Source organism: Anomalospiza imberbis, chromosome 23 (genome assembly GCF_031753505.1).
Source record: "Anomalospiza imberbis isolate Cuckoo-Finch-1a 21T00152 chromosome 23, ASM3175350v1, whole genome shotgun sequence".
In the NCBI taxonomy this organism is placed as follows: Eukaryota; Metazoa; Chordata; class Aves; order Passeriformes; family Viduidae; genus Anomalospiza; species Anomalospiza imberbis.
This window is the reverse complement of record NC_089703.1, coordinates 5,531,284-5,815,869: the sequence shown is the minus strand read 5'-3', so window position 1 is coordinate 5,815,869 and position 284,586 is coordinate 5,531,284. Positions and strand designations below refer to the sequence as shown.

The 284,586-nt window shown below is 44.7% G+C and overlaps 6 protein-coding genes and 1 long non-coding RNA gene across 15 annotated transcripts; 3 read left to right on the top strand and 4 right to left on the bottom strand.

Moving 5' to 3' along the window:
* Window positions 1–10,314: 10,314 nt before the first annotated feature.
* TMEM52 (transmembrane protein 52) lies at window positions 10,315–13,953 on the bottom strand. The gene is made up of 4 exons (XM_068171357.1): window positions 13,822–13,953; window positions 13,012–13,056; window positions 11,637–11,806; window positions 10,315–11,297 (listed from the first exon to the last, which is right to left on the bottom strand). The coding sequence occupies exons 2-4, from the start codon at window positions 13,041–13,043 to the stop codon at window positions 10,987–10,989; spliced, it is 513 nt and encodes a 170-aa protein (XP_068027458.1). The 5' UTR covers window positions 13,044–13,056; window positions 13,822–13,953; the 3' UTR covers window positions 10,315–10,986.
* A 4,453-nt stretch (window positions 13,954–18,406) lies between these two features.
* On the bottom strand, window positions 18,407–55,715 carry CFAP74 (cilia and flagella associated protein 74). Of its 3 annotated transcripts, XM_068171413.1 has the most exons (38): window positions 55,191–55,715; window positions 54,717–54,807; window positions 54,135–54,281; window positions 53,836–53,934; window positions 52,290–52,394; window positions 51,021–51,194; window positions 50,310–50,420; window positions 49,022–49,124; window positions 48,113–48,270; window positions 47,399–47,606; window positions 46,812–46,994; window positions 45,982–46,152; window positions 45,417–45,535; window positions 42,581–42,647; window positions 42,082–42,171; window positions 41,795–41,968; window positions 40,781–40,928; window positions 39,761–39,873; window positions 39,114–39,236; window positions 38,009–38,130; window positions 34,560–34,688; window positions 31,572–31,659; window positions 31,064–31,237; window positions 29,754–29,887; window positions 28,873–29,149; window positions 28,308–28,415; window positions 27,495–27,661; window positions 26,194–26,328; window positions 25,719–25,828; window positions 25,309–25,364; window positions 24,948–25,067; window positions 24,588–24,740; window positions 24,151–24,280; window positions 23,470–23,624; window positions 22,498–22,636; window positions 21,595–21,716; window positions 21,012–21,146; window positions 18,407–18,997 (listed from the first exon to the last, which is right to left on the bottom strand). In XM_068171413.1, the coding sequence occupies exons 1-38, from the start codon at window positions 55,501–55,503 to the stop codon at window positions 18,884–18,886; spliced, it is 5,265 nt and encodes a 1,754-aa protein (XP_068027514.1). In that variant the 5' UTR covers window positions 55,504–55,715; the 3' UTR covers window positions 18,407–18,883. The 3 variants fall into 3 exon arrangements, with proteins under 3 accessions (XP_068027514.1, XP_068027515.1, XP_068027516.1); XM_068171414.1 differs by lacking the exons at window positions 54,135–54,281; window positions 54,717–54,807; window positions 55,191–55,715 and having other exon boundaries at window positions 52,290–52,389; window positions 53,836–53,933; XM_068171415.1 differs by lacking the exons at window positions 18,407–18,997; window positions 21,012–21,146; window positions 21,595–21,716; window positions 22,498–22,636; window positions 23,470–23,624 and having other exon boundaries at window positions 24,171–24,335; window positions 55,191–55,713.
* Window positions 55,716–63,841: 8,126 nt separating this feature from the next.
* Window positions 63,842–78,042, top strand: GABRD (gamma-aminobutyric acid type A receptor subunit delta). 2 transcript variants are annotated; one of them, XM_068171417.1, is made up of 9 exons: window positions 63,842–64,519; window positions 71,311–71,423; window positions 71,967–72,034; window positions 72,390–72,610; window positions 73,397–73,479; window positions 74,811–74,948; window positions 75,861–76,013; window positions 76,591–76,802; window positions 77,119–78,042. In XM_068171417.1, exons 1-9 carry the CDS (start codon window positions 64,452–64,454, stop codon window positions 77,416–77,418), a joined length of 1,356 nt encoding a protein of 451 aa, XP_068027518.1. In that variant the 5' UTR covers window positions 63,842–64,451; the 3' UTR covers window positions 77,419–78,042. The 2 variants fall into 2 exon arrangements, with proteins under 2 accessions (XP_068027518.1, XP_068027517.1); XM_068171416.1 differs by having other exon boundaries at window positions 63,846–64,519; window positions 75,858–76,013.
* On the bottom strand, window positions 71,074–86,669 carry LOC137461729 (uncharacterized). The gene is made up of 2 exons (XR_010993471.1): window positions 86,532–86,669; window positions 71,074–76,215 (listed from the first exon to the last, which is right to left on the bottom strand). It is a non-coding gene; the product is annotated as an uncharacterized lncRNA (long non-coding RNA).
* A 1,328-nt stretch (window positions 86,670–87,997) lies between these two features.
* PRKCZ (protein kinase C zeta) lies at window positions 87,998–129,800 on the top strand. Of its 3 annotated transcripts, XM_068171560.1 has the most exons (19): window positions 87,998–88,280; window positions 89,020–89,220; window positions 92,874–92,995; window positions 94,828–94,917; window positions 95,291–95,341; window positions 107,795–107,880; window positions 110,639–110,770; window positions 111,890–111,971; window positions 112,173–112,225; window positions 114,228–114,416; window positions 116,812–116,909; window positions 119,865–119,951; window positions 120,589–120,724; window positions 121,194–121,281; window positions 122,066–122,185; window positions 122,678–122,757; window positions 123,295–123,384; window positions 126,235–126,350; window positions 127,148–129,800. In XM_068171560.1, exons 2-19 carry the CDS (start codon window positions 89,150–89,152, stop codon window positions 127,233–127,235), a joined length of 1,779 nt encoding a protein of 592 aa, XP_068027661.1. In that variant the 5' UTR covers window positions 87,998–88,280; window positions 89,020–89,149; the 3' UTR covers window positions 127,236–129,800. The 3 variants fall into 3 exon arrangements, with proteins under 3 accessions (XP_068027661.1, XP_068027659.1, XP_068027658.1); XM_068171558.1 differs by lacking the exons at window positions 87,998–88,280; window positions 89,020–89,220; window positions 92,874–92,995; window positions 94,828–94,917; window positions 95,291–95,341 and adding an exon at window positions 98,302–98,712; XM_068171557.1 differs by lacking the exons at window positions 87,998–88,280; window positions 89,020–89,220; window positions 92,874–92,995; window positions 94,828–94,917; window positions 95,291–95,341 and adding an exon at window positions 98,809–99,079.
* Window positions 129,801–130,607: 807 nt separating this feature from the next.
* FAAP20 (FA core complex associated protein 20) lies at window positions 130,608–135,229 on the bottom strand. 4 transcript variants are annotated; one of them, XR_010993461.1, is made up of 4 exons: window positions 134,980–135,229; window positions 132,878–133,025; window positions 131,595–132,220; window positions 130,608–131,051 (listed from the first exon to the last, which is right to left on the bottom strand). XR_010993461.1 is itself a non-coding variant. In XM_068171397.1 (4 exons), the coding sequence occupies exons 1-4, from the start codon at window positions 134,466–134,468 to the stop codon at window positions 130,979–130,981; spliced, it is 951 nt and encodes a 316-aa protein (XP_068027498.1). In that variant the 5' UTR covers window positions 134,469–134,841; the 3' UTR covers window positions 130,608–130,978. The 4 variants fall into 4 exon arrangements, 1 of the variants encoding a protein (XP_068027498.1); XR_010993462.1 differs by having other exon boundaries at window positions 134,987–135,229; XR_010993460.1 differs by lacking the exon at window positions 134,980–135,229 and adding an exon at window positions 133,814–134,023.
* A 29,414-nt stretch (window positions 135,230–164,643) lies between these two features.
* SKI (SKI proto-oncogene) lies at window positions 164,644–266,340 on the top strand. The gene is made up of 8 exons (XM_068171406.1): window positions 164,644–165,741; window positions 165,851–166,772; window positions 255,000–255,125; window positions 255,583–255,698; window positions 257,154–257,428; window positions 257,807–258,108; window positions 260,317–260,547; window positions 262,481–266,340. Exons 2-8 carry the CDS (start codon window positions 165,861–165,863, stop codon window positions 262,667–262,669), a joined length of 2,151 nt encoding a protein of 716 aa, XP_068027507.1. The 5' UTR covers window positions 164,644–165,741; window positions 165,851–165,860; the 3' UTR covers window positions 262,670–266,340.
* Window positions 266,341–284,586: the final 18,246 nt, after the last annotated feature.

The following is a 284,586-nucleotide window of genomic DNA, read 5'->3' as shown; positions in this document are numbered from 1 at the left end:
ACATTTTACTCAAGAACTGTCACAGCTGGAAATCAGCTTTTATATTTCACTAGGAGCAACATGAAATGCCCATTTCTCACCTTCAAAAGCTCAGCACCAAGCCCTGGTGTTGCCAACGTGTGTTGGGGTGGAGTTGTGCTCTTCTATTTTGGGTGGTGTTGTGCCAACCCCATAAAACAGAAAGGCCATTGGGCTTTTGGGATTTCTGCCACAGTGGTGCCAGTAGGGATTTGCATCAGAATTTTTTTTTTTTTTTTTTTTTTTTTTCATTTTTCAAATTTTACATTTGCAGTGGAAAAATCTGGATTTCAGGTTAGGGGTCCTAGACTGCAAGTAACTTAAATTCCCCACTAACCTCAGCTTGGGAACATCCTAGAAAAGATCCAGCATTATCGATGTACTATTCAGCACTTAGCTAAAATAGACAAAAAGACAATTTTGAGTAAATGGACTTACAGCAGGATTTCAAACCTCTTAGATTGCTGGGTAGTACTTCACAGAATAGTTTCATTTCCTTTGGATTTAATATTTAAAAATAATTGAATGGTTTCAATTCTTCACATTTCCACCTTTTATTTATTTTTCCCGTATGGATTATGGGCTACCATCATAGCATACCTACAAATAATTTCATTTATAAGGGATTCAAAAAGAACACCTTAGAGAAAAAAACAAACCTTGAAAAAGAGTTCATATCAGTATCACCTTCCAGTATTAGAAATATAATACCCAAATGTACTTCTTACCATTTAAAACATGTTTAGAGTTTCATTTATTTTTATGATCAGATGAGTCAATTTCAATTTTTTCTTCTCCCCGTAGTTCCATACTGGGGTTTAAATCCTTGTAACAAATGTAATACAAATAAAGATGAATGACATTTTCAGTACTTTTAATAAAACCTCTTTCTGTTGCCAAAATTAATGTTGGAGTCAAAGCTAAAAGCACTCTGTGGTTTCCTAATATGCTCCAGTCAGCAGAAATGCATCCAGAGACATCATCCCCCTTTGGCATTCGTAATTGATGCTACTCCTATTTATTATTTATTAATCTCTTACTTTGAGCATCTGGATGTGACTGAAACTCAAGGACTCTTTTCCATTTTCTTGTATGAAGTAGCAGGTGACTCGTGGGTTTTAACCCCTTCCTGCTGCCCAGCCCAGCCCGCTGCGATGGCACTGAGATGACGCCCGTGTCTGTACGGTGGCACTGAGGTGACTCCCGTGTCTGTGCGGTGGCACTGAGGTGACTCCCGTGTCTGTGCGGTGGCACTGAGGTGACTCCTGTGTCTGTGCAATGGCACTGAGGTGACTCCCGTGTCTGTGCGGTGGCACTGAGGTGACTCCCGTGTCTGTACGGTGGCACTGAGGTGACTCCCGTGTCTGTGCAATGGCACTGAGGTGACTCCCGTGTCTGTACGGTGGCACTGAGGTGACTCCCGTGTCTGTGCAATGGCACTGAGGTGACTCCCGTGTCTGTGCGGTGGCACTGAGGTGACTCCCGTGTCTGTGCGGTGGCACTGAGGTGACTCCCGTGTCTGTGCAATGGCACTGAGGTGACTCCCGTGTCTGTGCGGTGGCACTGAGGTGACTCCCGTGTCTGTGCGGTGGCACTGAGGTGACTCCCGTGTCTGTGCAATGGCACTGAGGTGACTCCCGTGTCTGTGCGGTGGCACTGAGGTGACTCCCGTGTCTGTGCGGTGGCACTGAGGTGACTCCCGTGTCTGTGCAATGGCACTGAGGTGACTCCCGTGTCTGTGCAATGGCACTGAGGTGACTCCCGTGTCTGTGCAATGGCACTGAGGTGACTCCCGTGTCTGTGCGGCGGCACTGAGGTGACTCCCGTGTCTGTGCGGCGGCACTGAGGTGACTCCCGTGTCTGTGCGACGGCACTGAGGTGACTCCCGTGTCTGTGCGGTGGCACTGAGGTGACTCCCGTGTCTGTGCGGCGGCACTGAGGTGACTCCCGTGTCTGTGCGGCGGCACTGAGGTGACTCCCGTGTCTGTGCGACGGCACTGAGGTGACTCCCGTGTCTGTGCGACGGCACTGAGGTGACTCCCGTGTCTGTGCGGTGGCACTGAGGTGACTCCCGTGTCTGTGCGGTGGCACTGAGGTGACTCCCGTGTCTGTGCGGTGGCACTGAGGTGACTCCCGTGTCTGTGCAACAGCACTGAGGTGACTCCCGTGTCTGTGCATTGGCACTGAGGTGACTCCTGTGTCTGTGCGATGGCACTGAGGTGACTCCCGTGTCTGTGCAATGGCACTGAGGTGACTCCCGTGTCTGTGCGCTGGCACTGAGGTGACTCCCGTGTCTGTGCGGTGGCACTGAGGTGACTCCCGTGTCTGTGCGGTGGCACTGAGGTGACTCCCGTGTCTGTGCGGTGGCACTGAGGTGACTCCCGTGTCTGTGCGGTGGCACTGAGGTGACTCCCGTGTCTGTGCTTTGAGTTGGTGGCATTTTTCCAGCCCAGCTGGACGTTGGCAGCACTTGTCTCCTGGGAGAGCTGGCAGCGAGGAGCCAAGGGCAGTGTTCTGCTCTGTCTGCATGGGCTGCCTGAGGTTATTTCTGCACGTGCTAAAGCCAGGTGTGTATTTCTGTCTGGCAGTCAGCGGTGAGGGCGGTCTTGGGAACAGAGACTCCATCCGGCGTAGCAGAGCTCCCTGTCCTGCTCCCAGTCCCACTGCCCGGAGCAGTCCATGTGGGGCTGTCCTGGAGGGGCTGGGCCGTGCAGGTGCTCTCCCCTCTCACTGCACTCCGTGGGTGCCTGCTCCAGCTGTGCTCTGAAGCGTACTGGGGCAGGTGCTGCCTCTGTTCCTTCCCCGCTATGGCACGTTCTGTTCAGGAGAGGGGCTGGGGATGGAGTAACCTCTGCCTGGTGGAGCTTAGTCATGCTCTGCAAGCACAGCCTGCTGGGTTTGGTACACCTGGAGAGAATTCCTGTGGGGAATATGTGCACTGTGCACTGGCAGCAGAGCCACACTCAGAGAGAGCCCCACAGGCAGATTCCAGAACTGGAAGCATCATGAGCTGCATCAGTGCCTTGCCATACTTCAGTTTAGCCCTGGTGAGTGGCTGCTCCATGGCATTTTGCTTCTGGGAAACTGGTGAGGATCTCTGCACACAGGTCCACAGGTGCTGCTCCTACAGACGTAGCTCGGATGTTGCCATTCTTTCAGCAAACTTCACATCAACTTCTAGTTGTAATGCTGTTCACATTTTTCCTGTTTTAGTTTGAGGCTCAGACTGGGCAATTGAACTGCCTGACCCTTGGCCTGAAGTCTAGCAGGCTGTTTTTAAAGGACACCAAAGCCTAGATAAAAATCTAGAAAGTGAAATTAGCCTGGTATAATTAGTGATAGTTTAGGCATTGACTGGATCCAAACCTGCTTTTCCACAGTTTTTCTTACTTTGTAATTGTAGCAAAGTCACATGATGGCTGAATTTCTGCCTTTGATTGATGCTCACTGTTATCAGTAAGAGTTTGATTGTGGAAATGGTTTGAATGTCACTGAGAGTGTCACCCTTGCTGGTCATGTTTGCTGAGGGACTGGGTGCAGCTTCACGTGCAGTACCAAACACAGCTCAGCAGTTGAGGATATTTTGGAATTAAGTGTTGTCACCAAGAACCACTGGTCTGTGCTGCCTCCCTTAAACCTTCCAGCTGAAGGTGTTGGCCATAAACTCAAACTGTTCTGCAGTCCTGAGAGTTTGCACTTGCACTGGCAAGGCCAAAGAGCGTTCCCTGCTGTTCTGCATATAAGCAGGTGGAGGAAGGAAATCTGGAGAGGAAGATGAATTTCCTGTGCCAGAGATTTTATAGTGGAGCCTTTCCTGAATTCAAGAATATGCAGCCACAGCTTTAGATGTGAATCACTAGAGCTCAGACATGCAGATTTGAAGAAAGACTCTTCTACATCCACACCTGTGGTTTGGGGCTCATGTCATAAAGAACAATCTGACTGCTTTTTGAACCTAGCAGTTGCCCCTTCCATCCCCCACCTCATCTCCAGATGGATGAGAAACTCCCTTTATTTTAGTTTCATTTCTCTGAATGTTGTTTCAGACTCAGAGGAGCCAATTTGGGTATTAGGATTAACCACAGGTCCATGGGTAAATGACTGCACAGAGTTACAAAAGGGAAGAGGCACCAAGGAGCCTGAAAGGAGCAGGCCTTATTACAAAAATGGGAGGGGACAGGAAGAAGGGCTGCGTGTGACAGCCATCAGTTGATTAGACACATGTACACACTTGCACTTTCATGATTTGTAATTGTAAATGGATGAAGAAGTTGCCAAACTAATTCCATAGATGCTCTAATTATCCTGATTTTGTTGTGCTGTCTAATTACATTAACGTGTGTTACCTGGTATCTTGAACATTGATTGAACATTGGAGATTTTGGGGTGTAGGTTTTGTACCTAAAACAGTGGGATATGTTAGGAAATCAAGAGGTAGGAATCAATAAGAAACTTTGAACTTTTGTTACAATTATTCTGGCATAGCACTGAGCAGTGGGTTTGCAGTATCTCTAGCTACAATTCTCTTAAGATTTTTGATCAATAACCATTTTGATTGAAACCTGGGGGAGCAAGGCCAAGCTCTGATTAAATATGGTTTTCTTGCTGGTGACAAAGTGATAAACTAGAGAAAGGAAGGGAATTCTCTCTTCCTTCTCTGGCCTGGAAAAGCATTATTCCTTTTGTTCATTTTTTAAATCCAGGCAATTTCCTGTGCGTCTAAAATGTGGTCTCCCAGAGGAGGGGTATTTCTGTAGCACCTTCCATCCCAAAGCCCCGTGCAAAGCAGGAGGAAGGTTGCATTTATTTTTCCTGTTCCAGCAGCTCATCCACTTCTGATTAAACAGTTGGTGTGGAGCAGAGGAGAGAGGGGAGATTCATCTTCCTCTGATTTCACCTTGGCACTCCCCTTCCCGTGGGGGCACGCCGAGGTGGCCACGCTGAGGGGGCCGCTGTCACACGCTCGTGGTGTCACAGACTCCCTGGCTGTGTGAGGTGATGCAATGGCAGTGCCAGCCCTGCAATCACCCTGTGCCCAGGTGGCACCGCCGCCAGCCAGGGGAGGGGCACAGGGACAGGCATCCACGGGGGACTTCACGCTCTGCTTTCTGCAGCTCTTTATTGCACAGGCAGGAGAAATCCATTAAACAGCACACTGGAATTCAGGGGAAATTCCTGGATGATTTAGACAAGTTGGAGAAAAGATGGAGTTAAATATTTGGATGATTAAGGCATCGAAGCATCTGACGTATGAGGGAAGGATGAGCAAGCTGGGAGTCTTTGGCCTCAGGATGAGGTGGTACAGGAGGGATCTATAAATGTGTATAAATACCTGGGGGGAAAGGATAAAGAAGACAGAGGCAGACTTTTCTCGCTGGGCACCGGCTTGTATGGTAAGAAGCAGTAGGAACAATCCCAAATACAGGAAATTCCACTCCAACAGTCCAAAATTTCCTATTTTCACTGTAAGGGAGGTCAGACAGTAGAACAGGTTGCCCAGAGGGGCAGTGAGATCTGCATCCTTGGAGAATTCAGAGCCACAGTGGGCAGGGCAAGCTGCTCTGGCTGGCCCCAGTGTGCAGCGGGGGCTGGACCAGGGGATGTCCAAAGGTCCCTTCCAACCTCTGGATCCTGGAATTGTTTACCAATGGAAAATAGAGGCAGAGACATTGAAACCTATCTAGATGCCCAGGATATCTGTGGTAGAGCTGGAGTCTGTCACACTCCAGGATGTTTCTTGATTGAGAGATAACCCTACTAATTATCACCGATTTTTTCCTCATTATTACAGTGGAAAATAACCGAACAAACACTTTTTAATTTCCCAGATGGCCCGAGCCATTTGAATTTCAGTATTTTACAGCAGGTACTGTGGGCCTTTTATCAAGAGGGGAAAGTCTATGTGCGAAATAAGTAAGGAATAAAAGCATACCCCTTTTTTCTCTTCCAAATAATCGTACTGAATGTAATTGCTGCTGTGTGTGTTGGCCTTGCAGTCTGCCCAGGCGACCTTCACCGGGGCCACTCCGGCTCACTTCCCCCATCTGCTGGGAGCAGGCAGCTCAGCCAAGGGCGGAGGAAACGTTCTCCAAACACACCCGGGGTGTTTATTTTTATGGCCGTCTGCTTCCCCGGCTAATCACAGCTCGCTTGCCTTCAAACCCAGCTGGAGTGACCTTATGTGTGAGGCAGAGCAGCTTCTCCCACCTTCAGCACAGCGGCCCGGGCTCTCTGACAGCTGCCTGGCAGGGGTTTTGGGGAAAGAAACCTTTCCAGCCCCGTGGAGCTGAGCAAACCTTGCTTCTCTGCCCCAGCATCTTCCCCTAGTTAGGAATGTTGTGATGAGGCTCCTGAAGTCCAGGGGCTGTTTCTAAATCTCACACTTTGCCCAAGTTTCTTCTCCAGATTTGCCCCTTAAGAGGGGGAGGGAGTGGGGAGGTTTTTCCCTGCGCTTCATGTCCCACACAAAGTTCATCATGCTCTGACTGTACCTGTATTTCAATGTGACAGCGCAGCCCACGCTCAATGTATTCATCCTCCAAATTCTGTGCAAGAAAAGGCAGTGCTACAGTCCCTGTTCTACAGACCAGTGTCATGTGGGAAGTCTGTGGCAGAAAAGTCACCAAAGTGGGTTTCCCAGGCCAGTGCTTGGACCTCGAGACTGCACTTCCTCACTTGTGGAGGGAAGTAGTTATGCCATAAACTCCTAGCATGGAAAGAAAAAACAATGCACAAATAAGAGCTCGACATCAGGCTTTTCCCTTGTGTTTCATTTTTGATCTACAGGGTAAAAAAATGAGTAAAAATTAAGCACTTTAATGCAGATTCAGGTTTGCAGATTCATTTCTAGGTTTGAAATAGAAATTGATTTTCTCCTTTCACCAAGTGTCCAAGGTGAGCTTTGTTATTAAAAAAAAAAAAAAGAAATATCTTTGAAAGTCTGTGTTCTTTTCTACAGGCCCCTTTTTCCTTCCAGTAAGATAAAAAGAGAGCAGCTCTGGCATTTTATATTCTAAATTTTGACTGACCAGAACAAAATGTTTTCCCAGAAATGTGGATTTGCACCTAAGCCTTTTTTGTGCATTGAGTTTGACCTTAGGATGTAGAATTTCATAAAACATTTATTGTCTTCTCCAGTTTTTAGAGCACAATTCCCCTGTGATACTTTGTTTTCATCATCTGCGCTGAACAGGATTTCGAGGCTTCTCTCGCAGTTTGAATTTTAATTGTGGGTGAAGGAAAGAACCTCTGCTATTGCAGCAAAATTAGTCAGTGTCTCCCTAAGCAAAAAGAGTTCTAACAGGTAAAGAGGATTAGGATCAGAACCGGGAGACAGCCAAGAGTATGAAGAGTGGTTGTGGCAGAGATATTTTGTTCCATAAATGAGCAGGTTTTGCACGTGTCCCAGTGTCCCACTCATCCATACTGGCAGCAGCAGCGATCCTTTTCTCTCAAAAACTGCAGCTGCTAAAGACAAAATGAGTTAAAAAACAAAGCAATCAAACCTGAGCTGTTTGAGGCAGACAAAGGCAACTGCGAGGCAAACAAAGAAATGGTTTTTTCTCTGACTTTTCCTCTATCCAGACCCCACTGATGCCTCAGTCTGGATGCTGCAGGTTTACCACTAAATACTCTCCAAAGATTATAATGCATCAATTATCCAAGCTATTCTAGAGGTACCACTTTACTTATATTGTTAACGAGCTTGGCTATAAAGGGATTTGCAGCCTGAGCTTCATGACAGAGCCAAGGTATAATTTGCTCTGGGCTATAAAGCCCATGAATTATTGAGAAAATTTACTTCCATGGCTGCGTTTTCTTTCTGAGCACAAGTGCTTGTGCTGAGTGCATGTGTGTGAGAGGAGAGACAGTGATGGAGGCTCCAGCCTCGGCAGTCCATCTCCCCAGCACAGGCTCTTTCACACAGCCAGCAAAGAACAGCAGAAAATAACCAACCAAATGATCATTTTGAACAAATGAGAGAAGAAAAATTGCATGCTGAACAGTGCCAAACTGAGGACCAAATAGAAATCACAATTAAAAATGCACTTTGGGTAATTACAGAGAGGGGCTTTTCCCTTAGAGATGTCACAAAGCTTGTGTGGATATAATCAGACTTGAATAGATTTAGTGATGGTGAAAACCACCAGCCTGACAAATCAGAATTCTTAGATCCTGCATCAGGCCAAGCCTACACCCTGCTGTGGGACCAACCTCCCCCCTGGTGTTCTTTTTAAACCTGGTTTCTTCTGGAAGCGAGGTTTTGGAATCACAAATTCCAAATCCATGTCCTGCTTCCCCTCCTTCCACTCTGCATACCCAACTAATAACTTCTGGATTCACTGATAACTTCTGGATTCCCAACTAATAACTTTTGAACCCACTGACCAATTCCAAGCAAATAGAGAACTGTAGGTTTCAAAACTGTGGAGTTCTAACTGTTCCATGAAACAGAGTCTGTGTAGAGATGAGGGATCCCTTCAACCCTGCATTGCAAGAAGGACTCCAGCATGGCATCAGCCCTAGCAGGCTCTGGAGAAGGCCAGTCACAAGAAAGACCTTAATAATTTCCTGACTTTGAAGGTTACACAGCAAACTGAGCTGCTTTTGGTGTGCAGAGGGAAGTCTGTGTTCCTGAGGGCTGATTGGGGCAGTAATTGCCGTTAACAATTTCTGAATTCATGAACTACGTTACAAGGCGACAGCCTGGCCAAAACACGATTTTTCCTTAGGTGCTAGAAAGGAAACACCAGATTATGCTCTTATTCCTAGGAAGTCACAGGCATTTGGGGTTTTGTTGGGTTTTGCACCTCCCGTGACCAAAGAGAACAGAGCCGGCAGGTGCCGTGCCGGCGCTGCCGAGGCACGAGGGCAGGGCCCTGGAAGCGCGGCGATCGCTGCCCGTGCTCCTGCCGCCGGCCCGGCGCCTTCCCCAGCCGCTGCCGCTGATCCTCCGCGCACTGCGAGCAGGGAGGGACTGCCCTCTTGTGTCAGTCACGATTCTTCACTCGCCCGGCTTTGAATTCCCCTCTCTATTTGTGAGTGAGCGCTCAGCCGTTTCCCTCCAACACTAATTCCTTCTTCTTCCTTCCGGCTTCGTTCTGAATGCTGCGGAAAAGTTCAATAAATAAAAATACATCTGCTGTATGCATGACTTGGAGACATCCAGAACTGGGCATATATTGCCCTTCCAGCCAGAGACATCCAATAGTTACCCTGGCTTGTGCCCAGCCTCCATCTTGACACAGATGAGGAAAGCAGAGGAAAGAATAAAACAGGAGAAATACAATGAAGGATGACAGAGAGGAGACACAAGAGAAGCAGATTTGTTGCACCAGTCAACTCTCATAGTAAGTTACATGCAAGTTAAATATAGAAGCGACCCTTCCCTGGAGAGCCAGACTCATGGACAGCTCACACACATGACTGCAGCAGCACCTCAGGCCTGTGGCTGGCAGAGATCTTCATTTTTAAATCATTAGTGCTCGTTTCCAGGGCAGTTCTTGCAGTAATGGTTGTCAGAGAATAACAGTCTTCTAAAAGCTGTGCAGGCTTTTGTGCCCACCACTTCTACTGCCTGTTAATGACAGACACCTAAATTTATGCTACATTCACTAATAGCACCGAGTGCTCAGGCTTTGCTTGCTGCTCTTACCCAGAGCAATGAGCCACCCTGGCAATTGCTCATGTTCTTAAAGCAGCCAGATTAGCACCTTGCTAAAGTGGATTCAAAGAAAATTACTGCTCAGAAGTGGACAAAATTTGGACCATTTGGAATATGGAAGGACAGGGGAAAGAGCTGGCATTAAAAACCTTGCCTCTGGAGCCCATACTTTTGTCTGGGCTGCTACTGCTGTAATCAGCTCCAAGCTCCCAGCTCTAAAATGATGCTCAGCAGTTATCCCTCTATCAGTTCTTCATGAAGAACCATCCCTAAGAGTATTTCCTTTGAACTTTTGCCCAGCCTATACTGTGGTATTTGTATCTCTAACTTATTCTGGATGGCTCAGCACAAGCATGCTTTGTGTCACCTTGCTCATTCCTGAGCTTGTCCATGTTTTAAACTGGTAAAAGCTGCCAGGAGCCTGTGATTCTTCTTTCCTGTGCTGCCTGAGCCCCTGACACCTGAGCAGATAACAAAATATAAAGGCACCTTTGAAATATTTGATGAATATTTGAAACACATCAATAATACCAAACCATGTGTGCAAGTGTCTCTTTGGAATTAACGTGTACTTTGTCTGGAAAAAATAAATAGCAAAGGGAACCCACCCACAAGGCAACACATCTTGAAAATAGAAATTGAGAGATTTATAGAACCTCAAAAACAATCCCTTGGGGTCTCATGACCACCACCACCACAGAAGTGTCGTGTCTCATCTGCCTCATTCCCTTTGTGCAGGTGTGAAACAGCACAAAGCATTTCCCTCCACGCTCTCCTGTCCTGGCATCTTCCTGCTCCTTGAGGAGCATGAGCCACTGTGCAGCACTTTGTCCTCAGCAGTTTCCTGGGCAGTTGGTGTTCTCAAAAGAAGAGAAACTACAGAGGCTGTTCAGTGTCACTTGCTGGGATTCCCCCTTCAACTCCAGCTTGGGAAACTTCTGTTCTAGTACAACAGCTTCCTGTTTGTGCTGTTCTGAGTGTGTATTCCCAAGGTGGCAAAATTCTCCTAACCTTTTTTATTGCTGGACACAAGGAACAATTTTTTTTTATCAGAAGATGAACACGCATTCACGTCCCACTTTTACAGGCATTTTTAAACTGCTGCCCTTTAACCTCATTTCATATCCTTGAAGAAGCTTTACCAGGGGATTACAGCAGTCACAGAAAACATTTCTTCTGACAGATCATTACAAGGGCATGAGAAGAAATATCTTTCCATCATAACCTACTTATAAACCCAAACTCTTCATGTCTTCTTTAACTCTTACAGTCCTTCCCTTACATTTCTCCCCATCTGAACTGAGTCAGACCTGTGGCTGTTCTTTCGTGGCATCTTCTGAATCTTCTGAATTTACTTGTGTTGCTGGATCTCTGTTGATTGTGTCAGGTGGGGACTGGCTGGGATTCAGCCCACATGGTGTCACCTGCTCAGGGATTTCATCAAGTTTCTGGTTTGTCCGTGCCACTTGCTTTCCCATTTGAACAGCTTCATCATAGGAAGGTGGCAGGTCCATGGCATAGAGGCTGTAAGCAGGAGGGGACACAGTGTTCTTATCCATATCCACAAATACCAAGGGAATCTGGACACTTGCGGGGTACTGCCATGAGCTGTATGCTGTGAAGAAGAAGAATTAAAAATAAAAATTAAACACCTGCGTGGGACACTGGTATATAAAGGGCTAATCCTGCTTTTTTCCAGGAAATTACAGACTTTTGTGTTTTCAGAACGAAGGCACTGTATACTAAAGCTGTCCATGTACAGTCACTCCTGGTCTTCAGTGTCACTCACTGTCACCCTGGTCCCTCCCTTCACCTCTTGTGCCCACCCCGTGGGGCTGGAAGTTGTTCTGGGAGCTCACTGAGAATTCCTGTTCCTGCAGGGGCTGGACACAGAACTCCAGGCACAGGTTCAGGAGCAGTGCTCCGTGGAGCAGGGGACTCCCAGGATACTCACAGGTCACTGTGCTGTGGGCAGTGCTGTCACTGTCAATGCCAATCACTGTCAGGTCACAAGGGTGCCGAGGGAAGGTCTCCACTGGAAGCCTTTTCTTCCGGCAGCAGAATTTGACACAGCTCACTGAGACCCCACAGAGCAGGAGCAGGAACACCATCAGCAAGATCAACCTGAAAGAGGGGGGAAACGTCATTCCACTGCTTATGTTTTACTGCTTCTAAACCAGAATATAATTTCACTCCAAATGGTCGGAAGACAGGCCAGGCCTCCTTGATTTAGTTCTGAATGGGTGCTGGATTAGAAAGTCGGATCACAAACACTCAATCACAAGCTGAAGAACTACTGCCCGTAAGTACAACCCGTTGTGGCTCACAGGTGCTGTAAGATTTCACTGTTTTGGGTTATTTTCAACTTCTGTGCAGGGAGGATGGCTCTGCTTTCCACAGCAAGAGAGGGTTTGTACTTGGAGGGAAGTACAAGCACAAACTTCCACAAGTCTAGGGCCTCTCTTTATAAATGAGCATGGAAATGATATTATATTAAATTTTATTTATGCCTTAAAAACACAGTTCTATCTCTACCCATTGCTTAAGGAGCTCTATAATTTAACAATTTACAATGTACCTAGACTGATATACCTGTGTTTCAGGTTCCCCTCTCCACTGAAACTCCACCTTCCCACCTCCCAGTTTCTCAATCCAACTCCCTCTTCTCGTGGAGGCTTTTAGAAGTCTTTCAATTTATTTTTGGTAACTGTGTATTTTTAAACAGCTCTGTGTATCAACCAAAATTGCTCCAGACTGAAGGAGGTGAATTAATCCACTCCCTCTGTGTGCTGCCACCAAAGCCAATGTATGGACAGACTGCAAACTATGGGAACAGTGTCAGGGCACCTATACCACGTGTGAGGTAGGAGATGACTCCTGTTGGGAATCCTCTCTCTCGTCCCAGTCTCCCCCTCCCAGCAGGCCGTGCTGGAGCTCCGAGGGGAAGCTCAGCAGAGGGTGACAGTCCCTGTCCCATAGAAGGGAATGAGCCCAGGCTGGGGCAGGGCCAGGTCCCAGCAAATCCCTGCTGAAAGCTGCCCTGTGCCAAGAGCCAATGGCCAGCAAGGCTCTGGTTATTTAGGAAGAACAAACAAGCCCTGGAGTTCAACTGCAGCGCACTCAGAAGGGAAAGATGACACAGCCCTCAGTGAATGCTGGTCCCCACCTGACACCCAATCTCCCCTGGCCTCATCCAATCTGTTCCTCTGAAAACAGAGAAACCCTTCCCCGATCCTGCCTGAGACAAGCGTTTCCCCTGCCTTGCTCCAAGTACTGCTCATCAAAACTTCCAAATGGTTCTGGGTTAGGAAGATTAAAAGCCAACTTACCAGACATACCACAGACTTGTCCAATCAGACATGTTCTGAGGGCATCTGTGAAGGAAGGCAGATGATTCACTGATTTCAATAGTGCTGGGATGACAGGGAATGCACTTCCCTGGGGTGGAAAAGGGAAAGCACTCAGTAGGAGTGTGGAGCAAAACCACTTTAGATTGCTCTTCATGGTTGTACCATTAGTCCAGATGAGAACATGCAAATAATCCCACTGTAAAGGTTGCTTCTGAATCAATAAATGTTTTTGTTGAGTGGTGCTTTACTCTTGCTTGGGAGAGAGAATGACTCGCGTAGAGTTCCCAAAAAGCCAAATCAGTGTTATTTAAAGGTAACTGAGATGAGGTGCCTCATACCAGAGGCCTGTCTGAAAATGCTGGTCTAGACAACTGCCTGTGTCCCCCAGATATTTTAAAGTTATTTTTTCCATAGCTCCAATGCGGCCAGAAATTGCTTTTTGTCAGCTCTAGTGCAGTACAAAAGGAGGAGAACAGCTCCTGTGCCATTTCAGCAGAGTTGTGTGTACTGAACCTCCTGCAATGGATTTCCTGACCCGAGCCATGGCTCTGACCACAGGACAGCATCTGCAAACTGTTCAGAAGTGACACTTGAGATCCGTCTTGGGAGAGAACCATTCCTCAGTCCACAGAGCAAGGGCAGCCAAATGAAATTTGAAAATTGCTGACTGGCTTAGAGATCAAAAAAGAAGTCAAAAGAAGGGATGGCCATGAGCAAGTCACCGTTCTGCTGTGGGAATGTCACTTGGTCACGGTGGGAAAGGTTTGGGAACGGGCAGTGGTTACTCACCGGGCAGAGTTGTCACAGTTGTTCCCAGAACAGAGCGGTGCCTAGGAAAGGGGGGAACGCGGGATTGGATCAGCAGGTGGCCAGAGGAGAAGTGCCTCGTCTCCCTGCTGCATGTGCTCGGGAGGCTCCAGGCTGCGGGCGAGTGTCCGTGAGCGCCGCGGCTGCCGGAGCCCCCGGGGAGCCACCGCCACCGCCGCCGCTTCAAGGACACGCGGCCCACGCTGAAAGGGGACACCGAGCCCTGGGGACAGCCCGTGCTGGGCAGCGCAATAAATAACCGGCATCATCCCCGGGGGGGCAGAGCCGCGGCGGGGCAGGACCGGGCACGACCGGGCAGGACCGCCCCGCCCGGGCCCCGCGCCCCGGCTCCTCCGCCCGCCCGCCCGCGGCAGGGGTCGGGGCCGGGGCCGGGCGGGGCAGAGCTGCCCGGCTGCCCCCGGAGTGCCCCTGCCCTGTCCCTGTCCCAGCCTCTGCCCCTGCCCCTGTCCCTGTACCTCTCCCTGCCCCTGCTCCTGTCCCTGTCCCTGCCCCTGTCCCTGCCCCTGTCATTGCCCCTGTCCCTGCCCCTGTCCCTGTCCCTGTCCCAGCCCCTGCCCCTGTCCCTGCTCCTGTCCCTGTCCCTGCTCCTGTCTCTGTCCCTGTCATTGCTCCTGTCCCTGCCCCTGTCCCTGTCCCTGTCCCAGCCCCTGCCCCAGCCCCTGTCCCTGTACCTCTCCCTGCCCCAGCCCCTGTCCCTGCCCCAGCCCCTGTCCCTGTCCCAGTCCTTGTCCCTGTCCCTGTCCCTGCCCCAGCCCCTGTCCCTCTCCCTCTCCCTCTCCCTGCCCCAGCCCCTGTCCCTGTCCCTGTCCCTGTCCCTCTCCCTGTCCCAGCCCCTGTCCCAGCCCCTGTCCCTGTCCCTGTCCCTGTCCCTGTCCCTGCTCCTGTCCCTGCCCCAGCCCCTCTCCCAGCCCCTGTCCCTGTCCCTGTCCCTGCCCCAGCCCCTCTCCCAGCCCCTGTCCCTGTCCCAGCCCCTGTCCCTGCTCCTGTCCCTGCCCCAGCCCCTCTCCCAGCCCCTGTCCCTGTCCCTGTCCCTGTCCCTGTCCCTGTCCCTGCCTGCCCAGACCGGGACGCCAGGGAGGGGATACAGGGGAGAGAGCTCCGCTTGCAGAGATTTCCCCGGAGCGATTCGGGACTGCGCGCGATGCTCTGACCAGAACAGAGCCCATCAGGTGTGCAGCAGCTGGGCACACCCCCCGAGCCTCTGCTGTGTCAGAGGGGTTTGAAGGAGAAATAAAGGAATGAGAAACCTGGTATGAAATATATATGAGTCAGAAACAAATGTTTAGAAGAGCAGATAATTTCCTCTTCTAAAAACAGCCTTGTTAAAACACATGAAACACGACTGAAAAGGAATTGACGACTCTTTGGGATCCGTGTGCTCCAAGCTATTTAACTGTGTCGAACATTTCAAATGTAGAAATTCTTTATCTCCACCCGTGAGCCTCTGTTGTATTCTCCTCCCTGTCCAGCTGCAGATGGAGTGGCTTTGGGGGCATCTGGTGTCCTGTCAGAGCCAGCCCAGCACAATCCCGGGGCAGCCACTGCGTGGGGAGCACCAATGCCTGGGAAGCACCAGGTGACATCCCCGACTTTTGATTCCTAGAACTGAAGCTCAGTGTTTCCAGGCTCAGCAATGGCATGTGACAAAGTGACTGCAGTGTTTTCCTCCAGCACTGCTCAGGGTCATGGGGCCATTGCTCATTTAGGGAAACCTGTGCTCATACGTGTGAAGCAATCGCTGGAGTCACTTCTGGAGAAGCAGAACATGAATTAATATGAATTAATAAATGTGTATGACACTAGTGCTTACTCTTTCAATTTTTGCTTTACAAACGAGCTGGGTTTGCTTTTAAGGATTATTAAGATCATACATGGGGGTGTGAAACGCTCATTAAGCCAGAACTGTATCAGTGCCATGAAGTTCATGTTTGCTTTTAGATCCAAATCTGAAAGCACAAGTTTGTATCCAGGGACCCAAGAGTGGTCCCACTTGCAAAACTCAGTTTGAAAGCAAAATGGTCACAAGTGCAGTTAGTGGACAAGAAAACTTCAGCTTCCAGGAAATGAAGAAATATTTCTGAGGTTACATTTTCCATACTGTCCTCACAATAACAGCTCCATTCCTAGTGGAGTCCTGTGACATGGAAACAGAAACGCCAGGTTCCATGTTGAGAGTCACCTGGCAGTTTTAATGCCCAGTGTGCTACGGCTGTGCATAACCCACGCTGGAAGCACAGAACTGAACAGGGTTGGTGCCTTTCCAAGAGGTGAACTTGCAGGAGCTGTGCTGAGCTTCTGCTGGGCACTGGGACTTGGCACTGATCCATGCCGGGAGAACACACCAGCACTCTCAGCTCTCTGTGCTCAAGGAATTGCCTACAAACTCACTACTTCTGGGTCAGCTCCATGTGTCTGAGTTACCAGGGAATTGTTTCCATCTTCGGTTGTCCCAATCAATTTTCTGTTCACTGGAGAAATATCAAGAAGCTGTTGCACATAACACACATTGTACATGAGAATTGTGTGGGTAGGAGCATCCTCACAGAATTCCTACATTTCCAGTAAACTGAAGGTGTGCATCACTGATCACTGCAGGTTTGCATCATGATGATTCTAATTGTGGCAGCTCTCAATGGAACGGCAGTGAAACATCCAGGGGTACATTTTGCAGACACAGTAACTGTCTTTTTACTTTTGAAACTGCAGTTGTGTCCCAGGTGAAGCAGCACAGTCTGCACACATTCCCAGTGGGTCTGCTTTTCCACATCAGACAATTTGTTTTCCCTTCCACATCAGCCTGTGTCTCTCATTGCCCAAGTGCTGCCCCATGTGAGTTGGCACTTCACACTCTGTGTCCCCAAAAAGCAATCCAAGAGAGGGAAACCCAATCCTGCCTGAGCAGCCATTGTGTCCCCAGGAAGTCAAATACAATCATTTTTGAGGCCAAGCTGAAATACCAGGCTTTTCTCTTATGAAAGGGACTAAAACCTGTTCAGATTTCCATAAGTGCTTTACAGAACGTCAGCTGGAGTTTTACAGGGAGAGTTGACTTTATTTTCAGTCCTCCAGAAATAACCACCTGTTCCTGTTATCCTGGTCCAACCCTCCCCCGAGAGAACAAACACAGACTTAATTTTAAACGTGGAGACTTTGACCAGAGAAACCCAGAACCTTATGTTCACTTCAATCCTGTGAAAATATTGATCCAAGTTCTCCAGTCCCAGGAATGCAAGTACAGTGGGTGACACCTCTGCTCACCTTGAGCTGCTGGGTACCAGTGTCGGTGGCAGCTGCTCCTTACCCAGCCTAACGCTGTGAGGGCACCAATGTCACTGTCTTTACATCATTCTTTCATTTTTTTACTTCTTTTCATCCTCTGGATGCTTTTTCTCAGTACCTGACCTCTGTGAAGTGGAAGATTCCTAAGACAGGGGTGTTGTTTCCTGGTAGATAATGTTACACTTGTTTTCAGCATTCTGTATGGTTTTCATAACCAGAGTCTGGAGACTGATTTGTTGTCAGCCATCACTTTTTGCTTTCCAGGAGTGAAATCTGAAGGATCCTCACACAATGGATGCCCACAAATGCAGTGCCTGAAGTAGCTCCTCCACTCCCACACGCTGTGCCCTTCCTTGCTCACTGACAACTCCCCTGCCATGAGGTCACTGCTGAGTGAGCAGTGCTGTGTGCAGTGCTTTTAGAGGATGAAGTGGTATTTACTCACCCTTTTGGGGCTGCAGGGGAGCCAGCACACAAAGCCCATTGTGCCCAGCTCCAGGCCCAGCTGTGCCAGCAGCAATACCCAGGGCCTCCAAGGAAGGCAGAGCTGTCCCTGGCTGGCACTGCCACCCCCAGCTCCTCCCCACCCCAGGACACTGGGATTGCTTCAGCATCTGCCTTCTTTAGCCTAAGAGTTAAGTGACTCCACAGGCACTCGATCCATTATTAAATGAGAACACATCTCAATGGATCAAACACTGGCTGGAAAAACAAGGAACCCCTCTTCACTCCTACAAACTCCTCTGTCAAAGGGGGAGCCTGGTTAAAATGTTCCTTGTGTCAATTGCTACCCTGCTTGTTCCTGCAGTTCCCAGCTCGTTACCACAGGGATATTTACAAATAACTTTTCTATTTTCTGATTGCATCATCTGAGTCAGGGATTTAACAGCTACAGGGGTCAAAGAGCAACACGCCCTCAGAGTGGTGAGGAGGCAACTTTGCCACAGACTACCTGTGACTCAGGAAGGAGTGTGATAAGAGATGTACATGATTATTATCCTGTGTCTAACGGCTGCTGCCTTCCTGCTCCCTCCATTCTCCAGCTCTGCACTTGCCCTGAGCCAGCTGCTGCTTCCTGACAGAAGTTCCACCTGCAGGGCATTCTGGCTTCCCCAGAACAGCAGGATTCTGCTCTCACCCAGAATTCAGCAGAAGGCAAATACAGAAATACAAAGTTCCTGGACAGCCAGGATCTCTGGCAAGTGTCTGAGCATATCCGGGGAACAGCACAGGAATATTTCCCCTTGACCACGTGTAACCAGGCAGATTTGACTGTACATTGTAAAGGTGACTCCCCAAATGATTTGGAGAAGGCTTGAATAAGAAACTTTATTCTGGTCTTAGAAAAAGTCAAGGCTTTTCCAAATCCTACAAAAAACATCTGAAACTGGATAAAGATAGAAAATCACCTATGTGGATGTAAACCAGATACTCCTCCTGGTGGAATGCCCACCTTTGGGAGACATGGGATTAACAGCAGGTGTAGCTGCTTGGGGCCCTCAGTAACTCCTTCTTCTAACACAAGATTATTGTCACAGAGTCAGCTGGCAAATCAAGCCACTGGCACCAGAGTTTACAGAGAACTTTGGGTGAAACAGAGCAGAAATGTTACATGGCCCTTCCTTTACACATCCCTGCTGCCCTCACTTACTTGTAACAACCTCAAAATCTCCCCATGTTCCACCAGAGATCCAGATCTCCCAGAAAAGTGATCTCCATCTTCTTTCCATTTGGCCTGGATCCCTCAGCCAGTGGGAGCAGCTGCAGACACAACTCTTGCCATGAGCAGGACTCGGTAGGATTCTGTGATGTCACCTTTCACAGTCAGGAGGGCTGACACGAGCGGGGGGTCACTGGTCTGCAGAGAGAACCACACAGAAACCAACCTGGTCTTTTGGACACAGGAGACACGAGTTGATCACCTTCTAAACTCTGTTTCACATCTCAGTGCTCAAGGTACCAGCTTGAGCTGCAGGTGACAGGTTACAGCCACTGTGCTGGCTCCTTGCTGTCCCCAAGTGATGCTCATGCTGCAGCCAGTGAGGTGTGACAGTGACGCAGCATTCTGTCCCCAGAGTGCCACAGAGACTGTCCCCACGTCACAGCCACGGCAGCTGGGCACAGCAGCAACCTCAGAGCTCCCAGAGAGGGCTGGAAGGAAACGGATCCTGTCAGCCCCCAGTGAGTGCTCAGTGTTGTGCAAGAGCAGGGGTTACCAAGAGGCACAGGAACTCTGCCGCCTCTTTCTGCTGTGATGGCAGAAATCTTTTAATTTTGGAACCAGCTACTCATTCTGCCATCCCACACACGGGGAGTCAATGCCTCCAGTCTCCACGAATGGCCAAGGAGATGAATCAGGAAGGGCCATCACAACCTCATGGAGTTGTTGGGACACCATATCCAACCTCTACGATACAAGGCAGAAGTAGCCAAGGAAATGGGGCACCTAAAGTGGAAATTCCAAAGGCCCCAGGAATGTGCCAAAGGAAAGGCAGCCCATGGTAAAGAAAGGTGTTGCAGAGCGATCCACGTAAAGTCATTTCTGGGCTGGCAGGGCTGCAGCAGTTCTGTCCCAGCGCCCTACAGAGCTCACTCAGGGCACCAGAGCCTGTTAACAGCAGCTGCCCTTTGGCCTTTGGGCTCTGTAACAGTGAGCTGCAGGAAGGAATTCCTTTGCAGTACGAGTGGCTCACCCCTGTCCTTGTCACCACACAGCCCTTGGGGAGGCAGGAAGGCTCCAGATCGTCCCATTGATCCCAGCATCTGTTCCCAAAGTGGGGTTTGGGAACAACTGTGGGTGACACCCCAATAGGAGCTGTGAGTCACATCCCAACGGGACTTTGTGTCACATCCCCAGCAGGACCTTGGTGTCACACCCTGACAGGAGCTTTGGATGACACCCCAAAAGGAGCTGTGGGTCACACCCCAACAGGAGCCCCGTGTGCCAGCCTCCAGGAGCCCGGTGTGACACCCCATCATGAGTCCTGTGTGCCACCCGCCAGGACCTTTGTGTGCCAGCCTCCAGGACCTTTGTGTGCCAGCCTCCAGGAGTCCGGTGTGACACCTGCCAGGACCTTTGTGTGCCAGCCTCCAGGACCTTTGTGTGCCAGCCTCCAGGAGTCCGGTGTGACACCTGCCAGGACCTTTGTGTGCCAGCCTGCAGGACCTTTGTGTGCCAGCCTCCAGGAGCCCGGTGTGACACCTGCCAGGACCTTTGTGTGCCAGCCTCCAGGAGCCCGGTGTGCCACCCGCCAGTACCTTTGTGTGCCAGCCTCCAGGACCTTTGTGTGCCAGCCTCCAGGACCTTTGTGTGCCAGCCTCCAGGAGCCCGGTGTGACACCTGCCAGGACCTTTGTGTGACACCCGCCAGGACCTTTGTGTGCCAGCCTCCAGGAGCCCGGTGTGACACCCACCAGGACCTTTGTGTGACACCTGCCAGGACCTTTGTGTGCCAGCCTGCAGGACCTTTGTGTGCCACCCGCCAGGACCTTTGTGTGCCACCTGCAGGAGCCTGGTGTGCCACCCGCCAGGACCTTTGTGTGCCAGCCTCCAGGACCTTTGTGTGCCACCCACCAGGACCTTTGTGTGCCAGCCTGCAGGAGCCCGGTGTGCCACCCGCCAGGACCTTTGTGTGCCACCCTGCAGGACCTTTGTGTGCCAGCCTCCAGGACCTTTGTGTGACACCTGCAGGAGCCCGGTGTGCCACCCGCCAGGACCTTTGTGTGACACCCGTCAGGACCTTTGTGTGCCAGCCTCCAGGACCTTTGTGTGCCACCCGCCAGGACCTTTGTGTGCCAGCCTGCAGGACCTTTGTGTGCCAGCCTGCAGGACCTTTGTGTGCCACCTGCAGGAGCCCGGTGCCGCAGCCTCACCTGCAGGTCGGCAGGTGGCATCCACGAGACGCCGATGCGCTGGAGCTGCCCGCGCTCCAGGGCTCCCCTGGCGCCGTCCAGCTGGAAGCCCGCCCGCTGCAGCTCCGGGCCGCTGTCCAGCCGGAACTCCACGGCCTGGCACGGACACACGGCATCGTCACACCTGGGCCGCAGAGGCTGCACTGCCCCTGCCCGAATTGCCCCTTGGAACTCCAGCTATCCTCCACTGAGACGTTCATTGTGTCACCTTGTCACTAAATACTCCATTGAAATAACAGCAGCAGAACTGGAATTCAGTTCTGGGCTCAAAATTCTGTATTCCAGAACCGAGCAAGCAAACTGCTAAATTAGGTTTGTTGCTGACTTAGTATGATAACGCTAATTCCTTGTATTAGCCCCTGAAAAATAAGCTTTTTCAAACACTGTGCTTTTATAATGTCAAATTCATCAGAAACTCTGAGAGCTGCTTTTTTAAAAATTGATGAATTTGTGGATTTTGGACAGAAGGAACGAGCAGCCCGTTGCACACTGTCAGGATCCCATACAGCACCTGGCACAAACCTGCAGGTTTTATTTGTCTCACCTTCTTGGCTGCCAGCTGAGGAGTTTGGATGGCCCCCACGGTGATCTCTGCCCTGGCTGGCTCTGCTGAGCCCTCCACAAACTCCAGGAGCAGGAGAAGGGACCTCACTGCTCCTCGTGGCCCTAAACAAACAGCAACCAGGTCAACTTTGAGACAGTCAAAACTGAGCCTTTGGCCGTTTGGAGCCAGCAGAAATTGCAGCAGGATGGTTCAAAACAAAGGGATGTGGTATCTCAGGAGTTGGCACAGACAAAGAGATCCTTTCACAGAGTTAATGAAGAATTAAGGAAAAAAGGGGGTTTGGATAATTTGCAATTGTAAAGTGCAATTGTTACTTGTTTATCAAGTTCCAGGCTCGTTTTCTAGCCCATGGCACACACCTCCGTGTATTTTATTCCTACTTATGTGTGTGTGCTTGGGCTTATTTACAGCTCAGGAGCTGTTTGCATCCTGTCTCTGAACACAGATCCTGTCCCAAGAAATTAAGGTAGAGTAACTTCAAACCCCTGGAAGTTTCACAACAGGACAAACAGGAGGATCCAGGATATGTGATTATATATGAAATAATTTCTCAAACATTTAATACACTTCAGAGAAGTGGCAGAAAGCAAAAGCATCTTAATTCTTCATAGCAGTATTACATTACAATAATTTTTTCAAAGAAGCTGCAGAGGTAGAAGATCATCATTAAGACAAAACTGCATTCAAATGAAGATTAAAACTTCCCTTAAGAGAAAGTTTTATGGGGTTTTTTTTGTGTATTATGAATATATGCTGTAAGATAATGCTTATTTTTTCTGATTCTGGAAAAATTGTCTTTAATTTCCTTTTTTCTTAAAGGATGAGGAACATTTCCATGCCTGATCCCTCCCTGTTCCATAATAAAGAGTGGTGGCACTTTACCTCCTTCCAGTGCTTCCCGTGGTGCCACAGGTGAGGTCACAGCCAAGGACTCCACGGGCACATCCAGGGGCACTCCCCCCTGCACAAACATGGGGTGATCCCGGGCTGCAGCCTTCAGCTGGATCTCGTGGGCTGTTTGCTGGGTGAGACAGGAAGTCCTGGATGCAGGTGACAGCTCAGGTCACCCGAATGACGCTGGCACCTGAGCCAGCAGCACCAGGACATCGCGGCATCGCCTCCCACGTGAACGATCCCAATGATCCTGAGCTCTCATGCAGGAGTTCTGCACCTGCCCTGGGCTTGCCCACTCTGGCACTTCTGTTTGAAACAACCTGGGAAGCGTGCCTCGGGAGGGCACTGGACAATTTATACACAAGCCACTGAAAGACTTTGGCAAGGTTGGCAAAACTTTTCTGTTGCCAACCTTGGGTCAAGTGTCTGTTCATCCTGAGCTCATCCCCCCGCGCATTCCTAACTGCAATCCCAAGGCTTGCAAGGACAGCAGCAGCTCTCGCTCAGCCCCAGCCCGTTTGCAGTGCTGCTGCTGGGCATTAGCGGTCACTCTGCACCAACTTTCGGTGCCCTGGCAGGGGCCCAGGGCTGCCCGCGGCGCGGCCACCTGCGCATCCGGCCGCAGCATCCCAGGGCAGCTCCGCAGATGGAACTGGCACGGAGCGGCTGCGGGAGCAGCTCCTTGGCGCTCCTGCTCCTGCCGGGCCATGCTGGGCAGGTGGAGCTCCCCTCTCCCCTCTGCTCTGCCATTAAATGCTCCCTGCAGGAGCCCCTTGGAGCTGTGCTCAGCTCCTGTCCCCGCCGTGGGAGAGGACAGGGATGGACCCACGTCACTGTTTTTATCAATTAATAACTGAATATCTAAACCTGAAAAATGTCAGAGAGCCCCAAACGTGCCCTTTCCTCCCTACAGCAGTTCATCCAATATTTAGACTGTTTTCATAATCCTGATTGTCTCACCTTGCCAAAGAGCAGAACCTTGAGACGGTCAGAGTAGTAGAGACTTTCATGATCAGGACTGAAAGTAACCACAAAATCCTGGCTCATCCCAGCCTCAATTTTTCCTTCTGTTGGAGAGACACTGAACACACTGAAGCCATTATAGTTCTGTGTTCCTGATAAATAAAAATGAGGATACAGGTAAGAAAGGAGGACAGCTCAGTTTCACTTCTTCATAAATTTTAAACCCATTTAATTTTTGTTGGAACAGCAAATAAATAAGAGCTGATACATGGCTTTGCAGCAAAACAGGATGTTAGGAACACCAGATAAATCCATCCATCAGTTTGATGCATTCATCTCCAGAGGAACTGAAGCAGCATCACCAACCCTTCCTATATTCTGACATTTTTTTACAGATCTGGACATCTTTAATATGGAATTACTGTGTGGGTTTATTTAGATTTAAACACTAATATCTCCATATTTGTGGGTATTTGCTCAGGCTGCATAAATTTACAGCTCCCCATATTGAAAGAATTACTACAGCTCCTACTGGGGAGCAAAATGAAGTCTCTAATTTCAGGGCTGTGATGCCCCAGGTCTGACAGCTGTGTGCATCTAAGAGGACACAGCGATGCTGCTTTACACCTCCTGAGTCTTTAGCAGAGGAAAAAGAGGAAAGAATGAGAGAAAGTTTACCAACAATCTCTGTTCTCTGCAGAGAGGATGTAAGAAAGGATGGAATTTTCTGCCGGTCTCTGTCCCGTGTTGGTGAGAGCGACTCCAGTTGTACGGAGAACGGCAGGGTCAGGCTGGAAGTGTTCTTTATCTGGGGACATTCATTCACACAACAGCATTTGCATTAAGGAAATTGATTCTCAGGCCTGTAAGATCCATAGTTTGCAAAGTGGCTGAATTTATTTTGCTGCATTAGTGCAGCTCTGTGTCCCCAGATGCCACCAGAGGCACAACCAGTGCTGCCCATAACGTGTCACACCAACCCTCACTCCAGTCCATCGAAGACTGGACTTTGGTTATTGACACACTTGGACAAAATCTGGGAGGAGACAGTTTGTGTTGTCTTCCTCCTCACAGGAACTCCTGCTGAGCTTTGCAGCTCAGCACAGAGGCCTTACCTGGACTGTGGCAGTCACCGTGTCCCCGGCCATGACGTATCCCAGGTCCAGCACCTCTCCCACGGAGCACTCAGTGCTTGGCACCACCCCGTGCCCGGAGAGGCGGAGGCTGACGTTGGTCTTTGCCACCTGGATGTCCAGAGTTTCCAAGAACTGCCCAGAGGGTGCCTGGGTTAGTCCATCTGCTGAGGGAACCCCCACCCTTCCAGCTGACCCCTCCCAAAGGACCATTCCAGAACTGAGACAAGATCCAAGTGTTGGGACAGCGAACAAAGGTTTTTTCTGTTGGTAACACGTGTGTGTCACACCTCCCTCACATCTCTCCTCCTTTCCCCCACTGCTCCTGTATCTTTTACTCACCCATTTATCCTCACTTGGACAAAAAGAGATGATGAGGGGTTTATTTTCACCTGGTTCAAGCGTTCCAACTGCTCTGACCAACAGGAAGGGGCCATTGGGATTCAGAACTGAGAATCCCAGCTAAAACAGTGCAACTCAAGGAAAAAAGTTCATAAAGATTGAGAAAAAAGATATGAGAATAGATTCTACATATTGTTTACATGTCTTTGGTCTGAACTAAGCATCTGTAAGCTTTGGAGAGAGCAATAACTCAAGAGAGAAGATGAGCTGGTGCTTTAGTGTCCAGCAGTTCTTCCTGCAGAGACAGAGTCTGATTAAGCAGAGGCTGAAGGCTGAGCTCACATGCTCCAGACAAGGATACTTCCAACTTCCCTGGAGAGATGTTTTCTATTGTAATTCTCTTCATCATTCTGTGGTCTGCACGGAATGAAAACACTTCCCAAAGTGAGGATGCTCATTCCTGCCCTCCCATTCCTCCCCCTTACTTGTGCTCCTGCCTGAGCCAGACTCATCCCAGGCCTATGGCTAAGGCACCACTCAAAGCTCACCAAAATGCTTTCAGACTGGGCCAGTGACTTCTGGAGCTTCCAGGTCCTTGTTTGGGGATCAGAAGTGCTCTTCCATGGGCCTCAGCTGGCCAGAGGCTCCTTGTTTTCCACTTAAATACCCTCTAAGGGCTAATTTCTATCCTGACTTTTGAAAATGCAAAACTGCTGGGAAGAACTCACTGTCAGAGAGAAACACCTCCAAACCAGAATTCAAACTCCATACCTACAGAAACGTCCCCAAAATCGGCCCTGTTGATCCCAGAGTCAGAAGTGATGAGAACAGGCGGGGCCACAGCAGGGCAGCGCAGCTCCAGGTACAAGGTGTTGTGAGGGCTGCAGAGAGAGCAAAGGGATCTGGGGAATAAAAGGGCAGAGCTCTGGGATCACACAAACACAACAACAATTGCCAGGGCTCTGCTCCTGTCACAGGGTGTGACAGCACAGCACGGGGCTCAGTGACCAACTGTGCCTGAGCAGAGATGAGCTACATCTGCCTCAAAGTTTTCACACAATTATTCTTTCAGCTGCTTTGATATTCATGTGTTTGATTCTTATCCAACTGGTGGGCTGGGAGCATGAGTTTCTACCACTGAGCTATGAAGTAATTAAGAGCAGAAAACAAATTTCTCCCCCAAAGGAATAAATCAGCAAGCCCACCATGTCCCCCTCACATCTCTGGGTTATCCATCTGCACCCACCTGCAGATTAAGTTCCCAGAGCCCTCCTCTCCACTGGCGTGGCCACTTGCAACAGAGCATGGGATGATGTATTTGTTAAAACTCCCTCTGAAACTCCTCGTCAGGGAAGCCTGGGCTGCCCTATAAGCATCAGAACTAGAGAATCCAGGAATAGGAATTATCTCAGTGGGTGAGAGAGCAAAAAAACATCAAATAAATATCTGCTGTGCTATTTGTGATTATTGTTTCTTAGTCACACATTCAAAATGGAATGTAACAGTGAAACTAAATGACAGTAATGGACCCACCCTACAAAGTGGTTGGCTTTTGCTGCCAAAAGAGAATAAAAATGAAGAACCCAGGTAACAGATGTTACACTAAAGATTGCAAAAACTTCAATACTATTTCCTTTGGTTGAATTCATCAGCCAACACAATTTTAGTGTCTTCCAGTACTTCTACATCATTTCAATGACATGTAAACACACAGGATCACATTCCTCTAATGCAGTACGTAGGCAATACTTCTAAAATAGGGATTTTTTACAATGATCTCTACTGAAAGTGTTTAAAAATTATAATTAATGGATTGCAATGAACATGGGGTTTTAGTAAAAGATATCAAAACATCCAGCACAGCCTGTTGCTTCAGTATGTATTTACTTCCAAATACTTCCAAATCCCCGAGACTGGGCAGAAGTGTGGCTCTGAGAAGTTGAATTCCCTGCTCTGCAAGGGCCCTCAAGTATCAGATTTTGCATGTGAGTCTCCCAAGCTCCAGGCAGCAAGGTGCTGTTCTCCCTGAGGTGCTCGCACTGCACAGGGACTGCTGCAAATGCACATTTCACTGCCAGCACTGATGCTGACCATGACTAATGTGCTGGACTGTGTAAACCCTCAAATAAAAATAGAAATTACTCTCTGCCGTGGATTTGGGCCATCAGCCGGTTCTGGCAGATCTGTTCACAAGAGGTTTCTCTGAGTAGTTTCTGCTGGTCCCCAAGCTGAGCTTTGCAGTTGCCCTTTCCATAAACCCCGTGTTGGCTCAGCCCCATCCCCCGCACAGCCCCAGCTCCTGCTCCCTGACAGATTCTTTGAAGTCTTCAATCCTTCTGATGCATAAAGGGATTCTTTGCCTCACATGAGAGGGTACAGCTGTGTGGCTCACAAGCAGCACTAATTTTGGAAACAGCCTCTGCAACACAGCTGAAGCTGTTCCCTCTCCAGTTTGCTTTCTTGTCTACCTACAGCTTTAGTAGATTTATTAAACGACTTCTAAAGAGAATGCTGTCTGTGTAGTACAAGATGCTTCTGTTGACTTACTCAGGCTTTATGTCTTCGGGTTTTGGCTCTTTAGGGCTATTTACAGAAGCCAGGCTTTTCCTGCTTCCAGTCTTTCCTCTGAGAATGGAAACGCTCAATTTCTTTTGCTCTTTCTTTGGATCTTTCTTCTTTTTGCCCCTTGGAGACTGAGGGGGACCACTGGAAATCTGACCAAGACAGGAGTGAGCAATGACACAGAGCAAGGAGGTGACACAGAGCAGGGGACAAGGGGCAGCAGGATGATGGGGACAGCCCACAGACACAGTAGCTACTACAGACAAATTTCCAATAGTGTAAAGTTTAAAAAATAGGTTGAAATGGACATATTTTACTCCCTCTTGGAATAAGAGGTCTCCTCTTGGAGCAGATGAGTCAAAGTCTCTATCTCATGGGAATTTCACCTGTTTATCTCACAATCAAAGACAACCACAGGTGCTCACGTAAATTAACTCACCTAAGGGTTGCACATAAAGTCCATGGATGCTGTAAATCTTCAAGTTTAGAAGCTTTTTCTGGTTTCTTTTTTTTTTTTTTTTTTTTTTTTTTTTTTAAGTGTATTTCAGTTGGAATTTGCAATAAAACCCTCTAGGAATACTTTGGAAATGGTGAGCATAAAATTAAATCATTGCTCAGTGAACAGGCCACACACTGAGTGCACAGTCACATTCTTGTCCTTCATAGGCAGGTCCCTCATGGACCACAAGCTTGGGCTTCATTAATATGCAAATAATTTTATGATAAAAATACCATCCAGAGAAACAAATATCTGGAAGTGACAGACCAGCAGCATGTGCTGTTCTTAGCATTCCTTACTTGTGCTCCTGCCTCTGGCACAGCTGCTGTGCTGAGCCTCCGCGCTGCCTCCTCCCTGATTTGCTGATCCGACAGCGCCGGGCTGAAGGACACTCGGATGGAGCTTTTCTGGGAATGTGAGAGCACACACGGGAGTGAGGGCAGAGCTCAGCCCTCAGACACGTGGGACACCTACAGAGCTCAACAGGAGCACGCACAATTCACACAAGTGCACTTCTGCTCGGAGGGAATCACAGCATCCTCAGGATAAGGGCACTTGCAGCTTTTTTGGATGTCCAGGGTGTTACAGTGGGCTGGGTTTACATGGGCAATACTTTTGATATTTAAACATTCTTCACATAAATCACAGTGACAACACTGGGGACAGAACACTGCCAGAAGGCATTAGCCAGATTTGGTGCTTAACCCTCCTGTCTGATTTGAAACATTCTTTCACACAATACAAAATATTCCAGCTATTCTAACAACAACTGATGTTTTGAGCTTTGTTTACAAGCGACAGCCTTTGTAAGGATGCAGATGATCAAAGATTTGGCTGAACACCCAACATTTAAAGTGAATTTACCTGTCCAGGCAGCACAGTTCCCACAGAAGGTGCAATGGTCACAGGACAGTCTTGGGGCACGTGGAATTCAAAGGAAGTGGGGCCAACTGGGACAGGGTTCCCACTGCCAATCCGTGGGACAGGGCGAGTGAGGGGGTTCCCATCCACGTGGGGATTGAGCACATCCAGAGTGGCTGAAGACACAGAGTTCAGGGCTGTAGCAGCAAACTGAACCAAGGAATGAGACAATTCAAGAGGTGGGTGGACTCCAACTGCTTTGCATGACAGCTTGAATTGTCTAAAAATAAACACATGATAAATTGTCTCAGCATAAAATAGTGTCTTAATCAGCCCGGAAAATAGGGAGCTAATCCTGTAGTCCCTATTTAAGCAGAATTTCAAGCTTGCAATGGGAATTTTGCCTAAAGATGAACAATAATACTATCTATTTTTAATGCACAATTGGCCAGAGTCCCTGCTTGAATTCTTCCTCTGTGAACTTCTGGAAATACATCCAGTCAAATCAAAGTTTATGCCATCATTATTGCAGTAGCAATGGCTTAAAGCATAGAGCATTTTTACAAGAAAGAATTCCTTCAGTAATTGTGCTGAAAAAGCAGCAGAGCGCTGCAGGTTGAAGGGCTGGGGCTTTGGTGTGGGATAAGGATAAACTTGAGGAGGGCTGGGAAAAGTCATCTCAGTGAAGAGAGATGTGAAAACCAAGGATGAAACCAACAGGCACTGAGCAACTTTTGCAGCTGGAGAATTCCCACCTGCCTCAGGTGCTTATCCCAGCCTCACCTCCCCAAGGCAGGCAGGGATTCACTTTCGGAGCTGGGTTAACACTGGGAGCCCAGTGACATTCAGATTTTAGCTTCTCTGTTGTCCATCCATTAACACACCTGTTGATCTCTGTCCTGCAGGTGAGCTCAAAGCTGTACTCTTTTGCCTTGGTGGCTTTAAAGATTATGTCCAGTGTCAGGATTTCCAAGGGAAGAATGATTCCAAATCCATCATTGGGTTGAACTTCAACAAACTTCAAAATGGCAGGATAAGAAATTATTAGTTAAATTATCAGTTCATTAATAAATTAAAATAAGACATTACTGGCAAGATAAAAAAAAAAGTTATTAAATGTGGAACTGTCAGGAAAAGAGAAACCTTCCAGGGAGAAGTTTTTGTCTGAGTCTGAGGGGCAGATTTCTCATCTCAAAGTAACTCAAAAGGCATTAAATCCATTAACTCAGATTTCAGGATAATCCCTTCCCCAGCTTCTTCCCATCTGTGGAAATCACCTTGCTCTATTGTTTATTTACTCTTCATAGAAAATTGAATGAAATATGGTAAAAATCTCAGCATTGCCCCATGCCTTTGAGAGCCGATTCGAGTCTGAGGCTGGGACAGGAGCAGCTCCACTCCCACAGCTGTGCAGTGCTTGAGCTGAAAATGAGTCTAGAAAGTCTCCCCAGCACACTTCAAGCTCCTTAGGAAACACATCCTGGGAAGTAAAGCATTCATGAAGCTGAAGTTAACAATTTCTTTTGTCTACTCCTTGATTTTAATCCCTAAACCAGCTGAGAGCAGGACAATGCCCAATTAACTGTCAGGTTCCTCCAGCTCTGATGCCAACATGCCCAACCATTTCACACTGTGATCACCCTGCTACTATGGAGCTTGAAAAACAAACTTTCTCCAAAATATTATTCAGGAGACCCAGCCCACATGAACCCAGCAGCTCCCGTGATTAAATTTGTGCTTCCACATCAACTTCTAATCACTTAGAAAGTGCCCGGGTATGGCTTGGGATGGTTCTCAAGCAGCACTTTAAAAGTAAAGCCCTTGGGCGTTTGGTGCAAAGTGAGCACATTCCTCAGCCTGAGGCCACAGCCACAGCCCCAAGCCTGTTTTATTTAGGGGCAAAAGTGTCCCAGGTGTTCTCTTAGGAGATCTCTTGGTGTAAAAACCCAGGAATTCTGATAGGAAAAGGCGAGGAACACGAAAATCTCCTCCCAGGGGTTTGCACTTCGTGGCAAATGCAGAGGGTGTCACGCAGGGAGATTCACACACTCCAGGACAGAACTCCACAGGGAGCAGGATTCCCATGGGGCTGCAAGAACCAGTCATGATTTATTTACACTCACACTGAACACGTTCCCATGACACTGAAGTCTATTTTGACAGCAGAGGGGGTGTGTGTGGGATAAGTCCATACCTCTGGCAGTCCCACAAATCCAAACTCCTGTGGCAAGATGGATTTGTTTGTTAGGGTGACATTTGCCTGCACAGCTTCATAGATCGTGCAGTATCCAAAGTTGATCTGTGCTGGGCTGATTTCCAAATCAGAAGTAGTAACAATGGCATGGACAGTAAAATTAACTTTTTTAGCCTGAAACAGATGCAAGAGCACAGGATAAAAACTCCCTCTGTGGGTTGTAAGGACAGGATGCAAATGAAATGTCATCCAAAAGGAAAAGTTACTGTTGCTTGACAGTAACATGAGATCAGCACTGAGGAGAAAGGATTAAACTTCCTATATTGCAAACATGAGACAAGAAAAAACAATCAAACCTGTATTAGCACTTTAAGCATCTTTTACTATTATCACAGAGCCTCAATTAGCAAAGAACTCATCTAAAATTAGGTACCATTAAGTGAACATTCACTAAAAATAATTTACATAAACTGGCAGTCTGGTAATCAGCATCACAAAAATCCCTGACCTTGTCCACGATCAGGATTGTCACTGGGACCTCCAGGATTCCTGTCTCTGCATTGAAATAGCTCCCTGCATCTTCAGGAAGGGACTGCCTGAAAACCCAAAAGCACAAATCCAGTCAGTGCCATTAAAACACTCTGACTATTTTCTCACTAAGGAAAATAATGAACTTTTGATGGATTATTTATGAACAGAAAGGAAAACAAACTGAATCCTGTTATTTAAGGTCTGAAAGTTTTATTATTCACAGCTTTTAATCTTCATTTAATTGTCCTCAAATTGGAGGATTCACCTGGTTAAGTATCAACTCCAGTTCTTCACTGAAGGGAATTCTCATTAAAATTCTGCTTGCAAGATGAATTCAAATAGTAGAGAAAATGAAAAAGGAATGGTGGAAGAAAATGCCAATCAAAAATTAGTGACCAGTGAAGTCCCACCTCCTGACCAAGGGAAAGAAGATGCAGTCAGGTCAAGAATATTCTGGACTTGTCCCAGATTTGCTTCAGCCTGGCAGCCCCAGGCAATGCTCTGAGCAGGAGGGCATGGGCTGCAAGGCAGTGATGTCAGAATGATTGGCCTTGTACAGTTATATTGGATTTTTTTTTGTTTTTAAAGACAGGATTTTGGACACACACAGGATTTTAAGGGCGGTCACAGAGGTCAGCATCCATTTATCCTTTTTTTAAAAAATGCCATGCAGTCATTTAAAATTCTGAAAAATTAAAAGCTTACTCTCTAATCAGAATGTAAACCCTGTACATCTTTGCTGCAGCCCCGGCATGTGACCAACAGCAGCCAAGTCAGTGGCCCCTCTGGCCACTGAGGATGATGATCAGCCTGAGGCAGAACCACTTTGCATCCCAAAGCAGAGACATAAAGTGAACAAACCTGGAGCCAGCAGTGCCTGATTACCAACCAGCCTAAGAATTTATAAGGAATATGCAGGTTTTCTGTAGGTGAAGCATCTTGCTGTCACAAACTCCATTTCAGAGCTTCAAGCCAAGACAATACAAACCTGGAGCATTTTTAGCTCTGCTGCTCTATTTATATCTCAGAGCACCAGAGTGAGTTGCTTCCTCTTCTTGGGTCTCCACAGTGCTCATGTTCTACTACTACTCATGGAATTGCAATCAACACTTTAATGTATTGTTAAAGAATAAAAATAACACCCACTCAGTCACCATGGTGATCCAAAATCTTGCTGTTATTTTGCAATAGGGGTGATGTTCAAAGATGTTGGGAAGTTCTTTACACATAGAGCTGAGGTTAAGTGCAAGGGAGGAGTAGAACATCAGCTTTCCTTTGTCACAGGACATCTGAATAGCAGAAGAAATTAATCTATTTCATAATAATCCAGAGGGGGAAGAAAATACTTATAACTGTATGGACACAGGGATGGACTCTAAATTAGCTGCTGTACCTTGGGGAAAAGGTCCTGGAATCCTTCAGAAAGTCCTATGAAAACGGTACAATTAAAGAGAAGCACAAAAGACAAATCAGATTTGGACTGCCAGTACTTGCAGGACTAGCTCCAAATGCAGGGAACTACAGGATGTGGTGTTTGGGAATTCTGAAAGGCAGAAGGGTAGAGAACTTGCCTTCAGCTAAACAGGAAATGTTGGCTTCAAACTCCCAGGAGCTGGGTTGGGGAGCACCTGCCTGAGCACGTCCATGTGCCCAGGACACTCAGGAGAACTTCCCAAGCCTTCAGGCAGCTCCGTGCTCCCTCAGCACTGCTTAGTGGGGGTTCTTTTCCCTCTGGTGTCACTTGTAACACAGCTGCTCTATTAATAGAGCTCCTAATGGCAGCTCACTGAGAGGCCTCATGGAAATGTGTCACTGGCTCAGTGCTTCCCCTCAGCTCCCAGCACTCCCCCTGCATCAGGTCTTTAAAACTGATCTGTACCCTCAAACAGCCAGATACTTATGTTGTGTGTCAGAAATGCCTTAATCTCATCAAATCCCCTTTCTGAAGCTTCCCCATTTTTAAAGGAAGATTAAAGTTCTAAATCCAAGCTCTGCCTCCATCTCCTCGGAGAGGGTAACGGTGCCTCGCAGCAGCTGAAGTTCAGGAACTGGAATATGTCATCATGTTGTTGTTGTTGTAATCTGATGGGATTTGAGATGCTGCAAGAACTGTAAATAGTTTTCGTTCTTTGAATACCAACCTGGTGAAAATTTTGCAGTCAGGATAGAATCCAGAGGTGCTGAGCACATCTGTGAGAATCCAAACACACATCCACAGGACTAAGAGCCCACATCAAAGAAGCAGCAGGTTTGCAGCAGCAGTCAAAGCCACAGACACTGAATTCCATATGTCATTATTTTTTGAAAAGGAAAGTCCTGCTAAATTCTTTAGGATGGCAGTGATGAAGTAAATAGAATGAACAGTGGCCGAAGGGAGCTCTGGTGTTTAAATTTTTAGAAACTGGAATTGTTTCCTATCACTGAGCTATGTTTGTATTTGTAGATGTTTCATAAAATGGAGAAGCAAAACTTGCTGGGATAAAGCTTTTAGCATCAGGAGATGTTACATAAAACACCACGTGAAATTCATTCAATACCTTCATCATTTGGAGAAAAATGTACCTGGGGAGGAGAGATATGGACAGGAAGCCCAACCACTCTCACCTTAATTAGCAAGCACAGGAGTTCTTGTCCAGAAATTATTCAATCAGTGATCCATGAAGCAGCCACCTGCCTCAATAACCTCCCTCCTGGACAGGAATAGCTTCCCACAGACGGAGAGCTCGGACTGTCACAGCGCTGCTGTCACCACAGGGGGGACATTGCCTCACAGCCCTGGCAGCCAAGCTCATCTCCTCCTGGAGCATCTGGCAGCTTCCCGGGGGACAGGGGGAGACCAGACCTGCACTGCAGCAGTACTGTGAGGTCCAGCCTGGACAGCAGGAGGGAACAACAACCCTGCTCAGCTTTTCCACTGACACGGTCTGAAATCCTGAAAGATTAGAGTTGGATTAATGTTGGTTACCTGGGCAGGAACTTGAGCTGTGCACTGAAGGATGACTGAGCCTGGATGTAGCCTGTTTTTGGAAGCAGCTCCATGTGCTTGTTCAGTTCTCTGCACACCTTAAACTTCAAACGCAGCGTGGTTGTTGCTCTGCAAACACATCAGATGTGCTCAGGTGGCTTTCAGGCCACTTCAGTGACTCTGGAGTCTGAGCCCTCCTGCCCCCACCCCTGCATTGTAATCAGAACAATCCCAAGCCTCCTTTGAAAATGATGGGCAAGGAAAACTGCTACAGCAAGCTCACACAGTTGTGTTCTCTTTTAAATAAAGAAAACAAGACTTGGAAGTTCTGTAACAAACCCAGCTGTAGCAAACAGTGCACAAACTGATCCAAAGAGAACTGTCAGAGCTCAGCACAGTGCTAAGGCAGGTCGGGGGCAGTCAAAGCCAAGCTATTGTGAAATACCAGCTGATTATTTGCTCCTAACATACACTGGATCAATAGGATGACTGAATCTTGGTGATTTCTTTAAACAGATGTAACCTGTCCTCCACCAGCAGAGATTCTGCAGGGCTGGAAGTCACAGCGTGGCTGAGCTGCTCCTGCCAGCTCCCCTGCTGAACCTCGGGATCAGTTTGCCCTGGGAATGGCTCATTGGAAGCCAGGAATCCTCTGCCTGTCGACTGAATTCTGGCCCTATCATAGTACAGCAATAGCAATGGATCATCCCCTGCTTTGGAATTTTATGCCTAAGTGCAAAATTGCCGAGCAATTTACAAATATTTCAGCTTGTCATTCTCCTTCCCCTGGACTGGTTTCCAAGCTGTCAGGCCAGATGGTCTCCTCTAAATCAACAGCTACAGCAAGTGGGGCTGGGAGCCTGCAGTGATTTCTGACTGTTGACAATCTAAGAGAATTATATACTACTTCATTAAATCAGTGCAGATTATAACCTGCTGAAGAAATTACTTTTTAAAATTATTTATACTGAACACAGTTCTGATAAGACACTTTCACCCTTTATGCTGCTAATTTTTGCTGCCTGATTACCGTGGTCTTCTTGACCAGAAAAAAACCCAAACAACTAAAACCCAGAACAAAACCAATATTAGGAATATTTTACTATTCACCAGAGCTTGCAGGGACATTCCAGTTCCAGAGGTATCTGACTCACTTGGAAACTTTATCTTCCCCTTGTGCTACAGCCTAAAAGTCACAGCCAGTGGGAAACAGGCAGAGTCCAGGAGGAATCCTCGTCCTGACACACCAAGGGATGTGTCAGGAGCTCCTGGAGGGAGAAACTGCTCAGGCCACAACAGAAGGATGAAATCAATGCACTTTTGCAGGATAAAAAGTTGACACATGGTATTCCTGCACATGAAATACACTGAATTTCAGTCCACCTGACTGTATAACAGGCAATTTTTCCTAATTATGGAAGCTGGGCGATAAATCAAAGCCTTGACTTGCCAAGGTGCTAAGGACAGGCTATTACATATTAAGTGCTCTTAATTTAGTGAAACTTGGCAAAGGATCAGCAGGATTTTTCCTTCAGTTAAGATGTTTTGCCCTAAGCAATTTGACAGCTTCTATCTCTGAGATCCCCTCGAACTCTTAAGTTTTATTAGGAGAGTTATTCTGCTTCTATACTTATAAATTTTATCCCTGGGTTATCTAGACCAAGTAAAATCACTTACATAACAACTTGTGCTTGTCATATCTGTAAGCTGAATTTCTGAGATAACAGCTTTACTCATTTCTTTCCAACTGTGAAGAATCTCTGCAGTCTGTAATTCTGGTAAGAGGTTTAGAATGGATGCCTTCCATAGAACCAATCTCTCCCCCACCCTCCCACAAACCCACCCCAATCCTATTGAAATAGACTCTAAGAAATGCAAATTGTTAAAATAAGAATTCCATAGTGACTGCATTAGGTGGAGGGAAGACACCCAGCACCTGAAGACAATTAAATGCTCTCATAACTACTTTTAATAGCAGGAAATCTCCAGAAGCAAAGGAGCTGGCATATTCCTTTTGTATCACAGTGCAAACAGAACCAGTCCTCAGATGTGACTGACTTGGACTCTGAAACACCCAGATATTTTCCTCTGTCAGTCACTCTCTGTGTAATCAGAGGGATCTGTCCTTCCAGTGGAGACTTTAATGCCTCCATGGGTCAGGAAAAGCTGCACCTTTCCCATTTTAGAGTGAATGCAAAAGACTGACATGAATAATCCAGCATCTAATCCCAGGTCTGGAAAGACTCTCGTGAAATCAATTTACAGATCCTAAGTCCCCCCCAGGACCTTAATTGAATGCAAAATAGCGGAGAAACAACAAAATATTCTTACATAAAATTTCCTGGCTGAATCAACCCAATGAGCACTGAATTTTAGACACATTTATCTCCCCAAATGTTTAGTGAGGAAACTGTGGATTTGCTATTCCCTAGGGGCTTCACAGCTCTCCTAAAGAACAGGAACAACACTGGGAATCTGGCAGGAGTGAGGGGGTGTGTGGCTACCTCATAGCTCAGGCTGGTGTTGGGACTCTGGCTTAGCAGGATGCTCAGATTTCCCAGAGCTCAGAGGGCTTTCAGGATGTGCCCCTGCAGTGCCAAGGCCAGGGACACCCCGGGGTAGGTCAGCTGCAGTGCCAGGGACACCCCAAGGCAGCTCACCTGCAGTGCCAAGGCCAGGGACACCCCAGGGCAGCTCAGCTGCAGTGCCAGGGACACCCCAGGGCAGCTCAGCTGCAGTGCCAGGGACACCCCAGGGCAGCCCAGCTGCAGTGCCAGGGACACCCCAGGGCAGCTCAGCTGCAGTGCCAGGGACACCCCAAGGCAGCTCACCTGCAGTGCCAAGGCCAGGGACACCCCAGGGCAGCTCAGCTGCAGTGCCAGGAGCACCCCGGGGTAGGTCAGCTGCAGTGCCAGGGACACCCCAGGGCAGCTCAGCTGCAGTGCCAGGGACACCCCAGGGCAGCTCAGCTGCAGTGCCAAGGCCAGGGACACCCCAGGGCAGCTCAGCTGCAGTGCCAGGGACACCCCAGGGCAGCTCAGCTGCAGTGCCAGGGACACCCCAGGGCAGCTCAGCTGCAGTGCCAGGGACACCCCAGGGCAGCCCAGCTGCAGTGCCAGGGACACCCCAGGGCAGCTCAGCTGCAGTGCCAAGGCCAGGGACACCCCAGGGCAGCTCAGCTGCAGTGCCAGAAGCACTCCGGGGTAGGTCAGCTGCAGTGCCAGAGACACCCCAGGGCAGCTCAGCTGCAGTGCCAGGGACACCCCAGGGCAGCCCAGCTGCAGTGCCAGGGACACCCCAGGGCAGCCCAGCTGCAGTGCCAGGGACACCCCAGGGCAGCCCAGCTGCAGTGCCAGGCACACCCCAGGGCAGCCCAGCTGCAGTGCCAAGGCCAGGGACACCCCAGGGCAGCCCAGCTGCAGTGCCAGGGACACCCCAGGGCAGCTCACCTGCTGCGCACCTCGACGCTGTCCTGGTACAGCCGCTCGTACAGGCAGATCCTGAGGTCCACGCAGGGCTGGGGCACCCAGATGGGCACATCCACAGAAACTCCAATGGCACTGAAGCTCAGCTGGCAGGGCAGCAATGGCAGGGGATTAGTTCTGTCAGTGTCAGATTCTTACTGACTTACAGCAAGGATTTCTGCTATAAATTCAGCTGAGTAAAATATTTTATTATTTGTAGTGCAACAGGTGCTTTAATGAGGCCGACCCAGGAAAATAATTTGCAAAGTAAACCCAAGATGTTACACTGCCCCAGCAGAGAAACACAATTATACTTTGGGTCAGATTCTTTGACAGGGAACATGAAAGAAGAGCATCTGCCCACGATATTGAAAAGAATTATTTAAAGTGCCTTTAGCTGAAGTGAATGGGCCCCAGTCCAGGCTCCCCTGGGGCTGCAGCTCATTCAGGCAGCACAGAAATGCAGGAAAGGCAGCACAGGGCTGTGATCCCTGCAGTGCCCCAGGTCTGGCACCCGGGCCCACAGAGCTCAGCCCTGCAAAGCTGATCCTGGAGGAGAAGGTGCCCACGGAGCCTCAGCAGGCGTCTGCAGCTCCTTCTGCAGCCCGAGGGACAGCCAAGACTGGCTGCTGAGCTTCTGGGAAGTTTGTCTTTAGTTTTTGGCAAGCTTCTGTGAACTGTTCCAAGCAGAATTTGGCTTCCAATAAAGTTTAGAATCACAATATGCTGAAGTGGTAACTAAAGTTGTCATCTCTTCCAGCTTTCACACATCAGCTTCACTACTGCCTGCTAAATAATTCCAATTCTGATCAGAAAGAAAATAAACTAGGTGGGTTGGAAATAAGGGAGAATACTTCCACATTTGTTTCCAGGACATGAGATGTTTTCCAATAGGATGTCTGATAAAATGGGAATATCAGGATTATTTGCATAAAAATTAAGAGAATTATCAGGTTTAATAAACATCCTGTATCAGAAATAAGAGCTATGACTTACAAAGCTACCTCCCATAAAACTACCTAACACATAATTCTTGAGAAAAGCACAAATGAGAAGACTTCAAACACATGTTTTGAGACAGGTCACTCACTGGTTTGCAGTCTGGGTTGTCAAACACGATCACAAACTCTGCCCTCACGTCCCCAGGGACAGCTGGGACAAACAGGACTGGGATTTTCACGGAGCTGAAGGGTCCAATCTCACCCTCAGTCACCTGAGCAACAACAGTGAAACTCTAGAAATTGCATTGCAATAAAGAGGCTGTACATTCTCAGTATACACACACTCTACTACACCTGCTTTGTAACTAAGCTGAATTCACTGTGAACAGGAAAAATCAGAATAAGAACAGTAATATGGCTCAAATCTGACATTTCCCAGACATTCTTCCTGCCCTCCTTGTTGTCACCAGACTTTGTTTAACTACAGAACCACATAGCAGAAAAAAAGAATTAATTGTAGCAAATGTGAATTGCCACAAAAGATTCTGTGTTAAAAGGCTTTAACCATTTGTTAGAATAAAAGGTTAAACCTTTTGTCTCTATGGATCAAACCTTTTGTCCCTGTAGATCAAAGGAAAGGGGAAAAATGTGCTGTGATTTAATTTTAAGAATTAACTGTGACACAGTGATGTCCAGTGGGCTTGGAATGACCGTGTACTTGAGCATTTCTCACCAGAGCAATTTATTTGATGTAGGCTCAGCCTAGTGAAATCTTGGATCTCAGGACATTCATTACCTTTCCAAGCATAATTTCTATTGGTATTTCTTCAGGAGAAAGTTCCACTAAATTATCTGCATTGTCTGTGTCCAGATATGATCTGGTATTTAATTCTCTTTGACCAAGTTGCTCTGGGGAAAGAAACAAACACAAAACAAAATCAAATGCTGGATGTGTCTGTCAAAAACAATACCCAACAAAGCACAAATACATTAATTTGAGTCAATATTGCAAATCCAGGCATGTATAGCCATGATGGGAAAACTGGAATGTTTGGAAGGAAATATTTGTTTGGCTATCCAGCCTCAGCCTAGTTTGGAATTCTACCTGAGCCTTCCACTGAGTTAACAACATGAATGGTTCAAAAATACAGACTCAGCTGGAAGGGGGGATGGCCTTCAAGAGCAGTTTCAGTGGGATAAAGGAATGCAGCCAGAAGGACCTGCAAAAACCACCCACAGCCTTTCCATGGAACTTTCAGCTTCCTGAAATTGGAATGATCAGTATTGGGAAGAAATGTTAAAGAACATAGATAAGAAACAAATTAAGAAAGTATTTCTTCTGCAAGACTGGATTTTATTAAGCACATAGTAAACATTAGGAATGAGATGGAAAATGTCTGAGGAGGTTCATCTTTCTGCTTCCTTATTCCTAGAATTACAGACTATAAAAATAAACCTGTCATGTGGATTGCTATTCTGAGAAGTGGGGATTCAGTTGCTGAGACAAGGATGATGTTAACAATTTTGCAATTTCTGAAGCTGGTTGGGTTCTGTGTTCTTCTGAGACTGAATTGTTGATCACTAATGAGCAGTGAGGTTCTCTGCTGCTTTTGATATAATGGTGTCAAGACATTATTTTTAGCCATTTTCCATGAGGCAGCATACAAAGAAATTTAACATTACTCCTGGAGTGATGAGCTACTTAATTTACTGAGTAACTTTGCAAACTGAATTGCTCAGTTCTTTACAGGAGGCTAGAGCTGGATAAAGCTTGGCCTGGGGAAATGCAGGGCTGTGTTCCAAAGCACCACCTCACCTGTGGCACTGCTGCTCTTGGGCTCCTGGGCTGCACAGGGGGTCATCCCCTCCCTGGGCTCAGCACAGCTCTTGTTTGGATGCCCAGCTGCCACAGGGCCTGTGCTGCCTTTCTCTTCAGGGTCACAGGCACTGGGATGTTCAGTGACCTATTAGAAACACAGAGAGGGATTTTCTCCCATGGCTGTTCCTCTGCCTTGCACCAGCTCCAGTTCTACCCAAACAGCAAAAGTTTTATGCAAATCAGACTTGTGTTTTCTTGCAACAGTTCCACGTTATAAATGGAGAAATGTGTTGCACTTTCCAAGAACTGCACATTCTACAAGACCTTTTTCAATGAGCAGATTGAATTTTTTGCTGGCTGCCCCAAACAGGTAAAGAATGTAACAGGAGCAGTGCAGAGTAGTGCCAGTTACTTTACAATTAACAGAACTAACATTTTTCTAGTGGAAATCCAGGCAGTTTTATGTCAAAACTAAGTCTGGTGAAACCAGCCCTCTCTTTATCACACCCCTCACTTGATTGCTAGTTTTGCAGCAGTTCACATGTTTCTGCCTTCCACGAGTTGAGATTTTTAATGACTCTGTCAGAATCTCCTCTTTTAACTGAAGTATTTTCTCCTAATTGTCATGAATGTGGAGAAAATACCAATCATGACATAAATTACTAAAATACTTCAAAAAAATCAGCATTGTGAGTTTCCCCACGCCTCATAAAATAATTGCTTTTACCTTCCAATATTTGGGTCTAACAGATTATATTTATACCAACCCAAATGTACTAAAGGTTGGATGATCTTCTCAAGTCCTTTCTGACCTGAGCTGCTTTGTGACTCTGCACAGCTCCACCACACTTCCCAAAGCAGATTATATTTATACCAACCCAAATGTACTAAAGGTTGGATGATCTTCTCGAGTCCTTTCTGACCTGAGCTGCTTTGTGACTCTGCACAGCTCCACCACACTTCCCAAAGCAGAACACTTCCATTCCTTTAGGGAAGTGCTTTTGAACCCACCACTCTTGCAGGAGCAGCTTTTACTGTTGCTCTGAGGGTACTTGTGGCACCTGCTGACGTCTGAACTTTGAATCTGGCCCCCAAAGCCCCGCTGTTTGTCAGGCTGATGGTCCGTGAAATTGTCTCTCCCACCACAAGGCTGCCAAAGTCAATGAGCTCTTTATCCAGAGCCAGCTGTGAGAAGATAAACCATTAATTACCACTGGCCTACATAGCACTAATGTCAATTAAATGAGCATCCGCTTTTTATAATAATATTATCCACATGCTTAAAAGAAGTCCCTTACCATGCAGGTCTTGACTGTACATTTCAGTGGAACAGAAAAAGAACCTGTCTGGGCCATAAACATGACTGCTCCTTCCAGCCCTTCATTTATCTAGAAAACAAAACAGAAAAAAACCCTAAGTAATTTCAGAAGATTTAGCCTATGTAGTCTGATGAAAAATATTTTCACTCATTCTTTGAGTACCATATTAAAATGTATCTTTACTGATTCTATGTTTCTACTTTAGAACAGTTTTTGTGACAGCCTGGTTAACTTTAGCTGGGCAAGATTATAAATATTTGGAAACTTGCTCTCATTTTGAGGCATTTTTCCAAACATGCCCTCAGAATTTGCCTTATGACAATTTATCAGAGCTTGAACATGCACACAGCTGTCCATGTGCAACAGTAGCTCTTCTAAAAATGTAGGTTTTTCCTTGTTAACAGTTATGAAATTCAATTAATGATGGTTTTAATCAGACTAGTGGCCTATACTAGGATTCTCCTCACTGTGCACTTACCATTGGCTTAAATGTTACCAGGAATTCACAGGACATCCCAGACGACATTTTGCCAGGTGGGTCAAAACTATGGAGATAATTAACATAAAACTCCAAATTAAAGCTGTGGATGGAACACCCAGCTCCTGCTCTGGTAACAATGGCAGATTGCTTTCTTTTTCCCCCTCACTTGGACTAATTATCAGAAAAGTCAGAATGAGTGACAGATTAATGAAAGGCTACAGAACCCTGCTGCAACTGGGAAACAACAAAGGCTGATTCTTTATTAAGGTTTTATTCAGAAAGACTTGAAGTGCTTTTAAAAGGCAAGACAGGGACTGTAGCCAAGAAGGTGAAGCTGAGGCTCAAAATCAGCAAGAAGAGATGGAACTGCCCAATCAATTAGGAAGCAAGTTCTCCCATTATCCATTTTAATGTTGCTCTGTAACATCTCCCCTGTCCAAACACAAAATGAAGAGGAAAAACCCAAGGAGGGAGCTGCAAATGATTAGAGAATGTGCTGTTTGATGCCAGCTGTACCAAAATTATCTTGAATAGAATCTGCCACTCATTTCATGGTCTGTGTGAGGCAGGGAAAATGCCCATCAGAAGACAAGACATTTCACAGCTGCACTGTAAATGAAATTATTGAGGCACTCCTGGAGCCCTGCTCTGCCTGGCAGAGGAGCCAGAGGAGATAAGGAAGTGTTGTCAGCCATGGGAGCCCCTAAGCCAAATGAGACATGGAACACACTCACCCTTCACAGCTTTATCAAAACAAAATTAAACTCAAACCAAAGCAAAATGAAACTTTTTCAGGAAGGGAAACAGTTCAGAATTCAGGAGCTTAAAATGTGGACAGGGAATAAGCACCTCCATCCTGACCTTCTGAACAGATCGCTGGCATTTTCTCCTAAGAAAGACTTTAAGGAATTGTTCTTTATTTCAAATGTTACCTAAAATAGTTCTGATTTAGAGCACAAACTGCCAAACACACAAACCCACACAGAACCACTCTGCTAAGGAGAGGCTCCATGGGGTGCAATGCTGCTCATTTTAACCACTGGAATAAAGCTTTTTATCAGCAAATCCAGTGCCTGTCACTGATAACAGCTCTCAGGTGCTATGTCTGTAAATGCCTGTGCACTGATTTCGAGGACAGTGACACCATGACAGTGTAGATGTGCTGGGTATTTTCAAAATACTTGGCAAAACTATTTTGTAACAAACAATTTATGTCTGGTTCTACCTGAGATAAGCTTTACAGAGTGTAGGATCAGTGTCCACAGGTCTGTGCCCTATTGATCAAATTATTAATAACATGAAAATGGAGAATAAAATCTTAGATTATTTTTGCTAGCTATCCAGCTGGCAAATATATGGGTAACCACTCTAATTTTAAAAAGTTAATTAATTTATCAGATATTGAAAAATCATTCACAACTCTTGATATTTGGAGAGTACTTTGAAAGGCAATTACAGCAATGAAAGACTTGGGCTTTTCAGAAAGTATTACTTAATTTTTGGTCAAAAACCAGAGGTGCTGATTTACCATATGCAATTGTCCAACATAGTGAATGAGAGAAAAAATCAATCTTTGGGAGCAGGAAACCCTCATTTTGTTGGATTAGTAGCTTCAGGCTTTTTCACAGAAATTAAACACGTGTAAGTGGGTCAAAATTAAATCCACACACGTGATTTTGAGCCAAACATGAGCTACCCATGGAGTCAAGCAGCACAGCAGGTTTAGGAGCTGAAGGGCTCTGCTGTGTCCTGCTCAGTTATCCACCTCCATCAGGCTGGGAATGAAGTGCTCCACACCTTTCCCAATCCACCACAGCGGCTGGATCCAGACTTTACAGCTCTCCAGGGATGTTGTTCAGTCAAGAACTCTCTGTTCACATTCCTGGGGACTCTAGTGGGGACAAAGTGGGCAAGGAATGGCTTCACCTTGGAGCATCCTGTCCTTATCAGATGATCCAGAAATTCCATGTGTGGTTTATCCCCACAAGGACAGTGGGCAGTGAGCTGGGAAAGGAGCTCTGGAGTACGAAATCACTTACAGTGGTGAAACAACTTGTTTATTCACTGGGGTGTCATTAAACTGTCCCACAGGTGGCTTCTCCAGGTCAGCAGAAGGGTTCAAACCTGAACTGTCTCCTTAAGCCAAAGGAATTCACCTCCATTCCTCCTACTTGTTCATAAGCTTCACTTACACACAGGAGCTTTAGCATTTTTTCACTTTTAGGCTAGACTAGAGTAATTTTTTTTGCTTACTAGAGTTCCAGGTATATAAATTCTTTTCATTACTTCATTTTTTAGAGAAGTACTACTTTTACAGCTTGTCTTTTATATATTTAAAGGCTCAGTGCAGCTCCAGAGAGAGGTGGTATCTCAATTCTTAAAAAGAAACATCTTGTGGATACCTCCTTTTGTTTATTTATAAACAGTGAGATAAAATTATCAATACAGTTAAACTGAGATTAAGTTGCAATCTCCCAACTAGACACAGTGCTTCATTACATAACCTGGCAGCAGGATTACAGGAACAGATTGATGGGAAAGGCCACAGGATTGCAATTTAAGTGCTCTTTGCTCTGAGTTTGATTTCCTTTCTTTCATCAGTTTTTTTCCCTTCCTTTTCTGTTGAAATAAACTGTGTTTATCTCAAGACACAAGTCTGTCTTTTTTTCCCCCCAGTTCTCACTCCCCATTGAGGAGGGAGTGAGGAACTTCTCTGTGGAGTTTCTATGCCTGCAGGGTCAACCCATGACAAGCAGAAATTTCAGTTGCTGCAGAACTGGGTTCCAGCTCTTGTGGTACAAAGGTAAAACAAGTCTGCAGTGAATTTACTTACTGAACACTGATGAAGTCCTTGAGCCACTCACTGATTCCCACCAGCCTGCAGTAATTAACACTGTAGGATGCATTTGTCAAAACTATCTTCTTTTTGTAGATTTGACCAACATCAAAATCCTTGGAATGCCAAACATACCAGGTGAGTGTCAGAGACATGATGTCACGTTCATGGTCTAAGTGAGTTATTAACAGTTGTGTTAAGTCATCACTTTTTTAAGGACATTATTTTGTAGTAATAATGTATTTACGAACATTATACAAGTATCAGTCATGTTGCCCTTTAAATAACACAAAACAGTCCAACAGGAGGTTTCATCATCTGCTCACCTTTCTGACAGTATTTAGACTCCCCTAAGAAAAGGAAGTATTTTATAGTTTAGATAGTAAAACTAACCAGTTTATTTAATCTATCACTTAACAAAGAGCTTGTTAGAGAAAAAGGCAAGAGCTGTTTCAAATTTCACTGCAGGCCTATTAAAGGCTGCAACAGATTTTTGATCAAGACATTGGGATATACCTCCAGCAGATAGCTCTCTACGATTCCATGCAGAATGGCCACTGACCTTGAAATGAATGCAGCTGGGTTTGCTGTGGAAAGCACAGCCCTTATGTTCCTGAGCAGGCACAGTTTGCTGGTGAAGAATTCCAGTTTGGAGTTTCTCCATTTTGTTCTCAGCCATTTGTTTCCTCATTGCCCCGATAGCCAACCGTGTTGGATCTTCTGCTTTGGGCACCTAAAAAGGAACATGTAGAAAAGCCACCAGATCTGTGTGCGACCACAGAAATCTGCAGCTCCAGTAGAAAAATCTGCAAAAGGAATTTCCCAGCACTTGACCAGCCTTTGTCTGGCTCTCCCCAGTCAAACTCAGCATCCCAACCTCAACATGAAGAATTTAATGGCTTCTCAACTGTCTGTTCTGCAGTTTATCATCACCCAACACTAGAAAATCATGTTTTTCACGGCAGAATTAGCTTTTATGCACTTTAAGGGGTTTTTTTTTCTTCTCAACTTATTAAACATATAGAAAAAAATCAGCTGACTTCACTGGAATGTTTCAGTCATGGTCCAGTGCTTCTCCATGCAAGTCTAGGAATATGCACTGACATGATTTCTTTTTGATGGATTCTGAAGTTTTTTTAATCTCAAACAAGTAAACATAATGTGATTTATGTCTTCACAGATTTCAGAACTAAACCTAAAGTACTGTTTTCTCTTTGAGAGAACAAACTCCTCCAGAACAGTGTCAAACAGCAATGACTGATGATATTCTCACATCTGAATTTCTGCATCTATGTAATAACATAATGTCTGCATTTTAACTGCAAAACACACAACTATTGGTTTCAAGCAAGGTTCTTTTCTGTTTCTAACAAGAGATATCACAACATTTACCTTGTGCAAGTCACATTCCCGACTCCAAAGTCCTGGGAACTCTGGTACCAGGAGGGTCTTGTCCCTCTCTGTGTCCTCATCACCACTTTCCCAGAGCACATCCTGGGGTCTGTTCTCAGAACTCTCTCCTTGGGGAGCATTTCCCTCCCCAGCCAAGGAACAAACTGATGGAGAGCGCCACGGCTTTGGTGAAAGAACACAAGTATTGAAGACACAGCTAAAAATTACAGTTACTACAACAATTATCAATTTCTGAGGAGATCTTTTAACACAAAAATGACAGGTCTTTGGCTTTTTGGCCTCTTGGCCTTTGGCTCAGAGGCCAAAGATGCCAACTTAGGCCAATCCCCTCTTAAAACACTGATTACAGACAAAATTTTACATTAAAAGCCACTACATTTCCTTCAAGAAAAAGGAAACTAACAGATATTAAGAGATCTGATGGGGAAATTACTCTCCACTTGTTCTCTACTGTCTCATATTTGGTTGTAGTCTGTGCTATTTTTAAACAGAATTCAATGACCCGCATGTTTAACAAAACAAAACAAAACAATCTAAAGAGAGCTAATTCCTAGGCCTTTGATAACCTGTGATATTTCTCCATCTGCATGTTTGCAGGTCTCCTCACTTTGCCAGGCTTTCCCACTCTTCAGTAAAGGATCCTCAAGTTTACCACGAGCCTTAATTGCCTTAGTAGGGGACTGACTTTTTCTCTGCTTGTGAATTGAAGCTCTTTCTTGCAAAATTCGAGATACAATCTCCATTTTTCTTGACTTCTGCAGGTCTCTAAAAGCTCTGTAATCCAAAGTTGTAAGAAATATTAACCCAACCATGGTTGTTTAACAATAATATTAACTACAACCCAGTTCCCTTGGAGCCTTTTAGCTAAATAGCAAGTCTTTAAGTTGGGTTCAGTGGTAATTTGTGCCAAGACACCAAGTGATTCAGAGGCTGTTTATACATTTTTGCAGACTAAATATACTCAGTTACAGTGTTTTAGAAGGCTGATACAGACTTTCACAGCGTTCAGGGGAGGAAGAAGGACAGTTACTCCAGGTTTCCAGTTTAGGGTCACTGAGCTCCCCTCCTGGAGCAGTGGATCACTGAACACCCACGGAGCTCTGGAGCTCTGAGCACCCCCAAGGCAGGAGCTCAGGGCACCAAGAACAGACTGTGCAAGTGTCACACACAGAGTGGGAGAGGGAGTTCACTCCCTCCAGGCACCATCAGAGATGTTCTGCCTTCAGGATGTGACTGAGCTCCAGGGAGCAGGCAGAGTTCGATATGGATATGATACTCACTCTTTCCTTTTTTCATGTTCTTGCTGTCGTTTATGGAGAAACATTTCCCTGATAACGTTGCCTCCTTCTGCTAGGATGGCCTCCCTCATTTTCATCTCCTCCTTCTTTGCCTCCAAGGCCTTTGCTTTGTTCAAAATCTGGAGATTTTGGAGCCTTTCCTATGAAAGTCACACAAACCAGTTACATATTTGATTCATATATTAAAGAATATAAAACAGAGGGTCTAATGCTGGTCCCCTTATCCAAGTATCCATTTATGGTGATGTCTCTGAAGCAGAAGCTATTGAGGTATTGTCTGTAATATTCTCTGTAGTCATGGGGTCCTGAGATGCAGAAAGCTCTGACTAGGTCTAGGCTACTTCTCTACCTTCCAGTCTGCCCCTGGAGTGCTGCTTAGTGAAGGAATAGGAAAATATAACAGTTCTAAACAAATCAGGATTAAATTAAGATCATTCCCTCATATTCTACAGAACATAAATAGAAAAGCAAAGCAGCATAGCTCAGAAATTCCTAATTTATACTATTTAAATTCTCAAATAACTGTTTTTCTTCCATATGTTTTCTCCACGTGGAATATTTCTGCATCGGGATCCAAATAACTGGAAATCCTTCTGGCTGAACTTCCAGAGAACTTGTTTTAGTATGCATTATTTCCCAGAGAGTTCCCCTCCCAGAACAACTAGACTGTTGACAGAATAAACTGCATCAGCAGAAGTGTCAAAACCTGCCCACACATATCTCATGCCATCCCTGCAATGGTTAAACTCTCCCCAGTTTCAAGGGGTTTGGTCAGTGATATGATCAAAAATCACCACACAGCTCTGCAAGGAAAGCTGAGCTGACTTGCATTAGAACCCAGCAGTCTCCCAAGTCAGTGACTTCATTCCCATCCCAGCCCAGCAGCAGTACCCTGTTGGAAGTGATGCTGGTTTTCAGGGAAAGCACAGCTTGTATCCTTCTCTCCATATGCTCCTGAGCTTTAGCTTCTTCCTTTGCATTTTTTTCATGAATTCTGTAAGCAAAGTAAAATCTTACAGGCTCTCATCCTGGAAAGCTTTTGGTAATAGAATGTCTGAGCTGACAAGGAGTAATTGCCACCAGGAATTGCTGCTGTAAAGTCCTGTTTGGTGGGCACTGGCTGTGAGCACAAGGGAACAGCTGGAGGCTCCTCCAAACACAGCACTGCTCAAGCTCCAAGTGCCAACAGGTTTTCAAATATTTTGCTCAACAACTTTAATTTTTTTAAATTTTGGATATGAAGAATGTGTTTCATGTTATGACATATGACTGGCTGCTAAAATAAAGAATTCAGGTGTTGCTCATATAAGCAGTATCTAAACCTTATGTAGCAAACTTTTACAAGCCAAGCACATGTACCCACACTAAAAATAAACCCTGAAAACTCTACAAGTTGGAAATATGTGGGCAGGACTCAAACCTGGGAATATTCCAGCTAATATAATGGGAAACCAAGAAAAATATTAAGATTGATATGTTTGTTACAGTTGTCAGGAAAAAAAATCTATTTGATTTTGTTTTTCTTAATTATGATCAGTTTATACACACCATCTAATAAAAATAAAACAGCATAGAAACAGTACAGTTATTTCAATCATTTTACAATTAAGTCCTAATACTTATGTATTAGGATATATTTATATATATGTAAAAATAAGTATAAAATGTTCAGTTTCTTCAGCAGCAAAATAATTCAACACCAGAATAATAACATAAACATTAACCTGTGAAAGAAGATGTAATTTAAAATCAACCAGAGCAGCAACACAAAGAAATTGCCCATCAATCCACTGATGCTTTTTAACCACATTTCTGAGGGGACATAGAATGGGACAGGGCAGGTTTCAAACCTGGATTTTAGTTCTACTACTTCAGTTAATGACACACACACACATTTATAAAATGCTTCAAATCATTATCAGTGCCTCCAAGAGGTCAGAGCCCTCATGACAAAGACTCAGGGAATCTGGAGGCCATGCTAGGACACTGAGTGGATTTTCTTCTTTCCACATCTTTTTTGCTCTGTAAGATCTCAATGCCTCACCACACTGTACCGGGCATGAGATTTCCAGGTGCAACAGAAGACACAACTTACAGAAAAATCATTATTTTTCAAAGACTGGAGGATAAAGCCTTGCCCAGCAGAGAATGCACAGCAGGAAAAGGAGTGAAGCCCCACCTTGACATGCTTTGCCTCAGGAAGCAGACTGCTTTCTCATGGTTCCTTTTGGCATCCTCAAGGAGTTTTTTGTTTCTTTCTTCACGTTCTCTCCAGGCTTCCTCCTCTCTTCTGCAAAACACAGACAAACCAACAGTTGCAGCAGGACTAAGGAAAATTTGATTCCAATGCAATGAGACCTCAGAGTGGACTTGGGGAGTTTATTAATATGTGCTGAAATTAGGACATTTGTCCACTCTCCACATCCCCCACATTATAGAAAAAATTATAAACTTCACAAAAAACACAGCCTGACACACTTTTGCTCTGCTTTTGGAGACCACTTTTGTGCTTTTTGGTGTCTGCTTCTGCTCCAGGAAATCTCAACGGACTTTACCATAAGCCCAGGTCCTGGAGACCAACAGCACCGCAGACACATGCAGTTACTCTGACCCAAAAACCACATTTCCTATGATAAAACCCCCTGCATTTGTAGCTTTTTCATTTTCATTAAGTTTACTCCCATAGATCAAAAATCTTTACTTGCATAACTGCAAGGCCATGGCCAATTCTTATTTTAATTCCATTTCCTCATCAAATATTCCTGAAGCACACCCAGCTAAGACACACAGTAGCACCAGTATCTGAACTAGCTAATCTCAGCACCTGCAGCAGAGAACTGGCTGAAAATAAAACAGGAAAGGGAGCAGGCTCTGACTTCGAGGCTCTTACTTCTCTCGAGTCCGACGTGTTCCTTCTGCTTGCAGGGCTGTTATTTTTTCCTTCCAAATCCTCACTTCTCTCTCCTCCTGGTATTGCATCTGTAGCTCCTCCTCATCTTTTTGAAGTTGTTCACGGAGGATGTCGTATTTTCCCTGTTCAGTTTCTATCTGCCACAGCTCAGCCCTTTAAAAAAAGTGTGAATTGTTTTCACTGAAATACTGATATTCTTTCACTTTAAGGTGATAGATTGAGTAGGGAAGGCTCTATGGGGAAAATAAACATGTAACCATGTTTTCTTTTATTATTTCAAAACATGTTCTGAATCAAACCCTTTTACTGACACAGGTGTTCCAGACTAAGGCTCATATCTAATACCATATCCCTTTCAAAGACATCAAAAATATTGGTCCAAAAAAGGTAAAAAAACCAACCTCAAGTTTGTGTTTTTCCCATTTACCTAGAAGAAATTATGAAAACCAAGAAAAATTCTAAAAATGGCTTTTCCTTCAACAATAAATAACTTCAGGGACAGAGCACAGCTTTTACTCTTCTGTGTTTTGCTGAAGGAACCAGATATGATATAGCTGAGCACATTAATCTGTTCTGTGTATTGCTAATCACACAATAAACAAGTCAAGCATTTTAAAGCTATTACACAACACTGCAGCAGAACATACTGTATCCTGGTTAACCACTTGGCTAATCACAGCTAGAAGCTTGTGCCTGTGTTCCTCCTTTGATGTACCTGTGGTACCAAAATATAAACACACTCACCTGTTGCCTCCTGCAAAACACAGTCTGATATAAAAAAGTAATTTATTATGTGTGAACAATCAATTACAAGCATCAATATCAGCTTGGCATAAAAATACACAGTACTGCAACAATGTCTCCATCATGCTCATTTTCTATCCTTTCCTTTATGCCCTATAAAAACACTAAGAGGCATAAATTACAAGCATTTATGCTCATGCACAGACAGATTTACTTTAGTCCATCTTATTTTAAATTTCAAATGAGACCTGTTTAGGTCACAATTTATGCACCTCTCATAATAAAATCAAAACTTTATTTACATGTGCAAAACTAACTTGGGGACTGAGCCACATCACCTAACTTTGTAAGGAATGAACCATGCAGGCTAAAAGTTGCTCTAGAATGATGTAGTTCAGTATTTATAAGCAATTTCTCTGTTGACTAACTTGAATCCACCCAACAGCACATGAAGAATGTAATAAAGATTGATTCCCTTCACAATTTCTTCATTCCCTCACTTACAAGTTTTGTTTTAGTGTCAGAGCAAGTCTCAGCTCCAGCTCCTTCTCTCTCTCCAGTTCAGTGCACAATCGGCTGCTCACGGCCTGCAGGCGGGACACGGCTGCACTGGCAACGTTAGAGAGAACCCAGCAGAAAGAAATGTGAACATAGCCCCCCTTGCAAGATCAGCAAGAATAAAGCACAGGTCTAAGGCTTAGATTTATTCATCAGAATCCCAGCAATTTATGCAGCCTCTTGTTTAACCTTCTAAGTGTCCATTCTTGAGGCAGAGCTTTCTTTAAACTCTTACACACCAGTTGAAAGGAACAGATGAGAATTTCAAAAGCACTGACCAGTAGCTTAATGCAACTATTCACTTCTCAAACTGATAAAAGTAGTATTATTCATGAAGATAAGCGTAGGTGAACCTAGAGAACCTAGTCTGATTTTGCTTTTAAAATGGCACCACAATATTCCATGCATTTAGCCTACAACTGCAGCATTCCCACACAGTTATTTTCCTTCTCTCCCCAGGAAATCTAGCAGACAGTGTGCTACAGGATCCACAGACAGTGGCCTGACTATACTCACCATAAACTCCCACCCTCTAAATGAAAATTGGATCTTCTACCTGCAGCTACTCCTTTAAATTCAGCATTTCTCTACTGGCATTGGTACTGCTAATGGCAGCCAGGATTTGCATTATTGCTAAAACACAAAGACTTTGAACTTCATAAGCCAGAAATCTATCAAGCCTTCTCACTCCACTAGTCACTTGCTAAATGTAAGCGATTGGGAGAATTGCTATTTTTTCCATATCTAGATCTCTCCATGTGACCCATCATAAGGATAAACACTACACTGCTTTTCTGTCTTTGCTGGGATTTGTTACTGTCTCTGAGATCTTACTTGCACCACCTCAGGAGACTCATTTGCATCAGCTCATCAGTTTTGTTTAAGCAGCTCTCCCATTCTGGCAGTTAACCTGCCTTCCCTTCTCTCATTCATCGCCGCTCTAACCTGGAGATTAACACAGGTTAGAAATGCAGCTGCGAAGTTTGTTCACAAGCCTCTGGCTCCTGGTACACAAGCCACCCACTGCTTTCTATTTAAACCAAATGTGAAGAGTACAGTAAATTGCCTCCCACTTGATAGCACAAGTGTTTCAGAGCAGCTCCTGTATGCAGAGCTACTCCTGAAAGGCATTCCTGCATTCCAGAACAACACAAGAAAGGAATGGCACATGTACATGTGTATTTATAAAAATATATACACACACATATATAGAAATCCTGACTGACTAATCACCAGAAGCAAAGCCATGACCTCCAGGAGTGCCACAGCACCTTGATTCATCAGACTGAATAGAAGACTGAGACCCTGACAGACATAATTGACAGCAGCAGGCTAGGCTGATTTAGTACCTGTTGTTACATTTTAAAATATATGCCTCTTTCCTACCCATTCCCAATTTTCCACCTCTTTCTGCTCTTATCTCATTAATTACACACAGATGAACATAGTGGATGCCTGTAAACCTTGGTATCCAGAAATACTCTCTACCTACACATTGCCAGCCTCCTCCTCTCTCTCTATTTCCATGTCTACATGATCCAGCTGCTTTGCCAGCATCTTGCTCCGCAGCCGACAGGCACTCAGCGTGTCACTGCAAGAAACAAACACATCATTTATGTTTTGTAGGTTCTTTTCTCTTCCCAGTGAAAGTCTTCTTTTTCAGGGCAAGATTCACAGGCAGGATTCCTGTCAGATACATAGTTCTATAAACTCTAGTATTTATGATGGATACAGTATCTCAGTATTTGCTGGGGATTTGTGCTGATGGATTATGTTTGCTTAAACACTAACCTGGTTTTTTGGACCGTCAGTTCCTTTTCCCTGACCGTGTCATCGAGCAATTGGAGGTTTCTCTGTGAGGTTAATATGCAAATTCTTTCTGCAGACTTCAGAGGCTGAATGTTACCAATGTTGCCCAAAGAGTGTTGTGAGCTTTGCCTTTGAATTGGAACACACAACCAACAAAGAAACAATGTGAAACTGTAGTTATGTGAAGTTTGTCTGACATTCTCACATCCCTGCTTTCTGTTTTATTCTAGCAGAGCTGTTACAAAGAAGACGGTTATAAATAAGGAAGAACATGAACACAAACAGCACAGGAAGTTTGCATGCATGGATTTAAGCCAGGATTTTCAGTACTGGATATCTAATGTTGAACATTTATACCCTCATTTAAAGCATTAATGATGTGTGCTTGTTTTAAAATGCCTGGGGCTCCCCTTCATCCCACCTCAGCTTTGCAAATTTAGTGTTCCTGAACAATAGTTTACAATTTTAACAGGAACATTTTAAACTAGTTTAAAACATGTCATACACAGCTGGTCACTCAGCACTTCTGAGGAAATTCTGTTTGAACTGGAGCAAGGTATTTACATGCTAGAATCAGACTGGTCTCCAGCATCTTCAAAAGTGTCCTTGTCTTCCATCTTGCCACCATCATCCAGCTCTTCTTCCAGCTCATATCCTAGCAGATATTGAAACAACAGCTTAATAAAGAGAGTTGGAATTTTAAAATGCAAAGCTTTCTATATTTGCTGTCAAGTTACAGCATAGAGAAGCAGACATGACATTTTATAGCATTACTGCAGTGTACATTAAAAAATTCATATGGCAAAACACACAGGACTATTATACACCTGCAAATGAAGAAGGGAATGCTCTCTGCCTTCATGTGGAAGTGTCACCAAGAATCCCATTTATGTGGGAAAGTCCCAAACAAGAACAGGGAGGGGGACAAGGGAGGATAATGTATTGTCAGGTTCTGGCCAATGATCTAACATGTTTATCTTACATTAAGTTTACATTAATGCCAGTTTTTTGTGAGTTATCAAAACAATTCATTTTCACCTTCCCAGTGTTCTTCCACGTCAGGGAGCTGACCAGCTGCATCTTCTTTTTCTTCCTCTTTTTGTTCTTCTTCTTCCTCTTCCTCTCTTTCTCTTTCCTCCTCTTCTTCTCCTTCTCCCTCTTTTTGTCCTTCTGCTTCTTCCTCTTCTTGTCTTTCTTCTTTTTCTCTTTTTTCTTCTTCTTCCTCTTCTCTTTCTTCTTTTTCCTCTTCTTTTTCTTCTTCTCCCTCTTGTCTTTCTTCCTCCTCCTCTAGAAGTGCTAGAGGAGATATTTGCTGTTCTTCCCCACTAAAACTGATCTCACAATTTTCCATGCTGTCAGTTCTTTCCAAATGACCAGGCTGAATAAAAAGAAGAACATGTTTTCCACATCAAATATCCAACAACTTGCAATAGTGGTGGCTATCTCTGGAAGTGAATCCACAGCATTCAGTACACACTTAATGCATGAGAAATAACTGGATATAACCATATACCTCTGTGCTACTTACACATTTTGAGTATCAACTATAATAAATCTCTTAGTGAAAAGCAAGGACTCGGTTTTTTGCCTTTTTTTTTTTTTTTATGTAACAATCAGCTTAGTAATAAAACAAACCTTCTGAATGTATTTTATCCACTTACATCATGACTTTACCCCAAATTATTTGGGCACAACTCCAACAAACACTCTTTGTTCTTGAGTCTTGTGGAGTTCTCCAATGCAAAGCAAACTGCTCCCAAATATTGCTACAATTTATTAGAATTCAGTAAATTCTGCATGTCATCTAGAATGAGTTATTACCACATGGTTGAGTATGTCACATCTTACCCACAGAAAGACTTGGCCATATGATTAATTTTAACGAAGGTGGACATATGATTAATTTTAACAAAGCTTTGAGTTCGTTTATGTAAATCCTTCTGCAGAACTCAAGAAGAATCAACAAGAAGAGAGCATCTATTTTCTCCAGTTAAGGAGCAGAAAAAACACACCCCAGGATTTGAAGCATGGAGGAACGGGTAAATGATAGGAACCACCTTAAAGCCAAGGATTCCTACGCTGGGCTACCGATTTAGGGATGTTGGTGGCACTAAGAAGTGGCACAAACATCAAATGAGCTGCCAATGCAGCAGCGGCCCCAACGCCTTCAGCCAAACCCTTGCGTTGTGAGGCTGTGTGGCTCCAAACTCCCAAACAACAAAGTCTGGGGTAAATTAGGCCGAGATGCAGAGCGCGGCAGAAGGCCCGAGCCCTCCCACAGGACACCCCGGGGCAGTCTCGGGGCTCCCGGCGCTGTCCCCTCACGGCTCACCGCGCTCAGGCCCCGGCCCGGCTCCTCACGGCCCCGGGCTCGCCGCGCCGCGCCGGCCGCGCTGCCTCGGCAACGGCGCCAGGCACCGCGCGCGGGGGCGCGGCGCCCGCCCGGCCGCGACCCGCCCGCGAACCTCCGCGGGCGCGGGGCGGCGCTGCCGGCGCGACCCGCCCGCGAACCTCCGCGGGCGCGGGGCGCTGCGGGCCGGGATGGGCGGGGCCGTGGGCAGGTGGCCGTGTCCGGGGGCCGGGCTCCGGTGTCCGAGGGCCGGGGTCCGGTGTTCGAGGGCCGGGGTCCCCAGGCTGATGTCTGGTGTCCGAGGGCCGGGGTCCGGTGTCCGGTGTCCGAGGGCCGGGTCCGGTGTTCGACGGCTGCGGTCCGGTGTCCGGTGTTCGAGGGCCGGGGTCCGGTGTCCGAGGGCCGGGTCCGGTGTTCGAGGACTAGGGTCCAGTGTCCGAGGGCCGGGGTCCAGTGTCTGAGGGCCGGGTCCGGTGTTCGAGGGCTGCGGTCCGGTGTCCGGTGTTCGAGGGCCGGGGTCCAGTGTCCGAGGGCCGGGGTCCGTGGGCTGGGGTCCGGTGTCTGAGGGCCAGGGTCCAGTGTTCGAGGGCTAGGGTCCGGTGTCAGAGGCCGGGGTCCCCAGGCTGATGTCTGGTGTCCGAGGGCCGGGGTCCCTGGGCTGGGGTCCGGTGTCCGAGGGCCAGGGTCCGGTGTTCGAGGGCTAGGGTCGGGTGTCCGAGGCCGGGGTCCGGTGTCTGAGGGCCAGGGTCCGGTGTTCGAGTGCTGCGGTCTGGTGTTCGAGGGCCGGGGTCCGGTGTCCGGTGTTCAAGGGCTAGGGTCCGGTGTCAGAGGCCGGGGTCCCTGGGCTGGGGTCCAGTGTCCGAGGGTTCCTGGGTCTGAGTCCGGTGTCCGAGGGCCGGGGTCCCCAGGCTGGTGTCCGGTGTCCGAAGGCCGGGGTCCCTGGGCTGGGGTCCGGTGTCCAAGGGGTCCTGGGTCTGAGTCCGAGGGCCGGGGTCCCTGGGCTGGGGTCCAGTGTCCGAGGGCTGGGGTCCCCAGGCTGATGTCCGGTGTCTGAGGGCTGCGGTCCGGTGTTCGAGGGCTGGGGTCCAGTGTCCGAAGGCCGGGGTCCCTGGGCTGGGGTCCAGTGTCCGAGGGCTGGGGTCCCTGGGCTGGGGTCCAGTGTCCGAGGGCTGGGGTCCCCAGGCTGATGTCCGGTGTCCGAAGGCTGGGGTCCCTGGGCTGGGGTCCAGTGTCCGAGGGCCGGGGTCCCCAGGCTGATGTCCGGTGTCCGAGGGCCAGGGTCCCTGGGCTAGGGTCCAGTGTCTGAGGGCCGGGGTCCCCAGGCTGATGTCCGGTGTCTGAGGGTCCCTGGGTCTGGGTCTGGTGTCCCTAGGGTCCTCGTGGTCGTTCAGATCACTGAGTTCTTGAGGTCTGAGCCATCTTGAGCAGCTCTCTGGGGTCTTTCCCTACTTGATGATTGTTTACATTATTTATTGTCAGAGGTAGATCAGAGTATGAAACACTGACACGGCTCCTGCCCGGGTGTGGTGGCGAGTGAGCTTTTTGCACGTTCTTTAAAAGAATGATTAACACTTTGGAAACACAGCGGCATTAACAATTCCATCGTATTAGTGTCAGTAATTACCCTGCTGGGAGCACCTTTACCTACGCTGCCTGTCTGGGACATCTGGTTCAGGTGGTTTCAGGTAACCAAAGCCAGACATTCTCAGTGAACTTTCAGCTTGGTGTTTACTCACATACATTTATAAATTTTAAGCAAGTTGGTGGCATTATGATTAAAACCCTTTTTGTGAATTCAGATGACTTGCTGCAATGTGAAGTCTTATGGATTTGGGGCTGGAGCACACATGTTAGAATTCTGAAAGTTTCCAAGTTTCAATCCAAAAGGAATCTGTCTTAAATGTCTTTTCAGAAGTAAACCTGTACTATCCTGATAGAAGGATATTACCATTAGTTACTAATTAAAGGTTATTAGAGCAGAAATCATGTACTGCTCATGGTGCCCATTTATTATGTCACATTCTGAACAGGTCCTCTGGTTTCAGCAGCAACCGCAGCTCTAGAGGTTCCGTATGAACTTCTGTAATTGTTATAAATATGCACAGAATCACTACATGAAGTCTTTAGATGATATTTCAGTGATTTACATAGTGAATGTCTGTGTTCATAAAGTGAACCAGTTTGAATATTCTGTTCTGCAGTGGAATCTCCTGAGCCTGTGTGTTTGAGGTGTTCAAGGGTTCATGTACCAGATTTAGGGTGCCCAGAGAAGCTGTGGCTGTCCCATCCCTGGAAGTGTCCAAGGCCAGGTTGGACATCCTGGGACAGTGGGAGGTGTCCCTGCCCATGGCAGGGGGTGGCACAGGGTGAGCTTTGAGTTCCCTTCCAACCCAGGCCATTCTGTGATTCTATGATTTTAGCTCTAAGCTGGTGATTAGCTGGGTTTCCTTTCTGCTCAATTCCTTGTGTTACCTTGACAAAGTCAAGGAGCAGTGCAGCTGGATCCACAGCAGAGCAGATCCCTGTTCCCTCACTCTTGGCACTAGGCCTCGATGACGTGCTAGAGAAACCCAGCTATTCAAAGACTCCCAGGGATTCAGTTATTAAAATACTGAGACATCATCTGCACCAAAATACACCCTGATCTGTACACAGAGACAGATGCATTCTCAGATTTATTTAGTTGAAAACGTTCCTTAATTGTAAGCAATATTTCTGTAATTGTTATCGTTGCTATGAGAGTAAGGTCTAGGTTCTGATCCCAGGCACACAAGCACATGCTGCTAATCTGAGCATTTATTTCCACTGGCACACACAGTATGGAGTACAAATTACTCACAGTGACCAGGTCACTGTCCCACATTTATGCTATAGGTCCTCAATCTTGAGAGATACATGGACATTCTTAGCTCTATAAATGGTGGAATCTTGATTTTGTGGCATCTATTCATATTACATAAAACAAATTACATACAGACATTTGCAGGATTAAAGCTACAAGATGTAGGCTAAAAATATGCAGTGATTAACTGTATAGCTCTCTCTGCAGATCTGGAATAGTTATAACTGTGTTAACTCTGGACCTGCCAGTTCCCACACTCCTTGAGTCGGGATAAAAAACATCCAAGCACAGATTTTCGCCTCAAGAAAACACTCAGAAGAACACCTGGAAGTATCACTGATTGTCAGTTTCTTGTGTTATTTTTCTTCAGGATATTTTTTCAGTCCCAATTTACAACTGTTTGAATTATTTTCATAACAACAATATCAACAAGGGTCATGATTTTGCATCAGGTGAATAATGTGTTTTTAGGGAAAGACAATGTAGATTTTTCTCTATCATATAGATAGGAAAGGGAGAAGATATCTGCAGTTCCTCTGAAGGAAATTATGGCTCCCCAGCCAAGTTCTTATCTCCCAATCTACAACTTATGTCTATCAGCTTAAAGCCAGTGATTCTTTAGGATTTAAACTCCTGGAAATGTACAAAAAAGGCTTTGATTGATGCAGCTTTTCCAGATTTTGTGGGCTCTGGACCCCAGTGGTCCATCTTGGAGAAACTGGGAAATGGAGTGAGCAGATCCAAATTAAACCCCTGTTACTTTGCTCCCAGGAGGTTAAATTCAGAGGCATTTCTGTGAAGTTCCTGCAGTACCACCTCAGGATCAGCTGGAAAGGCAGCAGAGCTGGCCAGTTCACTCTGCTGTATGGCTGCATACTGTGCTTCCACAGGCAGTTGGCATTTCCCTTCCGAACGTTTCCAAGGTGACAGGAGCTCATATATGGAGCTTTCTGGCGTTTAGGCAGGAAGACATGCCAATAATGGAATCTGCATTTTGGCAGGGTGGTTCGAATCAATTACATAACACAACTTGTCTGCCCCGTTGTTTGATAGGGATCGATGTTGGCCTGTAAACAATGGCAAACATTGATTTGTCGGACTGTAAATAATGGCAAACATTGATGAGCATCTTTCCAGTGACTCATCCTTACAGATGTATGGACAAAAAATGAGAGGGGCATTTGCTATCAGAGCACTCCATGGAGGAATGGCCTGGGATGGCACCAGCTGGGAGTGCACCCCTGAGAGCAACACATCTGGGGTAAAACTGTCATCCTGGAATTAGCCCTGGCTTGGGGGCAAAGTGGGGAATTTCATCCCAAATCTGTTGCATAAAGAAAAGAAAAGGAGGGCAAAGTGTCTGGCTGCAGTGTGCTTCATGATTATAAAAAAATTTATGCAGATTGAGGGAGGAACTAGATGTTCTACAGAACATTTAGAAACAGATAAAAACTATATTCCTAGCACTTTAGGTGAAAGGGAAATTAATATTGTGGTTATCCAGATACTGATTAAATACAGACACATTTGTGTTGGGGCTGGGGGGTGTTCATACAGTGCAAGTACAGTACAATCTCTGAAACAAGCTAAATATTCCCACCGTGCAATTGCTACTGATATTCCCAAATCTCATTTACAAAAATAGGCATATGTGTGTAATTGGTATATCTAGAGACATTTGGCGATGTTGCCACAACAGTCTTTCACGAGCTGCTTAGGTGGAATCATGGGAGGCTGAGATTAATTATCCCTGTGGTACATTTTTTGCCTCTTAAAATTATATGTGACAATATGATATCTTTATTTTTCTGGCAGTAAATCCACCTGTTCTATTTAGAAAATGATCTATTAAGAATACCAGGTAATCCAGTGCAGATGTAAAATAAATTGAAATAATGACCTTTTGATACACTCTCAAAATCCTGAGTAATAAATGAATGAAAACTTGTTTTTTGGCCCAAATCACTGAGCATGCTTCTCCTCAATCCCATCAAATTGCACCATCCAATAAATGATTGTATGGTAGCAGTTACAGAAGTATGGATGGCTGTGATCAGGGGAAATTAATATCTGTTATATGTTCCAGAAGAAAAATACTTGCCAGATACTGAAATGTGGGTTTCTGGCTTCAATGTAGTAAAATATACTTCAAAGTTGTGACCTTTATTAGTGCTTGAGTAAGGTGGATACTTCAAGAATTAGTAATTGTTGCTATAGTAGTAATAACAACTAATGATCTAATAAATACTAATGATTAAATGTCATTGTAAAATTGTCCAGATGTGGGTGGAGCCTATTAACATTTGACCTGGCATAGACAAATACTACAGAAACACTGATTTAAGGATCTGTGCTGCTTTCACAGATCTACTACAGCTTTACTACAGCAAAGATCAAAGTTTGCCCCAAGCTGTGTACCTCTGACCTGACAGCCTGGTCCTGCTGGAGCTGCAGTGACCCCACGCAGTCCCCGAGGTCCTGCTGAGCCCCACATGCAAGGTCAGAGCATGGGATGGACATTTCCATGAAATCTGGTGCCTGCAGCCATAGGGATTGAGGAGGAGTTTGTTAGAGAGAAAAAAAGGCTTAGGAAACATTGAATATCATGGGCCATCTTTTTAAGACTATTTGACAGTTCCCAGCCGGTAGCTAAAGCTAAAGGAAAGCTTTAATTATTTTCAAGCGGATTAGATGAGAAAGATTTGGAGAGCTTATTTATTTTGTTTTGTTTTGATGTTTTAATGGCAATTTTAATAGTTTCTTAATCTATGTCTTAGCAATTTTAATCTGTCATTGACTCTAATGAGTTTGGGATATTCAGCTAGAAATGTAGGAAATGAAATGTATAGTTGATCTTTATTATTTTATCTCCTCTCTTCCCTTTGGCAATATGAGTTATTTATTTCTAGTGGGTTGTGTATATATGTATATATATGTACCGGTCTATTTAAAATATGTACTGTATGAAAAACCAACTAAATCCATGGCTGAATGACCAAACATTTGTCCTTCTTCTTTATAATATGAGGATATAATCAAGGCCCTTGTAGATAAAATATAGTTTATTTATATGAGAGAATTTTCACGTCTTTTAGGATTGCCATTGCATTTTTACTGGTGTTAATAGTCACTCCTGTAGCAAGGTCTGTTCTTTCAGAACATGGTGTGCCTATATCAACACACAAATGCCCACATCACACACATGTTATCCAATCATAAAATCCACTAAGACACAATCCAAACGTACAAAGTGCCTCTCTGGATTTTTGGCTATTTTTACAGATATATCCCGAAGATATAGGAAACTATTCTGTTTTACTAGTAAATTAGGTGACAGCTCTCCAGCCAGAGGAGAACAACACTGAGGAATTCTCAGCATAGGTATGTGGCCCACAGCACCATCAGCCTTATGAGTAGGAAAAATATGAGAAAATCTTAACTGAAAATATCCCAAAAGGTTTGAATGTGTTCTGTTATATGAAGAGACAAAGTCATTCTGTTCTGAGTGTCACCAGGTAAATTCCATTAAAAATCTTTCAGTTTTCCTCCTAAAAGAAAAAAAAAAAGAAATTCATGCAATAATCTGACTTCTTGAGTTAAAATTTGTGTCTTTTCCTCCTTTTTGGATTTATCTGCAGGATTGCCATTGAGATGGGCAGAGGGAGGAAAAGGTCAGAAAGAAAATAACCTCTTATGTTATTATCACAGGTTTATGACGTGCCTGTATTTGTTGTATTAAATTTGTGTGTGTGTTGTGTACATCTGTTCCCCTGGATTTCATGGGGCTGTTATTCCACTCACCCACCACCCCTCTGTAGCCATTTGAAATGTTGGTACTAAATAAAAATGCAGAACCAAGAAGACAAAAAGATGAATCCAACACTTTACCCCAGGTACCTCCTTTCATTAGCTCAAGGTACCTGCACAATCATTTTTGTTTTATGATATAATTTCTTGAAAATGTCTCCTTCACACTGTTTCCTTTGTGGGTTGGTTTTAAAATTGTCATTCGAGATTGAACAGCACCAAAAAGCCGAGGAGGCGGAGGAGGAGAGAAGGAAGGAGCGAATATGGAGGAGAAAACCGAGTTTGACCTGCAAGTCAAGATGAGCCCGAGGTCCCGAGGAGCCCCGTGGCCGGGTCCCCGCTGGCCCCGTGCCGGGAGCCGCGGTGCCCGGGAGCCGGCGGAGGTCCCGGGAGTTCGCGAGGCACAAGCGGTGGAAGCTGGACGATGGCAGCCCGAGCAGCCAGGGATGGAGCAGTGAAGTGCTCCGAGCGTTTCACTGTAGAGAAGCCCCTCAGGAGCCCGAGAGCGGCGAGGCAGAAGTTTGTGTTGCGGGCTCTGCCCCTCTCAGTGGCACCGCCGGGCCGGGACAACGCGCAGACAGCGGAGAGGCGGCATTTCCCTCGCTACGGTCCCCGGCTCCATCGCCGGTGCGCTCGGAGCGATGCTGGGAGCCGGGCTGCAGCTGCGGTGCCCGGGTGCCGCCGGGATTTGCCGGGAGCTCGGGGGGGCGGCGGGGGGCGGCGGCGGCGGCGGTGCCTGCGGTTCACATGCCCCGTGCGGAGCGGGCACAGCGGCTCCGCGCCCCCGAGCACCCCGGGACCGGCCGCCCCTGCCCTGGGCTCGGGCTGCAGCTCCACCCCGGCACGATGCGCGCAGGACATTAGTGGCTCCGGAGCACTTTGAGTTGCTCCCACCCCGCTCCGTGGGATTAATCTATCCTTTTGGAGGTTATTTTCGGCAAGCAGCCTCGCAGGCGGGCAGAGCGGCCGGAGGAAGAGCCCGCGGCAGGGGAGGGATGCGGGAGCAGGGCAGCGGAGCCGGGCGGGACTGAGCTACCCGCAGAAGAGAGGAGGAGAGGGAAGGAGAAGAGAGGAGAGGAGAGCTGCCCTGCTCCCTGCTCCCGTGCCGGGCTGCCTGCATGGCTCCCGGGCACTGTGGAGATTGTGGGGGCTGCTGCTGCTGAGCAACCATCCATCGCTTTAAACTCAGCCTCAACTTAGCGCAGCAGGCAAGAATGGCAAAGCCACTGGAGCTTTGGAGCTGCCAGGAGAGCCGGGGAACCTGGGTTTTGGTCGCTGCTGTCTAATAAATGGGAGTAAAATGGAATTTCTTACCTGGGTTTTTCCTGCCTTGATTCTACTGTGCACCCAACAGCACAGGTGTATCAGGTAAGAAAACGCCTTATCATTCTTTCTTAGACTGGCCTCAGGCAGCCGTTCTCTCGGGGTAGCTGGAGTGAGTGATGCCAGCTCTGGCTGGGGCTCCCACTTTTGCCCAGGGATGCTTTCTGCACTCTTGGGCCACGACTGCTTTGAGTGAGTGTTCAGGAGAAAAAGGGCCCTTGACTGAAGAGTTTCTTTAATGTGCCTCATCTGTTTCAGTTTTTTCTTTCTTCATTCCCTAACTGAGAATGCACTTCTGCCAGTTGAGCAGCAGTTTCTTGGCTTAGTCAAGGGCTGTGTTTTTAGCAGGATGCTCCTGGAAGCTTTTTCCCAAGGGCACTTACTCTAAATTGGGGGCAATCACTTTTTGTAAGGCACTGCAATACCCCAGCTCAGCCTCAGCCCCTCCAGCAGCTCGGTAGGGGCCTGCTTGAGCATGAAACTCTTCCATAAACCCCAGCACAACCAGTGGGGTATGAGCTGAATAGCTTTGCTTAGGGCCTCCATAGGTGTCATTAAAACCCCAAAATACAACCATCCCTTTCTAATGAGTTCATTAAGTCTCCTGAACTTAGGTTAGCAGGAAAAGACTGTCAGAGATCTTAGGGGAAAAAAGATTTGGAGAACGCAAACCATTCTTTAAAATAATAAATTTTAAAGAAAGATGTATATTTGCAGCTCTCAGTCACATTCCTTCCGAAGGTGTTAGCTAGGCAACCAGCGACGGTCTCGGTATATTCTTATTCTCTCCAGATCTGGAGGCTGGATGTGGAGAAAGCTTGCCATGATTATGCAATGAAAATAGAGGGGGGAGTAAAAAAGAACTTGCTGCATGTAAAAACATGCCTACACCCCCCAGAGCAGGGGTGGTTGTGTCATTAAAGGGGTCTTATATCTTCTGCTTCATAGACAGCCTTAATAGCTTCAGAGGAGTGGAAGAGGCAAAGTGGGAACTGTAGTAAAACATAACATTGTTGTTACACATTTTGGAATTAATCAGGGAGATCTGATTTTTTTCACTGGCAAGGAAAAGAATCTTGCTCAGAGAAAGTGTCAAGTCAACCGCTCTTAGTCAGGACTGACAGAATGATTTATCCTGTGACCTTGAATCTATTATCCAGGGTCAGATCCTGACATCCTCAGACTCCGAAGCAATCCAGTGTTACAGTGAAGGCAGAGGAAATACTGCTTATTACCTAGGGGCACCCAGATCTTGCCCATCATTTCAATGATCCTGTTTCTCCCTCTGCAACTGGGCTACCATTGAGGCTGGGGGTTGAAAAGTGAAGTTTGAGTACATAAGACCAAAAAAAGAGAGAATTTTGAGGAAGAGTCAGTCTTCTCTGCCTCTGTCTCCAAGGTCTGCTCCAAGGCACAGCAACTGCCAGGATATGTGTTTGTCTGATACATGATTTATTTTATTATTAATTCCCTAACTGACTTTCTTTCTCCAGTTACACAATAGTGATGAATTGTTTGGTAGGAATACATCCACTCGTGGCAGACTCAGGCAAGGCAAATCCTAACTTCTTAAATTCCAACTGTTCAGGTTGTAGTCTTCCAAATATTTCAAAGTGTGAGACATTTCATAGTCAAGGAGAGCTTCTCTGTTTGGATTCAGGATTTAGGGTGGCTATGGCAGGACACAGTTTAATCTTGTAAAAAAGGAGTAGCCTTGCTTGCATGTGTACTTTGGATCAGTTAAACAGAACTAAAGTGAAATTTTATCCTTGCATTAGTAAAAATATTTTTGGTACAAGATGCTTTTATGAATAGCAGCATATTAATGGGCAAAACTGCCAATGGCTTCATTTTAAATCCCTGATTTTGTTTTCTAAATGCAGTGTGATTCAGAATTTTGATGACTGAGGCCATCCAACCCCCCTAAATTCTCTGCTCCTGAGTTCTGTGCACTGTATATTGAAAAAAACCCCCATATTCCGAAAAGGAAGAACATTTTGGTGATTTTGAAATTTACCAGTAAGACAAAAGAGACAAAAGACTTCCCAAAAGCAAAACTACCAGTGAAAATAATGTTATAATTTGGCAGAGGGGGGAAGTGGGGGACGTATGCAGGCTGCTTCCTCAGAGCATTTCTGAATACCCTTCTGGGGTGCTTTAGCTGTGTGTAAAGCAATTTCTCTGTCATGTGTGTTATTTGTCTGAAGTGAATGAGCCAAATTCAACCTAAGTCAGCACATTTTTGTCAGGCAAACGTTTTTTAAAAATAGTGGGTTTTGCTCTGCTCAAGACAGTGAATATGGCAAGGAATTTGGCATTTAAATGATTGACAGGTCCTCAGGACAAAGACTGTGGCTTCCACTATTTTTCAGGGTTTGAGATGGGGTGGATGCTGCAATAATAAATGTGCCACAGTGAATGAGATCATCTGCAGAAAGATGTTTGGGGAAATATTTCTTCATTTGTGTGGGGAAAGAGCACTTCTGAAAGGAGTTTTGGGGTATGTGTCTGTGCTTTTTAATTTCTCATTGAAAGAGATTTTAATTCTCTAATTGAAACAGGTGCATATTCAATATTTAAGTTTCCACTCTGTGAAGTGACTGTTATACTCTTGCATTTAATTGTCATTCTGCTGTGTGTCTCCCTAAGCCTTTTACTTCTATTCATGGAAACAGAGCAGCTTTAACACGTGAATGTATGCAAAGAGTGGTCCATTTTCTGTAGCTTAAAACTGCCAGAGAGGCTTTGATGTTCTAAATGTTGCCATGAATTAAGCCTAATGCTTTTTCAATTACATTTCAAAATACAAAACATATTTACAGTGAGCTTCCCTTAGAATCAGGAATGGCAGATGGGAAGGATATACATACTGCTCTGGATAATCCTGGAGTTTGGCAGAGGTCAGATTGTCCACTGACCTTGCAGGATATTCCCTGTCTTTTTCCCAAGAAAAAGTTTTCTTCAGTGGTGATGACATCTGGGACATCGGTCCCAAATGCTTATCAAAATGAAATATACTGATCCCAGTCTTCCAGTCAAACTGTTTTTTCCATCTACCGGGTTAAAAGATTCATATAACAGCAATGTTACAATCACCAAGAGAATTAGGTTAGCAGATCTAAAGAAGAAACAGAAGATGATTTTCATCACCTTGCTGCTCTGTGAAGTTTTCGGAAGATCAGTGTACTCTCCTGACCAGTGTAGCCTCAAATCAGTGTCCCACTGGCCACTGACTTAAAGATTCTGGCTTTTTTGCACTGAACCTGGAGATTTTGGCACTGCTGGGAAAAAATGAGATTGCTAATACTATCCCTTGCTCAGCTGCTGTTGTGCTCTCATTCACATGGAATTTACAGATTGCCTCTTGCTTTGGTGTGATTTAAATACCAGATATTTTCTGGTAATATTGATAAACTTCTAGCAAGCGTTTTCAAGCAGTGTTCTGGAAGAGAGCAAAGACAGGCTAATGCCTCACTTGTCTGACAAGCCCTTTAAAGATGTGCTGTCCAAGTTGATTGATGTTTCTCCCCCAGATCCCTCCACATTAGTAGGATGTCCTGGTCCTGCAGCAGCTGGGAGGGAGGTGTCAGCTTGGATAGGAAGGATTTTGGGATATGTGTACTTTTTATTCTAGAACTGCTAGCTCTGAAAGAAACATTTCTTTGCTCTGTCATGTGACATTCATTGCTTGGAGTTGCTTTCCCTAACCTGTGTCAATATTAGGGAAAGAGGAGCTCCACAGGTTTGTGCAGTTTATCAATGGGGATTTCCTTTCCCTTTGTCTATGCAGGAGAACTCACTATTGCTTTCATGGTTTAGACAGCAGTAATCTATTTTCAATGAGCTCAGCTGAAGCTCTCCCAGTGCTCCAGATATGGACAGATGCAAATATATTCTCAAGAATATCTGCTTGAAAGATGTGTACAGAGTCAGAGTGTGGATCATCTTCTTCAGCCTTACCTTTGGGAGTGACTTTCAGAGGGATAGAAGTCCCCAGGACTGTTACCATTCAGCCAGTGAAGACCTCCCCACTGGCTTGGTGCAAACTGAAGAGAAGCTTTTCAGGAGCTCTTTTACTCCTTGGATTTGACAAATCAATATCTTGATTTTACAAAGTCCTTTTTCTTACTGAAACAAGCTTTACAGCAGCTTACACTGGGAAGTGAAGTTGCTGAATCAACTAATAATAGTTGCCTTTCTTTTCATCCTTACTGCTTACACAATGAAAAGTTAATCCCTTCCAGTGCATCTTTTCTATGCTGGTCTTCCTTTTTCAGGTACAATAATGAGTAATATTTTAGGCCATATAAAATCCCAACTGCTTATCAAGGATGAAGGAAATTCTCCCAGCATTCTTCTTGTAACTTTAAAGCACTGGATGTGATGTGCAGAAGTCTAGAGGAATGACTCAAAGTAGTTTGCACCACACGGTAAATCGACCCATAAAATTATTTCAGCTGTAATATTTTAATAACCTCCCTGGTATTAAGTGCATATAGCTCCAGTAACTCCAGAATATTTGTTACACTGATGATCTGACCCTAAGGCTTCATTAATAATAGAAACAAGATTTATTTTAATTGTGTCATGGATATTTAAGTAAAACTCCCTCTAGATTGTAATCTGCTTAAAACACATGGCAGGCTATAGCCCTCAGTCTTTAACCCGACTCTCATCATTTTAGCTTCCTTTGAGCTCCACGGCTTTCCTTAATGCCATTAAAATAGAATCCTGACACAGGAGAACAGCTGAACTCCAAGTGCTTTGTCAAAACATGATCAGCACATGGGATACATCACTACAGTGCTGTCACCTTCTGACTTGAATTCTGTTTTCAAAACATTTTACTGAACTTGGTTGCTGCTTTAGCAACAGAAGATGAAAAGCATCACCTTCTATTGAGAAGTCAAAGAGCTTTTCAGCAGATATATTCATTCAAGTGTATTGTAGCTATTTAATCAGGAAAAGACATAGAGTACCATTCTTTACATATAAAAGGATCTCTGACATTTTACTGATTAGAAACACCTTTCCATGTCTATGGCTGGGACTTGTGAATTGCAAAGAAATATGTTTTTAAACAAACTTATTCTAAAGCTAAAATTTCATTAAAGTAAATAATGATGGTTGGATGACTGAAAGACCAGAAGTCTGATAGAAAGAAGTGTTGATATAGTTGATGAGACCCAATAAAGAAGGAAAAAACCTCTGTCAACATCTGTTATAAATCTTCAAAGCCCTTGTCTAAATCAATTATGTTATTCCAATTTATGTAGCTGAAAACACATCTTGGAGCGTTCCAAGAGCCTTCCTCAGAAGAGACAGAGGGACCTGAGAAGTAGCTGGGATAGGAATTTGAGATGAACATAGAACAGTGTGCTCATGGCAAGGAAATCTTATAAATGCAGTTTAACATCACATTTTGCTGGGAACTAACGAAGCTGCACTTGGAGCAGTGTCCCTGTGCTGGGAGGTTACAGAAGCTTTGTCAGCTCTGCTAATGCAAGACTTCAGTGTCTGTGCTGCTCAAAACTTACATTTACACATTGTAATCCCAGAACTCCTTCCTTATATAATTGAGTCCAGACAAGAATTTTAAGACCAGGGCAATAAAAGATTTTTCTTTCAGTCTCCTGTGAGAAGAGTTGGTTATTGTAGGATACTCTGTTCCTGTGCTGGCAATAACTGCTCGTGCTGAGCTGAATGCCCGGGCTGGCATATTTTGGAGAGAAAAACCATGTGCTTTATGTGGGTCAATGTCACATGAACACTCTAAGAAAGTTATGTAAGTATCAAGACAGAATGTGTTTGTGGTGTATTACCCTGCAGCCTTCCATGGATATTTAACCATTTCTCTTCTGTTACAAGTCATAGGTACCTCTCAAATGGCACATTTATAGCTGGGCTCAGTGGAACATGCAAAACCAGTGCTCAGGCAGCTTTGATCCAGTACTTGCATTCAGTCACAGGCCCTCTCAAACCACTGGCAAGCCTTCCTTTTGCAAATGGTGGTGTCAGACATTGTCCCAGCCCCTCATTTATCTCTTCCTGCCCTGTCAGTCACAGTGCAGTGAGAGGAATGAAGTGAGCAGGTACAGATCTTCAACTGGAGCCTGCCAGGTTTAACAGACAATAAAGACAACACAACCTTGCCTTTGTTTGTAAGAGATGGTGGAATATCCACATCACTGCTTGTGCCAGGACTGAGGGGCTGGCAGCTGCTAGGGGCTGGCAAATGGCAAGCAGACCCTGGGCTAAAGTCTTCAAGGAGCATCACTGGCTCGGCAAGAAGAGGCACCTGAGAGAGGGAGCCTGATTGCTGGGAGGGGCTATGCCATGAGCACAAATCCCACAGCAACACATCTTCTCCCAGCCAAAACCTGCTGCTTGCTATCCAAATTCCAGATGCGCACTTTTTCCTGTTTTCCTGTCACATTTGACAATGCACCAGCCCTCTTGATCTCAGCTGTTCTATAGTAAGAAGCTGTCACAGCTGCATTTCAGAGTTCACAGATGCATTTTAGGCCATATACAAAGTATCTTTGTTTCCCTCATGCTTTTTCTGTTTCTAAATCTATTTTTCCTACTTTTTTTTAGAAAGAAAGATACTTTAAAAAGTATGTGCTTGTACTTAAAGAAGCCACAGTCTTGCCTGAAAATTTGTTTTGATTTAAACAGAAATAGCTGAAATGGTTTTCCTACCTATAAAAATCTCCAGTATAGCTGATTCTAATGTAGGTGGTCTCTGGTGTAAAATAAGTCAATAACTTCAATTTGCTGTCATTCTTCTGTTTGTAGACATGGGAAATTTTAAGATACTTATTCTCTTTACCTAGAGCTATGAGTGACATCGGAGATTACATAGGTTCCAACATTGAAATCTCCTGGTTGCCCAACCTGGATGATTTGATGAAAGGGTACGCACGAAATTTCAGGCCTGGGATTGGAGGTGAGACTTGGAGAGTGAATAATGTATCTTTGGTTCTTACAATCCTTCTGATGTTTATGTGAAATTCATACTTTAAATAATTAAAAAGTTGTGATTATCTTTTACTTGGATGCTGTAAAAAATAACAATCAACATTTTGCTTGATTTTGACAAGAGACAGACTGCTCAACAGCAACACAGGCTTCTGATGCAGTTCTAAAATCGTTGACATCTAAGTTGAAGGAATTTTGTATTTCATTAAATGGTGATAATTTCTGCATCTGCTTGAAGTCATGCTGTCTTAAACTTGATAATGTGATTTCCAGAAAGGATTCTATGATTTTTATTGTGATTTTATCTTGTGTCTCTTATCATTCAAGTGAGGTGTGCTGTTGGAAATCGAGGGCACATTTGGTAAAAGATTTAAAACTCTTGCTTTAAGAATGTACTTTATAATGGAAAACACTTCAGTGAACTGATTAAAGAATTAACAGTCTGGGGTCATTGATACTTTTATGGGTACTGTGATGATATAAATCACCCCATTCAAATGTTTTTTCTCAGGTCCTCCCGTCAATGTTGCTCTGGCAATCGAAGTAGCCAGCATTGACCACATCTCAGAAGTGAACATGGTACAGTATCAGATATTTTAGTTTTGCTTTAAAAAAACGAAGGTTCAAAACCAGAAGCTGTATTTGTTGAGCTGTGTAAACTGATTTTCTTCGTCAAGACCTATGCAACTCTTGCAATGTGTTATGTATAACATTGATATTGAATCACTTTTTTATATCTTGTGCTTATCCATAGTAGGAGCATATGACCAAAATACAAATGCTTGGGCAGCTCCCCAGCTGACTAAGTATAAAAATATGTATTTGCACTGAAAGCAAATAATATATTTCTAGGCTAAGACATTGATTTTTGGCTAAGTTCCAAGACATGATCATTGTCAGCATCACTCCTTAATTAGGATTTCTCTTGTCACAGGAATACACCATGACAGTATTTTTGCACCAGAGCTGGCGAGACGATCGTCTGTCTTACAACCACACCAACGAAACTCTGGGCTTGGACAGCAGGTTTGTGGACAAGCTCTGGTTGCCAGATACTTTCATAGTCAATGCCAAGTCTGCCTGGTTCCATGATGTGACTGTGGAAAACAAACTTATCAGGCTCCAGCCAGATGGAGTAATTTTATACAGCATCAGGTGAGTGACAAACAGTACAAGTGTTGTCTGTTGTGTGTTAACTTTTTGAGCGTTCTATAATCACTCAGCATTCCTAGGAGGATTTCCTAAAATAATTATTAGTTAAAAACTGAAGAAAAGATCCTATCCCCCTATCCTTTTCTTTATGAGAAGTCAGGAAGGTCTCTTTGGCAGCTCTAACACATTTTGCACTGCACAGTCACTGATCATGTCCAAAATGCCCCTAGTGGGAGAGAAGCCTCTCATGGCTTTTGTCACTAGGCAAGGAGGTGCTGAATACAGAGCAAAGATTCTGTTCTCCACTCTCTCATTTTATTTTCCAAGGGAACTGTGAGCCTGATTAAGGCTCAGCTTCTTCATCTTTCACACAGACAAAGTAGCATATCTCACTTTGGAGGAGGGCTGTGGCTGGAACTCAGTAACTATATTGACAGTTAATTGTGTAATGTTCTGAAAAATAATGAATGTGCACCTTTGAAACTGTAAGTCCAAAGTCCCCCTTAAGGTATTTGTAGTGATCTTGGGGACAGTGAAAGGGAGGAGATTGAATCAGAAAATTCCTTTTTATCATCACCAGTAGCTGTAGAATCTTCTGACGTTAGACGAGTCATTTGACCTTTTTCAATTCCCTCTGCCTCTGGGTTTCCCACAGACTCAGGCAGCAGCCAGCAGGACTTTGAAATCAGTTTCCTTTGTTAGTGTTAAGTTTTCCACTTAGTCTTTTGAGTTCTCAGGAAAAGGCTCTGTCTGAATGTCACTAACTGGTGTTCACGTTGCTCCAAACAGGATTACCTCAACAGTGGCCTGTGACATGGACCTTTCCAAGTACCCAATGGATGAGCAGGAATGCATGTTGGATTTGGAGAGCTGTAAGGGCTGAGTAGCTCTGTGTTTTGTGTAAAGCCTGCATATATGGTACTGAGATAGCTGCACTTGGCTGGGATGATTCTGTTTTAGTCACTGGAATGTAAGGGTTGCCTTGGGGTTTAGAGTGAGCAGAAATCTCTTCATTCCCTGTGTTGGGTATTAGACTGTGGACTTTTCAATACCAGTTCAACCCTGGTCCAATCCAAATCTCTAGGATTTGATTTAGGGATGATGAACAATGTACAGTCATGCTGACAAATGTCTGGAACTTTGTGCTTCATGTGAAACCTTGTGCAGTTGTGATAGTCACTGGCATTACTGAGGTTTGTATCAAATCCAATGAGAACCACTAGAAAAGCCCACAGGCAAAATGTGATGTGCTATTTTTAATTTATGAGAAAATAGGAAAAAGAAAGAATTTCCTGCTTTTAATGAATGCCATTGTGACTAACCTTCACATAGCTCTTTAACTTGCCTTGGCATTCGTGTATCTGTTACACAGAAATCCATCAGAATACTGCATGGATGGGCTTAATTCATTTGTACTCAACAAGGAGGGTGAAGAATGGATTTATATTTTATCCAACTTGTATTTAATCTATGATCAGCATGTAATTCCCATGAGTATTAATACTTCTGAATGAAAATCTCCACTGACACGAGCAGGGACCACCCAGTCAGGGAAAATGAATCTGGGTTTTAGATCAAGGAGCCTACAGGTCCCGAGGGTCGCAGAGATCTGGGAATAGCAGATCCTGAGCAGATCCCTTGGCCTGTTGATGCAAGTTTCTCATTTTCTTTTTTGTCACTGACTTTGTTTTCTAGGCTGTTAACCACAATACCATTTTATCCTGTCAAAAATAGCAATCTACAGTTTTACTTACATAATCACCAAATGCAGAGGCAGCAGACAGTGCCCCAGCAATTCATTCCCTCTCCCAGCAAGTTCTGCAGGGACTTTAGGTGGGGGTTGAAGATTTCAATTGAATTTGAGGGTCTTCATTTCAGTGAAACAAACAGAAATAAAGTCTCTTTAAACAAATGGATGCTATAGTAGCAAGTTGTCAATGAACAGCAAAACTAGGAAAGATTGATTTCCTGTGGATTTGCATAGTACATAAATCCTCTCATTCATATCCCCGCTTCCTGCCACGGCCCTGGTGCTCTGCACCTCTCCAAAGCAGAGAGAATTATCCAGACTGAATCTCAGCACGTTTGCAATGTGTCTGGTGGAAATCAGCATAGCAGAGGAATTAGAGAACTTCTACTATGAATTCTCTAAGCTCTGAATTTCTCCCTTGAACTTTGTGTTTATTCAGCTTTCTTTTGGCAGATGGCTACTCTTCAGAGGACATTGTCTACCACTGGTCAGAAAACCAGGAGGAGATCCATGGGCTGGATAAGCTGCAGCTTGCTCAATTCACAATTACCAATTACCAGTTCACAACAGAAATTATGAACTTCAAATCTGGTAACAGAATCTTTTTCAATTCAGGGACAATATCTGACTTTTTCCCGCAGAGAGAAACTTCCTCTATCTATAATAGAAAATCCTTCTTCTTAAGTAACTAATTTAAGAACCTGTCAGGTTTCTGATAAGAGTTTCCTTCATCTTCCACTTGTAAGAAGTGCCATTCTTTGCTGAGCCTCTAAGTAGCCATGTAGCATGTTCTGTCCTTTAGCTCTCTCTGCTTGACAAAATAATGTGTAGAGTAGCGAGACAGCACTTGATAAAAAGCACTTGAGGTATAGCTCACATTTTCTTGACCTAATTTGCAACTTCAGAGCAAGAAAAATTTCCATTAGCCCTGATGTTGTGGAGTTTATGACGTACAGTCAGATCAGTCTAATTCTACCCCGTAGAAGTCAGTGGTGTGTATGTCTATCACTGGGCTTACTGCAATGTTTGTACAAGATTGAAGTCATTTCTTTCCTGCTGATTTTTCATCCTCTTTCATGTATTCAGATTCTCATTTATGCTGCACATCTCCTCTAAGCTCTTTTTTGAGTTTGAAATTAACTTGGCCTTTTAAAAAATCTAAATTTAGTATCTGGAGGACTTTCTACAGCAGATGATAAGACAGTACACATTTTGAAGCAATACTGTTATTTGAGAAGACTCATGATTTTATTTTCAGATCTGGCATTGATATGACCTGAGACAAATCATTTGACCTATTCTTAGCTGATGAAAGCTGCAGTACCTCGTGCAGGGTTTATGAAGCATCAATCGAACAGCATTCAAAAAAGCTTTTTGTGACCCTTGTGCAGAAGATGCTAAAGAGTGTAGCTCTGTGTCATTATAGGAAATGTAATTTTTAATATCAATCTAACTGTAATTCACGCAGCCAGAATCTCTTCTGCCTGCTTTCTTTTCCAGCAGGTCAGTTTCCCAGGCTCAGTCTCCACTTCCACCTTCGGCGAAATCGAGGAGTTTACATCATCCAGTCTTATGTCCCTTCCATCCTACTGGTGGCCATGTCGTGGGTGTCCTTCTGGATCAGCCAGTCAGCTGTGCCTGCCAGGGTGTCACTAGGTAAAACAGATGGCCTGGGGACTCACGGGGAAGGGAGTGCTCGAGTGGGAATTGTGCTCTCTGGTAATCCTCATTAAGGTGCATTTATGACCACTGTGTTTACATTTGCAGAAGGAAGGGTCCTTTGAAAGATTTCTTTTCTGGTTTAATTTCTGTCGTGTTATCAGAGCAGCTGCCTCAATAAAGAACAGCAAATAACCACCTAGGGAGGGCTAAAAGCAGTAATGACTGTGAAAGAAATGAAAGAATTTATTTGAAGGAACTGGGATAGTGACAAAAAAATGTTCCTGGAACTTGTGGGTCTGTTTGTCTGACTAAGGGTTGCTAGTCCAGATGTAAAAGTGTTTGAGGGTTAATTCTTTGGGTTTTGTTTCTCCTGATCTAGGACAAAACCAAGGATAACTTGTTCAAAGCTGCCTTAGTCATACAAATGCAGTTTCTTAAAAGTTTCCCTGTTCTGAAAATCAGAAGCCATAGTATTAAGGGGCTTTTACTGTGAAAATAATACTCAGACTCATATTAATAAATTTATTTATGTATATTAGTGCATCTATTTCTCTCTCATGCTACCCTGCAGGTATCACCACTGTTCTTACAATGACTACTCTGATGGTCAGTGCCCGATCCTCACTCCCACGAGCCTCTGCCATCAAGGCACTGGACGTTTACTTCTGGATCTGCTACGTGTTTGTCTTTGCTGCACTGGTGGAATATGCCTTTGCACATTTCAATGCTGACTACATGAAAAAGCAGAAGAACAAGATAAAGGCGAGAAGGCAGAGTGCAGAGGTCAGTAAGTGTGATACTGGGAATAACTTTGCCAAAGCAATCATCCTGCTTCATGACCTTTTACTACAAATGCTTCCTAAGAAAGGCTTTGAGAATGTTCTTGTTGGTGCCTCAGCAATTCAGAGCATGTAAAGCCATAACCAGAATTAAATGTGCAGCACAGTCTTCCATGAGTTCTGCCAAAGCAGGGGTTAAATCCCATTCACCACATATGGATCCCCAGGGGTGTTTCACCATGCTGGTGCCATGGATAGCTTGGATGAATGACACTGTCCTTGCCCTATAAATTGCCATTATTCTCCTCTTTCCTTTGCAGATCAACGTGAAGAATGCCATTGTTCTGTTTTCCCTCTCCATAGCTGGTGTGAACCAGGAACTGGCCATTTCTAACAGGCAGCACCGAATTCCCAGAAGCCTGCCTGGATCATATGGCACAATAGAAATAGAAACTGGAGAGACAAAACAGCAGCAGGGAATGAAACTGGACAAAAAGACTGGTCTGAAGTCCCTCTTTAAGCCCATTGATGCTGACACCATTGACATTTATGCCAGAGCCGTGTTCCCAGCAGCCTTTGCAGCAGTCAATGTTATATACTGGGTTGCATACACAATGTAAAGACAACAAAAAAAGGAAAATTCTTCCCAAAACCTACTAACTGAACAATACCCACAGGCTAAAAAGCCCTCACTGAAACTGAATTGAGGCACCTCTTCTCAAAGTATTTTCCAACGAGCTCAAACACTTCCAAAGTCAAGAAGGTCCTGCTATGAATTCCTACTTAAAGCAGCAATTTATTGCTGACCTGATTTGATACATAGGACTGCACTCTGCCAAACAATTCCAGCTCTTCCTTTCCTGTAATACCATAAGACAACTTTTCATATGTACATATTTGTAGCAAAAGTTAAATCTAAAATGACCATGGTTTTCCTCCACTTCAAGGTTGATCAGTAATGAAGATTTGGCTTTTCACACTGAGATAATTTCCTTTTTATTTGTAATGAAAGAGCTCATTCCTCACTTCTGCACGAGTGGTTTTCTGCATCTGTGGGCTGGTCTAGGTTTAACAGTAGTGCTAAAGCTGGTGTTTTTAATCAGAAAAATCTCATGAACAAAGTAAAAGGGAATAGAGGGAAGTGGAAGTTTTTTCTTAAAATATGATTTGTCTTGGAAAAAGTATTGAAAAATTTCAATGCTCTTAGTCACAGCATGAAATAAAATATACTACATAAAATTCTACTGAATTGTTAATAATGACTGTATTACATTTCAGACCTGAGTTAATGAAAGCTTAAACACTTAAACACAGAAATGTTTATTAGTTTAATAGGCCTCAAAATAGATAAAGTGGTTTAGAACCACAAGAAAAGCTTAGGCTTCCTGTGTTCAATTGGGAAAAATTTGAAAGGTGCTTGATAATGAAGGAAGTCAGACTCCATTTGCAGGAACGACTTTGGAATTTGTTCTGTTAATTTTCACTGAGAATCTACCATGTGTGCCTCTGAAAATATCCTTTTTGAATCTGTCCCTAAATAGCTGAGGGAAGTAAAAAAATTTCATAACTGCCTTTAAGTTATTCCGTTGCTTTGGATATTTTTGCTGTTTTTATTCAGAGGCTGACCTAATCTCTTAGGCCTCTTCACTTCCATTATTCAACAGTGAAATTTATGGGTCCTCATACACACTGCTTAATTCAGGACTAGATCTCTCACCCAACTCATGCAAAATAACACTTTGTTCTGTAAATAATCTCAGTGAGCTCAGCAAATGAACACAGTATTCACAACAAACTAGTTTCAAAATTATTCTCTAAAATCTCCACAGTAAGTATATTGGAATATGGATTAAAACAACTGAAATATTGTTAATGTAGGAAGCCAATGTAAGACACTACAAAAGGGCAATTTATTTTCAGGATATTGTTGCCTTGAAAGTGAGAGGTTGTTTTAAAAATAGAGAGTCCCAAAAGAGAAAAGGTGAAATCAGAGAGAGGGAAAGAAGAGTCTGAAAGCTGCAATGGAAAGGAGCATGGAGAGAGACTAAGCCAGAGGCTGTAGCTGAGAGAAGAGCTTTGCTGGCATTTAGGATGGGGCTCTTGGACATGTGGCTGACAATTAATAATTGCAATAAGGGTGAAAGGAGGATTTGATCCCGGTGGAGCATGTGCACATTCCTCCTGCCTTAACTCAGCTGTGATTTAGTTTGATTTCATATGACCAGCACTGAAAGATAAAACATTTTAGCTCTGGTTTATAACTTAGAATAAGATTTGTTCAGTATCAGCGAAGTAAGAGAATGCTTTGAATTAAAAATAATGATCTTGAACTGGGCTGTAATAGAAAATATGCTCCACTGTAGGTCTTAGGTTCACCTCAATCTTTAGTTTCTGTGATCATGGAAAAACTATCAGCCACCAGAGTGCTGGAAAACCCCAAGTGACATTTAGCTGTGATTGTTCCACCAATTCCTCACCAACCCAACCCTGGACTGAGACACCTGGATTCTGCTCCCACGTCTCACCACTGAGCTGCTGGGGAATCTCCGTCAAGACCTCCCATTTTATCATCTGAAAAACTGCTATAATGATTTCTTTCCTATATCTTTGAGTTCTACAGAAGCCCTTCAGGAGAAGCAAAAACTCCTATCCTCCAGCTAGGTAAGTGCATCCAATGGGTACTTTCATGATCCTACTTACCATAGTTTCTGAAGCTTGCCTACTGAATTAAGGCCAAGTATCACTCACATGTCACCTTACCCTGAAAGCAAATGAAAATCTGCATCTCTTTCAATATAGTCAGGTAATCAAGGTTTTTTCCTTTCCCTCCTGCTTCTTCTCTTTCTAATTTGTTTTTCTTATTGTTTGTTCCTGATGCTGATGGAATGCTGCATTTCAAAAATACACTATATTTTTTTCCTAAGTGTGTTTTTGGTCATAATCACTTTCTCTCCAAGGAAACACAACCTCTTCTGCCTTCTTCTGAATAAATACTACTTCTCTATATAATGATTTAATGAAGAGTGGAATAAAAACAGCAGAAGCATGACTTTACTGTGCCTTTCCCTTATTAAGTTGTTGCTTTTTCCATGATCCATCACCACAAAAATACTACATCCTTTAGAAAGACCACAGTGCTGCCACCTTCTCTGTTACACTTGCAAAAATCAGAAATAATCTTTAGTTTAAAATCAGATTAACTTCTGCTGGGAAAGCAGAATCCAGCTTTTTTGTATCCCACTGTTTACTAATAGTTTATTACATAACCTGTCAATGTCAGTAACTTCTGCTAAGAGTGAAATTATTGACTAAACCCAGCTGGAGGAATATTCACAGCAACTTCCTAAGGAGTGCAAATCATAAGAAAATAATCCATGATTTTGGAATTAAAGAGCAGAGAAGGAAGCACGGCCCTAGTGCCCCTAGTGTGCAGTAGCTGCTTATTGAGAGTAATTAGCAAGAAGGTGGCTGCAGATATTATACAGGCAATGTCTGATCTAATTACTTCAGCAGTAATAGTTTGTAACTGTGCACCTGACATAACTCCTTACACTGCAGCCAACTGACTGATCACATGGGGTTATTGGACAAAATTAGTTGCTTCTCCATCTGGGAGACAGTCACAGGCTGTATGTCCTGCTGACTGCTCCAGAAGATTTATTCAGTGAATTTTTTCTGTTTTTTTGACTGCAGATCTTCAAGGTGCACAGCTCAGCGTGACTGATCAAAGTAAAAGGTGGCAGCAATCTCCTCAAAGAACCCCAAAGCTAGAATGTCAGACTACCTACAGTGATGTAGACAGAGGCATAAATAAAAGGCAAAAAATATCTCAGAAGGTTGCAGGGAGTTGGAGAAGTGCCCTGTGAGCACACATATGGCAATGTGTCCATCCCACAAACAAGGGGATCTGAGGGGAGAACAGGAGTTTCAGCTGCTGTTGCTGCACTTGCATGAGTAGCACAAGACAAAACACCTCCATCAACAAGAGGGAGATTTTCTTAAATTGGTTTCCAGAGCCAGAAACTGAAAATTCAGATGCCATTCAAACTTTCGAGGAGACATTTCAGTACAGGAGTATGGTGAATTGATTGGAATTTTGCATAAATCTGAACCTTCTATACTTTTGTGTGTGCTTCACTTTCTTTTTTTTTTCATTTGAAACTGTTGTATTTAAAAGTCCCCAGACATTACTGCTTTAGATCTATTAACATCTAAAGACAATTCCCTATTCAATTCTAATTTCATGATGCCCTTAATAAAGTGAAACAAGCCAGACCAGATTTGATGTCAGTTGAATGCTGACTTTGGATGGGTTGTACTAGTGCCATAAAAAAAAGTATATGACAGATGAGAAGGCACTTTTTCTGTGCTGCACCTGAAAGCATTTGTGTTCCTTTCAGCAATTTATAGTACTGCTCTATGGACTGGCGTGTCTGTGAGAAAAAGAGTGGGATATGTGTTAATGTAATCATTCTAAATGTAAAGTGTTAATAAAATGTAGATATACAGAAATTGGAGCTTCTATAAACGGACAAAATAGGCATTCCAACTATTGAACTGGAAGATAAAATGCATTAGAAGGAAAATGAGAATGACCCTAGAGATTTCAGCCCATAATGACATCCTGCCTTTTCAGTGCCCAAGGGTTTGCAAAACTCTCCTTTGGCCTTGACAACAGAAGAAGAAGTACCACTGAGTGTTCATGAGAGCTTTCTGGGGGGCACTTATGCACGCTGCTGTACTGATGTGAAAAAATAGCTATTGCTGCCTCATGAGGTTGAAAGAATGAGAAAGCACAAGATGAAAGATGAAGAGCAAGATACTGCATTTGTTTGAAGGTAACGCTGGCATTAATATTGACAGCACTATGAAGAGGTTAAAATCCAGAAATGTCTGTCCTGTTTCTGGGTAAAAATGAAAGCATTTATCCCAGTTAAAGTAAAAGCTCTCACATCAGTTTTTAACTGGTTTGCTAATCCAATAGATAATGTAGCGAAACCAATTTAGCTCAATGAGGCTTCTGCTGTTGGGACAACACAACACTTAATACGATTGCTCTGATTTTAAATACTCCCAGCCATTACCCTGGAAAAGCACTTCTCGTTAGGAGCAAAACAGCACTCTGTGTATTTGTCTCTGAAGCAGAACAGATAACAAAAAGCTTATTGAAAGTTTCTGAGAATATTTTTGTTTTAGAAAAAAATCTGAAACAACTCCCTCCTGCCCTGTTTATTACAGCAGCTTAAATCACTTGCCATGGTTGAAAGCTGGTTTGATATTAAAATAACATTGTGTGCAATATATGTTACAAACATAAAGAGCTGATTCTTCCTAATGAAAGCTGAATACAAATTTGGCAATGAATATGTGTTTTTGGATGGATTTGGTCGACAGATGAGAAAGGCACTGTGTCTTAAATAGAATTAATTTGAGGATCTAAGCCCCTCATTACATAATGCATCAGGGATCTGCTCTCTCCTTATACCAGCTTTGTGCCACAGCTATTTCTTTTACTAAGTCCTGCACAGTAAAAACAAATCTGAGAAGACAGTCAAGCCCAGACTGTCAGAAAATATAGCACGACAGAACTAATCAGATGTTATTGCTAGTTCACTGTTCCATGAAAAAATTGGTCCAAAAAAAATCCAAATATTCTGCATTTCTGAGATGCTGGAAACCTCTGGAAACTTGCCCTTTCTTTAACTCTTGCAATACTTCTATTTCACTTGATCCACAGTTCTCTTTCCCTTTTTATTTTCCTTTTGGAAAGAGGAGAAGAAGAGGAAATTTTTTTTCTCTTTGGCAAAAGAACATATTAGGCAAAACTAATATAATCTTATTGCCCAGATATGAAAAACAGGGAGACTGAAAGTCTCAGTTGACAAGCCTTTGCACCTTCCAATGATTATTACATAAAAGGCAAGAAACTCAACCCTGTGATAATTAAGCAGCACACTCCCACACAAACACACCCTTTCCTCCCTCTTTCACTCTCTTACGCTGCACGCTACTAACCCCATACATTCAATAGGGAGAGGAAGATCGTTTAAATCACGCCTCAAATGCTCCTCATTCTCAAAGAAACTCTTCCTAATTTTACCCCAAATATCTTTAACATAATTACTGGGTAACGTTAGTTACTAGCAAATCCAGGTTGCATTAGTTGTTTATTGGGTAAGTAATCTCAATAAGAGCAGCACAAATATCACAAAACTCAATTTTCATTCTTGTGGTTACCAAGAGGAGTAGGGAGAACATTTTTCTTTCCACAGTAATAAATAATTGGCCAGCTTGGCCAATTGGAACAGGCAGAGCTGGAAGTAGCAAAACAATATATAGGCCATTGAGCTATTCCAGTATTACAATTACTACAGCCTTAAGATTAAATAAAGACTGAGTGATGAAATACAGAGTAATCTGTAAAACATCTGGTATAATGTTCCACCCATGCTGTTCTTCCTTTATTGCTGCTTTTCTTCCAGCTTTAAACAAGTACAAAAATAACTATTTCTGTACATCTTTAACTACATTTTTACAGATATATTTAAGATTATCCTACCCCTCATCTTTGTGGGTGAAACTTTTACATATACAAGCTTGTATGTGCATATATATAAAGGACAGGAGGTTCTACATTTTCTTTATCAACAGTGCGCATAGTATTGTAAAATCAAACAGGTTGTTTAAATATCCTGAAAAAGTAAATACAGAAGCACAAAGGTTTGGGTTTAGTTGCTTTTAAAGATGTGTAGTTTGGGCTACTCATAGAATTCCTTCTCCTCCTGGCTAATGAGGTGTCAACAAGAGAGTCAGCTTCTGGTTGCTTCTATCTTATATAAGACAGACAAGTAAGGGAGGTGTTGGCTTAAAATAGTCTTGAAACATTATTCATTTTGTCTATTTTAACACAGGCTAGAAAAACACTAATATTCAAGCCAGCAAGAAAATCTACAAAGAATTGCCATGGTGATTTCTGATATTGTGTAGAATATCTGCTTTATTCCAGTTTATCTTCAAATATATTAATGCTTTGCCTTATTATTTTTATCCAAACTTTGTGGCACCTGGCCCAAATTCATTCCCACTGCACCCAAGGATTTCACTGCCTGTTATTTCAATGGAAACAATATCTAGTCTCTTCCTTGGCAAAAGAAGAGAGTAAGTAGGCTGGAGAGCAGCCTGCACATGCTGCTGGTTTGATCTGCTAAAGAGACATTCTATGGGGAGGCATTTTTATTCTAAAGTGATACAGAACTGGTTACTCACGCTTCACATGCACTTGGAGATATGAGCTGTCTCTCTCAATTTCTTTGTTGTTTAGTTCACAGTGTGAAGGCATCATTCTAATCCCTACTACATCTTTAAAACCTTGGAATCTTGAAAGGTCCTAATACAGCTGAAGATTTTTTGAGTCCTGAATTCAAGTACTAACCGGATACCTGTCTTCTACCGGGGTGAAATTAGTACCGATTGACCCTTTTTTGCAACAATTATCTGGAAAAAGTAGCTGCTATAATGATGTTTTCATCGGAGCCTTTGGGAGGGAGGAGTTTTCTGGTCAGCCTTGTCAGAAACAGACAAGTACCTTGTGTCTGATGGCTCAAGCTGTACTTTAGATTAATACAATCATTAACCCAAAGTTTTTTTTCCTTTTAAACTAATTTTAAAGCAGAGTTCTCAACACCCTGAAGCAGTAAATAAAGACGTCCGACTTGTAAGCACTGTCTGCACAACCGTGATTCCCAGCGAGTTGCCTGGGAATCTCTTGCCATCTGCTGGAAACGTGTGGATGTACAGCCTGAAAGGAATTTACATCAGTGCCAGGAGAATAATAATGGAGAATATTCGGAAAACTCGTAACTTTGAGTTAAAAAGACAATTCACATCAGACTCCCAGGCTGCAGCAGTTGAACTAACTACCATCATTAGATTGTTCAATAAATCACACTTTCGCTGATACAGATAATCTGTGGCATGATTGGATGCTGAGGTCGAATGTAGAATTTCAGAAATGAAATATTTGGAACAAACCAAAACCCTCTTTAGCTTTCTCTTTCTCAAACAGATTGCTTCAGATCACTGCTCTTAAAAGATATGATATGAAAAGATTCTGATGGCGATTTTTAAAAGAACTAAAATTTTAGATATCTCATTTACACCTGGAATAAAATAAAATAAAAATAAAATTAAAATAAAATAAATTACCTGTAGGAGCCTGTCAGCTCTTCAAATCTAGATATAGTAGACAGAAATATTGCAACTTTTAAGTTGAGGATGGCTTGGTAGAAGACAAAAGTGCCTGCCATCTGGAAAAATACAGGGAAAAAAAAAGGTGAGGAATACACTCAGGATTTGTTGTGTTTTCAACCAGTTACAACCTTGTCAGCTAATGCACAGAGCAAAGCCAAGGTCCTCTCCAAAAACTGCCATCTGCCCACAAGTGGGAAGCATCTAGAGAAATTCAACTGTTTAAACAGTCTTGTAATACAAGAAAATACAAACCCACCCAAAACAAGACTTCTAAAACAACGGCAAGTGAACAACCACAAAATATCTCTGCGAGATGTAAAAATATTATGGTTGAGTTTTTTTTTTCATCAAGCACTGAAAATATACCTGAGCTTTTCTCCTTGGTAAGTTGTGCTAGAAGAAGAAACAGCAATAAACCGCACAAAACTTCAGATCACAGTTCTGAAGAACCTTTTATCTCCCAATCCAACAGCTCAAGGAGCTGAAGCATTTAATTGACGTGGAGATCAAAGACTACCTTGACCTGAAAGAATTATGTTTGCAGACCTACCTTACATAATGTTCTCCATTTCAAGCAGAGCAATGTGGAACACATGAAGATTTAAGGACCCACTTTGAAACCAAATTGAGAGCTCCCAAAAAGATAAAATTAGCAGTGGACACACAAATAATTCTATTAAAGACTGATAAATTAAGCCATGGGGTGCATTTCCTTGGTGTCAGAGAAAACATCTCAACTGATGGGAATACATTTTCCCATTTTACTGCTACTTAAACTACTGCCATCTCTTATTTATTTGTGTTTTGGAAGATTGTAGAAACACCAAAACAAGCCTCAGAGCTGCACTGCTGCCAACAGTCCAACTCACAAACCCCAAAAGCCCCACAAAGGTGCTGAGAAGGTGCTAAATGTGCCTGAAAAAACTTGATGTAGGTGTACAAATCATGACCACTCAACTACAGGTAGCCCAAAAAAAACCCAAAAAAATCTAATCGTTGTTTCTCCCTGTTTTGTTTTTCAAATGTGGTGGGTCATGTTGCCCAATGGTGGATATAAATACATCAAGAAAAGCCCCAAAGAAACCCTTTTGCTTGGATAGCTTATTTGCTTAGAAAAGTTTTAAATTACACCAGGAAACCAGCTGTTCGGGCAGGATGAGCAGCATTTCCACTAGAGGACTCTCTGAGTTCACCATCCCAGCTTTCTGTGAGGAAAAAGCAGGTGATCCTGATTCATTCGCAGTTTGGAAGAAAATATCAAAGCATCATCAGGGAAAAACATCCAAACCCAACTTTAGAAAGGATTAAACATGTCACAGACTGCCTCTTGTGGAACTCTAGTTGCTCCACCACTAATATATTTTTTTTCTCTTTTGTCTGGCCAGTCTGATATTATTCCCTCTTTATTATCTCAGCTGTGATTTTCCTGCTTTAGGCACTTTGAGTGACACCTCCCCAGGCTGGTTGCTGGATTGACACTCACAGGACATCAATGCCGGGGCTTCCTGCTGAGATTCCCTGGGAAGCAGCTCTGGCAGCTCCGGGGGAGACAGAGAGGGCCTGTCCTGCCACACCTGTCCCTTCAGCACCTGGCCTTTATCCCCTCAGCACATGTCCCCTCACATCTGTCCCCTGAGGAGCTCACCTCTGCCCCCATATCTATTCTTCCCCACTGGTCCCCTCACACCAGTTCCCTCAGCACCCATCCCCAGCCCCCTCACACTAGTCCCCTTACATCAGTATCCTGTCATACCTGTCTCCTTCACACCAGCCTCTTGTCACACCTGTCCCCTCACACCCCACACCTGTCCCCTGTCCCCTCAGCACTGTCCTCTATCCCTCACACCAGCCGCTCACACCTGTCCTCCATGTCCCGTCGCCCCTCACACCTGTCCCCTGGCAGCGGTCCCCTCAACGCTGTCCCCTCACATGAGTCCCCTGACACCTGTTCCCTCAGCACTGTCTCCCTCACCTGTCCCCTCATACTTGTCCCCTCAGCAGTGTCCCCTCACACCAGTCCCCTGTCCCCTCAGCACTATCTCCTCACACGACGCCCCTGTCCATTCACACGAGTCCCCTCAGCACTGTCCCCTGACACCTGTCCCCTCACAGCAGTCCCTTCTCACCTATCTCCTCACATCTATCCCGTCAGAGCAGTCCCCTCACACCTGTCCCCTCAGCCCTGTCTCCTCACACCTGTCCTCTGACATCTGTCCCCTGACACCTGTCCCCTCATACCTGTCCCCTCAGCCCTGTCCCCTCAGCCCTGTCCCCTCACACCTGTCCCCTCAGCCCTGTCCCCTCACACCTCTCCCCTCACACCTGTCCCCTCAGCCCTGTCCGCTCAGCCCTGTCCGCTCAGCCATGTCCCCTCACACCTGTCCCCTCACACCTGTCCGCTCAGCCATGTCCCCTCAGCCCTGTCCGCTCAGCCCTGTCCGCTCAGCCATGTCCCCTCACACCTGTCCCCTTACACCTGTCCGCTCAGCCCTGTCCCCTCACACCTGTCCCCTCACACCTGTCCGCTCAGTCCTGTCCGCTCAGCCCTGTCCCCTCACACCTGTCCGCTCAGTCCTGTCCGCTCAGCCATGTCCCCTCACACCTGTCCGCTCACACCTGTCCGCTCAGCACTGTCCGCTCAGCCCTGTCCCCTCACACCTGTCCGCTCAGCCCTGTCCCCTCACACCTGTCCCCTCAGCCCTGTCCGCTCAGCCCTGTCCCCTCACACCTGTCCCCCCCCGCTCCCTCAGCCGCCGCTCCCTGCAGCGCCGCGCTCCCATTGGCTGCAGGTGTTCCCCGCCGCCCCCCCGCCCGCTCTGGTTGGCCGGGACGCTCCGGCTCCCCAGGTAACGGTTCCCGCGCTGCCATTGGCGGCGGGGAGGCGGGACCCGGGCGGGGATTGGCTCTCCATTGGCTGCGGCTCCCGCCCTCAGACCGCCATGTTGCCGCGGGCGCGGGGCGCTGAGCCTGGACCTCGGCTGAGGGGCGCCGGGGCCACCTGGGGCGGGACTTGAGGGGGCACCTGAGGGACAGTGCGGCTCCTCCGCCGCCGCTCCCCGCCGGGGCACCGCCGGCGCACCGCCGGCAGCGAGGCAAAGTCCGCTTCGAAACTTCCTTGCGGGACTTTGAGCAACTTGAGGCCGCCGAGGTGTAGCCGGGCAGGGCTGAGGGAGCGGCCCCTGCGCGCCGCGGAGCCCCGCTGTGTAGGGTGGGACCGCCGCGGTCGGAGCAGGTAGGAGTCCGGACGGTCCCGGTGGAGACCGCTCCGTCCGCGGAGGTGCCGGCGCCAGCTCGTCCCGAGCGACGGTGTCGCGTCCCGGCCGCTCCCCGCAGGCCGGGGCTGAGGGGGGACCCCGGGAGGGGCCGCGTGTTCCCCCGAGCCCCCCGGGAGAGTCGGGTGTGGGGATCGGGAGACTCCGCTCCCCCGGTACCTGTGGCCCGGCTTGCCAGGACAGCGGGGTTAGGGAGGTATGTGCATACACACATTCATGTGTGAGGTGGTAGTTTGGAACAAACAGGATGTTTGTCAGGCTCCAATCATAAAGGTATGCTAACTTGCCCCTCGGAGTTCTCTGCTGCTTCTCTTGGGTAAATTTGTAACTGATAGTAATTGACTGCAATGTTTTATTTACTGAAAAAACTGTTTTTAGTTACTTCATTCTTTGGGAGAAAAGAGTAAGATGCTGTGTTGATGAATAAGTAAAAACTTCTGTCGAGTATTTCAGCCAGGAGGGAGCTATTGGATGATTTTTAAGAAAACATCCTCAAATACTTGGATATTTCTGTGAAGCTAAATTGTACAGGGTATTTTTAACCAATCTTATTTAATTTGTGTGCAGGTCAACGGTCTTCTCCTTTTGATTTTTTTGCTATTCTATGTAAAGCTATTTGTGTTTCTAAAATTTGACACAACTCATTTGTTTAGCAGTGTGTGTATATTCATCAATATTCTGTTTTTTTTAGCTGTGCAGCTGGATTGAGAATCATCTGGAGCAGAAACACATTTCACATGTGAAGCTCTTCACTTCAGAATCTGTTATCTGCCTTGAATCAACTTATTTCTGCGTCCTTATAATTTTATATAGCTGCTAAATACGGACCATGCCTAGCAGAATGGGCTCAAAAATTGATCTGAACAAAGACTTCATCAGAGTAAAAACACACTACAGTGGGTAAGTCAGTGTGTCCTTTCCTGTGTGTTGTGACCTGTCTATTTTTGAAGTGTATTGAGCAGGAGTTTGTGGTCTGACCTAGTGATAAAGTAACCAGGGCTTTGGTGGATTTGTAATTAATGTCAGATCAGGCAGGTAAACTTCTGAGCTATTAAAATACCAGTCCGACTCCTGCAGCATGCTGATCAAGAAGAAAAGTTAATTTATTCTTCTCTCAGAAGGGAAGAAATGTGCCTAACTGACAAACCCACAGTCATTGTGGGTTGATGGATTATTGATTCCCATGGTCACAGCCAGGTCTAGATCCATCCAGATGCAGTTATTACATTTTATCCTGTCTATAATCAGAATGTCATGGTCCCTTATGACTTCACTCAGTTGACTGTAGAAACAGGAAGGTTTTATTGCAGCAACATGAAATTTGAATTTTCAGGTATGTTTAATCTAATTAGTTTGCTGCCCCTCTGAGGACCTTGTAAAATAATGTTGCTTTAGTTTCTCCTGTCTTCCTTGAAGGCCTGAGTTTAAGGCATTTGAGGAGTTAAATATTTGGCCCAAGTAGATCCTTAAACTTGTTTGGAAGTATTAAGACTGAACTTGTTGCCATTTAATAAGTGGCTTGAGTCATCTTTTCTGATATTCTACTGCTAAGTAAGTAAATGTAGCTATTACTGTGCATGGTAGTAGAAATTATAATGTAGAATTTTCTACATTATGGTGTAGAAAATTACTGTTTTGAATTAAATGTGATGTAGTTATGAAAGTCACTTCACAAATCTTATTGAGAACAATTTCAATTTTGTTTTAAACTTACCTACTTATCAATGCCATGTTGTTTGAGGTCCTGAGTTTAGAGTTCCAGAACAATTGATTTAATGTGGCATTGCAATGGGAGAGCTGCCTCTGCTCTGTGAGGGGAGGCACTACAAGCACCAGTGGAACTGGGTGTAAATAATTTGGGGTGGCTTGCTGGCAGGTAGTGTTGATATAAAGTGAAAGGAGTGTGTCTGTGGAACTTGTCTGTGCACAACTGGGAGAGGTGATAATAATCGTGTCAATGTTAGAAGTCAAGTAATTATTATTACCATGTTTTACAATAAACTGCTGTAGTTTTTCCTGCAGCACTACATTCAGTCTTTTGCATTAGCTGTGAAGTCTACAGAAATCAGTTTACAAACAAGAGTTCCAAGTGCTAGGAATTTTGTTTTCGTTCTGCTGATCAAATTGAGGTAAAACTGACTCTTTTTGGCATTGTAGCCTCTATAACTGATCATCTCAGTATCTCCACTGCAGTACTGCACTCAGCTTTTGAACAAATTTGACAGACTGCAGGAAATCATTGATGCTGGGCAACTTCATAATTAGGGACTAACTGCTGAAATTAAAATAATAGTACAGATGCCATGTTGAAATGCCTGTTAGAAATCTGAGCATGGGGAAGTTTAAAACTCGTGAGTGTTGAGTGTATCTCTGGAGGCTGAGTATCTCAGGTATTCCTGTTTCTGGGTGTGACAGAGTTCCTAACATAGCACAGTAGAAATCACTGCCAGAGTAGATTACAAAATTAAAACTAACTGCAATAATGACCCAAGAATTGCACAACTTGCCTCTCTAGTTTATACCTGGTTACTTGAAATCACCGAAACAGAGCAGTGGTGCAGTCTGCTTTGCTGCGTATTATCTTGGCTCTGAGAGATGACATGTTTGATCTGTCACTGGAATTATTTCTCTTGCTGTAACTGCTCATACAGAACTTACTGATCTTTAGCTTTTCATATTACTGTCTAGTGTCCAGTTTCAAATTTCTTTAAAGTGTCCCGTGGGATTATTTAGTGTTAAACAAGGAATGGTTTTCACTTTCCTGTGCCCTGATTGCCTGACGTGGCTGTAGAGATGTTAAGATTAAATACAGTAAATCTCAAGGGAACGTGGACATCATGGATATCAAGTTCATTAATTTACTTGTAGAATGACATCTGTTATAATAATTTTAACAATTCAAGGCTGATTAGTAGTGGCCAGTTTTATTTGGAGTTTATAGTGTGTGTGGCTAGTGTTGCCTTACAGTGTATTTTCAGTTTTTGAATATTATTTAGATGCTTGTGAAAGTGTGATTGTCCATGGTTCCCACAAATCTACAGCTGCCTGATTTCATGAGTGGTTTGTGGTGGCAGTGCATTAAATAATGAGCTGCATTTGTTGGTGCCCTTGTCTTGGGGCAAGGCATTGCAGCCAACCCTCAAACATGGCAGTGAGAACCAGTTTGGTCTCTTACTTTCATAAATGCATAAAACATGACTTCTTTGACAGGGAAATGTTCTTAAACTCAAGCTCACCTGACAGCTCTCAGTGTTGTGGATGGTACGGATTTACAGGTTGGCAGGCAGCATATGTATTTCACTTGCTGTTGCTGTTTTGAAGAATTACTAAGTTGCTGTTCTTTGAGAGCTCTACAAAGTATAGATTAAAGATACACTTGAAAAGGTAGCAGTGCTTTAATCTGAGTTTGAAACAGTACAGTTCTTTAAGATGATTGTTTTAGAGCTTTGCTTATAGTAATTTTTCTCAGCAAAGGCAAAATGGCAAGTTATTAATGCATAGCATTTAAAACGTAAGTTGTGGAGTTTAAGTTTCTTATTTCAATGTAGTACTGTTCAACTGCTGGCTGAAAGACATAAGTAGGCAGAATATGTTGTATAACATTTTTTCTAAAATGACTTATCGCATAGTATGGAAATAGGAAAATTATTTCAGTCATGTTGGACAGCTTCTGATGTATTTGCTGTATTACACTAAGAGGGGAAAGAATTACACATGCCAGTAACCATTAGCTACCAAACAGTTTACTAATTGTCCTCTGGAAAGTTTTCAAGCCAGTGTAATAATTTAAGTTCACTTCCTGTTTCATTTTGCACTTGTTAATTGATTTCCCAGAGTCAGTTATTTGAAAAATATTTTAAAAGTAGTAGGAAGTCTTGTTTGTAGCATCAGATTTTGTTTTGCATAATCTTTTTTCCTTTTTCGGTATTTGGCCTGCTTTGACAGGAGTTGTGGACTTCCATTATATCAAAACTTATTGTCAGAAATTCCTGAGATAATGTATAGTTTACATAGACAGTTCAGTATTGGCTTCACATTCTCCAAACACTACAAAGGTAGAGGGCAAGATGCAGAATTTGAGTAAGATTCTATTTAAATATTCATGTAATTACATCTTTTGAGAATTCACCTAATCAAAGCTTCATCTCAAACAATATAGTGGATGTGAGGTAAAGCCTCTGTTTTAAAGGATTTTACAATAATTGAGATTTTATTTATCTCCTGATGGAAGAAGCGCCTGGATTAAAAAAAATATTATTATGAAGGCTTCTGGTTTGTTTTTTAACAACACTTCAAGCGCTGATAATTATAATAAGGGAGCTTGGCTCACCCAAGTAAACATGCATTAAAGACGGGTAATTAACACATTTAGTTCCTCCATACTGAAGTATTTTTAAGTTAAGCACTGTGAGGTGTAATCCTGCTGGCACAGTGGGAGCGTTTTATATGAGGAATGCTCATTCTGTATGATTCTGCAGCTTAGTGTCCAAAGATGGAACTGTTGGAATATGCAAGTATTTTTTGATAAAAGCTGATGTTTTCATCTTTTGCAGGGACATCCTGATAACAAACTTGGATGCATCAATGAGCTATGCTGAACTCTGTGATGAAGTGCACGAGATGTGTAACTTGCAACAGGAACAGCCAATTACCCTCAAGTGGATTGATGATGAAGGTATTGGATTGAAATACTTCTCAGGGTTTGTTGTTCACAAACTAAGAAGGGGCATTGAGGAACTTGTATAAACAAATATCACACTGTGGAGTTTTTTTGTTTCTAAATACCTAACTACAGAACCCTGTCACAGAGCAGGAAGCTTGGAGAAATGAGACTCAAGACATCAGGGTTGATTGCAGTAGTGCCTGAATTCACTTCTACAGAAGCACAAAGCCAGGGCCTGCAGAACTAGAACCGAATACAGAAAGGTGGAAAAATACCAGACTGGTTTGGCTAATAGTTTTAATGGTGTGTTTTGGATTTTTAATAGCTCTCTTAGCTGATAGTGTTGTTTGAGTAAATTGAATTTCAAAGTACTGACCTTGGAAGGTGGTAGCTGGTAGTCAAAGATGACTCAGCCCTTAAAACACCATGGACAAGTATTAATACCTCTAAACTTTACTCTTTATCTTTTGAATACCGAGAAGAACAGAGACAACTGTACCAACCTCAGTTTAATGGTGGTGTAATAAGAAGTAACCTGATCAGAAGGACATGGAAGATAATTACATTGCCTGTACTTAGCTGGTTGAACTGCATGCCTGCTAATAAAGGAAGATTATTGCAGGGAAGAAGAAAGCCCCCTGAGTTTCTAGTTGGAGGATTCTAAGACTCGAGTCCTGTTAAGTGTTTCTTGGTTGGACTCTCCGTTGCATTGGCTTTTTGAAGCATACTTAAATTAAAATTAAGTTTTTTAGTCTCTGTTCTAGTAAGTATTTTTCTCTAGTCTTGGTTAAATACATACCTGTACAACCTTTTTCTGATTCCTGGGTCTGAGTTGCTGAGTTTCAGCCAATCTGCTGTGTTGGCTGTTATTGATCCTCCTGGGTTTTGTGAGTTATGCTATTTCTGCATGCGGGTGTTCCCACTTATTGCCACATGGAATTTAAGTTCATTTGACTGATTGCACAAACAGCTGTTCTCTTTGAACTAACTAAAAGCAAACAATTGCCGATGGCTTAATGAATAAACAAAACCTACCAAGAGATGGAGAAAATAGATTTTCTGTTGGGCTTTTAAAGTGTTTCTTTGTTTTTGACAAGATCCAAAAGGTTTGAACTATGAATAGCTCACTCATGATAAAATCCTGTAAACGCATAAGGAATATGGATTGTTGATTTGCAGTACAAATAATTCTTTTGTCTGTCATGTTGCATTATTGCTGCATTTATAGATCATCAACCTCAATAGCCTTCAAAGAGAGGTAGCTGGGCCCAGGATTCATAATTTTAAAAAATAAGAATGTTTTTTAAAAAGTAAGAAATTAAAGTTTAAATTTGGCTTGACACTGGTGTCATCACTTGGCCTGGATAGCATAAGGTCACCTGTCACCCAAGGAGTGCTGCAGGAACGTGGCTGTTGCACAAAGGGACAGGGGTTCAGAGTGACACCCTTGCTTCTTTGCTTGCTCTCAGTGCATTGTGATGTACTGTACTGTACTTTACGTGTGTCTGGTTAAGTGGATTGATGGATTAATTATCCAGTTTTAACAAAAATAACCCTCCCAAGGTAATGCTGATAATGTGACCGCAAGCAGACAAGGAAATGGGGGAGATCTTCAGGCATATCTGTTCACTTTTATTTTCTTGTTATTATCCTATAGGATAATTCTGTCTACTCAATTTTGATAAAATTGGAAGGAATAATTGTGTTGTTCCATTTTGGCTTTGATTAAAAAGCCAGCTTAATATCAAGTGATTGAAAGAAAGGCAATACCTGAAGCTGGTACATTTTTTACTAATTGAAATTCTTCAGTGGTAAATTTGCCTGTTTGTTGCTTTTTTTGTTAGGTGACCCCTGTACCATCTCATCTCAGATGGAGCTGGAGGAAGCCTTCCGTTTGTATTGTCAGAACAGAGACGAAGGGCTGATCATTCATGGCAAGTATTGCACAGTTCAGGAACCCCTGTGTGTCTGATAATCCCAACAGCTGCTGAAGTGGGAGGTTGGAGTGACTCCCTTGCCTGTCAAGTATCTTCTGTGTAGCTGATGCCCTGGAGTTTGATGCTGAGGAAGGAACTGGAGCTCAAAGCTGAAACTGTGCAGGAAGCTTTGAGTTCCGCACTGCACAGATTTGTTCATGCTTTACTCCAGAATAAGCTTGTGCCAGTCTGGAACCATATTTTGATTGCATCATTTCTCACTTAGAATTATTTCAAGGCTTCCAAAAACTGTGTGTAAATATATTCAAGAATCAAGGAAAAAGTACTACTGAGAATCTTTTACCTTAAAAATCTAATGTTTTTGTTTTAGTTTTTCCAAGTACTCCAGAGAAACCCGGCATGCCTTGTCCAGGAGAAGATCGTGAGTACTAAAATGTTCTCCAATTCTAGCTAATTTTTTTTTCTGGTCACATAGAAAAGAAATACATTAAAAGGTTTTCATAATCTTGTGCTACATACGTGTGTTTGTGATTTGTTTTCTTAAAATAATGTAAAATGTTTTACATTTTGTCAACAGACAAAATGCATAAATTGATGTTGTAGCAGTGTTTTAATGTTTCTGAGGATTAATGCTGGTTTTTGTTGTTGATACATTCAGAGGAAGAGACAACAGGATTTTAGAGGCCTATTTGAACATAGGCCTTTGCATTTTTTTGTGGTTCTTTAGGTATTTTAACTCTCAGGGAAAAGAAATGATGTGCTGAAGAGGGAGATACAGCCATTTTAATAAAAAGGTTATGAATCTCTATAAAAATAATCCTGTGAGAGGTAGACAAACCTCCAGAGGAAGGACACATAATTGATATGGTTTACCTGTATTTATAATAACCTGAACTGCACAGGGATAAAAGGATTAAATAGCTGTATAGTCAGTTCTCATTACAGAGGGATGCCATCAGGACTTTAGTTCATATCTTGGTAAATGTTAAGGAAAGGAATGGGAATAATTGGGTGCCAAAAGTACCAGATGATGCTTGGCTGCTCACAGGAGTATAAAGAAAAGCTAACTGAAGAATTTGAAGGGCCTTTTCTCTTCTCTTTGAGAAATATGAGAGGAGATAAAACTAATTGCTGATAAGAGCAAGTAATACATACTAGGAGAAAAGTACTTGGTTGATCAGGATTTACACTGACACTGGCTAAAATTTAGTAGTGTAGTGGTAATAGTTGTGAATACTATTTTTAATCAGAGAAATAATGCTAATATGCTAATAAATTCGTTATTGAGAACTTCTATGAGGCTGGAAAGAGGTGAAATAAATACAAAAAAATTAAAGTTCAAATATGATTTCCTACATTTAACTACATGAATGAAAGGTTGACTGTAAAAACCAGGTAAGTTTTCATGTTGACTAGGTTATTAAAATTGTCTTTTAGAAAGGAAAAGAAAGTAAATGTACAACATTAATTCCTCTAATTTTCTGAACAGGGACAGCAGATAAAGGCTCTGCTGCTATGATTAGAAGAGTTAAAGAAATTATCCGTGAGACACCTAATTTAATGAACTCATTAAAGGTGTAGATATTCTAATAGGAAAGTTTTTTATGTTAATTTGTTAGAGGTTTTAGTTCTCTCAAGCCATGAGATGAGCTGCAGAAAGCCCAGCTGAGTGTGGCTCAGCTGACCTGGTTATTGTGTCTGTAGGGTATTTCTCCCTGTATGGTTTTACAGGTCACGTTGAATCACACTCAGATTGTTTAAAAATCCTGTTTAGTTGGATGTGCTTGATAAGGGATCTCTGGTCAGGTTTCTCATGGTTTCATGAATTAATTTGATGTACATTACCTCTTGGCATCTGTGGGGCCTGCATGGAAATTGGGCCTTGTGGCCCAATACGTATAGCTAGGTATAACTATTTTTTGCAACAGAGCTATTAAATTGTATTTAAATTGTAATTTAGCATAGACTAATACGTTGAGTAATGTTGCTTGTTAGCCAAAGGCCCACAACAAACAACTGCATTGCATTTGAACTGTAAGGAAATGTTACTGGTATTGATACAGTTTATTTAAGGGACTGTTTATTTTGTCAGGGCTGAAATATTGTCTTCACTTCAGAAAATATTAATCATGTTTCAAATTCTTACTTTGTGTCTTTATTGCTGTAGTTATGTTCATAGAAAATCCCTTTAAAAGTGAGAATATTATGTGATATATGTATATGTTTTCTGGAGCATCACATTTGCACTATAAAGGAGCTTATGAGTTTGCCTCAGGTTTTTTCCAGAGACAAATAAACAGTGAAGTATCTGGTCTATCCAAAATGAGCTTCTACTTAAATTAGCAGTTCTAAGTGTGGATTTCTGGTTTGTTACAGATCTACAGACAGTTTGAAATGGAGTTTTTAAATAAAACTATTCAATTGCAAAATAACCGCATTTCCAATCTGTTGCTCAGATGTCTCCATGTTAGGTCATGGAGTTGCTCTTTCCAATAGTTTGTGATCTTCTGAAGTGCAAATCTCTATTTCTGTAGGATTGTAGGGTTTTTCTTTCCAGCTGCTTCAGAACAATAATACTTTGGAAGAAGAGTGCAGGAATACAGACTGGAAGGTTTGCATTTATGTTGAAATTCAATGATAGAGTTGCTACCTATCCTCACCTTTGTTAAATTGATATGGTTTGGAGATTGTACCAGCCAGCAAAGCTTGAAATAAAAGCCTGTAATCCATTAATGAAATAAACCACATGATTAATATTTCAATTCCATTTGCATGACTTAAGGGAAGTTATTTCTGTGCTTGAAGAACCTTTGTTCTTATATTGATGTGGTGCTGTCTGTGAGACAGAATTTGCACAGTCTCCAGCATCTGCATTTGTATTGTCTCTGTGCTCCTTTGCTTCTGAATTTCTGTGCTTGTCGTTGGAGCCAGCCCCAGCTCCCAGTGTAAGTGCACAGCTGTGGTTCCAAGCAGCCCCTCTGCTGAGCTGGCTGTGCTGGCAGTGCTGCTGTGAGGTGACAGCGTTGCTGAAACATCTCCCATCCCTTCCCAGACACTGAATGTGACCTCTCCCGGGCGTTCCCAGCATCTGCTGGGCTGGAGCCTTGGGTGCTTGATCAGTGTTTCCTGATAAAATGGCAGACTTTTAGACCAGTCTTGTGTTTCACTTTTACTTTTTCAGTAGATGAGCAGTTCTTTCAGAGTGGAATAAACAAGGTTGTTTCAGAGGCATTTGGTGTATTCTTTCCTGTGCCTCGAGGTGCCAGCGCTCCTAACAGCGCGTGTGGATCCCAGCAGCTGATTGGCAGCTTTATAACTTAGTTATTGGAGTCTCAGCTTATTTACCCTGACAGATCTTGAACTGATTTATCACTCTTGGTGCTGCAGTGCATTGTGTAACACAGCAAGTCCAGCTGAACAATTCCCATCGATTTGTAGGACTTCCCTAACGGAATTGCCGGCTTTATCAGAGAAATACTTGTTTGGGTGACATCAGCTCCTTGACATCCATGCCATGTTTTAGTTGTGCCTCAGCTGCTAGCTACAGCCTCTCAAGGGAGCCAGTACCACCCGTGCCTGGATACATGAGGCAGAGATGTGAGAGGGAGAGACGGGGGTAACCAGTCTTCCATTAAATATTTGCTCTTAATGTTCGAGCTGATCCTGCCTATTGTCCTTGGTGTCTAATGGTATTCACACAGCGGCATCCGTGGAATAAAGGGAAAATGTTTCATTTCATACCTACTACGTTGTAAAGAATTCCATGCTGAAGAGGCTAAAGAATAAAACCCAGTGAGTAATGCATGCTTTTTCTGTAGATTTAGTGTCATCATTGTGGTTGCTGTTGTGAGCGGCGGGCACTGACGCGGGCTGTGTGTACGTGTGCTGCAGGAGAGAAGAGAACTCAGCATTTTGGTTATGGTACAGTCGCTGTGCCTGCCACCCTCCCTTGCAGCCATGGATTGTTACAAATGCAGAGATTCCTGCTGCCTCTGTGCGTAGGGATGTGGCTGAGAGACCTCCTGGAAATACTGATAAAATTGCATTGAAAGGACTCCTGGGGAATGTATTTTAGGAGGAAAGGAACGGAAGAGTGAGTGATGCTGCTGCTGCTAATATTGGAGATTAATGAAGGAAATGTATCCCAAAAACCCTGACGGTATGTGCTCAGGGCCTGTTTATTGTAGGATTGCTGATGTAGAGGCTAACCATTTAGGAGCATCATTTTCTGAGGCCTTTTTGTTGAATTCTGCTTAGTGGATTGTCATAGATGGCTGGTTTTAATTGTGAAATACTTGTTTTGAATTAAGGGTTACTTTGTTTCTAATATTGTCAGAACGAACTGTGCTAGTTCACTTCTGCTTAACAAATAGATCTGTGTATTTAATATTAAAATTAATCTTGTGTTTGGATAGCTAGTGCCAGCAAATTTTAGGGTTGTTTTGCTGTTGGCTTCGTTAAATAGAAGAATGCAGACTAGGAAACCTTTAAATTAACAGAAGAGAATATGTTTTAAGTGTTTTAGTACTTATTATGTTAGTGTGATAGTTTTTATTATCTAGTATTTCTGGCTGATTTTGCTGCCTTATTTTTTTGGTAATGATTACACTGTGTTGTGCATGTCTCCTGTGCTCTTTGTTTATCTGCTCAGTGTTTTAGCATTAGGTGTTTGAACATCATTTTCCCCCCAAGCCATCTTTCTTGAAAATTTCATCATGGGCTTGAGTAAAGGTATTGTAGTAACCTAATTGTTGTTGTGGGCTTTTTATTTTAGGTATAGATATTTGATTTTGCCTTATGTCCTGCCTGATACTGTGAAATAGCTTTAAAAGGCTTCTTGCTGGAGTAGTGTGGCCTGTAAATATTTTTCTAGCTCATAAGGCAGGTTTTTCCCTTCATTTGTTACTGTATTGGCAGCAGTGATTAGGTTATTCAGAGCACGTGAACCAATTTAATCCCCCAATGAAGAAAAGAACTATTGCCACCATAGAGACTGTTCTGAAGACGTAGATTGGATTGCACTGGATAATTAGGCAATTTTGAAACTGCTAGTAACCCTCTCCTGGATTTTAGTAATTGAACTGGGGGGGAGGGAGGGACTGTACTATTTTAATGTAAGATATTTTTGCTTAAGATTTAAAAATAGCTGTGTCATAGTTTCTCAAGAATACCTGAAATCTCTTCGTCTGTCTTTACTGCACCACGTTTGTGTCATGTGTGACATATTTGAAAGAGACAGATTGTGAGGCAGCATAAGTTACTGAGAACAGAATTGTAGTTAAAGGTCTGGTTTGCTTATAATAATTTCATTATTTTTAATTCGAAATAATCTCTACAGTTTTCTTAGCTATGAAATGTCCAATGAAGAATAAGGGCTGGACCTTGCTTTTTATAATTCAGGCATAAATTTATAAAGCACAAGTCTGATTGTGGGATTTGAGATCTGCCCTTAATTAAAGGTACTGGATGTCTTAGCAGATATTTGTGTTCCAATTTATAAACTATACACTAAAACTACAATGGACTAAGGACTGTGTGGGCTGTTTTTTACGGTGTCGTAGCAAATAATCTGTTTTCTTTTTTCTTTATTCCACTTCCCCTCTCCTAGCTGTTACTCAGAATGTAGTATATTGAATGCAGAAAGGACGTCACCTGGTTTCAGAAAGCTTCTCTTTGATGTAATGTCTAGCTCCTCTCCCTGTGTTATGTCTCATATCTTCTTATAAGTTGATAAATCCATTCTTGATATTTAGGCACTTGTGTAACTAAATGGGCAAGGAGGTGGTGAAGCTTTTTTATTTTGCTGGAATTAGTGAATATTTGTGGGCCTGCTAAACCTGAGTTAGGCCTGTGTGTTTCAGTAGCTTGGAAGAGCTGTTTAATATGTAACCTCTTCATTTATACAGCCAAGATTAATGATGTATTATTATACCTGGGTTCTGTGTAATACTTTTGGAAATTAGTTGCTCTATGTAAGTTTTGTTTTTTTGTGTTGAACTAAACTACAGAATTCACAGCAGAGGCCTGCAGGGCAGGTATATGGGCTCCTCAGCGTTGATCTCCTGGATTTTGGAGTTGTGAGAAACCAGACTGTGGGTGAGATTCCAGGTGCTGTTCATTTGAAGTGGAGAGCACCAGGAAAAGACCTTGGGAGGCTCTGGTAGTAGTTGTAGCCTCTGAGGGCTTGCAGTAGTACAAGTCTGGGTGGTAAATAAAGCAAAAAGCAGCAAACTTGAGGCTTGCTGACAGGGTGGCTCCCAGGAGAGGCACAGGAGAGCCCTGAGCACTGTCAGGGAGAGAAGGGTGAGCAGACTGTGCAGTTCATCCTGAAACCACATGGGGAAGGAACTGCCACGGGAGTGGAAAAAGGAAAAACGCATCTTCTCAATATTGACCAGAAAGTGCCTCACTTGTAACTCGAGTTGCATTGCTATTTCTTCTGTGTCTGTTAGGGCTTGTCCTTGAATTGTTAGCTGGGGACATGTTTAAAAGGAAACCAGAAACTATTTGAAGGCAGTACTCCAGGATTTTAGTATGGCCTTTATTTTTGCAATAAATTACTACTACTACTAATGTTATTCTGTGCTTCCAGTAATTTAGATTCTTACTTAGTGCTCTTCAGTAAAGCAGTGCAAGTGCCCTGTGACTAGCACAAGGCTTCCTGTTCTTTACTTTGTCAACTCTGATACAAAGTTACCTAATTTTAATATAAATTTCATTCCAAGCACATGTTCTAGAAACTTCTGGTAGTTCTGTGATGATCATGTGCAGTAGCACTTTGCAATACAAGTAGAATTGTCCAGGTAACTTGGAATGAGGGGGAAATGTGTGTTTGGGACAAGTCACAACCAGTGGAATGTTTCATTGCAAGGAGACAAGAGTAGGACTTCAACTTAGAAAAAGACAATTGATCAAATATGCTAAAATTAATTTTAAAATCTTGTTTGGCATAGGATAAGATAAATTAGTTAACCATTTTCTAAAAGACAACAAGCCAGGGAAATTGGATTCTTCAAATGAAATCTTCTCTAATGTTTTCTCAGGGATTTGTCACTAGCTAGCTTTTTGGTTTTCCTTTGACCTTTTCAATAGACATGTCATAATTTGCTTTGAAAAAAAAACTAGGTGAAAACTAGATCTGGCCAAGTTTTAACTGATGACATTGAACAATGTGGATTCAGTTCCTTCTGATTGCTGTCTCACTCAGTCACAAGAACTGGACTTCTCCTCCCTCTGTTACCCATAGGTATGAAATGGGTACATGTGCTCAAAGGATGAACATTTTCTTGAAAATGTGTACTGTCAGGTCTAGGGTAAGACTCCCAGCAAGTCTTAAATCATGCAGGCTGCTGATGAGATACAGCAGAACCAAATTCCTGCAGCAAACTTCATTAGGTTGCTCCTCACTTTTTTGGTTGCTTTCTTCAGTGATTCCAGGGTGTATGAAAGACAAAGACTTTCTGTTATCAGGCTTTTCTTTATAATAGAAAGTATTGCTTCATGGATGTACTAAGATATAGAGGTTTGTTTAAGAACAAAACAGTGGGCTGAAAGTGGATGCAGATGCTACAGATAGCTTAAATGTTCAGAACTTCATTTTGCTGTGCTTCAGTCCTAAGTTAGCTAAATTAAAGAATTAAATAATTGAAATAAGTACTGGCTCAGTACTCTTTCAGCTTGATCAAACATTTTAATGCAGCTCCTAAATGATGCTAATAGAACATTAAATTCATTTTTCATTGTAGTAAATCTTTTAATGAAAGTGATTTTTTATTTTGGGAGAATTAATGATGCAATCATCAAAAGAAGCCTTTGGACTTGCTATTAACCATGCAATGCAAGTTTGGTTTTGGGGTTCATGGGACTACTGACTTTGTAACCAGAGAAGCCAACTGCACATCATGAAAGGCTGTGAATTGAAAATTGCTTAGATGGCCCAGTTAGAGAAGGGAAAATATGAACCTTTTTTTCTTTCCTAAACAAAAATGTTAATCACTTTCAGAAGCATGGACTCACCACCAGTTGTCTTCTGGCCCTTTTCATAACATTCTTTCACATTAGAGCAAATAGAGCAGCATTTTATCCTGTCTCTGGGACAGCCTTGCAAACAGCAGAAGTGTCAGCACAAGAGGCTGAGGAGGGAAGGACATCAGCAGCTTGTGGTCACTGATGTGCCCAGAGATGCTCAGAACCAGGACATGGTCACTGCTGGGGCAGCAGCCACTGACTGGGCTTAGCGATGGTTTCTTGAGTATATTTTGGTATATTTTGTTATTTTCAAGTACACCTGATAAATCGCACATAAAATCACAGGCTTGTGAGTCAGAGACTCGCTCCAAATGAGCTGTTAGTGCTGTTGTGTTTCTGGCATTGTCTTTAGAGGAGTGACTTTGTCACCTTGCAGTGCCAGGGAGCCATTTTAGCAGCAGGATTTGAAGGTGAACATCCAAGAGCTCAGGCACGAGGGAGCACTGGAGTGTGTGCAGTGCAGGTAGAACTCAGCTGCCCCTTCTGAGGCAGTGGGGAAGGATGTTCACCCAGCTGTGCTGTAGTAAATGCTGCTGCTCTGTGGGACATTTGTTTCCTTGTTGGTTCTCCACTGATCCTACACTTCCTTGGTCATTGTTGCTGTCTTAACGGTGCTTTTTCTTCACAGACTTTGTAGTTAATTTTAGTGTCTGCTGGAAAAGAAAAGGATGGGGAGCTGGTTTCCCAAGTGCTAATCAGCCTTAAATTAAATTTTAAAAAGCTATCTTATGGCCATTTAATATTTTGCAATAACTGCAAGGGGTCAAAGCACTTAATACCTCCATATTGTTAAGGAAACTTTTCATTTTCCAACTTCAATTGTATGTAGCATCTTATTCATAATAAAAAGAAGAGCCAGTTAACATCTAGTGTATATCTTAAAATTGCTTTCTGAAACATGTAAATTGTTTCAATGTAACTATTTGTAGAAAATTAAATAACAGATGTCAAGCAATGTACTATCAAAGTGTACTTTGGAATTTAGTGTCCCAAAAAATGTGTTCTACCTTTATATGTAATTTCTTTATCAAATCCAGTCTATCTGAAATGCCAGTATCAATTTCCCCCTTGTAATTCATGAGTTGGTTTTGAAAGAATGCTCACTTGTGTGCTCAGCACAACATTAAAAGAACAAAACAAAAACTGGGCATTCTGGTAGTGTCCAGCTGGCAGGCTGGGTAATTGGCCTGTAAACAAGTTGTATTAATCTCTGAGAAGTGATTTGCAGCAATAGCAAATTACCTCTGCGCTCAGGATAGGAGCAGATTTCATTAGGGCTGGATCACATAAAAGCAGACTTTGGAATTGCATTTGGAAATCCAAATGAAGAGGGAATAATTTTTGTGGCCATCTTACTGCCCTTCATTGGTGTAAACCAACTGTGTTGTCAGTTGGAAAGGAATTGTGCCTCCTCCTATTTTTCCCTGCTTTTCCAGGTTACATTTTTCAGCACAAAGGTCTCATCCTTTCTGTGAAGTTCTGCAGACCTCATCATGGTATTGGGGAGTATCTTCTGTAGAGAAGTTCATTTGGAATTAACACTGAACAGTAGACATTGCTTCTCTAATTTGTATCCACAGTTAAATTTTGTGTGTTCGTGTTTTCCCTTAGAACTTTTTTCTAAACTATTTTTTAAAAGATGAGGAAAGAAGTCCTAACCCAGTCCTAGAAAATGTCATTGGAAAGCCAATATCAAATCTATTTGCAGGGTTTCCTGTGCATCACTGTTAGTGATGTAGTTGCACAGTTTGACAACAGAGGGAAGAATTGCACAGCAGCAACAGTCAGTCTCAGAAAGCAGTTCCCCACTGCTTTTTAGGTAGAGGCAGCTGGTTAGTTTTATTTTGAGTACTTTTATTTCCCTTGTACTCTTACTTTGAAAAAGCCTGTGGTTTTTTTCTTTCAATTTTCCAGTCTTGGAAGTAGATGAATTTCTCTACCTTCATTGTATTTCAAATATATATTTGTGTTCCCCAATTAAAAATGGTTATTCCTGCTAAGAGCTTAAAATATATTTGATTTTTTTTCCTCTAAACCTTTTCAGATACAAAATGAGGGTTTGAAAGAATTTTTTTTTGTTAGGCAATGTCTTGTGTTTAATATTAAGCATCAGAAAAGATCACTTTGTTTAATTAGGAGTATATCATCTCCATCAGCCTGCAAGCAGCCAACTTGAACTCCTTAATGAGTTAACTGATGTGTGCTGTGAAATAAATTAAAAAATAGCCCATTTCAATAAGCTCAGTAATTAAATAGACTTTTGTGGTGGCATTCCTCCTTCTAAGTAGCTGGGATCCGTCCTGTAAGAACTTGGTTTAGTTCTTGGTTACCGGGAATTACAGAATCCATTCCTTGTTTTATTTTGAAGTGTTATGGAAACATGTCCCTGAAAATCTTCTTTGGGTTCATTTTGCCATGTGAAGGGATGAGATGCAAAGTCAGATGAGAGCTTTGTTCACACAACACTGACAATAAATTGTTTCTTAATTCAAGGTATGCACTTACTGTGATTTCATGAATCTGATTCTTGTTCAAGGTGGTTTCTTTGATCTGGTAGAGCTCTAGCTGGGGCTTGTAGCGGATAATGCTGCAAAATAACAATGATCTTGAAAACCCAAACTGCTTTTTATAGCCTGAATTATCCTTGGGGGAGTTTTGGGGAAGGATGTCCCCTTTCATAAGGTTCCTGCCTGCTCAGTTTTCCAGGGGTTGAGGTCTCTGGCAGCACAGCCTTGTGGTGCATCAGCCACTTGTCCCAGTTTTGGATCCTCAGTGAACAAGAGTGTTGTATTCTGTCATAGAAATTTAATCCTAATGTGTAGTAATAATAGAATGTGTGCTATAAAGGTGTGTCTTGCAGGGATGGCTGTTTTCTCATTTTTTACCTTGGCCCCTTTTGGAGCCAGGGAATAGGAAATAGGTATTGATTTGCCTCAGCCCCTGCCCTGAACTGTGGCAGTCCTGGGAATAAATTCTAGGGGTTCCCACTTTTTAAAGCTGGTCTATATTAAGCTCAGTTTTTATTAGACTATTGCCTCACAAGTACATGATATAAAACCCTGCCTTTGATTTAATATTTATCATTAATTAGGGAGGTGACTTGCTCCTCTATTTACAGACTTCATCAGTGCAAGCTGCTCGTTAACTTATCATTCACTTAATATTCCTCATGTCAGTGATAAGCTAATGTTCAGATCACAGATGTATTATGTTGCCTCCATATGGTGCTTTGTCTAATGAATTAATTAACTATTTTGGAAAAAAAAATCCTTGTGGAGATTTTTTCCTCTTGGTGAAAAGTCACCCTAGAAATGATGGAAGGATTTTCCATTGGTGTTTGTGGTTGAGCATATTAGTTAAAAACTTTGCAGTTGTTTTGCTAAGTTCTCATTTTAATTTTCTTTGCACTTGAGAAAAGTTTGCGTTAAAGTTGACATTTGGCAGGTTTTGAAGAGTTGTGTGAGTCAAATGGCCAGTCTACATCTCTGTTCCAGTAGCTGTATCTTTGCCACTTTGGGTGTGCAGTCCTTTAGCTGCTTTGAGAAGCTGGTTGGTTTTCTTTTCCAAATTGTTAACAATTAGTTTAATAGTGCAGTATCTGTTTCAAATGCTTGCACAGTAAACATTTGCTCATGCAAATAGAGTAGGTATGAATGTTTGGGGATTTGGCACTGTAGATATGTGGAATCACAGAAACTTCAATGCTTCCTTTGGAAGGACAAAAATAGAGGATCTAAAATCAGACCCAGTATTGCAGCCAGTGTTCACACATTGCTTGTCAGTAGCCTGTGAGTTTTGGCTTGCTCAATATAATGTTAAAATAATTTCTTGACAAAGAAACTTCTTACTACTTTATCATTTGACACAGAAAATATATCTGTGTTTTTCTATTAAAAAAAGGTCTTCATCTTTGATGAAGTGTGAATGTTTGAAACTTGAAAGTAACATTAAAGATGAAAATCTAAGATGCTTTTGCATTAATTCCTGAGGATTATAAATGTACAGTCTGCTTCATTCTGACAAAGTATCAATTATAAATCAAGTCTGTCAGAGTCTTTATACCTCCATGTACCCCACAGTACCCACCTGTACCAGCTGTGGGAAGCTGCTGACGCTGGTGGTGTCATCTTTACAGCTGTGAGCAGCTCTAAAAGGGACCCCTGTGGCACAGCTCTTAATATTAAATATCAGACTCTCTAATTAGCCATTCACACAGAAGCTGCTCATCTGCATGTAAACAGCCACAACAAAAGTAACTTGGAGTAGATGCTTGGGTTTGGCTTAAAGAGATTAAATTATTTCTTGTTATGTTTAGAATATATTAAAAATCATTGTGGACCTGCACAAACAAAAGAAATATTTACTGTCAAGGTAAAAATGAAGTCAAATAATGTAACTCTGCAGACTTGTAGCACGTTGAGTATTGCATGAGTGAGGTGTTATCAGTACCAAACACGTCTCACGCTATCAGCACCGGCCATCCTTTGTGCATGTCCATGCAAGGTGCCAGGGCGAGCGCAGCAGCGCCATTTCCCCGAGGAGCTGTTCCTTTAAAGCTCTGTCCCTCTCACCTGAGCCAGAGCAGCACGGAACTGTAACGGGATTATGATCATGTGAGGGAAAAGAGACAGGGCTGGAGGGAAGGGAGCGGCAGCGGTGAAAGCACATCCTGCCCCAGCCGTCACTCACGGCCGCCTTAAAAAAATCCAAATCCCCAGGGATTGTGGCTGTGCGTTGATATTTAGGAAAGCAAGATTGTTCTGAGTCACAACTTGCTTACCCTGCTGTGTGTGGTGCTGCTGGGCTGCCATGCTGCTGCTTTACACCTTTCTGGTTTCTTCCCTAGAATCCATCTACCGCCGGGGAGCCCGAAGATGGAGGAAGCTGTACCGAGTGAATGGGCATTTGTTTCAAGCCAAACGTTTTAACAGAGTGAGTACTGTTGCATGAAACGTTGGGGTTTGCGCGTGTTCTGTGCTCATTGTTTGCCTCAGTCTGTGCTTTTTCTGTGTTGGAGTGTTGGAAAGAAAGGAAAAGCAGGATGCTTGTTGATGTGACATTTCGGGCTTTGCGGTGTTATTCGAGTCATAACGAGCAGGCAAAACTTGGCAGTGTTTGAATTTGAGTTAATACAGGATTGGTGGAAATTATTTATTTTTAAAGTCTAAAATACTGTGTTTGTGACTGTTTAAGCTGATACATCCTTGGAGCAGCTTCTCCTCTCTCCTCTCCTGTGATTTTGGTTGCTTGTTAGCAAAATCTTTTACCTTCAGAACACTTTGCCATCCGTAAAAGTTACAGCTGCTGATGTGAGCTTTAACTGTTTAGTATCTGGGGTACTACACAATCTACGAATTCTAAAAATATTTTTTATTGAGCTAAAATACAACTGCATTGGAGAGCCTGATTGAATCCACATAAGCAAGTGAATGTGGCTTTAAGGCTGAGACACCTCCCTCACTTATCCCATTATGCCTAAGTATTGCAGCATATATATAAATGTACTTGGGGGAATTCCACACAAAACTGAGCACACTCAGGAGAGTTAACTCTTTCATTCAGCGGGGACATTTTTTCCAAAAATTGAAGTAGGAGTTTTTTCTAAAATTTCCTACCCCAAAAATGCACTGAAAGAAGGAAAAGCCCCTTAAAACTCAGCATTTTATCACTAAATATGTTAAAAATACCATATATATGAATTATCACATTAATTTGTATAACCTAATACAGGAATAAAGTATTTTAATTCATAGTATGAAAGTATACTTTTTATTTGCTACATAATAACAGCATATTCCCTTTGAAACACTACAAATGCATACTGCCACATTAATAATCCATAATGTTACAGATAATGATATTTTATTTGCAAGGAGGTAAATAGTGAATATATACAGAGATTTTTGATACCTCATTAGGATGCCCACATTAGGATATCACAATCATAAACAAGACTGCTTTTATACCTGCAAACAAATGACATCATACAGAGCCAGAACACAAATCACATCCAACTGAAGTTAGTAAGCAGGTTGACATAAACTGTAAAATGTGACATTAAAATGGATAAATTAATGAGAAATTATGGTCATTACTGAATTCAATATCAAATTTTAGTGTTGGTGGAATTTTTAAGACTGGAGTATTGCCTTAAGAATCCATTCCTGTTTCAAAGTAATCTTTTGCAACTTTTTCAGGTCATACAGATAAATTAACACATGCAAAAATTTAAACTTTAATCTTGTTGAACATAACATAAAGGTCAACTCTCTGATATGGCTTTGACTGCATGTGAGAGGTATGAAAGGGTTACCTGAATTTCTGATGGAATTTGGGACCTGCCCCTACTTCCAGGGCCTGACAGGTTTTATTTAGTCTTAATACTACTGCTGCAAAACCTATAAAAGGATACTGAAGGAAGTCTGGTGGGCCAGGAATTTTGGAAGAGGTGGCAATAGATGTCCCAGGCTTCTTTTCATCAGGCGGTTTTTGGGTTGTTTTTCTTTCCTCTGAGCAGTGCAGTTTGGGTTCCTCCTGATGGAGGAGGACTGGCTGCACAGATGAGGGGGATGGAATTAAGTCTTGTTTTCTACAGCTACCAAAATACAACAAGAGCTATATAAAAATGCTTATTTGAAGAAATGCTCCATTCTTTGATCATTAGTTTTTGACTATTCTAGCACTACTAGCAGGGATTTTCAGGAGCTGAAGAGTTTTGGGCAGGTGTGTGCGTGACTGGTGTGAGCATCTGCTGACCGCAGTGTAAGGGGCAGTGCCTGGGAGGAGCAGGCTGGCACTGGGGCTTTGGGACACAGCTTTGGGAGGTCTGTCTGAGCTGGGCTGGGAGCAGCAGGGCTCCTGTGCAGCTGCGGGGTGATGGGCAATGCCTCAGCCTGCTACAGGAATGACTGGAGAGCATTGGCAACCAGGGGATAACGAGTGAGTTTTGTGTTGGCAGTGTGAGGAGGGATCGCTGGGCCTGGGTGACTCCCTGGTGTGCAAGGATCTCGGATTGTTGTTTGGCCATAGCAACATCCACTTGAACAATGATTTAAAAACCTCTCCTGCTAAAGTCAGCAGCAGGATGTCTGGCTTCTTCATTTACCCTCATTTTGATTTAACTCACATGCTCTTTTCTTACATATGTAAAAACATCATAGGTTTATGATGCTCAGTGCAACACAGAGGCTTGATATTGGACATGATTAATAGGTTTTAATTATGCAAAGGTTCTACCACTGTTAAAATGTATAGGTGTAGATGTATAACAAACACTTTTTATACATTGTCTGCTTAACATTTTGTGCCAGTGCTCTCCAACACAGTCAGTTCGGGTGCTTCTTATACATAATTGTGTAGTACAAGCTTCTGGCAGTTTTGTTTGGGTGACCTCTGTCAAAACCTGAGATTATAAATAGACTTGTTCTCTAAAAATGATTGGCTAATGTCACACTGTAATGTGTTCCATATGCTTGAGGTATTTGTTTTCCTAACATTCATTTAAAAAGAACTGCATTTAGCTGAATTCTGGGTGTGAAGTGTAACCTTCAGCTATTATTGTAATTCTGGACATTCTAAAATTATTACTGAACATCTGTTAGGTGACTGGGATGGGCTCTTGCTGCTAGAGAACTGCTCACTTCCAGCAGGGATTGATCCTGGCATTAATGATGTGCATTGTGGCTTGCAGAGAGCGTACTGTGGCCAGTGCAGTGAAAGGATATGGGGGCTCGCAAGGCAAGGCTACAAGTGTATCAACTGCAAGCTGTTGGTCCATAAACGTTGTCACATCCTTGTCCCACTGACCTGCAAAAGGCATATGGTGAGTGTGTGTTCTGGCCAGGGCTGAGGGGTGCCACTCTGGCCTGTGCTGCTGTTGATAGATGTGTCCTGAGTAATGAAATGTGGGCATGGCTGTGGATTTGTAACACCTGGGAGTATTTGGGTTTCAGTTTCTGTGGAGGACAAGCCTTTGGACTGTGAGCAGAAAGAAAGCTTGTGATGTGACTTCAGTGTGCTCAAGCTTGAATTTGACTTCTCCATTAGACACTGACAACCTCAGAAGTTATTCCTTTTAGCCTCTGGGAATGTTTTAAGAACTAAGGCACTGATATAATTTCTGCCCAGCTCTTTTTGGAAAGGCGTATTGCTTTCCTGTTCCTGCCACCTCAGTTTCTCCAGTACTGTTTCTCTTCCTCTCCATGGCCCTCAGTCCATTGCCAATGCTGGTGTCTTTCCTAGGCTTTAAACATCAAAATACTTAAACATCTGTGTATCTGAATTTTAGCCCTTTCCTGTATTCATCTCCAGTATTTCACTGGTGGTTGTATCATGGTTTTTGTGACTTAAAACTTAAACCAATATTTTTCTTTGCTGGTATTGTATGTGACTTGCCTTGACATTACCAGTTCTTTGCCAGTTACTTTCTTCATGCTGCTGTACTTCCTGGAATAGTCCTACTTGTCTGGGGGATGAGCCCAAGGTCCAAATGCAATATAAAATATTTGTTATTGTGGTCTTCGCTAATTTATGCATAATGAGCAACAATTCATGTTTTTATTAAGCAGGAAAGGAATATGCCAGTGCTCTAAATGGAGTGTGTAACATAACGCTGAAGCATTTACTTGGTTGTAGTTCCATGTGAAACACTCAAAGGTCTTTAGGTAGAATAAAAATTTTAACTTTGCTCTAAAATACACCACTCTTATTTCTGGAAGACAGCCAAGCATCGGTTGTAGCTGCAGAGAATGGCTGATGTAGCATTGGGGTTTTGGTAGGCTGGTTTTACCATGCATTACAAGATGTTAATATTTGGACGTGTAGTCTCCAGAACCCAGTTTTCATTGTGGAAGAGGTGAGGATGTCATGGAGTTTCAGGCTGGGCACTCCCAGGGGCTGCATGCCCAGTGGGGTTTGTCTGTGTGACCTGTGTGTTTGGCAGGATTCGGTCATGCCTTCCCAGGAACCTCGCTTAGATGACAAAAACGATGAGGCTGATCTCCCTTCAGAAGACACTGATGGAAGTGAGTGCTTTGTTACTTTAGAACCCCTCTTGCCCTCATTTTTAACTCTTCCTGTTTACAAAAGTGGAAAAATATGGTCAACTGTCCAGTAATATTTAAAGCAAACTGGCCCTGAGCTACTAAATATCTTTCTGTTTATTGATTTTTAAAAGTGTTTCAATGAAGGCCTTTATAACCATACTACTTTGATTTCTTTTCCAGTTCCCTACATTCCTTCAAACCGGAAACATGACACCATTAAAGATGACTCTGAGGTATGTTCTTAAAATATTTTTAGTTTGTATTTATGTACTTCAAATCACAGAATGAACTAGGTTGGAAAAGACCTTTGAGATCATCAAGTCCAGCCTAATCATTCAACTTTTTATAAAATAGCTGAATATTTGTTCAGGGCTTTCTGCTGCCCTTTTCAAAAGTCTGGGATTTTTTTTCTGAACATTGATAATTTTTTAAAGCATTTTTATTGGACTTTTTTCCGATTTCTTCTGTGTTAAGCTGTTGTCATTCCACTCACGATCCAAGATACCTTTTAACATTTTTGTTTTCTCACTTCCATTTGTTGAAAGAACAGTGATTTAGCAGAGGGTTTGACTCTTATTGTCCTTACAGCAAATGGTGGCTTTGCCATTGCCTTGTCTGCTGTCCCTAATGGATGCTCACCCTTTGCCACCCTCAGGCTATTGGTGTGGAACTTGGTTCAGTCTGGTAATCCATTAACTACCCAGCTCTGAGAGGGTTCATATAAATAATACCTAAGCATTTATACACGGCTCTCGTGGAAACACAAGTAGAATAACATACACTTAAACTCTTTTTCAGGTCTTTTGTAGAAGATCTGACTCAATCTCTGCACATCAACAATGTTATTCCTTTAGAGCAGTCTGAAAAATCTGAATATGCTTCAATTCTAAAAGGCTTAAAGACATTTCTTTTAAGAATGCTTCTGGCATGTTTAAAATAAATAGGATGCACTCTGCAGAACACTGGTAGTTGTTCTCCTCTGAGCAAAGCTGCACCTTTCTGCTTTGCCTCCACTACAATGCTTGTCACTACCATTCCTTTCACACTTGAGTAGCTCCTGTTCCTGGGTGACTGCCTTATTTTCAGTCATGTAGCTACAGATTTTTATCTCACATTCAGAAATGGAAGGGCAAAAATTAAAAGCACATCAAAGAATTTTAATCACTTGCTTTGGCTGTGGTCAGTGCTCATGTTTGTGTTGAAATTTGGTAGGTGCTGTTTGCTCAACTGCCCTGAATGACACTGCTCTGATTGTCCCACCTTGCCTTTGAGCTGTACTGAAATGATTTAAGGTATCCTACAGAAAGGAGTTGGTGTTCTGGGATCTTTGTCTGGAATCTTTAAGCTTAGAGCAATCTCTTCTAATAGCAGTCAATCCTAGATCAAGATTCTTTATATAAACACTTTCCACAGTTCTGCAGAATGCTGATCTGTCTGCAAGTACAGTAGTGTGAGGTCAGATAAAAATAGGCCACAGAAGTGTGTCAAAGCCTTGGGTATATTGGTAAAGCCTGAAAGTCCAAGTACCTGCTGCATTCATCTCGTTCAGCTGCTCCATCTTCAGTCACATGTTTTCACATCTAATTCCAGCAAACAGCCAAGATGATAAAATTTCTCTTTTTTAAATAATGAATTTCAAAATAACCTTCTTAATAGTGCAATATTTCCTGCAAATTCTCAGACTTGAGAAATTGAGATCTGCTTCTGTGTATCCTCAGGAACCTGTTAGAAATCTTAATTTTCATTAAAATTGTAGTGAACTGAACAGAGGCAGTTGTTGCCTAAACTGAAACCAAGACAGGTATATTCATTAGCAAATTAGTGATTCCTTATTAATCTTATTTTCAGATAGCCTTTATTATTTTGTGCTGTATCTATCAGAATATGAACAATGCTCCTCACTTTGTACAAAGGATACAATGTACATGGCTTGAGGCTCAGGAATTTGGATAAAGCCCATTTTTCAAGGCACTGCCTTCTGCTTTCTAGCAGGGAATATGAAAATGCTTAGTTGGATGAACTACTGCCTTGAAAAAACCAGTAACTTTTAGTTAGAGCAGACCCAATGGAAACCAAACATTTCTAAACAAATGTGTTCCAATCAGCATCCAACCCTGGGTGCCAGTGCCAAGCAAAGTCAGCAAATTCTGTCCAGTGCTTAAAGATCTCTCTGCTTTAATAGTTACTTGCTATGGAAATGTCTTCAGTTTCTAGCATCTGTTTCTTTTTATACAGGATCTCAAACCAGTCATTGATGGAATGGATGGAATTAAGATTTCTCAGGGGCTTGGACTCCAGGACTTTGATTTAATCCGAGTCATCGGCCGGGGAAGTTATGCCAAAGTTCTTCTAGTTCGGTTAAAAAAGAATGATCAGATCTATGCTATGAAAGTAGTGAAAAAAGAACTGGTCCATGATGATGAGGTAAAAGTCCGTGTTAATTGCATTCTTTTACATACTATAAAAACTTACTATGCTTTAACATAAACCATTCAACTAAGCAAGAAGCTCATGTTTCAGACAACTTCTTTGGCAGAGTTCTTCTGACTTTTGAGCTCGTTTGTCATCAACTCTGCATGAAGTACCAGGATGAATTCTGACAGAAATGTCCCTTATTTTAGTAACAACTAACAATTGCTAATAGTCCTGGTAGAAATCATGCATTAAACATTCCAACCTGGATGTGCTAATCTGTAAGTGATGAGATAAATGGGTTGGAATTTGTGCACTTAATTTTGAAAGAAAGCAAATGTGTTTTCCAAGGCAAAAGCATTGTCTGTGTGTCAGAAAAGGAGCTGAAACTTTGTCCTTACACTCATGCTGGCAGAGCCTATGTGCAAGTGATTCAGTATTCTGAAATATTTCTTCCACGAGTTCAAAAATCATGCTACTGCCATTTGAGACCCCTGTGTTTTGGTCTGCCACAGAAATCTGCTGCATTTCTCCAGTATTTTCAAAATCCTTTAGATTTTTTTTTGAAATATAAGATCTCAAATGCATTTTTGGGGGAAAATTGAAAATTAAATAGGGAAAGGTTTTGGGTTTTTTTAAATCTTTTTCCTATAATACACTTTTTTGAAAGTAGGATGTTTGTGCAAAAAACATCAAAACACTATTTTAAGTGCTCTTTGTGTTGGTAGTTTCAATCAGTTGCTCTGTCATCTGTCATTATCCCAGAGGCTGGGCTTAGTTCTCCTAAAATCCTTTGGCTCTCTCATTTATTTGATGTTTCCTTTTTATGAACCAAGATGAGGCTGTTGTGTGCTTTATTTACTGTTTTCCTTTTTAACATGTGTTTTTCCAGGAAGGTGGGAGCCACAGCCAAGTCCTGCTTAATGAGTTGTGCAGCTGTTTGAGAAGCAGAGGTAGATGAGAAAAGGCTTTCTGGAATTGTGGCTCTCATAATTACATAGAAGATAGAGCTAATTGGTTTTTCTTTTCTCTAAGATAGGCTGTATAATGAAATTCAGGGAACTGATAGGAAATTCACTGAATTCTGTGAGTGCATGAGGTATTGCAAGTAATGGAAATTTCACCTTAGAAGTGTTTCACAAAGAAAGAAAATCAATTTCATAGCAAGTACCAGCATGTTTAAATTAGCTGGTGCTTTCCAGGGGATGGCTGCTAGTGGAGAGAAGTGAGATGGAGGGAAATCAAATACCTGGGCTTCTGTTCAGTTTTGTTAAGTGGAGCACTGGTATAATCCTAATGCCAAGTACACTAATGAAGAGTTAATTTAAAGACTCTCAAAGAGAAGCTCATTTAGTTAAACCAAGAAGTAGTGGACATACTTAGTGCTTTATTCAGAATTGGATTTTTGGCTCTGGATTTTGGTCTGGACTCAGGTTTACCCCTCTGAGGTGATGTATCTTCACAAGGGTCCACACACAAAACCTGACAGGTTTATTTAATTGGATGGTGACAGTTTTTGGCTTCCTCTGAGACTTCAGTGTCATCATCCATCCCTGTCAGGAAGGTCTCGTTTCAGTCTCTCTATTTATTATCTGCAGATTGGTTGGGAAGCTGGGAGTATCTGTGGTAAATGGAGAATTTTTAGAACAATGATAATTCTGGTATATTGGCAGGGTCCTGAGTGTTTGCAGGGTGGCACATGATCAGTGCATTGCATGAAGGGTGAATATCTGCTGCTAAACCCAGCTGTCTGTGATGTTTAAATTGTGTGTGGTTATATGAAATAGAGCTTAAATGCTTTGTTAGCACAGCTCTTTTTGCAGCACTGTGCCAGTATCATGCAAACTGTGGTAGGTTTTTATGATGTGGTTTTGCACTGGGTATTCAGGACTTCTCCCTGTTGAAGGATTAAAGGTATCTGTGATGCTTTTAATGATTTTGGCTGGACCAACTAAGCAGGTTTTGGTAGTTTCAATGAGCTAAATTTGAATTTCAGACAAGGAGATGAAGTTCAGTTCACTTGAACCTTTTAAAAGCTGGAGATTCACATTGCTTGTGTTACTGGCATGAGCTGCTTCAGCAGCTTTGGGCTCATTTATCTAAGAACTGAATTTATTTCCATGCAGCAGTGTGAGCAGCTTATCAAATATTGCAGATGTATGTTATTAACAGTGGTTTAGATTTTGTGCGGGCTTTCCTTAAATGGTTAAATAACTTCTGAATATATAACTGAATGACAACGTTTTATAGTGTCCTCCAGATTTTAAGGGGTCCTTGCCTTTCTGAAGAGCAATGTAACAATGCCAGTGTGTGTAAGGCAGGACTGTGATGTTCACAGGTGTTTTTCTGGGAATACCCACAGTGGTTATCCAGCAGGAGTTCTGATTGTTCAATTACTCTGTTTCAGGATATTGATTGGGTACAGACAGAGAAACATGTGTTTGAACAGGCATCCAGTAACCCATTCCTAGTTGGTTTACATTCATGCTTTCAAACAACAAGTCGGTAAGAAAGATCTGAAATTCTTTTTTTTTTCTTGAGAATCTTGATCATTGTACTAAACTGCTTCCCCTAAAGCAAATGTAACCACTGCCATGACACAGCCAGGAATTTTTGGAAGGAAGCATCAGCATTGTCAGGGATTCAGTGCTGCAGCAAAGTCAGTTCTAGGGGGTAGCTCAGGCAGGGGTGTGGAGAAGAGTGTGGTGTTCTGGGTCAGAGCTGAAGGGAGAGGAGGAGCTGACCTGCCTTCCTGAGCACAGCCCTGTGAAATGGGGAACACAGAGCTTCCCAGCAGTTCACAGCAGCTTCTGCTGAGGAGGCCAGATCAGTTCTCAGCAGTCCACTGTTCCTGAAGAGCCTGAGAGCTGGGCTGCCGGTAATAACCTTTTAATAATAATGAAAACCCCTACCTGCATCGTGGTATTGTTACCTAGGAGGTTTCAAAGCCTTTAGCACATATCAAAGCAACGTGTGATTTTGAGAAAGTGCTTATTTAACTCTTAACTTAGAAATACTAATTCCTTGTCCCTGTGTGCACAATCCAAACTGGATTATTGGCTGCTTATTTTGCAATTGGAATATGAAGAAAACAAGAACTTTCATGTCCCTGCCTGAGTATGTTACTGGGGAATTGGGATGTGGTTTGGGATATTTTTTGTTTTCACAGGCACCTGTTTGCTCTTACACTTTTATAATGCCTCATGCCATACATGTCATAATCAGAAAATTGTCATTCTGTCCAGCTTACTTGCAGTGTAGAGTGAAAAGTCTTAAAGTTTTCATGGATTATCCAGTCATTTATCCTTCAGAATAATCACCTGTTTGTTGCAATGTGTATTGTCAAGTTTTAAAATACAAAGCCATGCACTGTACCTTTTCTTCAGTCCCCAAAATTTCACCTCCCTAATGGTTAGAGCCAGAGGAAATCTTCCTAGCAGGGAAAACAGAGATGAAGGAGGTAAAGGAGCTGTATCAATGTTCTGAAGGTACATGGACCAAGGAGTGTTTGGAAGCAGGGAGAAAGAAATCAAGAATTATCCCCAGAGGTCACTTAGTGAGGATTTGACCAAAACAAACTCATCAGAAAAAATAAACAAACAAACCTTTAGACAACTGAGAAACTGTTGGGAAAGGCTCTTAAGCTAAACCAACATTCCCAAACACCTTCTCTCCAAACTCAAAGTAGAATTGCACACCTGATATAAAAATTCAAGTGGTCAGGCAGGGTGAGGTATTGAGAAGGAGCATTCTTGTAACTACTGAGACCCAGAAAAAGGCTGAGTCAGCAGCAGGATCCTGTGCATTCCTCTTTGGCAGCTACACTGAGAGCTGAGGAGCAGAAATAGGAAAAAAATACCCATACTGAACATAATCAAAGCTTTCTGTATTCCTGGTGCATCTTTTTGAGTCCTGCTTTTCCAGCCCAGCTGCTTCTTGCAGTGAAACTCTAGTTTTCTGTTGGTAACATCAGCCATTTGCCATGGATATAACCATAATGTCATGAACTCACAATTTGATTATAGCTGTAATGTTATAAAGTCATAATTATGACCTCATTTACATCAAGCAGGAAAAGCACAAAACTGTTTCCAAGTGAATAAATTCATCAACATCAGATTGTGTTAAGTGGCCCAAAGAAAATGAGTTCTAATAGAAAAGGTTGTGACAGGGGTACTAATGGGAGGAAGGTTGCAAAAAATGTTCTTCCTCTTGAATAGAGTTTTAAATAAGTTTGTAACACAAATGTGTACCCAAATGTGAGGCTAATTGATGCTGTATGTAGCTGTTCATCAGCTATAGCTGTTCATTAGCTGTTCATCAGCTGTTTCAGATACTGATGATGCTTTTTCCATTATTGTAATAAAATATATGCCCTGGACTTGCCCAGAATTGCCAGATAAGTGTCTTCCAAGGATGCCAACAAGCTGAAACCTCCATCCTGTGAAACTGGTGGTGTTTCAGTAAATCCTTCTAAACCCAGCAAGGCTTGTGAGACTCTTGAACATGACTTGACAAGGAACTTGGAATTGCAAGTTCTGAATGGTGATGAAACATTGGGGATTCTAAATAGGATAGGAAAGCTGGAAGCAAAAAACATCAGGAGTGCTGTAATAAACATTGTTATGTGTTTTGTTTACCGCTTATTTAATTTCAGTTTAGCATTTATCTTGTGGGGAGGCCACTCAGAGTCCTGCCAGCTGGATTTTGTCCAATAGATTTTTCTGGTTTAAGTTTTAACACTTTTTAAGTGTTTCAAATGAAGAATCCTTTTTCCAAAGAACAATAAAATCACCAGCTAGAGTGATCTGAGGGACTGGAGCATGTGTTCTCCTAAAGGAGAGCTTTCCAGTGTGTGGATGTGTGGAAAGGAGCTTTCAGCTCATGGAAAATGAGGTGTACAAGGAAATGCTGCTCCCTGGGCCAGCCCAACCTTCCCCAGCAGCTCTGTTCCTATCCTGAGTTCTCTCTGACCTTGGCAGCATTGCCTGGATCATATTTTCCAAAGGTTGAAAGCTCTCCTGCAGACTGTAACAGAAATCCTTCTATCTGCCCAATTCCACCTGGATCTCTGTCCCCTGCTGACTTCTCCCTAGTGTGGAGCAGCCTGGTTCAAACACTCATTCTGCAGAGGAAAAAATGAGCCCAGAGCTTCCATCTGGTGCCTGTGTTGTGTACAGTGTCACACTTGTTTAATTCATATAATTCTATATGAATATAGTTATTAATTATAACTAATTAATACAGATAAAGGTGGCAGCATTTCAATAAAGGGAGTGTTCCAACAAAATATACATCAAATAAGTGCTCTTTTTCTTCCCACTTAAGTAGCTTTGTAACTCTAAGAAATCTGGAAGTCTGAATCAAGAGTGGAACTGAAAATGGCTCAGATGGGAAGAACAGAAACAGCTTTTCTGGAGAGTTTCCTTGGAGTGCATGAATTGTGTTGTGTCATTTCAGATTGTTCCTTGTCATAGAGTATGTGAATGGGGGAGACCTCATGTTCCATATGCAACGGCAGAGGAAACTTCCTGAGGAACATGCCAGGTATTTCCTGACACAGGGCACCTGTTTGCCTCTCTTCTGGTGCTTTATGGACTTGGATTCTTAAGTTTAGAATGTCCTGCCTGGGAAGAAATGTAAATTTTCTTTTTTTGAAGGATATGAATATTTTTAGAGAGCAAGCAGTTCATCAGTAGTAGCAGTTATTCCAACGTACTCCTTTTTATTGCTTCATATTTAGGTGAGGCCTCTTTGATCTGTTGATGGAACATGTAATATTCTACCTAATTTGCTCTGATGTTGAAATAATACAGTGTTGGTGGGAGAAGATTGAAAATTCAGTTTGCATGGCCCTGCACTACACAAAGTTTCACTGTCACTCTGAATAAGAGGAAAATAAAGATCTTCCATCTTGCTATGTAGAATTTTCAGAAAAAAAAATCTGTGGAATAAAGAATAAATATTTTCCTAATAAGTAGAATAAAAAAAAAAAATCTCATTTTTATTTAGGGAATGGTCTTATAGTGGTCAGTGTCCTTATCAATAAATACAGCTTGGGTTTTTTATGCTATTGATACATAAAGGTTGGCTGTAAAATGATGTTTTAAGAACAGATATTTAAAGTGCTCCAACTTTTGTACCATCTTAATGCTAACATGAACTTTCTCCTTCCTAATTTCAGGTTTTATGCTGCTGAAATTTGTATTGCTCTAAACTTCCTACATGAAAGAGGCATCATCTACAGAGATTTAAAACTGGACAATGTTCTCTTAGATGCAGAGGGTCATATCAAATTAACAGATTATGGCATGTGCAAGGTAGGATTTTCCTGACCTTTCTTCTGTCACTCTTAGAGAACACTAAGAAAATTCATCTTTATATTAACACTGGTGTTACTGAGCCCAGAATTTGGTTGTGGAATTGGAAGTTTATTCTGAAAAAACTTAACTCTTGGCTAGAACCACATTTGGAACTGAATTGTAATAGAGGTTTTTTTTTTTCCCCCTGACATCTATTTGAAAAGGACTTCCAAACTGTTTAACTGGTTTTTAAATGTATCTATAATTAGTAAGCAAAATATTGTTACACACGGGTTGTAACTCAGTTTTAATCAACTTTGCTGAAGAGGAGCTGTGGAGTCCTAGGCCATTTTGAGCACCATGAGTCTTTATTTTATGAAAGGAAGCTCTTTAAACTCCCTGAGTAACTTGGGCTTTAAGTCTAATTAAAGGAAATACCCAGAAAAGGAGGTCAGGTTTTAATTTATGAAATGATTTCTGCATGTAGGAAGGTTTGGGCCCAGGTGACACTACAAGCACTTTCTGTGGGACACCAAATTACATTGCACCAGAGATCCTCAGAGGAGAAGAATATGGTAAGTCATGACTAAACAAGCTATACTTACAATAAATATAGCTACAGCTTGGTTAAAATGCAATTAATTTTTTGACTTACACATTTCTGTGTTAATATATAATAAAAATTGAGTGCTTGTTGTAGAATTTAATTTTTTTTCCTGCAATAAAGGGTATTTTTCTTTTCCTATCGCTCATTTCAGCTTCTTTTAAATCATACTTGGCCGGAAAAATATTTATTAAATGATACTATAGGAAAAGATTTCAACTGCAGCCTTGCTGCCTGCAGACCCCTCTGAGTTCCCCTGCATTTGTCATCCCAGCAGAGGAAATTCCCCCAGCGCTGGTGTAAATCATGTCAGGGATTTCAGTGTGTCCTGGGGTGACTTTATGATGCTCGTATCCCCATTTGCCTGTTTAGCCCAGAAATCAGTTTAATGGGAATTTTGTGATGCCCATTTGCCTGTTTAGCCCAGAAATCAGTTTAATGGGCATTTTATGATGCCCATTTGCCTGTTTAGCCCAGAAATCAGTTTAATGGGAATTTTGTGATGCCCATTTGTCTGTTTAGCCCAGAAATCAGTTTTCCACTTTTCTCCAAGGAAATGTTTTCCTGAGCTGCTTGAGGGAGGGGCTGCTTGAATCTGCTTTCTAGAGGAACCCCTTTGGAGGGTGTCTCCCAGATCTGCCCTAAACCAGGCCACCAAAAATGCCCTAAAACCAGGCCATCGGTCTTGAATTGTGTGAGAGAGGAGATAAATCCCAGGGAGTGCTGGCTGAGACAGCTCTGTGTGCCCCTTGCAGGGTTCAGTGTGGACTGGTGGGCTCTGGGCGTGCTGATGTTCGAGATGATGGCGGGGAGGTCCCCGTTCGACATCATCACTGACAATCCAGACATGAACACTGAAGATTACCTCTTCCAAGGTACAGCTCTGGGGTTTGGGTTGCTTTTGGGGGGATACAATCCAAATGGGCAGTTTGCACGGCAGAGCTGGGGTTTCCTTTCCCGGTGTTACCCCACAATGCTGCCAACTCCATAACAGGCAAAACTTCTCCAAAGCAGTTCCTGCAGTTCTGTAACAGAATCTATCATGTTCTCCTCGAAGGGCCTGATATAAAATCAATTGCTGTTTAAAATCACACTTTTCCATATACTGAGGGCTGAAAGTTTTATTTTCTGTTTACACAACAAATAATAAAAGGTGATGAAGGTAACATGTCCCTGAGGAAATCTTGCCATGTCAATAGAACAATGCCTTGAGTTCCTGTAGCTCCTTTTGTTTGCATTATTTAAAAAAATTACTTTATCTTCCATTTTCTAACTGGTACCATACTGAAATAATTAGTGTTTGTATTGAATTCATGGTCAATGTCACAAACCAAAACCCAATATTGCTGTTTTTAAACCTGTCACAGTTATTCTGGAGAAGCCAATCCGGATTCCAAGGTTTCTTTCTGTCAAGGCTTCCCATGTGTTAAAAGGATTTTTAAACAAGGTAAATAACATTCTCTTATTTTTAGCATCTGAAAGCTGGAAGTCAGAGCTTCCTGTTGAAAGTGATACAGTTAAGAAGTTAATCTGCTTACTATTTAGAAATCTGTAAAACCTTGGTATCCTCTATGTTAAAAATCCCACTTAGACTCAAAATTACTGAGGGAATACCACAGCATAGGCTTTTGATGTTCAACTAGGTGAAGGCTTTTAAAAAATAGCTATCTTTGTTTATAAACTCTTTTCTGTAATACTTACTACTCATTTAATTAAGCTGATTGAAAGCTGAAGAACCATTATCATGAATGGAAAAAAGGATATGAATTATTTTAAGAAGTTGTAGAAGATCATTTAAAAATTAAGTTTCAAACAATTTTTATTAAAAAAATCCAAATTAAGCATCCCTTGCTAGCCACAGTGTGTTTATCCCAGCAGAGTTTGCACAGTCATGGAAATGCTGGAGTCATCTCTGTGGGCTTTTGGCAAACGTGGGCTGTAAGTGGCTTGGAGTGTGTAATTCCAGTGTCTGTGTTTTCCACAGGATCCCAAAGAAAGGCTTGGCTGTCAGCCCCAGACAGGATTTGCTGATATCAAGTCTCACACGTTTTTCCGCAGCATAGACTGGGATCTGGTAAAAATCACTCCTTGTCTTTCTGGGTGTTCAGAAGGAACTGTTCATTTGTTTATTAGCTGTGTGCTTATGAACAACCCTGTTGCAAACAGGGAAAATGAATTCTAGAAATGTCTAAGTAGTGGTCCTAGTACCTCAAAACCCAGCTGAATTTACCAATTCTGTGGCTCCTAAAATCAGTGGGATTATTCAGGTGGGTGTCAGGGTTTGGTGACCTGAGGAGGAGTGAGCAGGATCAGTCCCTTTTGTTAGGGATGTGGCAGGAGAGCAGTGGGGTTATTTATAAAGGGGATCTGATTACAGTTTGCATGTTTTCTTTAGTACTGCTGAGGTTGAGGGAGGTTTTTGGTTCATGATGAAGAAGATGACTTGTATTTCAGTGAGTTTTCAAGCAAATATTGTATCAAAATTGGGTTTTTAAATCTTCTGCTACTTGGTAATTGTGTTACCTTCTGTCTTCAGTGCAGAACCTTCCCAGAAATGCCATTATAACAGTTCTTGACACTGGTTTTTAAATCTTCTGCTACTTGGTAATTGTGTTACCTTCTGTCTCCAGTGCAGAAACCATCCCAGAAATGCCATCATAACATTTATTGACATTTCAGCAATAAAACTGTAATGTCTGGAGCACTTGCCTGTCAGCATTACATTTTTAATAGGTAGTTAACAATTGAAAAGTGTGTCTGTAGTATTTCCATAGTCTGGGAAGGCTGCAGGAAGTGTAGGAAGAGGCAGCACGAACATGAAAGAGTTCAGATGAGAGCAAGCTGCACATTTTCATTTTCCCTTTGAAGCTGCTGCTCTGAATTTCATTGTAACATTCTTCAGAGAGCACAGTGCAGAAGGAATTGGTGCTTTAAAAGACCTGGTGTTTACAAAATTATCCCAGTAATGAGGGCTGTCTTTAATTTTGTCAGATATCCCTTGCTTGGAGTTCTCCCTTCAACCTTAGTGGGGTTTCTTTGGGTTTGTTGTTGGTTTTGGGGTATTTTTTTTTTTTTTTGCTATCTTGTGGTGCCCCAGTGCAGCTCACCTGGGGGTGTGCAATAGAACATCATGTCCTGCAGTTGTTGCTTTGCAGGTTTTTGAGAGAGAGGGGAAAAAGACAACTGTTGGATTTGTATTTTGTTTATCTGTAGAAAAAACTCTTCATCAAAATTGGTACTTCTTGGTCAACATTTATGCTGATCGAATTTTTACATTTTCTAATGTATTTTTATGGCTGAAAGCTTTAATATTAAATCCCTATATTTTTTTTTTAAAGGGAAGATTTAGGTGATGTGTTTTGTGACATGATTAGGACAGTACTGCTCAGGAGGATCAACATCAGATAAATTTGAAGTTAAATTTCTAATAAGTTTTGGCAAATGTACTCAGGAAAAAATGAGAAAATACTTGGAAAGCTTTTTTAGTTATTAGAATCTCCTCCTCACCGCCTGCATTTCAAAGAAAACATTTGGACTTAAAAGCTTTTCTAAATCTTTTCAAGTTGTAACCTAAGGAAACAAGTCTAACACCAGCTTTAAACTTGTTCTGTGTGAAGCTTGAGCTAAATGGAAAAATAAATACAGGGGAAGTGAGAACACAGCCCAGGAACATTTTCCTGGTGTTAGTCATCCAAAGTGTGTGGCACAGCCCAGAACACTCGAGATTGCTCACTCTGGTGTAGGATGGCTCAGCAGCATCCAGGGCTGCTCTTTTTTGGATTGTTTTGGGATATTCAGACTATTCTTATCTCAGTGCCTGTTTTATGGTGTTTAACCATTATATGCTGGAGTGAGAACTACAAAGCCAAAGCTCCTGTTTGCAGTGAGGGGTTTTCTAGAGCTGCACCACCTGTTTTTTCACTCACTTTCTCAAGTTAAAGGGTGCAGGTTCTCTCCATGGCTGATTTAAGAGGGCTTTTCTGCTGTACTGAGTATAACAAAGGAAAAAGTCTGATGTTTAACCCCTTGTGGAATAATGCCTGGCTTTTGGATGGGAGTGTGTGGCAACAACTCACAGGGACAGTCCTGCCACCTTGCTTCAGTTTTTAAATATTCATTTTGCTGATTCCTTCATGTTGCCATTCTTGTTTGGGAGGAGCTGATTATTCCTTCCCCACGACTTTGATTTCATGGTGCTTTCCCAGACCTGATCATTGATGGGATGTTGATGTGTTAATGCACCACCCTGTGATAGTTTCACCATTTCCTCCTATCTCCATCTGTACTTCCTGTGCTCTTGTGTGAAACCTGAAATCCAAGATTTTTCTGTGATGTATTCCCTGTTTTGTTTACTCTGTACCAAGCATCATGAGAGATCCTGGCCTTAAAATCAGGTTTTTATCCGATGTTGGTAATACAAGTGATCGTTTTGGTCAGTGGTAACTACTACTCGCTCTCCTCACCTGTCCTAAGTTAGGTTATGGAGATTTGTAGCCTAGACAGTTTTTAAACCAAATATAAATGTTAGAATTAGAATGTTGGTCTCTGTGCTACTATGAATTGGACTATGTGATTGCACAAAAATGAGGAAGAAAAGTAGGTCGATTTCGCAGGAACAAAAGTAAATATATTGTGTTAATATATTGTGTTAACTGCTGTATTGCAGCACTGTGAGAATTTATCAATCCTGAGTCAAATCTACCAATTTAGAGAAAACCTAAAAAGCTGAATTATTTGTAGATTTTTATTTTAAAATGCAGAGCAGTAACTGTATTGGTGTCTGTTGCCTGGCTTGTAGGACGTAGTACTTGGTGTTTTGATGTTCCTTCTCAAGAGCATTTACAGCAGCTGGATTTGAGTTTCCTGAGGGATGCTGTAGCTCTTGCACACTGTAATTTTTTCCTTTCCCCCACATTTTGGGTAGCTGGAGAAGAAGCAGATGACGCCCCCGTTCCAGCCGCAGATCACGGACGATTACGGCTTGGATAACTTCGACACGCAGTTCACCAGCGAGCCCGTGCAGCTCACCCCAGATGATGAGTATGTGCTCTGCCCCAGTCCAGCTGCATATCTAGGAATTCATTCATAGATTATCTGAAAATCACTAAGAGACTCTGTGTTGGTGTGGTTATTTTTTTCTTTTCACAAACGGGACGGGACTGCTGGGCTTTGAGCTTTTATTGCAACATCAGCCTCATTAAGTGGTTGAGACAATAGCAAGATGGCAAAAGCTCATGTACAGCCAGCAGCAGCCAGAGATTTCTTTGACAGAATTCAGAGAATGACCATGCTGGAAGAGACCTTAACGATCATAGAGTCCAACCCAGCCTCAACACCTCAACTCAGCCCTGGCACCCAGTGCCACATCCAGGCTTTGTTAAACACACCCAGGGGTGGTGACTGCACCACCTCCCCAGGCAGGCCATCCCAGAACTTTATCACCCTTTCTGTGAAAAGCTTTTTCCTAATATCCAACCTATCTTTCCCTTGGTGCAGCTTGAGACTTTGTTACAGAGCATCTTAAAAACCTTTTAGCCAATAGCTTATTGCTAAAGCTTACAGACAATTGTCTTAGCCAATTACACATACACCTGCTTCACACAATGTTTGCTTGTCTTCCGTTAACAATACACAGTACACCGTTATTAAGCTTAAAATCTTTTACTATCTTGCTTCTAAAAATCTTCTTACCTTTACTATTTCCCACAGCTATGTACTTGCCATTAGAACTTAGTCATGTTACAGTAAACTTGAAATTCTTTGTCTTGCATAACTTACATGATAGAAGACTACCCACTGTTCTGATAAACTAAACACTGCTCTCATTTGTTTTTCAGAGATATAATAAAGCGAATAGATCAGTCAGAATTTGAAGGATTTGAATATATTAATCCATTGTTGCTGTCAACAGAAGAAACAGTATGAAGGAATGACCTCGTTGGGGACAGTGTGAATGACATTAATTTATCCTTAACTACAGTATATGCATGCGAGGCTGGGGACCGGTCACTTTGGATGGAGACCAATGATCTAGAAACAAATTTGCTGCTGAAAATCAAAGAAGAGAATTATGATTTTGGTGGATGTCCTCTGCCACTTAGTGATTCTTAAGTTCTGGGCACTGACACAGCTGGCTTCATTAATGAAGGAATTTGCATTTTGTGCCTGTTTCATGAAGGATTGAAATGTTCATTGCATCCCTGCAACAGGAGATCATGAGAAACTTTGAGATCCACACACTTTCTACAAACATTTGATGCAATGAGCTCCCAGTTGAAGAGTATTACAGTGTAACATCCTGAAGAATAAAATATATTACAGTGGTGTTGAAGCTTATTTTTGATGCCTTTTTTCACAAGTGGTACCTGTCTAAACATCTCAGATATATTTAAAAGGAGTTGTGTTTTATTAGCAATCAAAACATAAATTTGGGTACAAGATTTAAGTGCCTAAATGGATAAACTGCATTGAAGGATTATTGTGTATTTGGGACATTCTTACACCTGGTAAGTTCTGCTTGTTAATGTTAAGTAAAATTCCATCTGAAACATACAGTTCACAGCTGCAGCCTGATGTTTAGTTGCATTTTTACAGAATTTGGAATGCAGAGTGACTCAGTGAGATTAATTCCAAATTAGAATTTACGGTATCAATTACAGAATCTGTTGTCTTAAACTCCAAAATTACCAAAATGTAGAGATTGAAGAAAACTAAATTTGCACACAAAGGATTTCTGAACATACTTAAGCAGTGCCTACACCTACAATGATATTATGTTGTATATTAGATTTTTGAAAAGTATTTTTATCAACAGTACAAATATTCAGATGTAGAGCAAAAGCTTAGTAAAGCATAGCCTTAAAGTAGTAAATCTAGAATAACCATAAGAAAAAATCCACTTTCCTGATAAAGCACACCTCCTGCTTATGATAAACTGTCTGCTTACAGTTGCTCAGTGTGCATTAATAACTAATCATTCTGCAGCAGAGAATGGGATCTTTCAGCAAAATGATTTGCATCGAAGTAGTACAATTCTTTTCATGGCAGAAAAACAAATACCTAAGAAACTGGAAGAAGCAAAAGACAGCTGTGGAATCCCTTCTGGTGGGAGCTGGGGGGTGCCAGGGGAGCCAGGGGCAGGGGAGGACTCGGGAGCTGGAGGGGCTGGAGCCCTGCCGAGCCCCCGGGGCTCAGCCCTGGGCCAGCAGCGAGGCTCTGCTGCCTCGGGCTGGGCTCCGGGGCTGCTGTGGGAAGGGAAAACAAACCCTGTGCTGTGGCATCTCACCTGACTGGGTGTAAAACACAGGAGAAATTGTGACACTTTCACTTTCTTTACATTAACCTATGGTTTTCTCAGGGTACAGCATTGCATTAGGTGCTGAACATGACATCTTTGGGATTCACATCCAAGTCATGAGGTGCTAGGACCAGACTGCCAAAATATTGTTTGAAATAGTCAATTAATCATTGATTAACAATCTAGGTTTTGTATCCCCTCCTTAGCCACAATTATGCAGACCTGTGGTTGTTTAGTTCTCTGAATCCCATTCAGGTTTCAGTTGTGGGTTTCTCTGTTGGACTGTAGCTTTTCATATTCAGCAAAATGTGTTTTAATCAACACTAAATAATTTAACTAGGAAAAAGTACTTGCCTCAAATGCCTGGACTTTAGATACTTTATTATCTACTAAAGGCAACATTACCTTTTAAATGTAATCTGACATTTTGTTTCATTGCTCCTTTTCCCCTTTTCCCTCTTATTTTATTTCTCCTAAATAGTTTCCCGTTCAGTGTTTTCAACTCCCCTGGTACTAAAGCTAACCAGTAGTGATCAGAGTGACTGCAGGCAGCTCATGAATGGAACTGTGACAGGTTAAGCTGTCCTTCGACATGCCAGGGCATGGAACTTTAAACTGGAAATATTAGAAATGTGGGTTGGGGTTTTTTTTTTTTTAACCTTTTTTCCAGGTTTCAGAACATTTTGGGAGGGAGGGAAGGAAGAATAGAAAGACACATTTTGCTAATCAGACATTGTAAAGACTATTTGATTTTTATTTAAGAATTACAGGCATTTACAATGTTGCTGTGTTGCCAAATAGTTTGCTGGGTACAAGTTTGGTTGCTCATGTGCAAGTGTTTGAATAATGTTCTGTTCATGATGAAGGGGAAATTTTTTATATAAAGTACTTGTTTTATAAATAAAAGAAAATGAAGGCTGTAATTAAATGTGTGGTTTGGAAAAAAAAATCCTAATATATTACAAATGGATCTGGTAATGATATATAGTTGTCTTATTTGAAATAGTAAATGAAAATTCTAGCTAATTTAATGATTGTAAAACAGTAAATATGTTCTTGTAGTTTTGTATAATTAATTAGTTGGGATCTTTGCTGACCAGTTTTAATTGTGCAGAAGATGGTATACTAATCCATAACAGCTGAGATCATTTATATTCTTGCACATCTATTAAAGACTTTAATGAAAAAGTTAATAGACTGTTATTATTTATCAGTGAACTGGGCTGTGTCCAACCTCTGAGACAGACCCCACTGTAAATTAAATCTCTAGGAGCCTCCCTGTAGTTTTATACTGTACTCTGTGTTTATTCTCTGTCTGCATCCCAGCTCAGCTGCAGGTTTTGAGGTCCAGGGCAATAAGCCAGAGCAGGTTGGTGATCACCTGCTCTGGTGATCAAACCAGAGCAGGTTGGTGATCACCTGGTGATCAGGTATCTGGCAATAAACCAGAGCAGGTCCCTTGGTTTGTGGTTCCTGAACCGTCACTAAATGTCATGTATTGTCATTCCCAGGCATAGCAAGTGTTCCCCTGCTCCTCTGGAGACCAGAAGAGCAGCTGAGCTCCTGAGCCCCTCCCAGCCCCCGCGGGCTCTGGGCTGTTCCCTGCTCTGAGCCCTTGGTGGTGGCTGGGGGAGCTGAGTGCAGCTCGTACCAAAGTCGGCTCTTTTGGCTGTGTTAGATCTCACTTTGCAGCTCAGCACTGTGACATGGCAGAAGTGTTCCTTCTGCAGCCTAATTAGCTATTAATTACCTGTTTTAACACTGATACTTGATTTCAAAACCTGCACTGTAAGGTTTTGAATTTAACTGGGCTCCTTCAGGAACATTAAAACCCCACGCCCTTTATTTGGTCTGGGCTGTGTGTTTTCTCTTAAATGGCTACACTCCATTGTACAATTATTATTGTCTTACTTAGGTATTAAAACAACAAAAAATGCCAAATTCAAATTACTTTTTAATGGAGTTTATTTTCATAGATTATCTGTTTAGAAAAAAAAAAAGATAGTGACCTTTTGGATTAGAGCAAGTAACAGTTGTCTTTTGCTCAGCTGCTTTCTTCTGTCCTGAGAGAACTCTGGTGCATTAGACAAAGCTTGAGGGATTTCCAGTAGTGCATTTTTTCAGGAGTACCAAGACTCATTTCCCTGGGGCTCTCTGGGACATCCCAGAGCACCATTTTCAGAACTAGAACTGCTTCATGTGCATTTGAGAGGCTTTCAAATAAAACAAAAACAAATAGGCAGGTGACATCCTTCTATTGAGTTACTGGTTTTAGTCAGAGGCAAGGATGTGCTTCCTTGACACATTTTTCCTTTTCCTCTGAGAAAGCTTCATCCTTGGCCTCGTTCCTGTGCTCTCCACTCTTCTGGATTTACCACATGACATCATCTGCACTTTCAGACAAGCACCTGGCAAGGTGGCCATCGATGTCCAGCTGGGAGAGTCTGCAAACACACAACCAGTCACATCCTTCTACTGACTGTTCTTGACTCCCTCCCACAAGTGTACCTTAGTGGGACAGTCACTCCTGTGCCCAAATCCTCTACCAAAACCTCTCACTTGCTGTTACTGCTGCTCAAGCTGGAGCTGAGTAGCACAGACCTGATGCATTTTAGCCTAAGTCTCTTGACAGAATGACCAAAATTGTCTAAATATTAATGTAGCCACTCCTTTGTCTCCCTGTTCAGCCTCCCAACAACAGGGAAAGTGGCCCCCAACAGAGCTTGCAGGGTTAGAGGACCTGTGGAACAGCACATTTTCAGCAACTCTGATAGCCGAAGTGCTATGAAATTGTGTTAACATTTCTTACTGTAAAGCAGATACTCAACTTGTTAATGGGATTCAAGTATATAATTCTGACAGCTAAAAAGGACCTCACAGTAGAAGTTCTGTCTGCTTTTGTTATTCTGTATATATAGGATACATCCAGAAACTGCTGAGGTTAATTTTTGGGAAAGTTATGAAAAAATACCAAAACACAAACTTACCTTCCACTAAACTGCATCAGACACATTGGACAACTGTCAAGAGCTGAAGCTGCTTCACTCTGGTTTTCCATCTTCTCCTCGTGCCTCTCAGCCCCAGGAGTGCTCCCGAGCCGAGGCTTTTCCACAGGCACCCCCGTGGCCTCCCCTGCTGGAAGCTCCCCCTGATGTGCCTGGATTTGAGGCTTTTCCTCACCCTTTTTTTTCCTGCCTGCCCTGCTGTTCTGTACAGTCCCTGTGTGGTGCTGCTGAGGGCTCAGAGCTTCTGCAGGGCTTTGTACCAACGCTGTGGGCTGTGCTGAGCTGCTGTGCCCAGGCAGTTTACATGACTTGGGACTCACATCCTGCTCTGAAACCCCTTTTGTGTCTGCCCCTGATGCAGTTTTGCCTTGATCCGTACTGGTTCCCCTGCAGGTTTTCTCAGCTGTGGATGATAAACTCTTCAGTTTGTCTGCTTGGCCCTGTCCTTTATGTAATTCATTGCTCTGGCTCTGTGTTGGCTGCTGGGAGCTCAGATCCTTGGGGTTCAGACATTTTTCTTTGTGAAAAGATGGGAATGATACCCACTGAAAGTCTTTTGTTGCGACTGTAAAGACTTCCTGGTGTTCTGGACTCTTTTCCTGTTGTTTCTACAACACACACACAGAGAATGTCTTAAGCAAATGTAGCTCAATCAATACCTAAACCCAGGCTTTGAGAATACATTGCCAATACTGAGAAAGCTGAACTACAGGAAAGAACATTTTTTTAATGTCCCTCCTCCAGGAGCTTCCTGGAGCTGAAGGAATATGGGTCTTCCCTTAGCATTTCTAAATGGATACAACGGGTACTCATGTTCCAGAGAGACTAAGGATAAAAACAACAGCCTGCTGCTGTTCAGGGGAGAAAAAAGTACATTATAAGGACTGATTTTTATGTTGTGATCTTGCCTAATGCCACTGGAGCGATGTCAGGGTGGGTTCTGTATCATTAACCCCTCCATTACGGCTTGTCTTTTCCAGTTTCATTCCTTAGGGAGATGCTGGTTTTTATGGCAATCACCATCCTTACACAGGCTCCCTCTTCCCAGCAAAATGTTGGAAAGAATTTGCTGTACTGCAAAAGAAGCCTCTTGTAGCTGTCCTTATATTCCCTGCCACACCATGCCCAGCCACAGCACTGCACACAGAGATTAAAGAGCTGAAACCCCACATCTCTAAAAGCTGTTTCAGGTTGTTTCCCATTAAGCAGGCTGTTGCTATGGGAAGCAGGACACAAAGTGCAAAAACAAGGATACAGCACACTACCTTTTCCAAGAACTCTGGAAAGCTGGGCACTGTGTCCCAGTTTGTGCACTGTGAATCTTGACTGATGTCTTTCAGTAGCAAAAGCCAGGTTTTTTCACACTCATTTAATTCTTCCTTTTCAAACCAGGAACATCTGTCAGTTGGTGCCCTGTAAAGACACAGTTCAATAGTTTGAAGGTGGGAGAGAAGAAAGAAAATATTCTTAACACTGATACTAGTTTTTGCCTCTTTTTTCTGGAACACAAAGACATTATTGAGCCTGCAAACTATTTTTTGCAGCTTTATATGACTTACGTAATTTGTACAGCTAGCAAAAAAAATTAATGTCTAAATGCTTTCCCTTCTGCTTGTAACAAATGAGCAGTAGGTATCTATCACTATCTTCACTTCCGAGTGAAACAGTTAAGTGCAGCCACTGTTTTATCTTTTCAAATACCAAACTTAACACCTGCTGAGCACGGAAATCATGGACGTGTTTGCACTGAGGGCGGCAATTGCATCGGTTCCAATGTATGTCTGGACATTCCCACACTGCCGTTTGAAATTACTGATTATCTTCCCAAACAACTTGATTTAACTGATCCTAGGAACTATAAGCATTAAAAGGTAATGTTGCATAAAGACAGTTCCAAGGGAATGTTGGATTGTTTATGTCACAATGGTATTTCCAGCATTCTTCTTGATGCGCTTTCTTGGGTCGCTGTCCAAGAATGAAGCTGCACAGGGAAAAAATTAGAAACAGCACGCCCTCAAAGAGCAGAGTGATAACATCTCGCAGCCCATGGTGGAAGGGACACGGCTGAGCCCCCGGGCTCGAACACAAACCGAGCCACTCACTGCCTTCCGTCCCCCGAACTCCAGGGCTGGGAAAACCAGGAATTATTTCTGTGCTCCTGTGAGCCGTATTCTGGAAGAAAGAAAACTGAGTTTTTATACATTAACTTTTCTCAGGCCGTGTTCTGGCCAGTGCTGTTCTGTGCCGAGGAACGTGCGGAAGGCGTGGGCCTCGCTGCGCTTTATCCTGCAGCTTTATCTCTGCTTTCTAAAGGCGCTACGAGCGGCGTTTTATGAAATAACCTTTAACAGACACAGATCTGAGCGCGAAACGCCGCGAGTCGCCGGAGCGGTGCAGCCTGGCCCCCGGAGCCGATGCGGTCCCACAGGACCGATCCGGTTCCCCCGGAGCCGATCCGGTTCCCCCGGAGCCGATGCGGTCCCCCAGGACCGATCCGGTTCCCCCGGAGCCGATGCGGTCCCCCAGGACCGATCCGGTTCCCCCGGAGCCGATGCGGTCCCCCAGGACCGATCCGGTTCCCCCGGAGCCGATGCGGTCCCCCAGGACCGATCCGGTTCCCCCGGAGCCGATGCGGTCCCCCAGGACCGATCCGGTTCCCCCGGAGCCGATGCGGTCCCCCAGGACCGATCCGGTTCCCCCGGAGCCGATCCGGTCCCCCAGGACCTATCCGATCCCCCCGCTCCCGACTCACTGGGGCCGCGGCGGGGGCTCGGGGCCGGGGCTGCGCTCCCGGCCGCGGGCGGACGGCGCCGCCCGGGGCTTCAGCCGCAGCTTGGCGGCTCCTTCCTCACACATGGCCGAGGCTCCCCGCGCCTCGCCGGGGGACGGCGCTGGCGGCCGCGGGAGGGCGGGGAGAGAGGGCGGCTGGGGCTTTCTCCTCCTTCTCTTCCTCCTCCTCCTCCTCCTCCTGCTCCTGCTGCCCCGGGCGCGCTGCCGGCGCTGTGACTCTCCGCCCTCAGAGCCGCCCTCACGGCGCGGAGCGGCGGCAGTGGGCGAGCGGCTCTGAGGGCGCCCTGAGGGGAGCCCGCCGTTCCCCAACCCCTGCTCCCCTCAGCCGCAGGGGGCTGGTCTGCCTGTAAACCAGCCCTTTTTTGTGTCGCTTTTACCCGCAGACTTTATGTTTTTATAGGGTTTTGGCGTGCTGGGAAGGGCAGGGTCAGGGGCTGTGCTGGGTGGTCCCGGTGGCTGAGGGGGACAAGATGGCGGCGGGTGCGGCCTGGCGGGTCCCGGCCAGGGTCTGGAGCTGCTGCGCGGGGCCAACCCCACAGGCTGTTCTTCCAAAAAATAAAATGGATTGGGAGCGCACCTCTGACCTAATTCCGCTTTTAGAGACGAATCTGAGGTGGTGCGGTTTGACGTTTTTGGCCGGAATGTCGCCGTGCTAGAGAGGGTTTAAACACTCCCCAGCCTGCAGCCTTCTCAAAAACAGACCCCAGAGGAATGGTGACAGACACTTCATCCTCCAACAGTACATGAAAGGATCAGAAAGTAACACTGCTGTTTAAACTCTTAACAATTGATGCAAAAAATAACTCTGCAAGGAAATAAACACACTTTGGTAACAGGTGTTTATGAGGGAGAACCAGCACTTAGGACTCTTTGCATAAAACCAATTTATTATTGGTAAAACATGAGTCCAAGTCCACATTCTTCTTCTGTAACTGCATTTATGTGTTCCTGGATGTCTGTGGACAGTGCCATCCTTGGATTTTTCAAAGTAGAAAGGAGGCATCAGTATTGACTGATTGTTGGAGGTTACACATGTGAATTGCTGTGTTGGTCACACAGCCCAGCAAAAATGTATTAAGTAACAGTTGACATAATATGTGCTTTGAGTGGCTCTGAACCTTGAAAATGGGTATCAGAGTTCAGAGATTCACACTTCACATAAATTTAAAGCTGAGCAGGTCCATCCAGAGGTGTTTCAGCTGGGGATGATTCTGTCTGTGCAGAGATCTGGGAGGCTCTGCCCAGCCTTCACCTTCCCTCTGTTAACTCAGGTACTTTGCGTTTCTGAGAGTCCATAATGCCTTTAACTTTGTGTAATACCTAATTTCCTAACTTTAAATCCATCCAGAGGTGTTTCAGCTGAGGATGATTCTGTCTGTGCAGAGATCTGGGAGGCTCTGCCCAGCCTTCACCTTCCCTCTGTTAACTCAGGTACTTTGTGTTTCTGTGAGTCCATAATGCCTTTAACTTTGTGTAATACCTAATTTCCTAACTTTAAAGCAGCATTAATAGGTTTCCTTTTGTGGATAAAAGTCTTGAAGTGCAGCGTTTGGTTGCTCCTGGAATCTGTGTGGGTTTATACAATAGACAGCCCAGCTGAAAAACAAAAATAATTTAAAAAGTTGTCCCACAAGAGGACCAGCATTTCAGCTGTGTGGTGGGCAGAGTAAAAAGAGAATGAAATCCAGGAAGAAAGAAACTACTGGAAAAGTCAACCCCTGTCATACAGACTAATCTTTTCCCACATTAATATCTGTTACAGCTACTGCAGTGCCCAGGGAACACCAAGGTACAGTCACAGGGTTCTGTCTATAATTTTTGTTGCCATTTAGAAGCTGCTTCCCAGTGTGGTGAAAGGAGACCCCAGGAAATCAGCCCTCCTTTCCTTCTTTGTCGGGAAAGGCGTTCCCCCAAAAGCTGCAGGTGGAACAAGGTGAGTGGAACAGAGGCAAAGGGTGAATCTGGATCTGAAGGGTTTAGAGAGCAAGGTGGTGGTGACAGCAGAGACAAAAAAGGAGCAGGAGCAGGAGAAAGGGGGTGTAAATAAAGCAAAAGTGTGAAATGAAGAGGGGTTTGGCCATGGAAGTGGTGGGAAATGAGAAGACAGAGGAGGGGTAGAAATCTGATTTCGCAACCAGCTGAAGATGTTCCTTGGGGAATTTCACTCAGGATCACTGGGAATTGTGGCCCAGCGCTGACTGTCACCACATGGAGGCAGCAAACTATGCAAAACCAGGGATTTAACAAAACCCGGGGGGCTGTGAAAGCACTCCAAACATACTCCTGGGTGTATCTATGCTAACGATCAGTGATGCCACAGAATTTCTTTTATTCCTGTGGTGTTTGGGTTAGTGTTTTATGTTTTATGACTCCTTGGATACTCCTTGGACAATCCTCTGCTGCTAAATCGTGTGTTGTACCCATGGATTTATGTTGTTAGATATGACTTCTCCCAGAGCAGCCATCAGGAGTGCAGCCTGTTCTTCATGCTGGAGGTGTTGCTGTGTGGTGCTGTGAGCACTTACAGCATTTGCAAAAGCTTTATTGTGGGGGAACATAAAAATTGGTTATTGTGCAGTAAGGGCCACAAATGAAAGAATAAAATAAAAAGAATAGGGAAAATTATTATTGCAGCTTCTGCTTGTAAAAAGCAAAAGGAGAAAACCTTGCTTCTGTAGCAACTGTAGATTGTAGGTGGGTTTGGATTTTGTAGATTTAACTGAAAATTCTAAGTTTTTTTTGATTGCTATCTGTTTAATGATACCCACTCTAACCATGTCATGAATGTTTTCATCCTTGCTCTGTCTGGTTCTCTAACTACCTGCAGATTTCAAACTAGAAATATTTGTTCATTAAGGGCATTTAGGATTTTTCATCTGCATCTTTCCAGAATGAATGATGTACTAAGAATAGGAAGGCAAAGTGTAGAATAGGACCTGTTCTTGGGCTTGCCCCTTTGCACAAGACCATATCTTCTGTTTCCTCCACTGCATGAAAATTTTATTATTTCTTGCTTGATTTTGGGTCTTGCTAATTAAATAATTAGAATGTTTAGTGGTCTTAGGAAAAAAGTTCTCCTAGAAATGCAGAGAGTAGTCTTTATCATAATCAGCCTTGACTGGATTTGAGCCAGTGGTCAAGGGATTTGAACTTGTGGAAGCCAGAATGCTCCTACAGATTATCTGCAGGGATTTCCTTGTAAATGGAGTGCCAGCATGTGTAGTTATCTCTTCCCTGTTGAGTCTCATCAAGCTGCACACGCTTAATCTTTACTTACATGGTCCCTGATTCTTGCTGTAAAGTGGGCCTCAGTTTTAACTTTTGCTCTCAGGAAGAAGGGGCTATTATAACAAATTCTAATCCTTTTGCAGTTCCACAATCACTAAAGCCTATAAATTGCCTGCCAAACAAACCAAGTGATCTTTTCCTGGGCTGAAGGAAAAAGGAGAGTGTAAAACGCAGGTGCCAGCATTTGCTGGGGAAGAACTGGTACATTATCAACTAATCCGCCTTCTGCTATTTCTGATTTCCTCCCCAACAGCTGCAGCATTGAATGAGAGCTTCTGCATTTGGGAAGAATTAGAAAGCTTGGTAATGCAGGGTCTCTATTACAGATACAACAGCTCACAGACAGGGAGGAGATTTTCGCTGCCGGTGTAGAATTTGGAGTGCTAGGCATTTTATAGCCTGGAAAAATTGTAATTTTCAGCTGTTGTTATGGAGTAATCAATGAAGAAGAGATGCCACAGTTTTTGCTGGGTTTCTCTCAGAGTCTGATGTCATTGCATGCAGGAGCTATTATTTTTTTTAATGTGCCACTTTGAGGCAGAAGCACATACAGTTTTTATTAAAACTTCTTTTTTTATGACGACTGATGCTTGCTGATAGTTTTAGACCTTCTGAAATATCATTTCTTCTGTAGTGATAGCTCCAGTATCAGATAAAAATGTTCAGAAGAAATTGTTCCTTGCTAGACCATTGAAATATTATTATGTTTTGATTATTTTATCTAATCAATGCTTAGCTTAGGAGTACATGTTGATAATTTTTTGTCCTTGTCAAATGGTCTGTGACTTCACTCAAGGATGAGCATGGCCATTCTGCTAAATGTAATAAAGGACAATGTCCCCAAAGAGACCACAGTGTGCAGAGCCGAGCAGCAGGGAAAGCTGCTGCAGCAAATGTCCCACAGCTGAAATGCTCCACTCTGATGTCACAACATGTCCCCTGAATAGTGCAGTGGCAGCAAATGCAGCCCTGGAAAGAGTAACTCAGCAAACTGACCCACTCAGTCCAGTGCTAATCACTGGCTGTGGTGAAATGGGAAAGTCTGACTCTTTTCATTATTGTGATGTGTTACAATTAAACCACAAAATGAGGAGAACTGGGTAAGACTGGCTTAGTCAGGAGAATAAAGTTGATGTGCATTTCAGTTTGAGAAGTGCAGGCTCATTGCTGCTTCCAGAGAAAGTCAGTTGAGTGGAGACAGTTTTGTGGGCTCTCCTTAATTTTAGTTGCAGGAGACATTCTCTTCCCCACAAAAAGTCACTGCCTTTGAAACCTGCTCCCTCTGGTAGCACACCAAAGCTGAATTTGCCAGCATGCAGCGCCTAGTACACAACTCATCTCTTCAATTCAGCCTTTCCACATGCAGGGACAGATCAGCACCTGGGTGGCTGGAGATGGAAAACCCAGCTTTGTGACATTTATATGCCAAGATGGGAAGACCTAAAAAGAGGACTAGGGAGACTAGCATGGCATTTGCGGGTACCAGGTTGCCAAGGAGGCATATTGTATTGAAACAGTTGCCTGGGAAACATTTAAAAATACATTGAATGGAAAAGCATATGTGATGTGCCCACAAGTGTTCTGTGTGAATGAAATGCCATGGCTGATGATGGCACCAAGAGACTGTTACTATTACATGTAAAAATGCTGCAAGTGATGTGTATTTTTTTCCCTTTTGTGGTGTTTTCCTACCCTGTTTGCAGGAGGTGCACTGAGGGCAGGTTGTTTTGCTCTTGGCTGATGGATTTAAGTGAATGTGGGGAAGGTGGAACACACAGGCAGCAGCAGCAGCTGGGGATGGCTAGAGCAATTTGGCTTCATTTAGGCAACCTAAACCAATTGACAAGGATCCTGCACAGTTCCCCCTCAAAAGTAATAACAGCACTGCTCAAACTCCTACAGTATAAAGATAAATGGTTCTCTGAGCATTGCCACTTTAATTGATGCTAAAATGGGTATTGGGAAGCTCTGATGTCATTGCAGTGGGACTTACATGTAAACATCATGGAAAATGTAGGGGTTTTGATCAAAGGTTGGACAACATATATGAAAAAGTCTCTCAGTGACCTTATTTTTTGTTTAGAGCACTGAAATAGTGGGAGATGATGGGATAAAGTTTCAGAAGACAGTTAACTGCTCTAGTCCTTCCTCAGATCAGAGTCAATTACTGAGAGATGGTGCTGGCAAAAAAGAATGATGTCACTAGAACCAAAGCAAACAATCATATTCACTCTTTGTCTCACAGAAAAAAACCCCTTATTTTCCTATGCAGCCAAGAAAAAGGGGAGCTAGGAACTGTAATCTTTGGTTTCCTGCCTTGGAAAAGAGGTTCATCTGTTAGCAACTTCCAGATACTAAAATGCACCTCTCCTTCCCTAAGAATGAGTGGCAGGTGTGAGGCTGGTTAGGATTATGGTCACCCTGCCTAATCCTCCTTTGGAGATTTAGAAACAAATATCCTACTCTTGATTTGCTAGAGGCTTAAGAAGCCTGTTTGGGAGCCAGCAGATTTAGCTTGGTCCAGGCTTTACGTGGTACAGTAAATTTTTTGGACAAGAGATGCAGTGGAGAGGAGTTCAGTTGAGTAAGAAGGAAGGTCTGGAGGCCTTTTTGTTGGTGGTATCTCTGCAAAGAGGGCACCAGGGCCTTGGCTCCTGGAAGATGTTGCCTGTTTAGGGCTGGGAGGTTTGCTGCTTGTCTGGTGAGTGCAGTTCCCCAGGGAGGAGGAGATTCTGCTGACGTTGCTGTCAGTTTGGCCAGTGAGGAGATGCTTTTTGGCATTCTGGTTATCTCCTCATTTCGGCACAATCTGCTCAGGGGTCTGAGGTGGTGCAATGATCACGTTGGAAAACCATGAATCAGATGAGGTCTCCTTGGTGTCAGTCAAGTCCCAGAATCACTCATCATTTTTCTGGCCCAGTGTGTGTTTGGTTAAATCAAGTCCTGCTGTTTCTAGGCCCTGGGGTTAGTGTAAGAGAGGAGGAGAATCTGCCTTTCATCCTCTCAGAATTTTGCAATGTGACTGAAAACTTGGAGAGAATGTGTCAGATCTCAAACAAAGATTAGGTTTGATGGCACGGAGCCGTGGGTTCTGCGGCCCAGCCCAGAATTCTGCTGAGGGAGTTGTATCATCTCCCCATACTTTAAAGGATTTAGACTCTGAGTTTAGGATGAAATATGGCTTGAGGTTTTCATATTTATTTCTTGCTTGCTTGCTTGTTTTTTGGGTTGGTTTTTCTATTGATGTTTTTATTTAATTCTAAATGTATCTCACAAATTATAGCCAATAGAAGTCTGAGTTCCTCTTCTTTGCTTCATTTGAAATCAACATACTAAGGAGCTCCACAAAAAAAAAAAAAAAATCCATAAATCACTTGTTTATGGGCATGAAACCACAAAACAGTGGGACAAAATTACCCTACTAGTTAATGTGGTGTGATTTTATCCATAACTACAATGGTGTATAAAATCAACATAAAATAGAATGTAATTCAACAGATGAGTATGTCTTTATTGCTCCAATAAATGTGGGTAGTAGGTTTAGTTAGTTTTGCAATTTTTTAAGGCCTGACTAGTGTTTTAGAAAGAAAATAGGGTAAGTCTGCAGGAATAATCAAAGCTGTGGAGGCAAATATAAATCTTTTTACTGCGGAGGGTGTATTTTCATATTCATCCTCCCTTTGTCATTAATGCTTTGATAAAAGAAATATAAAATGGAATTAATTTAGAATCCTGACAGCAAAATACAGGAGAGCTCTAGTTTCTTTTCTTCCAGGTGTCATTTATTTAATTGTATCAGACATGGGCTGAGTTTAGTTTATTTACATTGTCTTAATACCCACTGAACTGAAACTCCAGTGAGGCGTTGTCTGTGTGAGAGGTCGCTGTGCCTGGCTCGTCCCTTGCTGTGACAACACCTGGTCAGAGGTGCTGGACAGGGCTGTGCCTGCCTCTGCTGTCACTCTGCAGCTCCCAGCAGCTGTCAGTCAGATCCAGTCAGTCAACTTCAGCACAAGAAAGCTGATGCCTTCCTGCCACATCCCCAAACTGCTGTTAACAAAGGGTAACTTCACGCTGCTGTTCCTTTCATGAATGACTTTGGAATTGAGCTCATTTTGGAGGATTTTCCCCAACAGAACCTCTCCTGCTCCCCAAATCCATTTTGCTGTTCTTCAATCCAACTGTCCTGCTCTCATTTGAAATTCTTGGATTTTCCCTTTTGATCAGCGGGAAGTGCTCTGAGGGAGATGTGTGGTAGCTAAACCAAGATGTTGTGGTGCTGGCTGAGGACAGGAAACATGTTCAGTTAGCTGAATGCTTGCTCTGGTTTGTACCACAGTCTGGTTCCATCATTAGCCTGTTTTTACGAGTCTGTCCTCCCATACTGGAATCAGATGTTTTATCAGAGCACTCTGAGGAAAAGCAGCAGCCTCACAGCTCTCCGTGACTGTGCTGTACCCTGCAGAAAATGAGTTGTTTGACTTAAAGCCACATCCCACCAGGGAAGAGGCAACATCACAAAGGGCTGCAAAAATATTGGCACCATCAAACCTCAGTATCAAAGGAAGAGATGAATCCGGGTCTTCCAAGAAGCTGTTGGGCCTAATTGGTTTGGCTGGGCATGATGAGATGCAATCTATGACCAATGCAGCTTTGTAGGCAGAAAAGTCAAATATAGATGCATTTAAGTGAGAGCTGCCTCCTATTCCCTGTCCAGCCAAATGAGATTTGGAGGAGCCTGCTCACTGCAGGGTTCAAAGGACAGCAGGGATCAGCAGGGAATTGTCGTCAGTGTTTCTGGGAGTGGGGTTTGGGTTTTGCAATTACAGAGAAACTAGAATTGACATCCTCATTTGCTGGTCCCATTATTTAGTAAGGGATGGTTGTTTTTCTGAAATGTTTACCTGTTCAGTGATGATTTAATTTAGGAATTAATTTGGGGAATTTCTACTGCCTGTAGTGTGGTGCAGTAAGTCAGAATACTTAATTATGACATGCCCTCTGCCTTAAAGTAGCCCTTTCTTACCTAATTTTGTACTGATACCTGTTTATGAGATGGGACATGGGTGCACAAAAATTAGGGATATTGCCTGTGATAGCACAAGACCTGGTAAGTGAACTCTGGCTTGTTCACTGAGTCTTTGCATAGGCATAAGACTGATCTTCCTTTCAAGCCCTGTTCTACTCCCAAGGGCTTCCAACACCGTGTCTTTCATCAGCTTTGAGTTCACTGGAAAGAAATAAAAAGCTGGGACATCTTTCTGAAAGTCTCTGCCTAATGGCTTGTGTTTTCCAGAATATTGATAAACCCCAGTGCAAATCCTGAGCCTCCCCTGCCCCAGAGACGTGCTCTGGCTTCAGTACCACACTTAATGACAAACAGTCACCTAGTTTACCATATGCATTCTTTTATCTTAGCTGCTCTCCGTGCATGCTAGGAGATTTATTTCTCCTCATAATGCATTTCATGTGTGTTAGTTGTAAATATTGTGCTCATAAATCAGCCTGGAGCATCCCGCCCCAAGGATGGAGACAGCTCACAATAGGTCTGTCTGCTTCACATTGTGAGGCTGAGCTTGCTCTCTGCTTTTTCCATTGCTGGGCTCTGGAGGTGGCGTGTTGCCAGTCTCCTGCCTCACATTAACAGGAATACTATATATTACTAAATTCAAAGTGTTTTTCCTTCAGGACTAGAAGAATGTAATGGAGCATGCATCTGGCAGCAGGACACCGTGGCTGTGGTGTGCAGGGAGTCACCCCCAGGGCTCCCTGCTGCAGTCACCAGGGCTGGGGACACCTTATGGCAGAACTGCATGCAGATAGACACAATGTGTCATGAAAAACTGATTCTTCTCCCTTCCCTGAGCCAGATGCTCTGAATTCAATACCACAAAATTAGCAAGTCTGGTGCGTAATCCCTAGAACTCAATTTTTTTCATGCCACTTGTAGAGCCAGCTCCATCTGTATTCACACCTACTGACCTCACTTTTTTCATCTGGGAGATGGAAGCTTTTTTACTTGTCTCATAAGAAGTTGTTTTGAGAATGAATTAGTGTGTTATGTATATGCATGAGGACATGTCAATGCTACAGAGGTGCATACCAAGCTGCCCCAAAACTGGAGTTGTTACTCCCTATTTTTGGATAGTATCATTTGGCTTCCTCTCCATCTGTCCTTTTGCTGGGAGGTTTGTCTGCCTGGTGTAACTGCAAGTACTTTGTGCAGTGCTCCTGATAAATTACTGCCCTTTTACTGATTTTAAGGATGTTGTGCTCTCAAAATTCCTGTGTTTACATGAATCAAGGCTGCATTAAATTGCTTGGTCTAAAGCAATCAATATTCTATAAGCTTTTGGTGTTTTAATTGGCTGGTATTTGGAAGTCTGAAATGGGCTGAGCTGCAGGACTAAAACTAAACAGAGTCTGTCACACCAAAAATACTCTGAAGGAGTGTATTTCTTCATGGTAGTGCAGCTGAAAACACCCCGTTTGCTGTAATTAGTTCATCTCACTCTTGTGACTAGGCTTCCCACCTAATTTATACATATTCAAATATGTTTCTAGGTATCTGATTCTTGGAGACCATGTTAAACCAGTGCCTTCTGTTGGTTAGTCTGGTCTAGGAAGATTTTGATTTGTACTCATGCAGTGCATTCCAAAACTATAACCTTTGATTTGCCTCACACAGTACATCCCACAACTCTGACCCTACATGAAGAAACTGTTCCCCAGAACAGTCTGTAACCATGATGCTCATGATGCATTTCAGGAGAGCTGGAGAGGAGAATGGTGTCATCACCTGAGGGGAAACACAAAGCAGAAAGAAACGAGGAGGGGAAATTTCGGTGCTTATTTTTAGACTCCGTGGGTGAGTATTATTTTCAGCCTTATCTCTATTAATTTCTGCAGAACATGGTGTTAACGTGTGATTAGAAGAAAGTATTGTCATTTCTAGCTCAGGCTAAAGTAATCCCTCCCTGGCAATCCCTGGAGAGTCAATACACCCCTTTGTACCAAGGTAAGGCAGCAAAGACATGGCTACAGACATGGATGTGTCTGAGACAGCTCTAAGCTGTAGAGAAATAAACCTTGCACATGCATTTATGTGTACTGACTTCACAAAAATTGTCCCTGACACTGGGTCAGTCCTCCCTGTAGCTGCAAACTCTCTGTTAGAGAGTTGGTTTAAAGCTAAATTTCAGTATGTTGACGGAGAGCTGTTCTCACACTCATCATCACATACCTTCAGCATCTTCTGTATTTAGCACAAGACTACACACTCATACATTTCATTGAAGAACATGCTGCCTGTTAATCAGCACTTTATTGTCTCAGTATGCTTAAAATAAGCATTTTGTCACTTTCAAGAAGAAGGAACTTTATTGGTTTGCATTCTGGCACTGTGCTCCATGTTGTCAAGTGCTGTCAGTTGGCTTCTTTCTGTAACTCATGAGATTGAAACATTCTGGTAACAATTTTCATCAGACACATATTGGATGTGTTAGAGAAGTATCTCTAATGTTCCAGAGAGAAGAGATTTAGTGGGTTACAGTTTGATCTGGAGTGCCAGAGGTCCCCTTTAGAGCCTCTGAATGCTGTATGGGACAGGGAGCCCAAAACTGAAATTCCCCTGTTGATCAGAGAATGCAGTGAGAGGAAGGAAAGAAGATAACATCTTATCAATGGATCTTCTTGTTTCCTTTATGAACAGCTAAGAACTAGCATTAGCCCTTCCCTCACTCAGTATTAAGCAGAGGACCTTTGAGGGAACAGTGGCTGCCAGGCTACCAAAATTCAGCTTGACTGTCTGAGACTGTGTCTGGAGTCTGAGGAGCACTAAAAGCTCAATCTGCCTTCAAGCCAGATGTTTTGAGTTAGGCTGCAGTGCTGTCTTTTAATTTGGTGTGGAGGCAGAAAAGTACAATGGAGTCTGATCTTTGCTTTGAGAGACCTGTCAATAGCCCTGAGCCTTTCAGGCAGCTCTGAGCCATTTCAGCTCTGCAGCACTCCCAGTTCAGCACCACCACGAGGAGCAGGGTTGTTTTGACACAAGGAATGCCTGATCTTGTTTGACAAGATTAGGTATCACTGTCATTAAATTGAATAATTTCCAGAATTGTCCATTGCTAGTTTTTATTCTAAGTGGAGCATCAGAAAAGGCAGCAGAGGAGACTGAATGGAGACAGGGAGGGCCAAACCCTGAAGTGATAAACTCATAATGCCCAAACAAGTCTGTGGAAACATAAAGCATATTAATTCCTAAATTCCAATAATCTGTGAAAACTTTTGAGGCTTGACTGTGGAAAAATAGCCCAGAAGTTTGGGAAGAATTGAGTTGGGCAATGTCCTCTGCAGAAGGCCACAAGTAGCTTTAGAAAAAGACTTGTGTAAGCCTATTAAATCTGCTTAGGTTCTTGGATATTTCCTGTTGTAAATAGATATGCTTGGGGCCCTTATTGAAGGCTATATAAGAGAGTTTAATTATGGTTATATCTTTTAGCCTGTTACAAAACTTTGCAGCTCTTTTTAAGAAAAAAACCAAAAAAACCAAAGCAAAGTTTCTTAGGGCACATGAACACAAAAGAAATGCGTGAGATTTTTGTCTTGGAAAATGCAACAGATTGCAGCTAACCTTGAACTCTCTTATTAGGAAGAAAAGCTGTGAGAACTTAACAGAATGCTATAATTATCCATGTTTCTAATGGGATTTTTTGGGTTATTTGAGTTTTATCATGCAGCAGCTTTTCCAGAAATTGTGGGGCCAGGAGCATACCATTAAAGTCTTGTTTTGAATCATCCAACTGAGAAAAAAAAATCTAGAAAAAATAAGTTCTTTGGATTACAGAATATAAGAAGCATATTGATATAATTATCCTTAAAAGGAGATACTGTAGGAAATAGGATGGATTGAGTTATTACAAACATTCATGGAGTAAAAACACCATTAAAGCATTACAAGATTCAAACAACCAGTGAACCAAAAGTGTAAAAACAGTGCTTTGGAAATTAATATTTTCCCAAGAAATGTTTCCAGTAAGAACCTGGGAAACTGCACTTTCTCTTGTGGGTGAAAACAAGTCACATTCCGACTTTAAAGGGACACTGCTTCTGGAGAGTTCAGACATTCAGGATGTTCTCTATCTCCATAAAACTCTGAAGAAAGAAGTTTAAGGGCATCATCTGTTTTTTTTTTCCCCCAGTGTATGCCCGTCAGTCTTTTTGTGTGTTTTTCCATGTGAATGGTAAAAGTAGACGGGACAATTTCACAACTGCTTCCATTTCTTTTTCTGACTCCTGGGTACTTGTGGCATTGCTGCTAGTGGAAAATACTAATAAAATCCCTCTGGGAAGCAGAGTGCCCAGCATATTTTGGTGACATTTATGGTGCCCTGGGTAACCCTTTCCCTCCCCCAGCTCTGTGAGCCTGCTCTCAGGGCGGGTTGCTGTGCTTTGCTCACAGGCTCTCTGCTAAGGAAACCAGAAACTTTGATTGCATTTCAAATCCAGTCCGTGCCAGTAGCAATTCCCTGGTTGTTTTCCATAGGGTTATTTTCAAGTGGCCCATAAATAAACAGGGACATGGTCCCCGATGTGTTCCAGCCTAAATGATGAACATGATTGATCTTAATTGGTTTCCTTGGTAGTTCTCAGAAAGGGCTCTCAGAAAGAGAGAACCTTGACTGGTTATTTAGCCTCAATATTGCTCATTCCTGACTCTTGCTGGTGGTTCCTGGAAATTTCTCAAGGCATTGTTGATTGAAATATACTGCTGAAACAGTGTCCAAGTGAAGTCCCAGCCTCCTGCTGTCAGAACTGGACCTTTTGTGGAGACAAAGGACTGCAGACTCCAGGGCTGTCATGTCTGATATCCTTCGCTGGGAACAAATGCACAGGGAAAGGGAGAGAGCAGAAGCAGACCCTGCTTCAGCTCCTCTCTGTGTGGAGGCACAGACTTGAGCTTGTAACATGTACCGTGAAGCATAAATACATATATTTATATCTGTATTTTTAACTGTGTACTGCTGGCTGTGCAGCTGAGAGTGTGGAAGGATTCAGGAATGATGGGATATTTGTATGGCGCACAACCCCCCAGATTTGTTCCAGTAATGATCTTTAAAACAAAATACAGCAGAGAGGGAACAAGAGAACCCTTTTAACTCTTGCTAGTGAAGGATGATGGACTTCTCTTTTTTTTTGGATTGGTACCACTTGAAGTGTTTTAAAGTTTTATGTGAAGCAGCTTTTCGTGGCCAGTGTCAGGGAAAGGATAGCGGGCACTACATGGGATCCATTGCAGCAATTCCAGTGCTGAAAATAACATTAACAGCATTTGGTGTCAAGAAAAAAAGGCTTGGGCCCAAAATTGTTATAGATCAGAGGAGTAAGCTTTGGAGAATGGAATGAAAAAGGAAACAAAAAAGAAAAATAAGGCCTGATTAAAGACTTAAAAAATGCTTCTTCTTCCCGTGGGATTTTTGACAGTGTCATTCTATCAGCATAAATTAATTCTAATCCAGCAGTGGCCATCCTCCTCGCCGCCTCTTTTCTTTTTTTTTTCTTTTTTTTTTTTTTTTTTTTTTTTTATTTTGGCTTAGCTAGCTGTACAAATTACTCAGTTTTCCTGTGTAGAAATTCAAACACAGAAAAAATAATCCAATCCCTGGATTTCTAAATTCAAGAAGCTTTCAAATCAGAAATAGTTTTGAGGCAAGAACAATAATCTTTCTGGTAGTGGGTGGCATAAAAAGACTGTTTTTTTCCATTCAAGGCTTTTTCTTTTAAATGTATTTGATTTAGATTGATTTAGCCTGGTGTGGGAATTGAAAGTCTGACTGAAACTTCCTGTTCTGAGTTGTGGCTTGAGTGAGTTGCTGGGTGAAGGTGTCGGAGCAGCCCTGTATCCTCTCTCTTGCATAATGATCCTGGGTTCTGATGAGTTTCCATCACCTGCGTGGGCTTGATGAGGCAGAGCCCTCATGACTGGTTAAAAGCACAGGAAATCTGTGCTTCTTTCCAGACCTGCTCTGTTTTTTGAGAGAATTGCTCCACTCCTTTCTCTCTTGCCTCAGTTTGTCAGTACGGTGTAACTTTTCTAAGTGCTCTGAAACTCTGTGGAGGAGTTGTTGAAGTCCTTGGTTGGAGGTTACACATATTCCACAGGTATTTCTTTCCTGAGGTGCTAAATAACCTCAACCCTGTCAGTGGAAATAGTCCAACTTGCCTTTCCTTCTTAGACCCCACTTCTCTGTGCTTTCAGTGAATTGCTACTTTTCCTGTTTCCAGTACTTCTTTAACGATTTTGTGGAATGTTGTAGGATGTTTGTGGCAGCTCAGACCTTGTCCTCCACTGAGACCTGAGCAGGTTGACACCAGCGGTTTCCGCTGAGTTAAGGCACATGGGAAGCAGTTCTGTCTTTCCAGGCTGTGCAGGGAAAGTCTTTAAGCTACAGCAACACCTACAGATGTTTCCCCTCTTCTGATACTCCTGTCAACAGGAAATGGCCAATAAGCAGAGTGGCTTCCAAACTGCAAACTCCTGCAAGAGGTACAGACCGAGGTGGGAGTGCTGGTTCTCTCCAGCTCAGGGCGAGGTTCCTGGGCTCTGGAGCTTCGTGGTGCATGGACACACCACTGACCTTGTGCAGGGTTTTGGTGTTGTGAGCCACAGCCCATTCCCACAGGGCGTTTTGTGCTCAGCCATTCTGATCTGGAGGTGGGTCACTTGATGTACTGGGGCCATGTGGCATGAAACACTCCCCCAGAACAGCTCAGACCTTTTGGGTTGGTAGCACAGAGCTATGCTCAGGATCTGGAATATAGGGGGAAATAGGTAGTTTGTGTTGATTGTATGATGCCATTCACAACAGGTTGTATATGGAAGCCCGTGTCCTAAACACTTCTAGGTTTTTTTAAATGCTCAACTGATTCCTTACTTACACTGAACAGTTACTACTTTCTTATGTTTTTTTGGAAATTTTCCCCTTCTTTCCCTGCATCAATTAATATAAACTAGAGGTCAGAGCAGCTCTTCATTATGAAAATGTGCTAGTTTTTATCTGTTCTGTGACTCATTTTTCGTGAAGAAAATCAAGAAGGAAAGAGCCTTTGAATCTATTAGTGTGATGAAAAGTACATAAAAATGATTCCTTTATGTGCTTGAGTGTATGATGTTTTCAAGGTTCTGTTTTTGAAGAAAATTTTCAGAATCTTACTGATCATATTGACCTGCTGGATTTCTTTCCACACTTCACATTCCTAGTGAGTGATACGTGGGAGCATTAAGTTGAAATCATCTGAGGAAAGTCTTTATGCTTTTCAAAGAGTAAAACTTGCTATCCAAATCCAGTGTCTGTGAAACACCATTTTAAAAATTCAAGTGTTGGTGAAGACAATTAACATGGGTTTAGTGAGTACAAAATTGAACTTTGGAAGATAAAGGAGGTAACCTTTGGCTTACTACAGGGCATCAGCCACAGAGCCTCTACTGAGATTGGAGTTCTTAGTGCTCAAGGACTGATGACACAAATCCTGAGGATAACTGTGTGTGGTTGGCTGTTCTGTGTCCAGTTTGGCAGGCCCTTGGAGTTAGCTAAGCAGCACCCCTGTGCAGTGCCACCTTTCCAGAGACTGCACATTCTCTCTGAGTGTGTAGTGCCCAACCAGCCAATTGTTCTTCCTCCTTAGCCCCCCTTCCATGGCTGTGAAATATTTGCAGGACCTGTATTTCATGACTGACCCAGTTACTGATTTATCTGCTGTACTGTTTATCCCACTGGGACCATGTTATTTTTTTCAGAGCTGACCTCCCTTGCTCACAAACCACAGCTAATTTAGGTTTATTTCCCTCCCTGCCCCCTCCTCCTGGCATGCTAACAGTGATTCCAACTGGCTGTTGACTTCCACTCAGGATTTGTCACCAGATCTTTCCAAGTTAAATCTTGCAAATGAAAATCACAATATGCTTGGCACTGTCTTCACTTGGAGGTGCAGTCTGCCCTTAGGAGGTGATGGTCATTACCAAATGTCAGCTCTGGGGAGAGCCAACAGATGGCAATGCTCTGGTTTAGGTGAACTGCCCATGTATTTTGTTTAGACAGATTCAGGGGCACTTCTGATGCCTTTGGAAGCCACAGTTCCAGTGTAAAGCACTGGAAAGGAAGGGAAACATGGAGGTGAAAGGAAGTGCTGGAGGTGCACATGAAATGCTTTCAAGTAAGATTTTGAAATTGCACAAACAATGCATACTCCTATTTGTTTAAACAGTGTGGCAGCAAAATCCATTAAAAATACATCTGGATGGGCATTCCCTCAGGTGGCTGAGACCAGTGCACAGAGCTCAGCTCATGACCCACCTCTGGACATCAGAACAACCTCCTGGACACCAGGAACAGACCTGGACACCAGGAGCAGACCTGGACACCAGGAGCAGCCTCTTGGACACCCCAGTATTGACAGAGGTCTGTGGGAACCAAGTCTCAGCAATACTAGCTGAAGCTTTTTAGAAGCAATCTTTTCTTGCTTGCTTTTCCTAGAACTAAAATAAAATGAGAAAAGAATCTGTGGCCTGGCCTATCTCCAGAGAAATTTCATGGAATTTATTAATCACTTCTATAAGGAAGATCATTGGGCAATGGGCAGAAATGACAAAGCAACTCTGTGAACTTGCTGAGTTTTTCTAAGCAGCCCTTTTAAGGACCTCATTGTTTTTCCGGCTGAGGGAGAAGACTCTCTCTTCACAGAGGCAATTTAAGGCAATAGCTCCTTGTGATGAGAAAGAATGAAAACATGGCACGAAAACTTGTTTTTGGTAGGTAACACAGTAGGTCATGACAAAATTGTCTCATTCCTGCTGCTAAACATGACCCACTCCACTGTTTCCTCTTGTAACACACTGCTCTTGGTATAGCCCATGTACAATTCTACTAAAGGAAGTCATGCTGGTTTGACTTGCTAAAAATGGCCTTTCCAACCTGGGGAAGAACCAGGGATTCAGTTCTGAACTTACACAAATCCATCATTCCACGTGTCTTTGTAATTGTAACTGATCAAAATGTCAGTGATCTGTGTAGAGTAAGCAGGGAAGGAGGGCATGAAAAAGATTAAGTATGGATAAACTGCAGGTGAATTCTAAACATACACAACTCCAGTGTGGGTAAGACTGAACATCTAAAAGAAACATTATTGATATCATTAGTCATGGAGCTCTTCTAGGTATGAGCAAAAATGAAATCTGTGTCACACACCACTTATTTGCATGTCTTCTTTAACCTGGATGTGTTCCCCATGGAGCTTTGGTAGACTAGCCCAAAATAATCTGCATGGATCCAAGCAGACTTAATTTTCTGTGTGTAAGGAAACTGAACTTGGCATTTCTGAATCTTACTAAGCTTTTCTTTTTAGGCTTAAACACAGGAAAGACTTCAAACCTCATTTCTCAGCTTATTGTGGAAATAATATTCTGAATCTTGCAGGATCATAACTTTCTGTATAAAGCTTTCCATCTGTTTTCTGTTGATAAAAGACTTTAGCTGGGCACTAGGAGATAAGACTGTGGGACTGAGAAATTGCTGACTTAGTGTTGTAATCTTCCAGCACGGCATTCCCATAGGGAAGTTATGGATAGGTGTAACTCTGCACAAGTTGATGTTCTAATCCTTGAATACCACTGAATAGCTCAACCACTGAATTTGATGGAAATTCTGGGCACCTGACACATTTCAGGATTCAGTTTTATACAGAGACTTTCAATTCCTGGCAGATTGTCAGTGTGGAGCTCAAACTGATTCACTTGGGGCTGTTCCTCTGGATTTGAGAATGTCGTGTTCTGAGAGCAAACCTGGCTGGGAACTTCAGTGACACCCTTTGGAAGGACTCTGAACTTCCAGGCTCCAGATCAGGAAAAACTGTCAGGATCAAACATGAGTTATAGCATGAAGAACTTTATTTATTGCCAGCAGAGAATGGCAGTGGAGTTTGGACTAGCTTAGAGCTTATGTTCTTTGCTTCTGATAGCAAATAGACTGTCCATCCCTCTGCTGGGACAAAGGCTTGTCTTGATGTTCCAGATAACTCTAATTATATAGACAGGGAGTTAAAGTTAAGACAAATAAACTGAAGATGGAAAATTAGTTAGACAAATGGAAGAAAGGCATGCAGATGGTTAGGAACACCTAAAATCCCACATGGTGCAGTGACTGCTAAGTAAGCCAACATTTTTTTATGAATGAGAAATCTAATAAGGAGGGGAAACCAGTTAAAATTTGCCCTGGAGCAATTGTAACTTCTACACCTCTTTTTTTGGTTCATAAACACCTCTGTCGCCTGCAAAAATACTTGTGAAGATGCTTTTTAATATGGTTTGCTAAGTTTTGTTGCTTGACTTCATTGTTCCTGCAAATCAGCAAATGAATTCCATTCGCAGCTCGATTTTTTTCCTAAGACAAGGAATGTTCATGCCAGATTGCTGTTCCTACATTTCCCCTGCAAGCTCACACAGCACTGGAGCTCTGTGTTGTGCAGGAATACACAAGTGTAGGATCCATGTGGAAAGAGCCAGACTATGACAGGTATTTTGCAGTGCTAATCCATTAAGTAACTCGAGCTGTAGGTTGAATGGTACTTTTATCTCACATTTAATGGGTAAATACAGGCAGTGAAGTTGTTGGCTGTGTGTCACAGTCCCTTTGTCTCAGCTTCACATGGCAATCATTCTCTTCATTTCACTTGAGCTGTCCTGCAGCTGATTTATCCCCAGCCCAGCAGATAAGACACTCAGAGAGTGATTGGAGTCAAATCATTCCAGTTTGATACCGATGCAAGACAAAGCTGTGTGTTTGAAATCAGATTTTTCCTTAGAGTAAGGAAGAAGAGAAGGTGTTCTCTTCAGCTGAGGCAGCGGGAGGGCTGCTTTGTTTACTTGTTTATTCAGAACTTTTTGGCTTTTTAATATTCCACTCTGTAGAGGACAGTGCTGATGCAAAGTACATAAAGAAAATAAGAAGTCTAAAGTAGAAAAAGTCTGAAAATCAGAGAAGGCCTTACAGCTGGTGAGAAAATGAGAGGTGACATGAGAACAGGAAGGAAAGGGGAAGGTTATGTCATTAGAGGCTGGAATTCAATGTTTTGATGAAACTCCATGGATACAGGAAGGAGCAGGGTGGGTAAAAATAGCCAAATGAAAATGGCATGAGTTCCAAGAATTCAACTCTGAAAAGAAAAAAAGAAATATACGTTCTTGCTCAAAACCAGGTGGAAAAAGTTATGTATTCTTATGAAGCATTAGAAAGGGTGAAACAAAATTTGCTGTCTGCAATTTCTTTTTTTTTTTTCCTCCAACTAAAACTTGAAATTTTGTGTTATTATACACATCTCTTCCAAATCCTCAGTGGCCTGGTTCCCAGGAGAGGGAACACTTTGTCAGAAAAGTCATCTCATCAGAAGCCCTTGGATGCTGTTCAGATCTGAGGATTTTTTGGGGCTGAACACATGCAAATGCTTACAGACACAAGAATTGTCTCCCTCCCTGAGTGACAGGAACACTCCTGATGACTGCAGGAGGAAATGGCCATCACTGGGAGAACAGTTTACTTTGCAGGACGTTGATTTGCGCAAAGCCAGCAGACAATTACACTGGAGTCTCTATTTTCTTGTACTGAACTCCATGTGCTCACAGCTCCCCTTGGAGATTCACTCTTATCTACAGAACAGAAAGCTCTTACTACAAGAAAAAGAAAGAAAGAAAATCAACCCATTTGCTTACTTTGATTTTGTTTTTGTTAATTTCTGAACAGATGGTAACATACCACAATGGAAGTTTTATAAAAATTTCCATCTTTTAACTGAGTGCAGGCCTGAAATTTTTCCCTGGTGAAAAAGCGGAGTGTGAGTCATTAAACAGGCTCTGTGCTATCTGCCTGGGATTTTCACTCTGCAGTCAGAAGAGTCAGAAAGCCCTTCCATTACAGTAACTACCTTTTTCCCCCCCTTCACCTGGGCAAATGGCCAATTCCATCATCTCAGGCTCAGTAGGAACAAGGAAGGTACAGTCCGAGGAGGGATAAAATGCACAGACAAGGGGAGAGGCATTGCTACATGCCAAGAGCAGGAGTCCACTTCTAGAGCTCCAACAATTGGCAAAAGGAGTGGCCTGATTTATGATTTCTCCAGTCCAGTCTGAATTCAGCGATTGAAAAGTTATGGGCTGGGTTTACAAGGGAGATGTTCTGTTGCTGCAGAGTGCTCAGCACCTACTGAGTCTTGGCCTCAAATTATCATTATGGAGATAGAGAGTCTAAGCTTAATCTTTGTTTGGACTCTGTTTGAAATTTGGCACTGATTGCTGTGGGACAAATAAGGCCCAGAGATGCTGAGTGTTCTTTTCTGCAGGTCTTCTGATGTGACCTTGGAGAGCTGGAGGAGTCCAAGCTCTCTGGTCTCCAGTGCTGTTCATCTTAGTGAAGTTACAGAACTTTGCTGACGGGGCTTGGAAATAAAAAGGGATTTTTACACTAAGGATTCAGGGCATTTGTAAAATCCTTTGTGTCTCCCCAGGGCCCCAAGTGCAGGCTCTGGTGCCCAGTCCTCACACACAGCATCTCCCTGAGCAGTGCAGCCCTCACCAGTTTGTTCCTTGTCTCCTTTGTAACACCTTTTTCTGAGCAAAATTACCTCAGAAAAATCAAATCAGGTCTGAAATTTGCATTTTGAACTTTCCTCTATATCACATCGAGGTGGTGCCTTCATCAGCTTTGGAGTGGAGATGTGACAAAGTTGCTGACAATTAATGGGTGTGTTAGAAATGCAGAAGGATGGATGGATGGATGGATGGATGGATGGATGGATGGATGGATATATCTACCTTCAAGGTCTCTGTCTTTCAGGAAAAGATGAGTTAATCCTTCTCAGTCTGTGTGACACTTAATGGCATGTACAAAGGAGGTGAATGGCATCTTGTTGCATAGCAAGGGTAATATAGAACACAATTTCCCCTGAAGAAATAGCTCACATACCTTATATAATGAATGAGCTCATTTTGCCTGTGTTTGCCAGAAACAATAAAAGTTAGAAAATGTCCCAGTAATTAAAATAAAGTGTTACCCAGATTTATGGTGAGAAATGTGAAATGTCAGGCAATTGAGTGCAGCTCCACACTCACAAATAAGCTTCACATTCGTTAGAACAGGTTGCATTCATTAGGAGGAACAGTGTGGGTCCAGTGCTGGCCCCAGAAGGCAAGGAATGGTTTCTCCTGCACAGGGAAGGAAAGCAGAGGGGAGGAAAAGGTGCCAGCTGGCACATTCCCTGATGGATCCTGGTCCTAGTGGTGATGCTGCAGCAGGCAAGGGACAGACAGGATCATAGCTTCAAGATGGGCTTGGATTACATGATGGATGGGAGGGGGAGAGGAGAGAGAGTCCCACTGTCAGCCTGCCACGTGCAGGAAAGAAATCTAATAAAAATTTTTGGAGGGTGGAGATGAAAAAGGGAATCTAAGCATGGCCAGCCTTTCCTGCAGTCCTTCCTCTCACAGTCACTGTTCATTATTTTAATACAAATGCTGTACCCAGGAATAGTTTTGAAGTTTACTAGGTATGAGCTCATCTCTTGCTTAAAATAATCTTAAACCCTAATTATTTTTTCTATGCACCATTCTTTGTCAGAGGGCCACGTAAGTGAAGTGGGTTTAATCTACATAAATACCATTCCTGTAGCCATGGGGAACCCTGAAAGTGCAGAACTGCTGGAGACAGAAGTGGAGCTCTCTGAAAGTCTGGTGGAAGCTCATTTGAGCAGGTCCTGCTGGAACATCCCCAGTGCCTCTGTGCTCTGTGCAGCTGGAGGGGGGCAGGCTGTGGAAATGTCCTGCTGGGACACAGGCACTGGGACACTGGGAACCTGCTGCCCCAATGTCTCCTGTCACCAGCTTTTGTGCTCCTCTCTTCTGACACAGCTAATTAAAAATTGAAGAGACTTGAAATGAAAATGCTTTACATAAAAGCTAGTCTGACAGTTGATGCTGTCTAGAAATGAAAACGTTCAGTGCCTTTTTCCTGAAAAAGAGAACAGGGCAATGTTAAATCAGTTAAATCAGTAAATACAGATCTAGTGGGGGACTCTCACTACCTGCTTCTACCAGACTGAAGTGTCTGATTCAAAACATAGCCTGTCTTGTCCACTGAAGTATGGAAGAGGACAAAAAAAATTTAAACAACCCCAGTCCTCTTTGTCTTTCAGTGTTGGATTCTGTTATTGCATAGTTTTGATCTGGGAGTAGTTCTAGGAATATTGTGGAGTTTTGTCAGGAAAAAACGCAGTCATGAAGTTAAAATCTTGGTAAAAGATTTGAATTGTGATAAAGATCTGCAGGGTGGCCTTAAGTCAGTTGCATATCCTCTCTGTTCTGCAGTTGCACATCTGTAAAATGACAGAATGAATTTGTTTCGTTTTCATTACATGCTTGTAGGAAAAAATCTCATTATGCTAATGAGGTGTGCATGTGCTTTAATCACAGGTTCATTCAGAAAGCCCATAAATGAAATAAATATGAGATCAAATCATAAGAATTTGTGAGAAAGGAGTAGAAATGTGGGATTTTTAGGACAGCACGTTCTGAATGAGTGAAGTGATGATGCAAGCACTGATCTCCACAGAGTGCCTGGTGCTCTGTGTGTTATTTATAGAAGGCACAGGCCTCTACAATAAATTGAAGGTTCACCTGCCAGACCAGCAGACAGGGGATCACTTTACAACAAGAGGGAAGAGGTCATAAATTTCAAGCAGACTCATTCCCTGCCATGATTTTGGATGTTGAGCTGCTGTAAAGGATGTACCAAAGGACATGAGGAGAGACACCAGGATCAGAAGCTGTGGTGATAAAAACCTGGCGAGCAGATCAGGAGATCTGCCAGAGTTTTTGTAGCAAAGGTACATTAAGCTTACCAATATTATTTGCAAAATACAGATACCATGATGATGAGAAATGCTCTCAAATTTGGAAGAGATTTTGGAGGAGAGAGGTGAATTCCCTGGAGTCTCTGAGAGGCTGTGGAGGGAGGGAATGTTTGGCTTGTGGGGTCTGGGTGAGGTGGGAGCGAGGCCGTGCCACTGCTCTGTCCCAGGTGGATCACACTGGTTGTGGAGCCCAGCTCTGCTGCCCTTTACTCATCCCAGCAGCTGCAGCAGATCCAGTCAACATTCCCAGAGCTTCTCCTCATGGCAGAGTGTGTGTGGGAGGGCAGGGAGGGCAGGTCACCCACCTTGTTTGGTGCAGCTTGGGTTTTGCTGATCAGGAGCTCCTGCACGGCAAGGCTGGCACACTTCCTTTACTATGGATTGCTTTGGTATAAACTATGGGAGAGAGTTGCTTAAATCCAGGCTTAACTTTGTCTGAAATGGTTGATTTTTCTTCCCTAGAATGGTGCTTGTGGCTCTGGGAGGAACTGCTGAGGGGGGACAGCAGCAGTTCAGTGCACTATTGACAGGGACAAGGCTTTGGCTTGGTGCTCCTGTCCCTGCCTCTGCTGGATGTGGATGCTCTGCCTTGTTTGCTCGTTGCTGGCTATGCTGAGAAATGAAAGATTTGCTGTTCATGTAAATGGCAGAAAGTCTGTGCAGCCCTGACTCCCTACAGGACTATTCTGTGAGCTCCTTTGGGAATCCCAAGAGTTGCAGCTTTATTCCCTTCTCTGACTCTGATTTTTCCCAGTGAGTTCATTTTTTTACTGGCGGTAGCAAGCATGTTTGCTGGATTTTTTAAAATGAGGTGTTTGGCAGCGTCCACCGGGACATGTAGGTGCAGAGTGTGTGAGGGAGGGAGGGGCAGCCCTGAGCAACATACCAGGCAACTTAGGATGAAAAAATTCCAAAAAATGGAGAACTCTTTCATGTGCTTTTAACAACCCCTCACCTCCCATACTTCCTAGAATGCCTGATGATTTCCTGCAAATCAAATACAAATTCCAAGTGAGAGCAAGTCATGTTTTAAGCAGGTCATATGTTCATTACATGTATTCATCATGGATATATGGCCAGTGGGCCATGACCAAGAGGTTCTGTACTTGGGAAAGATATAAAAGATACAGGAGGCAGGCCATGGAGCTAAGCTGAACAAAAGGAAAAGGGTTAAGGAAATAATGATGAGTTCTGAATCCATATGGCTCTCTGGGAGAAGCTGCTGTGAATGTGGTGAAATAAAATCAGTGAGCTGGACCAAAACCCTAAAACACAGCCTTGCTGCCATTGCTGAAAGCTCCCAGGCAGCTCACTGAACTCATTGTCCTGAAAGGTGTGCTGTAAATAGTTGACTTTTCATTAATTAAAAAAAAAATTACTGTTTTAGTTGTTATGAGTCTACTGCTGACCTTCTCAGACAGTGAAAATTTTTTGTTTGTTCATCTTAACTATGACTGAGTCTTGAAACTTTTTTTGGTGACTTTTTAGATGTCTTAAATTCGCTTATTTCAGTGCATATCTCAGAGAAATATGTACAAAAAGAAGTGGTGTCTTTAATATAAATGTTTCAAAATGAGTTTTGGCCAAAAAGATAATATAGTTCACATTTGTGAAGTCATTTTCTGTAAGTGGAATATGCACGTTGATGAAAAATTGAAAGATTTGAATGAAAAAGACCACCTGACTCTCAGATAATCCTTTCCAACAGAGTTTGAAACCTTATTCCTCAGCTTCTGGATAGTTTGGCATTCCCCGGTTCCGCTGTAATTGATCAGTGAAAATGATGACTTTGATAAGTTGTAATCTCTAAAGGAAAAGAGGGAAGGAAACATCCTGGCCATGCAGAAAATGTTTTACTTCTGTCACAATTAGCAATGAATATGTACAAGCATGGAGAAAGTGGAAATTGGCTGCTCCAAGGGCTGTGCTGTCTAATGTGAGCTGCAGCAGGAATTTTGACGTGTCGCATTCGCACCCACGCTCCCCCCCTTCCTTCTTCACAATCTTCACAATAGGCCCTTCCCAAACGTTTTGTCAAATAGCTGCAATATGCAGCACAGCCCTTGCTAATCCCCAGCTCTCCCCGAGCAGGCAGGCAGTGAGAAGCAGAGGGGGCTGGGGGAAGCCTCTCGGAGCACACTTCTCCTGTGTGTGTACAAACACCGGCACAAACACCCCCCCAGCCCGGGGGACGTGCAAAAGGTGGCACCCGCTGCTGGGGAGAGGCACCGAGTGAAGGCGATGGGGAGGGAAGAGAACTGCCTGTTAAATATGGAAAATGGAGTCTGCTTTTTGTTCTGGGCCTTTGGAATCTGTGGGTGGATTGGAACTGGCAGGCAGGGAGCAAACACCCACCCACCATAGGGCTGTGTGGTTCAGAAGTTTACAAGAGTGTTTGTGTTCCAGGAGCTGTTGGCCTTGAAGCCAATGGAGAGGGGGAGGAGAAGAGGGAGAGAGTGAGAAAAACACTGTGGTGTTAGGGCCCTTCCTCGGAGATATTTTTCCCCTCTCCTTTCCCAGCTCCAGGGCTTTGGAACTGGAGCAAGACTGACTGGGGGACAGATTAATCTGATTTTAAGATGCGGCACTTGCAGTCCGCCATGGAGAGGCAGAGACTTGAGAAGCCACTGCCACCTTAATGCCACATGACAGCTCCCTTGGCTTCCCCTTCTCCTCCCTGCTGCTGTTTGGTTCTGCAGAGTCTGTGGGATGTAAAGACGTGGAAGTTTTGCTGTGTTGTTACTGCAGGAGTTGAAGCTTGGTTTCTGTCCCGTCATGGCTTTCGGTTTGGAAGCTGCCACTCCAATTGCTCACTGTCTGAGTATTGCAGATACAGAAACTGAGGCACAGAGAGACTGAGCAACTTGCCCAAGGCAACAGGAAATCTGTGGGAGATCTGGGAATAGACCCCAGATGTCCTGAGTTTTCTGTCTTAACCACAAGACCATCCTTCCTGTCTCTTTGGTAGTCCCCTCTGCTTCAGGAATTCCATTTCCGAATTCCACCCATAAACAATCTGTTGCACGATCCAGTGATTTACTTGCATTAAAAAGTTATTTGGAAGAGAAAATGGCACCTCTCTTAAAATGAACTGCAGCTACTGCTTGCTATTCTTTCTTTCTAGGGGATGAAGGAGAAGGAGTGAAAAAAACCCAAAAACAACCCAGCTTCCAGAGCTGAGAAGCTTTTCCATTGCTATCCAAACTTCCTGCAGGCATTAGTTTGGTTCTTTAAAAGAATCAGGAACTCCATATGTGATGTTTGAGTTTATCTGGCCATTTATATTTTAGTGGATCATAAAAAGGCCTGAAACTGCACCAAATCCATCTAGGGAGTGATCCTGCTGCTGGTCCCCATTGTATCCAAGTGTCTCTGGTGACAGTCTGGTCAACTGCCACAGCCCTGGGGGAATTCACTGTGTGTCTGGTGCTTCTCCCCTGTCACCGTCACAGTCAGAGCTTCTCTAAGAGGAGGCTGATTGCTGGGAGGGGTTTTCTTTCTACCAAAGCACACCCTTCAGTTTGGAAATGGTGGAATGGATGGATGTCCCTCATGTTATCAAAAGGTACCATATGTACCTTCTGAAGAATATAATTTAAAAATTATTCTTGACTAAAACCTTTTAGATTATCCTGTTACCTAGTGAAGAATATTCCTAGCCCTGTTTTCTCTTAATGTGGTAACTTCTTTAGCATCAGGAGTCAACAGGGGCTGTATGGCCTAGATTGTTAAATCCCATCTTTAGACCTTGGTATTGTAGTATCTAAAAATCCCACTCATGGATCACCAAATGCTCCTGTGATGGATTGTATAAACAGAAACCTCAAGGGTCCTTCTTTCTACCAGTGGCTTCCTATGAAAGCAATTTGGTAGGGATCCTCCAAGGGTCTTCTCTGAGCACATGAAGATACAGCTGCTGACCTGGACCAATGTGTTTGGTTCCTGCCTCTTCTGAAGCCATTTAGCACTTTGAGGGTTGATGTCCAAGTTGGGTATGTGAGAGTGTGTTCCTCATTGGGGAAATGCTGACTTAGGAGCAAGGTCGAAGCTCTTACACAACTCTTACACACCCTTTCCCTTTATTCTGAATGAGATTTCAGAATATAAAAGTAGAAATAAAACACAAAAGCTTGGTGTGTGTCCTGCCCCATTACAATGAGTTTGAGTAAATCACAGCGGGTTTGTTTTCCAATTGCTCTTTTAAGCACTGTTTGGATATTTGTCTGTTTGCTCCTCCTCTTTTGTCCCGATGTGTTTTTTCTGCTGTTCCACTGCCATGAACTCTTCCAGAGGAGACTGTCCAAAATTCAATGTCTGTGTCCCTCAGTCACACTCTAGATGAGCAGGGCTTAAAGTCCTTGTTGCATTACAAACACTATTAACAATTGTGCTGGTGTGTGAAAGTGCTCCCCAGCCCTTTTTGGCACACAGTTGACAGAGCTCTGAGATATCAGAGGAAACCTTTTCAGCTTGTTCCTTAATGGTGATGTTAAGTGGTGATTGAAATGTTAGAATTCTGGGTGTGCAGTCCATGGAAAATGGGAGAAGACACAGTTTTTTTTGCTTTGAAATTTGATACTAATAGAAAGTAAGAGCATCTCGCTCCTGACCTGAAAATAAATCTATAATGGAGTTAGCAGTGCTGCTGGGCAGCGGGTGCCCATGCCTAGTCATTGGGTGTCAGTGCTGTGGTCACTTGGTGTCCATGCCCTGGGCATTGGATGTGCGTGCCATGGGCAGTGGGTGTCTGTGCTGTGGTCACTTGGTGTCCATGCCCTGGGTGTCTGTGCCATGGTTACTGTGTGCCCATGCTGTGGGCAGTGAATATCCGTGCTATGGGGAGTGGGGATCTGTGCCATGGTCAGTGGGTGTCCTTGCTGTGGTCAGTGGTGAGTGGTGTCCATGCCATGGTCAATGACTGTGCCGTGGTCAGTGCCTATCCGTGCCATGGTCAGTGACTGTCCGTGCCCTGGTCAGTGGCCAGTGACTGTCCGTGCCATGCGCCGTGTATGTCCGTGCCCTGGTCAGTGGTCAGTGACTGTCCGTGCCATGCACCGTGTATGTCCGTGCCCTGGTCAGTGGTCAGTGACTGTCCGTGCCCTGGTCAGTGGTGTCCGTGCCCTGGTCAGTGGTCAGTGACTGTCCGTGCCCTGGTCAGTGGTGTCCGTGCCCTGGTCAGTGGTCAGTGACTGTCCGTGCCCTGGTCAGTGGTCAGTGGTGTCCGTGCCCTGGTCAGTGACTGTCCGTGCCCTGGTCAGTGGTCAGTGGTGTCCGTGCCCTGGTCAGTGGTGTCCGTGCCCTGGTCAGTGGTCAGTGGTGTCCGTGCCCTGGTCAGTGGTGTCCGTGTCCTGGTCAGTGGTCAGTGGTGTCCGTGCCCTGGTCAGTGGTCAGTGGTGTCCGTGCCCTGGTCAGTGGTGTCCGTGTCCTGGTCAGTGGTCAGTGGTGTCCGTGCCCTGGTCAGTGGTGTCCGTGCCCTGGTCAGTGGTCAGTGGTGTCCGTGTCCTGGTCAGTGGTCAGTGACTGTCCGTGTCCTGGTCAGTGGTGTCCGTGCCCTGGTCAGTGGTCAGTGGTGTCCGTGCCCTGGTCAGTAGTGTCCGTGCCCTGGTCAGTGGTGTCCGTGTCCTGGTCAGTGGTCAGTGGTGTCCGTGCCCTGGTCAGTGACTGTCCGTGTCCTGGTCAGTGGTGTCCGTGCCCTGGTCAGTGGTCAGTGGTGTCCGTGCCCTGGTCAGTGGTGTCCGTGTCCTGGTCAGTGGTCAGTGGTGTCCGTGCCCTGGTCAGTGGTCAGTGGTGTCCGTGCCCTGGTCAGTGGTGTCCGTGCCCTGGTCAGTGGTGTCCGTGTCCTGGTCAGTGGTCAGTGGTGTCCGTGCCCTGGTCAGTGACTGTCCGTGTCCTGGTCAGTGGTGTCCGTGCCCTGGTCAGTGGTCAGTGGTGTCCGTGCCCTGGTCAGTAGTGTCCGTGCCCTGGTCAGTGGTGTCCGTGTCCTGGTCAGTGGTGTCCGTGCCCTGGTCAGTGACTGTCCGTGTCCTGGTCAGTGGTCAGTGACTGTCCGTGTCCTGGTCAGTGGTCAGTGGTGTCCGTGCCCCGGCCGCGGTTGTGCTGGGCGGTCGCGGTGATCTCTCATCGGTCGGTAGAGGGCGCCCGTCCCCGCCGTGCGGGGGGCGCTCGGTGCCCCGGACACTCCGGACAGCCCGGACACTCCGGACAGCCCCGGACACTCCGGACAGCCCGGACACACCGGACAGCCCGGACACACCGGACAGCCCCGGACACTCCGGACAACCCGGACACACCGGACAGCCCCGGACACTCCGGACAGCCCCGGACACTCCGGACAGCCCCGACCCCGCGGGTGGGAGCCCTGGAGCCGACCCGCCTGTGTGCCACCAGAGTGGCCTTAGTGCTGCCTCTGCTTTCCTGCTCCAGCGAGGGCTCGGACAGCCCCAGCCCCTGCCCACCCGCGCTGCGGTTGCGCCTCTAGCTCCTTCCACGCGTTGAGCGTCGCCTGTGGGTGGAAGGAGCGCGTGACGCGTGCCGGGAGCGGGGAACACATGTGTGTCGGAGCAAGGGAGCACACGTGTGTCGGGACAGGGAAGCACACGTGTGTCGCTCGCCTGTAGCGCTCAGTGGGTTGAGGGCTCCTGTGTCCCGTGGCGCCCCGAGGATGCGCTCTCGTCCCGCACGGTTGTCGCGCATCAGTTGCGCTCTCACGCCTGTGGTTGCTGTCGGCGCGGGGCGTGTGCCCGCAGTTGACGCCGGGCAGGGCGCCGTGAGTGCTCACACACGCTCCGTGCCCGTGCGAGCTCGACCAGAGGCGCTCCCCGCGCCTGTTCCATTTCACCGCTGCCAGAAATCCAGCGGCGAGAGGGAAAAAGCCGTCGCCCTACCGCCCCTCCTTGGCGGCGCGGCGGTCCGTGAACCCAGCAGTTTATCCTCCCCCCCGCTCCCTCCCTCCCTCGCCGGCGCTGCCGCCGGGGCCGCGCCGCGCGCCCGCCCGTGCAGCGGCTCGGCTCGGTTCGGCTGAGCTCGGCACGGTTCGGCTTGGCTCAGCACGGCTCGGTTTGGCTCGGCACCACTCAGCACGGCTCGGCTCGGTTCAGTTCGGTTCGGCTCGGCTGGACTCGGCACATCCCAGCTCGGTTCGGCTCGGCGCAGCCGGGCTTCGATCAGCTCGCTTGTGCTCGGCGCGGCCGGGCTCGCTTGGGGTGGCTCGGCTTGGCCCGGCCCGGCTCGGCTGATCCCGGCACATCCCGGCCGGCCTGGGCGCAGCGCGAAGGGGGAGGCGGGCGCTGTTCCTGGAAGAGCCCGGCCCGGGGAGTTGGTCACATTCTTGGCCGGGATTCAATGACTGAGGCAGACACCAACAAACACAGGGGGGGAGGCGGAGGGCGGGAGGCTGAGCCCGCCTGCATTAGCTCAGCTCTCAGGCACTCTCAGTCACTGCTGGAAAGAGGAGCTGGGAGGATGTGCGCGCTCTCACCGCGGCTCCCCACGGCACAACGAGAGCACCGGCAGAAATAAGGGAAGGAAGGCGAACCGCGAGCCGAGGAGCCCTCCCAGGCCGAGCAGACGGAGCACGAGGGGCAGCGGAGCCGCTCCTCGCCCGTGCGGAGCCCCCGCGCCGCTTTGGCAGTGCCGGAGATCTGGGCCTTTTCTCCTGCGTTGTTCCTTCCACAGACCGAGCGTGCTGCCGCCTCCTGCTCTTTACTTTCCTCCCCCGCGCCTTCCCTCGGTGGATATGGACAGAAGGGGGATCACTGCAGAGAAGCAGCAGCCGCCAGAACATATTTGAGCCCGGGTGCTCGGAGCGTGGCACAGACTTTTTGTGTTTCTGTGGGTGGTGTGTGTGTGTGTGAGTGAGTGTGTGTTGGAGGTGTGGGAGGAGGGATTGGTTTGCCTGGGGGTTGGCTGAGGGGGTGAGTGCTCGGATGAAGACCTCTTTTTGCCGTGATTCTGTGCTCCATCGGGGCAGCTTGGAGACTTGGAGGGTTTGAAATTGTAACGCGAAGCAAGAGAAGAGAAAGAAGAGACAGACACGCATACAAAAGGATTTATTTCCTCTCCGTTAGTGGATTGCTGAGTGAGAAGGAGGAAAAACACAAGGGTGGGCTGTTTTATTTTGTTAATATTTTTTCCTTTAAAAAAATCCCTTAAGTGGATTTGCACCAGGGTGGAAGATAACTGGGGATTTTTGCTGTTTGTTGTGGGAATAGAAACTAAAAAATGGAGACTGTAAGTAGAAGCAGCTTCCAGCCTCATCCAGGACTGCAGAAGACCTTGGAACAGTTTCATCTGAGCTCTATGAGCTCCCTGGGTGGCCCTGCTGCTTTCTCAGCACGATGGGCACAGGAGATGTACAAGAAAGACAATGGCAAAGACCCCGCGGAACCTGTACTGCATCTGCCCCCGATCCAGCCTCCTCCGGTCATGCCTGGTCCCTTCTTCATGCCCTCGGACAGATCCACGGAGAGGTGCGAGACCATCCTGGAAGGGGAAACCATCTCCTGCTTCGTGGTGGGCGGAGAGAAGCGGCTTTGCTTGCCCCAGATCCTGAACTCGGTGCTCAGGGACTTCTCCCTGCAGCAGATTAATTCGGTGTGTGATGAGCTACATATTTACTGCTCCAGATGCACTGCTGACCAGCTGGAAATCCTCAAAGTCATGGGCATCCTGCCCTTCTCCGCTCCTTCCTGCGGGCTCATCACGAAAACTGATGCTGAGAGGCTTTGTAACGCCTTGCTTTATGGTGGCACCTATCCTCCCCACTGCAAGAAGGAATTCTCTAGCACAATTGAGCTGGAGCTCACGGAGAAGAGCTTCAAGGTGTATCATGAGTGCTTTGGGAAGTGTAAGGGACTCCTGGTGCCAGAGCTTTACAGTAACCCCAGCGCAGCCTGCATCCAGTGCTTGGACTGCAGGCTCATGTACCCACCTCACAAATTTGTGGTCCACTCTCACAAATCGCTGGAAAACAGGACTTGCCACTGGGGCTTTGACTCTGCAAACTGGAGATCCTATATCCTCCTCAGCCAGGATTATACTGGGAAAGAGGAGAAAGCTAGACTGGGCCAGCTCTTAGATGAAATGAAAGAAAAATTTGACTATAACAACAAATACAAGAGGAAAGCCCCTCGGGTAAGTGGTGCCTGTAATTTTAAAGGGGGCGGGGGGAGTTCCTGTAACATTCATCGATATACCCAAATTGTTACCAGCTGCTTTTCCTTGGAGTCGTTTAGCAATTTTAATGGTGTTCTCCATTCTCCCCGCGTGTGTGTCACTGTGGAGGAGCAGTGCTCGAGATGGCATCTTTATTTCTCTGGTTGTTCTTCTGACCACGGTGGTTGGAGTTTGTTTAAATTATGTATGTCTATTTGTATATTTTACTATGTGTGGACCTCGATCTTTGAAGCCCATCACACTGCCCCAGACTTTATCTGGCAGTGCGTGATTTCGGGTCTTTAAGGGCTTCTTCACTCAGGGGTCAAGACAAGGAAGAAGCCAGAAAAAGGGAGCAGGTACTGATGGCTCCAGACACAAGTCCATGCGCTTTTCTGGTCGATTGAGAGTCGCCAGCGATGGAGGTGCGGGCTGAATGCTCTAAATGCTTCTATGGAAATAGCATGTGCCTGTTAAGAAAAAAAAATTGTGCCGGTAGTGCAGGTTACCGGTTTATAGATGAAGTGTTCAGAACGTGAATGGAGAAGTCCCTGCTTTTAGAGTATCCCTGTGGAGCCTAGATTTCCCCAGCAGACAGGCTTTTGTATATTGGATTATGTATACATCCAGCAAATGACTGTGTCTAGGGCCAGCTGCAGCAGCTCCTTAAAGTATTCCATGCCGTGCTGTGCTGAGCCAGACAGCCAAATCACATTTTTTTTAGGTGCCGCTTGTTTTTCTTTCAGTCTGAGCTGCCTTTAGATCCCAGAATCCCCGGTGTGTGGGTGGGAGGCTGCCTTGGCATCTGGCACCGGTCCTGCTCCATGGGCAGCAGTGCCACAAGGCCTCGGGGACTCGCAGACACCGGGATGTCTGTCTGGCTCCTGCCATGGTGCCACTGGCTGGGGATGAGCAATTCTGCTTCCTGCTCCTTCCCCCCGGTGCGAGGGGAAAACAAACTCCTGCCTCCCGAGTTCTCCCCTGCAGGTTTGTTGGTTGGGCTCTGCCTCAGTGTCAGAGATTTCCAAACTTTGGGTTTTTGTGTCTGGAGTGGAAGGGCAATACACACGCCTAGAAAAGAGATGTTTAAAGCCCACTATGAAAATTCTGAATTAATTTACCTGTTTAAAGGGGCAGACACCCACTCTGACTAAGGTAGAGCTTTTATTTATAAAAAAAAGTGCAACAAAAATACCCAAACAAACCCCAGATTAAAAAAAAAAAATGTTGTGCAAGTAGTACAGTAATTCCACAACCAGACTAGGAGGCCTAGTGAGCCCATCTGACCGGGCTGCACACTTCTGGATTAAGGAGCAGAGTCTCACTCTTCCAGTTTCTCTCCTGGCCCCCGGCTCAGTCCTTGTCCTCACCCCTCCTTTTCCTCCCCGGAGTGTCAGGACGCTGTGACAAAGCTGGGCTGTAATGAGGCACATTATCCCCGTGGTTGGAGGTGGATGTGTTTTTAATGGCTTGTCTATTCTCCGTCAGTCATGTGCCGAGATGGAATGGTGGGATAGATCTACATGGATGTGAGAGGAGAATATGGCTCTCAAACTGGAGACATTTTTCATGCTGGGAAAGGAATTTTCTAGGGCATGCTTCGTTTGGGAAGTAAAATGAAGAAATCTCCACATTCTTGTTGCAGAAAGGTCCTGTTCCCCTGGCTTGGTCATTTCCAGAGTCTAATTAAAATGAACGTTAGTAGAGAAGAGCTTTCCTTTTCTTGCAAGGCTTTTTCAGTGTTCTCTTCAACTGCATCATCTATCCAACACCCCAGGCGAGGCTGCAGAAGTAGAACAAGAAAAGATTACTAAATCTTGGCTGTGCCTCAGTTTTTTTTGGGGACCCTTTCATAGGTCCTAGTTCAGAACACAAGAAACACTCTTCCCTCACCCTCCAAAATCTGCCTGGAGTGCAGAGTGAATTGAAGATACCTAATAGTGAATGCCAAAAATTATGCAAGGAAATGGTGGCCATCTATATTTTTTGGAAAATTTTGCCAGAAATCCATCACGATGAGATGCTAAGTCTCCTGCATAAATTCATTTGGAAGGTGGCAAGGAGTGAGGTGGGAAAGAATAGAGTGGTGTGTGCTCAGACGATGGGGTAGGGAAAACAGAATGTTTTATCTCATTAAGTTTCAAGGCCTTCAGGACTCTTCTATTAAAGCAGTGAAGTCCTGAGGAGACCCTGACGGTGCTGGCAGAGTTTTGTACACTTATCCTTCCTTTTCCTGAAGTCTTTTTCCATTGGGCTTAGCCAACGGATATCATATGCTAAGGTCATTTGTGTTGTAGCAGTGTGTGTGGATAATTACGGAGAGATTTAATCAGACTCTAAGATTGGTAGGCTGTGGCCAGGGGCAAGTAACATTGGAGTAAAGTTTAGATGCCTAGTGAGGAAATGACAGGATGGTCCCATTCCGTGTGTGTTAAATCCTGTGTGGGTTTTGTGTGTCTGTGAGGCTCTGGCTGTCTCGGGGATGAAAGGGTGAAGCACATGTGTCTTTGTGGTGGGCTTCCTTTTTGATGTAGATCTCAGCTTTGCTTTGTTCTGTTTCATACAGAGGTGTTCGTGTGCCTGGTGTGCCATAAGCTGCTGTGTCAGATATTGGGTTTTCTGCTTTCAGAAGTGGCCTTTTTTCAGTTTCTCAATTTATTTATTTCTCTCTGTGTGTGTACACGCATTGCTTTGTGTGGTGTGTTTTCCCTGGGGCTCTGGTGGTATGTTGGTAGCATGGGATGCATATGACCAATTTTATGGCTGTTTAAGCAGCAGTGAGTGTTTTGACCTTTTCATGTGTCTCCATGAGGTTTCTGTGATGAGGTCTGGAGATTTCTGCCAGCACAGCTCTGCCTTTTAAGGGTTTAAATGGAGGAGCTGGGTTGGCACAAGCCCCTGGTGCAGATTCAACGTAGTGGCAGAACTGCCTTTTTTTCCTCTCTTTTTTTTTTTTTTCCTTTTTCCTTTTTTTTCCTTGGCGTGGTTTTAAAGCTTTGCTACAAGGCGTAGCTTTTCCTAGATATTTCATTCCCAATGCATGTTTCTCTCTACATCAAGTATCTGTAGTGCATATCCATCCTTCTGTACCAGGAGATGGATGTGTAGATGGAAAGATCTCTTTCTGTCATCCGTGTTGGTTGAACAAGACTCCTGTTGCCTGGTCTTGCCACTTGCAGAAGAACCCTTTGTCCAGACCTGTGTGAAGTCAGCAAAGGTTCTTAACCGAAAGCTGGAGGGAGTTGTGACAGCTGGGGCCCCCCACTAGAGCAGGGACCATAAAGGCCTCAGTCACATTCCTTATGCTCTTCTAAAATTTTGGGTTTTATATCCTCCTTGTTCATGCTTGGATGAGTAACTGACCTCCTTCACCTTGATGCCACTTCCCAAAGCTCTTTCTCTTCTTGAGCCCTACAACTCCTCCATTTTACTTACTTAGTGTCCTTCACTGGGTGTTCCACCTTCCCATGCAAGGTTTGTTGTGCTTTGCTTTCTCTCTGCACCAACATGGCTTTTACTTCACTGGGTGTCCTGTTTCCCTACCTGTCTCATCTCATCCACCATTGCTGGTGTGAAGCACAACCATTACATTCTGGAGTATTTCTAGAAATTAAAAATGTGAATGACCTGACGGGGTTGCAAAACAGGGTCCTAGAAATCCAGCATCAGTGCCAAAGCCTTTTCTTGGGCTCAGCTCCTGGTGCCTGGTGCGTGCTCTCCTGTGGGACCGATGTGGCCTCGGCGTGTCTGTGGCGCTGCTCTCCACTCCCGTGTGACAGACAGCTCCCTGCTTGCCTCACATCAGGATGCTCCACTCACACAGAATTAGTTCAGACTCAGCCCTGAAGGCTTTGTTGGTTGCTATTTCCAGAAGAGGAGGGTGGGTTCAGCTGTGATTGTTTTGAGCCCTTTTTCTCCAATACTGAACCGAGCACCGTTTGACAGCACTTTGAGATTCCCCACCTGTGTGCCAGACATTTGTACCCTGAGCAGGACTGGCTGTGAGCAGGGCCCAGGAGAGCCAGAGCTGTCCTTGCACGCGTGTGAGCACACCCACACACCCAGCGCTGCCGTGTTCCCACGGTTCAAGTCCCAGCAGCACTTCTATGAAGTAGCTGGAAGCCAGAAGCAGCATTCTGGGTACTGACACACAAACGAGCACATGAGGCCTCCCACTTTATTTCACAATACCTCCCAACCCAGCGCTGCCACAACATGCAGCTCGCTCAGCTGGAGGAAGGTTTAGCCAGGTCAAGTGTGCAGCAGAATCAAAGAACCCAAATTGCTGCGAGCGGAGCAGCGCGGCACTGGCACGGGTGGAGGGAGGACATGGGCTTTTAGGTGCTGCCCAGTGGTTGCTGTGCTTTATGGCCACCTGAAAGGCTGCAGGACTAGAGCTGGAATTTGTGTCTTATCCTAAAGTCCTGCCTTCTGGCAGTAGTAACCTTTATTTGTTAATAGGTATATCCTGTGCTGGGTGTAGCAGAGAGATTCTGAGTTTGTTCCCTGGCAGTGGTGTTCAGAATGCAGGACGGATTTATTCCTCTTGGTAGAAACTGATGTGAAAAATACTGTTGCAAAATTTTTGCCTGGCAACTGGGAGTTCAGTTGTTTTCCCATGGAATGTTGAAGTCATGTGTTGTACCTGATGTTCAAGAATTGTTTTAGAGATTCTCCAGTAAAAACTTAGAAGTCTCTAAAAAAACACATTGCCCTCTTGGGACAGTAGTTTAGTTCAGAAGTCTTTTACAGCTTGAAAGTTGAACTTCAAAAGTGACACCAGCTTGAATGAAATCCCGTGTACCCAGGGAGAGGACAGTGTTTGAGCAAACATCAGCAGTTTTTCCCAGGCGTGCAAACAATTTTACAGATGTTGTAGATTGAGAACAAAGCAGCAGGTACGTGCATGTGTGTTGGACAAAGAGTTTGCTGCCAGTGATCTCATGGTGTTGAGTCAACCACGGCTCTCTCTTGCTCCAGAAGAGTTCCTAAGTTCCTCAAGTCAGTTCTCTTGAATTAGGGTGGGAATTATATGCAATCTCTACTTTTGAAAATCACTGCCTAAAATATTTAAACCTCTGCCTCTCCCTCCATTGTCCTGGCTGTCTCGCTTGCCTCTCCATTTCTGTGGTTTCAGGCTTGGGTGTGTGTTCTGCCCAAACAGTAGCACGCTTTGAAGATGCGTGTAAACACCGCTTATTTTTTGGATGTGCTGGGAGCCCGACACCTGGTCCCTGGCAGGCTGCGAGCCCGGTTATCGCTGGCTGGGGCTGCCTGACCCGGGAGGGTGTGTTTGCACTTGCTGAGAGGCGCCTTTGCATTGGTGTTGTAAAAGCATCTGGAGGCGTCTGCGCCAGGCTGCTGCGAGCGTGTCCGGGCAGCGCAGCAGGGCTGGAGCCTCTCGTTGCTTATCTGCACCCCAGGCACCAGCACTGCCAGAGCAGGGGGCTCCAGGGCCGCAGCCATGGCCTCTGGGTATCTGCAGAGATGCAGTGTCCAGTCTGACAAAAACTCGCCGTGTGTCCATCTACTGGCAGAGTAATTTCACGGAAGCGAAGGGTTTGAATGGCCCCAGTGCAGAAAGAGTGGGCTGGCTCTTACTGGGGAGATCATTGGTGATTGAACTCACATTGCTGGCTCAGCTGGCCAGACTGCTTTGCCATCACATGAGGAGCTGTGTCTCCCTGTGTGCAGTATTAAGACACAGATTTTTTTTTTGTGTGTGTGTGTTTTTTTTTTTTTTTTGTTTTGTTTTGGCTTGGTTTGGTTGTTTTGGTTTAATTTTAAAGCACACTTTGGACTTGACTCTGTCAAGTCTTATTTAAGACAGAACCGTCCTGGAAGAGTTACACCAATTCCAGTAGGGGGATCTTGGAAAAAAATTAGACAAAAAAAATTACTTATACTGGATTGTTGAGAATCTATTGATAGAATCCCATCAATTACTAGGCTGATCTATTTTAGCTGAGTGGCCATAGAGCACTTAATTCAAATTGATCTTCACATACAGGAAGCATTACTTTAAAATGTAGGAATATAGCATTGTTTGAAATCTGTCGGTTAGAGCATGTGTGTTAATGATACTTTTTATTAGATAATACCTACTTTGTGTATGTTTTGTGTATCTGGGTGATGTGTATTATGAATTAATAAATCAGCACCAATTTTTTAATGCTATTCCACTCTGTCTCTAATACAGGCAGTGTATATTCTTGGAAAATAATTTCAGAGAAACAAGTTTGCTCTGAAAAAATGTGCTCTGGTCCCTTCCCTCCTCCTTTACACCTTGTGCACTCTCGTATGCCTTAAATTTCATTGTCAGCATAGAGAATCAGACTCAGATCATCACTGAAATCACCTGCTCCGGATCTTCTGGAGCACAGCAGGTTAATCCGAAGGTTTGGGGCTTTGGGGCCGGTTCTACAGCTCCCACTCAAGAAATCAGCCCACAGTAATTGGAACCAGTTCACCCACAAACCACAGCAGACTCGTGTGTACCAGACTCCTTCCTGTGTGTTGGCTGGCAGAGACCAGGGACAGATCTGAACCAGAATGTCCCAGTGCTGAGGCAGAGTGGCTTCTCTAAGTTTATGGCCTTAGCTGGATTTACAGGACTGTGCTGACTCTGAGACCCTGTAGTTCTGCTACTGCAGTATTTTCATTTTGCTCATTAATGAAGATTTGGTGTGGTAGACATTTGGTGCTCTGATCCTGGTGGATCTCCCTGAGTGGGGAAACTGGGAACTGGCTTCAGACTGAAAGTCTTGTATCTTGGTCACTACATGCAAGATTTGGTTTTAAAGTTGTGCTAGAGATCTACCACAGAGATCTTCTCTTCCTGTATTTAGGATTTGTCAGTTATTATTTTTTACTAATGAAGAAATATGTCTAAGCTTAGGATAAGGACCAGCCTTTTCTGCTGATGCAAATTCAAGGACCATAGGCTTGGCCTCAGAGTTACATCAGGAGCAGTAGATTGAGTGTGCGGCTTTCCTTGGCTTTGGGGAATCCTGCTGGCTGATAGACTGGCCCCTCTGCACTGAGATAACGATTTTGCTTTGACTTTTGGTTGGATGAGGTGACGAAAACACTGATTCTGATTTGAGCTCTGATGCTGTCAGCATGTGATGGACAGAGCTCTCCTGGGAGCCAATGGGAATTCCCATGTGTGGAGCTGTTATCATCGCCTTCATCTATGATTTGGTTGCTATCCTGTAAAATTAAGCTTCTCCGAGCAGTGGATGCATATTAACACAACCTGATAAGCTGCACAGACGTATATTCTGGGAAATAAGGCAGGTCCTGCCATCCTAAGTCAGGCAGCCTTGTTCTAACAGTCCTGTTTAAAGTGTCAGGGAAAACCTACAAGAGGCTGGAGATTCTGTGTGTATGTAAAAATTGCAGCATCATTCTGTATGCTGGCGGTAAACAGCAAAGGAGCTAATCAATAACCTGGGTTCTGGCTTTGTTGTTTATTGATTTATGTACAGTTACCTTTGCACATGCTTTGTAGAAAACAGGACTTGCATGTTTGGTTTTCTGTAGTTTTCTTCTTAAAAAAAAAAAGGAAGCTATTTCTGTTTTGGGATGAGAATCAGTGCCACTGGTAGCACAAGCACTGCTCGGCCTTTAAGGGTTAAAAGACAGCAGCAATATCAACAAGATAAGGTAGAGCCTGGTGCTTGTCTTTTCCTGGGGAAGATTCCAGTGATGGATCTGGGGGCTGTGGTACCCTGTGCTTTGTTCCTCGCCCGCTGTTCACTCAGTGGTATCGTTTTATAGAATAAGGTCATTGACTTGGATTGCTTCTTGGTTTCTCAACCCTTTTCACCAGCCAGTTTGTGTAATGTCTGTCTGAAACATTGAGTAAGGGCATTGAAATAGCAGACAGGATATCAAGTGTTCGGAAGTCTGGGTTAAGTATAACAGACAGTTCTGGCTGGCGAAAGGGGAGCAGCCCCTGGAGCTCGCTCACAGCTCAGTCTCTGTGGAAACACCACACTCGGGGCTCTGCATCCCTGCTCCAGCTCTTCCCCTCTGTTCCCTCCACACCCATATAATTAATCGTGTGTGGGTGCACCTCCTCTCTAGATATGTCTTCCTTGTTTCTTAGTGGCACAGAATTGTATGTAATAATGTCTCTTTCTAAGGATTACATAAGTTGAAGATGATTTCTCCACTGGGAGAATTATGCAAGTTTAAACTGAAATGTATTTAGAAAGCTTTTATGTGTGTGTTTTCTGACTCGCAAGGCAGAGGGTGATTTATTTGCATCCTTAATTGAACAACATCTGTTGGGGTTGGAACAAAAACCATTTCATATCTTTTCACTGTCTTATCCCGCATTTTTATGAAGTCCTTTACCCCCTCCACTTCTCACATCACCTGTGTTACAGGTGCTGATTTTTGTCCAGGTGGATCACTCATGTACTGTGGGATGTTCTGGGCTCTGCAGCATTCCTGATGAATATCTGCTGCAGTGTTTTCTTTCACTTGTTGAATTTCACAGAATCACACAGTCACTGAGGCTGGAAAAGACCTCTGAGATCCTGAGTGCAGCCACTGATCACCACCCTATCTACAGACACTGAATGCTGTGTAATGTTGCTCTTGGTATGCTTGACCATTCAGTGAGGAAATTCCTGCTGCCCTTGAGCAAAATCAAGGTTTGTGTCCTGGGAGAAGAAAACACTGCAGTCAAGAGCGTTTATTGAACTTGAAGAGAGCGAAGCAACTTCTTGTTTCTGCATGAATTTCTGTGTGAGGCTCCTTGTGTGACTGTCTCCTGGCACCTCTGCCCAGTCCAGAGAGTGGCACAGGGCTGGAGAGCTGTTCCTGCATTGGCATTGGGAGTCACTTTCTTTCCCTCCCTGTGGAATTCTGAAGTGCTGTACTCACGGTGCTGGGAGCTGCTGTTTCCAGAATCGAGCTCACAAAATTAATTCTGCTGAGTAATAAAAAATACAAGTTGCACAGGCATCCTGCTGCTTACCCAGACAGAGGTTGCATTAGTACCAATTAGAAGCAGTGAATTACTTTAAATAATTAAACAACTAAGTATTAAATTTTTCTAGGTCCCATAGTTTTTCACCCTACGAAATCTTCAAGATTGTTCAGGTTTACCTGTTCATAGGAGTAAAATTAGTTTTATAGCTTTTATACAGAGTAATGGGCTAAAAAAGGCAGAAAATGCACAATATTAAGGCTAAAATATGGTTTGAATTCAGTAACCTTCAGTGATGTAATGAATTTCAGACTAACACTTCTGTTATTAAGAATTATATGTTAAACAGGCTTTTCTGAAGCACCATCATTCCACAGTTGGAAAACTTAGGTAAGTTGAAAGATAACAGTGTCATCCAAAAAAAAAAAAAATCGCCATTCTTAACTCCCCACTGGCAATTCCAGTTTTTTCAGTGACTTATACCCGTGCTGGTGTAATTTAGAAATATTCCTTTGAAATAACTGTGTTTAGAGTGGTGCAGAGCTGCTGGGAGAGGTAAATCAACCTCACAGCAGCACAGACTGCAGCATCAGGTCCATCATTGATATTTCTTTGTTCCCATTCAGTCACTAATAAGAAACATGGCATGCAGTGAATCCTTGTGCTTAAATAGTCAAAGATTTAGTTTTATTTGGCTTTTTGCCCTTTTTCTCCCCACAACAGTGTAGTTTTTTGTAAAACCAGTGGAGCCAAATAACCTTTGGGCCATTTTCAGTGGCAAACAGTGATAGAAGTGGAGTAAAGTGCTCTATTTTACTATCAGTGAATATGCAGAACTACTACTCAAAGGCCTTGGCCCTCACAGCCTGCAAATTAGGTGCTGCTTTTCTAAAACCTTAATTTCTAAAAACATTTCTGCAAAAATGTTTTTGTTTTTTTTTTTTTTTTTAATAGTGGATTCATTGATCATTCTATTGCCCTGGTAATTCTAGAGCTAAGGTATTGTGTTGAAGACTACTGAGTTCTGAAGGAAAAAGTTCAATTATATTTTTATTATTGTATAGATTTATACATTTATTATATAAAATTTTGAGTACAAAATAAAAATAAATCAGTAATTTTGAGGGAAAAAGGCATAGAGGGAGTTGGCAGTGCCTTGGCAGTGCCTTAACTATTATTTGCTTGTTATTTGTTGTATGACTTGCTTCATTATTTGTAGCATTAACTTATTCACGTGTCTTTTAAGTAAATTTGGTCTTTTTGCAGTTTTTGAGCAATTAACCTAGCTGTGATGGGGCTTGAAAGAATATCATCTGCACACCTGTTTAATGTTAAAGATGAGGCATTCAGTGCTTTGTGGCTTTAGCTTGAAATTCAAGTTGCTTTGAGTCATCCCTTTAGTCTTTTGTTTGGGTGGAAAAAAGGAGTGGCAGCAAAGGGCCTGCAGCTAAGAAATGAAAGAGTTGAATTAGGTTTTAGAAATGTTAGTCTTGGCATTTGGGCCATTTGCATTTGTAGAGATCGTCACGCTTGGCTTTAGTTGGGGTTGAGCAGTTTGGGGATGGAGAATGCTCCACGTCTCTGGCCCAGTTACTCCTCAGGGGCACTGGCAGGAGCTGGACTGGGAGCTGTGGGCTCACGTTTCCACCACGTTTCCTCACGGGGATTATTGCTCCACCTGTATTTCCATGCTGTGCTGCACAGCTGACTCGGTTTTTTCCTGAGAGCAGCTTCTAATTCTGTGACCCAGAGGACTCTCCACTCTTAAATCACCCACTGAGTCACAAGCATGGGACAGAACTGCTAGCAGAGAATCCCAGCATTCTCTCCATTTCCCTTGTTTTGGGTTATTTTGTGGAGAAGCTGCAGTGGCGTGTGGGGAGGTTCCCAGCAGGAACATCTTCCCTGGATCATCTCTGGGAATTGTGTGAGCAGCCCAGGCTGGTGTGCCATCACTGCGCCGCTTAGTCCATGCACTTAGACTGGTGTGCTCGTGGTGGGCTTTGTGAGAGAAAAGAGAGAGTGTTCTGAATGTCCCTGGGGTCCAGACCTTGAGGGTCTTTCCTCAGTTTTCTTGGGATGCAGCCAGGATAATCTGTGTGGTATCAGTGCTGTCAGGGAAACCCTGCCAGGGACTGAAAGGGAAGAAACTGGAGCTTCCTTGCCCCAGACCCTGCCCCAGACCCTGCCATGGAGCCCCCACTGCCCCAGTGCCTCGCTCCAGCCTCTGTGGTTTGACTGCACTGAGGTCACTGGACTTGCTTCAGATTTATTAAAATGTGGAAATCACTCCCAAACGTGCCCAGGTTTGCCTCACCAGCAATAATTTGAGGACCACATTCTGCTGAGATGTTACAAGTGAAAATTTCAGTGGAGGTTTTCTTTTCAGATGTCTATTTCAACGTTTGAATTCTGCTCTTACAAATTTACATGCAAATTTATAATTTAGGTTTCTAAAAAATTTTATCAAATTTGCCCTTGTTAGCTGGACTAATTTATTGGTGCAGTTTTCTCTTATTATAACATGATTTGATTTCAGTAGAGTCACACACAACTCCATATATTCCTTTGTTTCTAAGAGGGATGTTCATTCATGTGCTTGTAAAAGAGCAGCTGGATCCCATCTTGGCAGATGTGAAACCCTTACATTGAAATTGCTGTATTTTTTGTATGTAGGCTTTTTCCTTGAAAAAAATCTCTTATTAATTAGATCCCACTCACTTTTGAACTTTTTTGCTCCCTCAGCCAAAATCTTAATCCCCTGTGACATCAGAATTAACTGCTGCAGACAATTGTGATGTCACAAAGTCTCAGGGAGGAGAAGTATGGAGACACACAGATCCTTCTCAAAGGATCCAATTTCTTAACTAAGAAAAGGTTGTTTGGTTTTTGTTTTTATTTTAAAGCCAGAAACAAATTGTACCTCAGATTATCATGGCAAAGTAACACTTGAGTTGATCCATATTCACTCTCAGCCATCATGTAAAGGCTTCTCCAGTCTGTGATTCCTGCTTGGGCAGGGGAGAGCTGCAGCTCTGGGCTGTGGCACTGTAGGGCCAAAAGAGAACTGCAGCCCTGAAAAATTTGGTGAAGACCAGCAGGGCAGAGGCATGTCCCAAAGGAGAAGTTTGCAGAAGTAAATTCATAATTATCAGCTCTGTTGCTCCTCTTCCTGCTGGTTTGGACACACTTGGTAGCTCTTCTTTTTTTGGGGGGGGGTGTGTGTGGTGGTGTTTTTGTTGTTAGGTTTGTTGGTTTGGGTTTTTTTCTCCAAGCTCCTTCTCTAGGCTCTGTGCCCGAGTGCATCTCGGGATTTCCCTTTTGCTGAATGAGCTGCTTGTTTGAGAGGGAGGAAGTAAGGTCCCTTCTGGATTAGGAGGGAATGGGGGTGGAGGGTGGGGAAATGTCCTGTTTCATATGCAAAGCACACTGAACCGAAAAAACCCCACATGAAAACCTTCTAACAAAACCATCCATGTCACAGACTGGCAGAGCAGCTGCTGGCTTTGTTAGGGAGAATATTAATGTTTCAAAGACAGAACCTTTTAAAAAATGGGATAAAGAATTGATTTTATTTATTTTGAGATGCAAGCTGAGGTAAAAAAAATCTTATCAATATCTGTGAATGGAATGTGCGATCAACTGATGTGACGCCAACTTCCACACACCATGGTGAGATGTTATGATCTACACTGTTCTTTTGGAGACCGGAATGCCAGAATGGCCCTGATTCTCCAGGTGCTCATGTGTACATTGGTGTAAGAGCTCTCACTTGAAAAGCAGATTATTGAAAGGAACTCAGAACAGGTTTTTACCATGTGAGGAAGTTGTTTTCCTAACTCTGAGTCTTCAGCCACTGTTTAAAACATCATCTGACCTCCTTGGAGCAGGGCTTCTGCCAGACTGGGTTCATCCTGCACACTTTGGGTCATTTGGGAGCAATGGGAATGGCAGATAATTACACATTTTCCTTGACTGTGATTGATCTTAAGAGTCAAAGTGTTTCTTTGCTGCTACGTTCTGGAAGTTTGCTCAAACCTTCCTTAAATTCACACTGAGTTTAGTGGTAGAGAGGGACAGATATTGATATTTTTTCTCCTACAATTATTGAAATGAAGGTATTGGGGTTTTCCAAGTAGAAATGGATTCTCTTGGAGGTAAACTCATTTTTTGTGTAGATGAGCAGACAGTGACCATGGGTTAAATAGCAGGGAAATGGAACAGATAGAAAACATTTGCTGTAGTTCTGAATATTACTATTGGAGTAGTAACTGATTGCAGTGACTTCTGTTCTCACGTTCCTCACAAAACCATGTTGAAAATCTCTCCTGAAAATTTCTATTTCATTCAGAAACTGCCATTGTTTTTGTCTTATAACTTAGTTTATGTTACTGAGCTGCCTTCCTGTACAAGGAAGTGCTTGTGTAATGCCCAAGCCATTCCCATTCCTCACTGAATGATATGCAAATCTAGTCAATTAAGCAGGGGGGATTTAATTAGCAGTTTAAGTTCATGTGTGAAGTGTCTTGCCTTAATTACTTAACAGTTTTGTTGCAAATTTGCTAAGGTTTTTTTTCTTTTCCCACAGAACTATCAAAACTGTGATTATATTTATTTATTTATTTAATTTTTTGGGTAACATTTTCCAATCCTGAGCATTGTCCAGTGCCTTTAACCTCTGCGTGCATGTGTCCCCCTCCTTCTACAACTCTTTTCAAAACTGGGGGGACAAAGCAAAACTATGGTTATTGTCTCAGAGCAGAACAACACGTACAGAAAAAAACCTCAGGAATTTTGGAGTGAAAAGCCATTTATTTGTTGGGTTTTTTTTTCCAGCTAGGTGACACCATTATAGTAGTATCAGTAGCAGCCTCATGGTATTGTCATGATTCTGTTAAATGGTGGCTTTTATTTCATGCACCTGGCCAAGGTGCTTTTCTGCAGCCCTGCAGAAGCCCAGACTGTGGCTGTGTCAGGGAGCTGCAGTGCTGCAGGTCACCCATTATTGATACAAACAAGATTTTTGTGCTGATATCAGACCTGGGGAGTTTCTGTTTCACATCTCCTCCTTTGGAATACTGGGGTGGGTGAGGTGGCACCAGCAGCTGGGGGATGTGCTGGTCCCTGCAGATGTGGTTTGTGTGTCAGGAGGTGCTGGCTGCTGGCCTTGTCTTGGGTGTCAGGGTGGGAAACTGCCATGGATTGATGTGGTATCACCTGCTCCTCTCTCACCACTCCTACTGCATCAAAACTCTAAAATCATGGGCTGCTCTAGCTTCATGCTTTATTCCTGCTCTGTTTGACACCGAGGGCTGGTTTGTGTTGGTGACCCGAGACCCAGAGCAGCAGGAGTGTGTTTGAGACAGTCCAGGAGTGTCCCAGGACAGTCCCAGTGTCCAGGAGGCCCAGGCTGTGTGTGCTCAGTGACCCCCAGGCTCCTCATGGTGCTCCACTGCTCCTTCTGCAGGTGGAGATGCCACAGGAGGAAACCTCAGGAGGAGGGGGAAGAGGTGTTGGGTGTCAGGAGCTGGGCAGGGATTGCCTGAAGGAGCCCTCAGGACCACGTCTGGTTCTCTGTGGCTTCCCCAGAGATCCTTGGTGGGAAGGGGTGGCTCTGTGCCTTTCTGGCCCAAGGGTTTGACTGCAGCCTGACCCAGGCTGTGGGATGGAGCCATCCTGAGCTCTGATTCCCTGAAGAGCCCTTCCTGCTGGACTGAAGGTGTCCATCTGTGTCCCATGGCAGTGTGCCAGTTGTGGTCCTTTTGCTGCTCCCTGACTCTGGTTTTGGTTCTCTGGTGTGGAGGAGAGGCTGGTGAGGAACAGGAACAACACATCCAGGGCACTGCACCAGATCTACAGCTGTGATCCAGTGATTGTTTTACAGGGTCTCTTCTCTAGGACTGACATAACTTTATGATTCCCCATCAGTATCTTAGGAAATTTTATCTTCCACAATGCACAATCTGCCTTGAACTCTGTGTTGTTGGTGGTGTAGTAGTGACGTCCTGGGTTTAGAACTCTTAGACTTGAAAATGGAGTTTCTACCGAGCAGGAGTTTGAGACACATGGGTAGGAAAGTACTGCATTAGTTCTAGTGACTAATTCTCACATCTGGGCATCTCGTAGAGAACAGATTTTAAATAATTCAGCGCACAGATTGAATTGTCTGCAGTAGGAGGGTTGTTAGAATCACTTCAGTCAGCAGACATCCAGTCTGGGCAAAAGGCTGGGGTGCTCATGTTACTTTCAGGTCCTTGGGTTAAAAGATCCTGTTTAAAGATTTACTGTAGCACCCTATGATGGGAAATTCACCCTATTAATAATTCTCTTTATGAAGACAGGAATCCTCATTTCATGTAACTGCTCTTTGTAAATTGCTTTTGTGAAACAACGCGATCAAAAGGAAAGAATAAAACCACTACATTTCTTACAAGCAGAGACTGAAATCCTGAGTTATCTCCACCACCCCAACCCCCAATATTAATGGAAATGTCAAAGAATCTTGTAATACAAAGCACTTCTCCCTCTCCACAGACTTGGAGCACATTTCATATTGGCCTGTTCAGGTTTTACTTCCTAAGCAGAGTGTAAAGGGCTCAAGAAAGCAAAAGTTACCAGAAAACATGGAGTGACCTGATCTATTTGGTTTCCAAACAGAGGTGTAAATGCTGTGATTCAGAATTTTCATTTTGCTTTGAAATTTCATACCACTTCTAAAAATAGAATAATACAAAATACTCACTTTTAATTGCATGTGTTCATTCCTTCATTTTTTTTCTGTGTTTTCCCAAGCTACATTCTGGAGGCATTTTCTGCAAATTTATTATTATTACTAATCTCAGTAAGACCCTGCATTGGTGCCAGGATATTTTTTAAGAGAATTTCTTTCCAGTTCAGCCAGGGCAACCCCTTTGTTGAGCCTTCTTTTGGATAGTGTTCCCATGTGCTGCAAAGGCGCTGACACATGACCTCGTTACACACAGAAAATCCTAAATGTCCTGCCCCTTGCCAAACCTATCACAAAACTACCCATCACCCCCTTTTCAAGATCCCAGATGGTAAATAGCAGCAGGAGGTGAAAGGGGAGCTTTGTCTCCATTCTGAGGCCTGTTTTAAGTATTCTGTGTCTGTCTGTATCCCTCTGCTTTTCCCACTCTGCCCATAAATTAGCAAGCCAGCTTTTCTGACGAGAGAAGACAAAATGTCCATAAGCTGCAGTAACATCACCTACTCAAGGGAAGGTTTTTGAACTGTTTCATTTATTTTATTGTGATCTCTCTTCGTTTGGTAGAACCTCTGCCTGCCCTCCTCTCTGCAGCACTGAGGAAAAGGCAGCTTTTCCCAAATACCAGGCTGCAGTTTATATTCTCTGTGCCACATTGGAGCTTACCTACAAAAACAAAAAACCCAAACCCAGAAAAGAAAAACCCTACAAAGATCTGCTTGTCTGGTTCCAGTGTTTTTATAAAGCCAAAGTGGCAGGAGGAGCAGCAGCTCCTGCTGGATGGGGAGTGCTGGGAGCAGCTGGGAGCTGAGTTAGGAGGGGATTTCTCAGGCAGGGATATGGGCAGGGGAATCAGCAGCAAATCTGGGACCATTTTGAGAAGCTGTGGGGATGCACCAAGCAGGATATTGTCTCTGCACACTTCCCATGGAGTTCCCCTCGCTGGCAACAATTTCCTGTCCTTAGTGCAGGAAAGATGATGTTGACTTTAGTGCAGGGGGATGGTGTGGTGTGAGCTGTGCTGGCCTCTGGGCAGCCTTGGCAGGGTCTGGATCTGTGTGGGGGCAACAGCGGGGTGCTCACCTGCGTTTGGGCTGGCAAGGGGTGAAGGACGTGTGGGAGTCCCTTCGAGCATCTCTCAAAGCCAGGTATCAAAGTGACCTCAACACGCAGGAATAGGAGGCTGGGTGGTTTCTGTGCCCTGCTCTGTGCAGGTTTCACTCTGAGTGGCTCCAGTGGCTCCTGCTCAGTAACACTGATTTATGCTGCCCCAGTACATGTCCTTGTTTGTTGGCACAGGTTGTTTGTTTTTCCTTAATTAAGATACTGCATTCTACTTATTCTCCCTTATAATTCCCCAACCACCCTGCATTCATCCTGAACCTGGAATCTGGCAGCTTTGTCAGTCTGAGATTAGTCTTTCCTCTGACCTGGGCTGTAGCTGAAGTAATGACTTTCCAGTTTCAGCTGACTGGAAATCAGAGACTGGTGAACTGAAATACTGAAGGCTTAGTGAATTCCCTGGATTCCCTGGTGGTTTTTTGGTACATCTTTATTTTAAACTGTTGAATATTAATAAGGAAAGGGGAGTGGGAGTGCAAGGCCTGTTTACTGTCTAGTACTTGAAAGGGATATTCTTTTTTATTTGTTTGTTTCATTTTATGTTGCAAATATTGTTGTAGAAATCCTGTATGTTTGCCAAGTTCCTACCTAGTCTTTGGATGCCAAGTTGCTGTCAGCTGGGAAGCTGCTGGGAGGGATTTAAAGCAATATTACCTTTTTTGCAAATGTGACTCTCAAACCAAGATTGAGTCCACCTTTGACCGTTTTTAATGAGCCTTCATTTTTAAGTTATGAGGAGAATTATGAAGAAGAGAGAGAAGAGCTCAGGTGTCATTTGCTCCTTTTTCTGGGTAAGATTACTCTGCTTTCCACATTGTAAGTTGATTAGCAAAATTTTTTTTTTCCTTCTCTGAGATCTCCTGTGTTTCTCCCGACCTGTAATTTTATGTATAGTCATCAAGTAAACTAGATCTGATGGGCTCAGTTCTGACATGTTGTGTTTTGACAGCACATTTTGTTCATACTGACTCAATACTTTTGAAGCTGTAGTTGCTTGGTCACTTTAATTTGACATATACTTAGTTGCTGCCAAAACTCCTTTTGGCTTCTCCCCTAACACCAGCCTACTGTTCCTGTCACCTTCTTTGACTGTCACTGGTGCTTTTATGGCTGCACAATGTGCAACAACTCACCAGGGAATCAATCTGCCTGAAAATTAGTCGTTATATAAGGGAGAGTCACAAAAATTAACTGAACAAATGTGCTGTTGAGTGCCCAGCAAAAGCACTTTGGGGTCGGCTGGCTTATTCACTGGGCTTGTGTGTTGCTCTTTGAGATTGCCAAAGGTGTTAGAGTTTCACTTAAAAGTAGGGTGTGCTCATGTTCATGGTTCATCCTTTATCCTAAACCCAAAAAAGATAACAGATGAACAATGGTGGGAGTGTAGGTTGGAATCAAATAGTACTTCTATAAATAATCTGTAATTTGTTGAACTTTTGTGTAGTAGATATGGCTGCTAGAGCTTGGGTCAATGTCTTAAACACCTTACTAGACTCTTGCTCTAAACCAGGAGCTTCTGGAAATGCATTTTTCAATTTTTTTAGAAAGGCTTTTGTTGGATGAAGCTGTAAAATGAATAGAAATAGTGTCTCCCTCTTCCTTTTTCCTCCTACTCAACGCTCACACACAGTCAGCCCTGGGGTCTTTTCTTTCTGTGTGGTTGGCAGAACAGAGGAAAAGAGAGAGAGCAGGAGACTGTCTGGGCCCCTGGTGCTGTCAGGAGAAGAATAGCCGTGCTGTTACTGCTAAATCCAAAGGGACAGCCTGGGAGATGAGTGCTGCAGCCAGCGGGCTGAATTAGTGCCATTTAGGCACTGCTAAGAGGCTAATTGAGTCACTGGTACTTGCTGATTAAACCAGCAAATCCAATAATGTATGGATGTGCATGTTTGGGTTTGGTTCTGTGCTCCCTGGAAAATAAGCACGCTGGGTTTGCTGTAACCCCTTCCGCTTTGGGCAGGTTACTCAGTAGTTTTGAAGGAATATCAAAATATCAAAATGAATGTTTTGGGATAAGCTGCCTGTATTCCATTCTCCTCCTCCTCTTTGCAGTAGGATTGGGTGAGAAAGCATTAAACCAGTTCCATTATCAATGGCTGAACTCCACCAGTTTTAAAAACACTGCCTTAAGTGAGCCCTGCGTTTAACGTGGGATAATCCAAACTGGGAGGTGACAGAAGGTAAAGAACTGAAGCCATCCTTGGTGGGTGATATATCTGTGCCACGTGGGGATGACAAACAAAGCCTGTGTTGGAATTTTGGTTGGCAGCCATCTCCAACCACCCCACCTTCTCAGAGGTGTGTTAGTAATGCACAGGTGGTGCTGGCACTGTGCAATAATGAGGATTAGAATGTGGGGAAAGAGAATTCTTGGTTTCAGTGGGTTATAAGGGGAGTTCATTGAGAGTCTTTTAAGCTGACCTAAACTTTATTACACCCTTGCCATGTATTTTCTAATCCATTTTCACTCCTGAAATGTGCCCACAGGCAGGCCCTGCTTCACTTCTGCTCGCAGTGGTTGTTATAATGATTGTGGCTTGATTGACTTCAGCAGAATTATTCCTAATTTGCAGCACTCTGACTGGAGAGCAGAATTAGATTCTTGTGTTTTTCTTTGAAGTATGCAGAGCTCTCAGGGAGGCTGTTGTGCTGAGGGCATATTGCTTTCAGTGATTCTTTTTAATTTCGTTTTTAACATTTAAGAAGAATAAGACGCCTCTCAATCTAAACCAGAAGGACTTGTATGAAAAAATAGTGAGACTCAGAGGCGAATGGTGGGTTCAGAACCTTGTGAGTCACTGCGGGGAGATTGACAGTTTGGGAACATGAACGCGGAGGAGTGAGGATGGGATGCTCAGGGGCTGATGAGATAAGGGAGTCTATGGAGTGGCAGCACAGGGGTCAGCAGCAGCGTGCATCTCATTCCAGAGTTAAACTCAGGCATTGGGAAATGGCATTCCTTGATGGCAAACACAATCTGACAGTTCTCAGCTAGCTACAGTATTCACCTCCTCCTCCTCCCCCCAACTGCAGAGCAGTGGGTGCTTGGGAGATCGTGTCTGTTCTTGCCTTCAAAGCAGCAACAAGAAAATATTTAAAGCCACAAGCACACCTTGGAGGCTGAGCAGGGTAAGTCGGGTTAGCGAGACATTTCTGCACTATAGAAACTGTGTCCCTGTTGAGGCAGCTCCGTCCTTGGGGCGGTCAGTCTGGTTTAGCTCCTGCTCGGGGATTATGACGCTTCACTTGATGTGGAGCACTTCACTTCTGTCTTTCTTCTTTGTCTTTCTTTCTTCTTTCTGTGTATGTGAAAGAATTTCCCTCTGTTCATGGGCAGGCCTGAACTGGATCAGCTCCTGGAATTAACTACATAGGAGTTCATTCATCCCTCCTCTGGAATTACTTGGTGTTTGCTAGGTATAACTTGTTCATGGGTGGTGTTATTGTTATTACCATAGGTGCAGGGAGGTAATGCTGCCTCAGTGGGTAGGGCAGAAGATTGAGGCAAGAGCAGGTTTTTATAGTCCCAGCTCCTGACACCACTTAACTGGGTGACCTTGGGCAAGTTACTTCCCTGGCAAGTCACCTCACTTCTCTGTGAACAGGACTAACAATATTTACCTCCCTGCCCAACAAGGCACTTAAGAGGAATTTTGTGAAGCATTTTACATATAGACAGGAGTGTGTTAGTGCTGAGAGTTGTTGTTTCTTGATGAATATGTATGAAAGGTGCCAAGACGTTACCTCACCTTGGCCTTCACACGTTACTCATTACAGGCTTGTGGTTGCTCTGAATTTAGGCAGCGGCAGAGACAGGGAGTGTTGTCCTCAGAAGCTGGTGACGTACTCAGAAGAGAAAGTGCCAAACAATTTCTCCTCTAATTAGCACTGTGTTAAAAGAAAAAATTATTTATTGTGAATATGCTGTCCTTCTGGTGACATTTTAGGGATGGGGCCTAGGAAGGCTCCTGTCAAACTAAGTCTGTACTATTTTTCTGTAGAGCTTTTTATGAGATCCTACAATGCAGCTCATACTGCTGAGGGAGGAGAAATAATGGTGAAACATTGTGCTATAGTTTTATTTTTGATTCCTGACAACTGAGCTTTGACAGGGGAATCAAGAGCACAGCCCCACGAGGAGGTTGCACAAGCGCTGTCTCCAGGGTGTCACTCCTCTGGTGTCAAGGAAAACTTCCTCTTTTAATCAATTCTGCACTGCAGCTGCTCTGAAAGGGTGCTCAGAGCTGGGAGGGTTTCCAGTTTGTAAAGGAGAGACATGATCCTCATCTCACTGGATCTTTAGGCGCAGTGGGAAAAGGGCAGGAGCACTGTAAGGGAGACCATCGCGGGTCTGGGATGTGGAGGGAGAATGTTCTTAGGCAGAAACTAAGGAACACAGCCTTGTGTAGTAGTGCTGGTGCCCATACAGCCAAACCTTGCTTATTTGTCATAAATGTGTGTTCCCAGATGTCACATGAAGAACTTGTGAATTCATTTTTAAGATTTTATGGATGTTATTCTTGAGCTCTGCCAGTATTTCGTTCCATTTTTGTTGTGCTGTCTATGAAAAAAAAAAAGGAAGGAAAATTTTTGGTGGTGTTGCTGTAGGACTTCATGTTTGGGTTGCAGCTGTTGGAAGGCAGACAGACCTGAGTACCAAGTGCTTTGTAATAACATCCCAGCGCTGCAGTCCAGAGGTCTTCTCAGGTGATGTGACTCAGTGGTATAATGACAGCTCTCAGATAACATCTGTCCCTGCTCAGAGCCAGCAATCTTAGGTTTAGTCTGCTGTGTTGGCAAGGCAGGCTTAGGTCAAAGAGAAACCTGTCAAAGCTCTGATCTGAACAGAGAACTGGGCTTCCTCCTCTTCTGACACCTTTGGGTCTGTGCTTTTTGGCCAGGGCATTAACACTCATCTCTAAAAGCCCATGGTGTTCACTGCATGTGGATATAAAGAATTAAAAAGTGAACGTGTGACATGAAAAAAACATAAAAGGCTGTAGAGTCAGCTGAGCATTGCTGTTGTTCTTACCAGTCTGTAATAAGTTACTGGAGTGCTGCAGTCCACTCTTCCACAAGTTCTGTCAAGCTGAATGGTTCAAGAGATGCAGTAGATTTTCACACATTTTAGGGGAGGTCTGTGATAAATTAATCGGGGTTTATTCACTAGTAAAACATTTGGTGGCCAGTTTTCCCCCAGAAGACTCCTTAGTCCTTCCATGAGTGGACTTCTGTGCTGGCTGAGAGCGCACACAGCTCCCCAGCTCCCTGTCCTTTTCTGGGACTCGTTCTTCCAGCTGCTTTTCACCTTCAATTCATCTGGGACTTCTGGAGGAGCTCTGTGCACTCAAGGTGTTTCAGTGCAGACTATGATAAAGGCTGTTGGAGGAGGACAAGTTACTCAGTTTGGTCACAGAAACACTTTTGTTTCTAACTTACTACAGGAGCTGTAAAGTAGAAGTGCTTCATATGATCAGAGAGTGTCCAGTCTTTGAATGAACTCCTGACACCCTCCCAGCCAGTTCCTTGTGTAATTGGTGCCTGACGTTTCTTACTTCCTTGTTCCATATTGGCCTTGTTGAAATCTTTGGCAGCAACAAGGGTATTTTTCCTGTATCCATGTGAATTCTGAGCAGTCTGTATCTTCATTTGCATACTTGGAGATTTCGCGTGGAGTACCTCAGTTTTGTAGGGCTCACATTTGCAGATGCAGCTTTTATAGGTGTATGTGTGTTCTTGAAAAATTCTCTATTGTTGTGATTAAAATGAAAATGCTTTACCTGGTAAGTGAATGAACATGTAGGGTCAACTGTTTGTGAAGTGGAAAAAAAATCTATGAAGATTTTTTGTGAACTGTTTGTGAAGTGAAAAAAAAAAATTATGCGCAGATTTGGCCCCATATTCAGGTTTTTGTCTGGAGAAAGAAAAGTTAGTTTCAGTGGTGGAAGATGGAATGAAATTCAAACTTTTTGTTAAATGTTGGATTTTGTTAATAGAGGACAGAACATACCTTTTCCAGATTGCAAGCTAGGTGCTACGTACAAAAGTCTGGTTGATTTTCACTAGAGGCAGGAATCGCTGGCTGGATTCTGTCCATTTTAAGGTTTGAGAGGTTTTGTTGTTTGCCATGGCTCTTCTACCCCTGACACAACAGGGATCCTGGAGGGGCTGTGTGAGCACACTGGCGTGACCTGTACTAAACAGCCAGGTGTTGGTGGCTGGTGGGGACTGTTGGAAGGTTAAAAAAAACTTGGTGCGACCTGTTCCTTTGTCCTCCCTCTCCTCCCACCCTTACTGATAGTTCGAAAATAATACGTTTGAAAAATTTTTTTTTTGATCATTTTAAAATTGCATTATCAGTAGGCGTCAGGTGGAGGCCTGATGTAAATCAGAACTTTCCACAGTAGCAAAAAAGGTTCCCATAAAGAAATACTTTGTTTCGTGGTTTGAAACGCAAGTGCACTGGCTGGCACTTCCTCTCTGTGCTCCTGGCTGACTTCACCGTGTCACATTTGGGGAGATCTGTGTCACTTAGCACCTGATTCTGCTGTGCAAAGGTCAGGCAGCTTTCACAGAGGATCTTTTTGGGATGTACCAGAGATACTTTCCAATTTGCTTTCACTCATTTCATGGCACCTGTGCATGCCCTTCTACTTAGCTGACAAAGGGAGTTGAGTGTAAGTGAGAAATAGTTTGTGTATTTACTAGGAGTAGTATTGCCTGGAAAACACCACTGGAACAGTGCAGATGCTTACTGGAAAGATCTCCTGGTTTGAGGTTGGAATTCTTACCTTTGAAAGCAAGAGGGGAATTTAAATGTGGGCAATTACTTTATATTAAATGTGCTTTCTTAATTTGTAAAGTGCTTGAAGATGTACTGACATGAATGGCCCTGTGAAAGGGTGAGTCCATGGCAATAAAAAAGGAATTTTGCAGATTTCTGTTCTGTGTGAGGGCTGATTGACTGGAATGGATTTGTTTAGTTGAAATGGTTCTTGTTGGAGAAAATTAGAAGGGCTTCATTCCTGTCATAACAGAATTGGGTCACTGTATTTAACTGGGTCATAGCAGTTTCCAGCATGGGAGGCCTCTTACCATGTTGGTGAGGGTAAAGTATTAAGCAGCCCAATCCTGTTAACTCTTAGAAGGTGTTGAGCTTTCTGCCTGAAGTACTGAGAGAAACAGCATGCCCTCCGAAATGCCAGCTACTGCTTTACCCATGGTTTGGTGACTGAACTGGGAGCCAGGGTTTGGCTTCTGCTGTGGCTCGAGGCTCTCCTGTGTTTCACTGGGGAAGAGGGAAAATGCAGATATAGGGAGCTGTGTGTGACCTGAGTGCTGTGGGCTCACCTATTCCGAAGAGCCCTGCTCTAAAATCACTGTTCGTGAAGCGCTGGGTGAGTGTGGGAAGGCTTTAGGAGCAAACCCCCTCTCATTAGGGAGTGAGGGAGAGTCTCCCCGTTTGTCTGCGTGCTGTGAAAAGAGGCAGTGTCTGAAAACCCAAACAAAACCCCCGGAGCACAACAACTGGCCCGGTTCCATGAGCCTCCCAGGCTGTCCCTGCTCCAGGAGCCAGCCCTGCTTCCAGCCCGGCCGGCAGTACCGGGGGCACGGGCTGGCAGGCAGACCAGCGTGTCCATAAACCCTGGGGTTTGTGTTGGAGCCGGCAGGCTCCTCGAGGTCAGCTCGGCTGGAACACAATGTTCAAGACAATGCTGGGGGATCCAGCTGGAGCTTCAGCGTTAGTGCAGCGTCAGCCAGATGGAAATGAGGTGGAGAGGGCTGCGCAGCGGTGGGGGATGGGGAATCCCTTCCCTTTCCAGGGAGGGGAAAACAATAGTGACTCTGAAATCCATATTCACATGTATCTGCAGAGTTCAGTACGAGCTCTGATGGGCACGTTGGCGGTCGGCTCGTGCCAGCGAGATGTCACTTGTGCTTTGTGTGGGATTGAGGAAACAGGGCAGAGACAGCGCGGGGAGAGCCTGTGCCACTGCACCAGGGCTGGCTGGACACCACAGAACCAGAGCACGATCTGCTCTTTGCCTCTGAGTTCCAGCAGCCCCAATGAGTTTGTGTGCGCAGCTGGACGTGCCTGGTGTTGACCTGCTTTTCAAAAAGCACCAGGTGCACGCATTCTAAAATTGCCAATATTTTAAGGTACAAGCACCACTTTGGAAACTTTCATTTCTCGATGTGCCACGCAGCTGGTAAGCGGTGATACCCAGATTTGTCCTTTCTGACACCTTTTATTTCTGCTGATGTGAAGGGATGTGCTAATGGAGCACAGAGCAGGGTGCATCAAGTTTTCCCCCCTCGATTTACAGCATTGCTTTGTTCTTTGCAATGGCTGTGATGGGGTAAGGCATCATCTGTTTGGGTGAAATGATAGTGAAACGAAGCTCCCATCTCCTGTTTGTGCACGTCGATGGAGTTGAGGTTTTAGATCTCTCTTTGCACTTCATGCCAAAATTTGATATGATGAAAGTAATTTCACATTAGTAGTTCTTTGAAGAAAAATCTGTTCTGTTTCATCTCTCACTTGCCATACAAGACTGGAAATTGTGAGCTCTTCTGAGCCTCTGGAAAATCTGTGTGACTGTGGAGAAACTGGGAGCTTTGAGTTCACATTTTCATGGAGAAGACAAGGTCCCTGTTCCTCAGTCACTCAGCCTTGTGCTGCTCTCCTGACAGAAAACATGAAATTCAGCAACCTACTGTCCTTCATATCTTGCTTCAAATGAACCAAAATCCATGGAGTTCACCTAAGGGTAGTTGAAGGAGCTTGGTAGGTGGCTTTCCACTGGAGCCATGAAAGTTCTTCACATGGTTTGTCTCTCCATTTTCAATCCATTTCCCATTTGAACTGAGCAAAAGCAGAGCTACCTGAATGTGGATTTAAAGAGCCGGTTCAGTTTTTACAGAAATAGGGTTTTAACAAGAAGGAATATCTTCTTTTGCTCTTTCGTTGGTTCATTTTGCTCTTTCCTCTTTAAGGGTGGAGGTCAGCAGGTTCTAGTGAACTCTACTTGAAAAGATTGAGAAATACCTCATGGTGCATTCCTGTAAGCAGGCTTGGTTCAGCAATGACTCTTAGAACATCTCTGGAAGTGCCCTGGGGCTCTAAACCATGGTTCAGGGCCCTTCTGAGTAACATCAAGCATTAATTGAACATCACAGAACCTGGATGGCTGCAGTTGGACAGGCAGTGGGGCAGCCTGGATTTTGGTCCTTTGAGGAACATCTCTGGGGAGAAAACATTTCCTTCGTGTAATAAAGGAAACACTTCTAAAGTGAGAAGAAGAACAAGGAGAGGAAGCACAGAGATGTTGCACTTATTGGCTTCAGTAGGCAAGAGGAGGTGCATTCTCTCTCCTGGAATATTCCTGGGTTGTTCTCCAAGGGGCTGAAGACTTGCAGTATCAGAGTTGGCTGCAGTCATGTGTTGGATGCTGAACTGTTAATTAAATTATCCACAGCACAGGTCCCTGGCTAAAGCCTTTAGAAGTGTTCAGCACTCTTTGATCTGTGCCGGAGTATCTTCTGGGAGCAGCTTGCAATTACAGTCAGATCCTGATGAGAGCTGTGGAGGCTCTGGAGCAGGGCAGTGTTAGTGGTAGTAAAAAGCCAGCAAACTCAGTGATTTACTGGTGGCAGGTCAGTGCTGGGAAAGCCCCTGCCCCTTCTTTAAAAGTCTCTTTTAAAGTTCTCCCAAACCTGCTGTTCCCAGGCTCCCATTCACGACTCAGAGAATGAATTTGTCTCTCTCCTCCTCTCCTGCGTGTTCCTGTGGTCCTGCAATCATAAGTTGTGTTGCTGTGCTCCATTTTCCCCTGCCTGTGGCTTCTGGGCTTTTGTGTGACTTCTTTAGAATTTCACAAGTACATCACAAGATGCTATTTTGGGTCTCTACAGGATAAAAGAGTGTTTAAGATCTTCAGGATGCCCTTTGCCACTCCCCATTAAGACTGTGGAGATACTTAGAAAATGAAATGAATAAACCAAAACTCTTGGTAAATCTTGGTTCAGCCTGTTCACTTTTACTTGCATAGATGAGTTCAAAAGGTGTTACATTTTTAAATTTTTTTCCCCCTGGGTTTATTTTGATCCTGACACACAGTTTTCCAAATGCCTGAGTCAGAAGCATATGCTTAATGAGCCACAGAACTGGAGCGTGTCCCTCAGCCCCTCCAACACTTCTTACACACTGTCCTTGGACAAAGGAGCAGGAACAAACACGCTGCAGGTATTTATGTTCTGTCTGGGGGCTTCTCATCCCTCAGCTGAGGGATCCTGGCATGTCTGAACATCCACCACGCTGCCTTTCGTTCAGGTGTAACTCCTGAGCTCTCATACGGAAGCGCCTTCACTTATCCATCAGAAGTGTCCCTTCTTACGTTTGTGGTGGCACCTGCTCTTGGGGACAGGGTGCCCTGTGGGTGATGGGTGTTGCTGTTAAGGACAGAGGCCCTGCCTTGCACGGAGCGTTGGAGCAGCACCTGCCTGGAATCAGCTGCAGGAACCCGCTGGCCCCAGCGCTTCCTCCCTCCTGTGCCGCATTCCTGGCGGTTCCCACTCCGAGCTTATGTAACTGTCTCCGAGGCAGGAGAGGTCACTCCAGGTGGCTGTTTTGATCCGGTAGTGTCTACTCTCCTCTCCTCTCTAATGCTGTCTGGAAGGATTTGTTCGAGTCTTTTTTCAGCAGGCGAGGCCGGCCGTGCTCTTTGGCACATGCACACGGAGCTGCTGCGCTGGGATTTAAGGGCAAATGGAAGCCAGGGCTGTGACAGGAGGCGTGATTAGGAGCACAATCCTTTCACAGCGCTCTGCTTTTGCATTTAAAGAGACCTGTGTGTGCTCAGCGTTCAGATGGCTGCCCCAGTGACATCCCAGCCTGTCGGGACCCACTTACAGCAACACCCCCAGCAGCGCTCGCATTCCCGCTTCCTTTGCTGGAGCTGCTGGAACATTTACATATGTTAAACAGCCATTGTGTGACCCCGTGACAAAGAGCTTTATTTTATCCGCTCCTTCGAGGAGTAAACTGAGATAGAGAACACCCCATGGCTTGTCTGTGGCCACACAAGAAGTTTTCTGGTGGACCTGCAGTTAGAACCCTCCGGTCCAGGCTCTGCTGTGTCCCGATGACCTGATGAGCTTTTCCTCCTGGCACGCAGCCTTTGGCTCCAGTGTGATGTTCTGACCTCCCTGCTGTATCTCCAGACCTGGATAAAAGCTGGGTGTCACAATTCCAGCCGTGAGGGCCTGGAGGAAGCTGTGTGGTCCATGAGGAGGATGTCCTGCCAGCTCCCAGGGATCCCATGTAGCCTGGGGTTAACTGAGGGGACACTGGGAGCTGTCCGTATGGAGAAAATCCATGGGCTGCCTTTGGCCTGGTGAGCTCTTGGAAATTGTTGCCCTTTGTACACAGAAAAAAACTGAGCAGGATCCTGTTTGGTAACATGGTGCCTCTTTGAAGAAGTAGAAAATCCAGAAACCAACCTCAGTGCTGGAAAGATGAAAGTTTGGATGAATGTCAAAACGCCCTGAGCTGAATTCAGAGTAGAGTTTCTGACGAGTGTAAATAACGGGGGGGGGGGATTGCACAGCACCAGATTGACACATCTCAGTGTCCTTCCCATAAAGTGCTGCCTTGTAAAATGGAAATCATGTTTAGCTCTGGTTTTCCCCTAAACTGGATTCAATTTTTTGTGGGAAAAGTATCTGGATTGCAGTGCATGTTAGGAGAGCTTTCTGCAGAAACACGCTGTCCAAACCAGCATTTAATTCAGTGAAAGGTGCTGGTGGGATCTTACTGTATAGAGAAGATACTGAAGGAGATAACTATTTACCTAAACCTCTTAATGGTAGCAAGAATTGACTGTAAATAAACTCAAACTTTACATATCTTGCTTTATAGTGAGCCTTGAATTCATGTCCCTTTTCTCTGGTTCAGCTGTACATTTTTGCACTGGCTCATGTCCCTTCTGGCTTGGGCTGGTTTTGGGATGATTTGTCCCTTTGCTAAAGAAAAATACGGGTTATATGGATAAATTCCTAATTTTTTAAGACTTCCAATTGTATTCAGGCACCACTATAAAAGGTATCCACATTCCACATTCCACACTCCCCTTTCTCAAAATGTTTCCCAGCCCTGAGTTAATTAATTAAAAAAACCCTCTTTTTTTCCCCCTGGTGTTAACTCATTTATAGGCAAAGTGCATGTTAAATTCAGTAAATAACTTCCTGCATTTTTGTAAGTATTTTAAGAGTATCAGCCTCTCTGGCTGTGTTGGAAGGATTCATGTGGTCTGTATTTAGTGTTGGGATGTGAGTTACATGCATGCAGTAAAGAAGAGGGATGGATCAGCCCTTCTGTTGACCAGATGTTACATGAAAGGGAAAACAGAATACAAAATCCTAAACCAAAAATGGCAGAAAAAAAAGGTGTGCAAAGAATTTACTTCTCAATTTGGCGTAGGTTTTACAACAAATAGCAAGAGAACTTCGTATGGCCAAAATAATGTATCTTTTGTCACAGGAGTGAGTAAGGAAAACTCCATCATGGGAACAGAATTAGAAACCCTTCCATTTAACTGGAAGTAGGGAAAGGGGAAGAGCCAACAAGGATGAAGCTGAATTTCCCAAAGAAATTCTCCCTTCCAGAACAATGTGTACTTCTAAAATCAGAGATTAAGTACATTCATCCCCAAGTGGGACAATTGGGAAACTGTGCTTGTATTTTTTTTGGTTCTATTCATTATGGAATATTGGACTACGTTGACCATTATATTCATTACTTTTTGGGGCCTCATTAGTGACTTATTTACAGTTTTAATTTTGTTGTATCAAACTTACAGAAATATGTTTGAAGTTGTCTGATGTAACAAATGCTGTGCACCTCTGTGGGTTTGGTTTTGTTCTGTAATGGGTTACCTGAGGATCCCTGCAAGCATTTGGGCTTGTTATTTAGAAGGAGTCAGATCAGGATCACAGGGAAGAGAAAAATAATGAGCATTGCAAATTCTTCTGGGTTTGTGTCTTTTTAGAAAATTTTATCAGAGCAGGATGAATCCATACAAGAAAAATAATACCTAAGTGGTGATTGAGCCTGAACATTCCACATGTAAATAAGAAATTCTCCCTAAAACAACCTGAAGTCCTCATTTTGCATGTGTGACTGTGGCTTCCTCCCAGTACTGGTGATTCTGTGCTGCTGTGGTGAGATCTTGTTCTGAACCACACTAAAGACAACACCTAAGGGAGAAGAGGGAGCAATAAAATCCAACTGAAGTATGTGAGAGAAGAATCAATCCCCTAATTAAATCTAGGTGATAAAAATTAAGATACGTTCTGAGTTCCTGCCTGTGTATATTCTAGCAAAGTTCAGCAGAAGTTAAAGTTGTTTGTAATTGAGAAGCACAGAGTTGAGGCTTTCTCTGTGTTTGAAAGGCTGAATTCTTTTCTTTTTCACTTTCTTTTTCTTTCTCCCCCTTCTCTGCTCATTAAAAAGGTGCTATTTGTGGTCATTAGGAGGCACCCAGAGCAATTAGGTCCAAGTGACCTTCGTGATAGCTATTCAAGACAGAAGCTGAAGTAGGATTGTATTGTAAACAACCCCAGAAAGGGGGTCACACTAAACTTTATTGCTTGTTGGTATGTCGGGGGGAGATTAGAGGATGATGCAGTCACCATCCCTGTAAATCTTATTTATCACTGATGTGGGGGAGGATGCCATATCTGAGGGGAATCCTAGGACAGTGAGGTTGTGAACTTTGGGGTTTTATCAGTTAAAATGGCAGAGGGAGGAATGGGAGGAGGGAATGAAAACAGAATAAGGCCAAGCGACTCAGCTCTGAGTGTGAGCTGCTTGAGGACTGGAGTTAGAAGGAAAAAATGCTTTTTCAGCTGTGCTGTGTGAGAGTGACCATTCTGCTCATCCACCCAGCCCAGTGCCCTGACTGGGAAAGTGGACAGCACTGGGCAGCTGAAGGAAAGAGACCGGGCTGAGCATGCAGAGATGCTTTTCCCAATACACATTCCCACCAGTCATGGGCGGCTTAAGGGCTTCCTGAGTTGGGAAGTTTATGTTTAAGAGCCTTAAGGGACTTCCCTCCCCTGAGTTTGTCAGCTCTCCGTTTTACCAGTGTTGTCTGAAGTGAGAAGCTAATTCTGATTGAGTACTGGAAAAGTGAAGTTACAGCCAAGCAGCCCCTGGCATTTGAGCTGCCTGAGGATCAGCAGGTGGATGTGCACACTCCCAGCCTGGGAGAATGGGATCCTAAAACATATATGGTTGTATGGCCCTCCTGGCATTAGCAGTGGGACAGCAGAGAGCCCACCTGCTGCAGTGCAGATTAACTGGGGACAGGAGTGCCTTTAGCTTCATAATCCTGTGGGAAGAACCTTTGGTGTCAGGGTTTTTTAGCAATAAAAATCTTTGCAGCTGAATGTATTGAAAGATGGTGGTTTACACCAGCCCTTAAAGCAGAAGCAGCATGTGACACTGCTGAGGTGAGGAAATGGCCAGAGGAACATGGCTAGGGTGTATCAATAACCAGATTTGCTAACATGGAGTCATGGGTGGATCCACTACCTCCCCAGTGGAAATTTCTACTTTTTTGGAAGATGAATCCATGAGATTTTTTTGATTTTTGGTGGAAGGTTTTCTGGTTTCTTTGGTGTCCACTTGGGAGAGATTAAAAGCATCTTTGTAGTGGATTCACAAGTTGGATGGTTATGGTGGTGGGGTAGAGCAAGAGGAAAAAAAGGATGCAGGGAAAAGAATCTGGACAGTTAAGGACAAACAGGGGAGAGTTACCTGCAATTGAAGTAGAAATGGGAACTGTGTTCCCTCCCTGCTCTGGGCTCCGTGGTGTTGCTCAGTCTTGGCCCAAGCAGGGGATGTTGGAAATCCGTATCTCGTCCATGTGGGGAAGCTGAGAGCAGTGGGAAAAAAAAGAGAGGTCAATCTTCCACAGCAGGTCCTTGCCTGGGATTCTGGTCTGTAATAAAAGTTACTGTATTCCATAGCTCTGCTGTGGAAGCTCCTTGGGCACTATGGCATAAAATGCCTTTTATTTGGAGTATATGCACATGGGCCATTCTGGAATAGGTGTTGGGATATTTTTGTGTGTGTCCACAAGCCAGTATCGTTAAAATAGGATTTTTGCTTTCCTTGTGTATGATTGTGTTCACTCATTGCACAGCAGTCAAGAGAAATAGTTGTGAAATGCTCATCCCTAAGACCATCTCCACCCCTTGTGGACGAGGTTTAAATCCCCTTCTCGGGGCAAGGAGCTCATCTGGTGTTCCCCTCCTGGGCTTGCTGTGTACTTTTGGTGTAGTGTAATGTTTTACGAATGGCTGACCTGCTGCTGGTTCTAAATCCGGGTGTGAATTCCTTACACAGAATTGGAAACAACGCTGGTACAAATGGGGTCGCCTTCTTTAAGGTTTGGAGGTCTCGGCATCCTCTGTGTGGGATGAGTAGGGAAAGGCTTGGCCCCTTCCAGTTTTATGTGGGGTCAGGCAGTCACGGGGATGAAGAAGGCTCTCAGTAGAGCCCACCATCTGGCAATCATAAAACAAGTAATCAACATTTTTCTGAGGAGGATGGTGAGGAAACAAGCTGCAGACGATTGTCGTGAGATCCCGGCCCTGCACAGACACCTTTATGGCTCTTCTCTGTTCTGGTTGGGTGTCTGCGCTACAGGTCAAGAGTTCAGCCTGTCCTCTCCCCCTTCTTTTTTCTTCCAAAGATGGGAATTAGGCAGCGGGCTGGAATGCCGAGAGACTGTAAAATGGCTTGTCCTCGAGCCCCTCCTACCCCTTTCTCCGTGGTCTCGGTGCTGGGAGGAGGCTGGGGAAGGCAGGAATCAAACTCAGCCTCAGCTGTGGCAGGGAATGTAGGAATTAAATACATCCTCAGTTTTGTCAGGGAATGTAAGAATTAAACGTGGCTTCAGCTGTGTCAGGGAATGCAGGAATTTAACAGCCTCAACTTTGTCAGGGAATATAGGAATTTAACAGCCTCAACTTTGTCAGGGAATATAGGAATTAAACGTGGCTTCAGCTGTGTCAGGGATACAGGGATTAAACAGCCTCAGCTTTGTCAGGGAATACAGGAATTAAACACAGCCTCAACTTTGTCAGGGAATGCAGGGATTAAACACAGCCTCAACTTTGTCAGGGAATGCAGGGATTAAACACAGCCTCAGTTTTCACAGGGAATATAGGAATTAAACAGCCTCAGCTTTGTCAGGAAATATAGAATTAAACATGGCTTCAGCTGTGTCAGGGATACAGGGATTAAACAGCCTCAACTTTGTCAGGGAATGAAGGGATTAAACACAGCCTCAACTTTGTCAGGGAATGAAGGGATTAAACACAGCCTCAATTTTGTCAGGGAATGCAGGGATTAAACACAGCCTCAGCTTTCACAGGGAATATAGGAATTAAACAGCCTCAGCTTTGTCAGGGAATGCAGGAATCAAACACAACCTCAGCTTTGCCAGGCTGTGCTCAGATGGAGCGGGCAGGCAGCTCCCAAACAATGAGCTGGCAAGGGCAGGCTGGCTGGTTACTCTCTGTTTTTGGTTTTTTTTGGTTTTTTTTTTCTTGAACACAATTAGTAGCTTATAAAAGTTGTTCTGCTGCAGCAGCAGACCTTAGAGGAAAACATGAACGTGAAGATTTTGGGGTGTGCTGTTCAGAACCAGGCACGAAATCTTTCTGAAAGAGATGAGGTGTTGTCTCTGGAGCAGTTCTGGGCAGCGCTGACACAGGAGCACATAACATTAAGGTGGAAAACACGTCAGTGATTCAGGAGATCTGATACTACTCTGAATTACACCAAAGAAAAGTAAAACTTGGAATAACTATATAAGGCTTCCTCTTCTGCTGACTTGCACGTTGTGTGCAGTCACAGCTCCTCCCACTGAGCTCTGTGGCCATCCCTCTCTGCCAGGGTGAAAGTTCCAGCTGCCCAGATGTGACAGGAGTAACATCTGACAGATGACTTTGTGCATTACCCGAATGCCACGGTGGTTTCATACTGAAGCAGAGCAGGAGGCACTGCTGGGCAGGCAGCTCCATCCATGGCAGGGCAGGAGGGGGCTCAAGGTGTTCAAACAACTACAACACAAGTCAGAGAGCAGTGCCTGAAACCAGCAGCAAGAATAAACCACAAGGAAGGTTCAGCTGTGAACATGGAATGTTTTTAAAGTGATGGATGATAAAAGACCAATCTTTTTTCTAGAGAAGAGAACGTGATTAATTTTTGTTTCTGAATAATAAAGAGCATTTTAAAGCAACCATACCTGGTTAATGTGAATCATTCTATAAACTGTTTTTTCCTCCCACACAGCACAGAACCTCCAGATTAACAAATATGCTGGAATGCAGAAGGCACATCTGGTCTGCATTACTGCAGACCAGGCTGTAATCACATGAGAAAGCTACCTTGGGTTTTTATGTAGAAATGTTTGTATTATACAAACCCCTGTTGCCAAGCAATTTTTATTAAAACAGCCAGTTTATGCTCAATATAGTGTCCTGCTGAGGAGCTTGGAATGCCATGAAAATCTACTCACGGCTTCACTCCCAGTGCTCGAGTTCCAGGGGCTGAGTGTCACCAGAGGAGGAGGTGATGGCTGTGGTGGCTGAGCTTTGTCCGAACCAACAATTTCCCTTTGGAATCTCAGTTGTTGCTGCCATCCTGACAGCCTTGCCTTGTCACAGGCACACTGGATTGCTAAGGAAGCTGGAATTGCAGCCACCATTTTTGTTGGTTATAATGACATGGAAATTAAAATATCACTACCTAGGCTAAGTTGGTACTCCAGGTGGGCCTGGATTCCAAAAGTGGGGAATTAAACCAAAACATATTGTAGCCAAGGGGAGCATGGCAGGGTTAGTTTAGAGGGCTGGAGGGCTTCTCATGATGCATGGAAGATTAGAAATGCTTACTTTGAAATCCCAATTCCCAGGACATAATTTTAGAAGTTGCTTAGGATAATTCTCTTAGGGACTTAAAATGATTAAGATTTACCATGTGCTTTAAAGATGCTTCACATTAGAATACTGATCTGACCTGACTAGCAGTGCTTCCCAGAACTTGAGTCTAAAAGTGTAACTGTAAATCCAGAAGTTTGGCTGAGTGAAATTTAGGTAAAATAAGTATCTGTGAAACTTCTCACACTCAAGGCATGTTCATCTTGACATACTGGGGAGGTGTCTAGTAGTAGAAAGCTGGAAATAAATACTGCAAAATTATTTTCCTGTTATCCTGCAAGAGTTAGAACAGCTGGTACTGGTGGTAGATTAGGAAAACTTCCCCAGCATTTTTCAAGATCTGACTCTCCTGAGTTAAGAATGTTTTGGGGTTTTTTTTGCCTTTCCAGCTCAGAGTATGCTTCAGAAATGGTTACACACAGTAAACCTGAACAAGTGGCACTAAAGGTCATGAGACAGGAAGGGGAAGAAGGAGGTTTTTTTGGTTGTGTCAGTCACAACTGTCTGCAGGAAACCACAGAAACCTGCCCCAGTCTGGGGGATGTCCAGTCACAACACACGTTGTTGGCCAAGTGGTTCCTTCTTGTCCTACAATTCTGCACGTCCTCGAACAGGGAACTTTCTTCTCTTCCCCAGCCTGTCCAGGAGGAAAGCTGGGAGCTCTCACAGAGCGTGTGCAAGTTTATATCCTGCCCTGGCATAGATGGTCTTGCTTTAGTTTGTTTTGAAATGCTGTTGGTGAACAAGCGAAGGCTGATGGATAGAGGGGCTGCAGGTGTCTCATCCCCTTCCAGAGTCCTTTCCTGCATTCCACACCAGGGACATGGCTCTTCCTGTCCTGACTGGCTAAAAATTGAATGTGTTCTTTCAGATAAATGTGACAGTCCTTGATTCTTTTTGTCTCCACTAAGTGGTGAGCAGTTTGTAGAATCAGGCCCTAAGATTTTAGACATCTGGGATCCACTACATGCTGTGTCCACATGGAAAATCTGCATAATATTTAACCTAATGGGTGAATTTAAACTCCTGCAACTAAGTCAGTGCAGCTGTACTTGGAATGTGTGCAAACAGATCTGATAAGAATGGGTTTTTGTTTAGATTTGTCAGTTAGGAACATCTTAATTTTAAGTACAACACACAAAAAATACGAGTCTGTTGCTGTTGACACCAGTTTAGTTAGAAACGGGTGCAGCTTTTCAGTGTAGGAATGATGCTGGTGTTCCTTTCCTCATGAACAGTTTAATTGCTCTCCTTTAAAGAGAAGTTTAAATCTCCAAGGGAGTGTGTGCCAGACTCCTGACATGCATGACAATTGAACTGTGTCTTTTCCTGCCTTCTATTTAACAACACTTTTGGCATATAAAATCACTTAAGTTGAATGACTTGGCCTAGCTGAAAGTGGTGGTAGGTGCAGAGATAAAAGTAAGGTAATGAAGTAGCATTGTTAGCATAAAACTGAATTTTGCCTTGATACTCTTCCTACACTGATGATTTAAAAAAAACCCCAAACCACCACGCCTGTCCTGTAGCAGAACTTGTACAGCTTAATAAATCCATATACAGTCCTGCAGTGAGGTGCCACTTCCCCTTATTTATACTGAGCATGCTCATTAGATTTAATTTTTTAGTGCAGGAGCCCTGTTAGAGCTATAGATGTACCACCTTTTTTGAACACATTTTCTTGGCACAAATTGGTGTGTTTTGTTGGTCTGTCACATCAAGCAATATCCTTGTCAGTGCCAACTAATTGCTATCAATCATCTGCTGAGCATGAAAGGCTGGTCTGAACGTTTATTAAAGCACGGTAAAAAGCACAGGACACAGGATTCCTCCCCAAATAGGAGGCTGGGAGGGTGGTTCTGTAGGAAACAGGCTGACACATCCCCGTTTTGTGTGGCGGGTGGGTAGATGGAGCAGGCGTGAGTGATTTATGTCAGGATTTAGTGCCTGTCACTTGAGAGCGGGTGTGAAAGTGGTCAGGAGGAAACCATTCCTCCCTGATTGCTGCAGGGACCATCAGGGACCATCTGCCTGCTCACACACGGCTGGCAGAGCTGCTGCTGCTGCTGGGGTGGTGCTGCAGGGCAGCGAGCAGTGCAGGTGATGCTGCACGGAGCAGTGCCGGGATAATCCACCAGCATCCACTCGGGTAATTTAGGGCATAATTGACTCGAGTCTGAATTTCTCCCTCTTGTTAAATCATCTGTTTGCAGGCTGTTTATTTCAGTGTGTGCTGCCTCTTGGATTGTCTTGGCATCCAACCTGGCATTTAAATTGTGTATAATTTATTAAGATAACAGTAGGCTGTAGCCTGGTTGTCCAGAGCTGTTGCTTTTCCTGCCTCCCTTGCTCCTGGGTCCAGACCCAGGATCCTCCAAAGGCTTTGCGAGCCCTGAGTGAGGAGCTGCCCCTGCAGCTCCCAGGTGTCCTTCCCCTGGAACAGTGGTGTCCAGCAGCTCCATGTGGATCCAAGGCCCAAAAGGTCAGAGCTCTTGTGTGTGTGAGTGTTTATTACCTTCCCTTGGCATCTCAGGAGTCCTATTTCATGACCATCATCAGTCCTGGCCAGGGCACCAGGTGGGTCAGGGCTGTTGTCTCTTTTTTTATGGCTCTTGATGTTTTTTTAGCAGTCATTCCTTCTCTTTCTCACAAGCTCAACTGAAAGTTCTAGAAATGATGTTGGTTATCAAGGTTTGAAACATTTTTATTCTTTAATGTGTGTGTTCACCTTAATTTTAAAACAAGACATAAACTTCAAAACCCAAAGCAATTGCAAGTCTTCACAGCTGTCTGGAATAACAGTCTGAATGTAGGAAAACGAGCAGGGTTGGAAATAAGGGAGAAACAGCTGTGCCTCATTTTGGCCTCTCTTTCCTAACAGCAGGAACTCTTTTCCCAGTGAAGGACTTGTAGACTGCAGTTTGCTGGTGCCCAGTACACTCATAAACCATTTCGAGGGCCCTTAGGATTTTTTTTTTCTCTTGAAAATGTGAAACATAATTCTGGAAAATGTGACTTGCTATGACAGCAGGCACAAAAAAAAGTACACCTCAATTCTGAGCAGAAGTGAACAGGTTTGGGGAGAAGGAGGAAGAATCACACTCCCCTTCTCCCCCCCCTCCCTTTTTTTTAATCTGTGCTGGATGGTGGAGTTGGGTAAGTAACACATATTTTGTGTGTTGTATTTAAATTGTGATGATGGGTTTGGAGGAATTTTCCCAGATAAATATCTTGTTTTCTGACTGGAAGATGTGTTGTGTTCCTACAGTTCTATTCAGGAATTCTGCTACCCATCTTCTGTTGTTTGCCAAGGGATTCCTTGTACTTTGGGAATTTACTATGTAGTAGTAGTTTAGTTCTCCCTCTACCCTTATTTGTTTAAAATAAGCAAACAAACAAAAAGTGGACAAATTTTTATTAAAACACTTGAACATCAGAGCAATGTATTAGTCCTTCTTGTTAGAAGTCATTTGTCTTACCGTTCATACGCATTGTCATTAAATTACATTTTAATTTCCTTGTGAATGGTATAGAAAAATATTTTCCAAATGGATTTCTCGAGAGCTTTGCTGATAACAGGCAGTAATGGGGCATTTTTCTGCAAAAGCACAGCAGAGCTGCTGTTCTATATCACAGAATTTGAATGTATCTTTGGAGAAATATCCAAGAGCACTGATTGCTTTGCCCAGGTGGACTGTTAGAGAAGTGCACGTTCCCCAGCTGCAGATCAGCTTTCATCATTCACTGGGATCTTTCCTAATCCATCACAGGCGCCTTCGGAGAAAACCCCAGAGAAGTCTGCAGGAGACCTGGGCTTTTGCTGGGGTAGCCTAAGTAACAGAACACAGTCAAAATATAGAAACAGGGCTTTAAATTTCCTATGCTGCTTTACAAGCAGGCTAATGTTTCAGGATAGTGGGGGTCTTTTTGTGTTTATTTTTTCTTTCAAATTAAGCAATACAAGGCCCAAAAGGAAATATTTGCTCATCAAAAATGAAGGCTATGAACAGGTAAAAAAATGAAGATGTGTTTAATTAAGATAAGGATCTCCACAGGAAAAGGAGAGGGATTATAATGCACTTAAGGTCTTAATTTTTGTGTTCTCATACTTCCAGGGAAGCCTCAGTTGTCTTGACTGGAAGCATTGGGTTTCTTTTCCAGAGAAGCTGGGCTTTGCAGAAGGTGTTGGATGAGAGGCTTTGCTGAGATGCTTTTGGAAAGCAGTGCCAGGAGGGAAAAGGCACGGGCTGTGTCAGTCCAGGGTCACTGTGGTGTATTTGGGTTTGTCTTTGGAACCCGTTTCCTTCAGGCATGTTGACTTCAGGCCACGGGGCATTGCTGGGGTTTGCCAGGTGAAGATTTGCTGCAGGCTTAAATTTCATTTTTCAAGACATTATTTCAGAAGTATTTGAAAAGCACGTTTTCCCCTTTTCCCCCCAGTTAAAATTTAAGATCAACCTGAAGTTTGTCAGCTCTTGACTTCTCTCCTGAAGCCTAAACTGGACCTGTCCTGGAACTTGCCAGTTGCAGCTTGGTGGTGTTTCAGTGCAATGAGTTGTTTACAATCAAAGTTCAGCATCTTGGCTGCTACTGAATTTTCCCTTTTTGTCACAAAATATTGAAAGTGAGGAAATGAGTATTTGTTTTTTGTTATCCAAACCAAAACCACCTCAAAAGGGTTCAGGTTCTGGGAAGCAGTGAGGCTTGTGTTGGTTTGTAGGTTTGTCATGGAGTGTTCCACAAAGTGTTATTCAATCACTGCCTGTATTTTTAGTCACAGTTTATTTGTATTATGGTAGAAATTGGAGGTAGTAAAAACACAATAGAGGTTCCCACTGCTGGGAAGTTCAGTGCATAATCCCAGAGAAAACTTGCTGGATGCAGTGGAAAAGTGGAGGAAGAAAACCCAACCCCTCAATGTGCATTGGTAGATGTGTCCTAAAACCAACCCCAGATCCTTGCCAGATTCCATTGGCTTGGTTATCGGGCCAGAGCAATTTCTGAACTGCAAAAAGCAGGAATGCCATTGTGTCCCAGGAAATAATGATCCTGCAGCATTTACATCACAGCAGATCTGCCTGTCGCTGTTTGAATTGTGGAACAGATCTGATTCCCAGCTGCACTTCCAGAGGGAGTCTGAAAAAGGCAGGGTCACAGGGAGGTGTCCCTGTTGGCTGTGGAACTGGTTACAAGATGATTTGGTTTTTTTTGGTGTGTGCAGTGACAAGAGCCTGCTCTGTATTTGTACACAACTTGAAAGCAGAATGATTTGCATTCGATGGCACAGACACAAAAACGGACATATGGATTGTTTTGAAGGAAGTGAAAGTTGTTTTGTTTCTGCAAACTGGAGCAGTTAAAAATACATTGTCAAAAAAATTTCTAAGCCCACTTTTCCTTCAGGCAATTCAGTGAGAGCTTGTTTAGGGGTTAATATTGCAGGCTTGAGTGAGTTGAAGTTGTAAGAACCCTTGGAATGTGTAAAGAGGGGAAGGATTCCGTAGATAAGGCTGAACTCTGAACTCGGGGCACAATCCAGTTTACAGTTAATCTCCCCCCATAAAAGCAGCATCAGCTGTCAGACCCAGCCAGGACTCCACTCCTCCTCTTCACCTTGTCCAAATAAAGAAAGTAGGCTATTGCACCTGAGAGGAGGGCAGGGAAGGTGGATTCTGTGATTCCTGAGCTTTGAAGCACACAGAGCTGTACTGGAAAAGAGGAAGGGTTGATCTGAGATGGTTCAGTCTCATGGAAGCTGAGTCCTCTTGCAGGGGAGTTGCTTTTTGTGGCTTTGTTTGGGTTTTTTTAATCCTAAGCCCATTGCTCTGACAGCCCATGATGCCCCAAGCCCATTTCCAGTCCTGGATGTCATTGGGAGCTCTCAGGGACTGCATTGTACAGCTGTGGAAGCAACAAATTCAGAGTTACCTGTTTGTGTGCAAGCAGGGAAGAGAGACACCCACTGCAGCTCCGCTGTCATTCTGAAATGTTTCAGTTTCAAAATGGTAAAAATCCGACATAGACGTGACTCCAAGTCAAATATTTCACCAGTAGAGGCCTGTTATTTAGTTTGCATCCTAGTGTCCTTTCCTTTTTGGGTTTGTTGTGGTTGTCTCCTAATTTCACCCCTCAGTGAAGTTCTGAAGAAGTTGCCCATGGAGGAAAACACGGGAGTGAGTAGGTTTGTGTGAGTCTTGTCTTCTTACTTTGATTCTGTGGCAATCAGTCTTGTTTATGTGCTTAGTCTTAGGTGTTTTATGTGAGGGTAAACCTCTTTGATTTGATTCTGGAACACACAAAAATAGTTTGTGATTATAAACAGAAGTAGGACGAGATTATTGTTGGATCATACCTGCATCTTGATGATAATGGTCAGCTTGAGGGTATTTGAAATGTGGACTTAGCAGCTGTTGAAAAATCTGCAAGGGGAAAAAAAGTACCTAAACTTTAAATCCAGGAATTTGCATTCTTTGGCAAAAGCTGATTGTGAATTTGCATCAACTGCCCAAGTAATGACTGGGCAGCTGGTGACAATTAGATCTCTTTATCTTGATTTTAGCACCTGATGTGCATTGACCTTCTCTCTTGCTCCTCCAGAAATGAAGGGATGTGAAATCGTAATTTGTTTCCAAAATCTTAAACCAGTCCCACAGGCAGAACAAACTTGAATTTGGCCATTCTATCTGGAGCAACAATTTGTGACCTTACTAAAATCAGGAGGTTGCTGTGTCATTCTAACTCTCATTTTCTCAGTATCTTCCCTTTTTACATCATTCCAGCTGATTTTCTGACCTAGAACATCATTAATTTTCTTACAATCAGAGTGTGTGGGGGTATGAAGAACTGGGCATGGGTGTGAAGGTCGGGCAATTGGTTTCTATTTTGGACTGCTGCTGAGTGATGGGCTCAAAATCCTTGTCTCTGTTAACCTGCCTGCAGAACTGGAGATAATGCTGCTTATAGACTTATATGAAGCACTTAGAGGGTTATCTTTTTTGATAGGCTGCTTGTTAGGGAAGGATAAAACGGCTTGAGAGCTTGTGCCAAAACTAGACTGCACTGAACATTTGGAGAAATTGATTTTAATTTAAATTTTCACTCTCGCTGCTGGTGGAAGCCAGAAGGGAAGGAGCACTTCAAAAAGCAAGTCTCACTGGCTTTATTTTTTTTTTTTTGGGTTCTTTTTGGAAGGCAGGAGTGCAGCAGTTCCCACAGAAGAGGTGCAACCCATATTTTTAATGGGCTGAGGGATCACTGATGAGGCTGAGTTCTTATTTAAACTAAGTTTCAAACCCAGCTACTTGTGCTGAAGAACACAGTCCTGTGAGGTGTAAAAAAATCCCCTGTTCTGCCATTGCTTTTCAAACAGGGCCCCGCTAATGCGTGCAAGAGGCTCTTGCTTAGGAGATTGCTAAGGAAAGGATTGGACCTTTGAAATAGAGACAATAGCAGAAAAAACACCCATAGGACTCTAAATGGTGCCTCCAAAATGTGTAGGGCAGGGATGGCAAAACCTTGCTGCTGTCAGCTGGAAAGTTCCTTATTAAGAGATCATTATTGGGAGTGCCAGCTCCTTTTCAGTGCCACACTTGGTGGTGGTGTTAAGGATGCACTATTCCCAGTACAAATTCGAGAGAAGCCTCCTGTATCCCTCTGGAATTGCAATTCCTGAATCCCCCTGGGATTGCTGGTGGGGCCAGTGTGTTCCAAGAGGCTGTTGGGCTCTTCCTGTGCCCTTTGGAGCTCCTGCAGCCACCTGGGCTTGGAGAGGGGCACAGGAGAGGTGAGGGAGTGTCTGCTTGGCTGGCCCTTATCACCTGCACCACTTCTTCAGAGGTTGCTCAAGGTTTAAAGTTCTGGCTTTGAGTAATCGGCCCAGGAGGACCTTACAGAGGGAAACAAAGGCTGAATACAGAGCTGTAAATGCTGTCACCAAGGAAGTGACTGGGTTTGTCTGAATTTACAACCTTCTGAGAGAACCCAAAATGCTCTGCTTACATTCTGCCTTTGAAAGAAAAGTCTTCTTGTGGCTATGTTTTTCAGCCCAGTTTTTTCTGTCCCCTACCTCCCTTATTTTTTTAAGCCACCATTTTCTTCATACGCTTGTTCTATAGGGGTTTTGGTTTTTTTTTTTTTTTTTTTGTCATTATATCATGTTTCTCAGTGGAGATGCTTTTTTCCTTAAAAAAAAAAAAAAGAAAGAAAAGCAGCCTCTCATCAGAGGAATGTGCAAGCAGAGTACATTTAAGAGCCACATTCTGTGCTGCCATGGCAACCAGAGTTTTAAAAATGATACCGTCGGTGTTCCAAAATGATGCAACCTACAATGAACATCAGGAATAATTAAGAAAAGTCGTGTGTGCTCTATGCTCAGGAGAAGAAATGATGAGGGGACCATTTCTCTGTTGATTTTTCCCCCTCCCTGTGACGTGTGCTGCTGTTTGGGGTGGGTTTTTGCACCAGCAGTACTCTCACAGGGGTCAGTGGCAGGGTTGTGAGGAACCTCCTCGTTTTTTCCTGAGGGGTATCCTAAGGTTTTCCCCTGCTGAATCTGTTTATTTATTTCACTAGCTGCAGAGCTGGGGTGTAGCTTTGGGGTGAAGGTCCTGCTCCAATGCCCCATGTTTGCCTTCTTCCAGGGCCTTCCAGCCCTTGCTGGTCTCCACAGCCAGGAATTCTTGTCCCAACATGCAGGCTGTGGCATAACAGAAAAGCTCTGCAGTTAGAATTGTTCCTTCTTGAGCTTCATTTCCATCTCTCATTCTACTGCCAGTGCTGGAGAGGGAGCAGTAAAACCTGGAAGGTCCCAGGGGTGGATGCTGGTGCAAAGGGAGTCAGGAGGGCTTGGAAATGGCAAAGGTCACAGGTTAAGGCCCTTCAGTGAGGAGCACAGAAGTCTGAACTTGTTAATGAAATGACTGGGATTTTTAGCTGGGTTGGGAAAGGGAGGAGACTGGGAAGGAATAGCAGCCCCAGCTTTGGGAAGTCTCATGAAGCTTAATTGTGAGTATTGCTGCTAATCCCATGAACTGGATACCTTCTCCTTCCTCTTTTTTTTTTTCCCAAACAAAAAATTAGCTTTTTTCCAAGTAAACGGTTCAGTCTGTTTAGGAGAATAAGACTGAATCCTGCTGTTTGCCAGACATCTAAGTAGAAATTATATCTGCTAATTAAATTACTATAATCCAAATAGCCATGCAAGTTCCAAACAGGATTGCTGTGCTGGGGGAACTTAGTGCATTTTCAGTTGGAGGAGAAACATTGCTTTAGTAGACATGGAGGGTTCTGCTCTTTTGCTGATTCCTCAGATCTTCATTACCAGCTAAAGGAAGTATTTCAGACATATAGGCTTGTGCATGAAGATAGTGTAAAACACCAAAATTACTTCTGAAAAGCTGTTAAGTTTGTCTTTCCTTTTCCTGCTCTGCATGTGTCTGGGTTTTGTGCCCAAACACAGACAAGCAGGTTCTGTATCCCTTCACAGACAAGCACAGAGAAACAGGTTCTGTATCCCTTCAAGGTTGTTTCACGAGGACCTCAAACAACAACGATAATAAAAGAAAAAACCCGAACCAATACCCAGAGCAGCCAGAAGTGAATGGTCCAAGGCCAGCTCACTCCCATCTGTTCCAGGAGGGTGAGATTGCACATCCCAGCAGTGTAATTGCCACCCACAGCTGTACCTCCACACCCCCACGCTCCCGTCCCCCTCCTCCCAGCATCCCCACCCGGAAAGCGAGAAAGAAACAGTTCTGTGGTAACGTGGGGTTTCTTCTTGTTAATTGTTCAGGGTGAATCCGTAAAAGAGCACGGAGTTCATGCCCCAACCACTTCCCTCGAGTCTGGTATTATAAGAATCTGATTTCTTTCCTCTTTTGCTGACGAGACAGATTGAAAGTGTGTTTTACGGGCACACCCTTTCAGGTTTCTCTATCTCCTCTCTTGCATTAATTTTTAATCACTTCCTCCAGTTGACATGCACCAACGCCTCTGAGGACTGGCTGGATTTATTCTCAGGCAGGCACTCCTCAGCCTTTATCAAAAAATCTAAGGTGACATGACCTTAAAAGCTTCAGAAAATGGAATCTAATTTCAGACAGGCTGGTGTGCATTGGCTTCAGGGGAGCAACACGAGGCTCCTGGAGATGGGAATCACCAAAAACACCCCTTGCATTGGGGAGCAAATTTCCTGAGCTATCACATGTGCCTGTTAGCAGAGGATTCCTTGCGCAATTATGGAATTATGGAAGTGCTGCCCAGTTTTCAGGCAAGAGAGAAAGGTCCTGCTGGTTCATTAACCCTCTTGTTCTGAAGTTCTAAACTCAACAAGGGAAGTGAATACTTGGGAGGATGTGAATGTCTGTGTATGGATATGTATTCAAAGGGTCTGTATGAAATACTCCACAGATGATTAAAGATGCAGTTTCATTTCCCAGGTGATGTGCCAAATTCATTCCAATTAACTAGAAAACCAACACGGGGAGAGGGGGATTTATATATTTAGTATGCGTAACCTTTTCACACTTTGAAAAGTAGCCAGCACTGCGTCTATGGGATCCCAACACTTGTCAGTACTCAGTTCCCCGGGCACTGTTGGGGCAGATTTTAGTGCTGGACCCTTGGTGTCTGTGTGGCAGCCTTTGCTGCTCGTTCATGGGCCGAGAATTTGGGTCAGAAACCCGAAAGGAGCTGCAGGTGAGTTCGGGGTGGAGCTCCTGAGCACCTGCACACGGCGCAGCGAGAGCAGCAGCCCGGCCCATGCAGGTGCTCCTTTAAGCCCCTGCTCGGGGTTTGCCTGTCCTGGAGGCACGAGAGGAAGTCATGCGGTGCTGCTGAATGGCTTTGCCTTGGATACAGTCCCAGCCAGGGAAATTGTGCGACAATTTTAGGGCAAAGGTTTCCCTTGGGTGACATTCGACAGTATTTCAAATATCCCGTGTGCGTTCCCCGGCCCGCGCCTCCTCCGCCTCGAGACAAATCAGGCTGCTGGCTGGGGCTGTCCCGGGGTGACGGAGGGTGACAAGGGGTGACAAGGGGTGACAGAGGGTGACAAGGGGTGACAGAGGGTGACAAAGGAGCGGTGGGTGCGGGTCGGGCCGGGCGGGTGCCTTCGCGGAGCCCCGTGCGCGGTACCCGCACGGAGCAGAGCGCCTGGGAAAGGCCACGGCACATCCCCCAGCGGGATGTCGTGCCGGAAAAGCAGCCAGGGCTGCAGAGGCCGGCAGGGAGCCCAGGCTCCCCCGGCTCCTCCAGGGATGCCTGCGGGATGCGTCAGCGGCGGCAGCCGGGGCGGGCGGGCGCGGGGCGGAACAGCCGCAGTCTGGGCTCCAGCCTCCTGGCTAGACTGGAGAAACTTCTAATTGAGTTCCTGAGCCTCCCCTCCCCTCCCTGCAGCTCAGCTGAAAAACACCCTGGCTCCCAGCCATGCCCTTTCGCAGTGACCTTGCCTGCAAATAGCGCGCAGGAATTTTTACAGGCGCTGTGCACTTGGAAAAAGGGCTGGGGGGTGACAGCAGGGAGCTGGGGAGGGGGTGCTGGTCCCTCGGCTTTAAAAGCCAAATCCATCAGCTTCCCTTGTCAACCTCCTCCCCTTCCCCCCCCCCAAAAAAAAACCCCACCGAGTCCATGAATTGCAAATTCCGATTCATTGTGCTTTCTCCTTTTTTACAATGCTATAGATTAATTTCTCTCTCTGAGGGTATGACAAATTTTAAGACTCTAAAGATTGATGTAACCGACTGGTTTAAAGGGAATTGTTTTGTGTAGTGGCAGGATGATACACTGTGTGCTCAGGTTCCTTGCACATAGAATTATTCTTTGACATGTATGTAAAATATATGTACTTAAAATGTAGGGAGAGTGTGTGCGTATGGACCTATAAAAATGTTCCTACATACATTATGTTCATGCATAACTGGAAAATGATCCTGGTAATGGCTGTCTCCTTAGTGTATATACATAAAAAGCAGCAGCAACCACTGGCTAAAAATAACCCCAAATTCTTCTCTCAGATTACATCAATTAAACTTAGAACATTTGATGCAAAAAGTTGGGCTGGTAAATTCTGGTTAAGAATCCCTGGTTCTGGGATACTGGGATATGCAGGCTGTGGAAGTCCCCAGGGCAGGGATAGAGGAGCCACCCGTGGCTGTGCCTCCACCTCCTGTCAGCAGCACTAAGTCAAATTCTGGGCTTTTCTGGGAGGGACGAGTATGACCCGTGTCAGCAGAGGTGTCAGAAGGGATATTCCTGCTGGAGCTGCGCGGTGCAGGCTCTTGGATCTGGGGATGTTCAGCACTTTGCAGGATCCTGCTTGTTCACACGTTGCCACCTTGTTCTCAGTCCCCGAATCGCCTTGTGTAACGTGTCACTGGTATCACACTCTTCAGGCGTATGTTCAAACTCCGTGGTACAAAAGGGAAAATTGATAATCTAGAAGTGGCTTTAATTAAAACTTGTTTTTCTTGTTCCTTCTCCCGTGTTTGTCTGGGGCAGCCCCACTCCCTGTAGTCAGCAAGCTGCTTTTCCCTGCTCTCAGAAGTTCAACTGTTGCAATCAAAGGTAATTTTGTTTGTGCAAGATACTCATCTCCAAAGGAAGGGCCAAGAATAGGGGTGAAAGAGAGGACAGCAGGCTGATGACTTAAGTGTTCCTGTCAGGCCTTTCTGACAACCCCAATAATTCTTTAATGGCTTCCTAATAAAGGGTAACATCATTATGTCTGAGAGGTTTTTTGGATCGCTTTTCTACTCCTTTGCTAAAGGGAATGAATAAGAAGTGGTCAAATCCAGCAGACCTCTGTGCCTCCACGCTGTGTTGAGAGGATGCTTCAACAGTGTCCGAATTCTTTTTAGCTTTTATACAAAAAAGGAGTAATAGACTAAATTTTGTTGCCCCTAAATTCAACTGCAAGATTCACCAGTACACATTATGCTCCTGGCACTTTTTGTGTAAGCACCCCAGAGTGTCCCCAGAGGGTTCTGATACCTGAGGGGTCCAGAAGGAAAAAAAAAGAAAAAGAAAAAACGATTCTTCTGTTGCAAGATAGAATTTGCTTAGTGTGACTTTCTCTGAGACATATGGTGCAGCAGCACCTGTTTTGTAAGTATGATCTCAGTGCAGAGAGAGCAGATCCTCAAGAATAGAGGAAATTTCTGCTCTCCTTCCCATAATTCCACCTGGCTGCCACCTGCTCCCACATTTAATTGGCCTTAGTCCCTTGGCTTCCCACTCCGACCGCAGGGTAGGCAGGAGGAAGTGGAGACAGACAGTGAGTGTGCAAAGTGTTGTGGGGAAACAAAAGGGACTTGGAAAGAGCAGCTCAGGGAGAAGCTGGGCTGCTCTGTGTGAGCCTCATCATCCCTGGGGACACAGCACAGCTTCTTGTCAACCTGGGCCAAATAACCTCTGCAGTTCTACACCAGCCCCTGGTTTTGGTGCTTCTGAAGTTGCCACCTTTCAGGTTTGTAGCACAAGGTAGTGGTGACAACAGCTGGGAGTATCCAAGTGTAGCTGGCAGCGATAGAGCCACACACCAGGGATAAACATCCTGACAAAACTGAAGTGTTTATTTGCATGTGGATGTCACTGCTTGGAAAATCCCAACACATCTGGTTGCCACCACTGAGATTTGCCAGTAAAAAGGAGGGTGTTTTGCCTCGTTTTTCCCAGAACAAAGTGATCATGGTTGCTCATGGAGAGGAGCTTTGAGAAGCTGATACTTAACAGATTTCATTCCTCCTTGGCTGTGTTCACCCCACCCCTACGGAGTTCAACCACCTTTTTTCACTTACTTAGTATGACCACAGATATTTAACCACGGATTCTTAACTCAATCTAACCACACTGGTAGCTGTGGTGAAGATGAGCAGCTTTGGAAGGAAAAGGTGGTAGTGGCACATGAACCTGTGGGGATCTGTCTGCAGAGCTGAGCACTTGCTTGAAACACCTCTTGTCTCTCTGTCTCTCTATTCCATGTGTACCCTGGACAGCAAGCTGGAGTTAGAGGCTCAGAACACTTGAAATAAGCACTTTTTTATGAGGCAGGCCTTAAGTTACAAGCAGAGCTGGGATGGATCAAAGCAATTCTTAGTAAAGCCAGGATTCCTATCTGTATTGTGCTCTAAAGTCAGCGAGCTTTCCCATTCTGAGTGAGGCCTGCAGTTGCTTACTGTCTTATAGCACATTCTGAAGTGTTCTCCTTCCATTTTCTGCTGCTGAAAATACTCAGGTCTGAACTATTCTGAGTTCCCGAAGCCCAGAATTTCACTGACACGTGTTAGGAGATGCTTCTCAAATAGCTCTGGGAAGCCTTTTTCCATCCTAAGGTTCTGCTTTTGCTGTGCAGTGGAGCTTGGGATTTCATTTCAGCACCTGGCTTGGGGGTCAGTGGATGGACAACTTCTCCCTCCCTCTCAGCATGCAGGAAGAGGGAGGAGAAGGACATCCGGAGGAACAAAGTGGCTTAGGAGGTGTCCAGACTGTCTGCAGAGTGTGCTGGATAATCTGGGGCCACGAGACACTCCCAGGCAGTGTAAGGTGGCTCTTGCTGATCTGCAGCATTAATTTAAGGCTCTTTCTATGTTAGTGCACTTTCACTTCCTTTTCTAGAAAAACAGCAAACTGTAGCTAAGTGCTCCTGTTACTGCCCTGTAGGCCCTTTATGCAGCAGTGGGGAGAGTCTGTGGAGGGAGGAGATAAGAAAACTGCCTCACTTGAATGAGAATTAATTGCTTTTGCCTTGGTTCTGGAACATTCCTAAGTATAAGACTCTAATGATTGCTTTAATATGTGGAGCAATACATGAAATTGTCTTTTTTTCTCCGGGAGCCTTTGAGTTTTCCTTAACTGCTGCCTGCATGAGAGGTCAGAAAGTGCAGGCAGCAGAGCTGACTGAGCTTTCCACTGCTTACATGGAGGAACATGCGCACTGTTCTTCAGGTCCAGTACCCAGTTTTCAGTGTTTGGGACACTGTTGGATTTAGTAGAGGAAGGAAGAGACCAGGATGACCTTTGTTCAGCTCTCCCTCAGTGATCTGGCTTATGGCTTTTGCCTCTCACCCCTCAGCTCTTAATGGATTTTAAAAGAGTTTAAATAGTTGGACGATGATGGCTGTGGGGGCTCACATGTGTGGAGAAGTGGACATCCACAGGCAGTGTCCATAGCAGACATTCCAGGGTGAGCCATCTTTTTTTGGTCAATTAGAACTTTAGGACAGCCCCAGTCCTGCTCTGTCTCACAGTTTCTGGCTATAGACGTGACCTGTGAGGCTGCAAACACGCACACACAATGCATTGTTGCACCTGTGCTGGGGCTGAAACAGAACTTGCACCATTACAGAAACCATTTCTGTAAAATCTGTTCTTACAGGGCATTTTTGTTTAGGCTGAGACTGCTTTACGCTGCCGTAAAGAGGGTTTAGTGCAGTTCAGAGCGCGCTGCACAGTCCCTCACCAGCCTCCAGGCACACGAATGGGAACATTCCCAGCTGTTTCCCAGTGAAGCTGATTTCCCCAGGCCCAGCTCTGCCCCCGTCACGGAGCACAGAGGTGAGAGTGAAATGCAGTAGCAGAGCAGCAGGAGCTGCCCCTCTAAATCATCTCGCAGTCAGGCAGCAGCGAGCAGAGCCGGTGCCAAGTGCGCCTTATCGGCGGGGCAGATAAGGGAAGGTCAGTGCCCTCGGAGCTGTGTTTGCAGAGGTGTCTGCACAGTCAACACAGCATTTGCTTCTCTGCCTTTCCTTCAGACTGAAGCCCCAGGTAGAACATCTCTGCCTCTGCACAGAGGCAGTGCTCTGAGCGTCCAAAGTTCCATGTGCTCCACGGGATATCGTAGCGAGGAGTCTCGCAGCCAGCTCCAGTGGAAGCTGGGACTAAGGATATGTAAATTTAATTCCTTTGCCACATAAATCCTCTGTAAGTATGATCTAAATCGTGTTAATCCAGATCTGCAAAAAGGGGCCTTTCTTTTCCTTTTCTTTGGATTTAAACTCTTTGGAATAGGAATTGCTTGTAAATGCGCGTGCTCGCAGCGCCGTGCGCTTGTTAGAGGTCTGTAAAAACTTCTGCGGGGTCCCTGCTGAAAGAATGGGATCCACTGGAAGTTTTTAGAGAGGGAGCAAGGTCTCAGTGAACTGAGAATTCTTCTGTCTGCCAAGGAGGAAGCGAGGGCAGAGATAGCCTGGTGCTGTTTGATTGCAGAACAAAGAAGGAAGTCATTAGGCCACACCCTTTATGTGTTCCCTTCCCCTGCACGGATGTGAATTTCGGACTGAGACTTAAAGAATCCTAAAGGTAGGGGTGTGTTTGTGCCCTAGAAAAACCAGACTGGATGGTACAGAGTCCTCACGAGCTGCTGTGCACCCACTGAATCTGGGTTTGCTGCCAGCTGAAACAAGAAGTTACGTATGATTCTGTTTTTCTCCTTTCCATATTTCTTTTTTCCATTAGCTTTAGAGTCAGTTAATGTTTATACAGACTGAGTCACTCATCCCTACCCAGCCACCAAAGAATGCATTTAATTCACAGCTCAAGAAGCAAACTGAATGTTTAAATTGACTCAACCTTTGTGGAGGCTTTGATCCATTCTGGAGCGGAGTGACTAAGTGAAACCAGGGGAAGTCAGATTGCAGTACCCAGCTCACGACTGTTGCTGTGGGATCATTTTCACAAAGAACCCTGAATGTTGCAGCACTTTGGGAGTGGCATCGGGGGTTCTGGGCTGGGACAATGGCTGCTTTCTGCAGGGCACCACAGTGCAAAATGACTGGGCAGCAGCCAGCGGCGCAGACCCTTGGGGCTCTGCAGACTGCTTTTAGAAATGCCAGCCCCTTCCAGGGCTTGGATTTGGATACCTTGGAGGGATTTAATTTTCACAAAGTGCTGAATACACGCGCTCTGAAAAACAGAGGTGCTGGAAAGTTGTCCTGTGCAAAGCCTTGCTCGGTGCCTTTTTCAGAGTGTGGTGTTAGAAAAGTCAGTCAAACGTGGCCAAAGACCAAAGCATTACAAGAATTTTCTCTGTGGTCCCCATCTTATCTTCTGTCCTCAATCCCCTCTCCCCCATTATTCCTTCCACTTCTGGAGCACTGAAGGATTTTAATGCAGCTGGATTTAAGGTGTAAATAACTAAGCTGTGTGTGGCTGGTTGTGGGAAGTGTCCTGGATCTCTCCTCCAGGGACTCTGCAGTATCTGGAACGTGTTCTGTCCAGGCTGTAGTGCCATGCTCCTGTCTGACCACCATTCCAGACTGAACCAAGGGCTCCAGAGCCTTGCAGAAAGGGGGTAAATTGTCTCTTTTGAGCCGTGCAATTCCTGTTGTACATTTTCTGGGGAGCAGCCAGAAATCCCTGCACACTGCCTCTCTCTTCTCCCTCTTATGCACACTTTGTCTCTCTAGCTTTTCCCTTGCCTTTTGTGCCAAGAATGTGGTGGGGGAAGGGGGAACCGCACAGGAAATGCCTCTTCTTTTCTCTAACGACATTTCCAGCTGCATTTGGATGGGAGAATTCGAGGAGGGGGAAAGCATCAAATCAGTGGAAAGTTGTTCAGCTGCCAAGTCAAACTGGTACATTTTAGCTCTGGAGACAGTAGAGCCTTTTCTCCTGAATTTTGGCCCATTTTTAAAGTTCCGTTTTTGGAAAAGCAGGGGGGAAAGAAGTTAGTGACATCAGTGCTCCTGGTTTTTATTTATATACGTATTTTTTTCAGCAAAAATGAGGCTAAATTGCAGCTTTACTTTTACAGGTTGAAAGTGCAGTGGGGTTTAGGAAGGCTTGAGCAGGGTGATGCCTTTTTCTTTCATAGCAAGGAGTGCCCACCTACCTCTCCATCTTTTATCATCTTTTATTATCTTTTATCCATCCAGCCACCCACGTGCAGAGCCAGAACCTCCTGCTCTCATCTTCTCCTCGCTGTTGTTGATCAGTAACTCTCCTGTCACACCTGGGGCATGGGCTGAAGCAACACCCTGCAATGCAGGATCAGCCCTTTTCCAGCAGCTGGGGATTGATCCCTGCAAGGGTGGCCTCGCAATTTATGAGGTGCCAAGGACGCAGAGGGGGTAGCTGCAAAGTGGAGATGTAGATAGGACGGGAGATGAAAGGTGTTCCAGCCAGACAACAGGATTTCTTCTCTTCATCTCAGTCCAACGAGGAGGAGGAGTTCTCCCAGAGTTGTCTGAAGTGTTGCAGGAGATGGGCTTTGCCTGTGGCAGGCTAAATTTGGAGTTTATCTCTCTCCTTGGTTTGGTGCCCAGCATCCTGAGATCTTTTGTTCAACTCATGTTCAAACAATATTCTTTTTGTGGCCTGTGAGAGTAAAACTTGTGGTGGACCTGACAGAAGTGGCAGGCAAGCACCAGGATCATTCCAGTGGTGCCTGTTACAGTTTTAACAGCCCTAGTGCTGTGGATTTTGCAATTGTTTGCCATATAAACTGTGTTTCTTTGAGTAAGGTGCAGTGAGACATCAAAGCTCTGCAGCAGTTTTACCTTGTGAAAAAAATATATAAAAGGAGGAGGAAAGAAAAGGGGGGGAAACGAGCTTGTTATTAGCAGCCTGGTTGTCTGCATTTAGAAAACCTATTAAAAATGCATCATGCTGAGGAGACAGTCTGCACAGTGTGTAAAAAAGATGGGTTGCAATAATTCTGTCTCGGTGTTTTGAACCACAGCCTCAGACAACATACACAGGATGGGGAAGGGGGGTTGGGAATAGAATTCTAAGAAAAGTTGTTTATTGCAGTGCAGTCGTATCCTGGACTGGAACCAAATGCGTGACTGTGCCAGGGTCACGGAGGAGCTGCAGCAGGAGAGAGCACAAGGCGGGCAGGATGGTGGGGGGCAGGAGGAGAGCTCTCCCCTGAGCTGGGATGGTACTCTGGGGAAGGTACAGGAGAGCTGGAGCTGAGCTCAGCTGGATTGATCCCAGTCTCTCTTGAGCTGGGGAAAATCAAAGCTGGATTTCTGGAAGTCACATGGCACTACATTGATGGGAATCTCCAATATGACTTAACTGAAACACAGGAGTTGCTTGATTCTTCTCCTCTCTGCATTTGTTAAGGTTAACAGGAGAGCACAGAGGGAGCAGAATGTCTGGAGGAAGTGGGGGAGAGCGCAAAGTCCAGTCTGTGAATTCTCTGTGTTTGAGGGAGTGTGCTCTGCTCTGGGTCCTGGTGAATGCCCTGGCTCAGAGTTTCAGGTCACCACCAGCAGGGAAGGTGAATCAGTCACCTGCATGAGCATCATCTTGGTGCCCATGGGGGCTCTGATGCTGCCAGGGACACAGGTTGTGTGTTCAGAGTGTGCCACGGGCCTGGACTCGATGATCTTAAAGGTCTCTTCCAACCCAGCGATTCTGGGGTTCTGGCAGGGTGGCAGGCACTGTGTGCAGCATCCCACACAGCCCAGCTGCTGTCCCGGGGCTTTTCCCCCCAAACCTGCAGTTGCTGATAAGTTTATTCTTTCCCTGGCAGCACAGAGGAGCAGATGGGTGTAGTGCAATGCCAGCTTCTCTGGAGATGCTCTGCAGCCTCCTGTCTCTGCTTAGAGAGAGGAGGGAGGGGGGAGTGTTGAAGCTTCATCCTTTCCAGGGGTGAATCCCCATTTGCCCACAAAAGCCAGAGTCACTGAATTTGCCTGGCACGGGCTGTTTCACAGCCTTGAGGGTGGATGTCCTCACTGGGAGCAGTCTCTGCTCTTTTCCCTGTCCCCTCTGAAAACGCTGGGTTCTTTTATCTCGCTGCTCCCAAGCCTCTGTGGCCCTGTTGTCCCTTTCTGCTTTCCAAAGGCACTGGGGAGGTCAGTGAGTGCCCAGGGTGGGCTGGCTTGGTGTTTCCTGCAGATTGGGAGGGAAGGAGCAGTGAGGGAGCTTGGAGCCTGCCCCTGCTGATAGCAGGAATTGTTTTCACTTGGCATTTCCATACTGTAGCTGTGCTGTTCTTCTTACCTAACATTGCAGAAGAAGAATTGTAATATAGCAGGGCTGGGAGTTCACTTTCTCTGGCGTTTTTGAAATCTTTTTATTCAAAGGTTTGAAGCTTCTTGTGTTGAAAGGCAACAGAAATACTGCAGGAAGCCCTAAATAACGTGATAAATAACTTCTTCCATTTATTACTTCGCTGCTCTCTCTTTGCTTCAGTTTTTTGTACTAAGATTTTTATGAAAATGCACTAAAGGAGCACATCAGTGTCCAGCAAGGTATTTTGTCACAGCCTCTCCACTCAAAACTTCAGTTTTAACATTGGGAACATTGGGAGCAGTCTCCTGTTCTTGAAAGCATAAATTCCTTTGGCTTAGATAAGGGAGAACTGTCTGATGGCCACACGTGGCCTTGGGCACACAGCTGAGCAGTTCTGCTCCTGCATGACAGGTTAGGGCACAAATCTGAATTGCAGAAGAACTGGGGCTTGTTCTTGTATTTGCTTTTTGTGGCAAATTATTGTGTCCTCTCACGTGTGTTTCTCCAGCTGCAGAAAGTCAGTTTTAAACGTGTTTAATTTGTGTGCATTTCGGTGTCTGCAGTGTCACACACGAGTGAGGTGTGGGGTGATATTGTGCCCTGTTGTGACAAACTGCTGCTTCTTTAGTGCCCTTCTGGGCACATTATTCCTTCTGCTGTGCTTGATTCATTGTGTGATGGGTGCTGTTTCGTAGTGTCATTATTTGATATATGCTGGAGGAGCTGGTGTGGAGCACAAGATTGTGCTGCCTTCCTGGACAGACCTCACTGGACAGATGGGACTGTGCCTTTATCCTGAGCAGTTCAGAGCAATACCTTGAAGGATCAGATGTGCTTGGCAGCCTGAGGGTATCCTGGACATTTCTTTCCATGTCTCCGTGTTTCTCTTGAGTCTGCCCTGGGCCAGGCTGTGTTTGTGGAGCTGGAGCCTGGCTCAAACTCGCTGTTATGTCGGTTTCTATGGAGGAAAAAAAAACACATAAGGGTTGCCAGACCTGGAAGAGTATTAAAAAAGGAGAAGAAGGAAGTGGAGGGAGGGTGGTGAGGGGAGTGTGGGGTGGAGAAGAAATGTGATCCTCTTGTGCTCTGAAAGTAGAATCTCGATTTCACCCCTCTCTCCCCATTTTTGAATTGTGAGGGGTGGGTTTTGCCTTCCCAGGCATGCCAAGTCAGACTGAAATCTGTGTGTCTTTAACTGAGAGGTGTTTCCAGCAGGGAGGAATCCTGACCATGAAGTGAGTTCAGTCGGTGAACCCAGCTGGGGTGGGAAACACGTTGGGGTTCACCAGCACGGAGGTGATTTCTGCCAGAGCCCTGGGTGAGCTGCAGAACTGGGGTTCATGGAGCGAGTGTTTCATGCACGTGCTTCTAACCCTGCCTTGCCTTCCTCAGGTTTTTCAGTCAGTCTCAACAAAGCTCTGCTTTTTTAGGAGTAATTTCAAGCTTCATTTTTAGGAGTAGTTTCAAACTGCTTTTTTAGGAGTAGTTTCAAACTGCTCTCTTCCCATCCACACAGTGGGTTACATTTCAATAGGTGCGTTTTCAAGTGGCTCGGTAGCAGCCTCTGGCATCAGATAAAAGCCCCTGCACCCGTGGCTGCTAATGGCAGTGAGTGGGTTTTATCATCTCTTCTCCATCTGCCTGGTGCAGGAGACATCTCTGAAAACCCCGACTCCAGGGAGTTGTTGGAGGTTCCTGTAAAGCAGCGAGGCCTGATGTGTGCTGGGCGGGCTGCAGGGCAGCCACAGCACAGCATCAAGAAATCACCTGCCCCCAGACTCATCCCTGGCCTCCAGCCCCTTGACACGTGTCCATCTGACGTGTCCATTTTGAAATGTCTTCATAGCTGTGTTCTGGGATGATGCCTCAAATTGTTTTGGATGGATTTGTAGCTTTGTGTTGCTGTACCCCTAAAGGAGAGACCCCCCCAGCCTCATTTCACTCATCAGAACAGCCCTAAACAAGAGCAGGCTCCCAGACCTCAGACTAGAAGGAAATCCTGGGGTCTTCAGGTGTCATTATTATAATTCAAACTTGGACTGAGGAGGTTGAGATTTGGAAGCTTGTTTTGTGACCAGGCTTGGAGCTGGCTTCCAGGGAAGCTGGGAGCAATTTATGGTTTTGTGCACAAACCAGACAGAATTTCTGTGGGTTTTTTTCCCCCCAGTTTTGGTTTTATTGGCTTCAGAAATAGTCACAGGACATATACAGACATCTATAGCTGAAGTGAAAAAGCCCTCAGTGCAGTTTCTCACGGCAGACTGTTGTTCCTCATTATAGGAAATATTCCCTCCTTTCAGACTTAAAGGTACATCTCTCAGAAATGCTGAGTAATAGAACTTCGGTATCTTTGCCTTTAAAAGAAATCCCCAGCTCTGGTTTGTGTAAACTTTCGGATGCTCAAAAGTGTGTCACATTTGAGGCTCTTCTTGCTTCCACATTTTATATTCGAAATCAAAACAAATCAAGGAACAACTTCTGTACTCTGTGGGCATAATTCTTTGCACCTTAGGGCTCAGTATAATTGCTTTTACAGGTAGATCATATTCTCAGAAATACTCAAAAAGCATGCTGTATTTGATATATTGCCTTTCCAGAGAGAAGATGATTTAAAAAAAAAATATATAAAGAATCCATCAGAATCTTGCACATTAGTGACAGTCTTAGGATAAATTTATATTTGCTGCAAGCAGCCCAATGTGTCTTTTCCTTTTCACTAAAGAGAGGTAATTTTATTTTCAAACAGAGTTGCACCTGCTTGTTGAATGTTGGTATTTTTACCTGGGGAAAAGATGGGTGAAAGCCCAGGACAAGGCACAGACACAGCCAGAGGATCCTCACCTGCCTGGCAGTGGGAGGGAGTTCTGTGCTGAGAAAAAAAGTGGATGAGCTCACATGGGATTTTATTGTTGGTGTTGTTTGAGGGGTCCACACATCTAATTTAGAATCTGGCTGTTCCCCTTGGGTGTCCTGTAGGATGTCCTGACATTTCTGAACAGTGTCACTGTGAACAGCATTGTAACTGCAACCCAGAGATCAGCACTGAGAAGATCCTGGGAAATGTGCAGCTCCTCCATGTAATAGTTGGTTTTAGAACAAAGCCTGGAACACTTAACCACATTTCCCCTTTTATTTTGACAGTTCAGACACTGACCACAGGAAAGGCAGTTCCAAACATCTTAATTGCAGCCTGGGCTGGAGGAAGAGGCGTTTCTGTTTAAATCCTCCTCCTTGCAGCAGCGTGGCCCTGCACTAGTAGGGGGAAGGTGTGGTGGTCTCATCCCATCACCCACTGAGGGGTGGGGTGGGATGTTTGGAGCTGAGCTGTGGGACCCAGACAGAGTCTAGAGGCTATTCAATGCAGCCTTGTGTGTGAGCACAGTGAATATATTTGTAAAAACTCTGCTGTAGCTGGAAAAGTTTGATAAGGAGGGGAAAAGCAGCAGTGGGTCCTGCTCAGAAGTGGTATGTGGGGCAGGGGGGCACAGCCTGGGAGGCTCCTGGAACTCCTCCACCTGAAAAATCTCTGTGGTTCTGAGCATTCCCCTCAGCAAACATTGGCCTCAGCTGGCAGCTGAAGCAGGGCAAGAGTTTATTTTTATTTCTTGGAATTCGGTAGACCTGAAATCTCTGTTAAATGTTAACTTTCAGAAGGCACATGCATCAGCATTCTGAGCCACCGCTGGTAGGAAAAAAGAGCAGATTATAGAGAACATAAATTAAGTCAGATTTCGGCCTTTCTCAGCCTGCTGTCTTCCTTCTCTCCATGCTCATCTGCATGACCTGAAGAACAACCTGCAGACAACTGTTCACATCTAATCACTACTATGGTTTCCTTTTAATTTGATCACAGAAGAAACTGTGCTGGCAAGGATCTAACCCCATCCCCTCTCTTCTTTTTTTTTTTTTTTTCAGAATGTTTTCATTTAAGTGAGTATGGTGGTTGCCATAGGAAAAACTCAGCAGTTCAGAGTCAGTTGTTGGAGTGTTGACTCATATAGATCGAGTGCTAAAGAGGTGTTTGAGTCTGTGGAGCTGTTATCAGAAATGGCACAAAATGTCTCTCTTGACTCAGTTTGTAAACTGCATATGCATATATGATGAACAAAGGGACCTTGTTAAATAGACAGTTTTGGCCTCAGAAAGGGGAAAAAACCCAAAAAACTATCGGGAATTTTAGCTGAAGTTAAAGCAGTTTCTCATTCAGATTAAGCTTCATTCTGTAAAGACCCCAGAGAAGAAATGTCTCCCTCTTGCATTAATTTGGTACTTTTAGGGATTTCATCTAGTAATATTAAGGTTTTTTTTTTAGTTTTTCTTCCCAACAACAATTTGGAATTATTCCAGATTTATGTCAAACTGGATGACAATTGAAAGAATTGTATATATAATGAATCTTCTCCCACTTCTGAGTATTTGTGGCGAAGGACAGTAATCTGTGCAAGGGGATGGTCTGAATTATTCAGTCCAAGTTTCAGGTTTTATTTTCTACGACAGTTGTGTAAATCTGGACTGATTCCAGTTGACATCATCTTGGCATTCATTTGTTGACTTTTGTTTCTCTCTATGCTAATAGTAGTACGTCCCTCTCTGATCTCACGCTGTGATTACAGGCTCCATTTCACTGTAACACCAACACCAGATTCATTATTATTCCTGCTGTAGTAGAGGCTGGAAACCAGTGTCATGACCTTCTGTGCTTCATGCTCTGTAAATGCACCGAGAGGCACTGACTTCCTTCTTGAAATCTAATTTAGCAGAAAATGAAGCAAATGAATGAGAGTGTTGAGAGGAGGACAAAGGTAATGAGTAGGTGTAGCAGAGTCGAGGTGGCTGTTGTGCAACCTGATTGTTTTATCATAATACTAAATATACGGATATAAATGTAATCCACACCAACTCCCTTCACCCAGCACAGCCTTTCAGTGTGCTTGAAATCAGAATAGGAGTGTGAGCAGGGAAGTGTTCTAAATGGAGGAGTGTAGGGGTTTCAGGGGTAAACTTGCAGGCAAAGATGGCACGTGCCAGTCCCTCAGCTTCTGCAAAGGGCCTGCCACAGACTGGGAGACTGTGCCCCAAATGTCTGCTGTAACAGGTGTTTTGTGAAATAAAGTTGTTCCTCTTTGGGACAGAAGTGAGGGAGAATCTGAGGTTTTGGAGTTTGGGATTTTTTAAGGCTGAATTCCAAAGCACCTCAGCTGTGTAGTAAAAATAATAATACCCACTTTGCCCTCTCTCAGTTCCCATGAGAGCTGTGCACTCCTTCCTTCCAGCTGCTCACATTGAACTGGGGCAAAAACATTTGCTTCTCCCAAAGCTTGTTTAGACTAAAGGCATTTGCTACCTTACTGTAATTCTGAAGGAGGACGGGAAACCATTGACAGAATCTAACTGGTCCCAGCTGTGTGGGGTGAGCAGGATCTCTGGAGCTCTGCTGGGCTGTTTATAGTGCATCCTGGAATCTCAAGTGAGGCTTCTCTGGCTCCAAGTATCCTTTTAATTTACACAGATGTTTCTTCATAGTCTATTCTTTTCGGGCTGTTGGAATGATCAACAATTTAGTCTAATTGTGCTGGCTGTTTGGGTTGTGGGGCTGTTTATTTTGTCTGTTTGTCTGGAACAGTCACTCTTTCAAGGACTCTGCTCCCTAGACCGCCCATGATTTAGAGAGGAATGGGTTGTGTTGGCTAAAACCTCGGAGATGATGTGCCCAAGCCTGGTTCCAGGCTGGGTTCTGTTCCTGGCCCTGCTCCATGGCATTCACTCCTCTTCGTGCTGCAGGTGGGAGAGGGCAGTCATGATTCCCTGGCAGTGTAGTGCCTTGGGATCAGGGGATAGGAAAGGGCTGTTACACTGCTCACACAGAATCATTTCCCTTTTCTGGAGATGCCCGTAGTCAATCCCTACACAACTGTGTCTGATCCTAGAATTATCCTTGGATAATTGGATAATGTGGCCTTGGAACAGCACTGGCAAAGATGATGTGTCAAAGCATCCAGCACCAGTACCCCCAGTCTGTGTCAGCCTGGGCTCCATGGCCACTCCGGTTCAGGGAGATCCTTTCCAGTGCAGTAGCTGCAATTTCTCAGTTGAGTTTGTATTGTCTGATAAATAACAGAGGTGGTTTGTCTTTTAAAATAACAAACTTTACATTATTGGTAGTGTGTTTTCTTTGTAATTAAGATATTGACTGTAGGTAAGCATTTAACAAGTCCCAAAGCAGGATGTTTCTTCTTGGAGAATTCATCCCAGCACACCTTAGTGACTGGAGTAAGTGCAGGAGATGCTGTGATCCCTGATAAAAATGAATGTTCTTGTAACTGAGGGAGATGAAGAGAAACTAGAAAAGCAATAGAGTAATTGTTCCCTTTTTAACAAATCTGATGGATCTTTAATAGCTGTAGTCAAACAACCTTTCTTCACCTCCCATGATCGTGATAGATAATCAATTGTCTAGGACAATTGATGTGTAATAAAACACCAGTTAGTGCAAGAAAACCCAATGTGTGGAGAAAGAAAGAGCCTTTAATGACGATAAGACTATTATTTAATCCCAGGATGTTCCTCGGAGAGATCTTGAGTTTATAGAGGTGTCCCAACCTACAATACATTAAGTTTGCAATTAATAGCTGGTTTTCACTGATGAAAAGTATTTATAAAATGACTGAAGTATTGCTTTTTAACACAAGCAGTAAATTTAGATGCATGTGGCATCACGTGTTCTTGCCATGGAGTTGTTGGTGTCTGGAGTGTGCACTCAGTTACACTGGGGGAGGTGAGCAAAATGTACTTTCTCTTTTTTAGTCTTGAACTTCTCCCTTAGACACTGTGACTTTATTCAGGAAAAGTGTCAGTTTTCCTTGTTACCAAGAATAATAATTTGAAAGCCTGCAGACCACCTGATGGAGGCCATTTATTAAGTAACATTTGAAATACATGAAGTTGGTGGGTTGGTTTGTCACTTACTGCATTTTTCCACAGCCAGCTGTGGGACCTGGGGAGCTTTTGGGAAGACTGGAAATGTGTGTGTGTGTGTGTGTCTGTGCTTTCCACCCCACAGCTGGTCAGTGCTTGCATGTTTTCCGAGTTATTTTCAGTATGAATGCATTAACGTGGTTTATGTTGTAGTCCTGACCAGCACTTAGATGGAATTTTCCTGCTAATATTGTGGTTGTGATTGCTGGTTCTGCAGGTGTCAGTCAGGTCTGGTGGCTGGAGTACAAGGGGAGTTGTATGTTTTATATTTACTGTTGGAACTCGGGGGGCTCAGAGCCAAGGTAAGCAGGGAAAATCAAGAGTGACCAGAAATGAGACCTGGTTTTTTCAGGACTAAACATTAGAGCCAAAGATTCCGAGATCTGCAGCACAGGACTGTGGGTCACTGATGGTGGGAGTGTGTGTCCATATTTCTGGGCAATAGTAGCCAATAATCCCAGTGTTAGCAGTGCTTTTGTGGCATTCCAGTGACAGCTCCCAGAACTGTCAGCTGTGGGTTTTGGGAGCAGACAGCTGCTGTTGACTTTTCCCATTTTGTGAACTGTTCCATGAATTGATCTGGTTTCTAGGTAAAGCTCCATTGAACAAAAGCATTAAACCGATTTGAAGACAAGCTGTAAAAATGGGGTTTGCCCCCTCTCTGGTGCATTTTGTTCTTTCCTAGGGGTGAAGTGGACAAGACAACTCTTCATTGGAGTGTCAGAGCTGCCGCCTCAAAGTTCCTCTGGTTGGGTTAATGGCCCACCTTAGTGACCATGGTGACATTGTTGGGTGTTCCTTCATCTCTTCTTTCATGGATGGATCAAAATTCCCATCGCTGGGGCACATTCCTTTGTTTCAGGGGCCTTTTACAGCAAGCAGGTTCTGTGGAAAAGGAAAGAATGGGATACTGAAATTGGGGTTTTTGTCTCATACTGCCGGTAACTTCGCTTTGCAAATTATGGTTTGGTCAAGAAGTCATGACTGGGGCTTCCCAAGGGATCCCAAACCACCAGGATGGGATTTCTCCCCGTCACATTGTCAGTAACTTGAAATGTGAGCAAGGCTTGGGGTGAATTGTGATGTCTTAACTGGGGGCTGGTATTGTACCTCTGAAATACTTCATTCCCTTTTCTCCTTGATTTTGTTTTTATTCCTAAAACTGTGAGCAGTAGCATGTTTTGAAAAGTTTCTTCCCTTTTCTTGTTGCTTTACCTGATGTTTTCTTCCTTCAATTCATCGTTCTATGCCAAACCAGAAAGCTTTTGCATGGGGAGAGGGAAGAAAGAAATTAGAGGAAATAAAAGGTTTTATTTTGCATGGAAACTTGGCAGAGTTTGATGCCAGCTCCCAGACACAACCAGTGCTGGGCCTACCTTGCACAGGGGGTGATTTAAAGAAATAACCTCTTGCTAGACATCCTAAACTTGTTTTCTTCTTGCTTTGTCACCTTTAAAATGCTGTGCTTTGCACCAGATTACTTTTCCTGGCATTCCTCTGCCAAGTCTTTAAGGCTAATAGCTGGTGGAAAGAGCTCTTTCCTGTCGCTGGGAAGAGTGACAGTGCTTTGCAATTCTGTGCTTTGCAATTCTGTCGGTGGGTCTGGCGACACTTGGCAAAGATGTGGTAATGACAGGCTCCGGGTGGGTGCTTTTCAATGCTGCAGTGAGCTGAGAAATTCATCAGCCCTGTCCCCCTGTGCTGGGACCCTCGGGGCAAGGGAGACACTGAGGGGCTGGAGCCCCAGGAGCTCCAGGGCTGAGGCAGCTCATGTTTTCCCGAGTTATTTTCGGTGGGAATGCATTACCTCGGTTTGTGTTGTAGTCCTGACCAGCCCTTAGATGGAATTTTCCTGGTAATATTGTGATGGTTCTGCAGGTGGCAGGGAAAGGGGCTCAGCCTGGAGAAGAGGAGGCTCAGGGGGGACCCTGTGGCTCTGCACAGCTCCTGACAGGAGGGGACAGCCCCAGGTCGGGCTCTGCTCCAGGGAACAGGGACACGAGGAGAGGGAACGGCCTCGGTTGTGCCAGGAGAGGCTCAGGGTGGACATCAGCAGGAATTTCCCCATGGAAAGGGTTGGCACAGGCTGCCCAGGGAAGTTTGGAGTGCCCATCTGTCGCCCCGTTCTTTTGAGAGTTTCATTAAAGTTCTTCTAAAAGTTTCTTACACCTTCTAATATTTACATATTTCAACTGAATTTTCTCACGCATGTTCATGTAAACAATGATTGTTTTGCATTCTCCTTTGTGGGAGGAGAGAATTGATGGACTCTTGGTTTGACCAGTGTGGTTGGAGAGGTGGCAGTTTCACCCTCCAATCCACAATTTTACTATTGTATATATACTGGAGTCAGAAAATAAAGTTAGCTTTTTTAGTTCTTTTTCTTTCCTTTTACATCTAAACTGCTTCTGTGAGTTATTTCATGTCACAGTGTGACACCCATCCCTGGAGATGCCCAAGGAAGGCCTGGATGTGGCCCTCAGGGCTCTGTGGGACAAGGTGGGCATTGGGCACTGCTTGGACTCTGATCCTGGAGGCCTTTTCCACCCTAAATGATTCCATCATTCTATGATTCATAGTCCAGGACTGTGCAGTACCCAGAATTTGCCCTCTTGCTGTCGTGAGTAGCTGCTGAAGTCAGAAATCTTAGTGCTGTCACAGTTGAATGTGGTACATCTGTATGGAGCCTACAGCCTGTCAGTATTAGCATTCCATGGAAATGTGGCCAGCTGTCCTGAGGCAGTATCAGCTCTCAGAAGGAATGGTGTTTTAACATCCAGAATGTTACATTTCTGATTCTTGAGATATTGTAGTAGAAAATCAGCATACTGGGGATTTAGATATTTCTGATTTTCTCTGTTGGTCTCCCAGAACTCTGAACTGGCTTGGGTTAAAAATGTTTTGTAGACCCCTTATGTATTTCATTTCATTGAAGGTGGGAAAATGTCCAGCCAGTGATTGATGGGGTTTTGGAACTTGTTCAGACCTTTTACTTTGCTGGGATGGAGAGGGTTCTTACCCTGGAATTGGATCCAGCCTTCCCTGTGCTGCAAGGCTCCTGCTGGCTTCCCACTGACTTTTCGCTCCTAAATTTATAAAGAAAAGAGAGAGGGGAAAAGCAGCAAAAAGTAGAGCAAACCTGAAGTATTTCAGTTGATTCTGTGATGAGGATGAAATTTAGAATTTCAGAACAGACAGGTCTGTACTTCCTGCTTCCTTTTTTCCCCCTGTCTTGTTGCCCTGCTGGGGCGCCTGTGTTTGCTGAGATTTTCATCTGGAGCCAAAATCCAGCTGATCAGGTGAATTAAATACAAGCAGTCAGCATTAGGGGACAGTTCCTTCTGTGAAGTTTTCAGTAAAGTTAAAAAACTTCCCAAGTTCAGGATTTTTAAGGACCCTGATAAGCGTTGAAAGCTAAGCCTGAATTGGGGCCTCATTGCAGGAAAAGGAGATGTGAGCATCCCTGAGGGAGCTTGGCACAGGTGTGTCCCAAAAGGAGCAGATTTCCAACAGCGTAGCAAAAATGATGTCAAAACCCCTCCTGATCTCTGTGCAGAAAGGGCTTTGGAAAGCTGACTTAGAAGGCAGGCCTGGTGCATCCTTAATGCTGGAGCAGCTTTCAAGCAGCTCTGTAATTTGGAATGTGAGTGACGTCAGTTCTTCTGGCCATCTGGTTAGAAAATCTAGTTGTAACTGAAAATATCCAGCCCTTTTTTCTCCATTGCTAGGTGGTGACTACACACTTATGTAATTTAACAGCTCAAATTCTTTTCCATTCTGGTGATCTCTTCATGAAGCCATTGCGGGGAGGATGCAGCGGGAAGGGGATCAGGGATTCTTCAGCTGAAGGGTCCCTGCCCCAGGGGGAACACAGGGCTGGGGGTTAGAAAATGGGATCCTGCTTGTTCTGGGGCTGTTTGCTGGGTGACCTTGGACAAGAACGTTCTCTTTTTTTCGCTACCTCAGTTTCCCTTATTAAATAGTGATAATGACACTTCCTATCTCCCAGGCATTGTTAGGATCTAATGAGTCATGCTATGGAACACCCAGCAAGGCACAAGGTATTGTTATAATTACTGCCTGTGCTCTTCTGCTCAGTCCCTGCCTTTCCCCCCCTCTTTTTTTCCTGCTCAGCACATCCAAACATCCCATTTTAATGCTGTTCTTTAAATACCTGTCGAGCTGCACTGCTCCTCCTGCACAGGTTGTAACTGGATTATAAAATCGTATTGATGGAAAATATAAATGAAAATGCACCCTGTGTTAGTGCCTGAAGAATAAAGGGAGCAGAGCTGTCAGCCATTTCCTAAAGCCTTTTTAATGGCAAAACTTGTAAGAGCCCAAGAACAGGTTGTAAACCTAGAAACTGTAGGCATTGCCATGCAACCTAATGTTCAGATAAAACATTTCTTTTTTTTTTTATTATTATTTACTCATTCCTAGTAAATAAATTTCCCAAGCAGAATAACAACGCTCTGTGATTCATTTTTGTTTAGCATTTCCTCTAATTCTTGGTGAAAAAGGTAAATCTTTCTGTATTACTGATCTTTAATGCCAGCAGAGTCCTGGATCAAGCACCCCTTTAGTTCCCTCCCTTTCAGCAGTGACCATAAAAGAAGAGCTGGTATCAGTGGGGACAGGAATGAGAGAGAATTTGCCAGGGATGAGCTGAAGTTTTAGGATGTAGGGGGAAAAAAAATACTTTCTGCATATTCTTTATAGCTGCTCAGGTCATGCATATTAAAATTCAACTTGGAACGGGAGGAACTACTCCAGTTTATTATTCCAAATGAGTGCATGAAGGGGAAAAACTAATGATAAATAAAATGGAAACTAACTTGCTCGGTGGAGGTAGGAACTGATGGCAGTGTTCTGCCCCCTCCCCTTTTTTTAAAGCAAACATATTACTGCAGGTAAAATGGGGTTTGGACTTGCCTAACAGGAGCTACTTTGATAAAAGACTTTTAGCTCCTGTAAATACATAAATAGTGGTGAAGGGGAAGCTGAATCACTGAATGCAGAGCTGCCCTGGCCTTACAGGAATATCTGTCTGGGCTGTATATTTGCTCCCTGACATATTTGCTTATGTGCCACCACTTCTGTGCTCTTAGGAAATAAATTAGGAAATAAATCAGTTGTCAGTGAATAAATAACAGTGAAAAAAAACCCTCCCAGCCTTAAGGAAGGCTGTGATAGGCAGGAAATGCTCTCATTTATATAATATCATAACCAGTCACTATACAATAATTTATTTTTTTTCCCTGAAAGCTTTTCCACCTGTCATGCATAGCTGAAAACTTTAAATGACCGTTCAGCTGGCTCCAGCACCAGCTCTGGGAAACAGTAAATCTTTGTGTTGCATCTCCTGTTACAATGCAGCATTTTGGTACATTAATACTGACTTGGAGCTCTAGAGCTTACATTTATTTTCCTAAAGCACTAGAAAGAATGATTTCATATTAGAGGGGGGAGAAAAAAGAGGAGTGGGAATTACTCAGTCGTTAGCTTTAATTGTTCTGAATCCTTCCAGTGCTTCATGAGAAAATGTACTGAGGAGATGTGCAGTATAGTGGGGAATGTGATGGAAAGGTATAATTTGACCACCTACCAGTAGCAGCTGAAAAGCAATTCCAAGGGCTGCATGTCTATCAGGATTAATCACCGGCTCATTATTGAAAATCCCTTCGTGCTCACTCCTGAATCCTCCTTCAGGACGGGCTCCAGCTCAGCTCTTCCGTCCCTGGAGGGAGGCTGGAGTTCCAGCCCAGCTCTGTGCTGGGATTGCACAAGAGCACCTTTTGTTTGGGGCAGTTTGGGAGCTTTTTGCCGTGGAAATCGCCTTGGTGGAAGGGCTGGAAGGGCAGGGCAGCCCCCCCAGAACAGCATCATCACTAGACAGTTTATGGCCCCCCTGTCTGGTCATTTACCTCCAGCTGAACTCTGCCGGTGGACGTGGCCAAGTATTTCATTTGGACAAGAAAAAAAGAGCATTATTGAAAGGGACTGACCTTTCCATCACCCTGTTCTGTCGTCATGGTGCTTTTATAGCATTTCTCTCGACCAACCCCTTCCCTTTTCTCAACCACAGTCATTCCCCTCCTCCTCTCCCGTCCATCCTCCCTGGAGACTTGGTGGTTTCTCTCTGTTTCCACAGACACCTGCCCTGCTGCCCTCATCCCTGAAAGTCCTGGGGGCTCCTGGCAGAAGCTGAAACGATCAGCTTTGGTCCATCAGCAGAGCTGGGAGATGCTGGGTTTCCCTCTGGGCTGGCTGAGGAGAAAGCCTTGGGAATGGATTTCCTCTTCTGCTCTGGGAAGAGGAGCTGAGGCATTTCATGGCACTTGTGCTCCTGGAGCATTTGTTTTCTAGGGAGAGTGGCTGTTCCTTTGTGGAGCAGGGAGTTCAGTGCCTTTCCTCTGAGCTGAAATCCATTTGGAAGTGGGAAATAATCCCGTGGAGCCCCTGAGTGGTGGCTGTGCTGAACCCAAGGCTGTGGCACTGGGGGGATAATTCGGGCAGAGAGATCCGTGCTGGACACGTGGGTGAGCGATGGAGACAGAACCTGTGGCCGTGGGAAATGCTCAGGGAAAAGTCCAGCCTGAAAATGGGATTACTGATTTTCCCCGAGCACACGGGAAACACTGACATTTGTGTCGGTGTTGGGGTAACAGTGAAAATGGCAATTTATTGTATTTCATTTTTATTTTCCTTACAGAGATTCCTGGCCAGTCTAGAATTGTTTAAAATTACAGATTTACAAAATATTGGGGGGTTTGCGTGAATTTGTTTTGCTAAACACAGAATACCAAACTGGTCAAAGCCATTTTCAGGGGAAACAGAGATGCTTTTGGGGGTGATAATTTACACTAAAGAGTTTTGGTTGTCACTGCATTCCTGGGATTATTTGATATTCTACACGGAAGAATTCCAGCCGTTCTGCTTCAGTGTATTATGCACAATTTTGGGGCCTTTTGTTCTGTCTGTTGAGGTCACCTGGACTGTATCTACAGGAATCTGTGCATAATTCCAGTTGATTCCTTCTATTGCTGCTGTTATTATTGGACATTCAGTATTTACTGTGGGCATAACTTTTGGAGATTTTTCTTCTAGATGCAGCTCCCTTCCACTGATTCTTAAATCTCACATGATTTTAAGGTGGCATCCAAACTTTACATTTCCCACAAGATTCAAGTCAAGCACAGTGTCAGAGAGGTGGATGTTTAAATACTGATCACATATTTCTTCTTCAAAACGTGGCAGAATACCTGTGGTATTTCAATGAAAGCATTGCACTTGTGCATTCCTTAATCAAAGACTCATCTCTGTGTGCTTGGACAGGTGAAAACCTGGATTTTCCTCCAATTTCTAATGAACATTTCAATTCAGTAATATACAGCTGACAGTGCACTTGGGCTGGAATGAACTCACAGTTCATTCCAAACAGGGTCTGTTTGGGCATTTGAAACATTTTTATTGCAAAGTGCAATAAATATTGCAAGTGTGATGCTGGAATCCTGAGGAGGGGTTAATGTAGTTCAGCCCCTCAGGTGAGAGCTGGACAGGTGAGACAGCCAAGGCCTCACCCAGCTTGTGCTCCTGCTATTTTTGCTTTGCACCTCTGCGAATTTTAATCTTTGTAGTGATCGCTGTGCCTGGGCATGAGGTTTGAGGAGGAGGCAGGAGAAGGAAGAGGGAAGGCAGAGTGCTGCTGGGCTGTTCCAGCCGCCGTGCCGTGGCGTATTGACGGAGCTCGGGCTGTGAGCCAGGATTCCCTGGCCTCTCCCAGATGCGGGGGCATGGAGCAGGGGGGCCCTGGCACGGGGTGGGGAAGAGCCAGACAGAAACATTGATCGTCCCTTTAATGTGAGCTGACATCAGGGAGAGTGGAAGCAGAGGACACGGAGGGAAAACTGCAACCTCAACGCTCCATTAGGAGACTGTGGAATGGATTGGTGGCCTTGCTCTGCTCAGATGAGTTTGTGGGATCCTTTCTAGGGAAAAACAAGGAGTGTGTGTAGTTCAGTTGCTCAGTGTCCCACTAGGGCTCTGTGTACATTAGTCAGACCCTTGATGATTCCTGCAGAATTGTAACCTCCTCTTAATAATGCTGTCAGTAAACCCATCAGAAAGGGTAAAATCACAGTCAAATGATTCAGGCGTGTGGTTGGAGTGGTAAAAACCTTCCAAACAGTGTAACCTGAGTATGATGGCTCAGCCACCTTTACACAGGGATAACTTGCTTTATTTGTAATCTGCTTTTTGGGTGCAGCTTCAGGCATTTGTAAGTAAAACATCTTTGCCCACAAGAAGGGAGTTGCCTTTCACTCTCTTCTTCCTACCCTGGGGCTTTCTGTATATGGGGACAAGTGTACCTTGGTTTCCTTGTGGGTCTGGACCAGATCACCTTTGTTCTACTGTAAAATGTAATCATTAAAAGAGAGCCATTCATTAAAATAATTCTTTAGGCTTGTTGTTTCATGTGGAGGAGAAAACACCACAAAAATAAATCTGACTTATGCATGAGGCATAAAAGTGTTGTCTAAGATGTTAACAGATCTCAGTCAGCTGACTGAGGGAGCTGGGAGAAAAGATGCTTAAATATTGCCCCTTTACAGAGGGGCCAGTCTTATTACAGGGGTTTTGAACAGGTCTATGAGGATATTTAGACATTCATTTCTCTGTGCAGAGTGTTGTCCATGAAGCTGGATAAACCCAGGACTAAGTTACTGGTTGGCTGCAGCATAGCTGTCTAAGTCAGTGCTAACTGATGGATTATCTGCAGGTTTTAAAGCATCTCCTTCAGGGTGAATTGCAGTCCAAAAGTGCCTTTCAGTTGCCTGCAAGGGAATTTGGATAGCCCCATGTAAACATCTGTAAGCAGATGGTACCTGTGGTGAACCCAATTCTAAATAACCATATTTTATGTATCAGTGCTTGGGTTGGAACTCAGCACATGGACTCGGTGCTGGAGAACATAATGAGCAGGAATTCATAGGGATGTGTGAGAGGTGTCAGGAAAAGGAGCAAAAAAAGAGCAACATTTGTGGAGTGTCCAGTTTTGGAGGATTTTATCATAGACTAACTAAAATCTTCTTTTGTGTTGAACTCCGTGCTTTTATTTAGAAAGATGAACTGAGCCCTTTTGAGTTGTTGGGAGTTTCCACAACTGTATCCTGCAACAGTTCTCTGCAGCTATTGGCAAGTTGCAGTCAAAGGTTTGGAAACTGGATGCTCAACATGTACGAGACATGAGCTGCACCTTAAATTGTTTCCCAACTGGAATTAATGGTGTTTAACCCTTTAAATTGTTTCCCAACTGGAATTAATGGTGTTTAACCCTATTAAAGAATTAGGAAAATGAGGTTCTTTGGGGTTTGCTTGCTATGAAAACATCAGTCTTGTTTCTGTAGTGCTGGAAAATACCAAACTACTTTAGAAACTGTGATGCTGTTTACATTTTTTAATGTTTCCATTTTATTTACCTAAAGCCATTCAAATAATGTCAGTGGCAGAGCCAGGAATAAAACCCGGTGCTGCTGACCTTCAGGCCTGTGTAACTCTCAGTCCTGCCCTAAAGCTGATGGACAGATTGTTCTCCACATGTCACAAGGGGGAGAAGGGGTTGTGCTTTTATTTTACCTTTTTTTTCCTGGGAAAACAAGGAAGAGTTATTAGAAATATCCATGAGAAAGGCATGTGCTCTTCCTATGAGCTGCAATGAGATGAAAGTAGGTAGAACCAGTGAGTTTTGCACAAACCCCAAGTCTGTGACCCTGGATTTAAAGCACATGTGCCTGCTTTGGGTTGTTGGCATTCATTTGTTCTATGTCCTCACTCCCAGCAGTGCTTGAGGACAACTTCATCTCCCCTTGTTTTGGGTTTAGACTGATACGTAAACCAAAGAAATTGGCTCCAGAATGAGTGAAGTTGAGGTTTGGGGGTTTGGGTGGGATTTTTGTCCAGCTTTAATTCTACTTAAAAAGGGGAAGAAAGCACAAACTAATGTGACTTCTTTCCCACCCATCTGAAGCTGCCTCAACTTGCATTCCACGTGGCTCCTGCTGGCTCTACAATGTCTGCTGCTGACAGCACATGATTTTTGTATCTAATTCTATTAGTCATGACCCAAATCAGCTTTAAAATGGTTAAACACATAGAAGAGGAGTAGGAGTAGAGTGTCAAGAATAGCTTGGAAGAAGATGTTATCCCACATACCAAGGAGCTGGTATCTCAAAGGTGTCACAGTGATGGAAGTGAGGAGAGGGCTGAGCTGCCAAGTCGGCGTAACAAATAAATATTGACTCCCAATGGAACGTGCACCTCTCCATTAATTCAAAATATCCCGTGGCACTCCTGGAGCAGAGCTACCACGGAGTTCTTGTGCTGCACCTTTGGGAACAATTTCCATCCAGCCTGGTGGGGAACAGGAGCAGGAGCCAGAACCCAGCAGCCTTCATCCTCAGCTGCTGTGTGAGTCACTTGGCCTGTTTTTGTTGTGCAGGAGGAAGCTGGGATGGGGCTCATGGATCTGATGGCACAGCTCGTTGGCTCTTCATGCAGGTCATGATGTAAAATTAGGCCTCATTTCTGAACTAATTGTCACTAAAAAGGCGTTTTTGGCCTTAATGTTTGGGTTGCTCTGGTTTACTCTGTGTGGAGCTGTGGAAATGCTGCTCCATTTACATTTTTTATAATCCTATTTCTCACCACTCCCAACATGCTATCGTGCTGTCTTTGGATGGATGAAAGGAACCACAGACCTACAAAGCAGCAAGTGGAAAACTGTAGGAAAGAATGTCAGGAGCACTGACAGGGTCTGAGGGAGCTGTGCTGGAAGTTTACAGTGGATGTGTTGGAGTGAAGGGAGTGTCAGCAAACCCACCTTCCAGGGTGTCTTGGTGGTGTTAATGCATTCACGTTAACTGCAGCCCTTAATTCATTTGCATTTCTTCATTTCTTGGTACTTGCCAGGAGCTTCGCACCCTATCGAGAGGAAAGATGACCCAGAAGAAGCAAAAATCCAGGATTTTTTAAAAGCATACATTTGCCAGAGATAGATATTGCTTCTCCTTGGATTTTAAAGGGGGAGAGCTCAGTTGGAGCTCAGTGTTGGAGCTCTCCCTTTAAGTCTTGTGGTTATAGCCCATGTTTTAATCACCACTTTAATCTGATTAAATCCTCAGCCACAGAGAAATCAGCTTAGAGAAACATGTCTCCTGTTGAACCTGAGAGCAGCAGCAGTTCAGAAAACCAAGCCAAGCCAAATACCATTTGAAAAAAATGGAAGTTTTAGGTCTCACCAAGAGTCTGTGGCGTGGTGAATCACTGGCACTGCTTTCTAGCAGGGTGCTCCAGCCTGCTCCTGGGGATGTCCAAACTCTCCTGTGGCTTCATCTCCTGTGCAAACACATCAAACCTGTCCCAGGAAGGAAACCTGGAATTGGTTGGGTTTTTATCCTTGTGCCTTCTGCCTCTTAGCAGTGTTGGGATCAGGTGTGTGTAGGAAGGAGGACAGGGAGGTGTTACTGTGCTTTGCTTGGGAGTTGGTGATCAAATGAGTTTTAATCTTCTTTCAATCTGTCTGTCACCTTATTACACTCAATCTCCTTTCAAGATGTTATTCAAATCCACCTGTGGGTCTCTTTACCAAGATTATAACACAAGAAGTATCCCATTAAACAATTCCGGTGGCACCCTTCAACATACCTAAGCCTGTGGATCAATAATAAAGTTGTATGGAGTAAAAAAGGGGGGAAACACCACTTAAAACAAGAAATGTGTTTTCTCTGATCTCAGATTTACCCTGTTATTACTCACAGTGCAGCTTTCAGCATGCTCTGTGTTCATCCCTACTGGTACAGGCAAGGAGTGTCTAACACTGACTGCTAATCTTAAATTAAATGTTTTATGTTTCACCTGATCTTTTGAGCCAGCAGGGCTACAACAGTTTCATCCTAGAGTGAAAATCAAGACCTGTTTCTCTCCAAGCTCACACAAAGTAGGAGTCAGGATATGGAGAATTTGGTTAGAAAAATTCTGTAAGCAAAGTCAGTCTCTTCTGTCCGTGCCTTTATCTAAAATTCCAAGGAAGCAGTGAAGTCCTTGTTTACACCTCAGCTCTACTAAGCCAGACCAGTTAGACTCTACCATTGTGTAAGAACTGCCATTTTAAAGCTCTTCTGCAATGGGATCAGCTTTGCAGCATTCCTGGGGCACAGCAGCCCTGGCTGGATCAGGGTTCAATGCCTTGCCCAAGGTCATTCAAGGCTGCAGGGAGAGGCAGGACAAGAATCATGTTTTATCCACTGTGGTGGCCAAAATCTTGGCAAACCAATTTTTTTTTTGCCATTTTTGTTCACTAAACTTTGTGAACTGTTAACAGACCATGTTTTAGCCCTCTGGGTGCTACAAGCTCTCTTACACTCCATCAAACAGCAGCGTCTTCACTCCCCTCTGGAACAGCATTCCTGGCTCAGGAAAAGCTGGGATTCTGACAGGTTTGTCCCAGTGTCCTGCAGTATGGCATTAGCTTTGTCCTGGGAGAGAAATTCAGCTGAGGAGAAGGGTCAGACAAAATAAATTTCATGGGACTGAGTCTGTTTTGAGCTTTTTTCCTACCCCTTGCTGAAGCTGAAAGCCTCCCCCTGCCTCCTTGGTCAGCTGAAGGTATTGCAGACATGCTGGGGAGCCAGGCACACAAATGGGGGATGGAGGTGTCACTTTTCCTTTTAAATTGTGGAGCTGCAGGGGAGAAAAGGCCTGTCCAGACCCAGCCCCTGAGCTGCCCCGAGTGCAGCCAGCTATTCTGGGAAGGCAGCAGCTCACAAAAGCCACGAGAAAGGCAAGAAGACAGAGGGCCCCAACCTATTGTTTCCCCTCTTCATTCCAAATAATCGTGACTCCCGTGACCTCCTGGCTCCTTCCCTCCAGTGAGGATTTGGGGACAGCTGCTGCCCTGAACAGCTGAGCCCAGCATTATCTGCCTGGATCCCTGCAGCTCCTTCCTCCCACTCCAGCAGGGCAGCAGTGGCAATGATCACCTTCTCTGCCACAGAATTAATCTGTACTCGTTAATGAAGGTTTGGGATTCTGTTTGGTGTTTCAAATGCTTGTTCTCTCCCTTCCCCTGAGATTTGCTGCTTTAGCCCCATTCCCTGTTCCATTTGCAGTTGTTGCTGTACAGCTCAGCCTGTTTCTTAGGGAAGTTGGCTGAACTTGGCCTTGTTGAGAGCAGGATTGTGATTTTTGTCAGAGAGAGTTCAATTTGCAGCCTGGTTCAGTTCTTTTCCCTCCTAAATAGAAGTTTTCTTCTTCTAGATGGAGGAGCCTGCCTGAATTTCTTGGACAGTAATTCTCGAGCCGTGGATATGGAACAGCTTTGATGGTTGCAAAGGATTTTGCCTTAATATGTTTGAGGCCTTTGAAGCTTTTGGCTGTTGCACTACTTAAATTAGGTTTATATCTACCTAAAGGTGATGGTTTTTGTTTCCTTTAGCGGCTGGCAAAACTCGCCTTGAGGTGAGCTTTGATTTTCTCAGCCTCACTTGTGTTTAGGTGAAATGTCAACTTCCCTCTGCTTCAGGCTAAATGCACACACAGACACTGTGTTTGTACCAGCAGGTTGTTGTGCTTTTCCCTGGGGAGACAAAAACCCACCCTGGCTGGAGTCATCCCTCCATCAAACCCAACTTGTCCCCTCCTCCTTGGTTTCTGGGGTTCATCACCTCCTCCTGCCATGCATGGAGAGAGGAAGGATTTTCAGCCAGCGAGTGACATTTGTCCCGCTGGGAAAGGGACCAGTGAGATCCTTCACTGCTCTCTAGTGCAGCCCTCAGGCTTCACCTGACACAGGTATATTCTGTTAAACCTTCAAGTCAACCTGCTTGGGTTTTCCTAATACTCAATCTCAGAAAAATGGGACAGAGAGATCTGTGATGTGAGGTAGGTAAAGGTTTAGGGGTTGGGGCTGTTGGCACAGTGTCATGGTAAAGCAGGCAATGAATTAAATGTTGTGCTTCTTTAGACATCCTTTAAAGCAAGCAAAGCTGTGGCAGTGTAAGAATGGTTAAATTATCCTTATGAGGAACTGCAAAGATCAAAGCAAACCTTGGGATTACCCATCTCCCAGGACTGCATTGTTGTTGGATTCTTCACTGGGATGTGACCGATTGTGCTGGCGTGATGAGTGACACTGGCATGGATGTTTTGCTTGGGATGCCACTGGTCCTTTTGGGAAGATGTCAGGGCATTTTTCCACACAGACATCTTCCTGGTGTTCATCCCTGTCTCTCTGTGTAGCCTGCTCTGGAATACGTGGTGCACACACAGATGGAGTGGCCCAGGAGTACCCAATGCCCTGCAGAGAGCAGCAGCACAGGACCTTGTGCCAAATCTGTCCTCTGGAATATGGCTGGGAGTTCTCTTCTTCCTCCCAGGAGCAAGGCACTTTGTGTCTGACTGCAGATATCTGACACTTCTGTTGTCACCCCACAGATCTGAGCCCTTCACCCATTTTACCACAATTTCCTGCAAACTCAGCCTATGGTTATTAAGTCACTTCTGTGCACAATCCACCCTCACTTCAGCTCCTGGCATTAGACAGAGATTTCCTATCCCTGTTCTAGATGGATACACACCACCTCCTTCCCTGAATAGTTATTTATTTATCATTCCTTGTGTGCTGGATGTATGAAATGCAGAGCCTGTGAACCTTTAGTGTCACAGAGCAGTGACGTTCTGCAGCTCCCACTGATGTGACAGCGTTTGCTCTCATGCAGTCAGGGTCTGAGTCAGGCTTTTCCTTGACCTAAGACTTTTAGGTCAGGCTTTTACTGCCAATTTCTATCACTCTTGTGGCCAAAACACATCACAGTTCTACTCTGCCCAGGAGATGGACCAGCACAAACCTCTGCTGTCTGTAAGGTCTGGCTTCATCTGGGCTCAGCTGCTCACGATGGTTTTCATGTCCAGTGCTTCTCAAAGCCTTGTGTGTGTCAGTCACTGCATTAGAGGCTGCCTTAGAAAAGTTCAACCCAAGTGGGTTTGAGGCTTCCAAGTATCAGACAAAAGAAGAAAATCAAACATGAGACCTGGAAGCCTGGAGTGGAGCTCTGTGTTGGTCCCCGTGCTGGGTTTGGTGCAGTGTCAGTGTTGTGACAGCAGAATTCCATGAGCAGAAAGACAGAAGGAAAGGCCTCGGACTGATACCTTGGAAATCTTGCTAACTTTGCAGTTTGGAAGTTGGTTGTGTTGACAATAATAAGAAAAAAGTCCACCCCATGGTTTAAGCAAAGGAAAGTGGGGGAAGGGATGTTGGCATTTAGAGCTCCAAACTTTCCCTCAGCCCCTTTCTTTGTGTTTCTGATCACAGGCTGCAGTCCAGGCTCCGTGGTGGTTTGTAATTAAACCCAAAGCTTGAAGGTTCTGTGGAGTTCTCGTTGCCTACCAGGTCAAACTGAATCTGGTTTCTATCATGGAATATTTCAGTTCAGTTACCCCTTGAGGAAGTCTGGGAACAGACAGGCCATTCATATTGAACAGATGACCTAGGCTTAAAAAAACCCTTTTTGTCTGTTAAGCTTATGGCTAAGATATTATGAAAACGGCTTAATAATGTGCCCTAACATTTATACCACACTATTTTCTTACTTTAATTTTCCAGGCAATTAAAAATAATTGAAAGTTACTGCCAAACCCCCTGAAGATATACTTTTTCTTTCAAATGAGCTTATTTTCATACTTGTGAGGTCGCCAGATATTTATTTGACCATCTTTATAGGGGTCAGGCCCGTTACACACACAGAACGGGCATGTGGAATAGAACTTGCATTGTAACAGCAAAGTGAGAAGTGAGAGCCAAGTCGTGAGGGGCCGTGTTTATTGCTGGGGCACCACAAACAGGACTTGTGCATCCACCAACCCAGGCCTAAATTCTGCAGTTCAGCACTAAAAATCTGTGTTTAAAGCCTGTTAATTCTGAATGGAGGCAAACAGAGCTTGGAGTGCTTGGTGAGGATGAGCTGGGGCCAGGCAGTGCCTTGGGGGTTTGGTGTTAGAAGGGTTTGGTTTGGGGTGGCAGTGGTGGGGCTCTGGGCATTCTGAGCCCCCACATTGTCACTGTGGCCGTGAGAGGGGATGCAGTGGGGAGGGAAAGCAGGAGTTTTGTTGGTGGATGTGGAGTGTGCACAGTCAAACCTCCCTCTATGCTCTCCTATTAATAGAGTTGTAGCAGACACAACCCATGTGGCTGTGCAGTCACGCTGCTCTCAATATTGCTCAGCCAGTTCTCCCCTAAAGGCTTAAATCTATCATGTTATACAAGAACTGAAAGCCTTCTTGGAGTGTCCCAGATTTCCCCCTCCTGCCTGTCCTATTCCCCTTCCACTTTTCCCTTCAAATTATCTTTTGCTGCCTCATCTGATGTTACACAAAGTAGGTTTTTGGAAATGTTGTGTCTTTCTCTCTCCATATTCACACACGTGGGGCATTTCCTCTTACCTGTAGTCAAAAGGTGAGTTTATTTTGGGGAAAAAGAGAGAAACAGGTGGGCTTTTTGTCAAAATTCTGTCTATTGGACAAGACAATTTGCTAAAGGCTTCTTCTGCAGTGATGGTGTTCATATTGAACACCCCAATGTAGGGGATAATATCTTTACAGAATATCCTGAGCTGGAATGGACCCAAAAAGATCATCCAAGTCCAACTGCTGGCCCTGCACAGGACACCCCAGCAATCCCACCAGGTGATTTTGCTCAGTTATTTTAATTTCTTGGTAACTGTTGGAAGTGCTTCTCAAGGTGGCCAAGCCTTCTGAAGGATAAAAATCCCTTTCTGAGCGCATCAGTCCAGTGTTGTGGCTAAAATTAATTCAGATTAGACAGATCACTCACTGGAACATGGAAGGTTCCTCCAAAGCAAACCCTTCCTGACGCAGCAGAGCTGGCTTAGGCAGAAAGAGCAAACTCGAGGGCCTTTCCTCTCCTTCACTCCTCCTCCTCCTCCTCCTCCTCCTCCTCCTCCTCCTTCCTCCCCTCTTAAACCACCCCTGACCCCCCCTTAACTCAATGTCTGGTGGAAAGAGCATGTGATACTTATTTCTAAAGGCAGCAAAATAAGCTTTGGAAGTCTAAGACTGTAATTGGTTGTCTGCCTTTATCCTGGGAGCTCTGGGGAGGTTCAGGAGTAATAACTGTTACTTAAAGTAGATGAGCTTCTTGTGGCTTTCCTAGAACTGCAGAGCACCGTGGTTGTCTGCTGCTTAGGGAAGCATCTGCCTGTCTGCAGCTTTCAAAACATTTTGTAAGCAAAGAATTTAGGTTTTGCCTCTCTTCTGTGTATGGAGAAGTTGCTCAGTGTGTTCTTGCAGCGCTTGACTGAAAACTGAGTTCCTTTGGAGGATATTAGATTTGCTCAGTCACTTGAAGCCATTGGCACCTAAAATATCTATAACTATATGGTTACTCCTCTTCTTGAGTCATCTGCTGATAGAAGGACTCAAGGTGTGAGTTTTTAGCTATCTGAGGCCTTGCTCTGTTTTTTTTTTTTTTTTCCACTGGGACTGGGGGTTTTCCATGGCACTGCCTTGTAACCTTAATAGGATTTGTAACTATTAATCCATGGCCAATGTATTGACTTTCACTGATATTTATGTAAAGCAGTCTTGGGTTTAAAAACTGCATTGGGTGCTGGGGGAAGCAGAAAATTCAGATTCTGTGGTGATGTTACAGTGACTTTGTGAAGGTTTTGGAGGTAATTGCAGTTGTTTCCCTACACCTCATTGTGCTAGGGCTCCAAAGCAGAGCCTGGCTCTGTGTCCTGTCGTTCCCCACACACTGCATCCCCCAGAATACTCTGAAGCTTTCCCTGTGGTCATCTCAAGTAAATGAAATTCAATGAAAAATAAATGTAGGGCAGTGCTGCCTTCCTGCAGCCTGAGGATCCCAATTGTTTTGTACAGTTTTTATTCTGTATGACCAATAAGCGACACTGCAGCCAGCCAGATGTGCTGCTAAAATGCATTTTCCTGCAGTGGAAGGGTGAGGATGCAGAGCAGGAGCTGTGTAAATAATCCAGGTGAGTGTGGGCACCGTGCAGACGGTGGGGGCTGTGCTCCACTGGCTCTTCAGCCTTTGAGGTAATTCCTGGGGATGTCCTCAGGCTCCTGTCCCAGCTTAGGCTGACAAAGGTGCTGTCCCTTGCCCTCACCAGCAGTGTCACACGCTCACACACATGTGCCAGGCCAGGAGAGCCAGCCTGGCACAAATACCAGATTAGGGGCTGGGAGGGTGAGTGGGGTGAGGGCTGACAGTGAATTCTTCAGCTGGACGGGGAGAATTGTTCAGTCAAGGCTGGTTACTGACTTGGCTTTTTCTGTGCTGTTTGCTTTTCCTCCCAGAATTAAAAAGGTTGGGTGCTGGTGGCTCCTCAGGGGCAGATTCTGTGCCCCAGGGAGCTCTGCAGAGGAGCTGGGGGACACCCAAGTCAGGACTCTGGAGCCTGGCAGCTCCATCCCCAGATGGAGGTACCACAGAGGAGTTTGACAAAAGAGCATCAAAAGCCCATCAGTTTGATCACTTTTAGAGCTCTCTCGCTCCTTTCTTGGCTTCCTAAACTGTGCTGGAATTAGTGGAAGTCACAAGGGGAATACTCGTCCTTTTATGTAACACTGGAGACTAAACTGAGGTTCTTGGCTGGCAGAGTGGACGTCTCCAGAGTCCAGGAGCAGATGCCTGGGAGAGCTTGGAGCTGGAACTGGAGTCAGTTACAGCAACAGAGCCTGGTCGCATTGCAGAGAAAATGTGAGGAGAAAATTCTCTTCACAAAGGGCTTTTTAATTCCCAGAGCTGTGACCCCGCAAACTGGGCAAAGCAAGTCTGCCCACAGAGGAAATTCTGCTTTTCCTGGCTGAACCTGATGGCATCGCTTCCCTGCCCTTGGTTGTTTCCCAGTGCCAGAAGTGCTCCCCGTTTTCCTGGGACACCCCTGCCTGTGTGTGCAGCACAGATCCCTGGCCACGTTTCCCTCTCTTGGTCACTCTCCTTCCCCTGCTCCTGACAGAGCATCCCAGAGTTCCCAGGAGCTGCTGCCAAGAAAAACAGCCAGAGGAAAAGGGGCCATGCCCTGTGCTCAGCCCCTCTGACCTGCTCTGGGCTCCAGCACTGACTCTGCTCAGCCAGGGGAAGGGTGAGTTGAGCTGTTGTGTTTTGATTCAAACCACAGGGCAGGGAATTCTTTTCAAGCTGTAGCTTTTTGTTTCCACTGGAAAGGCAAAACAGACTCTTAGCCAGTGGAAAAGAGGCTTCCAGGTGCATCAGCCAAGAGGCAAAAGGCAAGCACATCGTGTAACAAATGATCAGCTCTTTGCAGAGGCTTCTTTACCAGAAAAATCAACAAATCAGGGGTGCTTCACTGGAGGCATTTAACACTGAGGTTGAGGTAGCCATATTCACACATGGCTTTTTCTTTTTTTCTGGCTTATTTCAGTGTTCCCATCTGGGCAGAGGGTATCACCCCGCGATGGGTTTGTGCTGTGGATTTCTGGAGGAATCAAAGTCACTCTGAATGGGAAATACTGATTTTGTGAGCAACTGCTAAAGGTTCCTAGAATTTTGGGACCAAGAGAATGGCAATTAAGAAGTCATTATTTGTAGAAAATTTGAAGAGTTGTATGGATTTATAGATCCATATTTATATCAAAGAGTAATTCCGTGCGATGGATGTAGCAGAAATTTTAATAAAGTAAAAGCCTAATTGTAGAGATCAGGGATTAAACAGCCAGGTGAGCTGGCCGAGCATTTTTTATCAATGCAGGTTTCCAGGTAGAATCTTCATCATGTCCAAGCTTCATGGAACTTGGGAATAAGTTCCCAAATCGCAATAAAGTCCCCAGTGGCCCAAAGAATCCCAGCAGCTTTACCAGTGTGTAAAGCAGTGGGTGAGAAATAGAAAAGATTTGCCTTTGCTCCCTGCATGTCAGACTGAAGTTTGTGGCTCTGGGGTGTGCCTGGGAGGTGCTGCTGGGTTTGCTGTAGCACAGCCTGCTAGAAATGCCTTGTGTTTGCTCCCAAGGATAAGTGCAATAAGCAGATGTCATCTGGCCTAATTTTTGTGCTAAAGGAATAAAAGGAAAGAAATGTTGAGACAGGAGAGAAAACGGGGTTTTTTCTTTCTTCTGTGCTAGCCAAGCAGCTTTGAAAATGGATGGTGACTTCTGCCAGGGGCTATGTAGAGTGTTCTAGAAAAGAATTTAAATTTGAATTCATCAAAGGGTACTTGCAGGACTTTGCTTTAAACTGTGTTGCTGTCTGAAATAAAAACAGCCCAGTCCCTTTTCACTTCTGCTGTTGTAAATTTTGGAGATGTTTCCATAGAAATTAAAGATTTTTGCACAGGTGTGAGAAAACTCAGTTCTCAGTTTTTTAAGGTGAACTTCCCATGCTGCCAACATGACCAAACCATGTCCTCCTCACATCCAGTTCTTCCAGACCAGCTGGGAAGGTGTATTTGCATGGAAAAATCAGCCCTTTGCCCAGCCAGGAGCCCCCAAAGACCCGAGGGCAGGGAGAGCAGGGCAGTGCAGGAGGGATTTTTCCACAGCTCCTTCCCTGCCTGTGCCTGGCAGTTGTGGTTGGTGGAGATTCCCCCCAGCTCTCCCCTGGGGGACACACTGGCAGCCAGCATGTGCTGTGAAGGCAGGAATAGAAAGCAAATACTTCCCATAATCACAGGTCCCAAAATGACAGGGGAAAATGAGTCCTTGTGCCTCCACCAGAGCAGCAAAAAAATGGGAAGATGGAAAGTCTGGATTCTTGCCCAATGAAACCAAAATTGTAAAAAAAAAAAAAAAAAGAAAAAAAAAGAAAGAAAAAGAAAATAAATGCTACATACGCTCCCTGGAACTGACACTGCAGTGTGGTAGGTTTTTTCTCTTTTAAATATCTACAGTAGACAAGCAGTAAATCTTCTTACAGATCTGTGGCACAGCTTTATTTTTAGCTTTTTTTATTATGGAGACAACCCTCCCCAGCTTTCAATCTGTACCTGAATATATTTATTCCTCTAATCCACGTGAAAGTGCAGTCCTTACAAAGACCTCTAATACCTTATTAATCACTTCTGGGCCACGTCACAAAGAGGCTTTAGGAAGAAGTGTTCTGGCCATGGGCAACGTGCTCCTGGAGGCTTAAAGGATGTGGATAAAGGGCCCTTTTCCCACATGGAAGAAACTTCCACTGGGCATTTTAAAATTTGATTTTAACTGGAAATCCGAAAGAATCTGTCAGAGCCCTCTCCCATCTCATGTGGTTCAGTCTGTTCTTAGAGAGACTCAGGCCTGTGAGTCGTGAGAGCAGCACGTGGAAAATTCCAAGTTCAGTTCCCAGGTGTGGGAATTGTGGTCTCGGTAACCTCCAGAAGCAGACTGGAATCCTTGTCACTGGTCAAGGTACATTCCTTCTGAACTGCCATTTTACACAGCTGGGGAACTTCTTCATCCCTGTGCCAGCAGGAGCCTGAAAAACGTGTCCTGGGTGCTCCTGGAGGAGGAGTGGCCACTCAGGGCCAGCGCTTCACGGGGCTTAAAATAAAACTCCGCATCCTTCTGTTCCAAGTAAAAGCAGGAGATAAATGTCACGGCACCCTTTCAAAATGGGTCAGTGGTGTTCCCCATTTTCGGTCTGCTGCTCAGCTGGGTGTGACTGCTCTGTGGTCACACAACTGAACCAGGAAAGCCACCTAGAATAGACCCTGGAAATTCTCTTTCTCACTTCCACTTGCATTTCTCAACGTGCCCTTCGTGGAGCAGGAGCAGGGCTCAGACACTGCTCACCCTTGGTTTATACAGATATTTTGTGGAGTTCAGAGCGCCGTGGACTCCAGAGACTGGCAGCTCCTTCGGGGGCACGGGGTGCTCCCAGTTGGCTCTTTGCTGCTCTGCTGTGGTTTTACCCCGTGGTGTCTGGCATGTCTGGGCCCCAGCAGAGCCTCTCTGGGTTGCTCTGGGTTTGCATCAGCCCAGCCCTGGTGGTTGCTGCCCTGCTGAGAAAGCGGCTGAGTTTCTGCGCCCAGACGGGGAATCCGATGGGACAGGAAGCTCCACCCGTGCTCAGGGTGCAACCGAGCTCCCCGGGTGAGAGGGAGCAGCAGCCTGACAGAATGAGAGGACACTAGATTTACAGCCCACTTTTTATTTTCTCTGCTTATCCCTGCTTTTCCAGCTGCGGGTTTTCCAGTGGAATGGTTTCTGATTTACACCTGCCTTAAGGATACAAAAAGGAATTCTTCAGCCTCGCAGTATTTAGCCAATTAATTTTTTCAAGAATGCAGATTTCTCTGGGTTGGGATAGCTCAGTAGCTTTGGGGACATTAAATCTTTTCTTTCTAAAGATGTCACACAATGTGCCAGGATTCCTGCTGGGCTGGGACCCACATTTCCCATCCCTGTTCTAAGGGAGCAGAAGAGGCCAAGGGACGGATTCCCCAGTGGAAGCAGCACAAAGTGCAGTCACACCTGGCAGGGAAGGGTGACCAGCTCAGATGAACCTCTGCCACTGCCCTGTTTTACCAGATCTCTGTCTTTAACCAGGTTTTGGGATGTATTGCCCAACTCAGACCCAGTTTGGGGAGATTTTATCAGCAGAGGGTAGGCGAGGATTTGGAGCATGGGCTGATTTTTGAAGGTCCATTGCCAAGCTAAAAATTCACGGGTATGGAGGCCTCATAAGTGTTTTCCATTTGTTGATGTTTTCATTCTTAACAAGGCAAAAGCAGCCCAGTTTTCAGTACCACGCGCCGTGGGTTTGGGGCAGAGTAGCAAAGGATGAGGAGGGAGCAAAAGCCTTTGCTCGGTCCAGATGTGTGACACTGGGATACAGCAGGGGAAAAAAAGTGAATTATTCAGGAAATGAATTTTGGTAGATACTTGGACGCCAAGAATCATACCTGTGAGCACTCCCACATCTTAAAATATGTGAATTTTTTCTGGGCTCACTTTCCATTGCATCTGTAGCAAAAGGTGTTTTTGAGGTGCCTGACCTGCAACTGCTGATTCTGCTCGTGGTACCAAGCTCCAGGGAAGGTTTGTCTTCTTGAGAAGGAGAGGGTCAAAAATTCTTTCCACTGGTCTCATGGTTTGTTGCTGTAATATTTAATTGAAGTAGAAAATTTGATCTGACATGTCAAATGTGGCCCTGGCTGGCTGCAGGCCAAGCCGAGCCGCCTAATTTCGGTTTGCCTTAAAATGGCTGGCAAAGTTCACAGGCCCAAATTTCCCTTTGGAATGTACCTCTGAAATCTTTTTTTAGTGACTGCATAAATCTTTCTGTATCTGTTTTTCCCTAAAATTTGCTTCAGAAACCAACAGTCCCAAAGCTTAAGTAAATGTTTCACGTAAGCATTTCTGGGCCCACTTTGTATCCTGAAGTTTCTTCCATCTGTGGATTGGAGAAAATGTTCATTAACAAGTGGCTGTGTCCAGCATTGACAGCAGATTATTAAGTTGCCTCCAATGGAAATAGAAATGAATAGGAAATAAGGAAATATTTATTTCAGTCTTCTCGAGTTTTTGTTCGAGTGTTTCATAAATCGTTTATGAAGATGGCAAAAAAGCTAGATTGGATTTTCAGTATTTCTTTTGCAACTTGGTGTGTGTTTCATTATTTGGCACAGAGGAAAAAGTGAAATCAAATCATCCCCATTTGAAGCAGTACCAAGGTTTGTTGGCTGCTGTGGCTGGGCTGGAAGTGTCAGAGTGGGGTATCTTGGTGCCTGGAATCTGTCCTGGAGTGGGATGTAATGGCTGAGTCACACGGAGAGGAGATTTGGTGCTCAGTGTCTGTCTGGTTCCACATCTGAGTCTCTTCCTGTAGTAGAAACTACTGGAATGTTGCATTTTCATGTTGTTAAAGTGAAACCTAAATCCAAGGTGGGTTTTTTAAAGCATCTACCGAGAGGCAATTCCTGGCTTAAGCAGCAGATGATCTGTGGAATCCAGGTGGGACAGGGATGGAGAGACTGCAGGAGTCAGCACAGCAGCTCCCAAAGCAGCCCTGAGTCCCCTGAAGCGCTGCTCCAGCCAGGCAGCTCTGGGTGCTCAGGAGTGCCCAGGGGTGGGAGATGACTTCAGGGTAGCAAAACCTGTGGGTTCTGCTCAGCACCTCCTTCTCTGCCCCCTTCCCCTCTCTCTGGGGGAGGACAGCCCTGTTTTCCCCCATGTACACACCTCCTTTGCTGCTTTTTTCCAGCTGTACCCCGTGTTTCCAGATCAGCACAGACTTCTGGACATGGAAGCGAAGCAGCATTTCCCAGGTTTTGTGCTCAGACCCTCCTGGTCCTTGGGGTCAGCCTTGACTTAGGACAAGCGGAGAAAGATTGAGAGAATTCCTTTAAAAATGCAAACGAGATCATTCTGTTGAAACATCTCCCCCCAGCCTTTCCAGGGCTGTCCCTGCTCCCCATTTCCAGAGCTGGGGGTGCTGGGGGTGCCCTGGGCCCATTCCTGGGGCCCGTCCCGTTCCCGCCTGGACAGAATGTTCAGGACGGACGGGCGGACGGGGGGAGGGACGGTTTCCATGCTGAGTCTTGCCACCTGTTGCCTTTTCCATTCCAAGCCCCCCTTCCTCCCCACCCTGCAGGCCGAGGCCGAGCTCCCCTCCCCACACAGCTCCCCATCCCCAGTGGATAGGGCTGGGATCAGGAGTCACTTGCCAAATGCCTTTCCCATGCTGTCACTAATTCTGCACAGGCAGCATCTCCGAGAGCAAAACCAAATCTTTTGCAGTGCATTGTCCTGTGTTTTCTGCAGAAGGGCTCAGGAATGCCTTTTCCTAGTTGAGTCTGAGGGGAGGGCCCGTGCCCTGGCCGGGCAGGAGGCAGCCCTGGGGAAGCCTGAAGCTGTGCCCAGAGAATCTGCTGCAAATCCCATGGAGCTGGAATTTGGCACTGGCACGGGCTAATTTTGTCCTGGGGGTTACACACACACACACACGCACACACACACACACCCCTCCCATGTCATCCTCCTTCATCTGCTACGGATGGAAAGCTGCCCCGAGCTCCCCAGTGCCAGGGAATGTTGTGCTGAGCCCTCCAGGCTTGGCTTGGTGACGTTGCTGGGCACTCTGGGCGGTGAGGGCAGCAAGGGGGTGCTGCCAGATGGGCTGGCATGGGCTGGGGAATCATCTGCCCTGCTCCCACGGGAGCAGCGCGCTCTGCATGGATGTGAGGCTGTAATTTCCTCCTACTCAGGGTGCTAACGGGGTGCAGTTAGAGAGCTCTTGGGTAGAGAGTCCAGAGAAGGGCACTTGGACAGTTCTGCAGGTGCTTTTCAGGTAAATCATTTAAATCACAGTGCTCAGGGTTCAGCATCACCTGGAGAAGCAGCCTCTGAGTTCCCAGCTGAAGGTGCCTTGAGGGGATTGATTTTCAGCACACAGGACATTAGCAAATGAGGTCCTTTCTGTCACTGGGAGGGACACCTGGGCTGGAGCATTTCAGGCTCCCAGGATATTGCAAACTCCAGGTTCTCCAGACACTGGATCAACACTTGTTTGCCCACCAAAATCACAGTGAAGTGAAAGGATGAAACAAATGAATGCAAATATGAGCAATTATCAATTACTGCAGTGTGGTTCTGCCACCCTTCTGGGAGCCAGGCTGAGTGGGAATGGGGAAAGGTGGAGAGTTTGGAACTGCAAAAAGACACGAAAAGGAGTAGAAACAAGGGTGGGATGTTTCTTTTATTGTTTCTGGTCATGATGCAGCACAAGGTCCAGAACCTTCTCCCTCCCTGCTGTGAGAGGTGTTTGTACTGGCAGGCCTTCAAGCTGGTATCCCCAGTGCACCAGTTAAACCAGTAGTTACCAATTTTTTTGCAAGCCACACTGGGACTATAGGAATTTTATTCCTTCACAGTGTTGAAGGAAAGGGATTTTGCTTGCCAAAGGGCTTTCTTATGCTTGAGGATGATTTATGGGCCAAGCTGAGCCACTTGTGGAAAAGGCAAAGCAGCTCTTGGCAGCACCCCCAGAATCCACTGCAGCTGTGGGGTAGTGAAGTCATCGGCATAACAACCACTGCAAACAGAATAACAAAGTCTGTTCTGTTCTCGTTTAAAATAATCTTTCCAGTTCAGCAACCACATTAAACTTACCTTTCTGCATGCAAAAATCATAAAAGGCTGATAGTTCTCTTCAGCTTGGAGCGAGTGTCTCCCTTTGATCAGTGCCCATCTCTCCCGTGCCATACACACTTGACCCGAGTGTCTCCCATGCAGGAGTGAAGTGTGTTATGTCACAGTCTGTGTCTGCCCCTTGTTTGCACTCCTTTGTTTGGCCTTACATTTGAAAAAAAGAAGAAAAACACCCAGAGTTTCTTCCTTCTAAATAACAAAATTTGCTTCTGCCTTGTAACTTGTTTCTAAGCTGATTGCAAAATGAGGAATCTGACTTTGATTTTTCCTGCCTTTGTTTCAGGTCTCTTCAGATCCTCCTGCTTCCAAAAAGCCCAAAATAGATGACTCTGCTTCCCAATCTCCAGCTTCTACTGAGAAGGAAAAACAGTCCAGTTGGTTACGGTCCTTATCCAGTTCATCTAATAAGGTGATTGTTGAATATTTTGTAATCAAGAGGGATCAAATTGGCACAAAGCATCACTCTACTGAGACCAGAGGAGAAAATGAGGGAAAGAACATGCCCAGGGTTTCTAAATTAGTAACATTTCTATCCTTTTCCTAGTCAGCACTGAGCTACACAGTCCCCTCAGATTCCTTGTCACCCTCTAGTGCTCATTGACCTGGATTGTGACAGGGAAGCAAGGAATTCCCTTGTGCCTTTGAGGTACAGGAATCCTGCAAGGCTCAGGAGCTGTTTGTGATCCCTACAAGCTACACAGAGCTCCTTGGCCAGCAAAACCCACGAGTGCACTTCCCCTCTGGAAGCCCAGAGCAAGGGGATTGTGGCCAGTGGGGAGCAGCTGGGGGGGTGGCCGAGGTCCCCCCTGTGGGCACTGATGGCTTCGGGGGCTGTTGGGGTCACTCATGTCCTGCCCTGTCCCCAGAGCATCGGCTGTGTCCACCCCCGGCAGCGCCTCTCCGCCTTCCGGCCCTGGTCCCCCGCGGTCTCTGCCAGCGAGAAGGAGCTCTCCAGCCACCTGCCCGCCCTGATCCGCGACAGGTGAGGACACAGGGACAGCGGCTTGGGGGTGGCAGGGACCTCTGGGTTTGTCCCCGTGCTCAGTCGCAGCGTTCGCAGCTGCAGGGGTTTCGTTTGCAGAAAGGAAACACCAAAGGTGTTGCTGGTGAATGCGTGAGAGGGGTTAAAGGTGACACCTGCCGTAAAAGTGTCAGGTGGAGGCTGCTGTGAAGGGGTGGTCACCTGGGGGTGGCACGATGGAGTCCCTGCCCAGGGGCGGTGGGCAGGGAGATGCAGCCATTCCCAGGCCTCTGTCCGTGGTACCTGCAGCAGCTCCCTGTTCCCAGCACGGCTCCATCCTCGCCCCTCCCCGCAGTGCCTGGGAGGCTGAAGGGCAGCAGAGATTTCCCCAAACCCTCTGTGTGCCCTGGCCCTGGGGGGTCCTGGCTCCTCAGCCTGCCAGACCTGTCCAGACGCTGAGGCCACGCTCTGCTCTTGGAGAGGAACAGCCCTGGGTGAGTCACCCACAGCAGGTGGGACCTTGGTGTCACACTGAGAACAGAAAGTGCCAGGGCAATTCGACATCCCTGTGCCAGACTGGAGCTGTGCAGTCTGAAAAACCTCCGAGCCAGATCTCTGCCTGAGGGTGATGATTTCTTTGGAAAGTTTGACTTAAGTGACCAGGTGATTTTAGGGAATATTACGGAGAACATATTGTGCTGCCCTTATGAACAAGTTTCTTAGAAGCTGTGGGGATTGATTTTAAAAAAAGGAAAACAGAAGGGAAAATGCCTATCAGCATATCCTATTTTTTTAAACTAGGTGGGGAGAGAAGTGGTGTAAATGCCCTTGGTATCCCTGTGAGAAACTTGGCTGATTTCAGTATTGGATAAAACCCACCTACAACAGCTCCAGGAGAAATTTTAACTGATACCACATCATGTTGTAGGTGCTGAATTGAAGTTGCAGTCTTTGCTCTGCTTTTTGCAAAATTCCATGTATTTGATGTCATGTTAATGCTCCCCTTTAACACCAAGCTTTAACCAAAGGTTTGTTGGTTGTTGTACCTGTGGTTTTACACACGGACGCTCAGGTGTGTGTCAGAATCACAGAGGCACAAGAAGATGCTTTTCCACTCCATGGTTTTCCTTAAGGAATTGCTGTTTTGAGTTTATGAAACATTTGTGGATAGACAGAAGTCCAGTTGGTTAAAACAACAGTGCCAGGAAGAGCAGGAGGAAACAGCTTTAGGACTTCTAGGCTCTGGGAGATCTCATCTCCTTGGTGCTCTTAGGATATGTGGCACTTGGGATGGGATCCCTGGGTTTAATGAGGGCAAACCACTGAGCAGCACCATGGGCAGGTTCTCAGCTGGTGCAAATCCGTGCGATTCACTGCCATTCCCGTGGGTGTTTGCAGTGTAACTCTGGATGGGAAGCTCTCCAAAGCCAGGAATGTGACCATTTTCTCCTTCCTTTTGCCTCCCCCCTGAACCAGCTTTTACTCCTACAAGAGCTTTGAGAGCGCCGTGGCCCCCAACGTGGCCCTGGCCCCTCCAGCCCAACAGAAGATCGTGAGCAACCCCCCCTGTGCCACCGTGGTGTCCCGGAGCAGCGAGGCCCTGGGCTCTGCCCAGCCGAGGAAGAGGAAACACGGCACAGAGCACACGGCTGTGCCCGAGGCCGCGGCCGCCGCGGCCACCACGGCCACCACCGCCCCCGAGGAGGACAAGGAGTCGGAAGCAGAGATTGAAGTGGAAACCAGGGAAGAATGTAAGTGGCACTTGTGGCTGCCTTTATTTGGGCTGGGTGTTTTGCAGGGGTTCCTGTGCAGTCTCTGTGGGGTTTAAATGGAATTCTGGAAGCCCAGTGCCTCAGTGGTACCTTTGTGACATGAGTTGCACAGTCACAGTTCAAACAAATTGAACTCAATCCCTTAAGTCAAGGTTGCATTTTCATTATTTTTCGAGTATGAAAGTATAAAATGAGTAGGTTTTTAATTTCCTTTCCCATTTAAAATTGATTATCAAGTGTCTCTGTACAAAAGGGCCTCAGCACATTTTGAGCTGCATAATATATATATGAGTTGTATATAATTATGTCTTAATTATTGACATTTTAAAATTAATTTTCAATGTTTCTGTTTTCCAGTCACCTCCTCCTTATCCTCGCTCTCCTCCCCATCCTTCACCTCCTCCAGCTCTGCCAAGGACATGAGCTCCCCTGGGATGCAGCCCCCAGCCCCCGTCAACAGCTCCTACGAGGTGGCTGCACACCCCGACCCCCACAGCAGCGGGCTGGAGGCTGAGCTGGAGCACCTCAGGCAGGCCCTGGACAGTGGCCTGGACACAAAAGAAGCCAAAGAGAAGTTCCTGCACGAGGTGGTGAAGATGAGGGTGAAGCAGGAGGAGAAGCTGAACGCGGCCCTGCAGGCCAAGCGCAGCCTGCACCAGGTAAGGCTGCCCTGCCCACGGCCTGCCAGGTACAGCCCAGCAGGGAGCTCTGAAAAAGGAATTGCCTGACTTTTCCCAAATAGCAACAGCCTTTGCTGGGGCTCTGTTTGTAAATCCAGCCGGGAAACCAAAGCACGGGAACCAGTCTTATGTTTTTAAGCTTGCCACCTGTTTTTCCTTGGGTTATAAATCCATGGTTACCAAAATCAACATCTTTTCATTACTGAAAAAATCTTCTAGTCCAGCAGAGTTTATTTTGTTTTCATTTCACTGAGCAGGAAACATTTCTGGAGGCTTTAGCTGGAGTTTTAAAGGCTCTGTGAGGGAGGGTGTTCCTGGGACACGGCCACAGCTGAAGTAAGGGCTTTGTCAGGCATCCCACTGGCCACACTGCTGAGCTTCAGGCAGGGAAGCAGCTCCTTATTTCTGGAAATCCTGGATCCATCAGTTGTATCCATGGGCAGGCAGGGCTGCAGGTCAGGGCTGAGCACAGTGATGGGGACCTGCCTTTTTTTTGAGCTGGGGTAAAAAGAGTGCAGAGAAATAGAAGAGGGAGCCAGCCAGGGTAGAAGATTTGTGTGTCCTCTTTGAATATTTGGTGTGGAGCTGTTCCCAAGTGGGGCTGGAATCCATGGGATGGAGTAAATAAGGGCCTGGTTTGATAGAGTGTGGGAGACACAAAACCAGCACTGATGCTCTCTTTTTTAGTTACCCTGAGCAAATTGCTTAATTCCTTTGTGTTCCAGTAAATCTGTGTATTTTTGTGTAAATCTGTGTATTTTTATCTGTATAACTTTATGTATTTGAAAGTAAACATGTGTAATACCTAAATAGTGTGTACTTAAAGCAGGAGTTACTTGAAGCAGTTGAGTGTTACATCAAGCCCTGTGTCAGGGGCAGGGGACTCTGGTGTCCAACCTTCGTTCTCCATTCGGGAAGGTGTGGGGTCCCAGTTCCACACACAGAAGAGACGTGTGTGTGTGTGTGCATTTCCAGGGGCTGTGTGTACATTTCCAGGGGTTCTGGGTACTCCCAGGGGCTGTGTGTGCATTTCCAGGGGCTCTGGGTACTCCCAGGGGCTGTGTGTGCATTTCCAGGGGCTCTGGGTACTCCCAGGGGCTGTGTGTGCATTTCCAGGGGTTCTGGGTACTTCCAGGGGCTGTGTGTGCATTTCCAGGGGTTCTGGGTACTTCCAGGGGCTGTGTGTACATTTCCAGAGGCATGGCCAAGCTAACTTCCAGCCTGGCTGGGAAGTGAGATTGTCAAAAGAGTGAATTTCCCATGACCCTGCAGTGCTACTTCACAGCAACGGGGGCTGGAGGGTTTGACTCGGACAGGGAGGAAATGCTGCTTCTGGGGGAAAAAACAGATCTTTAGTTTCTAATTTAACCATTTAGGAAACGTGAGCCACATCTCTGTGCTTGCTGTGGACACGTAGTTTAACAACGTAGGGGTTTCTTTCTTTGTACCTTGAAGGTTCCTTACCATTATCACTTCAATTAATGGTTCCCTCATGGATTTGAGATTCCAAGGCAGCAGCTCCCAGCCTGGACAGGGGGAGTGGCAGTTCCCAGAGCAAAATCTAGTTTCCATTCACCTTCAGGTTTTCACCTAGAGTTTCCCAGCTCTTGTGACAGAGCAGTCCATGAGCTGGTTGTCAGGAGTCTTGGGGCTCACCCCAGTCACCTACAGCACCCCAGAGCTAGAAAAGACACAGTTTGTGTTCTGTCCTTGCCTTGAGTGGATTTTTTGGGGGGGGCTTGATAAAATGGAGCTGATTTCTGATGTCCTGTTGAGCTTTGCCGTACACAAAGGACACTCAGAACTGCACTTTCCACGTTGTGCATCTTCAGAGCCTTCAGCTCCAGCCCAGGCACTGCAGTCGGGTGGTTTGGAACGTGGAGCTGGTGCTGGAGCTCTCTCCAACTGCAGTTCATCTTTATTCAGGCCCAGATGGTCGCAGCTATTCTGCTTGACAAAGCAAAATGGGGCTGTAGCGCTGAGCTTTTTGTTATCCTGGGCTTCAGGGTAGCTGGAGTGCAAGAACTCCACAGGATTTAAAGGAGAAGGGCTCGTGCAAAGTTCAGAGAGGGGTTTAGCCATGGGCTGCCTTGGTCACAACCAGCAGGAGGTGGGAATGTGGTTTGGATGGCTTCCCTTGCAGCTCTGCTTCCTTGCACTCACTCCTTACCTGCTTCTGTGTCCCAGGAGCTGGAGTTCCTGCGAGTGGCCAAGAAAGAGAAGCTGAGGGAAGCAACAGAGGCCAAGCGCAACCTGCGGAAGGAGATCGAGCGCCTGCGAGCCGAGAACGAGAAGAAGATGAAGGAGGCCAACGAGTCCCGGATCCGGCTGAAGAGGGAGCTGGAGCAGGCGCGGCAGATCCGCGTGTGCGACAAGGGCTGCGAGGCCGGCAGGCTCCGGGCCAAGTACTCAGCGCAGGTGAGGCGCAGCAGGGGCTGCAGCAGCTCCTCAGCTCCCTCCTGCTGCCCCCCGCCAGGCGCTGCTCCCACCCCTGCTCCTGAGCTGGGAGAGGCAGCAACAGAGGGCAGGGGCCAGCCAGGAGTCCAAAAAATGGAGCCTGAATTTAAACTCATTCCATGCACCTGCCCCAGAGGTGTGCAGGGCCTCCCCTGTTAAAGGGAGCCCTCAAAAGCTACTGTTTCACATCCTTTAATTTGTGTGCATTGATATATACTTCAAATACTTTACACAGTTTAACATAGGCCTGAAAAGCTCATGGCAGAGGGAATTCCAGGAGGGCTGGGACAGCCTGTTGTGACAGGTGCTCCTGCAGGTGGGAGCTGCAGGTCCCTGCTGCGGTGGCTTTAAGGGAGGAGGGGAAGAGCAGAAGCAAAGCTCACAATCTCCAGGGCTCTGATAAGGGGAAGGGGAGTGGCCGCCTGCTCCCGCTGAGACACGTCTGGCCAGGAGCAGGAAATGATGTGGGGCTTCCTCTCAGCATCACAGGATGTCTCACTGATAAGGGGTGTCCAGACTAAACAGAGCCTCCCTGGGGCTGCTGTGCTGGGCGTTCCCCCAGGGCCTGGGGAGCAGCACCAGGGCAGGTGAACACGGCCTGGGCTGGGCTGGGGGGCTCAGCTGTGTCCTCTGTGACACTGGGCATTTTCAGTCTCTTAATGCATTCCCTCCTTTAAGCTTAAAGGCTAAAAATCACTTCAAAAAGAACTCAAGAAACCAATTATTCCTCTTTTCTGAGGCCAGGCCTGGCAGATTGGCAGTGTCCCCTGCAGCAGCCCCCTGTGACAGCCACCCCTGAGCTGTCCTTGGGCAAAGGGCACGTGGCAGCTCCTGTTTGGTGGCTGGCACAGCTGGTAACAGAACTCCCGTGAGTAACTCACTCCCAAGGCTGAATTTTATAAGATGTCATTATAACTTAAGTTCTTAAGTCTTGAGAAATTTTAAAATAAAGCTTTATACACCCTTGTAGCTACAGCTTGGGGTGCAAGAGGAAGTTGGTCACATACTATTTTTGAGGAAACCGCAGTTCTCTAGACACTCAGTCTGACAGAAACAGCATCAGGCCAGGGTGAGAGAAGGCAAGAGAGTCAGGGTGGAAATGCCTCTGTGTAGGCTTAAAATACTAGATGCTTAATACCCATTGTGGAGCTGTGGTTTATGCCTTCCTTTTTCTTATCTTGATACTGAAGTCCAAACATGGATGGGGGGAGGTTTACCTGTATTTTAGCCCAAAACGTTGGAGGTTTCCTTTCCTTGTTAAATGGCAATCTTTGCTGACTGCTGGTATTTCCTTTCTCACTGGGTGCTTCTCTGATATTTTCACCCTCCAGTCCTGGGGGTTTTCTCTCCCTTTTCTGTCAGAAAGTACCAAACCAGGGAGATCAGGGAGGCCAAGGGCAGCTGCAGGTCCTTCTGGGAGCAGAGTGGGGACACTCATATCTGGGAGGGCCTGGCCCATCAGCAGCCAAGGCCCTTTCTGGTCACTTCCATTAACAGTAATTGGAAAAGAGCTGAAAGTGAATCCCCTGTGCCAGCATCTGGGGTTTGCTTTGCTGAGCTGCTGACACTGCCTAAAGAAATAGAAGCCATGCTTGAAGAAGTGACCAGACTTCTGTGGCACTAAGGAATTCCTGAACTGTTTCTGAACTCTTCTGGTTTTCACCTTCCTTTCTGGAGCTGGAGTCACTGGGAATGTTTAGGTTTCAAAGCTAAGCAGGCACTGTGCTGCAGTAGTGCATGGAAAAAAGGAACAGGGAATTCTTTCCTCAATCTTGATAATCCTGTGCGTGGAGTACACATTTTCTCGCTGCCCTGGCCCTGTGCAAGGTCTGTGGGGAGGCACAGGCTCTGCCCTAGCCCGTGTCCCACAGCTCTGTGTGTCCTGTCCCCGCAGATCGAGGACCTGCAGGTGAAGCTGCAGCACGCCGAGGCCGACCGGGAGCAGCTCCGTGCCGACCTCCTGCATGAGCGGGAGGCCCGGGAGCACCTGGAGAAGGTGGTCAAGGAACTTCAGGAACAACTGTGGCCCAAAGCCAGCAGCCAGCCCAGCAGTGAGAGCACCTCGAGCCCCATGGAGAACTGAGCCCTCATCCCCCAGCACAGGGAGGGAGAGAGTGGGACTGGGAGTGCACGTGTGAGTAGTGGTGTCCTGGCACACACTTTAGGAATACGGATTCTCAGTAGTTGGAAGGCAAATGTTGTTACTCTCTAGAACAGAAGCACTGAATTCCGCCTCTTTTTTTTCCCAATCCATATAGCACAACATCTTACTGTGCCTAGAAAACACAAAGTGTTTGTAAACAAAATACTTTTAAGTCCACAGCAAATTTTCTACTGGCAAACTCTAAGCAAAGCAGTGTGGTCCAGCTAAACCCGGAGTCCAAGGTGAGCACGGCAGTGGCTTTGTGTTCTCCTGCCTGTTGGAACATTTTGGAATTTAAAAACAAACCGACTTTTCTTATAAGCTATTTAAAATAATTCATTACACAGACTTGGTATTAAAAAAAATTAACAAGATTTTTATAATGAACCTTTAAAAGCAAAACAAAAACAAAAAAAAAAAAAAGACAAAAAATAAAAAACCTTCGATGCACAATTTTTAATGACTTTATAGGCTTTGGGATTCTTTGTGCAGAAGCCCCTCTGTGGTGATGATGCCATCCATGTCAGGAGCAGTTTTCCAGCCATCTCAGAAGCCATCGCGGTTCCATCCCGTCACGTGGGTGTAGAAGTTCAGAGTGCTTTTCCAAGTTGATTTTTTTCCTTAGAATGAATTATGTCCATTTCCTGCCCTGGACACAGGAAGAAGGGAAGCTGCAGGAGTGTGCAGGGGGTGAGGGGATGAGAAGGGGTTGGGTTGAGAGCCCAGCCCAGCCCCACAGACCCCCCTGTGTTCAGAGACTTCACCCAGGAGCACGTCAGCCTTGGGAAAAGAAAGAGACAAAGGAAGAAAGGAAGGAAATGGATGATCAGTTGGTAGAGGAACAAAGCAGAGACATCTGTGTGTTGAAGTCATTCTGAAATCTTCAGCTTTCAGTTTTCTGGAAAACTCATCTTGTTGCACCATCTTACCATGAATTCAGTATTTCCCTGCTTCCATTCTGAACTGTCAGTCAGGATTTCTGTGCCCAAGGAGAGTCCAACGTTGCAGTGTCAGATACTACAGAACAGAAAACCAACGTTTTTGCTGCTGTGAATAAGCCTACGTCTTTTTTTAAAAAACTTTTTTGTTTTTAAAAAGAGAAATTACTTTAATTTTGGGATCCAAGCCGCGGCCCCGGGATACAATGCAGCAAACCATCACTGCCTTGGGGGTGGTGCTGAGGTTTTTTATATTTTTTTTTTTAAACCTGCACTTTGTCAGAATCTTACTCTGCATTTTATTCCCTGTTTCTAAGAAGTACATGTCAAGCATTTGAGATTCTGCCCTAACAGCTGTGCACACCATGAACCCAAACTGCCACCACTGCCACCTCCCATCAGCATCCGTGTAAGCAAAGGAGGATCCAGCAGGTCCAGAATCCCCAGAGCAGGAATTCCCCCTGTGCTGCTGGTTCAGTTAGAACCTGGTTTTTGTGGCTGTGTATGACCCAAGCTGGGAGCACCAGAGATGCTCCCAAAAGTGCTTAACAAATAAAGCTGGTGCTTTACTGATCAGGAGAAAATTCATTTTCACCCATAAACACTCACCTCTGACACGCTCAAGCAAGTGAAAATGTGGTCTGGGGCTGCAGATGTGCCTTCCAGCTCATTTTTCCTCTCAGCATCTTCTCTAGGCAATGCTGACTCTTTTTTACCTTAAAGAATAATAATTAAAAAAAAAAAAGAACCCCCTATGCATCATCATACCCAGAGTTATTCTAAAAGAAGAAACATATTTCCAGTAGTTTTTATTTGCTTTTGGACATTAATGCAAACCATGTAAGCTTCAAAATTATTTCCCAGTAGACAGAAAGCGGCTTCCAATCCTAAAATTATGGTATTTACTTACAGTACATTAGAGAGATTTTTTTTTTTTTTAAACAAGAGCTGTTTGCTTGAAACCATTATAGTAACCATTATAGTAACTGTGATCATTAACAAAGAAGTTCATATATATGTTTTAGGTACAAAAAAGAAGAAATATGAAAGGAGTGGAATTACTGGGACAATGTAAAACTGTTGGGAGCAAGAAACAGTTACACCAAGTCAATGACCTGAACCTGTCTGTGGATACAGGGGTAGGCCCTTGTGTGTTTGGGATGCTGGAGACTGGCTCTAGGTGCAGATCTCCTTCTAAAGTGCAATGCAAAAGGAATTTTGATTATGCTTGAGCAGGTTTTGGTTTTGTTTTTTTGTTTTTTTTTAATGTGGGGTTTTATTTTCTTTGTATGTTTTTTTTCTGCGATTATTAAATCATATGCATGGATTAAACTCTGCCATATAGTCATTAATGGGCATTATTACTGTCTTATGTAAAGGGGTTCTTTTGTTATGCAGTATGCAGAAAAATGTTCTCAGCCTTATGATTTCCAGATCTGTATTATCCACTTATTTCTTCAAGGGAAACTAAACAACTGTAGCTGTAGCTGATCATTTTTGTGCATTTCAAGTCTCTTGTGCTCTGCTTTACTGCCGTGTTGGGAACCACACAGAGAACAGACCCCGCTCCTGTGGTGGCTCATGGAAGCCTGGCTTTGGAAATATTGCTTGTTTGGGTTTTCCCCCTGATCTGTGATAGTTTCTCTCCCTTTATAACCCCACAAAAAAAGCAACATGTCCATGTCCAGCTGTTGTCTCCCAGGAAAAGCCACTCACTTGAGCACACTGAGTTTTCCTTTTTGTGTCCAGGGAAATGCAGTCACTCACTGGGCATGAGGCTCTCACACATCTGAAGGAAGGAAATCTGCAGGATTTTTAAAGGAAACAAGCAGAACAGTAAAATAGCCAATCAGCACCAAGCAGCCTCACCTGTGCTGCACAGGTAACGGGTCCCAGGGACAGCACAGAATCTCCAAACCAGAATCACAGCTGGGGCTTTCCTCTGCCCCACTCACAGTCACTCCATGCAGGGCCATCCATACCTGCAGGGGAACTCGCCCCAAGACTCCCTAGGATTTGCTCCTTGGGAGTGAAAGGCCATTTCTAGCAATTAATGTTTAAAAGCATGGAATAAAAAAGGTGCTAGAAGAGCAGGAACAAACATTCTCCAGCAGCAGTCACTGCCCACCAGGGGCTGCCCTGCAGGGCTGGGTCTGGCTTAAACCACCGGGCATTTCCTAGCCGTGTTTAACAATCAGACAGTTCATTCTGCAGAACAGGTCAGTTACTGCTGCAGAGTGTGATTTGTTTCTAATTCGGAGTCATTAGCAGTGTCTCTGTCCCAGCCCCAGGGGATTCTCACGGAGAGCAGCCCCCGTGTGAAGGTGCTCTGGGGGCATTCCTGTGTCTGCAACACCTCGGTAAAGCTGTGTGAGCCTGGTCCATGGAATTCCTTCCTTCTGCAGCCCCCACTCCCTGCTGCATTCCCAGGGAGAGGGGCTGCCCCTCCATCCCCCCATCTTCTGTGCTTTAGTTTCCTTTAAGAAGTTCCAAGGGAGAAGAGGTGTTTCCTACAGGCTGTTGACTCTCCCTGTACCTACAGATATATTGCTACTTGTGTATTCAGTTTAATTACTCCTTGTTTCTATTACTGAACGAAGATTTAACGAAGGGAAAAAAAAAAACCAACAGCAATAACATTCATATCTATGGAGCAGCTAACTCTATACATAATATTCTGCTTTTCAAACAGAACTAGCCAATGTAAAAAAACATTAAAAGTAAATTCAACATGTAAATACTTTTTTTCATTTTACACTGTTGTATTATAAGTGTATATGGTGTTTACTTTTTCAAAACTCTTTCTTACCTGGTAGTTGTCTTGTTTTATGAGTTGTGTTTTTAACTGAGAAGAACCTTTGCTGTCTGTTAGGAAAAAAACAAAACAAAATCTTTTTGCAAGTTTTCAATGTGGGTTATAACCTTTTCTCCATCATTTGCATTTTATTTGTCCTTATTTTCACTGTAAAGTATTTTATTACCAAAAGGTTGGTTTTTGTTCCATTCTGCCCTCTCAGCAGTCCATGTGTTTTAGAGAGAAGTTTTTTGTTGGCTTGGTTGTTGTTTTGTTTTTTTGGTGTTTTTTTTTTTTTTTTAATTGAAAGAACTCACAGAAATGACATTTTTTCAATTGAAGAAAAATAAATCTTTACATTTATAATAGCCAATAGCATTTCAGCACATTTTTGTTATCCTGGTCTCTCCTATGCTGCTGCTAATGACAATATTATGACTTACTCTACTATTCTAGAACTATTTTTATGTAAGTAATGTATGCTTTCTTGTTTATAAATGCCTGATTTAAAAAAAAAATAAGAAAAAAGCTTGGCATATTTATCTATTTCGCTGTGTACCTTGATAGTCCTTTTCCACCCCCTTTTCCACATCCCCTCCCCTGATGCAGATAATATTGTAAAATAAAGGACTTTATGAGATTATGTATGAAAATAGCTATGCTTATATACCACAGTGACTGAATGTACAGTGTATAGACGCATTACCGAAAATAAAATTGTTTGTCCAGAAAAAAATAAAGAGCTCTGGGATGTTTTTGGAGTTCTCTGTGCTTTGCTGAGGTGCTGCTCCCCCCTTTCATGATGATCCCACAGCACCTGGTCCCTGATTTCCTGAGAGCCCAGGAGAAGGACCTTGCCCAAGGCATCATTCAACACAAAACCTCTGCAGGGCTGCACGGACACTGCTGGAAGGAGACTGGAATTTAGCTGGGATCACAGCATTCCACTGCGTGGGGAAAATCTAACACTCCAGTGAAATTTCTTTGGAATAGTGAGAATTGTAAGCACAGAGAAGTTTGTTCTAGGTCAAAGAAAAAGAAACACAAGAGGGGAAAATGCAAAAAGCAGGAGATGGAAACATATGTCAGAATAATTCTCTCATGGTTTTCTGAGAAGTGGCTGCAGAATTTCCACAGCTCTGGGACATTTCTGAAATGCCTTTGTAAAGCAGTGGAAAAGCTGGAGAATGAGCAAAGAGCTTAAAAAAATAAATCTCTTCTTATTTGAGACTCACCCAGCTTTCCAAGGGGTGGGTCTGTGTCCTGAATGCAGCTCCACATCCTCGGGGAGGGATCTTGTGCCCCATATCCCATCCACATCCCTGTCCTTCCACCTGCACAGCCTTACTGTGACTCGGGGTCCTGAAATTCAAAGTTCAAATAACATTGCTCCTGCTGTTCCTTCTCAGAGAGACTTGTCAAGGTATCCCTGTTCCAAATTAAATAGCAAACTAGATTTGGTTTGATAAGGCTTGGTACCAGAGGCTGAAAAAATTATATATTCTGTCTCCAAGGACCTCTGAGTGCAACAGCACAGACTGGTAAAGCCCAGTCAAGCTGTCTTGTGTTTCTGGGTAAGGGGTAACAAACTGGGTTTGAAAATTCTGGTTCTGCTGACAAAATAACTTCAGTTTACTAGGAATGAGACACATTAGGAATGAGACCTGAACCTGCTCAATGACCAAGTGAGCTGAACTGACCCAAACTCAAAGTAGCTGAAATAAATATAAATAGAAATAAAAATCCAGTTTCCTGAGGCTCAGAGTAAAAACTTTTCATGATTTACTCAAGAGCTTGTGTTACCCATCCATCAGTAAACACCACTAAAAACCCAAACACAGGGAGTGCCTGGCAAATCCAAACCTTGTGCGGGGCACAGCTGAAAGAAACGGCCACAAAATCCCACAAATGGGGTTCAACAGCACCCCAGTGGTTCCAGTGTCCTGTGAGCAGCCCCCTGGTCCCAGCCTGGCAGATGGAGCACAGGGAAGCTCCACACACACAGAGCCTGAGGGATTTTGGGGAGAAATGAGATTGTTACTGCTCAGGGGATCCAAACCAGACCTTTTAGGTGCTCCCACCTTCCATTGCTGAAAAGACATTAAAGAAACACATCCTGCAGGGAAGGGATCCAACGTGTGGAAAATGACAGGAATCTGGGAAGCTGCAGAAGCCCAGGAATGCCAGAGTTAATGGAGATCTGAGCTCCAAGGCACTGTCAGGAGGAAGAGCACAGCTCTAATAAAACCCAGCTGTGTGACGTACACGCCACTGGAATTTTTATGAGATGGCTTATGTGCACTTTAAGTATTACCTGACTGCAGTGCAAATTCCCACACACTTTTATTTGGGAGGGAAAAAAGTTTCCACAGCTCTCTGGGCTGGACTGGTTGAGCCCAATTGTTCTGCACAGCATCCGTGGGGTTTCTGGCTCATCGTTTTGGATTTACCTTTGTATTTGTTTCTGTTGAGTCAGCTCCTCAGCCTGGAACCTTGAGAATTTCACCTTTATAAAACTGCCCCAGAGGCACCCTGGCCCAGCCATTCCAGTCCTCTGGCCCTTCCACCATTGCTCTTCTACCTCCCATACCTATGCAGTTGAGGAAGATCCCAAGGAACAAGAGGACACCTGCACAGGTCAAAAGAAAATGAGGCTTCACTGCTTCAAAGGTCAGATTTGCTCCAAAATCTCATTTCTGTAAACACCATAAGGACCATAAACTTGAGTGACCATGATCTTGGGAAGAAAGTTTACAAAGAGCCCTTTATAAATCCTGTTTATAATACAATGTTTTGGGTTGCTCCATGTGCTCAGTTCCAGCCCTGGAACAAGAAATTTCTTTGTTGTCAGAAAAGGTCATTAAACCCTTCCTTTTATGTGGCCAAGGATCAAACAGGTGCACGAACAGAGCACGAACAGAGCTCCTGGCCTCACAACCCACGAGTGAAACCACTTCAGCCAGCACAGATGGAGTCCCTGTGCAGCATCCCAAGTGCCACTGCCCTGCTGTGGCCTCCCTGCAGCCACACTCCGACTGCTCATGGTCCCAGCAGGAAGCACCCACCAAACATCTCCTTGGCCGTGCCAACTGCAGGCCCAGCAGGGCAGAGTGCCCCTTCCCGGGCTGCTCAGCATTCCTGAATCCAGCTCCTGGATTTCCAGCACTGCTTTGCAGAGCAAGTGACCAGGCAGACACAGAGAGGTGGGATTTCCTTCAGTTACCTTTCCAACCCGAAAGGTGAGTGGAGCAGCAGAGGAAGGCATGGCACCAAACCTTCCACGTTCCATTTCCTGGCATGTTAAACTCCCCCACAAACCCTCTGCCCCAAATTCCAGCCCCTCTGCCTGGCAGCAGCTCCCAGCTCAGGATTACACTGCAGTGCCAAGGGATTCAACACACGCAGCATTTTTCAGCAATAGAGGTTTCCTAGTCCTGGCTCTGCAGCCTGCAATTACTGCATCTTTGCTGATGTCAGCCCTGCTGCTTTCCCTACAATGCTCTGCATGGAAAATCTGGGATGGGACTTTGGCTACACCAAAAAAAGAGCACAGGATGGGACTGTACATCAGGACTGTGAGCAGACACGAGGCTCCCAGCTGGACCTGCTCCTGTGGGCTTGGAGATTCTGCATGGGAAGTTCTGAACTCCTTGTGCCCACCCAAGCCCTGCTGGTGGCGGTGGATGCCCGGGAAGTTGCCAGGGAGCAGCAGCCCAGGGCAGGTGCCACCATCCCTGCCCAGCTCCGAGCACACCACACGCAGCTCCCGTGCAGGGATCCCGTGCTGCTTAATTCAATTTGGCAGATAACACTGGGGAAAGGCATTGATTTCCTCCCCTCGCTCCCTCCTTCCCTTCCATCAATTTTCCCAGATAAGCAGCCTGTGGCTCAGGTCCTGCTGGTGACGGATGCCTTGTAATTGCTCTGAATGGATTATCCCCAGACATGGAGCAGGCATTTACAGTGCACAGCTGTAATCAGAAACACTCGCACCCGGGAGAGGGGCTCTGAGGAGCAGACAGCTGCCTCTGGCCTCTGCCTTGTCTCTCTGCTCTTATATTGAGCCTAACTTTATGTATCTGTATTTTTAATACAGCAATATCCAGGACATCCACTGAAATCAGGGTCCAGATGGGCTCAGTGCCATCCCGACCCTCAGAACTGATCTCTGCTTCTGACAACGGCACAACTCGGGCTACAAAGGGATTGTCCACTCTGCTCATGCTCACGTCTTTCTAAAGATCTCGCAAACTATTATTTCGCTAAACAGGAATCCAGCCACTTGAACGGGTAACATCCCCCCAACCTGGGAAATCCATGCAGACATACTCAGTCCTGGCAATTACTGGCTAAAAGACATTAGACGAGACAGTTCTCACCTCAGTTTATTGCTGCTTTTCTCCCTCTGCCCAGACTAAATTGTCAGCAGTTTGTTTATCAAGATCCCATTGACTTTCTAATTCGTATGTCTGGGGGGAGAAACCCATGAATAACTAAGTGTGAGACAGACTGTTACATAGGAACAAAACACAGCAATTTGAGCCACTGCATTTTAATTTTGTGCGATTATCCACAGCAGCCCAGTATCAAGGGGCAGCAGATCCACGACCAGGATGCTTAGGCTGAAAATCTGATCAACATCAAAGTGTTTTGCCCTGCAAACTTTCATTGAGGTCGCTTAATGAATGAAGGAAAGCAGCAGAACAGCACCCAGCAAGGAAAAGCTGGTCCTGTCCTACATTCCCTGTTCCTGGAAGCTCTCACACACTGGGGTTTCCTCCTCCAGCACTGGTTTTCCCCCAGGATCCCTACATTAAACAGAGCATGGATTGTGCTGGAGGAAGCAGGACTCAGGTGCTCTCATCCCCTTTCGTTTGGTGTTTGTGCCACCCTGGTTTTCATTCTCTGCTCCTGCAGCATCAGCTTGGTGACCCTGTGCAGGATATGGACAATGGCAGCTCCACAGGAAAGGTTTTGTGTTCAGTATGAACAGTACAAACTTCACTCCTCCAACCTTTAACTCTAACCCAAAACCAATCCTACTCTGAAACAAAGTCCATCTAACCCCACGTTCCAGCTCCCTCCGCTACCTGTGAAAGCAACAGGAATTCTTTCCTGGAGCAAATGAGGCCTTGCTGCTGGTTTGGTGCTGGAATTGGGAATCCTTCCCCACACACCCCACCCCTCCCTGGGCAGCACAGCCCTGCAGGGCCTGGCCTGAAGTGGGTCCCATTTCCCAGAACTCCAGGGAGTGACACCTTGGAATGGTTCACACTGGTTTATTAAACGTGCAGAAATCAACTACTCGGAAAAAAAGCTTTGTTAAAAAATCACACAACACAACCCCCTTTCCCGTTTTTGCCCCCCAGAAGCAGCCAGCAGGCAGGGGCAGAGGGGACAGTGGCTTTGGGACCACACGTGCACACCCTGGCTCGTGCAGCTGGGAGATAATGGGCTTTGCAGGTCACTGGCTCTTGAGCACTGTTATCTCTGTGTAACATACACCTTGTTGTGTCTTACTGCTTAATTACAGCTGATACACAGGCCATAATATTGCTTATCATTAGCCAGAGGATGACAATTACCATTTAAGATTAAACAGCTTGCTTTCTTCAGCCAAGTCTCCATGTGACACTTCCGTGCCCAAGAAAAGATTTGCACATGCAGAACAAATCCCAGGACTAATTGGGGATGTGCCCCTCACAAGGAGGTGGAATTTTGGAAGCACACGTTGCAGATGAACATCACCAACAGTCACTGCAGGGTTCAGCAGAACCCTGAACTTGAAGTGAAATCAGTGTTTCATAGAATTTCTAAAGTCTCTTGGCTTTATCAGGGCTCTTGTTTCTGAAATGGACACAGTGAACAGAGACTTGGAAGCAGTTGGAAAGCCTGGGCTATTAAAGGATCAGCAAAACTGCTGAGGCTGCACAAGCTGAGCTGTCATTAAGTAGCTTCACCCTTTCCACAAAACACAGATGTGTTCCTATGCACAAACATGTTTTTGTCTTACTGTGCACAGACAACACGAAAACTGCTGGGAAATACTCTGCACTGAAACCCACCCAGGCCTGAGAGGAGATTTCACTACTGATCACCTACAAAAAAGCAGAAAGACTGAGTGAGAACCACGTCCCCTCACCTCTGCTGAGCGTTTCTGAGATTCCCTCAGAGCAAAGCCTTTCCCTCCAGAACATAAATGTGATAACATTCAGTTGTGATGACTCGTAATGTCACAGGTCAAGGGTTTAAATCTCGTGTCCTGTATTTTGTCAACTCCCATTTATCCCATCCAGCACAGCACAAGGGTACCACACATAAATCTTCCAAAAATGTGTTCTGATCTTTCACCCACAGTACATTAAAAATAGCCCGGAGCAAGAGCTTTTAGCATTTTGTCATAGCAATTTCTCCATCAAGTAAGATGGATCGCCAGCTCCACGGGGAAGGAATGAACCCACCCTGAGATCAGAGCATGGAAAAGGCTGAGTTCCACCTCCAAGGAGCAGGAGTTGTGCCCTGGGTGGAAATCCCTGCTGAGCTTCTCCTGCTGAGCCCAGTTGCAGCACAGAACACCCAGTGAGGCTTTGTTTTCCTCCCTGCACACTTTTCATTTAAGCCTCAAAACACGTTGGGGAGCTCAGGCATAAGTCTCAGGTCCTGGTTTGGATTTTGAAATTCTCCAGCATGACTTTGGGCACAATTCCCATTTCCCAGATTTTATTTTTTAAAGCTATTTGAAGACAGGTGCTAATTTTGGATATCCAATATCATTATTAGAGCTCCAGCCACTCAAATTCTCTGAAAACCTAAAGGCCAGAAAGTGAATAGCCACAACAAAACATCTTCCTCTCATAATTCTGCTGAATGATTCTGTTATTAAGCCTTGTTATTTCTTAGGGTCTTGTGGTGATCTTGCAGCAGTGAGATGCACATCACCAGTATTAAAGCACAGAACACCTTTTCACTACTTGCACAAGCACATATTGACAAAAACCTCTCTGATCCATTCATGTCTGCTGGGCACTAATGGTTCCCTTTCAAAACTTCAAGACCTAACTGCCTGAAAGTGAATCCACTTTTCTGTTATCAATTGGTTTGATAAAAGTCCAGCCTACTGCAGCAACAGGGCTTTACTTGTGTCTTTATCTCACCACAGCCACAGTTGCCAAAGTGGAATAGATGTCCAAAGAATTTATTCAGGAAACTAAAGCTTCCAAAGCTGCAGCTGCTTCCCCATGAATTCAGTGATGCAGAGTTTCCCAGCAGCTCACAGAGACTGGAACATCTGTTTACCAGACACCTTTATGACATTCTACCTCAGTGTGCTGAGATCTCAAGAGTTATCACATTAAATCTTGCAGAGGTGCTAAATAAACTGCACGCAAAACAACCCACCAAAAAAAAACCCAACAAAAACAACCAAAACCAACCAAACAAACAACCCCAAACAAAACCAAAACAGCACAGTCTTGCTCATAACCCAAAAAATCCTGAGAAACTGAGAATTTGTACTTTCTGCCACAATTCAGAGCCCAACTTTCACGTTTTCCAGAGAGACTGCCCTTTAATTTCAGGCTGATTGCAGACGCCATTATCTTAGACATAATATTGTGGATTTTATAGCTCTCACTAGTTCAAGTTATCAATGAGCACTTTCAGCATCATGTGAGAGAAACTGGGGCATCACCTGTGAGTCAGAACTGGGTAAAGCCTACAGAATTTACCCAGTATTTCCCATTGGTTCCCCTTTTCTGAAACACATTCTCAGTTTAATCAGATTGTACTTTTGCATCAGGGAAAGAGTCTCTGCTTTGCTCTCCACTGTCAGAGCTGGAACAACCTCCCATATCAGAGATTTCCACACTTTTCTAATGGGATGCTCATCAAGAAAAGAGCCTTCACCTTCCTTCCTCTCAAGCCCACACTGCAGCTCTTGGATTATAGCAGAAAACATGGGGAAAAACACATTTAGGCTTTGGACTAGAGGATCTTTAAAGCTCACTTCCAACACAAACCATTCTGTGATTCTATGACACTTGTGGTATTTCTGTTTATGTTTTTCCATAGGTTTTTTAACAGACCTAAGAGAACCATTTGTGGGGCCAAAGAAATGTGGATTCACATGATCCCATCACATGTTCCTGTTGGTTTTGATGCCAGGATCAAGAGAAGAGATCCTGTGTTATTTTTATGCTTCTGTTACATTTATGTTATTTTAGCCTCATTAATGGACCTGTGGAAGGGGAAGGGCCCATGAAAAACACACACAAATGCCAGGACATTGGGTTAATTCAGTTTTAACTGAACATTAAAGTATCCTCAGAGCTCCCTTTGGGGTTTGGGGAGTGGGGCAGGGGGGCACAGGCTCTTCAGTGACAACAGGGCAGATTCCATCTATTGGACACTGCAGTGTTCTCCCGCTACTGAGTCATGTAGGAAAGTCTGACACACAAAAATGTGCAATTTCATGTTCTGCAGCAGTGAGAGAAGACAAAAAACAAAGGTACAGCTGCTAAACTTCTCACCAGAAGCCAATCCAAACGGAGGGAACGGGGTGGGTCAAGTAGGGCCAACAGCATCCTGAAAGGGAAGATAAACAAGAAAGGAAAACATGTTCATCACAGATATACTGAAAGATATTTGTGATTTTTATCACTCATCTTTCGGTGTCCTGTGGATTATTTACATTTGGAGGATGGAGATGAGCATGAGATTCAGCCCCAGTCCCAGGTGATTTGTGACACCACAGATAAGGAAGGGCCTGACTCTCCCAACTCCAGTCGGTGATGGAAAGAAACATCTCCCAGAGCCATCCCATCCCTCCCAGCACTGAATCAGGCAGCATTTCCCTTTTCTTCCAGCTGCCAGTCGTCATAATACCTTCTTATCTGTATCCTCTCGATAAATCCTGTATACATTAAAGCCCAAAGGGCCCTGACAATTCCAGCTAAGGTACACTCTATGGGGACTTTTCCCTTCTCTGCAGGGTCTCTCATCCCTCCTGTGGCAGGAGGATCCTGGAGCTCAGCAACAGAGGCCCAACACTGCCCTCTCTGTCCCTGCCCTTGGTCCCACACCACGCTAATTTTCCATTTATAAGCAGTTTATATGGAGGCAATAAACTATTCTCAGGTGTTATAAACATTTTACAGGCTGGGGCACTGCACACGCTGGGGTGAACAATTATTTACTAAAGCAGCCACTAATCATTTACAAAAAGGGTATGAACTGAGGTTGGGTGTAATCCCCTGCTCTGTGCAGTGCCCCTTGTCTTGGCTGCCCCACTGGGACTGGCCAAGGATCCCCACAGTTCAAAGATTAACCAAACACCTCAGGGTAGGAGCAGCCAAGCTTCTCCACAGGGAGCTGTGACAGGCTCACACCTACCACAGGCTGGAGTAACAAAAGTGCAATAAATACAGGAAAGTTCACTAAACCTCCTTATCGTATGACCCAAATGTCTCAGTCCTGATTTTTCGTTATCTACAGTTTCACCACCTGTTTGTAGGGATATAAAGGATTGTGCCAAAGTTCCTGGATATGGCGCTGCAATCTTTAAACACCCTGAATTTTAGGTGTCCTGATATTATGGGTGCTTTTCTTGACCACCTGGGAGTGTTTCCTGTCCACTCTGGAAGGATTCAAAGGAATAGCTTTATTTCTTTGGCATTTTTAGTGGGATGAGTCAGAGTCGTAAGCTCAAACTGCTGAACATACTGGTATTTTCAGACACCTCAAATGCTTCTATGACACAAGAACATTATGAAATATAAAACATTTCTTTACTGTCAAACCAACATTGCCTTGTCCTGCCAACAACCTGCCTGCTGATTGGGGTTTCTGTGGATTTTTTTCCTCAACATGAGTTCAAATCCTGTGCACTTCTGCCATATTTCAATTATCCATTATATAAGCGATCCTCTTGCATTAAATCTGATTTAGGATGAGTTCACAATACAGGGCATCTGCACAACAGCACTCCCTTCAGCAAACCAGCTTCCTCTGGCAGTATTTTGCATGCTCCAAAACTACTTGTGAACCAACAGAACTGAGAGCTCCTCTTCCAGCACCTCCTCCTGCAACAGGTCTGTGCTTTCCACATGGAATTATGCAGCAGAACCTATTTCCCCCTTGACCATTACAGTCTGCTCCTGCTCAGAGGCCGATTTAGATGATAAAGCAGCCACCTCCAAGCTCTAATCTGAGGAAATGTTTAAGCAGATCCCTGACAAAGCCAAAGGGAACTGCACAGCCACCGAGTGGGACTATTTGCTTGCTCAAGCACATGCTTGAGCACTTTCCTGAATGGAGACTGTGAAGCCAAGGGCAGCCCGGGCCTCAGTGTAACCCTGGAGATACAACAAGTGTCCAGGCTGCTCTGTGAGCCTGATAAGCTCTAATCTGATAAAGGCTTCACCACCCCAGCTGCGTCAGAGCCGTGCTGGAGCGAGTGGATATTGCAAGGGTGCTGCTTATCTGGCTGAGAACAAATGGAAACTCATTCAAAGAACTCAGTGCCTCGGAGATAAAGCTGGGGAGGCCTTGTAGGGCGGGCACGAGGAGATGAGGTTATCACAGAGACAGACAGGCCTGAAAAACCCCACCTCTTCATTACAGTGGCAATTAAAAGACAAAAGTCATAGACCTTCAAAAGCTGTAGAGGTGTCTCATTCCAATTTAAATCACTGGATGTGAAGCACTTATGAGCTTTGAAAATTTGGATCCTATTAGCACTGATTTTAAAGGGCAATCAAATTTATATTACACTTTTTCAAAAGACCTGTCTGTCCCCATTCATTCTTCACGAGTCATTGGAACAAATGAATCTGCAAATTTAGGTTAAAAAGGGAAGAATCCATAAGGGAAGCATGTTCCACATTTCATATCGTCCCCTGTGATGGAATACCAGTTCCAAGGAGGATCCCAGCATCAAAAATGAGCCCTTCAATTTGGGGCAGGACAACAATTAAGATATTGTTGTGTGATGAACAACTGTGTACTCTCCAGTTGACTCAGCGACAGCTACAGGAACACAGTGCCTTCAAAAATAATGCTCAATAACTCCCTAAATTAAGCCACTGATGAGCAGCACTGAAATTTCAAACAAAAGTATTTCCCCTCTCAAGACATGCCAGGGCTAAAGGAAATTTTAAATAACTCTTTTTTTTTTCTTCCTATATCATGAAAACCACTGTAACAAGGCCAAACCCTACAGAATGGGCTGTTTTCTCACCCAGTGAAACAGAGCACCAGCCAGTTTCATTTCCCCAGCACTGAAATGTTTAAATTCCCTGCTTTACTGAAGAATTGCAGCTCTGAGCTCCACTCCGTGCACTGTTTCAGTTCTCAGGAGGTTTGTTTCCCACAGCTGCTCTTCAGCCAAGCTGTGAATGAACCTGAAAATTCATTTGAAAACCCCTCTATGGTTTCTCATGCTTTCACAATTACAGTATAGCTTTCCTCAACATTTACACCACCCCCTGCAGGGAATCCCCCCAGCACAGGGCTAAAATTTACCAGGAAGGCTTGTAAACCCTGATAAGCGTTTCATCTCAAAGAAGCCAAAACCTTGGTTTCCAGTGAGTCTGGGAAATGTTCTTCTGCAGGCTCCGTGATTGTGCTATGGAAGTTTGGCCTTTCAGAGCTCTGTGATCCAGCTCTGGGAGGACTCTCATTAATGGGAGCGTTCAAAGCGCTGCTGTCTGTCACTTGGGTTGTACCCTGGGAAGTACCAGAGCTGCGGTTGGGGACAGCCCTCCCTGCACTGAGCAGAGGCTGACGTGGAACCTGGGGGACTTTGTGGGAAATGGCACAGGAGCCACTGCCCGGGGGCTGGAGTTTCTCCCCTTCCAGCAGACAAAACCAGCCTGTTGTGCGAGGATTGGAGTGTCCAGAATAAGGGTATGCAAGGATCAGGGTGTGCAAGATTTGGGGTGTGTGAGGATTGGGGTGTGCAGAATAAGGGCGTGGAAGGATCGGGGTGTGAAGAATAAGGGTGTGGAAGGATCAGGGTGAGCAGAGTAAGAGTATGGAAGGATCAGGGTGTGCAGAATGAGGGTGAGCAGAATAAGGGTGTGGAAGGATCAGGGTGTGCAGAATAAGGATGTGGAAGGATCAGGGTGTGCAAGGATCAGGGTGTGCAGAATAAGGGTGTGGAAGGATCAGGGTGTGCAGAATAAGGATGTGGAAGGATCAGGGTGTGCAAGGATCAGGGTGTGCAGAATAAGGGTGTGGAAGGATCAGGGTGTGCAGAATAAGGGTGTGCAGAATAAGGGTGTGCAGAATAAGGGTGTGCAAGGATCAGGGTGTGCAGAATAAGGATGTGGAAGGATCAGGGTGTGCAAGGATCAGGGTGAGCAGAGCAAGAGTATGGAAGGATCAGGGTGTGCAGAATGAGGGTGTGCAGAATAAGGGTGTGGAAGGATCAGGGTGAGCAGAATAAGGGTGTGGAAGGATCAGGGTGTGCAGAATAAGGTTGAGCAGAATAAGGGTGTGCAAGGATCAGGGTGAGCAGAATAAGGGTGTGGAAGATTCATGATCTGTGAGGATCGAGATGTGCAAGGATCGGGATGTGCGAGGATCAGGGTGACAGGTCAGACCCAACTCTTCACCAATTTCCATGAGTGATCACTGAGGTCACAGTTCGCCCATCAGGGTGACAGTCACCATGGAAACCACTGGAAACATCTGCTTGATGTTTTCAGGAGCTGGGGAGCTGCTTGCCCTGCACAGGAAAGGCTCCTGGCAGAGAGCAGCTCCCAGCTCTGCAGCACTGGTTTCCTCCATGGCTCAGTCACACCCCCACTTCCCAGCCCCGTTCACACCAGGTGCTCCAGGCTCCCTGGGGCACTGCCACTGCTTTGGTCCTGGGGTAAGATATGATGAAATACTGATAGTCATCATATTATTATAACATGCTATATATAAATGTATCTTACCCATAATCTAGCTACTTAAAATCAAGGTAATAATAAAACAAAACCTTATAAAATGAATATCCACAGTATGGGTTCTGATGAGCCCATACAAGAAAAAAGATGCCTCCATTTGATACATTGATCCCGTATCAAATTTTTACAATTTATATATGACTAGATTTGACACTGGCCACTACCCTGCTTTTCCTAGAACTTTAAATAAACAAAGAGGTGAACCAGGGACACTTCTGTGGATTAGCTCTTGAAACCGCGGTGTTTTGGGGACAGGAACTTCCTACAATGTACGGGCAGAGCTCTAGAGTAGTAAATATTTGATCTTTCCTTTTAGCCAGCACATCACAAAACAATTAATATTGTTCAGAAGTGTCTTACATATTCAAAATATGCTCCTGCATAAAGTTCATGCCCATGAACCCCATTTTAAATCAGTACTTGTGACTGATCAAAGGAAATCACTGACACAGAGTCAGCTACAATGACACACGCTGGAGCATAATTTAAATAAACACCATGTAAACAACCTCCTGAGACACGTTCACATTCTCTGAGAAGCAAAGGTGACATGAAAGGCATCAGGGGGAGGGGTTTAGGCAGATTTTCACTTCAAGTAACAGATATTGGTACCAGTACATGAAATGTGCACAGGAATGTGCCCAAACATTGAGGGCAGCTGACACAGAACAGCCCACGCTAGGACTGGAAACCTCTCAACTCTCTGAATCCGGGTGACTGCATCAAAACCGCTTCTTGGGAATGGTCTCCAGCTTCAAACCCTACCTGGGAACAGTTGAGACAATTACCAGCCTGCACAGGCCAAAATTCTGCCAAGCAACATTCCAACACTTCACTAGTACAGTATCATGTTCCACACTTGAGGAACATTCCTGGGAACATTCCCAGGCATCCTTGATTTTACTAGCATGGACAGAGCCTAAGATTTCCAGATGCTCAATAGAATCAAGTTTTGTGCTTGGACACTGTCATCTGAACAGAGAAACCGGGCAAACAGAAAACAAAACAAAACAAAACAAGGGAAAAAAAAAAAAAAGAAAGAAGAAGGCTTTATTATGGCAGACTGAGTATTAGAGTTAACATTTCCTAGGAGGGATTCCAGGTCCAGTGGAGCACTTGCCAGAGAGCTGTGTGCTCATCAGACCTTCACTCTGCCCCTCACTCTGCCCTGGAACAGCCACAGCAGGTCTGGCAGATCCCACTCGAGCCCCACTGGCCGATCTTCACTTTGGAATTCAAAAGGGATCTCCAAGCAGAAACCCACCCCAGCCGTGAAGTGAAATCACAAGTGTGAAAGCCCACACAAAACACAGGTTCCTGCCCACGAGCCTGAGGTTTCCCTTCTCACCTCCTTCACCCTCCGAGTCCCCTTTGATCAGCACAAAACCGGTGTCACCTCAACCCAGAGAGACACCAATGCCAGCTGCTGTGCAGATGCACCTTCAGGCTGGGACAAAAAGTTCCAGGAAAACAGAAAAATACTCCAGGGTGTTCAGAAAGGCAAACAGTGGGAAGAAGTACTGGAAAAGGAAAACAGAGAGCATTTCTTTGACCCCAGGTAAATCTATGAGTATGCCCATATTTGAGTCCAGTACTGACCATTTCCCCATTTCAAAAAATGAAAATAGAACTGGAAAATGCATAGAAAATGGAGGGAAGGATTATAATAATTAATCAGACTGTGCAACACATTTTCTATAAAAGTATTTTTAAATGGTTTAAAAATTTCAAGAAGTACTTGAAACAAAATAAAATTTTCATTATCTTACTTTGATTTTTAATTCCTGATGTTATTGGATCACATTTTCTTGAGGTTTTTTCCCCTCTAACTTCAAAAGCCACAGAAACCCAGCTTTTTACACACAAAACCAAGAGTCCTATGGCAAGAATCTAGAGGTGGGCTTGACAAAAACTCCCAAGTATCACAATGTTAAAAACCAAGGAGTTGGCAAAATACCTCAAATTTGAGGAGGTGAAGAAATATGAATGGCACTAGACGGACTTGAACAGCTGTACATATTTCAGCCCAAGATTTTAAAATTTCTGTCAAAATATTGCAGTGAAAAACCAACATTCTCCATGGAAAACAGTTATTTTCAGTGAAAATGCTATTTTATCAAAACTCTATTTTCCATTAAACACAGTTTTGACAGAAATTTTTCAACTATCCTTATTCAGTGTTATGCTCTGTAGTTGGAAATGTTAGCAGTTTTTAGGCTGTCTCTACAACTGCAAAGATTTATAGGAACTTGGCAAAGATGGAAAACACACCAAAAAAAAATCTGATTTAAGACTCATCTCTGTCCTTCTATATTACACTCATCCCTGAAAATTATTTTACAGAAGTTTAATAAAATACAAGACAGTGACACAGCACAGCAATGCTACTTCAAAACTATTAATATTTTCCTGATTTTTGTTCCCCCTAAAAATTATTTGCAAAGCATCTCACCTCTGTTAGCCCTGGATAATTCCTTTTTGGCTTAACAAATTATAGGGACACTTTTCCCCTAGGCAAGCCCTGGTACCTCTGGTCAATGTGTGATTTCAGGATTCTGTAGGTGGAGTTGCCCCTTCCTGTCCTTTGGGATTTGTGGACTGTGCAGAATTCCCTGCTGGAATTACGCAGGGCTCCCAGGCTGGCTGCTGTTCTCTGGGTGTCTCACATTACAGCCCAGTCTGAATTAAAACTGGGGGGAAATAGGAATCAGCAGGTACAAAAGAGGTATTTGGAAAATCAGAAACCCACTACTACAGAGGAGAAAGAAGCCCAGAGAATTTCTGAGTGTGGTGTGATAAGCAGCACTTTTTTAAAGCTTTCCAAAATATATTTACAGGGGTTTGGGGCTCTGCAGCCTCCCCACTGTGCGCTGAACTTTGGCCAAGCCAGCAAATCCTCGGGAACAGGATTCCACCAGTGAAAAGGGGAAGGAGAAGCCACAGCCATGACCTTCACACAGCCCAGCTCTGGCCTCTGCCTGAGCCTGCAAAGGGACCAGGAACTGCAGAGTCTGGAGCACTCTCACACTCCCACCCTTCCTGCTCCTGGGGATGCCTGTCCCACAGGAACCGTGTTGGGATAGCAGCTGGTGGAAATCAGGGTCTCTCCACTCAGTCTGGGCCACTTCAGAGCTGCCATGAACCAGTGACACATCGGGGTCACACAACGTTACTGAAAACAGGACCTGGATTTTGTTGCCACTGTTAAAAGATGTTTCTCTTGTCCGTCCTTCCTTTTCATCTTACTCAGAACTCACAGAGTCACAATCATCAGCAGAGCTCCCTGAGCTTGCAGTCAGGGTTGTGGGAGGAGAGGATGAAAGAGCTTTTTAACCCACAATTACACACAGAGCCCATTTGCACACACCAGCCAAAGTCAGGCAGAACCCAGGCACAGAACACCTCGGACATAAGAGAATGAATGAGCAAAAAAGAAAACCAAGCCTGAAGCAGATCCAAGAGAAGGAATCTTCCATACAACATCCCCACCTGACTGACAAGAGAAGGATGCAGAGGAACAACAGGCTGTTTCCAAATCAGAGAAGTGTACACACGTACACTCACAGAGTTTCTGCTAATTGTCTCTGTGGAACCCCTAAATATCCAAAATATCATTATAAATCCTTCCTTCCTGCAAGCCAGCATTCCCCAGCCCGTTCCATCTCTCACTTCCCCCACAAAAATGACAGACTGACTCTAAGCTCCCACCTGCATAAATCTCCTACAGACAACCACAAATATTTTAGCTATGCTGATTTATGGAAGCACAAGCAAGACTAAACCAGGAGATCTATCCTCCATGCATGGTGACTGATGGCTCGCTGCAAATCTTTCCATTTAAAGCACTGTCACTTTTGCAGTTCCATAGAGAGAGAGAGAGAGAGAGAAAAGATGAATAAAATAACCTGCAGTAATGCAACTTATGGCAGCTCCTGGGGAAAAAAAAACCAAACATTTGTGCAACCAAATTTCTTCCAAGTTTTCCCTGCATAAGATCCTTGCTACTCATTGAAGAAATTCTCTTTGAGAGAGGATGTGAAAACAGCTGCAAGACCCCTCAAGTCCTCCTCCTCTCCATATTCCATTTTCTAACTTTGACCACAGCAATCCTGATTTACAGCCAATGGGAAGCTGGCTTTTTGAGCAGTGTTTTGAGGCTGATGCTTTACTATCCATGGATTGAAAGAATGAATGAAGATGGGGATTCCCTTCTCAAATTTAACTCATCAGTAAATAAAACCAGGCTGCAGCTCCTGATTTCAGAGCTGTTAACAGGAAAGGGTGGAAGAAGCTTTGGAGGCCACTAGACCCATGCAACTCCCCTTGACCTCGGAGAACACCCACCACAGATGGGATCAGTCTGACAAGAAGGAGACCAGCACAGCTGAGTTTGCTCATGGGAGACAAACAAATGAGACAAACGGTGCCCAACAAGAGCCCTGTCAAGAGTGTCTGCCTCAGTGTCTCCACGCTGGGTAACAGTCCCATGGAAGCAAGAGCTTGCAGAGGACACTGAGCCCATGTAGTTGTTTTAAAATTTGTTTTGCACAAGGACATAACAGGGACAAGTAATGCTGCTGTGGCAACACTTTACTGCTCCTCTGCTGAGCAGTTTCAAGAGCTGGGCTGGGACCTGGAGTCACAGAGCAGATCAAGAGGCTTCTGCATCCTGGCTCCACCAGCACCACACTCCCAGCACTGTTCCCTCCCTGGCACTTCCCTTGCACTGGGCTGAGTGGTGCTGAAGGTCCCAGTGTCACCTGTGAGTGTGATGAAGGTCCCAATGTCACCTGTGAGTGGTGCTGAAGGTCCCAGTGTCACCTGTGAGTGTGATGAAGGTCCCAATGTCACCTGTGAGTGTGCGGAAGGTCCCAGTGTCACCTGTGAGTGGTGCTGAAGGCCCCAGTGTCACCTGTGAGTGTGCTGAAGGTCCCAATGTCACCTGTGAGTGTGATGAAGGTCCCAGTGTCACCTGTAAGTGGTGCTGAAGGTCCCAATATCACCTGTGAGTGGTGCTGAAGGTCCCAGTGTCACCTGTGAGTGTGCTGAAGGTCCCAGTGTCACCTGTGAGTGGTGCTGAAGGCCCCAGTGTCACCTGTGAGTGTGCTGAAGGTCCCAGTGTCACCTGTGAGTGGTGCTGAAGGCCCCAGTGTCACCTGTGAGTGTGCTGAA

Bases quoted from the DNA above. Each gene is read 5' to 3' on its own strand.
- PRKCZ (XM_068171560.1), top strand. From the start codon at position 89,150: ATGCCTAGCAGAATGGGCTCAAAAATTGATCTGAACAAAGACTTCATC. The intron at 95,342-107,794 runs GTGAGTACTAAA...TTTCTTCCCTAG, and splicing joins GCCTTGTCCAGGAGAAGATC to AATCCATCTACCGCCGGGGA. The intron at 123,385-126,234 runs GTAAAAATCACT...CATTTTGGGTAG, and splicing joins GCAGCATAGACTGGGATCTG to CTGGAGAAGAAGCAGATGAC.
- GABRD (XM_068171416.1), top strand. From the start codon at position 64,452: ATGGAATTTCTTACCTGGGTTTTTCCTGCCTTGATTCTACTGTGCACC. The intron at 64,520-71,310 runs GTAAGAAAACGC...CTCTTTACCTAG, and splicing joins CAACAGCACAGGTGTATCAG to AGCTATGAGTGACATCGGAG. The intron at 74,949-75,857 runs GTAACAGAATCT...TTTCTTTTCCAG, and splicing joins AATTATGAACTTCAAATCTG to CAGGTCAGTTTCCCAGGCTC.
- CFAP74 (XM_068171413.1), bottom strand. From the start codon at position 55,503: ATGGAAAATTGTGAGATCAGTTTTAGTGGGGAAGAACAGCAAATATCT. The intron at 51,195-52,289 runs GTAAGTGAGGGA...CTTTTTTTAAAG, and splicing joins CTGACACTAAAACAAAACTT to GGCTGAGCTGTGGCAGATAG. The intron at 29,150-29,753 runs GTGTGTTAATGG...GTTTATTTTTAG, and splicing joins TGCAGGACAGAGATCAACAG to ACAATTCAAGCTGTCATGCA.
- TMEM52 (XM_068171357.1), bottom strand. From the start codon at position 13,043: ATGTCTGATTGGACAAGTCTGTGGTATGTCTG. The intron at 11,807-13,011 runs GTAAGTTGGCTT...CCCCTCTTTCAG, and splicing joins ACAAGTCTGTGGTATGTCTG to GTTGATCTTGCTGATGGTGT. The intron at 11,298-11,636 runs GTGAGTATCCTG...TCTTCTTCACAG, and splicing joins TGCCCACAGCACAGTGACCT to CATACAGCTCATGGCAGTAC.
- FAAP20 (XM_068171397.1), bottom strand. From the start codon at position 134,468: ATGTGTGAGGAAGGAGCCGCCAAGCTGCGGCTGAAGCCCCGGGCGGCG. The intron at 132,221-132,877 runs GTAGTGTGCTGT...TGTGTGTTGTAG, and splicing joins TTCCAGAGTTCTTGGAAAAG to AAACAACAGGAAAAGAGTCC. The intron at 131,052-131,594 runs GTAAGTTTGTGT...GTGTGTTTGCAG, and splicing joins CTGATGCAGTTTAGTGGAAG to ACTCTCCCAGCTGGACATCG.
- SKI (XM_068171406.1), top strand. From the start codon at position 165,861: ATGGAGACTGTAAGTAGAAGCAGCTTCCAGCCTCATCCAGGACTGCAG. The intron at 255,126-255,582 runs GTGATTGTTGAA...CCCTGTCCCCAG, and splicing joins TATCCAGTTCATCTAATAAG to AGCATCGGCTGTGTCCACCC. The intron at 260,548-262,480 runs GTGAGGCGCAGC...CTGTCCCCGCAG, and splicing joins GGGCCAAGTACTCAGCGCAG to ATCGAGGACCTGCAGGTGAA.